This window comes from Schistocerca piceifrons, chromosome 4 (genome assembly GCF_021461385.2).
Source record: "Schistocerca piceifrons isolate TAMUIC-IGC-003096 chromosome 4, iqSchPice1.1, whole genome shotgun sequence".
In the NCBI taxonomy this organism is placed as follows: Eukaryota; Metazoa; Arthropoda; class Insecta; order Orthoptera; family Acrididae; genus Schistocerca; species Schistocerca piceifrons.
In genome coordinates this window covers 22,018,877-22,307,234 of record NC_060141.1, presented here as the reverse complement: position 1 = coordinate 22,307,234, position 288,358 = coordinate 22,018,877, and the positions used below count along the sequence as shown (strand labels likewise).

Sequence of the window (288,358 nt, the reverse complement as noted above, 5' to 3'; positions counted from 1 at the left end):
CCGCCAGACACCACACTTGCTAGGTGGTAGCCTTTAAATCGGCCGCGGTCCGCTAGTATACGTCGGACCCGCGTGTCGCCACTGTCAGTGATTGCAGACCAAGCGCCACCATACGGCAGGTCTAGAGAGACTTGCTACACTCGCCTCAGTTGTACAGCCGACTTAGCTAGGAAAGGTTCACTGACAATTACGCTCTCATTTGCCGAGACGATAGTTAGCATAGCCTTCAGCTACGTCATTTGCTACGACCTAGCAAGGCGCCATTACCAGTTAATATTGAAATTATAAAACATGTACCATCAAGAGCGATGTTCTCCAATTATGGATTAAAGTTAAGTATTACATCAACTACGTACTTTATTTGCTACTATTAATTCCCTTAACTGTTCCAGACCTCGCGCCAGCCTGCGTGAGCTTAAACGCGTGCCTTTCGGCTACCTCCGAGTGGCTTGGCTGTCTTGCCACGCCACTACAGTCTTCATCATTACAATGTGACCCGGAGACAACATTTACGTGACTTCACAGGGAGAAGAATCATCGGGAATCTGGAAGAAGTAGGAAGTGTTCAAATGGTTCAAATGGCTCTGAGCACTATGGGACTCAACTGCTGAGGTTATTAGTCCCCTAGAACATAGAACTAGTTAAACCTAACTAACCTAAGGACATCACAAACATCCATGCCCGAGGCAGGATTCGAACCTGCGACCGTAGCGGTCTTGCGGTTCCAGACTGCAGCGCCTTTAACCGCGCGGCCACTTCGGCCGGCGTAGGAAGTGTGACGAGTGGTATACCATGAGTTTGTTATTACTCAGACCATTGTTTCGCGTGCCCAGAGAGCGTTCCGAACCACAGGCTGTGCTTGTGCTGCCCTCAGGACAGGGGGCGGTCGACCCGACCACTCTCGTCTACTGCAGCAGATGACTACTAAATTGTGCAGGAGACAAGAAGGGATTCAGATCAAAAAAGCGGGTACAATTGCAACCACGTTTAACGGGACTTAAAAGCACACACGCTCTACAGTGGTAGGCCGACTGCATGGGTGTGGTTAAAAACGGCTCTGAGCACTATGGGAGTTAACATCTGAGGTCATCAGTCCCCTAGAACTTAGAACTACTTAAACCTAGCTAACCTAAGGACATCACACACATCCGTGCCCGAGGCGGGAGTCGAACCTGCGACCGTAGCGGTCGCGCGGTTCCGGACTGAAGCGCCTAGAACCGCTCGGTCATCGCGGCTGGCCATGGCTGTGGTCTCTTTGCCGGACGACCACAGCTCAATACAACTTAAAACGCCATATCTACGTGCAGCCGGCCTGAGTGGCCGAGCGATTCTAGGCCCTACAGTCTGGAACCGCGTGACCGCTGCGGTCGCAGGTTCGAATCCTGCCACGGGCATGGATGTCTGTGATGTCCTTAGGTTAGTTAGGTTTAAGTAGTTCTAAGTTCTAGGGGACTGATGACCTCAAATGGTAAGTCCCATAGTGCTCAGAGCCATTTGAACCATTTTTAATCTTCATCTTATAACCCCCTTTCAAGACACTGTCCATTGCATTTGAAACGTCCCCTTTGAACAATTATACACGACTGTGCTTAAACTGACACACAATATTTTGTTAGCGCAACGCAATCTGACTTTCAAAAATCCCTACAAAAGAATGGCCCTGACTAACATTAAACTATACCTTTCACAAATCACTTACCTCACAAAAATCTTCGCTGCTCAAGCTACTGCAATACAGCGAGCGCCACTACTGCCAGCTAAATAAAAGATTCAAACTATGGAAGGCACTAACTACTGATAGGGATAGTTAGCAAATGAAAGATATTAGTAGAGAACAAACAATGTATTTACCTTGATATCATCATATATAAATATAGCAGTTCATGACAAATTACAAATCTCCGCCATCTCTCTCCCCACATCCACCACTGCTGGCGGCTCACCTCCAACTGCGCAACGCTACGCGCTGTTCACAGCCAGCTGCCTAACACTACAACGGCGAGTATTACAACAATGCAAAGCAGACACAGACTGCCCACAGCACAGCCAGTGATTTTCATACAGAGGTGGCGTTACCAATAAAAAAACCTAAACAGCCTACTTACATAGCCCCCATGCTCCCCACAAAAAATTTTTACAAATTGGATTGGGCAGTGGCCAATACAGATTTGAAAAAAAATTTTCATTATTACAATAACAAAGAAATCAAATGCACACACTTATTGATACAATGTTGGTCAAAAGCTAAAAATTTCTCACAGTCCATAAAGACAGTCCTCATCATTCGTCACAGTAAAATTGCAGCGTTTTTCTCAAAGTCTGAGCAGTAAAAGAAAATGCACACGGAAGTAGTGGATTTCCATGCAGTCTTGAAGAAGTAGTGTTGTGCTTCCAACGGAAAGACAGTGCTGACTCTAGACATGCTGACAGATAATGGGCCACAACAGAGCAAACCCACAGCAGAGTCAGTCGTAGTTTGGAAGAATATTGGTAGGTAGGTCATCACAGAGCAGACCCACTGTAGTCCTGGTAGAGAGTATGGTATTGGTGGGCCACCAGAGGTGCAGACCCACTGCAGACCTTGTAGAAATAATGGCGTTGGTGGGTCATCAAAGATGCAGACCCACTGTAGTCCTTGTAGAGATAATGGCGTTGGTGGGCCACCAAAGATGTAGACCCACTGTAGCCCTTGTAGAGATGGCCAGCAGCCATTTGTTGTGACTGTGCAGGTGCACAATCACCACTGAAGAGTCTTGCGGATAATACAGCAAGTCCATAAACCACCACTTGTGCACTCACAAAGTTTTCGGAACTGTCCTTAGAACCAACAATGCTGTTATCCAGTCCCTTGCTGAATTATTAACACACGTGCAAACACTAACAGTCCCTACTTCTCACATATTGTCCATATACTATGACCAACAGAAACGTGTGCAGTGAAATGTACCTTACAAGTTAATAATAAGATGAACTGGTGTCAATTACAATTTTATAACATGAGAATACAATTACAAAGGTACAAAATACATCATTAAAGAACATAACAATACAGATAACATTTGTAGTAAAACAGGCGTTACAAAAGAATAGAAATAGACATATACATCAGCGTTACACGAATTATGACATGAGTACATACATAAAAGATCAGAATAACTTTCGAAACATCAACTTCACACATGAGCATTAACACAAAACAGAATAAATAATGTCTAAACATCTTTACAAAGTAAATAACACATTATTAATGCCAATTGTATTTGAGGATAACAGTATTCCTCATCATAGTGAATGTACCTTAGTATTAGAAGAGAAAAATGTTCTATGAAACAGTACACAGAGACAGGAAGAAAACAAATACACATGGGTACACAAACATATAGTGGGATAACACAAAAGGGAAAGGACAGGGTTTGTTTTACTGCAGTATTTTGCATTTGCATGGAGATCTCCCTTTGTTCATCATTATTCCCAAAAAGTCCTATCTAAGCCTGCTTTCTGTATTCTGTTCATATTTCTTTCAAAATAATTATTTCTGATTGTACAATACTCATTTGGGCCCAAATCTTTTTCATATAACTTCGCAATGCATTCTTTACCTATTCTCCATAGTCAGTTTCTTATATAGTCTACCCCCTCTTAAGCTAACTTAAATCTACTGAGCTCAGATATATATACCAAGGGACGAGGCAATGCAGCATCACATAAAACAATTAATATAAACAGCAATGAAAAAAAATGCAGATTTGCAAAGCAAGCAGCATTAAGAGATTAGCAAAGCAATTGTAATATTACAACTAATCTAAGGCAATGTGCAGCAAAGAATAAAAATAAATCATTAGTAAAACTGGCTTAACAGAATAATACAAAGTCAAATTCAATAACACTATGCCTGGCAAACAGCAGCAACTTATACCTAAACATGACATAGCTCAAGCAGAAAAAATATTACAGTAAAAACAACAATGCAGATAAGGGAAATGTATATTCACATCTTAATATCTATGTAATTAAAGTGGTGCACCACAACAACTGATTGTAAAAAGAAATATTACCATGTACTTGAAAAGAAAATTATGTGTTACTGTTACTAGTTCCTTCTTATTGTTCTTTCCTTTCCAAGTGCTCCTTTTTTAAAGAATGTGGATCATAAAATAATTATTTAATAGATCTGTTGACAGAAAGTGTTCACATTAGCAAGTGCATTTCATTTTATAAAAGCAATGCTGCAACACAGCTGGAAACCAGATATCAAATGAAATAAGCAACTATGAAAAGCAAAGCATAAAAATATCATTCAGTAGCCATGTGACATTTCATAAGTTAGTAGAAATTCTCTCAACTCTCATAGAAAGACGCTTGTCATAATCAGGTCTGCAGATGTACGAATATTTCCCATCAATTCATAAGCATTTCAGTAATTAGCACAAAGTACGAGTAACCATATGTTTTCAGGTAATGAGCGTGTAATATTTGCGATGCTTTCTACAAAGGAACGTCAATAGCCAGGATAATGGCCTCCCTTTTTTTTTTTCTACCTGTGCCGCTGAAAGGCTAATGGCTTTTTTTCGGGCGGCTGTCGCCCAGGTGGGTGCCCGCGACGCATTACGTGCAGGTGGTCACTTAACTTTCTTACAGAAATATTTACGACAGCAGTTTCCGCTACAGTGACAGTCTCACATAAAAATATTTCACAGGTCAAGAATTAGCGCTGCAAATCTGTAGAAACAAAATCCTATAAATATAAGTGTCCAAAAAAATTTTCGCCGGCATTGTGATACATTCACTCATTTACACACATTTCATAACTCTTAAAGTACGATTCTTGGTTTACAACATCCTGTTTCACAAGTCAAGAGTCCCTACCCACTATTCATTACTCCTTACCTTATCACACATATACGTATCCATTGACACTCGTCAATATTTCGTCATTATAAATATGAAGCATAATCAAATAACTCATGGGGCTATGTAAGTAGGCTGTTTATGTTTTCTCTATGTAAGTAGGCTGTTTATGTTTTCTCTATGTAAGTAGGCTGTTTATGTTTTCTCTATGTAAGTAGGCTGTTTAGGTTTTTTTATTGGTAACGCCACCTCTGTATGAAAATCACTGGCTGTGCTGTGTGCAGTCTGTGGCTGCTTTGCATTGTTGTAATACTCGCCATTGTAGTGCTAGGCGGCTGGCTGTGAACAGCGTGTAGCGTTGCGCAGTTGGAGGTGAGCCGCCAGCAGTGGTGGATGTGGGGAGAGAGATGGCGGAGCTGGCAGTAGTGGCGCTCGCTGTATTACAGTAGCTTCAGCAGCGAAGATTTTTGTGAGGTAAGTGATTTGTGAAACGTATAGGTTAATGTTAGTCAGGGCCATTCTTTCGTAGGGAATTTTTTGAAAGTCAGATTGCGTTGCGCTAAAAAATATTGTGTGTCAGGTTAAGCACAGTCATGTATAATTGTTCAAAAGGGGACGTTTCATAAATTCTCTCTATGATTACGCGCTATCAATAAACAAAATCTACACTAATTACACAAACTACAAGAAAAAAAAATCAGAAGATTCCAGGTTCGTATCCTGGCAGGGTCGCCATATGAAACGTCCCCTTTGAACAATTATACACGACTGTGCTTAAACTGACACACAATATTTTGTTAGCGCAACGCAATCTGACTTTCAAAAATCCCTACAAAAGAATGGCCCTGACTAACATTAAACTATACCTTTCACAAATCACTTACCTCACAAAAATCTTCGCTGCTCAAGCTACTGCAATACAGCGAGCGCCACTACTGCCTGCTAAATAAAAGATTCAAACTATGAAAGGCACTAACTACTGATAGGAATAGTTAGCAAATGAAAGATATTAGTAGAGAACAAACAATGTATTTACCTTGATATCATCATATATAAATATAGCAGTTCATGACAAATTACAAATCTCCGCCATCTCTCTCCCCACATCCACCACTGCTGGCGGCTCACCTCCAACTGCGCAACGCTACGCGCTGTTCACAGCCAGCTGCCTAACACTACAATGGCGAGTACTACAACAATGCAAAGCAGACACAGACTGCACACAGCACAGCCAGTGATTTTCATACAGAGGTGGCGTTACCAATAAAAAAACCTAAACAGCCTACTTACACATTCAGCTGCTCTTCCAGGTCCTTTTCTGTCCCTGACAGAATTAATAAATATGTATTACTAGAAAACAGACAAGCAAGACATTATAGAACACATACACGCCTAATTTATCAGTACAGGTAACAAACACGTACACCATGGTAACGTTCCTTTCAAACAAATATTTCTAACGTCGTCCACCATGACGAATGTAATCGATGCAGCAAGAAGTCATCAAGTGTCACTTGTACAACCAGAATAATTGCACAGATTGTTACGTCTTTATACATGTGTTACCTGTTCTTTCAGACATGTCCGAAAGACCAAACACCATTTTCATCCTGCAACCACTATGAATCAAGACACAACAGAATTAAAGGCATTAGCTGCCAGTGCGCTTTGATTTGTATCAAAGGGACAAGATGAAAATTTCTGCCACTCTTGTATCAGTCATGTACTCTCTTGCATACACTTGGCGAAACATATTGCAAATGCTGGTGTTAGCTTTGCATGCCAATTCATCTCAGTCAACTATCTGGCTAATTTAGATACGGAGTAAGTACATTTATAGCTCTAGTTGGGCGCTAATATGAACCTTTATCGAGATCAGATGACGATAACTCTGTTTTACCGATTCCGGACATTGTAAACAAAGGAATTACAAATACGATCTTAGCTGAAAACTTGTCTTCCTTCAAAATGAATATCCACAGATCGCCTTTTATTACTCATCATGAGCAAGTAAACAGAAAATACATAAATAAAAATTATAGAAATTGCAGGGTGTTCATAAATTATCTTTACAATTTTAAAACTCTATTCTACATCTACATCTACATCTACATCCACATCTGCAAATCACATTTAAGTGCCTGGCAGTGGGTTAATCGAACCATCTTCACAATTTTCTATTATTCCAATCTCGTGTAGCGCGCGTAAAGAACGAAAACCTATATTTTTCCCGTACGAGCTCTTATTTGCCTTATTTTATCATGGTGATCGTTTTTCCTATGTAGATCGGTGTCAACAAAATATTTTCGCATTTGGAGGAGAAAGTTGGTGTTTGGAATTTCGTGAGAAGATTCCGCCGCAACGAAAAACGCCTTTGTATTAATGACGTCCACCCCAATCCTGTACCATTGCATTGACGCTCTCTCCCCTATTTCGCGATAATACGAAACGTCCTGCCCTTCTTTGAACTTTTTCGATGTACTCCGTCAATCGTATCTTGTAAGATCCCACACCGCGCAGCATTATTCTAAAAGTATTTTCTGTATGTTCCTTTCAATTTTAGTTGTTCGTAATTGTAATTATCAAGTATTTAGTTGGATTTATGGCCTTTAGATTTGACTGATTTATCGAGTAACCGAAGTTTAATAGATTCCTTTTATCACTCATGTGGATCATGAGTGCACTTAAGTGATTTAAGTTGCTTCACTGCTCCGAGGATATTTACTTCTACGTTACTCATGCTGGCAGCTGTTCTTGATTCGAATTCTGGAATATTTACTTCATCTTCTTGTGAAGGCACTTCGGAAGGCTGTGTTTCGTAATTCTGCTTTGGCAGCACTGTCTTCGATAGTATCTCCACTGCTGTCGCGCAGAGAAGATATTGTGCCTTGCCGCTAGCATACTTCACATACTGTGAGAATCTCTTTGGATTTTCTGCCAGGTTTTGAGACAAAGTGTCGTTGTGGAAACTATAATAAGCATCTCGCGTTTAAGTTTACGCTCAATTTCAAGCTTCTGTAAAAGATCGCCAATCTTGGGGATTTTGCGTCTGTTTAAATTTGACATGTTTGTTTCGTTGTTTCAACAACAGTGTTCGGACCTGTTCAGTGTACATTTATATTGTTAATTTGGAGGGAGTGGAGATTGTCTTTCAGGAAGGCGTCAAGTGAATTGTTATCTAATTTTTTGAATAGGCATATTTTTCGTTTATTTTTGGAGGATTTGTGTGTTACAATATTCAGTCTCGCTACGACAACCCTGTGTTCAATAACCCTTGTAACCGTTTTGATGCTCGTTATTATCTCAGAATTATTTGTTGCTAAGAGGTCAAGCGTGTTTTCACAACCGTTTACTATTCGCGTGGGCTCATGAACTAACTGCTCGAAATAATTTTCATAGAATGCGTTTAGCACAATTTCGGATGATGTTTTATGCGAACCTCCGGGATTAAACATGTATTTTCGCCAACATATCGAGGGTAAATTAAAGTCACCACCAACTATTATCGTATGAGTCGGGTACGTGTTTGAAATCAAATTCAAGTTTTCTTTAAACCTTTCAGCAACTGTATCATCTGAATTGGGAGATCTGTAAAAGGATACAAATATTATTTTATTCCGGTTGCCAACAATGACTTCTGCCCTAACTAACTCACAGGAACTATCTATTTCTATGTCGCGACAAAATAAACTACTTCTGACAGCAACAAACACGTCACCACCAACCGTGTTTAGCCTATCCTTTCAGAACACCGTTAGCTTCTTCGCAAAAATTTCGGCTGAGCTTATCTCCGGCTTTAGCCAGCTTTCAGTGCCTATAACGATTTAAGCATCAGTGCTTTCTATTAGCGCTTGGAGCTCTGGTACTTTCCCAGCACAGCTACGACAATTTACAAGTGTTATACCGATGGTTCCTGTATCTACGTTTGTAAGTAGGCTGTTTAGGTTTTCTTATTGGTAACGCCACGTAGCGCTCTGTATGAAAATCACTGGCTGTGCTGTGTGCAGTCTGTGGCTAGTTTGCATTATTGTCTGCCATTGTAGTGTTGGGCAGCTGGATGTTAACAGCGCGAAGCGTTGCGCAGTTGGAGGTGAGCCGCCAGCAGTGGTGGATGTGGGGAAGTGAGATGGCGGATTTTTGAGAGCGGATGATCTGGACGTGTGTCCATCAGAAACAGTACACTTGTAAGTATGGATGTCATGAACTGCTATGTATATTATGACTTTTGAACACTATTAAGGTAAATACATTGTTTGTTCTCTATCAAAATCTTTCATTTGCTAACTATGCCTATCAGTAGTTAGTGCCTTCAGTAGTTTGAATCCTTTATTGAGCTGGCAGTAGTGGCGCTCGCCGTATTGCAGTAGTTCGAGTAACGAAGATTTTTGTGAGGTAAGTGATTCATGAAAGGGATAGGTTAATGTTAGTCAGGGCCATTCTTTTGTAGGGATTACTGAAAGTCAGATTGCGTTGCGCTAAAAATATTGTGTGTCAGTTTAAGCACAGTCATGTATAATTTTTCTAAGGGGACGTTTCACGTTCTTCCTGTGTTGAGCCTACACCCTTTGTGACTGAAGCCCTTCTTGTGTTTTCCCGAGACCCTCTAACCTAAAAAACCGCCCAGTCCACGCCACCCAGCCCCTGCTACCCGTGTAGCCGCCTCCTGCTTATAGTGTACACCTGACCTATTCAGCGGAACCCAAAACCCAACCACCCTTTGGCGCAAGTCGAGGTATCTGAGCCTACACAGTCGCAGAACCGTCTAAGCCTCGGTTTCAGACCCTCCACTCGGCTCTGTACCAGAGGTCCGCAATCGGTCCTGTCGACTATGCTGCATATGGTCAGCTCTGCTTTCATCTCGCAAGCAAGACTGGCAGTCTTTACCACTTCTGTTAGCCGCCTGAAACCAGAGAGAATCTCTTCTGATCCAAAGTGACATCCATCATTGGTACCGTCGTGAGCCATCACCTGCAGTTGGCTGGATCCTGTGCTCTTCATGGCATCCGGGAGGACTCGTTCCACGTCTGGAATGACTCCACCCAGTATGCACACTGAGTGCACATGGGTTTTCTTCCCTTTCTTGGCAGCCATGTCTCTAAGGGACCCCACAACGCGCCTAACGCTGGAGCTCCGAACAATCAATAATACCACTCTCTGTGATTGTGCAGATCTTGTAGGCTGAGAGGTTTCCCCTGAAACAGGACAGGCGACGGCATCTGGCTCAGCGACAGTGTCAGCCACAGACAGCACCTGGAACCTGTTTGTCAGACAAACTGGGGAGGCCTTATGTGCGGCCGCCTGGGAAGTCTTTCGCCACCTGCTACGCCCCGGGGCGACCTCCCACTCGACCACAGGTGAGGCGTCAACTTCAGTGTGAGCAGTAACTGAGCTGACCACCGGTGAGGACTGATCAGAAGACTCGGACGTGCTGGACATCTGTTGAATCCCCACGGCCGGCCTACAACAATGGTGCCCATCCACTGCTGCCTCAAGCTGTGTAACCGAAGCCATCACAGCCTGAAGCTGAGAGGGAAGTGTCACCAACTCGGCTCGCATCCGCACACAACAATCGCAGTCCCTGTCCATACTAAAGACCGTGGAAAACTATACTATTCAGATAAACGGACTATCGGCAAGTGCTGCAGGATTCTACTGTAGGCACTGACGAAAACGTAGGAACTGTGCCTAATAAATTGGATTAATACGCAGAGATTCAAAAACCTAACTACCGAAGCACTCAGGTGAAACAATAATTCGCCCCTGATTAGGAACTTGCAATATGTGACAAAATCGGTTTACTTTCCGATGCAAAAGGAAACGCGAGACCTGTGGCTACTAGATATTAAATTAATACGCAAAACTCAAGAAACTAAACTATTAAAGCACACAGATGACATTATAAAATTCGCTCCGGGTAAGGTAATCGTAAAAGTCACAAAATCGGTTACTTCCCTGCTGCTGCGTCTGTCTCGGCCGGCTGCTCCTGCCTGACAATAACAACTGATATCCAACATGTGGGAAGACAACTCATACAGTTCTGTTTCCTAATGTGGCATGTACGACGTCCTGTCGACAGTAGTTTCTCTCCCCATTAAGTCCATGAATTCCACGATAATTAAAGGACGCCACAGTCACCTCTATGCTCTGTCACAATAACATAGTCCAGATCAGGGCTGTCCAACCCGCGGACCACGGGCCGCAAGTTGCCGAAAGCAAATACGAGGGATGTCCAGAAAGTAAGCTCCGATCGGTCGCGAAGTGGAAACCACTGGGAAAATCCGGTAAAGCTCTGGACAGATGTGTTGCACAGTGTCTCTAGCATGCCCATCAATCGTGTCGCGTCGCTCTTTTCAGTTTTGAGTGAACAGTGAGCACTTAAAGACGCGTAGAGAATAGCGTCTCCCGCCAAGTATGAGGGCCTGGTTAGAGATTTCGCCTGTGTCATGCAACCCACATAACACAACTGTCGAGCAGTTCCTTCTTCATGCCAATTCTCGGCCGCACACTGCACGGGCAACGAAGACGCTCCTGCAGCGTTTCCGATGAGAAGTGTTTGATCACGCACAATACAGTCCGTAATTGGCTCCCCCTGAGTCTCATCTCTGCTCACAAGAACCGCTGGCTATGAAGACAAAATTTTTCCACAGACAACAAGCTGCAGACCAGTGCAGATAACTGGCCGAAAGCACAGGCGGTTGCTTTCTACGACGAGGATATTGGAAAGTTGATACGACACTTCGACAAAACTCGAAGTTGGAGCGGCAACTATGTAGAGAAGTAGGTGGAAGGTGGACCAAACTGTTGCAAATAAAACGTTTCTGGTTTTCACTGTGGTTTCCATTTCACGACCGATTGGAACTTACTTTCTGGGCAACCTTCGTATCAATGCGGTCCAAGAAGTGCGCATGTACCACACGATCGGTTAAAAAAAATACCGTTAATGTAAAGTTGTGAAAGTAATGAAATTTGACATATAAAAAGTCAGTTTAATTTCATCTTACTTTTTTAGAATAAAGAATCAATGTGAATGAATGTGTTAACCATACACTTCCAACGGCCCCTCCCCCCTATTTTTTTCTCTCAGCGGCTGTTAGTGTTATGGTATTACGCATATTGTATGTGGCCCAAAAATACTCGTCTTCTTCCAGTGTGGTCCAGGCAAACTAAGAGGCTGGCCGCCCCGCGTGTAGATCATAATTTTATTATATTTTCGGTAGTCGCTTTCGGCCATGTTGAGACCTAGAAACTTGTCGCATAAATTAACACATACAGGATCGTAACGTTTCTTTCGAACAAATACACTGCCTTACAAAAAAAGTAAAACAACAAAAACCACGGTCAGATTTCAGTGTAACTTCATACTCGCACATGTCGTCGGTGACTACGTAAATGACCAGAGTTGCAGTTTCCTGTGACAGGTACAACGACTACCATACACCATTAGTGTTGTTCATGTTTAGTGTTGTTTTCTGGCCCGGTGCCGTATAAGGGGCAGTCAAATGAAAACGAAACACCCGCCACAACGGGACATTTATAAGTAGTCCCCACACGCGTTAAGACATTTCATTTACGCCACTGGGACACGAGACGATCAATTACCGTTTCGTAGAACGCGGTCGGCCGCTGAGAGATCCACAACCGCACGCACCCTCGCACTTCCTCGTCCGACTGAACCCGACGTGCACGCATGTCTTTCTTCGGGTCGCCAAAGCCATGAACATCGCACAGTGAATGGTCCAGGCTGTACGAAGGGTGCTGCAGTGTTTCCCACCCAGATCGCTGAAGTGTAGTCTTCGTCCGACTGGCAGTGTGAGGGCGTACAACAGGATGATTCCGTCCGACATCATTGCTGGACGTTTTGACCTTATGGCACGTCGTAGTTTCTTCAAAGTGTCTTCATAGCGCTTCGAATTCATTGTTGTTCGCTCGAGGAACTCGACAAGCAGAGAGCTCCTGCAGGCGAAGATGGAGGTTATCACCGGAACTTAAGTGAACAGGTACGTTCCCGGTTGGCCTTGCAATTTGCCCTCAGGTTGACGGAACGTTGTCAAACGGAATCATAGTGCTGCAGGATAAGGCCCGGCCCCACACTGCCACTCGAAGACTACACTTGGGCTGTTTGGTTGGGAAACAATGCAGCATCCTCTGCACAGCCCGTACCTTTCGCTGTTTGATTTTCACATCTTTGGCGACCTGAAGAAACACATACGCGGACGTCTGTTTCAGTCGAAGGAGGAAGTGCAAGGCTGGGTGCAGTTGTGGATCTGCCAGCTGCCGACAGGAATTGATCATCTCGTCTTCCAGTGAGATGAATGTCTTCTTAACACATGTGGTGATTACTTTAGTATTTAAACATTCCATGGTCCCGTTGTGGCTGGTGTTCGCTTTCCAGTTGACTGCCCCTCGCATACAAGGTGTTAGGAGTGTAGGCCTAAGTGCAGATACTGTGGTCACTGGTAACCTAATATGTTCCCACTTCAGTGTGTCAACTGTTCTTCCCAAGAGCACCTGACCTTTTCTGCACGGTCGTAACTGCACCACCGAGTGGACAACGTCTGTCAGTATAGACTAGCCGTTTTGCATCCGCACTTCCACTCTTTGACACTTCCTGACACGCTGTCCAGGGGAAAATATTAATGTCTTGCTCTTGTCGCATGTATTTGGAGACAGTAAGCAAACACAAAAATATACTAAGGTAAAGTTCTGAAATATGGCCCCCTTTCTTATGATCACTTGTAAATCCATCAAACTGCTGGTACAAAGAAGAGTTCGTGCTTCATTACACACCAAAGTATGTTTACTATTTGCGCTGAGGTCAATTTTTGTAACAGAATTAAGAAGAATGTAGAAACTAATGGTAATGCAAAATAGTGGACATTTTACTTATGAATCCGAAAATGATCGCTATGTATTACAGACATTTAAAATCTGGGCAGACGGTAATAAAACGGGTAATAACACATAAGAACTTGCAGACATTAGTTAATACTAGAAAACATCCAAGTATTAATAATTACTTTCCCAACAAAGAGTGCAAATAATTATAGTTTCACGTAAATTCGTCCACTGCATTTTTCACGAATAGCACCATAGCACCATATCCACGGAATACATTTTTATTCTTCGTTGTACTACAAATACAATTTATTGCACACTGGGAGTTTCGTATCTTCGCAGTTTCAGTTTAATCACCAACACCTACTTTGGGGGACCATATCAGAACGGCCTGCGTTGTAGATGGCACTTGATTCCCAAAGGTAAAGCTGACGTAAAATATGTTTAAAAACTCCAAGATAAAGCAAAGAATGCTGTCTTCTTGCAGTTAAGAAACTGGATCTCTAACATTTATAGTTCACAGTGAAACACATTCTGTAACTAAAACATACCAAAAACTCACCTTTGTTCTGAAGAGAAAACACAAGATTCCTTACTGTCACAGGCAATACTTCTTGCTTCATGCACTGTACTGGAGTTACCAGTGACCTCTGAATAAGCTCATGCTAATACCGCACGAGTGGACCACGTACTGGAGAGATTAGATAGGAAGGTCATATTTGGATAAGTGCCCATATTTGGCTCTTTTAACTCCTAATAGCTGTAATTAATAGTCTGTAAGTCAAGTAAGTACTGATATAATGTTGTTCAGTACACTGTCCTCAGTCACCGATACAAATACATGCACTTGTACCCCTAGCACGGTGTATACAGGTGACGTGAACAGCAGAGAATGTTGAGTTATTTCTGTGAAGCACACGGAGATGTTATGTACTCTTGTGAGACAGCGTTATCAGCACCTGACAGAGTTTGAAAGCGGCCTCGTGGTGGATCTCCATTTTGACGGCTGTTCGAATCGAGCAATATCGAGATTTGTGGGGCATTCGGATGTGACAGTGGCCTTCTGGTGCAAAGTATGGGAAACTGAAAGCAGACGTGCTCGTCGTCAACTGTCAGGTCGACCAGGTATGCCCAACCCAGGGGAGAATCGCCGTACTGTGCACCAGGTACATCGTAACTGCTTCACACCTGTGCCTGCCATACGAGGACAAGTAATGGATTGCCGGCAACATTCTGTCTTATCCTACACCATTTTTTCTTTCAAAATTAACTTGTTAATACTAACTACGGAATTTATCAGTATAATACAGTCATATACAGGGTTATTACAAATGATTGAAGCGATTTCACAGCTCTACAATAACTTTATTATTTGAGATATTTTCACAATGCTTTGCACACACATACCAAAACTCAAAAAGTTTTTTTAGGCATTCACAAATGTTCGATATGTGCCCCTTTAATGATTCAGCAGACATCAAGCCGATAATCAAGTTCCTCCCACACTCGGCGCAGGATGTCTCCATCAATGAGTTCGAAAGCATCGTTGATGCGACCTCGCAGTTCTGGCACGTTTCTTGGTAGAGGAGGTTTAAACACTGAATCTTTCACATAACCCCACAGAAAGAAATCGCATGGGGTTAAGTCGGGAGAGTGTGGAGGCCATGACATGAATTGCTGATCATGATCTCCACCACGACCGATCCATCGGTTTTCCAATCTCCTGTTTAAGAAATGCTGAACATCATGATGGAAGTGTGGTGGAGCACCATCCTGTTGAAAGATGAAGTCGGCGCTGTCGGTCTCCAGTTGTGGCATGAGCCAATTTTCCAGCATGTCCAGATACACGTGTCCTGTAACGTTTTTTTCGCAGAAGAAAAAGGGGCCGTAAACTTTAAACCGTGAGATTGCACAAAACATGTTAACTTTTGCTGCACAAATGCGTGAGGATTCTCTACCGCCCAGATTCGCACATTGTGTCTGTTCACTTCACCATTAAGAAAAAATGTTGCTTCATCACTGAAAACAAGTTTCGCACTGAACGCATCCTCTTCCATGAGCTGTTGCAACCGCGCCGAAAATTCAAAGCGTTTGACTTTGTCATCGGGTGTCAGGGCTTGTAGCAATTGTAAACGGTAAGGCTTCTGCTTTAGCCTTTTCGGTAAGGTTTTCCAAACCGTCGACTGTGGTACGTTTAGCTCCCTGCTTGCTTTATTCGTCGACTTCCGCGGGCTACGCGTAAAACTTGCCCGCACGCGTTCAACCGTTTCTTCGCTCACTGCAGGCCGACCCGTTGATTTCCCCTTACAGAGGCATCCAGAAGCTTTAAACTGCGCATACCATCGCCGAATGGAGTTAGCAGTTGGTGGATCTTTGTTGAATTTCGTCCTGAAGTGTCGTTGCACTGTTATGACTGACTGATGTGAGTGCATTTCAAGCACGACATACGCTTTCTCGGCTTCTGTCGCCATTTTGTCTCACCGCGCTCTCGAGCGCTCTGGCGGCAGAAACCTGAAGTGCGGCTTCAGCCGAACAAAACTTTATGAGTTTTTCTACGTATCTGTAGTGTGTCGTGACCATATGTCAATGAATGGAGCTACAGTGAATTTATGAAATCGCTTCAATCATTTGTAATAGCCCTCTAAGCATCCAGGATATAACGACGAGACACAACAGTTGCAGGCCAGCTTGCCTCATGAGAGAATACAACGGCTTTACGACACCATTACCAACCGAATCATTAGAAGCATCCAAGGCAGAGGGGCGTAGCGCCTTGCTGATAATTGGAATCGTAGTGCGACTGTATTGTGGTGCCATTTTTCAACAAGACATTGCTGGTCCGCACACAGTAAATGTGTCTACCAACTGTCTGTGTAACTTTGAGGTACTCACATGACCAGTAAGAGGTGACCCTGATAGAACATGTGTTGGGAGGAGCTTGTATGTCATCTGTGTCTCAGTGCCAGTATCCAAGATATCAAGGCGTAGATACAATCGTTGTGGGGGCCCCCTTGCCTCACGAGAGCATACAATCGGTTTCACGATACCACTGCGAAACAGCGCACGAACTGGACCTTAGGTTTGCAAAGTCGTACTGATAAGTGGGCTCATACTGCCAAGTTTCTTTGTAAATTTGACTCAATTTTGTAACGACTGAAATAACATCACATCCTTTCTCAACATTTATTCCTCTCGTTTACATTTTTTTGTGCATTCCAACTTCAGTAGCGCCACGATCGGGTAATTTCATCTTTTACTGAGGATTGTTTTCCCATTCTCAGTTAGTCCTGACTGCTTAGTTTATATTTTTTTAGATTGTACATAATTTTTGGTACATTACGGGATGGACAGACTCTTCTTGAAGTGCTCGGACACAAGGAGAGTAGTTCGCCGTCCGGATGCAGCTGGAAGCTGATCTGGCCACGCTCCACACTCTCCAGGCTACTGTTCGAAGCTGCAGAGAGATCGGGGCGCCAGTGTCGTAAGCTGCATTTGGTGCCGTTGGAATCCCCTGATAACCACGTCGTCGCTGCCTCTTCCGATACACAGCTTCTGACTCGTCTGTCTTCAATTGCCGGTGAATGGTGAACAGTTGTGGGCTCGCTTATCTCTGGGCGGAGAGCGAAAATGGGAACTTACCGCACGTCTGCCCACTTAGGCTTTAGCTACTCGCCCGAGGTGCTACCTATTGTTGAAAACACTTCAGAGTCAGCACCGGATGCCTCTGCTATTGAGACAGTGGCCGATTTTCCTTCCCATTCCGTACAAGGGCACAGAATGAGTATTTCAGCCACTGGGAGCTGCAACTTCGGCGGTAATAGAACTCTTCAGGGAAACAGCAGGCGAGTGGAAAAAGACTGCCAGCGTACTCTCAATATGTTGTAGGGCCGTTGTAATGTCTCTTGCAGCGGTCTCTCCGCGATATTTTCAGAAATTTTATAAATTATATAACTTAGTACATATCTCGAAATATCTCTTCTTACCTTACCGATTCCTAAACTTTAATATACGATGATTATCAATGCAAATTAGTTTCATGCCCTATTATTCCTTGGAGCGTCCATTTACTCCATGCAATAACTTCTCTGCTATCTGTTTTCTCTTATGAAAAGAATGAAGGAGTGCTTGCCGATTAGCCGTGAAAGAAGGAGGATGTATATGTATGTATTGTTGAGCTAGTCGCCATCTTGATGAGATTCTGTATGAGAAGGAATTTAATACATGAGCTAAACTAAAGTAAGTGTGTTCGCGTATTATGTAACTGATTATTATTGACAATGTCTGGTTACTACGCTGTGTTGCACGGGATCAGTGGGGAACGTCTGATTTACACTGGACGAACCTGCCGTTTTGTACGCTCAAGATATCCAGTTTATCACTTTAAATAAATAGGCTAACACGGTCTTACCAGCAGATCTCCGGTCTTCCCCATGTGATCACCGAAAGTTAATAATTATTACAAATGTTTTCAGGAGATCGACTGACAATTTTCTTCGCACCGAGACTTTGAGATTGCTTCACTGCCTTATGGAATTTAAGTTAAGCTCAATTTACTCAGGATAGAACAGTATTGAACTGTGTGAATGAGATAAGCCTGCTTTGTGAATGAAAATTCCCTTAATATACGCATGTTTTTACTATCCTGATCAGTGAAGCTAAATCAGGCCGGTGTGAGAGAGGTTTTTTAAATTTTAGATCCCACAAAAAAATATTAAACCGTCTAGTCCGAGACGTGAAGGAGGCTGTACAGGCGGCTGTCCAAACACTGGGTACAACCAGCTGCAAATCGTGGCTCATGGCAGCGTGAATGCCAGGCTATCCCCGGTTCCTTTCGGCGATTGGCTGATGTGCTGAAGGCAGTGAGCATCGCACATGGGGTGTAGATTAAGCTCACTATTTGTAACAACGTACCCAGAGTCAAACGCTGGCCTCTGGTTTCGGTAAGAAGGGAACGTCTAAACCAGAGACTTAAGATGATCCTTGACGATATTGGATGCGAATTTCTCGACCTCCGTTCCCTCAGCACGTGAGCAGTGTCCTACCCTCAGGAAACGGCTGCTAGGGTAGCTGAGTACGTGTGGCTGGTTATAGGAACCTGTCACCCTCTTAGGAACGGTGTTGAATTGCCTGCCGAAATACAAATACAAATGCTTTATTTCACCTTTGAGCATCTTTACATGCAATCTGCCTCGTCAAAGTTAACACAATAATAATAACTTTAATAATAACACAAACTTGAGCAAATGTCATCAAGTAAAATAATGTAAGGTAGATACATTGCATATTTAATAAGTGACAATAACAACAAAAGGTTTCCTAATAGAGCAGTTACTAGACAAATGACCTACATAGCTGACTGAGTGAAAAGATAATAAATAATTAAACAGATGAATGCCAATAAGTACACAAAACAGTAATAAAATAATTACACAACGTGGAATATATAAAGTTTATTGTTAATTTATTGTTCATTCCCTTAAGAAATGTGCGTCATTTGTCAGACCCTGAAGGGACTCTTGAGCGGAGTAAATTCCCTTACTTTTCATCCATTTCAAAAGACTAATTTTAAATTTATTTATTGGCGCTGTGTATGCATTTTCAGGTTGTGTGTTGAGGTAGACAAGACCCAGATTACTGTAACTGTTATGGGTCTTCGCCGGCCTAGCATATGGCAAATTAATTGTATGTCCACTTCTTGTGCTATGGTAATTAACTGCCCTCCTTGGGTCAAATTTACTTGAATTCTCCGCAACAAAGACATGGCAGTTGTAGATATACTGGCTAGACACTGGCTAGGCACTGTCATTATATTTAGTTTCTTAAAATAATCTCGACGTGATTCACGTGGGCAAAGTCCTGCAATGCACCTTACAGCATTCTTTTACCAGTTAAACATTAATTTAGATCCTATGAAACTACGCCACAGTGCTATCCCATGACTCAAGTGGGAGTGGAAGAATACAAAATATGCATCCTTACAGACACAGCGAAAGGTGGCTACACTGAGCCACAGCGCCAGAGATTGCGCCAAAGAGTATTATTCAGCCGCCTCCACTGGCAGTGCTTGTCGAAAACTCGTAGTAGTCAGTGCTTGCTGAGATGTCGTAGTGAAGGGTGCTTGCCGAGAAGTCGTAGTGGAGAGTGCTTGTTGAGAGGTGGTAGCGAGTCGTTGTTGAGATGTTGTAGTAGGGAGTGCTTGTTCCATGTTTTATGCAGTTGTTTGATGGGATAGACAGCAGATGTTGTTCTAATGGAGATATTGTAATGATCAGAGTGCTTTTCGTCAATATATATCAAGGTAAAAAAAAAAGAAATTCCTTTTCTTTTTATTATTTCAATGTCTTAAATAATGCGTCATTACAGGTTCAGTCAACAAAGCATCTGGCTTGTGTTCTTGTATTAGAGTGTAATTCTGGTTTTCTTGCGCAATTATAGTATTTCTATTTTTTTTAATTACTTCAGTATAAATGGTATTTAAAATTTCTTGTCTTATTGAAGAAGAACCGTGCCAGATGTGTACGTTGAATCACACTTCCACACACAGAACAGTTACACTTGTGCTTTGGTTTCGTACGTTTTATAGTTGCTGGGAACTTACTTAATTAATTGTGTAACGGAAATTTTCTTTCATTCTTTGTTGTTATTCTATGCAGTCAGATTGCGTACTAAAACTAGTCAGGGCCAACCGTTTACGAGACTTCGTAACCGAACAGACAGTTACTAAATCAAAAAATTAAAAAATATTTGCATTATATATAATTAAGCCCCCATGCAACAGCTTCTCACCTTGCACAGTAGATAGATGGCACGAGCAAGTCTTCCACATAATTCCCCTGTGTGGGTATCCCATCTGACCTCTTGGTCTACAAGAAATTCTAATAAGATGGATCAACCGGATTATTCTCAGAGAAAGTTCCTCGGAAACAGACAATCTTCAGTGGAACCACTCCAGCGTTTTCCTCAAGCGATTTAGGGAAATCACTCAGATGGCTGATCGGGAATTTGAACCGTTGTCCTCCCGAATGCAAGTCCAGTGTGCTGATCGCTGCGCCACCTGGCTCGGTAGTATTACGTCAGTAAACTGCAAGAGCGGATCAGATCCTAGAATTAGTGTCACGTATTAAAGGTAAAAATGCTCAGATAGTATTAGGAACAGAAAAGCTGCTTCAAACCTGGACCCACAGCAGAGAAACCCTAAACACAAACTGTAATATATGTCGTAAAGTTTAGACGCCAATGGTGGCGGCGTATTTATTGCAGTAAGCATTTCAATCATATCTATTGAGATTATAACGGATTCCAAATGTGAAATAATCTGGGGGAAGGTGAGCATCTAAGGTGAGCCAAACATTGTAATGGCATCCTTTTATAGCCTACATGCACCAGGAGAGTAGTGGAAGAGTCCCTCAGAAAGAAAACCTGCAGTACTTCGTGAATAAGTTTCCTGATCAAGCTACTGCAATACGGAGAGTCTTCATTTGACAGCTATAGAACTGGAGAGTAATGTGATTCCCAGAGGCAGGGATTCATGCGACGTTGCTCTGAACATCTTGTCTGAAAATCACTTCGAGCAGTTAGAGGACAACTCGTCAGGGCAATGTCTTAGACTCCCTATCCTCCTAGTAACAAAAACACCAGAACTTTTTGAATAACTTAACGCAGAGGAGTAATCATAAGGCTGTGATTGCATTAACGACCACAGACGTTGTAAGGACTGTTAAAATGCATTGGAAAGCACTTTTCTTTAGCAAGGGTGACAAGATAAAAATCACAGGGTGTCTGTGTTGTTGTTGTTGTTGTTGTCGTCTTCAGTCTGAAGACTGGGTTGGTGCAGCTCTTCGTGCTACTCTATCCTGTCCAAGCCTCTTCATCTCCGAATAACTACTGCAACCTACATCCTTCTGAATCTGGTTACTGTATTCATCTCTTGGTCTCTCTCTACAATTTTTACCTCCCAATGTTTCCTTCCAATACTAAATTCGTCATCCCTTGATGTCTCAGAATGTGTCCTATCATCCGATCCCTTCTTTCAGTAAAGTTGTGGCGCATATTTGTTGCCTCCCCAGCTCTATTCAGTACCTCCTGATTAGTTACGTGATTTAGCCATCTAATCTTCAGCATACTTCTTTAGCGGCACATTTCAAAAACTTCTATTCTCTTCTTGTCTCGTCCATGTTTCACTTCCACCAGTGGCCACACTCCAGAAAAAAATGCCTTCAGCAAATACTACCTAACACTTACGTCTATATCCGATGTTAACAAATTTCTATTCAGAAACGTTTTTCTTGTCATTGCCAGTCTGCATTTTATTTGCTCTCTACTTCGGCAATCATCAGTTATTACACTGCCCAAATAGCAAACTTCATCTACTATTTTATCTCATTTAATATTCTAATTCCCTCAGCATCACCTGATTTAATTCGACTGCACTCCGTAACTGTTTTGCTTTTGTTATGTTCATCTTATACCCTCCTTTCAAGACACTGTCCATTCCGTTCAACTACTCTTCCAAGTCCTTTGCTGTCTCTGATAGAAATGCAATGTCGTTGGCAAACCTCAAAGTTTCTATTTCTTTTCCCTAAACTTTACCTCCTGCTCCAAATTTTTCTTTGGTTTACTTTACTGCTTGCTCAATTTACAGATTGAATAACGTCAGAGATATGCTACAATCCTGTCTCATTCCCTTCTAAATCACTGCATCCCTTTCGACTCTTACAACTACCCTCTGGTTTCTGTACAAGTTGTAAATATCCTTTTTCCCTGTATTTTACCCCTGCTACCATCAGAATTTGAAGGAGATTTTTCAGGTCAACGTTGTCAAAAGCTTTCTCTAAGTCTACAAATGCTATACAAGTAGATTTGCCTTTCCTCAACCTATTTTCCATGAGAAGTCTTAGAATCAGTATTGCGTCACGTGTTCCTACATTTCTCCTAAATACAAACTGATCTTCCCAGAGGTCGGCTTCTACCAGTTTTTCCCTACGTCTGCAAAGAAATCATGTTAGTATTTTGTAACCACGAGTTATTAAACTGATAGTTCAGTAATTTTCGCGCCTGTCAACACATACCTGCCTTACAATTGGAATTATTATATTCTTTTTGAAGTCTGAGGATATTTCGGCTGTCTCAAACATCTTGCTCGCCAGATGGAAGAGTTCTGTCATGGCTGGCTCTCCCAAGGCTGCCAGTAATTCCGATAGAATGTCATCTACTCCTGGGGCCTTGTTGAGACTTACGTCTTTCAGTGCTCTGTCAAATTCTTCTCGCACTATCATACCTCCTACATCATCTCCATCTAAGTCCTCTTCCATTTCTATAATATTGCCTTCAAGTTCATTTTCCTTCTAAAGAGCCTCTGTATATTACTTCCACCTTTCTGTTTTTCCTTTTTTGCATAGATCCTCTACCTTCTCAGCCAAGGACTGGTTTTCCACCACAGCTCTTGATATTCATACAGTTGTTTCTCTTTTTTCCCCAAAGGCTTCTTTAATTTTCCTATAGGTGGTATCTAACATGCCCCTACTGGTATATGCTTCTAAATCATTACATTTGTCCCCTAGCCATTCCTGCTTAGCCGTTTTGCACTTCCTGTCAATCTCATTTTAAGACATTTATATTCCCTTTCGCCTGCTTCATTTGCTGCATTTTTCATATTTTCTCCTTTCATCAATTAAGTTTGATATCTCCTGTATTATCCAAAAGCTTCTCCCAGGTCTTGTCTTTTTACCTGTTTGATCCTCTGCTGCCTTCACTGTTTCGTCTTCTACTGTATTCCTTTCTCCCGTTCTAGTCACCGCGGCCTAATGCTCCCACTAACAGTGTCAACAGCCTGAGGTTCTTTCAACTTATCCAGGTTCCATCTCCTTAATTTCGTACCTTTTTGCAATGTCTTTAGTTCTAGTCTACGTTCATAACCACTAAACTGTGGTGAGAGTCCACATCTGCCCCTGGAAATGTATTGCAATTTAAAATCTGGTTCCGAACTCTACCTTACCATTATACAGGGTGTTACAAAAAGGTACGGCCAAACTTTCAGGAAACATTCCTCACACACAAATAAAGAAAAGATGTTATGTGGACATGTGTCCGGAAACGCTTAATTTCCATGTTAGAGCTCATTTTAATTTCGTCAGTATGTACTGTACTTCCTCGATTCACCGCCAGTTGGCCCAATTGAAGGAAGGTAATGTTGACTTCGGTGCTTGTGTTGACATGCGACTCATTGCTCTACAGTACTAGCATCAAGCGCATCAGTACGTAGCATCAACAGGTTAGTGTTTATCACGAACGTGGTTTTGCAGTCAGTTCAATGTTTACAAATGCGGAGTTGGCAGATGCCCATTTGTTGTATGGATTAGCACGGGGCAATAGCCGTGGCGCAGTACGTTTGTATCGAGAAAGATTTCCAGAACGAACGTGTCCCGACAGGAAGACGTTCGAAGCAACTGATCGGCATCTTAAGGAGCACGGAACATTCCAGCCTATGACTCGCGTCTGGGGAAGACCTAGAACGACGAGGACACCTGCAATGGACGAGGCAATTCTTCGTGCACTTGACGATAACCCTAATGTCAGCGTCAGAGAAGTTGCTGCTGTACAAGGTAACGTTGACCACGCCACTGTATGGAGAGTGCTACGGGAGAACCAGTTGTTTCCATACCATGTACATCGTGTGCAGGCACTATCAGCAGCTGATTGGCCTCCACGGGTACACTTCTGCGAATGGTTCATCCAACAATGTGTCAATCCTCATTTCAGTTCAAATGTTCTCTTTACGGAAGAGGCTTCATTCCAACGTGATCAAATTGTGAATTTTCACAATCAACATGTGTGGGCTGACGAGAATCAGCACGCAATTGTGCAATCACGTCATCAAAACAGATTTTCTGTGAACGTTTGGGCAGGCATTGTTGGTGATGTCTTGATTGGGCCCCACGTTCTTCCACCTACGCTCAATGGAGCACGTCATCATGATTTCATACGGGATACTCTACCTGTGCTGCTAGAACATGTGCCTTTTACAAGTGCGACACAACATGTGGTTCATGCACGATGGAGCTCCTGCACATTTCAGTCGAAGTGTTCGTACGCTTCTCAACAACAGATTCGGTGACCGATGGATTGGTAGAGGCGGACCAATTCCGTGGCCTCCAGACTCTCCTGACCTCAAACCTCTTGACTTTCGTTTATGGGGGCATTTGAAAGCTCTTGTCTACGCAACCCCGGTACCAAATTTAGAGACTCTTCATGCTCGTATTGTGGACGGCTGTGATACAATACGCCATTCTCCAGGGCTGCATCAGCGCATCAGGGATTCCATGCGACGGAGGGTGGATGCATGTATCCTCGCTAACAGAGGACATTTTGAACATTTCCTGTAACAAAGTGTTTGAAGTCACGCTGGTACGTTCTGTTGCTGTGTGTTTCCATACCATGATTAATGTGATTTGACGAGAAATAATAAAATGAGCTCTAACATGGAAAGTAAGCGTTTCCGCACATATGTCCACGTGACATATTTTCTTTCTTTGCGTGTGAGGAATGTTTGTTGAAAGTTTGGCCGTACCTTTTTGTAACACCCTGTACAACAGTTTGAAATCTTCTAGGGTCTCCAGGTCTCTTCCACATATACAAACTTCTTTCATGATTCTTAAACCAAGTGCTAGTGATGATTAAATTATGCTCTGCGCAAAATTCTACCAGGCGACTTCCTCTTTCATTCCTTTCCCTCAGTCCATGTTCACGTACTGTTTTTCCTTTTCTTTCTTTTCCTACTATTGAATTCCAGTACCCCATCACAATTAAATTCTCGTCTCCTTTAACTATCTGAATAATTTCCTTTATCTTATCGTAGATTTCTTCAGTTTCTTCATCATCTGTGGAACTAGTTGGCACATAAACTTGTACTGATGTGGTGGACGTGTGCTTCGAGTCTATCTTCGCTACAATAATGCGTTCACATGCTGTTCATACTTATTTACCCCCATTCCTATTTTCTTGCCCATTATTAAACCCGCTCTTGCATTACCCCTATTTGATTTTGTATTTATAGCCCTGAGTTCACCCGACCAAAAGTCCTGTTACGCCTGCCACCAAAATTCACTAATTCCCACTAGTCTAACTTCAACCTATCCGTTTCCCTTTTCAAATTCTCTAACCTGTTTACCCAATTAAGGGACATAACATTCCATGCTCCGATCCGTAAAACGCCAGTTTTGTTTCTCTTAATGACGACGTCCTGATGAGTAGTCTCCACCCAGAAATTAGAATGAGAGACTATTTTACCTCCAGAATATTTTACCCAAGAAGACGCCACCATCATTTAGCCATACAGTAGAGCTGTTTGCCCTCGGGAAGAGTTAGGCCTCCTTACAGCTTTCAGCTGTTCGCAGTACCAGCACAGTGAGGTCGTTTTGGTTGATGTTAGAAGGCCAGATCAGTCAATCATACAGACTGTTGACCCTCTTCAGGAGCAACACCTTTATCTGGCCTCACAGCAGATACCCTTCCGTTGTGGTTGCACTTCTGGTACAGCTATCTGTACCGCTGAAGCATGCAAGGCACCCTACAGACTGCAAGATCCATGGTTCATGGGGATGGGGAGGGAGGGGGGGGGTGGAGGGACTATCTGAGTAGCTAACATCATATATTCAATGCTGACGACGAAGATGTGGAGCGTGGAGCATGCATGGTTAAAATTCCAAAGCATCGTTCAATATGCCTTGGTCAAATTTGTTCAGAGCAAGGTTTTAAGGGATCAGAAAAACCCACCATTTTTAAGAACCGTATTTGAAAGTTGGTATGTGAGAAAAGAGACGTTCATCTCAGATTTAAGACTTAAAAACTAGCTGACAAACAAAAGTTGAACGAAGTTGAAGGAGGGTAAGAAGAGAAGCATTGAGTAACCTAGAAACTAAAATTTTTCCATCGAATCTGATTAAAAACTCTAAGAAACACTTTTACGCGCCGTTCCAAGCCTAGGTGACAGGTCTACTGTTTTAACTTCAGGAGGCGGCCAGACGTTTCTACCACATTTAAATATCATTACATCAGTTTGAGTAAAATACTTTAATAACCTATACTTGTCTTCAGAAGACATCCATGTCCATATGTGGGACGATAATACATAATAATGTCTCAGAAAACACTCAGTGATAAACTGTTCTTTACATCAATTATAGTACTGCCGTTATCGCAACTGTTTATAGGTCTTGTACTGAGTAATTTGTCTACACAGAAATGGCAATCAAATATCACTTGCTACATTTAACTCTGAACTTCAGTACACTATTCTGACTAACAACAGTAGTTCACTGCTGAGTCTGAACTTCGATGACGCTGCTGTCAGAGTGGGCGAGTGGGTTCAGCACTGTTAACGTAACTGAAGTTAGATGCATCGGTGGCGTATGGAACAACTTGAGGACTTCTCTCCGCTGATACGTATCTTTCATTCGTGGGTGCATCTAGCAGCTGCTGTCTTTGGTGTGTGGGACCTCACTCTTTGGACGACACCACATTCCACCCCCAAACCTCCGCATCGTCATCGTGTAGAGACAGGGACTGCGGCGACAGTCTGTGGCAGTCCCCGCCCTAAACCCCGGTACCCACTTTGCGACTGACCTGGACCACCGGCCCAAAAACCGACCAGAGCGTGCACGCCAGCATCTTGGGACGCAGACGCTGTGGTTTGGATGACAGCAGGTGGAGCTCCAGGGGCGCCGCGCCAGCTGTCTGGAGGCCATCGACCTCGATCTGCACAGTGCCGCACGGCGCGCCGACCGTGCCGGGCAGAGAGGCGGAGGTGGTGCTGTTCCAGACCCCAGCGGAGTGCTAGGTCTGTGGGCGGACATTCTGCGGCACATTCATTGACATAACAGCACTGCAGCTGATTCTAATGATGCTGGTGCAGCCCAAAGGAACACTGAATGACGTAAAGCGGATGGCCCAAGACTTCTGTGCTCCCAACGTCGTTTTCATCCAAAAACTTTGCAGGAACCTTTATCCTACAGTTGAAACTGTGCCTGACTCAGTGGAACGCACTGTTTCTGCAGCTTTTTTTTTTATATAAAACGCATTTTAACCATCACCTGGTTACGAGTATTTGTTCCATTAGTCATATACCGGTTCCTGTTATTAACCATCACCCAGGATGTAGGACACAACCGATTATTTAAAAGCATCCCACATTCCTTTCAAGTTGAACAACATCGAAATTATGCAGTGAAATTGTACAAACACTTGGCATAATTCGGAATACTGACAGTCATTTCTCATGTCAAATAGACCACTATCTATTGCGCTTTTTGAGTTATTCTACTTTCTTTGACATCGCAAAAGTCTCTAACATTCAATTTAGAAAGTTCTGCCTCCGGAATGAGATTCAATTTATCATAAAAACGTATGGCAGAAGTTTTTATGAAGCTACATCGTTTACTTTTAGATGTATTAAGTAAAACCCAATTTTTGCATCAAAAACTAGAAAATCAGGTTAGTTTAACATACCTTAGTACATAAGATACAAAGCAAAAATGACAGCTCTATATTTGAGATAAGTAATAATGATGCTGTACCAATTTTCATTGTGATATAGTAACTTAACAAAGCTACAGCAACATAGAAAGAGACAGCTTAGAGGCCATTGTCTTCCTTTGGCTACATTTGGAACATTCTGAAGGTTAAAGTTTAAAAGTTATCGCGCTAAGAATTTTCTGCAATATAAATCAAGTATACATTTACTCAGAGAGAAATTGGGGTCGTTCAAGGTCTTCAACTAACAACGATATAAACAATTTCCTAGTCAAAAAACGTGCTGGTCCATCTCCACTACCGACACTGGAAGCTGTTTTGAAGCGAGTGGTTCCTTCTCCATCCACACTGAGAATACATAAAGACTAATGTTTCTGCACTGAGGAAGTTATTCAGTCCTCGTCAATCTAACGGCAACCGTTACGCTCCGCTATAGAATGTGCTGTGATTCTGTCAATGTCCGCACAAGCCTCAGATGGTGTTAATGAAAACTAGCTTAATTGTTTTTTCGATCGAATGAAATACCACATATATCTTATTAAACTGTTTAAAAATGAAGTTACTTGGCTTAATAGTTTAAATGGAAAGCCAACGGGTTAAGTCTTCGATATTCTGTTTCCTGTGCCACCGGCTACATTACAGAAAACCGTGCATCAGAGATATTGTCCTGTTTTATGGCGATCAATTACCTCTACTTAATTAGGAACAAAGAGTAGGAATCGTCTCTGAAATGTGTAAAGTGCTAGGAACGATAGAACAAGCTTTAACGATTTTCCACATTAATTCTTCTACTGTGAACTTAAGTCAGAATTTTTTGCTCAGTTAAATGACACTAGACTTTTGCTTGTCATTCTGGTTCCTGACTCCTCTGCCTTACTCTTACAGAGATATAACAGTTTATCTCACTTTCAGCGAGCTGAATAGTGGACCTGTGGACTGAAGACTACCACCAGTACATTCTCTATCACTTTCTGGCTGTATGCACTAGTAATTTTCAGGCCGTTGTAAAAGGCTGTAGTATCAAAAAATTGCGCACAACTACTAGACATTTCAACTTATAAAACGAACAAACAACCAATAGCATATCTTTACCTTGTCGCCCTACATTGAACCTATATAAAGAGAACACCTCCCCAGCACAACCAGTTCAGTGAAGCAGCAATTTGTGTAGCATTAGCAACAAATTTCATATAACATGTTAGTTTCCCCATGACAGCCTTCATGTTATGGGGTCCCAGCAAATCTTAAACCACAGACAAGTGCAAATGAATGGGATGAATAGCTTGTACATTTATTACATGTCCTAAATGTACAAGATCTTCGTGGAAGAAGGAGCACTTTCCACTGTTACAAATTAAGCCCACTAAGTTGAGAATAGGAGATGGCAGCACTACTGTCCCATGTTCATCTCAAAAACGTAGCAGGTCAGGTGTAGCTGTGAAGAAACTAGAGTGAAACATGACCATTTTGTGCTCACTTGTTGTAACATGGATCTGTATGGGGTGAAGTTTTATGTATTCTTCATTGTGCAGTGCTTGAATAGTTCAATTTCCCATATTATTCCCACTTCATATGGAATGCTCAAAGTCCAAACTTCGTCCAAAATATTTCAGAGCAGCCTTCATAAAAACAAACATCCTTGAGATGGAGAGGAGAGAGGTGCCAGTAACTGTTTAATACAATATCACACATCAGTCAACTTATATAAATGAAGACTATTGACAAGGACATCGCATCCTGCAGCAATCTTCAGATCTTGAGTCCCACCATGAACAGCAATGTATGGTGAGTGAATTTGACACATCCAGTGGTTCCTCTATTTTTAAAGCAACATAGGACAGGAAAAAAGATACAGGCAGTGAACTATCATATCAGCTATAAATTGTGTGAGTGGTGTACATATTTGAACAATAATAGTTAATCAAAGTGGGAATCAGGATATAATCAGTTAAGAGGGCAGTGTTGATAAGGATAGTTTGTCCATGGATGTTATTACTGAACTGGGATTAATTAACATTCAAATTGTAGAGACTGCTGAAAATGACAACTCAAATGTGAACATACCCATTGAGGTGTGGGATGCATGAATAAAGAACAATCTGTTAGTAATGCAAGAAGGGAGGATGTGCTATTGCAGTGTTTACAAGAACTGGATAAAACAATAGATGATACTAAGTAAGAGTTGAAGACAGATAATAAAAAGCTGAGGACAGATAATAATCAATGGTTGAGGCACAAGCTGAAGGCAGATATTCAAAATTTGAGAGTATATTTGAACGAAATGTTGGATCAAAAAGTAATAGATATTTGTAATGAGATGTAGGATCAGTTCAATAAGTTTATGAAGAATTGTAGCACATCACTTGACTTGACATGCAAAAATTTTAATTCATCTATGAGGCTAAGACACTCCATCAGTAAATAGAAGTGGATGTAACCGAAATACAGACCCTTTTAAACTCGCAACAGGAAACTGTGAAACAAATTCTGCTGGATAGTGCTGTAACTAATGACGAGGTTGGTCATGTTAAAGACACATGCAAACCAACTAAAAATTCCGCCATTAAAGCAGTATCAGATGTGCAACAAAAATACTCAAATTTAGAGTCGAAAATTCAGAAATTGGGAAAAAATGAAGGATCTAAAGATTTACAGTCCACTAGTTGATATGAACTTAATCTGAAAAGCAATAGAAGTGCTAATCAAGAAAATCATAGTTCAGATTCTTGTACAAATATTATTGTTGATAACGTGCTCGATCAAAATCAGTTTATGGAATTTGACCAATAGAAACAATTACATCTAGTGTCACTAAACAATTTAGAGTTGCATTTGTGTGCATTCAGAATGAGTCTGAAAAATCGGTATTTCTACACGACACGTGAGTGCAGGTGCTAGAACGTGAGTAAACCATGCATCTAGTTACTGCCCCACATTTGCAGAGTTCGAAAATGTATTCCTGCTCACTTGGGAAACAATGAAGTATCAAAGAGAAATTAATTTCGGTGCACAATTATAATTGCATCGAAGTGTCATTCATAACTCCTTCAAAAATATTGGAAGCAGAATAAAAACTGTGTGCCCGACCGAGACTCAAACTCGGGACCTTTGCCTTTCGCGGGCCAGTGCTCTACCATCTGAGCTCACAGCTGTGAGGACCGGGCATGAGTCATGCTTCGGTAGCTCAGATGGTAGAGCACTTGCCCGCGAAAGGCAAAGGTCCCGACTTCGAGTCTCGGTCGGGCACACAGTTTTAATCTGCCAGGAAGTTTCATATCAGCGCACACTCCGCTGCAGAGTGAAAATCTCATTCTGGAAGCAGAATAGTTATCTGGGTGATCCTATCAGCAATGACGATCTGACTATAATTTTGGTAAAGCATTTGCTGTGGAAAATAAAATGATAGCTTCGTGAACATTCAATGATTTCAATGAACTATTATGAGTTGTTGACTGTTTAGAAGACATTGACAATGAAGAAACAGCAGTCGAATCTGAACAAGGCTCAACAAGTCGTAATCAACATTTTCAGTGACTCAAAGCAAAGTAGCAGTACAATTTTGGGCACTCGTTGTGAAGTTTGCAAAATGATAATCGACCACATTACAACAACGCTTGAATAGGTGACTACTTGGGGAATTGTACACGTAATTATGATCGCTTTAGAAATGCTGAGAGGAGGGAAAAAGATTCTGAAAGACAGAACCAAGACAAAAATTTTCAAGATTGCTCGCCACTGGAAACCACAGATGATAGACACCAACAAAAGGAGCAGACGCCTTTAAGCTAAATTTAATTTCAGATGAGACATGCTTCGCAACTTTTGATCACTTTAATCGATGATCTCCGAGATTTAAAATGATTAGATGCGATACTATAGGCATTAAAGCCGAACTATTGAGGAAAGAAGCGAAGACGCCTTAATGCCAGTGTTTCAATTTAGTGTAAATAGTCGTAAAATTGCAGCAGTCATAGATACTGGAACTGATGCTACTGTTATATCCAGGAACTTATATCAACAACTTTGTTAAACAGAAGAGATGCCTGTACATCCTGTAAATAGTATGAACGTCAAAGAAAGTAGTCATGAAAGTCATGCTATTACTGGGAAAGTGCTCACAAGCTGCAGATTTTAGAAAGATACTTTGAGTGGCAGAATCTTTGGTAATTATTTGTAGACCAAAAGAAAATATAGCATTGGTTTTGTAATAGGTTATTAAAGTATTTGTGATGATACTGAAGAACAGGGGGTTAATTTCGTCAGACTCATCAGAGAAGAAGAAGAAATTTATGCTGATTTAGAAGTTTAAGAAGAAGATAGATGATGGGGTAGAAACACCAGCTTGCATGAAGAATAATGTGTGCACAGTGAGAGAAGAGGCAAATCAGGAAATCGTGTCAGAAATACAGGAATAGATCGACAGTGTGAGTAATTTTCTCACATTCTATAGCGATGAATTGTGAAAACTCTCGCATATGCACACAGAGGTATTTTCAGGTATACTTGAATTGATTAAAGAATGTCATTATCAAATTAAAGTGTAACTTCATGAACTGCTCAGGATGAAATTGTATCCAGTACCACTAACTAGAAGAGAAACTGTAGCAAAACAAATAAAAAACATGATAGAAAATGACATTATTGAGAGATCGTATACATACAGTAATTAAAAAGGATGGATCAGTCAGACATGTTTTGGAAGCCTGAGCTATCAGTCTTGTTCTTCTAATTAAGCAAGAATATCCAGAAAACCCAGAAGAGCTTTTGAGGATATTTGATGACACTTGTTCTCTTAGTAATTTGGATATGACAAGTAGTTATCGGCAGCTGGAGCTGGAGAAGAGAAGCCAAAAGTTTACATCGTTCTTATATAATGGATGTTGCTATCATTTCAAGTGGATGCCGCCCAGTTTAAATATTTCATCAGCATCAGCTGTTCGACCTTTGGATGAGACTCTTCCAGAGAAACGTTTGCAGAATGTAACTTTACATGACAATATTTTGTTGTGTCTAATGGATAAAAATCAGAATCTGTGAGGAAGAAGATGCAATTTTTAGGTCATGTCGTCTTTTCAGTAGGAACTGTACCGCATACGAAAAAATTAGGAGTATTTCAAAATTTTCCAGTACCAACCCGTAAAAAAGCAGCTTCAATCATATCTCAGTCTTTGTGGATGCTACCATGTTTTGTTAAAGGACATTGCTTTCAACACTTGCTTCAATTAATTAATTAAGGACACTGTGTACTGACCAACAGGAAGATTTTGATGAGATCAAGAAGCAGCTCTTAAAAATTCTACTACTGCAATCACCAGGTCTTGATAAATCATTTTATCTCGGGATAGATGCTAGTGAATTTCGGCTTGCAGTCCATTTGTATCAAATAGTCACTGAAAATGCTCAGTAACAAAATTGCACGATAGTCCTCGTAAGTCGAGTTTTCTCAGCATTGGAAAAGAAATACAGTGTGACAGCGAAGCACTCACGATTATTTGGGGTTTTAAATTTTTCTGTTATTTTCTGCTCAGACAACACACCACTGTATTGACAGACTGTCAAGCATTATCCTTCCTATTTCCGTGTAAATTGATGCATAAGTGACTTGATATATTGGCACTTGTATTAGAGAAATTGTTTGGAAATCCAGTACATTCCTGGCGAAACAAACGTCGTACCCAACGATTTATGATATCTCCTTCAAATTTTAAAAGGTATTTGCACCAAGACTCTACGTGTCAGAGAAATTAAGATTAATTTTGATAGAGGTGTGGACAGAGAGGCTAAAATTCTTAAGTTCGTCCATAACATCAAAACAAAGCAGGAAGCAGATAAAATTTTAAAAATGATCAAAACATTTTATCAGCATGACGCAGATATTAAAATTTGGCGATATTGTCTAAATCATTATGTCATCTTATACTAAAGAGTGGACTTAAGATCAGGATAATGGAGAACTGACGTACCAAAACATAAATTTGATGATCCAAATAAATGTATGCATGCCAGTTTCACACCTTTGGTCCAAATAAAATGCTTACAACAACTTCAAGAATCGGTGATCTGTGATACCATGTCTCAGTGAGTACGAAGAATTATAAAAGAATTTCATTCATATCAGCATACTAAGGTGTCTATAATGCAACATAAAAGATTAACACATAACATTTTCCAACAAGCAACAGATGAAATCGTCACTTAGGACCTCTTTGGACCACTCCCTAAATCTCATAGAAATTTATTACAGATCTTAACTGTAGTGGAACAGTTTTCAAAATTTGTTCACTTCTTTCCACGGAGTAAAGTCAAGTTAAAAAACTAAAGCAAGTTTATTTTCTGAATACCAGTCAGCTTTGGACTACTTTGTCAGATAATGGACTGCAATTTAGTTCTAAAACGTGGAACTCTTTCATTGAAGAGCAGAAGATTAATCACAATACTACTTCCACATACACCATCTAATACTGCTAGGTGTGTCATGTGAGGGTTAGGAAGACTATTTCGAGCATGCTGTGGAAAGAAATAAAACAACTGGATTGTTTTTGTTGTGGTCTTCAGTCCTGAGACTGGTTTGATGCAGCTCTCCATGCTACTCTATCCTGTGCAAGCTTTTTCATCTCCCAGTACCTACTGCAACCTACATCCTTCTGAAACTGCTTAGTGTATTCATCTCTTGGTTTCCCTCTACGATTTTTACCCTCCACGCTGTCCTACAATACAAAATTAATGATCCCTTGATGCCTCATAACATGTCCTACCAACCGATCCCTTCTTCTAGTCAAGTTGTGCGACAAACTCCTCTTCCCCCGACTTCTATTCAATACATCCTCATTAGTTATGTGATCTACCCATCTAATCTTCAGCATTCTTCTGTAGCACCACATTTCGAAACCTTCTATTCTCTTCTTGTCTAAACTATTTATCGTCCACGTTTCACCCCATACATGGCTACACTCCATTCAAATACTTTTAGAAACGACTTCCTGACACTTAAATTTACACTCGATGTTAACAAATTTCTCTTCTTCAGAAACGCTTTCCTTGCCATTGCCAGTCTACATTTTATACCCCCTCTACTTTGGCCATCATCAGTTATTTTGCTCCCCAAGTAGCAAAACTCTTTTATTACTTCAAGTGTCTCGTTTCCTAATCTAATTCCATCAGCATCACTCGAATTAATTCGACTACATTCCATTATCATCGTTTTGCTTTTGTTGATGTTCATCTTACACCCTCCTTTCAAGACACTGTCCATTCCGTTCAACTGCTCTTCCAAGTCCTTTGCTGTCTCTGACAGAATTACAATGTCATTGGCGAACCTCAAAGTTTTTATTTCTTCTCCATGGATTTTAATACCTACTCTGAATTTTTCTTTTGTTTCCTTTACTACTTGCTCAAGAACTGGATTAGTACATTTATTTTGAAGATGTGATGAACAGTTTATCTCAGGATAGTGCTGGTCTGAAACACTGTACACTTTTACCTGGCGATATATTCCATGAGGTCACTGGTTTTCTGTCACTAGCTGCGTTGATTGCCAAAGAAAGACAGCAAATGGAGAAGAGGGCACTAGCTAGAAAACTAAGACATGCCAGTTATTGAAACCCATTGTATGTAAAGTCAGAATTGTATGCTGATACAACTGTACTTCAAAGTTTCAACGACAAAGGATGAAACCAATACATCTCTGCAATACCACATGGGACGATTTAGAATCTGAAAGATAGTGTATCTAAATTCTGTCGAACTGGATTCCATCATGTGAAGAACATTAAGATGTATCATTGGTGTATAGAGGAGAATAAAGGTGAATAGTGAAATAGGAATTAAGTTTTCATATTGTACCTGTATTAGGATATGAGAGACTAGCTGAGTATCTTTCCCATAGCTTTAGCATAAGAAACTGGTTGAGCATACTTCCTGTGATTAGGTTAGTGAACAGCACATCTTTACCAATGAGTTATTATAGAAACAGATTTTGTGCACAAATAAATTTTCTTATGAAGACAAAGTGTAATACACTGAATCATGTTGTATACAAAGTCACACACTGGTACTGTTTCACGTTAATTGTGGGAGATTAATTACACATTTGATGATGTGAATAGTGCGAGTTTTGTTTTTGGAGTAATTGTATCCTCTTTTCTTTCTGTTCAAGCGATGCTGGTACACAACGCCACATCATTACCTATGAATGGACATGGCTCATGGGAGGAGTCTTATGTCACTTCTTGTGATCCTAGGAGTTGGCATATCTTTTGTTAAACAGTGCTTCCAATCTATGCTGAAGAGACCATGCTGTGCACTAGCTGGCCCACTGTGAGTAACACAGAAGTGGTTTGTTTATCAACAGATGCACGTGAGGTAGAGTGACAATGTGAGTGTTTAATTACATTTGATAAATTATGTGCTGGCCAGGTTCTTTACAAAGCAGTATATCTACAAGTGCAGTGAGTGATTCAAATGAAACAGTGCAACATTAAATGTGTTTATTTTTTAATATACCAAACTTTTGACATATTTATATACAAAAAATATTTGTTTATGTAAACTGCGTGCCACAAATCTATATCTGTCTCTTTCTAATTTTCTTTCTTCTTTTCTGAACTGAGTAACTGTTAACCTATCTGTGATCTGTGATTATCTTTGAAACCTAATACATCTTACATGCACATTTTATACATGATGTTTTTATTTCTCATATGTGACTTTGTTATTAGTTAATGTTTATCTACAATGATAGTGCTAACCAGAGGATCATTTTCTCTTAAAATACATATTCCTGGACATCATAAATTCTGTTTATATATAGACTAAAAACAGTTGATTTAAACTTTATTAATTTCTTCTGTGAAAGACATTTAAAAGTAAATTGGATAAAAGATGCTGTTTTGCAGTTGGTAGCCGATGAATTAACTTCATCTGCATTTTGTACTCACTTTTGTTACTTTTTGAACTGAAATCTGCTTATTAACTAATAGTTCCCTTCCTATCCATTATCTCTAGATGATGGACAAATTCTGTAAACTGTTGTATTTTTTCCGTTTTTCCACTTACCTGTCTTTGAACACAACATTTTGAAGATTTTTACTTATTCCATGTGTACTTATTTTTTGAAGTTATGCTTTCATCTAGTGACATTTGTTAGGCATACATAATCCAAGTGTCTGTTAATTTAGTGTCATGTAATATTTAGCTATGGATTCTTCTCTGTCTAATGGCCTCCTTCTTTTCTGATTAATTTCACACTGAAGCTTTATGTTATCACAAAATTGCAGGCAAAATTTATTTTTTGAGGCCTGGGGATGTGTGAAGATCTTATACCTCCCAAATCACAATATTTCCTATACTTTGTAACTTTTTGCTAAACTTATTGCACACTGCAGAATTGTCTCATATAAATGCAGCTACAGCGGTTAACCATTTCCAGAATTTTAGAGTAACCTTTACGCACTGACTGTGCTTTCTGACATAGTGATTGTCACTTTGTTTAAGCAATCCATAGGGGGAGATGGCTCAAATCCATCATAGTCATTTGATCACTGCACTTTCTAATGTGTTCGAGGTAATTACCTGTGCCATGTTCAGGTGGGCTTAAGTTTCAATGTGAAGTGACTAATATCGTTTGTGGCATACAGGGTATTGGTAACCTGAGTATAATTAAACTGGTTATGAAATGAGCAATAACTTCAATAATAAATCTTACAGTGTGTGATGCACCATTAACTGTTATCAGTCGAAGCTTTAGATTATCCACATCCCAAGTTACCAGCAAAGGAAAGTACATAATTAGATCTTTTAAGTGGAGAAGAGAGAGGCGTCACCAATCATGGCACCAATCACTATATCGTACCAGCTGATGTTGTTACACATTCTAGCAGCAGTTTATCATGCGTTGCTGGAGCAATGAAGGACGTAGAGTCCACACAAAATGCCATTTTCAAGAAGTGTCATGGAACAGATGTGCATAATTATAAGCCTATAACCTGAGTTCAGTCTGTTGTAGAATTATGTAATGTGTTTAATGCTCAAATCTTACGACGTTTTTGGGAAATGAAAATCTTCTCTGCAAAAATCAACATTAATTCTGCAAACAGAGATATCGTGAAATAAAGCTCATATTTTTGTCCATGAAAGCCAGAGTGCCATATATATCAACTTCCATGATCCTTGAATTCAAGGAAGGCATGTCGTTTAGTGAAAAAAGACTGTCCAAGTGTGAGTACAACTCCTGCACTGAGGCTTTTGCAGAAATTTAATTATGTATATATGTATATAGTTCATTTATGCTGGGAATCTAGAATCTAGCCGATTTTTGCCTGTTATCGATATCTATACTGGCAAGATATCGGTTCTGGGAATTCTCAGACCGTGTCAAAATCTCTGCAGTAGTTCCTGCAACTAGCATGCACACACAAAAAGAAGCGAGCAGAGGAATTCAGTTCATATATGTATAGAGAGAAGATTTGATAAAACATTTCTGTATACTCACTAAAACATGACCACAACTTACATTTTATATTTGCATGCAGTAATATTTTTCTATTATGTTTTTGGCAGATGAGAAATGCAAGTTCTTGATATAGTTACAAATTAACAATTTTAGAATTTTTTCTATTACTTGTAGTGTGAGACCTTGCTTATTAACAAATTTCATGATTCCAGTTCAAAGAGACGTAACCTATAGGCGTTAATGAGTGAATTTTCGAGTATCAAAATACGTTACCTAATTGACCATATCATTTGACTGCGTTGACTCAGAAATTTAAATGTTTTGCACCGTTAAGGGGTCATAAACTTTAATATGTTATGCAACTATGAACTTGAAATGCATGCCTGCTTCTGAGAAAAAGGGTTCTGAGCAGTTGTATGGACAGACAGACAGACAGACAGACAGCAAACCAATCGTATAAGGGTTCCACGTTTACTGACTGATGTATGGAATCCTAAAAATACGAACTTTCTCAGTAATGGACTAGATTTATGATTGGATACAAGATTTCCGTGCAGATATAACGCAACACATCGCTCTTAACGGAACAAAACGAGAGTGATGTGAATGTAATTCCCAGAGTACCACAAGGAAGTGTGACAGGGCTATTACTGTAAACAGCTTAGCTAAAAGGTCCAGTAGGAAGCGTTGGCAGCTCTTTAAGACTGTTGACAGATATTGTAGTTATCTATAACAAAGTAGCAACGCCAAAAAACAGTATAGATTTGTAGAATGACATACACAGGATAGATGGATCATGCAGGCTCTGGCAACTTATCCTGAACATGAATTTAACATATTGCACATAAATAGGAAAAGAAGTCCACTACTGTACAACTGCACTATTAATGAAAAATTGCTGGAAACAGTATGTACCGGGTGATCAAAAAGTCAGTATAAATTTGAAAACTTAATAAACCACGGAATAATGTAGATAGAGAGGTAAAAATTGACACACATGCTTGGAATAACATGGGGTTTTATTAGAACAGAAAAAAAAACAAAGTTCACAAAATGTCCGACAGGTGGCGCTGGACAGCAAAACGTCAGTGACTGCGCATGACAATCATGTATAAAAGGAGCTGTAACGAGAGAGAGAATCAGATGCATCAGCAGTCGCAGTATGTTGGCGTTACCCGAAAAGGCGCTTTTAGTGAAGCTGTATTATCAGAATGGGGAATGTGCTAGTTCAGCGTTACGATCCTATGGCCATAGGAACGGGATTCGAACGGGTAAAGGTCCGTTGACAAATGCAGCTGTGGCGAGAATGATTTCCAAGTTCGAAGCCACGGGTTGTTTAGACGATAGACCCCGTAGTGGCCGACCGAGTACAGGGCGTAATGCTGCTGAGACAGTTCAGGAAGAAATGGAGACTGTAGCGGGTTCGTATATGCACGGGGAAGTCAGCGCTCGTGCAGTCGCATGTCGCACTGGCATTCCATACACTACTGTTTGGTTGGCACTTAGGCGTCCCCTCCGATGCTATGCATACAAAATTCATTGGCATCATGAACTGTTACCTGGCGATTTAGTGAAGTGGAGGGCATTTGCGGTGTGGGCGTTTCAAAAGTTGGCGGAAGATGATGATTGATTGTGTAACGTGTTGTGGACTGACGAAGCTCATTTCACGCTCCGAGGGTCTGTGAACGCCTACTACTGCAGAATTTGGGCTACCCAAAATCCTAGAACTGTCGTGGAAACTCCATTGCACGACGAGAAAGTCACGGTATGGGTTGGATTTACCACATCTACCGTTATCGGGCCTTTTTTCTTCGAGGAAATGCGTGATTCTGGTTTTGTAACTGCTACTGTGACAGGTGATAGGTACGCCGATATGTTACAGAATCACATCATCCCCAGCCTGGCTGATAAACACCTGCTAGAACGTACGATGTTTATGCAGGATGGCGCTCGACCCCATATTGCGAGACGCGTGAAAGATCTCTTGCGCGCGTCGTTTGGTGATGATCATGTGCTCAGAGGCCACTTTCGTCATGCTTGGCCTCCCAGGTCCCCAGACCTCAGTCCGTGCAATTATTGGTTTTGGGGTTACCTGAAGTCGCAAATGTATCGTGATCGACAGACATCTCTAGGGATGCTGAAAGACAGCATCCGACGCCAATGCCTCACCATAACTCTGGACATGCTTTACAGTGCTGTTCACAACATTATTCCTCGACTACAGCTATTGTTGAGGAATGATGGTGGACATATTGAGCATTTCCTGTAAAGAACATCATCTTTGCTTTGTCTTACTTTGTTATGATAATTATTGCTATTCTGATCAGATGAAGCACCATCTGTGGGACATTTTTTGAACTTTTTTGGTTCTAATAAAACCCCATGTTATTCCATGCATGTATGTCAATTTGTACCTCTCTATCTACATTATTCCGTGATTTATTCAGTTTTCAAATTTATACTGACATTTTGATCATCTGGTACTGTACAATAGTTAGAGATAACTATCCAAAGTGACCTTAAGTGTAATGACCACATAAAGCAAAAGGCAGGAAAAGCAGATGCTAGTCTGAGAATCATAGAAAGAATCTTAAGGAAATGGAACTCATCCACGAAGAAAATGGTTTACAAGGTACTTGTTCGACCGATTCTTGAGTATTGTTCATCAGTCTGAGACTCTTATCCAGTAGGGCTGAGAGAAGAGATAGACGAGAACCAACGATGAGCGGTGTGTTATGTTGAGACCGTTTAGTCGGCACGAGAGCGTTATGGAGATGCTGAACAAAATCTAGTGGCAGATGCTACAAGAGAAGCGTAGTGCATCAAGAAGAGGCTTACTACTGAAGTCCCAGCCGAGTGCATCCAGGTAAGATTCAGACAACATGTTACTTCCTCACGTTTAACGACTACAATGAGAAAATTCGAGAAATCAGAGCTAACACAGAGACTTACTGATCATTCTTCCCACGCGCCACTTGTGAATTGAACAGGGAAGGGGCAATCAGTGGTACCATAAGTATCCTCCATCAAACAGTGTCAGCTGACTTGTGGAGTGCAGACGTAGGTGTTCAGAAATATAATTACCTTTCCCTTTATGCTGATCACTGTATCCCTTGCTGTTAACTTTCCACAAACATTTGTGGCTCCTCTATATTTCAATTACTCTTAGTTTTGCTCAGATCTGAAACTCCAACTTCCAGGTTTGTGCATGTCTGATGTCTGGGCAAATTTTCGATCCATGCGCTATAATCTATATAAGTAAATGTGCCGAATGCAGACAGATTGTTGCATGTGGATCAGCCATATATCATAAATAAATAAGTAAATAATCCGTAACCATTTCAGACCATACACGCACAATTGTGTGGGTACTTTCTTTGCCAGATTACCACAACATGTTTAAAGTGCGATTGTTACAACCTGGACCAAACAATAGTGCCAGTACTCTGACAATGGCTGCCTTGAGCTGACGTCACAGACATATTGTCAATTTCGTTATATTCTACTTGTTTTCAGAGTGCATAAAAATTTAGAAATATAGTTGAATGATGAATGAATCAAATGTAGTTCATAAAAATTGTTTGTTCAACACTATTTCTACATTAGATGCTTCGATAATTAAAGTAACACACCTGTGTGGGTTAGGCTTTTACTCCTTTTTTTACCAATTTCAGTTGTTGAGGTTAATGGGTGTCCATCTTTCTAGATACACTGACAGGTGCAGAGACTGAATACCTTCTGGTCAATCAGATGTGGAGGGCTTTAGTAGTGGTGATGACATTGTTGATGAATCTTGCATGCCATCACTTAAGAAGAAAATTGCTGAAAGTAGAACTTCATCTGATGACTCCAAGGAGCAGCCCCTAGTTTAGAACCAGCAGGTAGCAAATTTAAATGAAACACAAGAGCAAATCCAAAATGAACAGGTACCACAGTGCGCACAACAACTGAATCTAGTGACAGCGAGAAAACGTTTATGGAGGAAACGTCCTTCTTCTTCGCAAGGCCCTCCGATATCTGACATTTTCCATGAATCACCAATGGCTTCTATGAAGTGCTTTCACACACACCTTCCCGGCGAATTTTTTGAGCTTGCATCCACATACACAAACATGTATCATTTATCTCAAACAGGCCACATTTTGGGAGTTACCATGCTGAAAGTAAGAAAAAGTTTTTGGAGCACTCATTCTAATGGGCTATACCAAATACCCCACCTATGAGCATGTATTGGCATTGTGGATTTCACCTTCTATTAATGGCAGACAATATCACAAGGGTCATTTCTTTTCTGTATGAAAGTCGTTGCATGTTGTTGATACGAATCGTTTTCCGGAAGGGAAAGTTCAACCTGCAATTGGGTTCATGAGGAATGCCTGTGTCAAATTGCCTCACCCCAGTGGAGGCCATTACTCTATCGATGGACAGATGATACCTTTTACTGGTCGTTGTTCCTTGAAGCAATATATACCGAACAAACCACGCCCAAGAGGTTAGGAAAGAGCAAGAGGTTAGTCCTAGATTTTGATATTTACCAGGGAAAATCAACGCCTCTGCGTGAAAGCAGCTATGGCCTAGGGCTTAATATTGTGCTTCCACTGATTCAGACATTAGAGAGAGATTCTTATCTGTTCTTTGACAGATATTTTATAACCATTCCGCTGCTGGAAGTTCTGCGAGAAAAAGAATTGTATGGAACAGGAACAACCGTGTGTAATAAAATTAGAGATTGCACCTGACAGAGATGAAAAAATTGAAAAGAGGTGACATGGAAGAATTCTGCCGGGATGACAACAATGCTGTCGTCATTCAATGGCAAGACAAAAAGCAATGGCATTAGCGTCAAACTATTTTGTATGCAATTCAGTTACAAATCTAGAACAGTGGATCAAAAAGGAAAAAGTGTTTGTCAGTATTCCTTGTACATAACGTGTTACAAATTGTAATATGAGCATGGGAGGAATTAACATTTGTGTTCAGATGATGGAGGCCTGCAGAACATTTATAAAAACAAGAAAATGGACTCTGAAACTCATAATTCATCTCATAGACCTTGCTTTTGCCAGTTCCTGGACAGAATCTAAGGAAGCTTGTCAAGTTGCTGGAGTACTTGCGAAGGATAAACTAGATCTTTTTGTGTCCAAACTTTCGGTGAATAACTGAGATATAGACTTTCTATTGGATTTTCCTGTATTCGCTAATTTTCTTAAGGAAGGCATTCCAATTTCATTGAGTTTCAATAAACAGTTTTCTCTCAGGCAGACGGCAACTTTTGGCTAACTACAGTATGGGACAGGATATGAATCAGCAGACACCAGAGCTCTACCTCCAGCACGGAACCAAGTCAAATGCATATTCTAGGGTCATTTCCAGAGTTAATATTGTTACTTCTTCGGTCGACAGACGCTTCTCGACAGACTGGCTGTGTACGTCATGGAGGTAGAATAAGGGGAGATGGCGCTACAGACTTGCGCTGTACGTTGTTTTGAAGCCAGTGGGCGAGGCCTGCCGCCATCTTGGATCCCCCAAAACATTAGCAGACGAGTGTTTACAATTGCTTCTTGTTCGTTATTTATGTCGTGTGCACGTGATATTTGTTTTATATAGTAAATGTTACTCGGTTTTAGTGAACAACACAGCATAAGGGACGCAACTTCAAACGTTTTTCTGGTCTTAAATGCGTATTTGATACAGTAATACGTAAAAATGTTACGCTTCTTGCCTCAGTACTGTAATTCCTTTTTGTTTATACACTTAGAATAACCGAGAAGAGACGTATGTGCTATGAAAACCGTGCTTTTGTAATCCATTTCTATTCACTTTCATTGTGTTTGTGTCGATAATTGATAAAGCCAGAACTCCAAAAACAATGATTGATAGTTTAGAGGCACCGATTTGTATTCGTTGCATTTTCAAGTCAAATGCAAATTTTAAATGTTCACGTTTGCAAGAAACTTACCTTATTTCCTTTGGTGTCCCATAGATGTATGCAGGGATGATATAAACAAGCCAGCTGTCATGTCAACAAAGTGAAAAATACGTTAAATTACGAAGGAACAGAACTGAATTTAAGATTGTCAGGCCCATTGCAATTTCCACATCTGCTTTCTTTTTAAATTGTACCTGCCAAATGACATTCAGTGTGGCAAAGAACAGAAATTTACAGGGTACCACGACAACACAGTGATTAATGTAATGATCTAAGCCTGGACTTCGATAGGGAACTTTGCTTTAACAAATATGTAACCATTTAAGTACTTATATTTTAACCACTGTAACAGGTGTTCCACACATTTTACTGAAGATTTAATTCACTACATGTAGTTACATTAGTTTTACATTAAATTATTGCATTTTAAAACATTAGTCCTCATTTCCAGGATATTTCTTGCCAGGACTTTTCAGTTACTTCAGAATAACCACACAGTGAAAACCAAGTGTAATGCTCACTTCCAGACAGCTCTTCGCCTTGGATTGATAGGAAAGCTAAAGTTAAATCACAGAAATAAAACCATACTGTAAAACTTTACAGTGCATCAGAATTTCAAGTATATATAAGAAAATAGCACTTAAATAAGTCCACTTACGAATGAAATGTGATTTGTTTAAACTTTAGACTACAATCAGAACGATTAGTACACCCGTGAGCGACGCAAGCCGGCATTTTTTATCAAAACACTTCACGACTACACGGAATCAAACTACCAGAAGCGAATGTTTTGGGGTAGCTAACATGGCGGACCTTCTCTTGGATCGGCTTCAAGTTTGTGACGTCATGACAACTCCTCTTATTTTTACCTCCATGGTGTACGTGCTGTGTACGAAGCGTACATCTGTGACGACTGATCTTGACCGTACTACTACACTCTATGGTCGCCGATTGCGTCACGCGACGTGTTTATGTTGTTGTTGTTGAACAGGTGTCTGTCAGTAGCATAAAGTTTTGTTCTGTTAGAGCAAAGATGATAACCGACTTAGCAGATGATTACGCATCATACTTTAAACTTGACGTAAATAAAGAGGCAAGTAAAGCGAAAAAAGTGCCAATAAACGAGGTCTTTTTGTCTCTCTCTCACACTCGTACCTATATATTGGAACTATTAGTAGAAGACCTGATACTGTTGGTATACTGGAAGTAAAGTTAAACGATTTTTGCGTGTGTTTTAATTATTTGTTTCTATTAAATAAACATTTAAATAAAAGAGTTCCTAATATTTCCCAGCATCACAGTTTAGAATTTGAATAGCAAAGTTTGGATTTCGATGTATTGTGATGCCAGCATATGATATAAATACCTGTAAGTTATCGAGAAAATGCGGCAAAAACGGAGTTGCGCACGCAACTGTGTTTCTCCGCATTTGTATGCGAGAGTTAATACGTCATTCGCAGCAGTGCATTGTCACTACTCTGTAAACCATATATTTATCTACGAAGTTTGGATAGTTCGCCTAATAATTCATCATAAAAATACAGTCATTACGCCTGTCTAACCAGAGAGGAAACAGTACACAGCACTAGAATATAATTTTTTCATCATTAACCATATGTCCATCATCATTTGGAGTCTTGTCATTGTTGTTCCATCCAGTGCTTTTTGTCAACATCACATCATCTCCTTCTCGTGCCTATCTATCAATGACGTCAACCACACAATGCATCCTGTCTCTGAACTGCTGTATTTACTAGTTTATCTTCTCTTGGTAAACTTGTTCACCACTTAGTTATCAAACAACATTCTTCTTCGCCCTTTTCTTCTTGCACCCCAATTTTCCAACTGTAGAAGAATATATTTGGTGTTCTATAAGCTGTGTCCTAGGTATACAGGATGTCTTCTTTTAAATAGTGTTCACATTTCTCGCAGTGTGTGATTCGTCACAATACTTTGGTGTTAGTTATTCTTGCTGTCCACAGTATTTTAAGCATTCTACAGCAAATCTACATTTCAAAGTCCTTAATTTTCTTTGTTGTTGGCTTATAAGTGTCCATTCTGCTGAAGCGTATAGAAGTATGTACCAGATGTAGCATCTCACAAATCAAACTGTAAGGTTAATATCTAGGTCTGTATTTGTGAGAATTTTCTTGAATTTTGTGAAAGCATTACAAGAGTTTTCCATATAAAATTTTATCTCCTGATTTCCAATCATCTTTGAGCCATGTTCCAAGGTTCTTAAACTTTCTATTAAAGAGCCACAGAGTCAAAGATTTCCATTTGTAAAGGCTGTCATGTGACATTTATAAAATGTGTCTTTTTGGTGTTTGTATTCAGACCTAAACTACTGCTGTAATCTCCTACTCTGTTGAGGAATTCTTGGAGATACATGAATTATAACCAATTAATACTGTATCATCAGCATAGTTAATTTTATTGAAGAAGTCTCGATAAATCCTTATCCATTTTTTTCTATATCACCAAGAATAATTGACTTCTCTGCAGATATTAATAAGTCGCTGACCTCAACATCACATGTAACCTTAGCTGTCTGATTTAAATATAAATTCTGTATGCAGTTGAAGTCTTTCTCATCTATATCAACCCTTTTGAGATTTTCAGTAAATTTATGATGATGTACACTGTAAAAGGCTTTTTCATTATCACTAAACCAAAGGCCTGCATTTTAATCCTTATCGTAGCAGTCTGCACACAAAAAATATAATGCAGCTGTTGCTCCTCTTGCACCTATACCTTTCCTGATCCCAGGCTGTTTCCCACCGATGACTCTCACTTGGAAAAACACTGCCTGACAAAAAAGTGTGGCACACAGAAAGGAAGGAAGAAACAAAATTAAACTTGACAGTTTGAAAGTTTATGAGATGTTATTCCAGTGACTACAAAATTGAGTGAGATTTACAAAGAAGTATGACATTGCACCCCCCCCTGGCATGGATGCGTGCACTGATTCGGTCGGGTAGGGTTTCAGAAAGCTGTTGCATCCTTTCCAGAGGCAGATGCTCCTCAACTGCTGTAACTGGCCCTTGATATACTGTGTACTGGCACTGGAGTGGGTTTGCTGTGCAAGCTGCCCCCATGTGTGTTCTACCAGGGACAGACCTGAGGGCTTTGCTGGTCATGGGATGACCTCGAAGTTACACAGATAGCTCACAGACATTTGTCACATGTGAAAGAGCATTGTGCTGTTGAAAAATGGCAGCGCACCCTGTCGCACGAGAGGTGACACAAGAATGCAGAATGTGTTGGCGTACTGAGCACCCGTGTGCCTTGCCAAAATGTCGGAAGGATGGACCTCGCCCCAGTTCACTGCCACATTTGCCGACGACAGTCGTCCTGAGTAGTCCAGAACTGCGATTGTCCACTGAACACAGTGTAATGCCATTCATCAGCAGTATATTCTTTCCAGTCATCACACTGCTCCAAAGGTAGCGTTAACAGCTGCCTGTGTGTGGGATGGTACTTCTCCCATCCAGCTGCTTTTAGTCTCTGACCAATGGTGCAGGGTGACATAGAATTTTTCAAAGGAGTCAGCTACTTGAATGAGATTTTCACTCTGCAACGGAGCTCAGTTGGTAGAGAACTTGCCCGCGAAAGGCAAAGGTCCCGAGTTCAGGCTTGGTCCAGCACGAAGTTTTAATCTGCCAGGAAGTTTCGATTCAGCAACTGATATGAAACTTACTGGCAGATTAAAACTGTGTGCCGGACCGAGACTCGAACTCGGGACCTTTGCCTTTCGCGGGAAAGTGCTCTACCACTGAGCTACCCGAGCACAAATCACGCCCCATCTTCACAGCTTTACTTCTGCCAGTACCTCATCTCCTACCTTCCAAACTTTACAGAAGCTCTCTTGCAAACCTGCGGAACTAGCACTCCTGAAAGAAAGGATATTGCGGAGACATGGCTTAGCCACAGCGTAGGGGATATTTCCAGAATGAGATTTTCACTCTGCAGCGGAGTGTGCGCTGATATGAAACTTCCTGGCAGATTAAAACTGTCTTCTGCAAGGTTCGTAGGAGAGCTTCTGTAAAGTTTGGAAGGTAGGAGACGAGGTACTGGCAGAAGTAAAGCTGTGAGGACGGGGTATGAGTCGTCCTTGGGTAGCTCAGTTGGTAGAGCACTTGCCCGCGAAAGGCAAAGGTCCCGAGTTCAGGCTCGGTCCAGCACGCAGTTTTAATCTGCCAGGAAGTTTCGAGTCAGCAACTTGTTCCTAGATCACAGGCATGAATGTGAAGGGGTTATAATGTTCTTGGTGCACAGTACGATGTCCTCCCTTGCAGTGGTCAGACAAAGTTGACTGGAACCTTGATGACGAATGTGCCCACCCTCATGTCTGCATGCAGTCCAATGTCGGGCCACTGTGACAGCTGCCCTACAAACCTGGACACTGCACGATTTCACCAGCTGTCCAAATGGAGTCTCACAATAAGACTCCTTTCAACCTCTGTCAGGTACTGATAGCACCTTCTCATACAAGTACAGGGCATCTTTGTGTCTTTCACAGTGATCACTCACCACCTGCCACTGTTCATACCCTTTACATGCCCTACCAGGTCTGGTAACAACACTAATGCATTCTGGTTACTGTTCTACCAGCCACAGCGAATTGCAGCTCCAGTAATTTACAAGCCCGCTGTGTATGTGTGTGTGTGTGTGTGTGTGTGTGTGTGTGTGTGTGTGTGTATGAAGTTACATTGACGTCCGACCTTGTTTTCTGAGTGCTTCACCTTTTTGTTAAGTTGTGTATTTTAAAGGAGTACCTCATAAGACTAAAGAGTTTGTCACAGTTGTTCTTTTTTGGTAAGGGAATGGAAGATGATACAGTCCCTGGGTAAGGCAGTGACCTGTGTCATAAATTTTGTTAGTAACCTGTGTAAGACTGAACTTCTTCATCAAGAAGGCTAATGAGTCCACTGGAGTGTCATCGGGTTCTGTTATTTTATTGGTTTCTGTGTTTTGTATGGCTTTCATAATTGGAGATTCTGTTAGATTGTCATTCCTAGAAATCTCAACATTTGATCTGTCTCTAAAAAAGTGTTCCTAATATAGTATTCCAACGTCTCTTTCTTTGCTGCATCATCAAGAAAAATTTTACGAGACATTTTTTCTTCTTTATATCCCAGCAGTTTCTTCCAGCTTTCATGTAAACCAAACTTATCAGGTGAAGCTTTTAAGGCTTTAATTTCTTCACACTTGCATTGTAACTAGCCTATTCATTTTTTACTTCACTAATTTCTGACATTATAAGTTTCTGAATATTGTTGTAATTGTTTAGATCTGTCTGGGCTCTCCTGTTTCAGTGTTCATCATCATGTCATCCATCTCTTGTTTTATATCCCAGTTTATACTGAGTGGTGGTTATCATAATGTTTCTTCTCTCTTCCCATACTTTGGTGCAGTTTTCTGGACCAGAGGTGTCCTGTAGTTACTATTTTACTGGTGATACACAAGGCCACTTCACTTCTGTGTTCAGACTGTTTGAGTTTTTCATGGGGTGTCTTTGCTGAGGTGGAGTTTTATCTTTAGAGAAACAGTGAGTATACAATCAGATAGTGTAAGTGGTCCAGGATAAGTGGATCAGCTTTACTGAAGTCCCAAAACACTTGTTGCTTAAAATGTATTCTACCTGATTACGATGTATATAGTCATTGAGTTGGTGATTTGAATGAACTATTGGTGACCATGTTTTCTTCCTGAATTGCAGTTGCGATCATCTTTCTCACTAATACTCCTATACAAAAACGTCCAACCAGATCTTCAAATCTGCCATTTTCCAGTTTGGTGTTGAAGTCTCCCACTATTAATATTAATTTCATGATGTTTTGTGAGGGTAGGTACTTCCTTGATTTGGTTGTAGAAAGTGTCTGCTTCTTGCTCATTTGTGTCGACAATTGGTGCATTCCCTTGAATTTTAGATTCACTGTCATGACAATGAGCTTTAATAAGGAACTCTGTCAGAATATAACACAAAATTTATAACACTCTTGGAAATGCACTGGGGAGAGTGTAACGCCCACTCTCTAATATGATTTTGGTACTGGTTCCCAGAATAAAATAGTGTACCCCGCCAACAGTAGAACAATCTCCACTATCAACCCACCATGTGACTGTTATACCTAATATATCAATACTGACTCGCCTCATTTCTTGGACCACATTTGCTAGATTTCCTGCTTCGTATATGCTTTGAACATTCCAACATTTGTTTTCTTCAGCTTTAACATGTATCTGCTCAAAACTGTTCTCTCTCCCCCACCCCCAGAGATCTGATTGGAAAACTATTCAAAACTCCACAACATTTACAAGTGAATGTATCCATGTGGTTCTCTAGGACATGTTTGGATGGCATTCCATTGCCTTCCCCTCAAAATGTCAGCCCCTCCTAACATGGATGCAGATGCTATTAGCAGCTGCCCACTGTGGATCAGATGCTGCTGTGCTTGTTGTTCCAAGGGAAGTATTTGATTTCCCTCTTACCACTCACGTCTTTCTGCCTCGTGAGAACACGTCCTGTAGAGGTTACAGACTTTCCACATCGCTTTCCCACAAATAACAAACAAGGAGGGAAAAGTCACTCCTGAAACTCAATCAAATCAACTACACTTAGTGAGTATAGTAGTTTCCTATGATTTATGAACACACAACTTTATTTTAGTTTTTGTCATTTCATTTGAGAATTAGTAAACAACATGATAGACACCAAAGATTCGAGCCTTAAGAAATGACCAGTCAATGTCACTAACAAGACAAAACCTTACGGAAAAATAAAAACTGACGAATTAATGGGATCTCAACAGGAATAGGTGGTTTTCGGCTAGAGATGTTCTTGTTATTAATCATTTCGGTCATATTAAAAAGTTGAAAATATAAGCTCACAGTAGGAAAATTGTGATTTTCATGAGGGACATAAATATAAATATGGACTGCTCGAAAAAAAGAGGGGCCTAAGAAGATTGTTATGATACAGTTACTGGCTCCACAACTTACATCTGAACTGTCACCTTCCCAACATAATGTCAACCCTCAGTTTAAATAGATGAAAAATGCCAACATTGCACTTATCAGTCATAACACAAATGGGCTAGTGTGTGTTATTGGACACACCCATTCCACTGAAATCTTGGTTGTGCTGACAAACTGTTCTGTATCATAGCCTGAGTTCTACATTAGGTTGGAAGATGGTAGTTTGGTTGAGAGTTGGTGAAGCTAACATGTGTAAAAGCCAAAAAAAGATCGTGCTAACAGCCTGACATGTAGCTTAGCGTAATGTTTACATTCACGCCATGTCTAATTGCACTTAACGCACTCTTTGTCATAAAATCTAAAACTGCAAGGTAACATCAGGAAACATATATTAGATACGGGACATGTCCCCAAATGTTTTGATGTACATTATGTACATATACTGTACATAAACTACAAAAAATGCAAGGGGGTGGGGAGGGAGGGGCTACTACGTAACTTTAATCAGGAACGACATTATCACCATCTTCAGTACACTCACCATTTCCACTGGATGCATATAGATCTGCTAAACAATGTGTCTAATCCACCTCCCACAAGAACTAAATAACATATTGTAAACAACACACACAAACAACTGCTATAACGGAAATGTTGAAGTCACCATCTGTATAACATATGTCACGTTTCAAAGAATATACCATTGGCTCGTATTGTCCGCTAGACCCTTCATTTGTGGTGTATGCCAGGGAACACTAAAGAATCACATTTGTGTTTCAAATAGAAATTATATCAAGGTTAAACATCCCATTAGCACTTCAAGTTGGCATTGAGTAGATGTTATGTAGAAGATGATGTATTGAGATGAACTATCATATCTAATCAAAAACCAACTAGCTCATGTAGCTGTTAAGGAACTGTGTGTGGTTATAAAGAAAAACAAGTGTTCATTTTTTGTAATTTAATACAAAGAGCATAATAGAGCAATACCTTTGTGCTAAGTGTGAAATCTTTCCCCATTTATTTATGCTTATCATCACCATTTATCTTACAGTATTATAGACAAACAGTCACTAGTGGTTAAGGTTTCAAAAGAGGAGACTGAAGTCCTAAATGTATCTGTTATCATGTTCTTACTGCCTGTGAAATCTGTACCATCAATCATTTCTGCCAAAGTAAGAAAACTATCAGATGAAATATTTACATTAACACACACATATATTCATAAAGTTCAGCACATGTTGGCCAATGAAGGAGTTAATGAGATGCATTAAGTTAGAAGATATATCCGCATGAGAATAACAGTGTGATTCTGTAGATGCCTATGACTGATGCAGGGGGGGGGGGGGAGGGGGAGAGAGACCAAGTTCTTGTGTAAGACTGATTTGTTCTTCCATGTGTCACGTCATTTTAACCAGTTTCTTCCTACTGATATTTGTAAGGATGCTGAAACATCACCACCTCTGAGGGGCCATACCCCCCCTCCCCCCCCCCCCCCCCACACACACAAAAACAAGCCACAAACATATACATTCGTCTTTGTCCAGTAGATTTCTTTTACAGAACGTTTACAGCTAACTGTGAAATTTCTTGGGAAAATGGAAAGACTCTTGCAACCTGCGAAATGCTATATCGTGGTTGCTTGTAACAACAAATTGACATCACTTTGTTACTCTGATCCTGATATAGATGTCTATATCAGGATCTACATCATTTCATCAATAAAAGGAAACATACAGTTTCATTTCTTCTTACATTTATTCAAATACTTTTTATATACTAGAAAAGATCCTTCAAACATTCTTAGATATGGACACAACACTATCTTCTGTACAAATTTCAGTAAATAATATAAAACGTGTTCAACTATGTAAGCATCAGCAAAGGTAACTAACAAGCGATTGCAGTACCAGAAAAGACAATGTGTATAACTTGTAGAAGGGATAGTTGATTAACATTGACTTCACTTATTGTTTGGCCATTTGTAGGATCTCATTACGCTGCTGCACACCATTTAACTTCTCATTAGATTTTTACACCATGGAAATTACTTCTTATGGAATTCAAACAGGGGTATAAAGTTATTTATATCAATGATTACAATTGTGTGAACAATTCTCCCAAAAGCTGCTTTTTTATTGTTCAACACAAACATTTAAAATATATATATCTTGTCTTGTAAATGCAAAAAACTATCAGGACAAGGAAGAGTTGTCTGCTTTAAGTTTAGGTAATGGCTATGCACTGTTCATGGTGTTTACTTTGTTAAACATATTTATCATTATATTTTGTTGATTTACTTTTTGAAAATTATTGTGCAATGTAAGTGAGACTGAAACAGTACTAAAAGTTGTGGGAACCATATGAATGCAGTGAAAGCTAATACTGGGTGAAGAGTAAGTTGAACTGAATTCTTAAGCAGCATAGTAATGTTTTGACTAAATTTTATGTTTGCATTTTATCTGGACACTAAGATTTTTAAACATCTAGTTTCATTTAATCCAACCTTCAGTACAAAGTGCTACTGCCTGAAACCTACAAGCTATCATTGAATGGAGCTGCACGATATGATTCATTAAGGCTAAATGCTTATGACTGCATAATGATATGTTCATCTCTTTTGCATTTTAACCAAGCACATTTATTTTCGTATAGTAGGTATGGTTATTATAATATTTGTGATAGATGAGATACCTGGTGATGCCCAGGTTTATGGTGCCCTAGACTTCATACATATGTAACTTATTTTAGACTTGTAAAGATTTATTGTATACAATGTTTGAAGTTCTATGATTAGGGACATGGACAAAGAGCTTGTATGCTTCAGTAACACCAGAGAGAGCCACGTAGAGCTGGCCATATGAAAATCAACTCTCACCAATGTCTACACCCACAACATGTAGTGTCTGGCCTTGTGTTTTGTTTATGGTACTGGCACAAAATAAAGTCATCTGCAATTGTACACATTCAAAGCAAAATGGTAAATTGTTAGGAATAAGTCGGATTTGGGGTATAAAAATTCAGTCACATGCACCACCTCTCACCTATCATCCTTCTGTGATGTTACATTGGAGAGAAGTAGGCTTAAGCCTCTGTGAGTGAAGGGCTCCGAGGAGCGAGATAATGTGTGACACTCTCAATCGTATTTACGTCATGCCCCATTTTCAGTAGGAGTTTCCAAAAAGCGAGTTAAAGCCTCATGTTCTCAAGCTGTAACAAGTCTTGCCTCAGGATCTTCATTGGTTCCTTGAGATTGCATAGTCTTCAGTCTTTTAACCCTTCTAGTGTATTCAGAAAGATTTGACAATTTTGTAGGTATTTTTATTCGTAAACAGAATGTAATGAGCAGGTGCCCCGATCACAAAGGAAACTTAATAAATTTGTTTTTCCAAGCAACTTATGTAACTAAAACTCACTGAAAGAAGAAAAGCTATGTTGCTAAGTTTTTAATACACAAAACGAAATCAGTAACTCTGTATATACAAGCCAAGTAAACTCGTTGTTAATTTGTGTTTGTAAAGATAACATTGTAGTGCTTAATTCCTTCAGTGATGTACACTTCCAAAAATACATCTGTCACCGAGTTAAAAAAACGAACAGCACCCATGGTTCTTTTGTGTTCTAATAAACTAACTCCACCATCTATTGGTTCTTTGGTGTACAAGGCCATGATGATTAAATGTCCAAAATACTAAGCCTAGCAGAATTTGCATAAAGCTACAAACCGTAATGTCTTTTTTTCTCCCTTGCTTTGGTTTTGATCAAATAAAGCCTATTCATTGCTGCAAGCTATGCTCAAGTTACCTGTGAAAACCTCATGAAAAGTCATCTAGTAGTTTCAAGATTAATGTGCTCATACATGGCTGTTTTACAATTTTACTGTTTTACTATTAGTATAGATGTAGATTAATATCAAAATAAAATGTCACATAGCAAGTATTACCTGTTGATTATTTGTCTTTCTGATTTTAGATATCTCCAGTAATGGAAACAATAGAAGATATGTTAACTCGCCTGGAAGAGTTTGAAAGCCTGATGGATATGGCAAGTTAAAATTAATTGTTTTTTGCAAAATATCCATATGATTTCATGACAGTAATTTCATTTCTGTTACTATAGTACGTGGACATTTTTAAAATAGATTGCTCTCTATGTACGAACTAATTTACAGAGTGGTAAAAAAATAATGACTACTTACAAGGAAAAAAAAGTATTGTGTAAACCGTACCAGAAATCTTGAAACATAGTCTTTTTTTCTGTAGGTAGACAGGAAAAGTGTGAAATTGGTAGCACAGGGAGGAAGGTCACTCAAAACTCTGCACTAAGAGATGGCTGTGCAAGAAGTCCACAGACATGAAAATGAAAGTGCAGACGAGAGATGAACTCCTGTCAAGTAATGGAAAATTGCTGGGTCCAGGGCAAAAACTATTTCAGAATATTGTTTTAGGTATAAAACATTTAGAAACATAGAATGGTTAAGAAACAAACTAAGTAGGAAGATCAGGGAAAGATAATTAATAAACAATTAATGCAAATGAAGAAACACTGATGTTAGTTCCACCACAGTTCCACCTGTCCTGTTTTCCAGTCTGCCGTGCCTATGACATTTGACATCTGTGATGAAGGGTGGCTGCCAAATTCCACAATGTCTGGACACGGTTTCCCCACGTGTTGAAGACACTCACCAAAGCGCATGATAAGTCTTGCGGTTTCCAAAATGCTCATGCCGAGCCACAGGGCCATGACAATCTGCCCTCGGCCAAACTCAGACAGAACATGCACCTTAGCCATTCTACACATGGACAGAAGCTCACTAATACTTCATGCTGCTTGTTTCAGAAACTAACATTAGAGAAATTAGCTACATAAAAGATTGAAAATTTGTTTCAATACTCTTGTAAAGTGTAGCTTCTCATATGGTGATTCAGCTTACCAAGAAGTAATGAGCTAACATATTAATCATATACAGCTGACGTTCCCCACCTTTATCTACGATAATGATGTAGGTTGAAGCAGTGAATAAAAATTTATACCAGCATCAGCATTTGAACCTCGGTCTCCTGCTTACTAGGCAGATGCAGCAGCTGTTAAACCACACTGGCACTTCGACTGCCACAGCTGTCTTCCTCCTTAATACGAATTCCAACTATGCCTCAGCCCATTGCTATTCCCCTTTTAAACTTCCATTAGTATTGCCGAAGGCTCTCCAATATTTTAGTAGCACCTTAGCTGTGAGCAAAATGCAGTTCACCCTGCCTGTACCTCAGGCATAGGTGACATATTACTCATTTACAGTTGTTTCTGATAAATACTGAGTCATTATTGTAGATAAATGTGAGACTCAATATGCCTCAGGAACATCAACTGTGTATGATTAATATATAATCTATGGCTAAGGTACAGGCAGCATTAACCCCATGTTGCCCATTGCTAAGTTGCTATTCCAATATTGGAGAGCCTTGGCAATATTGATGTGAATTTTGAAGGGGAATATAATGGGCTGAAACATGAGTTGGGATTCATATCAGGAAGGGAGACGTACGAGGGTAATTCATGTAGCTGTGGTAGCTGAAGTACCATTGTGGCATGGATAGTAAGCAGGAGACATGGGTTCAAATCCCAGTGCTGCTACTGATTCTAATTCATTGCTAGGGTCTACAGCATTATCCTAGTTAACACATTGTAACATGGGCCAGAACTTCATTACTTGGTTGATAACTCAGGCTTTTGTAGACAGCACCCAACATTTATTTTCATATAAAACAAGCTACTGGCACATGAAATAAGTGTGGCATCATAAACCTGGAAGATGGTAAGTTCATCATGGGCTAAGACAGGTAAGTCCTGAGAAGAAGCCCTATTGCAGTCCAAGTCCAAGCAAGATTCCAGTGGCAGTGGATACAGGTAAAGTCAGAAGAGCAAAACAGATGCAAACTGAAGAATTGTACAGTTCATTGTGAAGGGCACACTGGCGTCAGTGTAAGATGCAGGCATATGTATAGAACCCAGTACTCCGATATGTAAACAATACAGGCTGCAGCTGGCGTGTCATTGGGTCTGGCGGCCAGCTTACTGGGCACCTGCCCATAGTTTTCATACCAGGTGGCTTGCAGCACCTATACCAGATGTCCTAGTAGTTAGATATATTTTCCATATTGGTATCTAGTAGGTTGACTAAACAAACCACCCCAAGTGATCATTTCAGTATTCAGCAGATGAAAATGTTCTACTAGCACATGTACTTTAACATAATGTATTTTGTTACAATGTTATTGCTACTTTATGTTTAGCAACTTTGTCTTCAACTAAAGTAGATCGTGGTTTGATCCAAACAACTAACAACATTCTGAATAAAGGTCATAGGCTGAGGCAGCTCAGGACTTTGATAAAAGACTCCACCTCCCTCATCTAAATATTGAAGCTGTGAGATGACAGACAGGACATGGCTAGACATGCACTGGTTTGAGGGGTGCCACTATGTGGAGCAAGTCCCAACACAGGCAAGCATAATCTGTGAGGAGGCAGGTTGTGGAGCTGTCTGCTTGAGCAGCAGATGATGCTTGACCCTCTGCTATTGGTGAAGTATATGCACCATGAAGTAAAGCCAGCAGTCACGTGGGCAGCAGGTGGTCTGTGAGGGTACAGTGAGTGTGTCTCCATGCTAGTGGCTGTTGCGGATATGAATATGGCATCAAGGTGCTGCTATGGCAGATATTCGGAGATATCATGCGAGCTAACATCCCAGAGATGTTCGGGCTCACATGCGGTTCTTCTTTGTCGAAATGTCTTGTCTCTAACTCGTCTAGGGGTTGAACCGCACGTGTCACATTACACGCCCTAAATTAGACACTTGTGACCCTTTGGTTAAGTCACTTGGCTGATGGCAAGTTTGCGAAATTGTATGAAACATACAAAGTTAATATAACATATAATAACACTAATAATAATATCGGTAGCTAAATTAACGACGCATAAAGGATGTAGGCCACACAGTTGTGATTTGGTTAGAATAAAGTTTATTCAGAAAGCAAACTAATAGCGTATTTAGAGTTACTGTTACACTTGAGCGCATTTCCATTTTACACAGTTCACTCATTCACAATCTCATCGCGAAATACAAGTCCAATACTCCACCTTGTTATCTACACGAAGAGTTAGAGTTCACACCAGGCATGTGGCTGTTCACCGCTCAGAGGCTGAGTCCCGCGATACCATACAACATGAAATTTTCTAAGTCATTTAACTTCCTAGCTACCTAAAGACTGACCGTCCACCATCCACTGAAGCCGAGTAACCCGCCAAAATTCTGTGTGGCTCAGCATTCCGTCACCATCGTTTTGTGGGAACAAATCTGTTGAAATTTGAATTGGGTGTAGATACTATCCAGAATCTACACTGAACACTCCCCCGGTGGAATTGATACAGACAGGTCTAAACTATACAGTAAGCAATTGATTTACAGCGTTTGCAAGATGCTCATAAATTCTTCAATTATTCTGACACGTTATTCAAGTCCCACTAGAGACATGCATCTCATGACAGATTTACAATCGACTTCATCGACAAATTAATATTTTCTTTTAATTTAAATAACTCCCTTAGACTCAAAACTAACAACAAATATGAACAAATCTCATCCCTTGTTTAATTCCCTGCAGTGAAGCTGCATACTCAAATTGTTACTCCATACAACAAGAAATTATTCCCCTAAAATATTCTCAAATAAGTAGATAAACATACATCTGTCTTCTTTGGTAAGCATTATTAATTTTCATTTTCCAAATTTCTCCAACCTCCATGCACCAAAATTCGCGTGACCGTAACTTATAATTTGGAAATTACAACAAACATAAAACCATCAAAAAACTTAAGCCTAACATATATATACACATAAATAAATCCCTAATACACCCCCAAAAACCTAATTTATACACATACTGTGCACTGATTTTTGACTTGATACCATTCACCAAATAATGGAGTTCTCCGATCTCCTTGCACCCAGATGTGCGCCTAAACTATCTCTCTGTAATTGCACAGACCTCGTGCCAAAAAATATTCTTATGCTATGAAATAACAAATCAGCTACAATAAATCCTGAAATAAAGCATTGCATATTACCCCTCCAAATAATCTTATAAACTAATCACAGATACACTTATTTCTTAACCTACTTTCCCCATTTCTACATCCACTTCGCTGGACTTTTCTTTCCTACGTACTAGGTCTTTGTCTCCTATTTTGTATTTAATTGGTTTGTGCTGATATGGGATTTTACCGCCTGCTCCCTCTCATTGGCCAACTCAGCTTGGCACTGCGGGAACTCCACAGTTTCTGCCAATACAAATTTTGGTTTGACTCCCGTCATCACCTCCGAGGGCAAATATCCAGTTGCGTTACTTTTCACTCTGTTTAGAACATCCTCAAATGAATGTACGTATTCCACCCCTCAATTTCATAATCATCCCAAAATAATTCATTAAATGCTTCTTTTTGCCCCAATTTCATTTTTTTTTCCTTCTAGACCTCTTGCTATCTTAAACTTCTCCCGAGTCCACAAATGAGACAATAACGATCGTAATCTTCTACCGTACCATCGCCAATCAGTTACAGTAAAATCACATTTCTCCTCAAGATATCATTCTGTCCAAATATCACTTTCTATATTAGAATCAAACTCTGTGTATTCTCCCTTAAAATTATCAACATTAGTAGCTACAACATAATTATCATGAAATAAAGCATTACTTTTTACTTCATTAAATTTCAACAGCCGCTGATACATCATACAACTTGCTACATGAAACCTCATTTATCTCCAACGACAAATCACCAATACAAGAACTGTACATAGTTTCACCATCCTCTGCCATTACATCACATAAATTGTAGCTACGGCTTCGTGCAATTTCAGGATCAACAGTACCATTAAATTCCACTGCATTTTGATTTAAACCTGAGCATTATACCTTTTCCTTTCCTACATGCTCCTGCAGCACATTAATTTCAGGTCGCACATCGAATTCAGATCCACATTCACTCTCAAACAAACATTCAAGATCCACAGTTCCATCCAGAATTTAGGGTTCACCTCCCCTAGTAGAAAGATGCGCACAGATTTCTTCCTCTGAAGTATCAATTCCAGCAGCTTCAATTTTGTTAACTTCAGCACATAAAACATCATTACTACCTTCCTTCAAAACCAATTCACCAATATCCACCAGCACACACACAAATTCATCAACAGCTGATGAGACTAATGCTACGTCACCCATACTAACCTCCTTAACAAATTTCACTGTCACAATATCATCTGAAACATCATCACCTTCATCACTATAACCGTTACCGCTGGTTAGTACCTCTTTAGGATTTTCTATACCATCTAACTCCACCAAATTCAGCTCCACTTCAGCCTCCTCTTGACGCATAGAATCTTTCATTGTATTAACATTCACACTCTTTCATCTCACATTCATAAAACAGATCATTTAGCCCTAAATTGTCATCATCGCCTTTATCGTTATCTTTCATTATCTTAGGATTACCTTTTATGTATGATCTGATTTGAAAATTTACCTATTTGATTCTCATCTCTTACTAATTTCTTTTCAAATTTCTGATGCCTTTCTGCCGTTTTATTGACACCTATCACATTTCCATTTATTCGCATCCTGTTCATTGCTGGTTTGTTTTGCCATTACCAGACCTGAGATGCAGCAAAACTTAGTTTTCCGATCTCCCATCACGCTGGTTCATTTCACCAGGTGCCAGTCCTTCAAATCTATGTTCTTGGTGTCGGTCCCTGTCATGAAAGTATCTGTTCCCATTAATGCTTTGAAATTTATCATTGGATGTGTTCCTGTTACCGTTTCCCTTTTAAAAACTGCTGTTTGCGTTCCGTTGATAACTTCCTGGATGTCTTTCATAGTAGTTACTCGGATTGTAGTTATGGTTTCCACTCTGAAAACCATTTGTCTGCTTATGTTGCGGTTTAATTTTCAACGCCCGTTCTAATTTTTGTACAAGTCCAAAAATTTGTCGGTTGGATTGCTAGGACTGTGCACTAGATCCCACTGCAAATTTTCTGGTAACCACCTTTTCAACGTCGTAATTTCAGTAAGCACTCCCAATGGATATTTCACATGCATTAATCTCGCATGTTCACGTTTACAAAATTGTCACAACAACCCGTTCCCATATTTAAATGTTGGCCCATTCAGAAACTCATTTTCGACTCACATTTGCTTTGCTTCACTCCAGAAGCTGTTCACAAAACTGCTTTCAAATATTTCGTAGGTAATGAAAGAATCACTGTGTATATTTGCCCACGATTGTGGTTCACCTTCCAAATATATTTTCACGAATTTTATATTCGCCTTATAAAACCATCCCTCCATGCTGTTAGAAAATTTACTGTGTGGTATTTCCCGCCGTCTCCAAAACATTTGACAGTTCCCGAGTTCATCCACAGAACACTGATCACTGTAGGGATTTGATGTGCAGCTAAAGAATTCAGTTCGCTTTGTATTTCATTGATTTTCTTTTTAACTTCACCATTTTCAATTTAAATGCCAGATGCTATTTGTTCCTTTATTTATCTACTTCTTTCTCCCCTTTACCTATTCAAGTATCCCAAGTTCATCAGAAAGTTTGCCCATTTCATCCCAAATGGTTTTTAATTTTCTGTCTATCAGTTCCTCGATTACACTAGCAATTTTACCTGCTTCGTCTTTCACAACCAAAGCTGTTTTGGATTGAACTGAATCAATTTTTAAATTTATGTCACCCATATCGGCTTTAACAGATTCAATTTTGGATACCAATCCTCTCATCATTTGCATTAATTGCGACATCATGTCTCTCCCAAATTCATGTCCATTGCCTGATTTCAGACTATTTGTCCTACTAAACTCATCGCCGGTCATGCTCTCCCGCTCTGACTTCGGGCTAAGCGGCTCACTAGTATTTTCGACCCACACAAACTGGCTGACTCCTTAATATTAGCGACGTCTATTATTGGCTATTGAACTGCAGAATCATACATAATCTCGGTATCAGCACAGGTACTTAGCTTTGTCGTGCTGGATCCTTCTGCCATGGTATTGCTCCCAATGTTGCAGTTGAAGCCGACACTGAAGATCTCGTAGCCTCTGCTGTGGTACTGCAACCGCCGCTGCATGACGAATCGCCGTTGAAGATGCCACTGCTAACTGGAACCACGTGCTTTCAATATCACCTGTTCCTCTGCGTTACTTTTTTATCACTCCTAACCACTGCAAAAACTCTGTGCACACAACTGTTGCAAAATTCTTGTTTCACAGCCCCCACACAAATTGCGTAAACTGCCACAGACTTGGGACCTACATCACAGATGTCGTTAACTGTGAGAATTACAATTGTAATTTCACAACTATGAAAGAAGCCTAATATTCAGTCTTGAACTGATCTCACATGTAACTTTTATGAGAGGTCCTCGCTATCGATGTTCAGATAGTACTTGTGGAAACACTTTCCAGAATTCAAATCCAGTTCTAAAACTTTTCAAAGTTCATATTCCGCAACTAACACTTTCCAAAATCCAATCCTATTCCAACACTTTGCAAGATTCTTATCCCTCAGTTAACACCTTTCAAATTCCTATCCCGGGCCAGCTCCCAATTGCGAGCTAACATCCCAAAGATGTTCGGGCCCACATGCAGTTCCTCTTCGTCGAAATGTCTTGGCTCAGACTCGTCTAGGGGTTGAACCACACGTATCGCATTACACGCCCTAAATTAGGCACTTGTGACCCTTTGGTTAAGTTGTCTGGTTGACGGCAAGTTTGCGAAATTGTACGAAACATACAAAGTTAATATAACATATAATAATATCGGTAGCTAAATTAATGACCCATAAAGGATGTAGGCCACACAGTTGTGATTTGGTTAGAATAAAGTTTATTCAGAAAGCAAACTAATTACAAAAGGGGTCATATTTAGAGTTACTGTTACACTTGAGCCCATTTCCATTTTACACAGTTCACTCATTCACAATCTCGTCGCGAAATACAAGTCCAATAGTCCACTTTGTTATCTACATGAAGAGTTAGAGTTCACACCAGGCACATGGCTGTTCACCGCTCAGAGACTGAGTCCCGTGATACCACACAACATGAAATTTTCTAAGTCGTTTCACTTCCTAACTACCTAAAGACTGACCGTCCACTTTTGCGTCTCCCCCGGCACTGTCCCTCTGCCCATCTCCGGCCGCATCTCCCATGTGCTAAACATCGTCACTCAACTGACTAGTGCATTTCCCTTCTGTGAAGCCATCTGTCTGATTGGCTACACCTTATTCTACTTTATTTTACATTTTAACATATTTAAATAATCAAAGCTTGACCACCTTCGCATTTTAAATAAAGTAACAATAATATTCATTATATAATAAATGTTAAATTCTTTTTCTTAAAACCAATACAATTTCCTTCTTAACTTTGAATTTCATGGCCAGGAGCCTTGCAACAGTGTGCTTTCTGATAAATAAATAAAGAACAAAAGTAACTATTATGCACTAAACCTTACAACAAATATTCTATTACGTAATGATTCAGTAAGGTGTCATGCTGTCATCGTTCATTGTCTTTTGTATGGGGGAAATGATGATCTGATGCTTAACTGAAAATACTGATAATTTAAATCTACTACATCTTTTAAACAAATAAAGTTATGGAGTTGATATTTACAACATTTGTCATTTTAATTATGCATTTTTACATGAAATGACAATCGTTAAGATCGACCAAAGCATGCAGATTTTAGCATTCAGGTCTTTGTTAAAAAAACTTGTTAATTTCACTTTAACGATAAATCGTAAACTATTATAGATATGATCAATATTCAAGTTTTATTGGGATAACCATGAAAATTTAAGAAAGATGGTAGATTAAAATTACTGTGGCTTCATTTGCTGAATTACTGCAGAATTAACTAGTTTTCATAAATGTTTCCCTTTATGGCCTATCTTAGGTCCACCACATTTAACACTCATACACCTCCCTGGGCACAAGCAGCTCCAACGGGGTTTCCCTATGACGTAGGTTCTCTTCTGTCTCACTCGCACACTACACTGCTTAGGCCTAATCAGCCTGGCCTCATTCAGCACAATAGACGCTTGTGAATTTCCCCATCTCGTGCCGAATCTGTGCTCTTCGTGACACATGGTCCTGGACAACAGGATTTGTTTCACAATTCCTGGAAGGCTATCTCTTTTGGCCATACACTTAAATGAGAGCGAAATATCCGTTAACTCACAATCACCATTTCACAGCTGCCACATAAGCAAAAGCTGTACTAATAAAGACACAGAATAGGCATTGGTACCACATGAAAGAGAAAAACAAGACAAGGAAGCAGGTATAAATATTGACTCTGTAGATATAACAGTAAGTCTAGTTAAAAGATATTGATGATGGAAGGTATTAATGTGTGTGTTTTCTTAAAATATTAATAACTTCTAAACATCTTAAGCAGTTTCGAGATTGAAGTTTTCACTCTGCAACAGAGTGTGTGCTGATATGAAACCTCCTGACAGATTAAAACTGTGTGCTGCATCAAGACTCAAACTCGGAACCTTTGCCTTTCGCAGGCAAGTGCTGTACCAACTGAGCTACCCAAGCATGATTCATGACCCGTCCTTACAGCTTTACGTCCGCCAGCACCCTGTGTCCTGCCTTCCAAATTTCACAGAAGCTCTCCTGCGAAACTTGCAGAACTAGCTCTCCTGGAAGAAAGACACATAATCTGCCATGAAGTTTCATATCAGTTCACACTCCATTACAGAGTGAAAACTTGATTCTGGAAACATCCCCCAGGCCATGTCTCCACAATATCCTTTCTTCCAGGAGTGCTGGTTCTGCAAGTTTTGGATGAGAGCTTCTGTGAAGTTTGGAAGATAGGAGATGAGTTACTGATGGAAGTAAAGCTGTGAGGACAGGGCGTGAGTTGTGCTTAGGTAGCTCTGTTGGTAGAGAACTTGCCTGCGAAAGGCAGAGGCCCTGAGCTCCAGTCTCGCTCTGGCGCACAGTTTTAATCTGCCAGGAAGTTTCATTTTAAGCAGTCTTCACAAACGAAGTGTCGACTAATATCTGTTGAATAGCATTACCAGAAAACAGCTTCAGAATTTCTGTTGAAGTTGTACAGTCTGAGTTTTAGTCAAATGTTTATTCCGAGGTTTAAAAATTACATTCTAGTGCAAAATAAATTGCAAAACAATACGTTTAGTGGCAGTATTGTATAATAGACTATGATAACTATCTGTAGAGTTTTGGTTCTCCTTATGTTTAAAGTAGATAATAGTAAATACTGCTTGACCATTTCACTGAATAAGATGCAAATAACCAAAAAATCAAGACCACAGCAAAAAGCTTAACATCACCACAGAAAGCCAGTGAAATTCTAACCTTAATTCATGTGTAATAATTGTAGTAGTGATAAATTTAATGTAATATTTATTCAGTATAAAATTGATATGCAATAAACAAAAGACATTATGCTAGATTGAGTGATATTAAGACAATTGAACTGTCACTTATTAACAGCGCAAAGAAATTGGCAGCTAAGTTTGAATCAAATAAAGTTTTAGATGTGTACTTTTTATACTAATGTGTACAGTTTCTGTAATTTTGTGGTTTCTGCAATGACAGATTAGGGCTATATAAGGGCAGCAGCTTATTGGCCTGGGTCAGTTTGCTTCGCAAGATGAGTAAGTCAAGACACGCGGGACTTTAACTCTGAAATGCAATAGCCTCAGACTTCTGAAATTTCTGCATTCATTTGTTGACCTTGAAAACTTACCAACAACCTATCTGTCAAACTATAACTCTGAGCAGCAATGTGGTGAGCCAAACTTTGTGCATTCTTGATAGAGCTCACAAATCAATCTCCTGTTGCACTTGAAGTATTTATCAATGGTTCAGTAAACATTTAAATTACTGTATTGTACCCAGCTTTTGTACAGGACTTTTACTCATTTTATCAACCTTAATGCTCAATTTTGTCAAGTTATAAGAAGTTAACAGAATAATAACAAGGTAAGGCGGTAAGTTTGTAGCTGTCTCCTATACGCAAATGAAGCCAATAAACTTCAGAAATCAGTCACATGCTTAGTCAAGCCATTTTATGCAAATAATAAGGTGTTCCTCTGCCCCCCCCCCTGCCCCCCCCCTCTCCCAGCCACTTGAGACAAGTACAGGAGATTTCAGAAACCAATATATAAAAGTCACAAAGGTTTATCCATGGACCATTCAATCTTATAAGTATAATCTCATAATAGTTTCTCCTTTACAAAACTTACTGTTAGTAAACTAGTCCTCTGTTCATATCTCTCAACAGGGTCTGTTCAAAACAAATTATTGAGAGGAGGTTTAATAAGACTTGACTTCTGGGAACTGGAGCATAAAATAGTAACACTGATTACACCACGCCTAATGGTCTCCAGAAAGGTTGAGAACCACTGCTCTAGACACATCTGTTCAGTTTCTATTCGTAACTAGTAATGTTCTGTTAACCACAACCTACCTGTAGAAGTATCTTTCAATTTCCAACTTACTATTGTTGTATGAGAAGCTTATCATATTTAATAGGCTTCTTATGTTTTGACAAAGTCCAAGTACTCTTTGATTTTTGTTTTTGTGCTGCTAAAACTGCAGTTTTTCAGAAACATTTACCATAAAAAAGGCCAAATTAAAACACTGCACATCACAAAGATTGGACAGACAGGGTTCTGACTATGTTGAATTCCTCCGGAAAAAATTTGTGCAAATAACCGTTTACTGGAAACATTCAGGTGTGTGTGTGTGTGTGTGTGTGTGTGTGTGTGTGTGAGTGAGAGAATGACACGTCAGTCACACCCATTTGTGACTGTCTCACCCCTGGAGCTCTACATTTGGTGTTTGACGGAACACTTCATCTAAAGCCTTTCGTATTTGCTCAAACTACAACACAGTCTTCCCATTTAATGTGAAGAGCATTTTCAGCTATGTCCTGATGTCACCTTGAATTTAAACTGTTACCAGCTTCCCCAGTAATCACTATATAGTCTTCTTTACCAGGATATTTCCCCACAGTGGCTAAATCATAGGTGACACCAATGAGCCCCATTATTGGCTTACAAATACTAGTTGCTTGCTGTTCACAATGCAAGAAGTCCTACGCTTGTTCTGTTATACACCGCTCATTACTATTCAGTAGCAGAAGAATTTCTCAGCCTTTTCAAGCCTCTGGTATGAACCTTAATTTGCAAACTTGTCAAACTGCCTAGTTACATTACTCTTTATATGAATTTTATTGTGTAAATCACAGTGAACTCATTTCAGCGTATTGCCATCGCCAGGTGTTCTCACGTGTAATGTTGATACTGCCATATGCTGTCTTTGCTGGAATTTGTATGAAGATATTTCGTGAATGTTCGTTGTAGATGTACTGTTATACCTCATTTTTAGATTAGTCAGTTTTCCTTCTTGACAACTTGGATTAGTCAGTTTTTGTGTGTTACTTTTCCTGTGTCTGAACAAAAATTCAGACAATGGCAGCATTGATATTACACATAGGAGCACCTGATGACACCAGTATGCCAAAAAGAGCTCATTGTTATTCATGCATTAAAACTTGTATAAAGAGCAGTGTAACTGATGTACCACTATTGAAATCATGCCACTACAAGCCATCTTTTGTGCTACGCCCCAAGGAACAAAAATTATCAGGCTGCCCCTGAACTCCTTGGGTTGTCCACACACTTCAGTGTACTATCTCTAGGCTACTGAAGATGTTGGAGATGGCATATTTGCTAGACCTGAATCTCGTAGAGGATAATTGGTACACACCCGAGAGCCACATGTAAAAAAGTTACTGGTACCACCACCACGAACTACTCAGGACCCGGAATTCGCATTGGGAAAAAGTAGAACTGTACCTGAGAGTTTCTGAGCAGCAGCACAAATGATGTCTCAGACCGATGAATGGAGTACATTGCTGTTTGTAGATGGCGTACTCATTATTGATCAGTTGGTTGGTGTAATGTGCTCTTGTTGGTCGTCCTTTATTTATGCAGTATTGAGGGTTCTTACTGATCTGTGTAAATAAAGTTAACACATTCTGTGTATGTTTTTGTGGTCTTTTGATATGCAAATACCTATGAAAATAATGACTGCAGCACAAATGTATGATTGCCCTTTAGCAAATTTCAAGTAGTTTACATGTCAGATGCTTTCATACAGAGCTTATAATCATGATTTACTATATTTTATGGACTATAAGACACTATAGACTATAAGACATGTCTTAATTTTTAATCAGTTTTTTAATAACTTTTTACCATTTTTATTATTAGACTGCAAAGTCAGACTAAAAAGTTCTTAGTTTGTAAAACCGAACTGATCTTTAAATCCCCTAAAATCATCATCTGAACTGTCTTCTTCTACTACTTCTTCTTCTTCTTCCTCCTCCACCTCCTTCTCCTCCTCCTCCTCTTCGTTGTCCTCCTCATGTATAAGATGGTCTTCACTGCCATGGAGAGCATTACTTATACCACATTTTGTTAAAGATTTAACAATAATGTCTTCTCTCACTCTAGACCACAATTGTTTTATCCACTGACACACTTGTTTGATTGTAGGTCATTTTAAAGCTCCCTTTGGCATGAATTCATTTTGGGTTTCATCCATCATCCATTTGTTCCATATCTCTCTCATAAGACATTTTAAATGGTTTATTTATCGAGACATCAAGAGGTTGCACTCGTGAAGTAAGTCCTCCAGGAATAACAGCAAGCTCTGTATTTCCCTGTCTCAATTTCTCTTTCACAGAATTTTTCAAATGACTACTAAACTGATCTGGCACAAGAAGAAAGGTCTTCTTCAATAAAGCACCTTTCCTTCTCTTCAAACCTCTGTTAATCCATAATTTCATACCAGTCTCATCCTTCTAACCCTTATCATGTATGTGAACATCATCATTGGTGGTATTTCAGAAGGTTTTGTGCTTGGATTAAGTTTAGTACTGTCAGTACAACGTGAAATGACGACAGTGTAGTGCATTTTTTCATGTCCACTTGTTTTTATAGTTACAGTTTTAGCGCCTTCTATGGCAGTGGTTCTGTTACCTGGCACATCAAATGATGTCAGAGGAGTTTTGTCCATACTAGCCATTTGGCTTAGTTCCACTCTCATTTCCTTTCAATGTTGAATAAAAAAGTGATGGAAAGATAATATTTTCTCTGAGATCTTTTGGTTTTGGTTTGCATGCTAAGTCCATGATGTTTCATAAACTTGTAGCACCAACCAACTCCATCGTTCAAATCTGTTAAGTTCCGCTGTAGCACTAGCTTGTAGTGTGTATTTGAATCATTTTTGTATTAATTCCAGTGCCATTTTGATGGTGTCCTTGAATTCATTACAATACGTCGTCTTCTAGTTTTGGCCGTTTTGCATTCAGTCCTCTATTTGCACACCTAGTCTTCGTCATTTTTTTCAGTTCTTCTTTACTAGCCCGCCAAACCCAAATGGTTTCCTCTGTTGGTGGAGGGCCAAAATTCCTCTCAGTTGCTCTGTTTCTGTGTCCTTATGCATAAGCTATTACTTTCATTTGAATACCTTTTTTTTTCCATTATGAAACTAGCTACAAAGAAAAATATTTTACTGTTACCGATAACAAATCACTTTCAGTTCAAGTCCACTGGCAGTGTAGACTGCAATTATACCTCATGTGCAAGACAGTGTTGCGGGTCTTTGATGGCAGGACAGGAGGAAGACAGCATTAGCTAGCTTGTGAACCCCCACAACTCATGTTCATCACATCGGTGCACTGCTGCTGCCAGTTGAATCCAGTGTTGCCAGATAGAGAGAGATTTCCCGCAGCATTGAATATATGGCCATTTTTAAGACTGGTGGGAATTTTCATTCAAACACTGGACATTTTTATATTAATTATTTAATAACATCTGAAAATTGCAGGCAGTTTTTTAAAGGAAAAATTGCATCTTTTACTCTGTAAAATACAGTAATTGGTAAGGAATAACAGTAGTACTTGGAAAATAAATGCCAATTTTTGTGTCCGTGTGTTATTCTTTCCATTTTGTTTGTTTTCTTGAATTTATCAAGGTTTTTTTTTTACTATGCACAGGTGCGAACAGATGTTACTCAGTCAGCTGTTGCCACAGTGCCAGATATTGTGGCCTGTAAGTCAGAACTGCGGACACTTTGTGATCGTATAGATTGCCTTGAGGCACTGGTGACACGTGTGCGACGTGATTTGGACACTGTCGAGTCTCAGCTTGACACTGCGGAAGCAACTGTTGGTGGTGAAGGTGTCATAAGGAACATGCTCAAGCCACTTTTTTTTGTAAGTCTTGAAGTCTAGTATTCTGTGTCTTGTTAGTAGAGGAATTCTGAATAGACTCTTAATTCCATATTGTTATTTGAACCATACTTCATACACAAAAATGAGTTCACATTGCAGTTTAGACTGAGGGTGAAAACTGGCTACAGTTTTTAAATATACAAAAATTCTCATGTTATTCTGAGAAAATTTGTGAAGGAACACTAAAGATATCAGAAGGTTGTGTTAGTTTTTTAACTTAAGGAATCAATGTTAATATGTGTGCCTTGCAATTCAAGAAGAATAAAACTATAATGTTCATCAAGCTGTGACATGGTCGTAAATAAAACAGTGACCTGAATATAGAATAAGTTTCCTTTACTTTACATCTGGTGTCACAAATTTTTTTCATCAGACTACCAGTTTCAGCCTGTAATGACAATCTTCAGATCTGTTTTATGAAAACATGCCCTGTTGTACTGATTTTGATACATTTGACAATGCCACTATGGCTGCTGTACATTAGGACATTTTTTTGTAAAACAGGTCTGAAGATGGTGATTATAGACCGAAACTGGAAGTCTGATCACAAAAAAATTGTGACCATAGATATAAACTAAAGGAAATTTATAATAATGTTTATTTTCTTTGAGAGAATGATTGTATACAAAAATGATCATCTCACCACTTTGCAGCTTCTCTTCCACAGACCATTATGGAAATGCATCAACCCTTTCATTTCACTCTTAGTTTGGAACATACTGGCACAGAATGCCTCTACAATGAGACCAAACCTAACCTTCAGTTGAAGCTAAATATTTTGAGTATTCTATCCTGAGAGATACTCAGGATTATCTTATTTATTTTCTTACACTTTAACATGAGTGTTCTTCGAACAGCCACCCGAGTTCTACGCACATTGCCATGTGAGGCCAATACCACCTGAACTGTGACATGACCCGCCTCATCATGCTCTGCCTTATGTCAAGCTGCATTTCCTGCCTGTCTCATGCACTGACAGTCCCACACTTCCCACATTTCACCCGCCATGCTACACCCACATTGTGATGTGCCTTACAATCAAACCACTGATAGCAAACATACCTTCTGCCACTATCTGAAACTATCATTGTTCCACGCAGATTCTCCCACAATGTGGTTTGCCCTCAATATGTGTTTGATGCCAGCCAGTGGCATTAGTGAGAACAATGAGAAGTTTGCCACTCTTCTTAACTACCTCGGAAACAGTGTGGACCTTATTAGTGACTTCCTGCTTTTGGACGTTCCAGCTTCTCACAAATATGAAACTGCAAAGACACTACTGCTACAATGACTAACATGCATGCTTGAGCAGTCAGCAATCAGATACTGTGGCCAACAGCACCCTGTCTACACTCTGGTGCCACCTGCGAGTTCTAATTGACCCAACGCTCCTGCCTGATCACACACTATGGACACTTTGGCTCCTAAAACTGCCAGAGAACATCCAAACAGCGAAGCTAGCTCATGAAGAGGCACTGCTGGAGGTTAAACTTTGACTGCCTGATAGAATGCATGCACTATCACAACACTGCATTCTAATCAGCAACCAACATCAGTATACTGCAGACGACACCCAGTACACCTGCATCAAAACTGATTTTTCATGATCCAGGCCGAGCTGCCCCAACATTCTGTGCAGCCGTAGAGTGCTCGACAACAGCCAGACCGACCAGAACCGGACCGTACTCCCCACCTCTATCACCCCGAGTGCCTTTCACAGCTCCGGTGGACAACTGTCACCTATTATGACAGCCGAAGTTGTCACCTTCCCAGCTGGCCACTGCGCAAACTCTGTGTATAAAGAAAAGTGCATCAACCAAGTGCATGACCTGCTTGCATACCCAACAATGCTGCTGCTGGTTTCACACCAGGTTTGGGGAGGATGCACAGCAGTTCAGATAAACCTGTGCCTTCTCAAACTAATATGATGACCCGCTGTAGATGCACCAGGCTGCTGTTTGTTAACAAGCTGCCTCTCCACACCACAAGTAAACAGCACCAATGCAGTGTTTCAGAGGGCTGATGGTCCCTGACCGTCCCTCCCTGACAGGTGCCTGTGCACGTATTTCCTCGTCGATACCAGGGCCAATGTGAGCACCCTACCACCTGTTCCAGTGCCTGCTACGCTGTTGTCATTGCCACTGCAACTGCGTGCAGCCAGTGACACTGTAATTCAGTTGCTGGAACTGCACACACCACGCTCGCCCTCAGCACAGATATGCAAATACCTTGGACATTGCTGTTGGCAGAGACAGTTGAACCGGTCTTGGCAGCTAACTTCCTATGGCACTGCCAACTACTCCCTGATATAAATTGTGCCCTCGTATTACAATGGGATATCCTGCAGTGTGGTCAGCGATACGTGACCAACGGCACTGCAATGCCCTGGGTCACACTGCCATCGCTCCACACACCACTCGACCTGAAGTTACAAAGTGAAGCGGTTTTCAACCAGCAATGCTTAAAGTTAGCTAAGTGCTCATCATTACATCATGACAATGAGGTCATGTACCTCACTGATGACCAACTACAGAGACGAATCGTGAATGCCACTGCATCACGACATGCAGCTCAACAGCACCTCGACAACCTTCGTCATCTCGACACTGATTACTACCGTGGCGCTGCTACTATGGACACTTCTCAGGTCAATGAAGCATCGTAACTCCCCCTTGAGTGCACTTCCGGGACAATGCCATGTCACGCTAACAGCAACGGCAAATAACATCATGTCCCGCTCACTGGACTTGCTCCGTGCTCCCCCATTAGACCACATACAATCTGTGCCATGCAGGACGGTACAGTCCACCATGTTAAACACCACCAGGTCCCCCTGTCCATTGCCACTTCCCATCGTTTAGCTCCCCACAAACTTAAAGCGGATAAAGCTGCGGTGGAAAAACTTTTGTGAGCTGGCATAGTCAGGCCGTCAGACAGTGCTTGGGCTCCCCAATTATACTAGTTCCTAAAAAGAATGGCACTTGCTGCCTGTGCAGCGGCTACTGCTATCTGAACGCCCTTACAATCATTAAAAGCTTGCACATTGAAAACTTGCACAATTTTTCCCATGTCTTGGCATCTTTGATTGCAAAACAGCATACCTGCAAATTCCAATGGCAGATGAAGATGTATCAAAAACTTTGATAATTGTGCCATTCGGTCTCTTTGAGTTCCTCTATCGGTTGTACAGAGTAAAAAACATGGCACAGACATGGCAAAGCTTTATTGACAGCACACTGTTCAACTTGCCTTTTTGTTATGCCTACCTAGGTGATGTCAAAATCTTTTCGCAAAATCAGCAAGACCACAACAACCAGTTGCATATCGTCCTACTTCTGAGAAAACTGACCAGAAAGACCTCTTCCCACGTCCAAACAACTACAAAGAGCTGCATAGGTTTTTGGGGGTCACAAATTTCTACAGGAGCCAATTGCCACACACCACTGATACTTTGCTACCACTCACTCAAGTGTAGCACAACAAGAGTACATCTAGTAAATAACACCTTGATTGGCACCACAAATGCGGCGGCCTTCAACAAAATAAAAGGACACCTGTTACACAGCATGACCCTTGCCCACCCATTGCCTGAAGCACATCTAATTTATCGCGTCCGATACTAGCGATCGTGTGATCGGGGCTATTTTACAGCAATAGATTGTTGGAATCCCATGTTCTCATGCAATGATACCTGCTCTACAACCATCGTTTACAGAACCATACTGGGTGTTGTTGAAGTCAGTGAACCAGCTTAAACCGGCATGGTCTTTAACGGACATGCCATGCCCTGCCCCACCACCTCACATGCACCTGTTTTAATTTCCAAGTGCATGTGAATCTCCACGATTTTCTGCCTGATGACGTATCCGTCACATTATGTGATACCAACCTCATTATTACAGCTACCTACACAGACAGGTGGTCGGCCGCAAGCACTGTCACACAAAGTTTCATTCACACCACTCCTGTCTTGCCAGAAGCTGACATTGCAGATTCACTTCTCGTTTTTCAGAAGATGGTACACTCACCACCACCACCCCACTCCCCCTGTGGGTAAGCATAGGTCCGAGGTACTCCTACCTGTCATAAGAGGCGACTAAAAGGAGTCTCTCACTTTTCGGCCCTATGAGTTCAGGTCCCATCCCATGGTTTGACGTGCCACTTCCAAAATTCTACAGAAGTGTGGGCCATATGGGAAAGGATGCCTTACGTGGTGCATGAGTTATCATAATGCCCTTAGATTCGATTTCCTGAATCTCTGGTCGTGGCTTTCCATCTCCACCTGCGATTCAACTATTTTGCCAAGGATGCTTTCTTCCATTGTCTCCTGTCCTCTTTCGCCCCCATGACAATACTGGATTTCTCTGTGCCCATTATCCAGCATAGTAACAGTAGCCAGTCCATTGTGGTGGGGGCCATCATGTACCCATTTGGTGCTAGCCCCCTGACAACACAGGGATCCCACTGCTGATGCCTGAGCTGTAAACTCCCCACGTATGCCAAGGAGTAGATGCCTGTCTTCCTGGGACATCAGGACTCCCGGCAACAGCCGTCATGCCAGTTGACCTTTGCTGTGGCTGGATGGCGCCCGAGGGGAGAGCCCCTGATCGGAGTGGGTGGTATCAGGGCAGATGACCTGCAATGAAGCGGACTAAGTCATCTTTTGCTGGTGACTGTGTGGCACCAGCAGTCTCTAAGAAGGCAAGATCAAATACAATGCCGACAGGTATGACCCTAAATTGTTTCCCTCCCTCGCTACACCATGGGAGGAATGTAGGGCTACAGAACAGAGTGTCTCGGTTTTTAGTCTGTAGCAGAACTGATGGGGACTCCTTTCTACCTACAAAGCCTTAATTTTTCATTGAACACCTTGAGGGTAGGTTTGGAGAAGTGACAGTGCTGTCCAAGATGCAAAACTGCGGAGTCTTGATTCAGGCAGTATCCTCAGCTCAATCCCGAGTGTTACTTGCATGTGACAAGCTGAGTGATATTCCTGCTTCCTTCACTCCCTATAAAAGCCTCAGCATGGTGCAGGGGATCATTTTCCATCCTGATCTCCTTTTGCAGTCTGATGACGAGCTTCGCGCCAATTTAGAACAGCGGGGTGTTCATTTCATACAGCGCGTTTACAGGGGACCCAAAGTCAATAGCGTTGCTACTGGTGCCTTCATCTTGTGTGATTCATTGCCTGAAAAGGTCAAGATGATGGTTTACTGCTGTGACATTAAATCATACATCCCTCCCCCTATGTGGTGTTTTAAGTGCTGAAAATTTGGGCACACGTCTTCCCACTGCACTTCCAGCACCACATGTCGAGACTGTGGACGTCCACTGCACCCAGATACTCCATGTACACCACCTCCCACTTGCATCAACTGTGGAGAGTACCACTCCCGCTGCTCGCCAGACTGCCCAGTACTCCAAAAGGAGCGGAAAATCATGGAGTACAAGACCCTGGACCGGTTGACTTACACAGAGGCTAGACATAAATTTGAAAGATTACCCCCCATTCGGTTGACATCGTCATATGCTGCAGCTATATCACCATCACCATTCCAAGTGCCAGTGGTTCCTCAATCTGTGCCATGAACAGTGGGCCCTCCGGGTCCCCAGAATACATCCACCCCCTTGGTGGTAGGGGGCAAATCTTCCTCCATTCTTCCCAAAGCTACTACTTTGGGGGCAAGGCCCCCCCCCCCCCCAAACACAGGGGACATTGATCCCCTCCCCCCAGCTGGAGAAGCAACCGCCTCCTCCGGCTCCTCTCATGCAGAAGGGGTCCCTTGGGGCCCTCACTCCCAAGGTCTCCACTAATGTCATGGCAGACATTCGCCAGTGGCTCAAGGAGCCAAAAGCTGCTGGCCGAAGAGCTTCACAGTCTTCCTCCATGCCTCACACCCCCTCTTGAAGCTGTGGCTGTCAGGAAAAGGACAATGCAGGAAATAACTGTCTGCAATGTATATCTTTCTCCAGATGGTGCAGTACCCCTGAACGCATTGGCTGCATTGATTGATCAACTCCCGAAATCTTTCCTACTTTTGGGAGATTTTAAAGCTCATAACTGCTTGGGGGGTGGCACCGTGCTTACTGGCCGAGGCAGAGATTCCAAAAATTTACTGTCACAACTTGACCTCCGCCTCTTAAATACAGGTGCTTCCACACATTTCAGTGTGGCACATGGCACATATTCGGCCATTGATTGTCGGTTTGCAGTCCTGGCCTTCTCCCATCTATCTATTGGAGAGCACATGATGACCTGTGTGGTAGTGACCACTTCCCCACCTTCCTGTCACTGCCCTAGCGTCAGGCCCATGGACGCGTGCCCAGATGGGCTATTAACAAGGCAGACTGGGAAGCCTTCACCTCTGCTGTCACCATTGAATCTCCCCCACATGGTAACATCGATGTGGTGGTTGAGCAGGTAACTACATCGATCGTTTCTACAGTGGAAAACTCAATCCCTCATTCTTTAGGGCGCCCCTGCTGAAAGACAATCCCTTGGTAGTTGCTGGAAGTCACTGAGGCAATTAAGGAGCGTCAGCGAGCTCTGCAGTGGCATAAGCAGTACCCTTCCCTGGAGCTCCTCACAGCCTTTACTCGGCTTTGTGCCCGTGTTCAGTGGCTTATCAAACAACGGAAACAGGAGTGTTGGGAGAGATAACGTCTCAACCATTGGGTGCCATACGTCACCTTCCCAAGTCTGGGCAAAGATCAAACTCGTTTTTGGGTACCATACCCCAACAGGTGTTCCCGGTGTTAACATAAATGGCATGTTATCTACAGACACACACGCGATTGCCAAGCACTATGCTCGTGCCTCTGCGTCGGAGAATTACCCCCCCCCCTCCATTCTTTCCCATTTTCAAACGATGGATGGAAGGGAAAGTCCTCTCGTTCACTACACACCACAGTGAACCCTATAACACCCTGTTTACAGAGTGGGAGCTCCTCAGTGCCTTTGCAGATTGCGCCGACACAGCTCCTGGGCCTGATCGGATCCACAGTCAGATGATTCAACATCTCTTGTCTGACTACAAGCGACATCTCCTCATGATCTTCAACCAGATCTGGTGCGATGGTGTCTTTCCATCACACTGGCAGGAGAGCACCATCATAACAGTACTCAAACCCAGCAAAAACCTGCTTGATGTGGATAACTATCGGCCCATCAGCCTCACCAATGCTCTTTGTAAGCTGCTGGAACATATGGTGTGTCCTGGAGTCACGTGGCCTACTGGCTCCATGGCAGGGTGGTTTCCGCCTGGGTCGCTCTACCACCGATAATCTTGTGTCCCTCGAGACTGCCATCCAAAGAGCCTTTTCCAGACACCAACACCTTATTGCCATCTTTCTTGCTTTTCGAAAAGCGTATGACGCCACCTGGTGACATCATATCCTTGCCACATTATGTAAGTGGGGTCTCAGCGGCCCGCTCCTGATTTTCATCCAGAATTTCCTGGCGCTTCATACTTTCCATGTCCAAGTTGGTGCCTCCCATAGTTCCCCCCATATCGAGGAGAATGGGGTCCCGCAGGGCTCTGTATTGAGTGTATCTCTATTTTTAGTGGCCATTAACAGTCTAGCAGCAGCTGTAGGGCCGTCCGTACAGAGAGGGCTCTGTATACAGACAACTTCTGCATTTCGTACTGCTCCACCAGTACTGGTGTTGCTGAGCGGCACCTACTACAGCCATCTTCAAGGCGCAGTCATGGGTTCTAGCCCATGGCTTACAGTTTTCGGCCACATGGTTGTGTGTTATGCACTTCTGTCGGCATCATACCATACATGCAGAACCAGGACTTTACCTTACTGACAATCCCCTCACTGTAGTGGAGACACATCGATTTTTAGGACTAGTTTTCGGTGCCCGATTGACTCGGCTTCCCCACCTTCGTCATCTTAAGCGGAAGTGCTGGCAGCACCTCAATGCACTCTGTTGCCTGAGCAACACCAGCTGGGGTGCAGATCCCTCTACGCTGCTGCAACTCTACAGAGCTCTTGTTCAATCCGCCTTGATTACGGAGGTCTGGTTTATGGATCAGCGGCACCCTCACGGTTGTGTTTACTCGACCCAGTCCACCACTGTGGTGTTCAATTATCAATGGGAGCTTTTGGGATGAGTCTGGTGACCAGCATCTTGGCAGAGGCTGGAGACCCTCCATTGGTTGTCAGGCATGCACAACTGCTCGCCAGTTTCATTGCACACGTTCGTAGTTCTCCTGCACATCCGAATTACCATCTCCTTTTCCCACCCATGGCAGTTCATCTCCCGCACCAGCGGCCCAGGTCAGGGCTTACAATTGCAGTTTGCATCCGATCCCTTCTGTCTGAACTGGGTTCCTTGCCTTTACCACCTGTTCTCAAGGTCCATTCGTGTACACCTCCTTGGTCTACACCTGCCGCACAGCTGTTTGCTGTCACTTCCTCTCGATTCTTGACATATACCGAGGCCATGAATTGGTTTACACCGATAGCTCGATGGCTGTTGTTCACGTCGGCTTCGCGTATGTCCATGGAGGACATATTGAACAGCATTCCTTGCCCGATGGCTGCAGTGTTTTCAGAGCTGGTGGCTATATCTTGTGCACTTGAGCACATCCGTTCATGCCCTAGGGAGTCATTTCTTCCATGTACTGACTCCTCGAGCAGCCTACAAACTATTGACCAGTGCTACCCTCGTCATCCTTTGGCAGTGACCATCCGGGAGTCCATCTATGCCCTGGAATGGTCCGGTCGGTCAGTGGTGTTTTTGTGGACCCCAGGACTTGTCAGAATCCCAGGAAACGAACTTGCTGACAGGCTGGCCAAACAGGCTACACAGAAACCGCTTGTGGAGATCGGCTTTCCAATAACTGACTTGCGTTCATTTTCACACCACCAGGTTTTTCGGCTTTGGGAAACTGAATGGCATAGTCTCAGTATGCACAACAAACTGCATGCCATTAAGGAGACTACGAATGTGTGGCAGTCCTCCATGCAGGCCTCTCGCAGGGGCTCTATGGTTCTCTGCCGGCTCCACATTAGCCATGCTTGGGCGACCCACAGCTACCTCCTGCACTGTGAAGATCCGCCTCAGTGTCTATGCGACGCCCGGTTGACAGTGGCCCATATTCTGGTGCACTGTCCCACTTTGACTGCCCTGCGATGAAATCTTCAGTTGTTGGACTCTTTGCCACTAATTTTATATGACTATGCCTCATCAGCTGATTTAGTTGTACGTGTTACTCGTGATGGTAAGTTTTATCATTTGATCAAAGTTTCAGTGCATGTCCTTTGGCCTTCTGTGTCCTCCACCCGAATGCTGTTAGGGCAGAGGTTTTTAATGTGTTGCAGAGTGGCTGGCTTCTCGTTTTTATTCTCATGGTCAGCCAGCTATGGTAATCTGTTTTGTTGTTTTAATCTCTTCTACCTGTTTCTTGTGTTTCTGTGGTTTTCTTCTCCCCTTTTGTCCACTTAGGTGTTTGTTGCCCTTCCGTCGTTCTTGTGGTTTTCCTTTCTCTCCGTTTTGTGTTGTCAGTCTCGCTTGTTTTATTCTTACTCTTGTGACATTGTTTTATTCAGAACAATGGACTGATGACCTAGCAGTTTGGTAGGGACCCCTATTTTAAACCAATCAACCACCCTGGCGTACATAACTGCCTGCCCCACACCTCCTGTGGATGCAACAATGCAAGGGAATCCTGCCAACATGTCTCCCTTTTTAAACAATACTGCAAAGCCAGCAACGATTAATGATGCCACCAAGACTACTTCCTTATCTGCTAATGCTGCCACCAGCAACCCATTAGTCGCGCCACTGACCTCACAGTTTGGACATGTCCTGCGCCCCACAATGCACCCTGCTGAGTGCTGACTACGACGTGTCTTCCACCACATCCACCATCCACCATCACACAGCCATCTACATTACTTCAGATGGATGGCACCCCACCTGTCTCTCCTCACGTGCTCCACACTACAGGGCTGGGGCAAGGGCGGGAGATGGGAGAGGAGGGGGGGGGGGAGAGGGAGGTAGGGTGGTGGTGTAACATCTATGACCCTGTAAATGAGAATTGCTGTTCTGCAATGCATTAAGAGTTAGTATACTCTATACACTCATAATGCTTACACATAACATGTATATGTGCTTACTAATAAATAGTGTAGGAATTGTATCTCTTTGCTGTGTCACTATTCTGCTATCACATTGCCAGTACCTCATTTCCCACACCATTTTATTGTGATGCTGGGATACACAGAATTATAAAATATGTTACAACCAGCTGTCAGAATAGAATCCTCACCCTTCATTCAACAGTCAAGTTCACAATCAAAACCATCAAATACAAAGTGCTTTATCCCAATGTATCCTTCTTGATTGACTGATGTCAGGTGGTACGAAATAACATCCTGTATCAACATTATATTGAATCATTGCTGATGTTTGTTTTATGGGCATGAGGCTCTGGTCAAAAAAGAAAGAAAAATACAAATATTGGCTGTGAAAGCCTGCATTCTATGATTATGTTGAATATTGGACTTAACTGTTTCAGAAGAACATGAACATCATATTGCAAGTAAAAAGCAGAAATCAGAACCTCTCAGTTTATATGGTTACAGAAGCAAAGAAGGGAAGGCTGAAAGATGGGTGGAACATATCTAAGGGCTGTACAAGTGAAACAAACTTGAAGACAGTGTTACAGAAATGGAAGAGGAGTTAGATGAAGATGGATTAGAAGATGATGAAGACAATTAGGTGAAGATATGATACTGGGAAAAGAGCATTGAAAGACCTAGTCCAAACAAGACATTCTCTCACAATTTTTGAGGCCTTTGGGAGAACCAGTCATGACAAAATTATTCCATATGGTATGCAAGATGTATGAGGCAGGCAAAAAATCCTTAGACTTCAAGAAGAGGGCAATCATTCCAATTCCAAGAAAGGTAGGTACTGATAGGCATGAACCATCAGTTTAATAAGTCATGGTTGCAAAATACTAACGTAGTTTATTTATGGAAGAAAAGTAAGACATAAAAGCCTACCTTTGAAAAGGAGTTTTGGTTCTGGACAAATGTATGAACATGCGACACAACATTGACCCTATAACTTATCTTAAAAAGCAAGTTTAATAAAGCCAAACTTAAAAATATAGCATTTGTAGATACAGTGAAAGCTTTTATGTTGACTAGAACATGTTCTTTCAAACTCTGAAGGAAGTGAAAGATTATCCATAACTTTTACTAAAATCACTCTGTAGATGTAGTTAAACATATGAAAATAATGTTGCAGACACCTGTAACCAAGTCAAATCTATAGTAAATGAAGTGAGCCAAGGAAAACGAGAATAAGAAACACAAGCCTTAGATGACATATGAACTGTTACAACTGAATGACCACGTATCTTTCAAAAGTAAAGGCCTGGTAATTCCTGTAACCAAGTCAAATCTATAGTAAATGAAGTGAGCCAAGGAAAACGAGAATAAGAAATACAAGCCTTAGATGACATATGAACTGTTACAACTGTATGACCACGTATCTTTCAAAAGTAAAGGCCTGGTAATTACAGATAATTGCAGAAAGTAATCTGGAAGGAAATATATAATGCAAAAGAACATCATCTTCAAAGGCATATAGTGAAATAGAACTACTGAATGAAGCATGACTCATTCCACACGTGCTAGAAAGTAAGGCAAGCAGCAGGGATTAGCAACAGCAGAGGAAGAGGGCTCCTCTTCAATAAAGATTACATCTTCTCTTGTACTGAAGAGAAACTAGGTGAGTGGAATACATTGAAAGTCACTTCAGGGAGAAAGGAAGTGTTGATCATGGTGTCTGGGACAGTGATAGTATAGATATTGCAAGAACAGAAGTAGAGCATGCCATAACAATACCAAAGATTGGAAAGGCTCCAGATACTGACAAAATGCACATTAAGTACTAAAGCTCTTCAAAAACAAGTCTCTTTCCTTGCTGGTTGGTTTGTTAACTATAGAAGTGGAATCCTACCACATGATTGGCTCAGAACAATTGGTCTCTAAATACATTCTCCCAGTTGAATTTCATGGGCCTATTCCGATTCCCATGCCACTCTCGTTGATGTTGACCTAATCCCCACTGAGGGTCACCGGCACACTTCTGTTCACATTAAACTTAACTAACTAACAATAGTACTTTCATGTTGACAGTTGTGATACTTTCCATGTGAAACAGCCTCCCACACAGCCCTGACATTTGAGGCAAACATATTTGCTCAGCTGCAGACTTTTCATGGCAATACTCCAGCACTCTCACCTCAGCCTTCACTGGACGTAATTATTCCACCATCCACCAGCCGAGTTCAAAAGCAGATTTCTCTGGTGATCACATCCAATCCTGCTACTGCTGATCCCTCCAAAGAATAACTTAGGAGTACACCTTTTGTCATTCAGTAGTACACTAGTCTTGAATGTATTAATCAGCTACTTTGAAAAGGTTATGAAATCCCAAAATCATTCCATGAAATTAGGTTCATTCTGTGCAGCATTTTCCCCACCACAACTAGACCTGCTCCTTATGCACCCATTTCCCTACCCTATGGCTCTTACCTATGTGATCGTCATCACTGTAAGACTTGCCTTAATCACCCTCCTACCACCATTTATACTGGTCTTGTAACTGGCAAAACATATGCAGTAAAATCCTGTTTTTGCATTCCCGCATTTATGTTTTCCCACTGTTTACGTTCATTTTTGTCAGTCCCATCAGAAGTCCTATTCTCTCAGTACAATGCTTTTCCATCATTAACAATTCTGTCTTACAACATTTCCCCCATTTTAAATTTTGTTTGATGTTATCATGATCTTTAACATTAATTTTTATACAGATCTCTACAAAAAGTGCATTGTATTCCTGCTTAAAGTCAGCATTGGAACACAGCAGAAAATGCAGACTATGTGCAAAATTATTGATCATGTAATGTAGCGTTAGCACAGCAAACAAGATGTTCATTGTCACTTGTTGGGTCATGGCAACGTATATTATAGGTTCTCAGGGTTTGGAGTAGTGGGAAAGTATGCTGAGTCACTGTCTTAGTGACGATCATGATCTGATGATAGTGACTCCAGTAGCAACCTTCCTTCTGCTTATTGCATTGTATTACAACAGCTTTAATTTAATTTGACAGTCATTTAAAACAAATAAACACCACCTTTGAAGACTGTCATATTTTTAATGGGCTTTCAGAAATCATTGTTACTTCTGCATGAAATGCGCTAATATCTACTAGGTGTGCAGTCTTGGTTAGGTACAACCCGATGCCAGACATAAACATTCCTCCTCAAGATGCTCCAGAGCATGATGACAATTTCTGCCTTTTTTCTCACCCAGGGCGTCCCTGAGCCAAGTGACCTACTTGTCAGCAACAAGATGTAGATTTATGCCTACTGTTCACTGTTTATGAAGATATTAGTGTTTTAACCATTATTGTGTTACAAATTTCATTTACAGTAATTTTATAATGATTATCAATAATAAGTCTCACATTAGAACATTAATATATTTTTAATGTGATTTCATGAAAGACGTTTGCTTCCATATTTTATTTACACCATTGGACAGGATCAGAATGAAGAGGGAAACCCGCAAGCGTGTTTGTATGTGTCAGCACTCAGCCACTGCTGTTGTGATTATCACACACAAACATGCATTTCCTTCTTTGTTCCAACCTTGTCCTATGGTGTAAATAAAACACGGAAACAAAAGTCAAACAATGGAAAATCCAGGATGTTGAGTGTAACAATATTATGAGAAGGAAAGTTGTTACTCACCATATATCATTGATGCTGAGTCGCAGATAGGCATGACAAAAAGACACTTACAATTATAGCTTTCAGCCATTAAGGCCTTCGTCAACAATAGAAACATATACACAAACACTCACACACATGACTGCAGTCTCAGGCAACGGAAACAAAAGTCTTTTTTGAAACTACATTAAACAGATATTTGTGCTCTAATGTGATATTTACTATTGATAATTATTATAAAATTATAGTAAAGAAAACTTGTAATACAACATTGGTTAAAACACCAAAGTTGGCAGTCTTTGTGAACAGTAGGCATGAAATTACAGCTTGCCGTGTTTCCTACGCTTTCCTGTATTTTACACTTTCTTGGGTTGGTCTGTTAAAATATGTAAAAAGGGGGGGGGGGGGGGATGGAGTTTACTGTACTCTCAAATGAAAAATCACCTGTGAAATGACACATGTCATGTACTAGCTGTTATTTAACATTGTTGAGCCTTTTGCATCATTGGTATGACTATCACCAAGTTATGAGTTTCAGTGAATGGGCGGAGGGTGTAGACTGATAAAACAGAATATCCTCTTGCAGGTCATGACCTCAGTGCCTCGTTCAACATATTCCATTTGAATCTTTCCATCTTACACCAGTTTCTCAGAAGACTGATGTTGGGAACTGGCATTACAACATGTCCTTAGTTCTCGCCACACACCGTGCCTTAATTTATGTTAATTTCTTCAGTTTCAGAATTTCTCCTTCGTATCTATTCCTGAAGGGACAGATCAAGATAAGATGGATAGTTTTTATGAGGCACTCAGTGATGTAGTTGTTAGAGTAAAGGACAAGGACAGTGTTCTGCTCATGGGTGATTTTAACGCCAGGATTGGAAATCGAACAGAAGGGTATGAAAAGGTTATGGGTAAATTTGGAGAGGATATGGAAGCCAACAGGAACGGGAAACAACTCTTGGATTTCTGTGCCAGTATGGGCTAAGTAATCACAAACTCCTTTTTTAAACATAAGAACATTCACCGGTATACTTGGGAAGGCAGGGGAACCAGATCTGTCATTGACTATATAATAACAGATCAGGAATTCAGAAAGGCTGTGAGGGACACACATGTATTCAGGGGATTCTTTGATGACACTGATCATTATTTAATCTGCAGTGAAATTGGGATTGTGAGGCCGAAAGTGCAGGAGGTCAGGTCCATATGTAGGAGGATAAGAGTGGAGAAACTTCAGGATAAGGAAATCAGGCACAAGTACATAACAGCGATCTCAGAAAGGTACCAGTTAGTTGAATGTAGTCAATTACAGTCATTGGAAAAGGAATGGACAAGGTACAGGGACACAGTACTAGAAGTGGCTAAAGAATGTCTTGAAACAGTAGTGTGTAAAAGTAGGATGAAGCAAACAGCTTGGTGGAATGATACAGTCAAGGCAGCCTGTAAAAGGAAGATGAAGGCGTATCAAACATGGCTACATACCAGAACCCAGGTAGACAGAGAAAGTTATCAAAACTAGACATGGTTGCCTCACTGGGTATTTCGCGATCGTTCATTAAATAAAATATGGCGTTTCAGTCTTCGATCGCTATTCTTTATTTTCAATTACCGGTTTCGGGCTAGCTGCCCATCTTCAGATCTGTTAGACATGTTAAAAATGTAATTAATAAGAGAGATACAGTTAGTGATAAAAATATCTTAGTTTACAAAAAGAAATTTTGAGACGTATTAAATGCCAACATACCATATGTTGTAGTTACAGAGTAACTTGTCCGTACAGAAAACACAGTTCACTGTCATAAGTAAAGTAAATTTCAAGCTGTTAAAACATTATATCGCAGTATTTAAGAGTAACCTGATTGGTAACAGTAAAAAGTGCCCTCTACCTATAACAATTGTGCATCTGTTATTTCGCCGTATATATTAATGGCGAATATTCTTTTTAATAAAACAATTTTTAAGGTAGTAACATATGAGTAATCTTTTTGAGTGGACCATGAAACGAAAAATGTTTACATTAATTTAAAGTTTCTTTATAAAGAAACATAAAATATAATTAAAATGTAGATATTCTTCCAAAAATGTGCGTTTGCTCTTCTTTGCTTTTGATTGGTGGTAGAGTAGATTTCCCTACGTCAGAACGTATACAACGCCACGCCGAGTCGTCTTGCGCTGCGCCCAATTCACCTCGCCGCCAGTACGCTGAGGGCCGTTCCGCTGTAGCTGTTTCTTACTGGGGCATGCTGTTGCATTCAAGAGTAAGCCTAAAACAGGTCTTTAAAAATCTCATAATAATTCCTGTGCATAAAATCACTTTGCTCATTAAGTAGTAGGCCTGGGGTTTTTCTTTGGTGTGTGTATATTTCAATCTCTTCGAGCACGTTGAGATAGAGTCTTTTTGGAGCTTTATGTAGCACCTCCATTTGTTCATTTATATTACTCACTTCATGTCTACTCTCTTTTACATGTGTTCCAAATGCTGTGCGATTGCTATGACTGCAATGTTCCCTGTATCGAATTTCAAAATTCCGCCCTGTTTGTCCTATATAATAACTGTCACATTCAGCACATTTAATCTTATATACTCCGGAATTATTGTATTTCATTTGTTTCGTCATTGCTGGTTTATGTCTTAATCTATGTGCCATTTTCCCTTCGTTCTGAAATGCCACTGCGATGTTTTTTGGAAAGCATTTAGCAATTCTTTCCGACACATGCCCTTTGTATGTCAGGGTGACAAACTTCTTCTTAACTTTAATTTTCCTAGAATCGCTACTGATGCCCGCAGATTTGTTTTTCATCTTGTTAAACATACGTGTAACATCTTGTGTCCTGTATCCGTTAGCTGCTGCTACTTGCTTAATAATACCTAGTTCTTTCTGCAACTCATCTTCCTGTAGTGGCAATCTGAGGGCTCTGTTGCGCATTGCATGAAAGTACGCTCTTTTATGCTGTGCCGGGTGGTGCGACGTTGCTACTATGATGTTGTCGGAGCAAGTGTGTTTTCTATAGACGCCGAAAACGTGCCTGCCTCCCTCCTTTCTGACGGTCAAATCTAAATAGTTAATCGCCCCATTGTTTTCCATTTCCAGTGTGAATTAAATTTTTGGATGCTGCTCGTTTAAAACTTTAGTCATTTCCTCTACGTCTTCTTTTTCCCCTTTGAATAATAAAATAGTGTCGTCAACATACCGTCTGTAATAAATTAACTTCTCCAGATAAAATACAGTATGTACATAAGTTTTATGACAGAACCGTTAACCTAACAGATATTGTCTTTTCTAAAGAAGAACAGAAGCTTTTGGATAAGGGGCTTAAGCATAATCTGCGAACGAACTTGCAAGATCGAGACATCAAGAGAATGATCGCAGAAGGTAAGGTAGCATGTAGGGATGCTAAGTTAAATTCCAGGAGACATGTATCGCCATCAAAGCCAAATAGGCAATTGAATGCCAGAAAACTTTACATAACGGTAAATATAGTGAGATGAGGTTAGTGAAAGAAATTAACTTAAAACTGGATTCTAACAACGGAATCGTGATTAAGTCAGATAAGGGCAGTACCTCAGTTGTCATTTACGAAAAGGAATATATAGATAAGACAATGCGGTTTTTTCAGGAAAATGGAATTAAAGAAGTCAAAAAAGATTTAACAAAGAAGTTTCAGGCAGATTTAAAGGCAAGGATAGAAGCAATACAATTTTTATTCACTCCAAATGAAAAAGCTAGATTAGTAAAGATGAATCCAAGAACACCAGAAGCAAGAGCGCAAATAAAATTGCACAAGGAGAACAAACCAATGCGTGTTAATAGCAATGGGAAGGAAGCCGTTAATGAGCTCTTGAATAGGGCTTTGTACCATAAGTTAAAATCTGCATATAAATACGAGCAAGTTTACAACGTAAAAAATAGTGTGTGTTTCGCAAACGAAGTGAAGGACATTGCAATCCCTGAGGATGCAGTCCTAGCCTCATTGGACGTCGTGAACCTCTACACTAATATACCAATACCGGAAACTTTGCAAATTATGAGGAAAAACCTGATAAAAAATAAGTCAATGAGCATGGGTGAAATCGTCGAACTCGTAGATATGCTAGAGTTCACACTGAGTTTTAATAGTTTTATCTTTAACGATAAAGTTTTTATTCAATAAGGAGAAGTTAATTTATTACAGACGGTATGTTGACGACACTATTTTATTATTCAAAGGGGAAAAAGAAGACGTAGAGGAAATGACTAAAGTTTTAAACGAGCAGCATCCAAAAATTCAATTCACACTAGAAATGGAAAACAATGGGGCGATTAACTATTTAGATTTGACCGTCAGAAAGGAGGGAGGCAGGCACGTTTTCGGCGTCTATAGAAAACACACTTGCTCCGACAACATCATAGTAGCAACGTCGCACCACCCGGCACAGCATAAAAGAGCGTACTTTCATGCAATGCGCAACAGAGCCCTCAGATTGCCACTACAGGAAGATGAGTTGCAGAAAGAACTAGGTATTATTAAGCAAGTAGCAGCAGCTAACGGATACAGGACACAAGATGTTACACGTATGTTTAACAAGATGAAAAACAAATCCGCGGGCATCAGTAGCGATTCTAGGAAAATTAAAGTTAAGAAGAAGTTTGTCACCCTGACATACAAAGGGCGTGTGTCGGAAAGAATTGCTAAATGCTTTCCAAAAAACATCGCAGTGGCATTTCAGAACGAAGGGAAAATGGCACATAGATTAAGACATAAACCAGCAACGACGAAACAAATGAAATACAATAATTCTGGAGTATATAAGATTAAATGTGCTGAATGTGACAGTTATTATATAGGACAAACAGGGCGGAATTTTGAAATTCGATACAGGGAACATTGCAGTCATAGCAATCGAACAGCATTTGGAACACATGTAAAAGAGAGTAGACATGAAGTGAGTAATATAAATGAACAAATGGAGGTGCTACATAAAGCTCCAAAAAGTCTCTATCTCAATGTGCTCGAAGAGATTGAAATATACACACACCAAAGAAAAACCCCAGGCCTACTACTTAATGAGCAAAGTGATTTTATGCACAGGAATTATTATGAGATTTTTAAAGACCTGTTTTAAGCTTACTCTTGAATGCAACAGCATGTCCCAGTAAGAAACAGCTACAGCGGAACGGCCCTCAGCGTACTGGCGGCGAGGTGAATTGGGCGCGGCGCAAGACGACTCGGCGTGGCGTTGTATACGTTCTGACGTAGGGAAATCCACTCTACCACCAATCAAAAACAAAGAAGAGCAAACGCACATTTTTGGAAGAATATCTACATTTTAATTATATTTTATGTTTCTTTATAAAGAAATTTTAAATTAATGTAAACATTTTTCGTTTCATGGTCCACTCAAAAAGATTACTCATATGTTATTACGTTAAAAATTGTTTTATTAAAAAGAATATTCGCCATTAATATATACGGCGAAATAACAGATGCACAATTGTTATAGGTAGAGGGCACTTTTTACTGTTACCAATCAGGTTACTCTTAAATACTGCGATATAATGTTTTAACAGCTTGAAATTTACTTTACTTATGACAGTGAACTGTGTGTTCTGTACGGACAAGTTACTCTGTAACTACAACATATGGTATGTTGGCATTTAATACGTTCCAAAATTTCTTTTTGTAAACTAAGATATTTTTATCACTAACTGTATCTCTCTTATTAATTACATTTTTAACATGTCTAACAGATCTGAAGATGGGCAGCTAGCCCGAAACTGGTAATTGAAAATAAAGAATAGCGATCGAAGACTGAAACGCCATATTTTATTAGAGAAAGTTATGTTGAAGAAAGAAACAAAGCCAAACAGATAATTGCAGCATCCAAGAAGAAATCGTGGGAAGACTTTGGAAACAGGTTGGAGACTATGGGTCAAGCTGCTGGAAAACCATTCTGGAGTGTAATTAGTAGTCTTCGAAAGGGAGGTAAGAAGGAAATGACAAGTATTTTGGACAGGTCAGGAAAACTGCTGGTGAATCCTGTGGATGCCTTGGGCAGATGGAGGGAATATTTTGAAGAGTTGCTCAATGTAGGTGAAAATACGATCAGTAACGTTTCAGATTTTGAGGTAGAATGGGATAGGAATGATGATGGAAATAGGATCACATTTGAGGAAGTGGAGAAAATGGTCAATAGATTGCAGTGCAATAAAGCAGCTGGGGTGGATGAAATTAAGTCGGAACTCATCAAATACAGTGGAATGTCAGGTCTTAAATGGCTACACAGGATAATTGAAATGGCCTGGGAGTCGGGACAGGTTCCATCAGACTGGACAAAAGCAGTAATCACACCAATCTTTAAACATGAAAACAGAAAAGATTGTAACAACTACAGAGGTGGAATGAGATTTTCACTCTGCAGCGGAGTGTGCGCTGATATGAAACTTCCTGGCAGATTAAAACTGTGTGCCCGACCGAGACTCGAACTCGGGACCTTTGCCTTTCGCGGGCAAGTGCTCTACCAACTGAGCTACCGAAGCACGACTCAGGCTCGGTACTCACAGCTTTACCTCTGCCAGTACCTCGTCTCCTACCTTCCAAACTTTACAGAAGCTCTCCTGCGAACCTTGCAGAACTAGCACTCCTGAAGGAAAGGATATTGCGGAGACATGGCTTAGCCACAGCCTGGGGGATGTTTCCAGAATGAGATTTTCACTCTGCAGCGGAGTGTGCGCTGATATGAAACTTCCTGGCAGATTAAAACTGTGAGTACCTCGTCTCCTACCTTCCAAACTTTACAGAAGCTCTCCTGCGAACCTTGCAGAACTAGCACTCCTGAAAGAAAGGATATTGCGGAGACATGGCTTAGCCACAGCCTGGGGGATGTTTCCAGAATGAGATTTTCACTCTGCAGCGGAGTGTGCGCTGATATGAAACTTCCTGGCAGATTAAAACAGTTTTAATCTGCCAGGAAGTTTCATATCAGCGCACACTCCGCTGCAGAGTGAAAATCTCATTCTGGAAACATCCCCCAGGCTGTGGCTAAGCCATGTCTCCACAATATCCTTTCTTTCAGGAGTGCTAGTTCTGCAAGGTTCGCAGGAGAGCTTCTGTAAAGTTTGGAAGGTAGGAGACGAGGTACTGGCAGAGGTAAAGCTGTGAGTACCGAGCGTGAGTCGTGCTTCGGTAGCTCAGTTGGTAGAGCACTTGCCCGCGAAAGGCAAAGGTCCCGAGTTCGAGTCTCGGTCGGGCACACAGTTTTAATCTGCCAGGAAGTTTCATATCAGCGCACACTCCGCTGCAGAGTGAAAATCTCATTCTGGAAACATCCCCCAGGCTGTGGCTAAGCCATGTCTCCGCAATATCCTTTCTTTCAGGAGTGCTAGTTCTGCAAGGTTCGCAGGAGAGCTTCTGTAAAGTTTGGAAGGTAGGAGACGAGGTACTGGCAGAGGTAAAGCTGTGAGTACCGAGCGTGAGTCGTGCTTCGGTAGCTCAGTTGGTAGAGCACTTGCCCGCGAAAGGCAAAGGTCCCGAGTTCGAGTCTCGGTCGGGCACACAGTTTTAATCTGCCAGGAAGTTTCATATCAGCGCACACTCCGCTGCAGAGTGAAAATCTCATTCTGGAAACATCCCCCAGGCTGTGGCTAAGCCATGTCTCCGCAATATCCTTTCTTTCAGGAGTGCTAGTTCTGCAAGGTTCGCAGGAGAGCTTCTGTAAAGTTTGGAAGGTAGGAGACGAGGTACTGGCAGAGGTAAAGCTGTGAGTACCGAGCGTGAGTCGTGCTTCGGTAGCTCAGTTGGTAGAGCACTTGCCCGCGAAAGGCAAAGGTCCCGAGTTCGAGTCTCGGTCGGGCACACAGTTTTAATCTGCCAGGAAGTTTCAACTACAGAGGTATCTCATTAATCAGCGTTGTGGGTAAAATATTCTCAGGTATTGTTGAAAGGAAAGTGCGAGTATTAGTTGAGGACCAATTGGATGAAAATCAGTGTGGGTTTAGGCCTCTTAGAGGTTGTCAGGACCACATCTTTAGCTTACGGCAAATAATGGAGAAGTGTTATGAGTGGAACAGGGAATTGTATCTATGCTTTATAGATCTAGAAAAGGCATATGACCGGGTTCCTAGGAGGAAGTTATTGTCTGTTCTACAAGATTATGGAATAGGAGGCAAACTTTTGCAAGCAATTAAAGGTCTTTACATGGATAGTCAGGCAGCAGTTAGAGTTGACAGTAAATTGAGTTCATGGTTCAGAGTAGTTTCAGGGGTAAGACAAGGCTGCAACCTGTCTCCACTGTTGTTCATATTATTTATGAATCATATGTTGAAAACAATAGACTGGCTGGGTGAGATTAAGATATGTGAACACAAAATAAGCAGTCTTGCATATGCGGATGACTTAGTTGTGATGGCAGATTCGATTGAAAGTTTGCAAAGTAATATTTCAGAGCTAGATCAGAAATGTAAGGACTATGGTATGAAGATAAGCATCTCCAAAACAAAAGTAATGTCAGCGGGAAAGAAATATAAACGGATTGAGGGCCAAATAGGAGGAACATAGTTAGAACAGGTGGACGGTTTCAAGTACTTAGGATGCATATTCTCACAGGATGGCAACATAGTGAAAGAACTGGAAGCGAGGTGTAGCAAAGCTAATGCAGTGAGCGCTCAGCTAGGATCTACTCTCTTCTGCAAGAAGGAAGTCAGTACCAAGACTAAGTTATCTGTGCACCGTTCAATCTTTCGACCAGCTTTGTTGTATGGGAGCGAAAGCTGGGTGAATTCAGGTTACCTTATCAACAAGGTTGAGGTTACAGATATTAAAGTAGCTAGGATGATTGCAGGTACTAGTAGATGGGAACAATGGCAGGAGGGTGTTCACAATGAGGAAATCAAAGAAAAACTGGAAATGAACTCTATAGATGTAGCAGTCAGGGCGAACAGGCTTAGATGGTGGGGTCATGTTACACGCATGGGAGAAGCAAGGTTACCCAAGAGACTCATGGATTCAGCAGTAGAGGGTAGGAGGAGTTGGGACAGACCGAGGAGAAGATACCTGGATTCGGTTAAGAATGATTTTGAAGTAATAGGTTTAACATCAGAAGAGGCACCAATGTTAGCACTGAATAGGGGATCATGGAGGAACTGTATAAGGGGGGCTATGCTCCAGACTGAACGCTGAAAGTCATAATCAGTCTTAAATGATGATGATGATCTATCCCTCTCTTCACTCCCTTCCGTCTATTTTCCCCGCCCCTGCCTTTACCATCTGCTATGCACTTAGCTTTCTGCTCTTATTAACTCTTGCATGATGTTTTGTCACTTATCTCTGTCTTACTTATTACCCTATCTTCAGTCTTTAAGTTTCCAAGTTTTCAAATATTTTCTTGTGCAACCCCCACAATCAATCTTTTATTCTCATCCTGCCTGGTAAGCCTCTGCTGACCAAGGATTCTACGTGGCTTTTCCATAATTCTCCCCATTTCCTGAACCTCACCAGTCCTTTTCCTTCATCCCTCTTCCTTCCCCTTCAATCCTTTTGCCAGAAGAAGGAGCCACTGGCTCTGGAAGCTTGCACGTTTCGTTAACTTTTATGTGTTTCTCGAGTTGGTGACACGCTGTTGGATCATTTTCAGCTGGAGAATAGTGTTCGTCAGAGCAGTGTTTTAAGTGTTACCCTCTTTGTCATAGCCATAAACAGCATCACATATATGGTAAGGAGTCCTGTACAGTGCTCCTTATTTGTGGACAATTTTGCTGTTTTCTTTCCTTCTCCAGTGTTGCAAAGCAGCCCATCAGTTGCAGCTTACAGTGCAGTGGTTGGAGGAATAGGCTGCAAAGACAGGTTTTCAATTTTTTGTAGATAAATGTGTGCGCATGTTCATTTCAATCGTTCTCATCATATTTTTAATTTACCTTTCATATGAGGGACACCAGTCTACATTTTGAAGACTTAGCAAAGTTTCTGGGCCTCATTTTTGACTTCAAACTGTCGTGTTTACCGCATCTGAGAGACATGAAAGCTAGAACCCTGAAGGCACTAAATATCATCAAGTGCCTTAGGCACAGGTCTTGTGGATGTCTGCTTCAGTTTTGTAGGGCTTTTGTGTGTTCGTGGAAGGAATTTTATGTGAACACCTCAACAATGTAGCTGTCTTTACAGACTCCATTAGTTGCTCTGTTATTTTCCCAAATTGTATTCTCAAGGTCCAGTTGTCTCAACCTTACTGTCTTCATTGTAGAATTATATGCGATCTTGGAGCACGTGAGATGTTCTTCCAGCACTAAATTTCTTGTCTGTTCTGATTCTCTGAGTGTCCTTCACTCTCTACAATGCTTGTATCCAGCAGATAAAGTTGTTCAGAATATCCAGGATGCCCTCCTGCAGTTACAATGTCTGGGGAAGGAGGTGCCTTTCTGTTGAGTACCATGGAACATGGGTATTGCACGGAATGAAAGGGTGGATCTAGCAGATAAGGAGGCATGTTGTGATTCTCAGTTATTTCAGTGTGCTATTTCCCTGCATGCTGTAGCCTCACTGTTAAGATCCAGAATCTTGTGTCAGTGGGAGGAAGAGTGGTTGGAAGTGATTGAAAATAAGCTCCATCTAATGAAGTCCACAATGCGGACATAGCATACCTCCTTCTTGCTCCAGCGAGACAATCATCCATTGTGTGGTGCTTGTGATGTACAAATCACTGCGTGGCACATTTTATTGGATTGTGTTTTATTTTCCGGCCAGCAGATTGTAGCGGATTTGCTGCCGGATCTGCCCTCTATTTTAAGTAACATTCAAATGAATGTGGTTCAAGTTTTAAAGTTTTGCAAAGTATCCAATATTTTTCCAAGACTTTAGGGAGATGGTTGTAATGTGTTAACAGGGTGACTGGCTCACCCATGTTTTTAGTATGTGGTCAGCCAGTGACATTTCCCTGTGCCTTCCTTTTAGCACCTTTCTCATTTTATTTGTGTTTTAGTCTCATTTATAGCTACTTTAACTCATTCTCCATTGTTTTAGTGCATGTGAGTTAGTGATTGTGTGGTCAATTTGAGTGAGGTGGGAGTGAGAGCAGAGTATGCAGGAGTTTTATGGATTTTATCCACATTCATTTGTTTTAATGAGTGTAAGGGCGCTGATAACACACACACACACACACACACACACACACACACAAGCACAAGCACATGTGCGGGATTCCCTTGGGCGGGTTTCCCTCTTCATTCCGATCATGTCGAACGCTGTAAATAAAACACAGAAGCAAAGGTCTTTCATGAAATCACATTAAAAAGATATTCATGTTCTATGAGACTTATAATCAACAATTATTATAAAATTACTGTAAATGAAATTTGTAACATAATAATGGTTAAAACACTGAAGTCTTTATAAACAGAGAACAGCAGGCATGAATCTACAGCTTGTTGCTGACAAGTAAGTCACTTGGCTCAGGGATGCCTTGGGTGAGAAAGAGGCGGAAATTATCGTCATGTTATGGAGCATGTTGAGGAGGAATGTTTGTGTCTGACATCAAGCTGTCCAACCTAAGACTGCATGCCTAGTAGGGATTAGTGTGTTTCACATGGAAGTCACAACAATTTATAAAAGCCCATTGTGGAGACAGCCTTTTCAAGAGTCGTGTTTATTTGTATAAATGACTGTGAAATTAAATTAAAGCTGTCTTAATAAAACACAATGAGCAGAAGGAAGTTGCTACTGGAGTAACTATCATCAGATCATGATTATCATTAAGGCAGTGACTTAGCATACTTTGTCACCCTGCAGACCAATCATGCAGGTGGCTGTGACCCAACACACTGACAATGAAAATCTTCCTTACCACACTAACGCTACATTACACTATCGTTAACTTTGCATATAGTCTGCATTTTCTGCTTTTTTTCCATGGCTGACTTTGAGCATGAATATGATGCACTTTTTGTAGAGATCTGTATAAAGATCAATGTTAAAGGTTGTGATAACATCAAACAAAACTTAAAATGCAGAAAGTGTTGTAAGACAGAGTTGTTAATGATGGAGAATCATTCTACTAAGGGAATAAGACTTCTGTTGAGACCAACAAAAATGAATGTAAACAGTGGCAAAATGTAAAATGTGGAATGTAAAAATGGGGTTTTACTGTAGCATATATGTACCTGGAGCATTGAAAGAGTTAGCATATATATGCATCTAGAGCAGTGAAATGTTTAAAATTACTGCCAACTTTCTCCCCTCATCCCCTGAGGAGAATCCTTGTATGCCTTCTGTCTGTGTCTAGTATATATCACATGGTCAAATTTGACATTGTTTCTCAGAGTGTTTTCAACATGTGGAACTGAGGTGGAACTCAGGAAACAGTCCAGTATTCACCTAAGCAGATGTGGAAAACCACCTAAAAACATGATCCAGGCTGGCCGACACAGTGGCCCCCAATGGTAATATGTGAGGCAGATTATTTGCTTGGTTATCTGGGCAGTTAGTCACCATTGATATCAATATATTTTGTGACACTAAGTTAGAGTTTTCTTTGGACTGACACCTCAAATATTTTCTACTAGCCTTTTAACAACATTAAAATTGGATTTTCAATCTCCTCATAATAGGCAGGTTTTAACACCCGCCTGCACCTTCAATTCAGAAACTGAGATCTGATAAATTGAGACATGGCTTCTTTTTATTTTGTGTTTGTCCTGCATCTACACAGGGTTTGCATGGTTACTATCAGAAATGGTGTGGTTAATTTAAGGACTGACCAGATGCCTTTCCTGTCATCACCCCTCACGGAGGGGAATATGTGTACCCAAGTGCCTGTGTATAGTGTTAATATGTATAAGTGTGTGAACATCTTCTGAATGTTTGCAACTCGTGTAACTGAGGCAAGACATTGGAAACAGCCAGGTATTCACCTAATGGGCGTGGGAAACCACCTAAAAACTACATTCATGCTGGCCGAAACACTGGCCCTCCTCGTCAGTCCGTCGGGCTGATTCAGTCGGGGGCCAACGCACTTGCCCAAATCCCAGAAGCAATGTGTTAAGATGCACAGCAATCTGGGTGGATATAAATGACACACGGCATGCAGATAATAGCAAAATGGCGTTGCAGTGATCTGTGAAAAATTTCCATGTTTTCCCATTTTTTAATTTCTTTTCAGTCAGTGTCAAACAGTCACTGATATTCTCAACAAAATACTTTAGGAGACAATACACAAAATCATGAAAAACATTATCGTTGCAATTGCAGGAGACCATGTTCCAGTATGAGTGAAGAAACATATTTCTTCCTGCAGTACACATTCTCATAATGACTACGGAAGCAAAACTGGAGAAAATCAGGTTTATTCATGCTGCATTTACACGGAACAGAACTTCTGGAAGATGAAAACTGAACGTGTCTTTTATTTATTTTTAAAAAAATGTGTTAACATTTGAATAGATCTTACTCTCTTGGCAAAATACGTTGTTTCATCGTAACTTGTTTAAACTGAATGGCCTCTCCAGGTTAGCTTTTCTGGTTCTGATTTAGTTAGCATGATGGATATTTATCTTGAGTTAAATTTAGGAGGTTAATAACTTCTTTACCTGTTAAATATTTCTTCTTTTTTCATTGTACAAAAGTTATTCCATTCAGATTAACTTACAGTTTTTAAAGCATGTCATAATCTGACAACCCAGTCTCATTTCAGAAATGGTAAATGTTTACATTGGAGTGAATACAGATTGTTGAAAAGGCAATCTGTCAGCTAGAACCATATTTTCAGAGTAGTTGCTGGAGTGTTTAAATGACCATCTGGAAGCAATATTGAGAAATCGGTTTACGAAAACTGCGTGGGGGGTGGGGGGAGGGCATATAAACATAGTGACAGAATGATAGTGACATACTGACAATTGTACTTCCTACATATTGTCTTCAAATGGAATTCGGTATGGAGGGGAGGAGGAAGAAAGATATTGCTATGTACCCTCCTCCATGAATCATATTACTTGTGGTGTACACCAATACACGTATATAATTTTTATACTTTCCACTGACTATTTTATTGGCACCTCTTATTCATCTCATATATTTCAATTTAATTCTTTCTGTTTATTTTTTATCCTCTCCGTATTGTTATTAGTTTATTTTTGATTATATTCATATCAGTTATATTGTTTTAAAAATTCTCTTTGAGTTACATATTCACTTTTTAGTTCTGTTCCATCATATTTTATTGTTATTAGGTTTATACACATTTTTACTGGTTTGTAGCATCTAAATCTTGTCTGTTACAAGCTCTTAGTATTATTGGTTTTCTGTTTGTCACAAATTCATAGTATATCTCTTTTGCGTATATTCTAAGCAGCACATCCTGTTTTTGGATATTTTTGTCTTCCCAAGTTTCGTACTATGTCACGGATTTGTTGTTAGTGTTACTGTTAACAACTCATAACCTTCAGACTTTCTCTATTCACATCAAATATAAATTTACTGACCCATCAATGTATGACACGTATAAAGGTAATTCATCCTGTGAAGCGTATAGTTTGCAATTCATATATTTGATTTTGTTTTTCACTTCAACATGTGTTCGGAAGAGCATGGGATTATTCTAACACAGATTAGCTTCAATGCAAATGACACATTTTTACCAATATAAGATGTGGAGGTACTGCACACTGCAAAATCTTGCTCTGTATTCTATACCATATTATCAAAGGCACAGGGAATGTGTCCTCTAAGCTCTGATAAGTCCACAGGTTGTTGTCAGAAGGTACTGATAGTGCCAGGCTCAGTGGCAAAGTCTGTACTGTGCTGAATTGGCAGCTTTCATGATTAAAGGACAGATCATAGAAGGTCTGTGTAGCCTGCTAAAAAAAAAAAAAAAAAAAGTTTACAAATTCTGGACAACTTTTCATCACTGTTGTCCCGTTGGAGCATAATATCAGCAGTGTACCAAGGACCTTGCCGTTGGTGGGGAGGCTTGCGTGCCTCAGCGATACAGATAGCCGTACCGTAGGCACAACCACAACGGAGGGGTATCTGTTGAGAGGCCAGACAAACGAATGGTTCCTGAAGAGGGGCAGCAGCCTTTTCAGTAGTTGCAAGGGCAACAGTCTGGATGATTGACTGATCTGGCCTTGTTATAATAACCAAAACGGCCTTGCTGTGCTGATACTGCGAACGGCTGAAAGCAAGGGGAAACTACGGCCCTAATTTTTCCCGAGGGCATGCAGCTTTACTGTATGATTAAATGATGATGGCGTCCTCTTGGGTAAAATATTCCGGAGGTAAAATAGTCCCCCATTCGGATCTCCGGGCGGGGACTACTCAAGAGGACGTCGTTATCAGGAAAAGAAAACTGGCGTTCTACGGATCGGAGCGTGGAATGTCAGATCCCTTAATCGGGCAGGTAGGTTAGAAAATTTAAAAAGGGAAATGGATAGGTTAAAGTTAGATATAGTGGGAATTAGTGAAGTTCGGTGGCAGGAGGAACAAGACTTTTGGTCAGGTGACTACAGGGTTATAAATACAAAATCAAATAGGGGTAATGCAGGAGTAGGTTTAATAATGATTTAAAAAAATAGGAGTGCGGGTTAGTTACTACAAACAGCATAGTGAACGCATTATTGTGGCCAAGATAGACACAAAGCCCATGGCTACTACAGTAGTACAAGTTCATATGCCAACTAGCTCTGCAGATGATGATGAAATTGAGGAAATGTATGACGAGATAAAAGAAATTATTCAGGTAGTGAAGGGAGACGAAAATTTAATAGTCGTGGGTGACTGGAATTCGTAGTAGGTGAATATGGATTGGGAGGAAGAAATGAAAGAGGAAGCCGCCTTGTAGAATTTTGCACAGAGCATAACTTAATCATAGCTAACACTTGGTTCAAGAATCATGAAAGAAGGTTGTATACCTGGAAGAATCCTGGAGATATTAAAGGTATCAGATAGATTACATAATGGTAAGACAGAGATTTAGGAACCAGGTTTTAAATTGTAAGACATTTCCAGGGGCAGACGTGGATTCTGACCACAATCTATTGGTTATGAACTGCAGATTGAAACTGAAGAAACTGCAAAAAGGCGGGAATTTAAGGAGATGGGACCTGGATAAACTGAGAGAACCAGAGGTTGTAGAGAGTTTCAGGGAGAGCATAAGGGAACAATTGACAGTAATGGGGGAAAGAAATACAGTAGAAGAAGAATGGGTAGCTCTGAAGGATGAAGTAGTGAAGGCAGCAGAGGATCAAGTAGGTAAAAAGATGAGGGCTAATAGAAATCCTTGGGTAACAGAAGAAATATTGAATTTAATTGATGAAAGGAGAAAATATAAAAATGCAGTAAATGAAGCAGGCAAAAAGGAATACAAACGTCTCAAAAATGAGATCGACAGGAAGTGCAAAATGTCTAAGCAGGGATGGCTAGAGGACAAATGTAAGGATGTAGAGGCTTGTCTCACTAGAGGTAAGATAGATACTGCCTACAGGAAAATTAAAGAGACCTTTGGAGAGAAGAGAACCACTTGTATGAATATCAAGAGCTCAGATGGCAACCCAGTTCTAAGCAAAGAAGGGAAGGCAGAAAGGTGGAAGGAGTATATAGAGGGTTTATACAAGGGCGATGTACTTGAGGACAATATTATGGAAATGGAAGAGGATGTAGATGAAGATCAAATGGGAGATAAGATACTGCGTGAAGAGTTTGACAGAGCACTGAAAGACCTGAGTCGAAACAAGGCCCCGGGAGTAGACAACATTCCATTAGAACTACTGATGGCCTTGGGAGAGCCAGTCATGACAAAACTCTACCATCTGGTGAGCAAGATGTATGAGACAGACGAAATACCCACAGACTTCAAGAAGAATATAATAATTCCAATCCCAAAGAAAGCAGGTGTTGACAGATGTGAAAATTACCAAACTATCAGTTTAATAAGTCACAGCTGCAAAATACTAACGCGAATTCTTTAGAGACGAATGGAAAAACTGGTAGAAGCGGACCTCGGGGAAGATCAGTTTGGATTCCGTAGAAATGTTGGAACACTTGAGGCAATACTAACCTTACGACTTATCTTAGAAGAAAGATTAAGGAAAAGCAAACCTACGTTTCTAGCATTTGTAGACTTAGAGAAAGCTTTTGACAACGTTAACTGGAATACTCTCTTTCAAATTCTGAAGGTAGCAGGGGTAAAATACAGGGAGCGAAAGGCTATTTACAATTTGTACAGAAACCAGATGGCAGTTATAAGAGTCGAGGGGCATGAAAAGGAAGCAGTGGTTGGGAAAGGAGTGAGACAGGGTTGTAGCCTCTCCCCGATGTTATTCAATCTATATATTGAGCAAGCAGTAAAGGAAACAAAAGAAAAATTCGGAGTACGTATTAAAATCCATGGAGAAGAAGTAAAAACTTTGACGTTCGCCGATGACATTGTAATTCTGTCAGAGACAGCAAAGGACTTGGAAGAGCAGTTGAACGGAATGGACAGTGTCTTGAAAGGAGGATATAAGATGAACATCAAGAAAAGCAAAACGAGGATAATGGAATGTAGTCAAATTAAATCGGGTGATACTGAGGGAATTAGATTAGGAAATGAGACACTTAAAGTAGTAAAGGAGTTTTGCTATTTAGGGAGTAAAATAACTGATGATGGTCGAAGTAGAGAGGATATAAAATGTAGACTGGCAATGGCAAGGAAATCGTTTCTGAAGAAGAGAAATTTGTTAACATCGAGTATAGATTTAAGTGTCAGGAAGTCGTTTCTGAAAGTATTTGTATGGAGTGTAGCCATGTATGGAAGTGAAACATGGACGATAACCAGTTTGGACAAGAAGAGAATAGAAGCTTTCGAAATGTGGTGCTACAGAAGAATGCTGAAGATAAGGTGGGTAGATCACATAACTAATGAGGAGGTATTGAATAGGATTGGGGAGAAGAGAAGTTTGTGGCACAACTTGACTAGAAGAAGGGATCGGTTGGTAGGACATGTTTTGAGGCATCAAGGCATCACAAATTTAGCATTGGAGGGCAGCGTGGAGGGTAAAAATCGTAGAGGGAGACCAAGAGATCAATACACTAAGCAGATTCAGAAGGATGTAGGTTGCAGTAGGTACTGGGAGATGAAGAAGCTTGCACAGGGTAGATTGGCATGGAGAGCTGCATCAAACCAGTCTCAGGACTGAAGACCACAACAACAACAACAACTCCAAGGAAAGAATATGCAGTATCTGCAGGTTAGCTGATGTAATGGTTTCTGTTAACAATAATCAGTTTACAAAGCGAATGGGGCTGATAGAGGTACCCAGTGCCATCATACACACAATCACACCTGCAGTTGGCCCCGTATGTAAATTCAGATATATACTTGAATATAGTTATCACCAAACTATTGTTCAACATTTATTCTGTGTCCCTGTACCCATAGATCTATATCTGGCAAGTACCACACACTGTCGCTATTTAGAGGCTTCGCGCTGCACCCACAACTGTGGCACACCATCTGGAGGCTTAGGAGCGCTATGCCACCACTTCCACTTACTAAATATGAATGTTGGGGTACATCATTTGACAAAATGGTGTCTTAGATCATTTTATTTTAGCAACAGTGGTTACTGCAAATTCCAGGAATGTCTCCATAAGGAAATTTATGTAAATTGAAGTTATATCACCACCTTTACAATATTCAGGGCTCCCTGTTCCAGCAGGACATTGTCAAACCCCATGTCAATTGAAATGTGCAAGTTATATTCCCTATTCAGAATGCGTCCCAGAGTTACATGCTTAGCAGACAGCACCAATTGTGAACATGCATTGGATGTTGTCAGTTGTCAGCTGGCCCTCTGTTCAGTCTTCCACTAGCCATTCTCAACAAACTGTGGAATTGGACAAAAGAAGTATAGATTTCTAATACTTTATGAAACAGTGCTGCAATTCATTATAGTTAGTTCTGCTGGTTGCAGTGGCTTTGTTAAATGCCAACTTGTCAGTAAGTGACTGAATTCCACTGAAACTTTTCTCCTCTACACCAAGCTTATTCAAAAATATATTTTTGTAGCTAATTCAACCATTTTCATCCCCTTCTAATTTGTCATCTGCTGCATCCTCCTCCACCAGATTAAACATTGCTGTAAACCTTCATGTATACTCCTCCAAACCATTCCATCTCCTGACATGTGTTTTCAATACATTCGTATCTTCAGAAATTCTAACATCTGTTCGTGTTGTAAATTACCTGTCTGTTTAGTTACCTTTTGTATAAATTTATTGGTATTTTCTCCATTCCTACCTGGAGTTTCCATTGCTTGATGTAATTGGCATTTTGACATCTTAAGCCATTCAACAATTTCATCTGTTCTATAGTAACATCCATTTGGAAATTTAGGCCAGGTGCCTGTCCCCGTAATTATATGTATAGGCATATTTCTATTATTATTAGGAATTGTTTTAGGGGAGGGGAGTAATGATTACTTTGTTGCTACAAGTGCCTCTTATGTGGTTCTCATCATGGGGGGGGGGGGGGGGGGGGGGGGGGGGAGAGAGACTGTTGAGACAAAACAGTCATTAGCAATGTTTGAGTCGCTTGCCACACCTAAGTTGCATCATGCTTATTCACATATGAAAGGCTCCGCCAGAGCTGACTTGCATTCCCCCTAGCATCTTCTGGAATCAAGATGAAATTCAGAAATTGTAACTCTCAGCATTTTGGGTGGAAAATAAAGGGAATGACAACATCAACCAACCTAAGATGACCTGATTAGTGAGTCCTCCTTTTTATACATTATTGACAGTACAAGCAAACTTATAATATTCTCCGAATTTTCTCGGGTGTGCTCCGCCACTATGGGAGGTGGTCTGTAAAAGCATGTGATTATCATGTTTTCCCAACTTTGATGCTTAACTTCAACCAGATTATTTCACATTTGGAATGTGTAATAAATTCGCAAGATACTGTCAGTGTAAATCCCAATCTGAATTTAGATCTCACTGCTATTCGTTTTCAATGCCAGCAAGCGTTCCGCCCCTAGTACTATGTGGGCATCCTTTAATAACTGAATTTAAGGTGACGTGATAATCCCCTGAAGAAGCAGCATTAAGCATTAAGGAAAAGTAGATAATGTAAAAAAGCAGAACAAAATGAAATTATGACAGAAAATATAAAAAAATGGTTCTTTTACAGTCCATTCAGAAATGAAGAAGAAAAGAAGATAAAATAAAATTTAATTGAAAGATTGACACTCTTTGGACTGCATGTCACTCCAAAATTATTCAAAGACAACTGTTTATTAATGTGATACCTTCAGTTACCTGTAGTTTATGTATATGACCTAAAAAATGAAAGTTCTCAGAGAAGGAGAGTTTAATGATTTTGAAATAATGTGTCCATTAGGAAAGGAAATTCTTAAGTTACAGATAAGCTTAAACACTGTGTCCCAAATTATGCATACCTCCTAAGATTTCATTAACTGTTCAATGTCCAATGTCAAGTATTTTGAAAAAGATGGTTGTAAACAAACAGGCAGTCATTTTGCTATATAGTTAACATTCAAATTTCTATTACCTATCAAAATATTAAAGGAACTGTGGTTGTTTTAAATGGATCAACATACATACCAGAACACATCATCTGTTATCATAAAAAAAACATCATAACAGGATGGAAAGTATACTGAGCTGCCAGTCTGAATCTTTACATTTCCCACTTCATTAAGCAAGTATTGTACTGGAAATGTTAACAGTGGTTACATTATTGCAGTACTTTTTTCAAGAGCAATCTTAATGCCAGTAACATGTTTGTCCCATTTTAAATACTCACTTGTAAAAACTTATGTTTCTGTATCTTGAATCCCATTTGAAAAATTAGAACTGCCCATCTTGCATGGAAACCTTGTATACATTGGATACTTGTAATAAGATTTGTGTTTACTAGCTCTAAAGAGGTCAACTGCAAGTTGTTAGTTGTAAGTATGATTGTTTGTTATAACTATCAAACAATTGCCTGCAAGGCATATGTTGCTCATATTGCTCTACTGCAGCAGACATGTTTCCACTACGTGACTCATTGCATGTTGGTCAGTGGTACTTTGTTTATACAGTCTTGGGATTAAGTCTAGATTCGGAGTGGAGTTTGGTGTTAGGGAGCGTAACAGAAGTTATTCGTTGCCAACTAAAGCAGCATAATTTCAAGTTACAAGATATATTGTGACATGTGTTCAGTCACTGACGAGAAATGCTGTCGCTGAACTGATATTGGAAAAAATCTGTAATGGTAGACAGTGGCAGCATTCAGAAAGAGGTACAAGCTACTGAAAGTTGTTTGCAAGTACATTTGCTGAACACTTTGACTTTGTAATTAAGGAAGGAAATATCTATCTTTTGTGTTTGGTAAAATATATTGGGATTGTTTGCCTTTTTAATGTCACTGTTTACCAATGGTTCATTGTTTGTGATTTTTTAAACTGAGTGTGAACTTCCACATCAAGACAAACATTTTGTAGGTGTTATTATTCCAATGAAGTAACTATCTTTGAGAGAGAGAAATCAGTAAATAGTGACCTACTTTCATCCATTAGTCGCCGGCCGGAGTGGCCATGTGGTTCTAGGCGCTACAGTCTGGAACCGAGCGACCGCTACGGTCGCAGGTTCGAATCCTGCCTCGGGCATGGATGTGTGTGATGTCCTTAGGTTAGTTAGGTTTAATTAATTCCAAGTTCTAGACGACTGATGACCTCAGAAGTTAAGTCGCATAGTGTTCAGAGCCATTTGAGCCATCCATTAGTGTTGTGTGGAATAATATTATACAGTACCTCTTCTTTAATAAAGAAAGTCTTCCTGGCTCGAAAACATATTTTAAGAGTAATATGTGTTGCTCACCCATGATCATCTTTTAGACATCATGCAGAGAACTGGAAAACACTATGCTGCTTTATATTTTATTCTGGTATATAAGCTTATTTTCACTTTTTTGCCTCCATCAGTACATGTCCTGGCATTGTAAATGGACATATGTCAACTTGTAGACATATAGTTATTCCCTCAAGAAGTTTGTTGCAAATAATCCACTATAGTTCAAAGAAAACAGTGGTGTACATAATTACAATACCAGAAGGAAAATTGACATTCATTACTCCACGTTAGCTTTGTCTTCAGCACAAAAAGGGGTTCACAGTGCTGCAACAAAAAATTTTGACAGCATGTTCAGTGATATAAAATATATGAGACAGCAAAGCAAATTATGAAAACAAGCTGAAAAAGTTTCTCTTTGACAACTCCTATTCCGTAGGAGAATTTCTATTATTGTAATGTGTAATAGGTGGTGAGTAGGAATTACTAACTTACCCCTGTATATTTAATAAAAAAAAAGCCAAATTTATAATTGTTCAGCATGTAGCCGTATTTAGAAATTAAAAATTTGCAATGTGATCATGTGAAATGACTCATTCCAATTTATCATGCAGATGGTCCATTTAACATGAAAGTAACTAATTAATTTCTCACCCTATTATACTTTAAGAGTGATTTTGTGTGTTCTCAATTGGTGCAAGTAAGTGGATGGAGCCCAATCAGTTTCCTACATATTTACCTTATTTTGTACTGTTTGTGCCCTAGTTTTCAAGACTTTAATTTTGTGCAAGTGTCAGACATAATTTAAAAGATGGCTGCCATGATGAAACATTTGTGAGAGGGTTAGGCTGGACCAGTAATGTTTTAGCAGAAGAAAAAGGAACTTAATCTTGGAACCTGCTGCTCAGTAGCTTTCTCCCCATACTCAGTTTGGCACTGTAAAATAGATCCTTCTTCTTCAGTATCTTGTTTTTAGCAGGCACTGAACTCATGTAGGGGCAAGGTGAAGTCATCTTCCACTTACATTGCCCAGTCCCATTCAGTTAGCTAGTTTTATAAAATTGGTTCAGTGTGCTCAATCTGTTTCGAAGATAAGAATAAAGGCTCTTTGTTAATTGCTGTGTTCTTATTTAACAGCCAGTCTTCCAGGATAATGTAGCAATTTTGCCTCTAATTACTTATCACAGTGATGGAAATGTTTTGCAGCCATTTATCCAATGGACTACATCCTCATCTACATCCATACTCCACAAGCCACCTGACGGTGTGTGGCAGAGGGTACCTTGAGTACCTCTATCAGTTCTCCGTTCTATTCCAGTACACAAACAGTGGAGGATTTCTGATTCCACACAAGACAATAACAGATGACTTATTCTCACTGCCTGTGATTTGAATTTTTCCCTCTCTCTTGCTGGTGCATATTGCCACAATTATTTCAGCAAATATGAAATATCAAAATAATGCTTTCTAACAGCTCAGCTCTTATTTCATGATTACATGAGACAGGTTGTGCCAAGGAAACTTTTTGCTTGGTGTTCATTCTGCTTCATTTGACCTGATTGTTAATTTTCTGTGTTGATTTGATTTTGCCAAATGCATTTAATAATACTGCATGCACTTCTGCTTGTGCTTCAGTGCAACTGATATTTGATTTTGTAAACACACTTTATCTGTCTCCTTGCTGTCAATATAAAATTTATTTCAACAATTCAATTTGTGTTCCTCATTCCTTTTATGTTTTATGCTCCCTCTAGTCATAAATGCTGGATATTTACTGCTTCACAACTGAAAAATGATGCAAGGAAGTAGGAAATGCCAGCAATAAAGTAACCAAATGTTTAATTATTTTAATAGTGCTTTACCAGAGTCCAACACACTCATTGAATGAAGGTTGTATTACAGACATCTTTAACTCAGTAGCACGGTTTCTGAAAGTCATTTCTCACATGTGGTCACTGTAAAATTAATTAATGCTCTTCTTCTTCTTCTTTCGATTTCGGCCATCTTTGGACCACGTTCAACAATTCACTTGCCCGGCTTTTTGATCTTTTTTTCTCTCTTCCCAATATTTCCTCATCATTTTCGAGTGGTTCCTCCTCCGCTCTTCCGACCATTTCCTGTTATTATTCTTTAGTTTCGTTTCTTCTGGAAAACACTTAATTTCGTTCACTATTTGTCTAAACTTTTCCCTGTCCCTGATTGACTCACGGGTGACATTAAAATAGGCCAAATCCTTTTTCACCATCTGTATCCATTTATTGTTGGTTTTTTCGTTCCTGTTACTATGTTCAAACACTTTTCTTGTTAGTCTGTTTCCATCCATCCTTGACAGGTGACCATAAAACGTTAGTCTGCGTTTACGCATTGCCTCACTCACTTTCTCAATAGTTTTGTATATTTCCTTATTACTCTTTAGCTTGTACTCTTCTCCAATCTTTCTCGGTCCCAATATTTTTCTCAAAATTTTCCTTTCTTTCTTTTCCATGTTTTCTATTTCCCCCTTTTTGTTAAGAGTTAGGCACTCCGATGCATACAGGCATTCTGGTCTAATGACAGTTTTATAATGTCTTAATTTAGCTTGAATCGAAATGTTTTTTTTGTTATATATGTCTTTGGTTTTTTGAAAAGCAAATTCCATTTTCCTTGCTCTCGCCTGGTTTGCACTCTTGTCTAAACCATTCACTTGAATTATTTCACCTAAATACTTAAATTTTTCTACTCTCTTAATATTGCCGTATTTAGTAATAAGATTTTTCTTGTTATTTCTATGATTAGCAATTAATGCTCTTATTTTTGTCTAAAATCATCTTTTTGATGTAATGATAATTTAAAGAAAAGTGATAGTTTTGCTGCTTTTTATGTATAAATTTCGCAACTGTGAATTTGTTCTACTATGTAGATCCAGTTACAATTATGCAAAAATTATTACCAATATATATTTATTTATTTCAGAAAAAGTCTGATCCACTGTCAAGGGCAGCCAGTTCTCCACCATACCAGCCACCTGAAATTTTCAAAACAGATGACTATTTTCCAAAAACTGAGGACTCAGGAGCAGCATCGAATGATTGAAGATTTCTGTGGAGAGGCACTGCTACTGATATATTTTTGTATACATTTATGTAACAGAACGTAACATTTGAATATTTAGTCGAATCTGGAGTTTTGTGAATATTTGAAGACAGTATCTGATAATGTAACTGATGTTTATTTTCAAATGATTAAGGATTTTGTTTTATGTTAAACAAGAGTTACTGTTGTGAACACTACATAGTGACAGCCTGTTCTCTGTCATCCTGTTGCCAGAGGCAAGCATGTGGTGCTGTAGAGCTTCTAGTCAGCTAGTCGGCAGAAAGCTTTGCAGCCTTTTGATTTACAAAAACGAAAGTAATTACATTATTAAAGAGAATAAAAAATATTTCATGACTCAGCTTCTTAATTAGATGAAAGACTGAATTCCCTACACAAGTAGTGCCTTATAGAAACTCCTTCACCAAAGAAGACAAATTAAATACTCCTGAATTCCAATGAAAATCTTCTGCCAAGATGAGAAATGTAGAAGTAGATATCCTCGGTGTAGCAAACCAGCTTAAATCATTTTAATAAAGGCAAGGCTTCTGGTCCAGATTCTATACCAGTCAAGTTCCTTTCAGAATATACTGATACAATAGCTCCATATTTAGCAATTATATACAACCGCTCGCTCACAGAAAGATCCACACCTAGAGACTGGAAAAATTGCTTAAGTCACACCAATACTCAAAAAGGGAAATCCACTGAATTACAGGCCCATATCACTAACGTTGATTTGCAGTAGGGTTTCGGAACATATACTGTGTTTGAACATTATTAATTACATCGAAGATTATTGACATAGTCAGTACGGATTCAGAAAATATTGTTCTTGTGAAACACAACTAGCTCTTTATACTCTTGAAGTAATGAGTGCTATCGACAGGGGATGTCAACTTGATTGCATATTTTTAGATTTCCAAAAGGCTTTCAACACCATTCCTCACAAGAGTCTTCTAACCAAACTGCGTGCCTATGGAATATTACCTCAGTTGTACGACTGGACTCATGATTTCCTGTCAGAAGGGTCACATTTCATAGTAATAGACAGAAAGTCAACGAGTAAAACAGAAGTAATATCTGTCGTTCCCCAAGGAAGTGTTACAGGCCATCTATTGTTCCTGATCTATATTCACGACATAGGAGACAATCTGATTAGCCCTCTTAGATTGTTTGCAGATGATGCTGTCATTTACCATCAATGATTTATATATGATATCTATATGGTGCAAAAAGTTGCAATTGACCCTGAACAAAGAAAAGTGTGAAGTTATTCACATAAGTAATAAAAGAAATCCACTAAATTTCGATTATATGGCAAGTCTCACATACCTGAAGGCTGCAAATTCAACTAAATATTTAGGGATTACAATTACAAATAACCTAAATTGGAATGATCACATAGATAGATAATGTTGTGGGTAGAGCAAACCAAAGACTGCGATTCAATGGCAGAACACTTAAAAGGTGCAACAGGCTTACTAAAGAGACTACTTACACCACACTTATCTGCCCTATTCTGGAGTACTGCTGTGTGCTCTGGGATCCGCATCAGGTGGGACTGACAGGTGACATCGAAAAAATTCAAAGAAGGGCAGCTCATTTTGTATTATCGCAAAATGGGGAGATAGTGCCACAGACATGATATGTGAATTGGAGTGGCAATCGTTAAAACAAAGGCATTTTTTGTTGCCACAGGATCTTCTCGTGAAATTTCAATCGCTGAGACATGATCATCACAACAAAATAAGAGAAATCATTGCTCGCACAGAAAAATTTAGGTGCTCATTTTTCCCACCATTCAAAAGTGGAATGGTAGAGAGACAGCTTGAAGGTGGCTCATTGAACGCTATGCCAGGCACTTTATTGTGAATAGCAGAGTAATTACGTAGTTCAGATGTGGATGTAGATGACTTTTCAGTTGTGCTCTTATGATCCTGCCTAACCATATCCTCAGGTGGGGGCGGGGGAATTGATGATCAGTGTTATATGTGAGATCTTAGCTTTCCTTGTAGCTACATCATGTGTACGTTAAGTTAAACACTTAACTTTTCCTAATTGTGCATTTGCGCTACTTTAATGCTGTTATTGGCTGACTATATCATGTCCTCCATGCTCTGACTCTGCTGTTACAGGCTGGCAACACCATGTGACACAAGCTATCATTAGCTAACAATAGTGCATTGCAATCTTGATTTCAGTGCTTTGGAATTCATATGTTTATTTTCATAATAGGAAAATATGCAATGCACATGTTGCCATACGTCAAAGATCTTCCCAAAATGAGTCTTTTTTTTTTTTTTGCTGTGTTTTGTTTTCTGAAGTGCCGGCAACTTCTATGCTGATAAGTTTTACAGCACTGAGGGGAAAGTATATTGTCACTTAACACAGAAAAAATGTATTTTCACCTGAGGTATAGTGTATTTTTGCTTTAACCGGGAAATCCAGGAATTTTTTTCTTGTCTGAATGTAGACCCTCGACACTACTCACAAGATATTTTGCAGACAGTAGCCACATATAACACTGGCTGTACCTGTAAAACTATATCATTGTAGAGCACATAGTTCAGGAGAGACAAGAACATACACATAGAGCTGCGTGAAAATGAAACTAGAGCGAAATTCGCTGGAGATACGGGTGAAATATGTATACAGACTATATTTGATGTGCGTATGCAGGTAAAACCACAGGTAAAAAAGCTCACTGTAAACCCCTGGAACAAGTTCAACCAAATTTGGTACATATAACAGATACAATGTGGAAATAAATACTGTGGCATTACGAACCACTAGCCTCCTATTGGGGTGAGTGTAACAACAGAAGAGAAGGGGGTGAGGAGCAGATGGACAGAGACAGGGAAGAAGAAATGGAGAGAGAGAGAGAGAGAGAGAGAGAGATTGGATTTCTTTTATTCCCCTTTTTGTCATCTCACTGATTTGCATCTTTTCACCAGTACAATGATAGGAAAAAAAGAATATGATATTTTTCAGCTCATACTGCTGCACAAGTGGTCAAATTGCTGGACGCGCACTATCTCGGAGAGCAGAGTGTATCTCCCGAATGTGGAAAACCACGTATTGCTATTCCAGAGAAACGGTTACTTGGAAAGACAGATACAGCATACCCTGCACCACACGACTAGGGAGAAGTACAAAGTCGCAGAGAAAGTGGTAACCACAGCTTTTATACTGTACCCGGGTGTGCTGCTGGAGAAAAATTGAGTGCAGCTTCAGAAAGCAACAAGTTAAAATGATTTTCTACCCATCCAACAAATCACAGCATTACTGAGCAGCATTAAAGATAATCTAGGTTTACAGGTGGCTGGGGTATGCCAGATTCTGTGCAAATGCAGTAAAACATTTATTGGACAAACAGTACACACCTTTGAGGATAGCTGCCAAGAACACCAATGTTACACCCAACTAATTTACTCCAGGTCAACGGTCACAGAACATTGTCTGTACACATGTGATGGAACCAGGATTTTAGCACAAAGGTCTGCATCATTAGGGAATCCATTGAAATATGGACCAGGATCAGTCTTATCAACTAAGACTGGGGCTACTTTCTCAGCAAGACTTGGACACCAGCATTGTGCCTAATTAAGGAGAAGACACTCAGCAGAAACAACGAGTAGGTGGATGCAGTGCCTACATTGACGCTGCTACAGCGGGATGCCACCTTGGGCATGCACAGCCACAGTCACCAAAGCAGGCACCTCTTCGGCTGCCAACACACACACACACACACACACACACACACACACACACACACACACACACACACACACACACTCGGGCACAGGTTACATATAAAGCAGCCCACAGGAGATGTGGAGCAAGGGTACACAAGTCTGCTGTGCGCCCCAGGAGGTAAGTCTGGCAGAACATCAGGCGATGACAACATGTCTGATTGCCAGAATGTCTACTCACACAACGAACCAGCGCTATACCCGTGTACAGTTCGAGCGACAAATATGCCAGGAGAAACTGAAGAGTCAATCTAACTGTCCTTGCTGTCCCTATAAGAGTATATATTACTATGTGTGTCACTTAAATATTTGTTCTTGAAACTTTGTAAGCAGCTTTCCCAAAGTGGTCTACACCTATTTTCAAGCATCTACCCATTGAAGTTTTCCAGCACATCTGCGATGCTGTTTCTTTAGTCAGACATACATGTGGCCATTCGCGCTGCCCTTCCTTGTATGCAGTTACAAGAGAAATCTCTCGACTCAAAGAGGAATTCCGTGTGCCAGTTGTATTTACAACCATTATGTACCACTGTGATTAGAATGGTGAAAGCATTTGATTGTGTTACTCTTGGTTTACCCACTATCAGGCTTTAAAATATACATGAGCCCCTCAGCAAAATGCATGAAATAATATACAAAATCACTATACGCACATTTGGTGAAAGCAGTACCTGGACAATCCTCAGAATTACCTTCTTCAGCTGCAAAATCAAATGCCACTTGAATCACATTCTTAAAGTCACCAAATGTGTGGGAGTACTGCACCCAGTTGTTAGGCCAGGAATATTGAAGCATAGGCTGTTCATAACCAGCTGTCTGCCCCAATGTATCAGCCTATGCATTTTCATTATAAAAATTCTATTTCCTAATTTAGTGGCGAAGTTAGTGCAGAGTGTCCTTATGGAGTCTGTTATCCTTCTGGCATACATTTTATACTGCCAGAAGAAATATACACCCAAAGGCTGTGATCATGCATTCAGTGTCTTTACCTTTGACTAAATCGACTTTTAAAGTCAGTGAGCTCTCCTGCCCGACCCAGTCTGCTGTTATTGCTTCCCTACTGAGAACACAATACTCACCGCCTCCTTCTATACTGACAGGGCTGTATGTTGTGACATCTACTGGGAAATACCGTATTACACAGGTGTGTGTGGATACTTTTAAGTGGAGGTTTACTATCATTTGGTTCAAAAAAATCAACTATTTTTAAAATTGCATTTTTGGACCCATAAAAGTGTTTAGAATCCAACCTTGAAACGATTTTTCTGAATACAGAACGGAAATGCTTGTTATTTGCGGTTGGAAAAAAAAAAAAAAAAAAAAAAAAAAAAAAAAAAAAAAAAAAAAAAAAAAAAAAAAAAAAAAAAAAGCACCTGCCTGAAATTGGCCTCTTTCACACAGCAGTTTTTTTCTTTTGGTGGAAGAGTTATTGTACCGGTGCTTATGAGACAACACACAAACTTCAAATGAAAGTTTAAACGCGTGTGTTTGGAAGCGAGCCCCCTAGCATTTGCATTCTGGTGCGAAGACTGTGGAGATTGCAACTTTCCTGGCAGTGAGCAGCTTCAACAAAGGGTATTCAGCAATTCTGAAGACCATGACAACGACGGACATCAGCCTGGGACTCGATTCGATGCAGTTCGCCAAGCATTCGGACGACCACCGGATTAAAGCGGCCGAAAACTGCTTGTCACCGGCAGTATGAGCGACTCTTGAGCAGCGCAGGACGGCCCAGATTGAGCAGAACACCCTCTATGAGGAAGAGGAAGGTCTAGTTTATGGACCCGGAATAGCAGATTGAACATACATTGCATAATATGGCATTTTTATGTAGTCAAAACTTAAAATGCGTTTTTCTCAAAATTACGTTTTTTTTATGAACCATGGACCTTGCCGTTGACGGGGAGGCTTGCGTGCATCAGCAATACAGATAGCCGTACCGTAGGTGCAACCACAACGGAGGGGTATCTGTTGAGAGGCCAGACAAATGTGTGGTTCCTGAAGAGGGGCAGCAGCCTTTCCAGTAGTTGCAGGGGCAACAGTCTGGATGATTGACTGATCTGGCCTTGTAACACTAACCAAAACGGCCTTGCTGTGGTGGTACTGGGAATGGCTGAAAGCAAGGGGAAACTAGAGCTGTAATTTTTCCCAAGGGCATGCAGCTTTACTGTATGGTTAAATGATGATGGCGTCCTCTTGGGTAAAATATTCCGGAGATACAATAGTCCCCCATTCGGAACTCCGGGTGGAGACTACTCAAGAGGACGTCGTTATCAGGAGAAAGAAAACTGACATTCTACGGATCGGAGTGTGGAATGTCAGATCCCTTAATCGGGCAGGTAAGTTAGAAAATTTAAAAAGGGAAATGGATAGGTTAAAGTTAGATATAGCGGGAATTGGTGAAGTTATAAATACAAAATCAAATAGGGGTAATGCAGGAGTAGGTTTAATAATGAATAAAAAAATAGGAGTGTGGGTAAGCTACTACAAACAGCATAGTGAACACGTTATTGTGGCCAAGATAGGTACAAAGCCCACACCTACTACAGTAGTACAAGTTTATATGCCAACTAGCTCCACAGATGACGAAGAAATTGATGAAATGTATGATGAGATAAAAGAAATTATTCAGATAGTGAAGGGAGACCAAAATTTAATAGTCATGGGTGACTGGAATTCGATAGTAGGAAAAGGAAGAGAAGGAAACGTAGTAGGTGAATATGGAATGGGAGTAAGGAATGAACGAGGAAGATGCCTGGTAGAATTTTGCACAGAGCATAACTTTATCATGGCTAACACTTGTTTCAAGAACCATAAAAGAAGGCTGTATACATGAAAGAAGCCCAGAGATACTGGAAGGTCTCAGATAGATTATATAATGGTAAGACAGAGATTCGGGAACCAGGTTTTAAATTGTAAGACATTTCCAGGGGCAGATGTGGACTCTGACCACAATCTATTGGTTATGAATTGTAGATTAAAACTGAAGAAACTGCAAAAAGGTGGGAATTTAAGGAGATGGGACCTGAATAAACTGAAAGAACCAGAGGTTGTACAGAGTTTCAGGAAGAGCATAAGGGAACAATTGACAGAAACGGGGGAAAGAAATACAGTAGAAGAAGAATGGGTAGCTCTGAGGGATGAAGTAATGAAGGCAGCAGAGGATCAAGTAGGTAAAAAGACGAGGGCTAATAGAAATCCTTGGGTAACAGAAGAGATATTGAATTTAATTGATGAATGGAGAAAATATAAAAATGCAGTAAATGAAGCAGGCAAAAAGGAATACAAACGTCTCAAAAATGAGATCGACAGGAAGTGCAAAATGGCTAAGCAGGGATGGCTAGAGGACAAATGTAAGGATGTAGAGGCTTATCTCACTAGCGGTAAGATAGATACTGCCTACAGGAAAATTAAAGAGACCTTTGGAGAGAAGAGAACCACTTGTACAAATATCAAGAGCTCAGATGGCAACCCAGTTCTAAGCAAAGAAGGGAAGGCAGAAAGGTGGAAGGAGTATATAGAGGGTTTATACAAGGGCGATGTACTTGAGGACAATATTATGGAAATGGAAGAGGATGTAGATGAAGATCAAATGGGAGATAAGATACTGCGTGAAGAGTTTGACAGAGCACTGAAAGACCTGAGTCGAAACAAGGCCCCGGGAGTAGACAACATTCCATTAGAACTACTGATGGCCTTGGGAGAGCCAGTCATGACAAAACTCTACCATCTGGTGAGCAAGATGTATGAGACAGGCGAAATACCCTCAGACTTCAAGAAGAATATAATAATTCCAATCTCAAAGAAAGCAGGTGTTGATAGATGTGAAAATTACCGAACTAGCAGTTTAATAAGTCACAGCTGCAAAATACTAACGCAAATTGTTTACAGAAGAATGGAAAAACTTTTAGAAGCTGACCTCGGGGAAGATCAGTTTGGATTCCGTAGAAATGTTGGAACATGTGAGGCAATACTGACCTTATGACTTATTTTAGAAGAAAGGTTAAGGAAACGCAAAACTACATTTCTAGCATTTGTAGACTCAGAGAAAGCTTTTGACAATGTTGACTGGAATACTCTCTTTCAAATTCTAAAGGTGGCAGGGGTAAAATACAGAAACCAGATGGCAGTTGTAAGAGTAGAGGGGCATGAAAGGGAAGCAGTGATTGGGAAGGGAGTGAGACAGGGTTGTAGCCTCTCCCCGATGTTATTCAATCTGTATATTGAGCAAGCAGTAAAGGAAACAAAAGAAAAATTCGGAGTTGGTATTAAAATCCATGGAGAAGAAATAAAAACTTTGAGGTTGGCCAATGGCATTGTAATTCTGTCAGAGACAGCAAAGGACTTGGAAGAGCAGTCGAATGGAATGGATAGTGTCTTGAACTGAGGATATAAGATGAACATCAACAAAAGCGAAACGAGGATAGTGGAATGTAGTCTAATTAAGTCGGGTGATGTTGAGGGTATTAGATTAGGAAATGAGACACTTAAAGTAGTAAAGGAGTTTTGCTATTTGGGGAGCAAAATAACTGATGATGGTCGAAGTAGAGAGGATATAAAATATAGACTGGCAATGGCAAGGAAAGCGTTTCTGAAGAAGAGAAATTTGTTAACATCGAGTATAGATTTAAGTGTCAGGAAGTCATTTCTGAAAGTATTTGTATGGAGTGTAGCCATGTATGGAAGTGAAACATGGACGATAACTAGTTTGGACAAGAAGAGAATAGAAGCTTTCGAAATGTGGTGCTACAGAAGAATGCTGAAGATTAGATGGGTAGATCATATAAATAATGAGGAGGTATTGAATAGGATTGCGGAGAAGAGGAGTTTGTGGCACAACTTGACAAGAAGAAGACACCGGTTGGTAGGACATGTTCTGAGGCATCAAGGGATCACAAATTTAGCATTGGAGGGCAGCATGAAGGGTAAAAGTTGTAGAGGGAGACAAAGAAATGAATACACTAAGCGGATTCAGAAGGATGTAGGTTGCAGTAGGTACTGGGAGATGAAGAAGCTTGCACAGGATAGAGTAGCATGGAGAGCTGCATCAAACCAGTCTCTGGACTGACCACCACAACAACAACAACACCTGTAAATGAATCATTTACTATTGTTGGGTCCTTGCGAGCACTCGAATAGTTACATTAACAACATTCACAAAAAAGGATTTTAAGTGGTCTTTTGACATTTTCCCCACTTGTGTTAGCCTCCAAAGGTATGGTCTTCAGTAGCCTTTTTAACTTTCAGGCTGAAAGTTTTTCCTGAAGACACTTTTTTTTCCTTTGGTGTCCACTCACTGAAAGTCCAACACATAATTTACAATTGTCAGACTGGACCAAGGAAACTGTTGATTTTTCTCCTTTTTAGATAGTGTTGCACCATATGTTAGTTCATTATTGAACCCACTTTAATCAGTGTTCCAAATGAATTGTTGCTCTGGAAACTTGCAAGTTTTTGGTTCACTTGATCTTCCTGTGCATCTCCAACTGTCATGAACGCAGTGTCTGTTTACAGTACTTTCAGTATTGTTTCTTGAGGCATGCTATGAAAGATGGAGAACATTTCAACTTTGTTTGACCAATTTCTTTTGCATTTTGCACTGCCCAAAAAACAGACACATTTCCCTTCATTCCCTGCTGGGTCAAATGGGGATAGAAAGTGTTGTTTTATCTTCAGTTCTTTGGCTGGCTTGTTTCCTCTAAATGAGTGGTCATTATGTTTTTTTTTTCTCTCCACATAATCAAATATTACTTTGATGTTTGATGTGCTTTTTAATTGATGGATGTCTCTTCAATACTGTAATTAGTAACAGGTCACAGCTTTATGTGGAGGTGTATAGTAATAATCATAAGTACATTCAAGAAATTACTCCAAAAATTTTGTTTAAATGCTAACAATATTGGATTTCTTTCCTGGTGAAGGTTCATGCTCACCAGAACTGTTAGCTTCTTTTTGAGGACCACTGTTTTCGAACACTATTAATCACATTATCGTCTATAAAATCATTTTCTTCATCCAGTACCCTATTCAGTGTTATTTCAGTTGAGCATTCAAATGAATGTTCATGTTTCTGAATAATCAGATCTACCAAAAACATTGCAAAACTATATCATCATCTTAACTTGGATCCCACAATATTTAAAACATCCCAAGCATTATTTTTTGCTGTATATGTATGAATATACTGACACAAATCTACTAAACACAACTATTTCTACAGAATCTGAGTGACTGGTGTATTAACCCCTCCCCCCCCCCCCTCCTCCGCCCTCCTTCAAGACACCAAGTGCTCTTGTGTACAAATCAAGGGCAACATAATCACACCCTGCCACTGATGTGGTTAGAAATGTGAGATAGGTCTATGCACAAATGTTTAAACATAAATTCTTGTTCAAGCCAAGAGAAGTCCCTTGTCAGTATCCACTGTTAACTCTGTTTGGTAAGGCTCCTACACATTTGACCAATTTTCTAGAATGAGAAGATTTTCATTTTCATGGAGGATCTTTGGCTGACAGATTATTGAAATAATCCAAAGTCCTTGTGTTTCATGTCCCCGTATGCCTTTCATTTACTGGTCACATGAGGGAGGAGGGAGTTCAGGGCTGCAAAATTACTGAAAAACAGTCTATGTAACTGTTGTTTCATTCCACATAAGTCTCATGAAATGATCATTACGAGAAAATTAGATGCCATATTGAGCTTTACTATCAATCATCTCTCCAACCACTTTTTAATGGAACAGGAACCAGAGTGAGGAATATAGTGGTACCAGAAGTACCCTCCACCACACGCAGTACGGTGGCTTGTGGTGTGTGTGTGTGTGTGTGTGTGTGTGTGTGTGTGTGTGTAGATGTTGGTTGATATTAGAAGTTTATACTACCATCTAAAATGTATGCAGTGCATCATGCCCTTTTGCATAGCCTGAGTGATTCCGCTTACTGAGCTGGTGATTTATTTGTTACCTACAACAGCTGACTATAAAGGTGCAAGCATACTTTGTCTGATTCATCAAATGGGCCTGGTCCCCTAAGTAGTCCCAACAATAGAGCTGCATTTGCATGTTGTATAACAGGCCTATAGTGTTTGCTTGCTTAGTACCAAACACCAAATTTGTATGCAAAGCAATTAGGTACAATTCCACCTGAAGAGGAATGTATGAAACTTATTTCAGCTGTAAATAGTAAGTTCTTCCTATTCCCTTTGTGAGTGATTATAAGGAAAGTTCAACTGATAAGATATGAAACATTGTAACATCAAACTGGTTGAACTTTGCGTATGCTGCTTTGTGGTAATGTACAGACACATCTAGGGATGTGAAGTAGTGTCTAGCATGTCCGTAAAAAATCCAAAGTTGTGCCCTCACCATGGACGGTGAGACTCCTCATCTTTTTGGACAAGCGAGGTACGATATTCACCAAATTCCTCGAGCACGGAAAAACTATTTACAGTGACACATACTGTGAGAGATCCCATAACATATGCAAGTCCTTCAAGAGCAAATGGCCTGGGCTGGTCATGGAGGGCGTGATTCTGCTTTGCAATAATGTTCGTTGATATTACTCCATGTCACACAAAGTGCAATGGCCAAATTCAAGTGAGAGCATCAACCCTACACCCCAGACACGTTGCCCTGCAACTTCCATGTGTCTGGACCATTAAAAAAAAATCTCGCAGGGAATCATTTCAACTCGGACAATGAACTGAAGAACACAGTGGAGGACTGGCTCCTGCCATGGGGAAGAGGGAATCTTTCAGCTCTTGAAACAGTGGGACAGTTGTGCTCAGACCTCTGGGGATTACTTTGAATACAGGCTTCAATTATACTCTCGGCATTGTTTCTTAGCTTTTCTTTTGAACTCCCCTCATACATGGCACTGAAGTGAATTGCAACACCAAGAAGAACAGCAAATAACCAAAATTTAAAAATTGTGTGTATTTAGTGTAGTAAGAATACTATATGATTAAACGTTTAGGTGATATTGATGGTGTACAGGGTGTGAAGTTCAACGCGCAGAGCAGCCAGCTCTAGCAGCAGCAATGGCTCTGGCCCAAATGACACACAGGGTTACATCATTCCATGTTGCTTCAAGTCTATGCTCAGGGTAAACAATTGTAGTGCCTGGCGACTAGTGGCATGGCAATCACTTGACAACCTGCCCTTCACATGTGCGGTTACACTGAAATGTTATTCATTTGCATATTGAAGTATGTAGTACACTTTATGTCAGTTTAATGTTCATGTTTAACATGGACAACACTTTCGAGACTACTACAGGAACTGTTTTGTTGACGGCCTCCTTAAAGTATCCAGGGTACTACTGATGCTGGTGTAGAGGGATGTTTGCACTTTTGTTATTCAGCATTCAGAAATGTTGTCATTTTTCATTATTATTTTATTTAAAAAATTCAGTGTACTTTTATTCTCTAAGAAAACTGAAAAGAGGGGAGGGCATGACCTGTTCTTTTCGCAAACAGGGAAAACAATTAGCTGTCACAAAAGTGTAGTATAGCATTTTTAAGGTTGGTTGGTTGGTTGGTTTGGGGAAGGAGACCAGACAGCGTGGTCATCGGTCTCATCGGATTAGGGAAGGATGGGGAAGGAAGTCGGCCGTGCCCTTTCAGAGGAACCATCCCGGCATTTGCCTGGAGTGATTTAGGGAAATCACGGAAAACCTAAATCAGGATGGCCGGACGCGGGATTGAACCGTCGTCCTTCCGAATGCGAGTCCAGTGTCTAACCACTGCGCCACCTCGCTCGGTCATTTTTAAGGGAATAAGGTAATAAAATTTTGTGAAAATATGTGAACAAAAACCAAAGTATATAGAAGAAAACGGAAACACCTTTCTCATCAATGGGAAACAAGTTCAGATAAATATTAAACATTACTATTCTTTCAATGGACTTCAGGATTTTTAGGCAGTATACATTAAGGGGAGCTGGAATGATGAAAGTGACAAAATTAATGTTTTTTGTTTTTTTTCATTATAAAATTATTTGGAGTTTTCTGAATAAATCAAATCAAGTTTCAGCCTTTTAAGTGAATTCTAAGTGTGTTTTTCATCGCTGCAAAGTTGACGCGTCGCGTAAACGGTTGTAGCGACTTGGTGTGTCACCTCTGACGGCGCCGATTGCTGGCTGCAAGCAGAGTATTTTTACGGAATTAGACAGTGTTTTGTTTTCCAACATTGTATGGCTTCACCTCTGTGACAAGTGACTGCTCATATCGGTAAACATAAACACTATAGCATGTGTGTTGACTTGTGGAGTTTGCTTTGTTTAGTTTAGCTGTTCAATTTTGCATATTTGATGAATTTTGCTCGTACCTGTTTTACATATTTGGTTCGTGGATATCAATATGCCCCGTTTCAGCAGTCGAGCATTTAAGAAAAGGCACAAAAGAGTGGAAGAAGAAATCTTTTTTCGTTTTGAAGGGAGATGCTGCTCAGACTGCTTCACCAACTACTCCAAAGAATGTGATAGAAATCCTTCCAGCAAGAAACTTTGTGACAGCAAAGAAAAATTTGAAAACTATGGAAGTGACAGTAATGATGTGAATGAAATAATTAACATTTCCTTAATGAGATTTTCACTCTGCCAGGAAGTTTCAACATTTCCTTGTTCTCTAATATTTTGAAACATAATGTATTATGCCAAGTTTGCACAGAAAGAGGACTGTAATTGAAAATAGCTTCACACATTGGTTTGGCATGTAAAATGTTATTGAAGTGTAACAAATGTGCTGCAGAAGTTTCGTTTTCTAATTCTAACAGTATTCCTTGTAGTGGTAATAGTGGAAAAAAGGTGTACAATATAAATGTTAGGCTAGTGTATGGCTTGTGTTGCATTGGTAAGGGCAGTGCTGCAGGGACAATGTTATGTGGAATTATGAACTTGCAAAAACCACCAACCAAGTTTGGATTTTATAATGATTTGGTGGGATCTACTGCTGAAGATATTGCTCAAGCAACAATGAAGAAAGCAGTTGAAGAATCTGTGACAGATTAAGGGGAATTGTAGAGATTTAACCATTGCTTTAGATGGATCATAGCAACGTAGAGGTCATAAATCTCTAAATGGAGTTGCGACAGCTACCAGTGGAGACAGTTGCAAAGTAATTGATGTTTCTATCCTCTCAAAACATTGTAGATGTAAGGGCAATACCAAGGACGAACACAGTGAAAGTTGTGAAGCAAATTTTCACAGCACGAGTGGAGCGATGGAAGTAGAGGGACTGACAGCAATTTTTTCCAGATCACAGGAGTGGTATAATGTACGATACACTAACTATCTAGGAGATGGTGATTCTAAGGGATTTAAAGCTTTAGAGAACCCAGACTTTAAGGCAATGAAATTCACATTAAAAAACAGGAGTGCATTGGACATGTGCAGAAGCGCATGGGGGCTCGTTGTGCAAACTACAGCAGACATTAGGATCCCAGAAGCTTAGTGATGGTAAGACCCTTGAAGGAAGAGGAAGATTGACAGATGAAACAGTTGATAGATGGCAGAGGCATTACGGGTGTGCAATTAGGCAAAATACAAGAAGCATTGAGCATATGAGGAGAGCAGTATGGGCATTATTTTTTCATACTGCACCAACAAATGAGCACCCACAACGTGCACTGTGCCCCACACTCAAGGTGTAAGTACCTATCAGGAAAGGAATATGCCCATAAAAACAGTTTGCCAAATGCTATTATTGATGTAATTAAGCCCATATTCAGAGATTTATCACAGCCAAGTTTATTGGAAAAGTGTTTACATGAGAAAAGACAAAATCCAAATGAAAGTGTAAATAATTTAATTTGGATTAGGATTCCCAAAAGTGTGTGTGTGAACAGATAAAAACATTGCATTTTGAAGTGCTTAATTGCTGAAGGAAGACTAAGAGGTGCAGGAAGAAGAGAGAAAAGTCTACAACATGCAGCAAAAGGGAAGAAAAGACCAGTGAAAAGGAAACACTGGAAAAAGAAGAGGATGCTGCTAATCCATCATATGGTGCAGGACTGTATTAAAAAAACTTGGGAAGCCATTTCCCATAACTTTAAAATTTTCATCTTTGAGGAACATTTGCTCAAAAACTGCTAACAGTATATCATTGAAATTTATACACAATATTGTTTACTTCTTTTCCTTTGTGTTTATAACAAATTGTAAAAAAAAAAAAAAAATGTATAATTCAAGAGTTATAGAAGAAAAAGTGCAAAATTTTAGAGAAAAAATTAGCATGTGTTTAAAAAAAATTGTAAAACAAAAACCAATAAATATTTCTTAACACGGCATCATAACTTTGTAGAGAAATATTCACTGAACATGTAGTCCAAATTTCAGAGCAATATGTTTAATGGTTTTAGAAAAAATGTTCCTTCCATTTGCTAAAATTAACATGGAGGAAATGGATTGTTCCAGCTCCCCTTAACATTTCACTACTGCACCCAGCCAGCACTTAAAAACAGTCTATTATCCTTATATGAGTAATATGTTGCTTGAACCAAAAGCAGAAATTACGTATGGATGAATCACTTGTACACTTACACTAAAATTTCTCTTTAAAGCTTTTACGATTGTTGTATCAGTAGATTCTTATTTTACAAGTGTAAGTGTGGATTCACAAAATATTTATCAAGTGGAAAACATTTCACTGCAGTTATCCTTCAAAACAGTGGAAGGGTTTTCAGGAAGGAGTTAATCTCTTTACATTATCACATCTTTATTTTCCAACACCTTTTCTCAGCTTATTCATTTTACAACTGGTTAAAATACTGGACTGGAGGTTATACTTTATAAACAAAAATATTCATTCTAAAGTCACTAATCTAAAATAGTCATATGCTTATTTTTATAACAACATTTAAATAAATTTAGAACTTTACAAAATTAAAATCAGACATGCCACAACTTTTCATAGTATGGTGAGCACAATTTAGTATTATTCTTAATATTTCTTTAAAAGAAAAGTTTATAAATACAGAAAATAATTTGCAGTATCTGCTTCCCATTATGGCATGACAACGTTAACAATGATTTAAAATTCTATTCCATTTTTGGTAAGTTATATTTCCCCATGTCACTAAAAAGAACTGCTAGCATTCTCTGAATCAGAAATTGTATAATGGCAGTTCTTTCTACAAACATAAATTCCAATCTGGAGAGAACCACAATAATAAAATATAATTTTCTTAAATTCATTTGAAAAAGTTGAATAATTTTATAGGTTACATAAATAAATACATCACACAACTATAAACATCATTGTATTCTTTCACAGTTTCCTCTTTTATGAAACATGTCCAATCTTATGAAACACAGCTCATTCACTCTCCCTCTACCAAACATGAAAACACACAGTGTCTTTCAATTTCCTACAGTACATACCATTTCTGCATAGTATACTCTACTATGCTTCTAACAGGAATGATTACTAACTGATTCTGTAAATATAGATCTTGCTGAGAAGACCAAAATAAAGAATTATCTATTGCACTAACCATTTTAATAATGACACTACATTGTAAGGGAAATGATGATTTAAAATACTTATCAAATGTGTTTTTTTTTGCAAAAGTATGAAGGATAAAACATGAGCAAAGTAATACAACTGACAGACTATGTTTAAGGAAGATGGTTTTTTTTAAAAAAAAAAAAAAAAAAACTACACTAAGAGTTGCTCACATGACTGACTAAAATAAATAAAAATGCAGCTGCAGAAAGTCATGTACAGAATATTAATCTACATACACATAAAATTAATACTTACATACACTGAATTTAATATTTACTGTCTATATACACTGAAAATACTTCTGCTATCTATCACAAATAATTCTCGAAACAGTAAATAGGAACCACATGATAGATTTACAGTTCTAATGCGGATTTTTTCCCCACCATCATACCCTTCATGGCAAGAGCTCAAAACAAACACTATTTGAAACAGTTGGCTAAAAACATTAAAATTGCATTATACAGAGTTCTATTCTGCAACGGGGAAAAAAGCAGTTTTAACACATTCCTACCAGAAAATCAGTTCAACATTGTTGAACCATTCAAAATGCAGTTTTTTGCTGTAATCAATTTCAGATAAATACTGGATTACTGTTGTAAATACAAAAACATGAATCTGCTATCTGAACCATTACAGTGGCCACACTATGAAGATTATAGCTTCTGTGATTTACTTGTGGCAAAATACTTCACAAATATGGAATAATGCATGCTTTGAGCCCTCATTTGTAGGAAGATGGTCTAAGCTAGAACTGTAAAAAAATACTTAGGTTTTAGTGGTTCCATATATTTTTGTATAATCTTATATAGACTCCGTAGGACTCTGGAATTCACTAAGGGCCTTAATTGGATTCTGTACTTTCTTTTGAGAACCTTTTCGAACCTTTGCTCTAACTTCTTCTGGCTTCTCTGGGCGTACTAAAGGTTTCTTCTCAGGTGCTTTCATCTTCCACACTACTATTGGGGACTGGAAAAAAAAAATACATGTGTAAGTGTGCAACATTGAGACTGGGAGTAACTCCATAATTAAATGATTATAATGAGTAGAATAGCTCCAATTGAAAGCAAATTTTCTTACAATTGTTGAACTTAATTAAGGTTTTTTAGTTGCAAAAGATACAAGTTGCAGGAATAAGATCTACATTAAAAGTGAACCAGCTACTAAAACTTCAAAGTTCATCTCAAAAAAATAAAGTTAAAAATTATCTTTTTGTTTCTTTCGAGATAACTGACTGCAGCCCTAGTACACATCAAAATCCCTGCACAACAGTACTGTAGCACACTGCAGGAGAAGCCCAATTAAAAACCGCACAGCCTACTGATAAAAGTACAGTAATTCATTTAGTGCATTTGAAAGAGAACAATGCTGCAACAGTCTGTTCTTCTGTTCAAAGTTAGTGTTTCTGACCCATAAAGTCACTCTGGTTTAATTATTGTACTGTAATGGCTTAGTTTTATGTGCTTGGAGATACATGTCTTAGTAGATATTTTGGGGAAGTTGGTATGCAGTTTCCATTTCCATGTTTCGGTGTCTGATTCCATTTGCTTATGTTTCCATTTCATTTTCCTGGGCGGTTTCATCAAGACATTTTAATTGTGGAACTCACTTTATTTTGCCATATTTCATCTCCATGAATTTTGGTGCTTGTTTGTTGCAGGATATCTGGAGACCAACTTTTCTGCAGTTTCTTTCAAAAGTTCAATTTGATCTTGTACTGATGAAATGTTGCGAGTTAAGACTGCAAAATTATCTCCAAATGCCAGGCAAACTGCAGGTTACTTGTGTCTGCTAAAGTGACTGCTTGGTCAATTTTGATGACTGATTTCTGTCTGTACCAGTCTTGTATCACTTTCTCATGGACACAGCTGAAAATTCTTTCTCCCATTTTGATTTTGAACAGTTCTCCCATTAACTAAACCTTGGAGTTGCGTCTTTGTGTCTGTTTTATAACTGCAAGTGTTTCAGATCTAACTCCTGTCCTTTTAATATCTGGAAGAGTTATTTGTGGTCAACTGAGTCATAGGCTTTTTTGAAATCAACAAGTGTGCAGACTACATTCCTACTACAAATTCTCTGATATCTCAGTATTAGCTTTAGGTTCAAGAGTTGTTCTGTGCGCAAACATCCTGGTCTCTCATTTTTGGTTGATATTGTTTCTGTGCTCAATCAAGAAGACACTGGGGCTTAATTTTGTACACAACCAATGTTAGTGAGATTCCCCTGTAGTTAATCACATTTGTTCTGTCTTCCTTCTTGTGAAATGAATGAATTAACACATTTTTCCAATCTTCTGTTTGCCAAATGTCTTGCAAGATTTTGATAATTTCTTTTATGGTGTCTGAGGCTGCTGACTTGAGGATTTCTGCTTCTATTTTATCTTCCTCTCATGCTTTACTGTTTCTGAGTCTTTTGATCTGTCTGGAAATTTCTTCTTAACCTGGCAGTAACAAATTTGGATAAGTGTTCTCAGGTTTTTGTTGTGGAAATTTTTATGTTGGAGCTGGGCAGTTAAGTAGTTCTTTAAAAGATATTGCAAGTTCCTTGAAGGGATTGTTGAGAACCAATTGCCCATTTTATTTCTTGAAGCAGATACTTTGTAGTTGATGTCCTGAGTTTTAAAGTCCTTACAGAATTTGGAAGTGTGTGTTTTTAAAACGAACACGGATTTGCGAGAAATTGAGAAAAGCTATTTAATTTGTGCACTAACTTTCTAAATGCTTCTTTCGTGCCATTGTTACATTATAAGATGCAGATGTGATTGTCAGACAAGAGACTGAATTTCTAATGTTATATTTTGGTAATGTAATGAATCATTAAAACCTGAAAATTGATGCCTTTAAAAATGTGTGAAAGATACTGAAATTGCACACACTTTTTTTAAATTACATTAACATTATCTTGACTGCGAAAAATATAGCATGTACAATTCTACATTTCACAACACTAAAGCAGTGATGCAAGTCCTCCTCTGCAGAGAAGCGAGTGGACAAGGCTGAACAGAATAAGAACTGGCCACGCCAGGTGCAACGCTATGATGCACAAGTGGGGACTCCGGAAATCTCCAGCCTGTGATTGTGGGGCCCAAGAACAAACTGTTCAACACATTGTTAGAGACTGTCCTCAGAGGAAGTATTCTGTACCATATAGTGACTTTATTAATGCTACTCCCTCTGCTATTAGTTGACTTCAATCATTAGATATTGAACTATGATTAAATGTATCTGCCTTTTTTTAAAACTTGCAATTTTATCAGTCAAAGTAGTCAGTAATATTAAGTTAGTGATTTTCACAATTTAAAAATGTGTATAAAATTTGTGTCAAAAAGTAAAAACTTAAGTATATGTAAAATTAAACTTTATGTACTTGTCAATGTTTGCCGTTGTTGCCATACGATAAATAAATAAATAAAATACCTTATAGTATCAGACTTCATTGGAATCTTTCCTTATGGATAAGCTGGTTTTTATACCACAATCAACATATTGCAGTATATCCCCAGACAATAAGTTTGACTAATTATCCCAATGATTGTTGTGGAAGCTGTATACAACCCTTTTTTGTCTTAACAAAAACAGAATGCGAAAAAGTGCTGATAGAGAATGAAACCTTCCTTTGTCTTCCAATATATCTACATTTACACTCCATAATCCACCACATGGTGTATGGCGGAGGGTACTATGTACCACTACTAGTCACTTCCTTTTCTACTCTACTTGCAACAGAGGAATGACTGTTTAGGTGCCTCCACATGAGCCTTAATTTCTCTTATCTTGTCTTTGAGGTCATTAATCAAAATGGACATTGCCAGCAGTAGTAATCAGCTGCCAATGTCTGTTCTCTAAACTCTCTCTGCAGTTTTTATGAAAAGATCATCATCTTCCCTCAATGGATTCCCGATGGGGTTCACATAGCATTTCTGTAACACCTGGTTGTTGACTGAAACAACTGCTAACAAATCTAGCAGCATGCTTTGGAATTGCTTTAATGTCTGCCTTTAATCTGACATGGTGGAGATCCCAAATATTTGAGCAGTACTCAGGAATGGGTCGCACACAAGCATCCTATATGCGAATTGCTCTGTAGATGAGCTACACTTTCCTAAAACTCTCCTAATACACCAACGTCGACCATTCCTCTTCCCTACTACCACCCTTACATGCTCATTCTATTTCATATAGTTTTGCAACATTAAACATAGATACTTAATTGATGTGACTGTGTCAATCAGCACACCACAATACTGCATTCGAACACTATGGGATTGTTTTACACACTCATCTACGTTAACTTACACTTCTCTACATTTAGAGCAAGCTGTTATCCATCACACCAAATGGACATTCTGTCCGAGTAATCGTATATCCTTCTACAGTCATCAGCAAAGAATCACAGATTGCTCCTCATCCTTTCCCTTGGATCGTTTATGTATATACAGTTTCTTCAGAAATTTTGATCTTCGTATAGGTACAATCAATTCAAAGTCTAGTATTTTAGAGTCAGCAATGTCTCTAACGAAGAATCACCTCTGTGATGTCATGTACAGTAAATAATCTGTCTTTTTTCCTTAGTCTCCTTTTTATAATGCCAAAATCCCTACCACAGGGTAAGAAACTCTGTGATCTCACTGGAAATTAATGTTCAGTCTCACTGAATTTCCCAGGGTTGGTTAGGTACAACAAATCTGCGGAGAGTCTGATTCTTATTCTGGGTTAAATTGGTAAACACTCCTGGTTTTTTTTTTTTTTTTTTTTTTTTTTTGGCGAACAATACTGATAATGTTATCTAAGCTTTATTTACAAAGAGGCATGAGTCGCAACTGAGGCCGCCTCATTTTTAAAAGAGCATGCATCATTGACTGGCTGTCTTATAAAAATAATGTTTTTCAGAATCCTATAGAATGTACACTGACACACTGATACTCGTTTAATGTCAGTTTGAGCAGTTATAAACGTAGTACCTGAAGCAGTAGCAAACTCACAATCACCAAATTACAGAGTGATGCTGTTTTAAAAATACACGATTCGAGTTCATAACTTATTTCTATGGAAGCCCCCCAATGAACCATGGACCTTGCCGTTGGTGGGGAGGCTTGCGTGCCTCAGCGATACAGATGGCCGTACCGTAGGTGCAACCACAACGGAGGGGTATCTGTTGAGAGGCCAGACAAACGTGTGGTTCCTGAAGAGGGGCAGCAGCCTTTTCAGTAGTTGCAGGGGCAACAGTCTGGATGATTGACTGATCTGGCCTTGTAACAATAACCAAAACGGCCTTGCTGTTCTGGTACTGCTGAAAGCAAGGGGAAACTACGGCCGTAATGTTTCCCGAGGACATGTAGCTTTACTGTATGATTAAATGATGATGGCGTCCTCTTGGGTAAAATATTCCGGAGGTAAAATAGTCCCCCATTCGGATCTCCGGGCGGGGACTACTCAAGAGGACGTCGTTATCAGGAGAAAGAAAACTGGCGTTCTACGGATCGGAGCGTGGGATGTCAGATCCCTTAATCGAGCAGGTACGTTAGAAAATTTAAAAACGGAAATGGATATGTTAAAGTTAGATATAGTGGGAATTAGTGAAGTTCGGTGGCAGCAAGAGGAATAAGACTTTTGGTCAGGTGAATACAGGGTTATAAATACAAAATCAAATAGGGGTAATGCAGGAGTAGGTTTAATAATGAATAAAAAAATAGGAGTGCGGGTTAGCTACTACAAACAGCATAGTGAGCGCATTATTGTGGCCAAGATAGACACAAAGCCCATGCCTACTACAGTAGTACAAGTTTATATGCCAACTAGCTCTGCAGATGACGAAGAAATAGATGAAATGTATGATGAGATAAAAGAAATTATTCAGGTAGTGAATGGAGACGAAAATCTAATAGTCATGGGTGACTGGAATTCGTCAGTAGGAAAAGGGAGAGAAGGAAACATAGTAGGTGAATATGGATTGGGGGGAAGAAATGAAAGAGGAAGCCGCCTTGTAGAATTTTGCACAGAGCATAACTTAATCATAGCTAACACTTGGTTCAAGAATCATGAAAGAAGGTTGTATACCTGGAAGAATCCTGGAGATATTAAAGGTATCAGATAGATTACATAATGGTAAGACAGAGATTTAGGAACCAGGTTTTAAATTGTAAGACATTTCCAGGGGCAGATGTGGATTCTGACCACAATCTATTGGTTATGAACTGCAGATTGAAACTGAAGAAACTGCAAAAAGGTGGGAATTTAAGTAGATGGGACCTGGATAAACTGACTAAACCAGAGGTTGTAGAGAGTTGCGGGAGACCATAAGGGAACAATTGACAGGAATGGGGGAAAGAAATACAGCAGAAGAATGGGTAGCTTTGAGGGATGAAGTAGTGAAGGTAGCAGAGGATCAAGTAAGTAAAAAGACGAGGGCTAATAGTAATCCTTGGGTAACAGAAGAAATACTGAATTTAATTGATGAAAGGAGAAAATATAAAAATGCAGTAAATGAAGCAGGCAAAAAGGAATACAAACGTCTCAAAAATGAGATCGACAGGAAGTGCAAAATGGCTAAGCAGGGATGGCTAGAGGACAAATGTAAGGATGTAGAGGCTTGTCTCACTAGGGGTAAGATAGATACTGCCTACCGGAAAATTAAAGAGACCTTTGGAGAGAAGAGAACCACTTGTATGAATATCAAGAGCTCAGTTGGCAACCCAGTTCTAAGCAAAGAAGGGAAGGCAGAAAGGCGGAAGGAGTATATAGAGGGTTTATACAAGGGCGATGTACTTGAGGACAATATTATGGAAATGGAAGAGGATGTAGATGAAGATCAAATGGGAGATAAGATACTGCATGAAGAGTTTGACAGAGCACTGAAAGACCTGAGTCAAAACAAAGCCCCGGGAGTAGACAACATTCCATTAGAACTACTGATGGCCTTGGGAGAGCCAGTCATGACAAAACTCTACCATCTGGTGAGCAAGATGTATGAGACAGGCGAAATACCCACAGACTTCAAGAAGAATATAATAATTCCAATCCCAAAGAAAGCAGGTGTTGACAGATGTGAAAATTACCGAACTATCAGTTTAATAAGTCACAGCTGCAAAATACTAATGCGAATTCTTTACAGACGAATGGAAAAACTGGTAGAAGCGGACCTCGGGGAAGATCAGTTTGGATTCCGTAGAAATGTTGGAACACATGAGGCAATACTAACCTTAAGACTTATCTTAGAAGAAAGATTAAGAAAAGGCAAACCTATGTTTCTAGCATTTGTAGACTTAGAGAAAGCTTTTGACAATGTTAACTGGAATACTCTCTTTCAAATTCTGAAGGTGGCAGGGGTAAAATACAGGGAGCGAAATGCTATTTACAATTTGTACAGAAACCAGATGGCAGTTATAAGAGTCGAGGGGCATGAAAGGGAAGCAGTGGTTGGGAAAGGAGTGAGACAGGGTTGTAGCCTCTCCCCGATGTTATTCAATCTGTATATTGAGCAAGCAGTAAAGGAAACAAAAGAAAAATTCGGAGTACGTATTAAAATCCATGGAGAAGAAGTAAAAACTTTGACGTTCGCCGATGACATTGTAATTCTGTCAGAGACAGCAAAGGACTTGGAAGAGCAGTTGAACGGAATGGACAGTGTCTTGAAAGGAGGATATAAGATGAACATCAAGAAAAGCAAAACGAGGATAATGGAATGTAGTCAAATTAAATCGGGTGATACTGAGGGAATTAGATTAGGAAATGAGACACTTAAAGTAGTAAAGGAGTTTTGCTATTTAGGGAGTAAAATAACTGATGATGGTCGAAGTAGAGAGGATATAAAATGTAGACTGGCAATGGCAAGGAAATCGTTTCTGAAGAAGAGAAATTTGTTAACATCGAGTATAGATTTAAGTGTCAGGAAGTCGTTTCTGAAAGTATTTGTATGGAGTGTAGCCATGTATGGAAGTGAAACATGGACGATAACCAGTTTGGACAAGAAGAGAATAGAAGCTTTCGAAATGTGGTGCTACAGAAGAATGCTGAAGATAAGGTGGGTAGATCACGTAACTAATGAGGAGGTATTGAATAGGATTGGGGAGAAGAGAAGTTTGTGGCACAACTTGACTAGAAGAAGGGATCGGTTGGTAGGACATGTTTTGAGGCATGAAGGGATCACAAATTTAGCATTGGAGGGCAGCGTGGAGGGTAAAAATCGTAGAGGGAGACCAAGAGATGAATACACTAAGCAGATTCAGAAGGATGTAGGTTGCAGTAGGTACTGGGAGATGAAGAAGCTTGCACAGGATAGAGTAGCATGGAGAGCTGCATCAAACCAGTCTCAGGACTGATGACCACAACAACAACATGGAAGTCTTTCTCAATTTCATAATTAATTTGGCTGTCTCTTTTCTCACTGTCAGGAATGTTTTGTAGTTATCCTCTGTCTTCTCCTTGTTCCAATTGTTGTATGCACCCTGTCACGATTAGATACAATGTTCACATTCCTTATTCTATCAAGGGTTCTGTTTCCCTTTCTGCAGAGGAATTAATATTTGTGCCACTTTGATCAATTTTCTTTCAACAGCTGTTTGACTGCTTTTCTCTAATTCTTCCATGAAAGATAGTTGGGTCCTGCTAGTGTCAAATTTGGGGATTTGACTCCTCTCTCTCTCTCTCTCTCTCTCTCTCTCTCTCTCTCTCTCTCTCTCTCTGTGAACCTCTAAGTTTTAAATGCAGTACTATTCTCATCAGGGTCAATTTGGAATTCAGTTATGAATGAGTTCGGTGATCTCCACATCATGTGTTTTGCTGGTTTCTATTTAAAGTGTGTTGACATGATTTTATCATCGAATATTCTGCACAGTTCAACTAACCTATGTCTGTTTTGGTTGGTCCATTTACGTGCTGGGAATTCTTCAGTTGTTTTTCTGCACTTTCTTTCTTTATTTGTTTACCTTTAAGTTGAAGCCGCCTAACAGGATTCTGACATGGTTTTGTTGAATTTTACATACTATTTCATTTACTGTTTCCAATGATTTATTATTATTATTGTTTTGTTGTTGTTAGTAATAACTCTATCTGTATTAGCTACTAGGTGGATTGAATAGCTCAGTCGTTGCTGATGCCAGCACCAATCCCACATAAAGGAGGAGGATGATGGACAACAGCCAGATAACATCTTGAGGCAACTTCTTCGGTTAACATCAGTAGTTGTAAATCACAACTAACTTCAAAAATCAAATATGGGAAAGTCCTTTGGGGGAAAAAAGTTCTACTGTCAAACTGAGGAATAAAACATAAATAGGCTACTTAGGTATCCATGTAGATGACAGTAAAGACTTAAAGAATTTGCTGTCACCCAAACATTTACCAGTGCAGAATAACAGGATCAAGCTTAATCGAATCAACTATATCGCAACACACAATATTAATTCTCTACTAAAAACAGGAGAATACAAGAACTTTGTGGGCAATTCAGGCATAATAATAATAATAATAATAATAATAGCGGGGCTCCAAGGTTTGGGAAATACCATAGAAGAGCCATTTGAATATCAAGGGTACAGAAGTTACAACGGTAAACTTTGACAAAGGATCATAAAACAATGCCCCCATTTGGAACGGAGTTTATAATCAACATAAAAATAATAGATTCTATGCCCAACTAGAAACAGAGAAAAAAAACTCTTAAGATATAATCAGGAAATGGGCTACACAGAAACGTACCAATAGGAATGGCCAGACAGTGCAATCTCATCTTCAAATCCTCATACTCTAAAAGAAGGTGAAACAAATTTAAAACTTGTAAATACACTGACTGGAGAAAAGGAGAATGGCAGCTGAAGCACTTATGACCTTCACAGAGAACTCTACAGTGTTAGAGGAGTAAGACGAAACGAAGACTAGACATGAGCTCAGGCCACTACACTGTCAAAATAAAAATTAAATTTAAACATAAAAGGGGGGAATTACAGCCTATACCGATTAATCAGAAATTACAGTTACTGAGACATCATGCGTGGTGAAACTACCACAAAATCAATTCCAGAGAGTATTTCAAAATGTATGGAACACATCCCCCACCCCCAATGTTAATGTTGTAAAGAGAAGATGGAAATACGACACACAGGAACAAGGACAACCCTGAAATCATGAGAAAAGCATTCAGTAAACTTTTGAACTGTGCAGTACCGACAGAACTTTAAAAAATTAGCCCAAGAATTGGAAGCAGCTTTTAAGGAGCTGAAAAACTACATGCTGATTTGAGCAATCCAGCTACCTACATTGTTATATCTCTCTTTTGACTGTACAGACAAGATTTTCTTCCAACGTTTATATCATATGAATAAACAACAAATAGAGCAAGAAGCAGGTGAACACCAGGGAGAATTTGAATCCTTGGAGAAGCTGCACAGAACAAATCGTCACTTTAAAATTAATCACGAGATATTACAGGAAACAAAAAAGGCCTCTTGTAATGACTTTTGTAGGTTTTAAAAAGGTATATGACTGTGTCCATAGATATTCGACGTTGAAAATCCTAAGAAATTTTGGACTCCTCCCAAAATTAATCAAATTAACAGAACTCACCTTAAGCAACACAAAACTGAAAGTCAAGTTCAAAGAAGAATTTTCAGCATCATTCTCCATAATAACAGGTTTAAGACGAGCAAATTGCTTGTCGCCACTACTTTTTAACTGCGCATTGAGATATATAGGGTGTCCCATTTATCCTGACTACCCTAAATAACTGTTTGTCCAGATGCAAATTACAAAATGTTTCAAGCAAAAGTTCTTTAGCAATCAGGGGGACATCAATCAGCATGACTGCCTTTGTTGTAGGTTTGTTTTTTTTTATGAACAGCGGTATGACTTTTTTAAATGGCACCCCGTATTTTTTGTTCAGTAATTCATTTCCCCTCCTAATGACCTATTCAAAAATGTATCACAGTGTACTATTCACTGAAACACAAGGATATTAATTAACACAACACTGACTTTGAGCCCAGGATCACAAACTTGTCCACATGCTGGAGTTGTTAGAAAACAAATGAAAACCAAATAAAAACATAACACAAAATTGACTGACTCTCCTGTACCATTGCCCAGGAGTAGAACATTCAAAGGTGCTGAAAGTGGTGACCCTGGACACCGATACACTGGTGCATTCGTTGAATGAAAGAATTATTTACTGCTTCCAGTGTTGCCTGCTGAAGAGCATTACAAGCAAGCACAATACATTCCTGCATGTCCTCTGGAGTTGTTGGAATATCGCAGTAGACAACGTCTTTAATGCATCCCCAAAGAAAAAAGTCCATAGGATTTAAATCAGGAGATGTAGCAGGCCAAGTAACTGTCCCTCCTTGACCAATCCATCTGCCAGGATACCTTCGGTTTAGAACATGATGTACACGCAAAGCATTATGTGCTGGACATCTATCGTATTAATACCGCATAAGCATTCTGGTTCTTAGCAGCACTTTATCCAGAAGAGGAGGAAGAATTCGTCTGAGGAAGTTGGCATACGCTGTGCTGTCTAGACTACCATTGCTGAAATAAGGGCCAATAATTGTAGTACCAAGCACCCCACAGCAGACTTTAACTCTCCATTGACGCTGATATTCCACCTGTCCAAGACATCGTGGGTTGGCGCTGGAGCAATAATGCATGTTCCTTGTATTTACCTGTCCTTTGTTTGAGAAGGAACATTCATCAGTAAATAGAACATTGGAGAAGAAGTTCGGGTTGGCAAGGATTTGCTGCTGTGCCCACTGACAGAACTGTACACAATTCTGGAAATCATTCCCATGCAATTTTTGATGTAGGTGTACATGGTAAGGATAGAACCGGTGACGTGAAAGAATATTATGTACACTGGTTTTAGGAATGCCAATCTTGTGTTCAAGCTGTTGTGCGCTCACATGTGGATTCATAGCAACGGAAGCGAAAACAATAACTTCGGCAGTTTCGTCTGTGCGAGTGCTATTACGATTGTGTTTTTGTTGGTTGAAACTTCCTGTTTCCTGAAACGTCGCAACAAGACCCCTGTTTCCTGAAACGTCGCAACAAGATGAAAAAACATCCATCAGGAAGGTGGGTTCTTGTCAGGGTATCGCTCTCTGTACAGTTTCACTGCCTATGTAGCATTTCGCCTACCTTCAACACAACAACAATAAAAGAAAGTTATGTCAATGCAGTTTGTAGAAAGGACAGCCTTTACTGTATGCCTACTCTACACAACAGTTTTTAAAAGGACTAAACTGCTGTACTAAATGTACCAGTACATAAGAAAACAGTATTGCAAATACTGTTCTGCTAACTTACATTCCCCATAGATGACTAGCATCTCTACCTTCTTTTCATTGGTGTGAATTCTACTCACACAACTCTTCAACTGATTATTGTTGATGGAATGACGGGTGTGCATTCTACTTATGTTCACATTTGTCCTCTTTCAACGTCAACACATGGATGTATTCCATTACTCCGAGTACTTGCACTAAGTGCTGGGTGTGTCAGCATCAATGTTGTGTTATTTAATTAATAACATTGTGTTTCAGTGAATGGTACACTGTGATACATTTTTAACAGGTCTTTAGGAGCAGAAATGAATTACCGAATAAAAAATACAAGGTGCCATTTAAAAGAGTCACACCGCTGTTTATATCTTTGTAAAAAACAAAGCTACAACAAAGGCAATCATGCTGATAGATGTCCCCCCGATGGCTAAAGAACATTTGCTTGAAACATTTTGTAATTTGCATCTGGACAAACAGTTATTTAGGGTGGTTGAGATAAATGGGGCACCCTGTATAATGAGGTAATGGTACAAAGTGAACTCTAAGAAGACTGAAACTTGAAAACTAACAAACAACAAAAATTTAAACTGTTCAGGACTCACAAATGACCTTTTGTTCCCATCCAACAAATATTCAGGAAACTCATTGACAACTCAAATCACTACAGAAAATAGTGCAAAAAACCAGCCTCAGGATACCCTTTGAAAAACAATAATTATGTTAGCTAACCCACTACGCAAATAAAAACCCAACAGAAAAACAAGTAATCAAAATTGTAGAGAAATTTAAATATTAATCATAAAACAACCACAATGAAAAACCAATATGGTGTAATAGAATAAACAAACCATCATAACTAAAAATGCAACAATAAATTCATCTCAATAGCCATAAAACAAAAACACTGTACAATCAAAAATAACATATGCAAGTGAAACTATTTTCAAAACAATGAACTTTGCAGTAACAGATTCAATATTCAAGATAAAAAGAAGAAGATTCAGAGCACACACAAACAAAAATTCCCTAGAAAATAGGTACTGTATCCACTTGAAACAGAGAAGCAATTGGAACTGGCAATGAGCACAATCTGGAAAAAATGACTTGTTCTTTGCATATCTAGTCAGGTCATCAGAAAACAGAATCATCATCATCATCAGTAGAATAATAGATAAACTACTGAATATTAAGAGCAGTTTTAGATGGATTATGGATAATGAGGAAGATATGAAGAGATTACAAATTATGATAGAAGATTTACAAAACGAAAGAGACAAAACAAAGGAAATCAAAAAAATCATACTACAGGCCAAGATAAACAGGGTGTTACGCGGACAACGAAAAAAAATTCCCGGATTTCCCGCTTAAAAATACACTTTCTACCGGGTGAAAGTATACTTTTTCCCTGTTAACAGACAGTATATTTTCTCTTGGAACTGTATAATTTATCAGTCCTTTGAATGGTTATGATTTTATACACGGGCATAGAATTTCCCGGAGCTTTAGAAAATGAAACACGGGGGAAAAAACACGTTTTGGAAAGATCTTTGATGAGCAGCAACATGTACGCTGCATATTTTCGTATTACGAAAGTACAAATTTGAATTCCACCAAACACTGCATGTTACTTTCCGAAGCATTGAAATCGAGACTGCTATGCACTTTTGTAAGCCAGGCATAGCTCATGTCACGTGATCTCACAAGCCGATGATAGCGAGTATTCAGAGCTGAGGACACGTGATTTAGTCAGCCACTATCAACATCACTGTTAAGTAGCGCAAAAACACAAACAGAAAAAGCTAAAGGTTTAAATTAATATACATAGTGTTACTATACGAAATGCAAAGAGATTTCACATATAATATTGGTTTATAAGATTAATACGCTGCAAGAGAAGCTAAGCTTTCACATATAATGTTGTTCTTTTATGCGCATATTACAATGTAAGATATATCACACAAATGTGTCAGTAAAATTTTTAATAACAACATAAATGTCTGATCTTCTGGGCTAGAAATTCATCTAAATGGCATGTCATCAAAGAGTTGATTTTTAAATGAGAGTCAAACGTTCTGTGATTTAAGAAATTCATCGTACATTCTTGCAAATAGTTCAACTTGCATAAAAGGAAATTTACTTTGATAGCAACGATTTCAAGCCACGATTAGGAATATCTTCCCGCGACCTATTAGAAATAGGTTCGTTTCTGCAGTTGCCAGAGAGCGCCAGATGACAGGCGTCACCGCGCTTGCGCAGCTACGATGTCGTAGGGAGCCCGTATGTTCGTATGTGTGAAACATTAAAAGATCTTACATTATGTCATAAAAGAAACAAGACATCAGAGGATACTCCAAGAGCATCAGAATTTCGTGACCCCTACTAAAATGTACACATTTACAGTGCATATTTAAAGTGCACATTCGTATGTCCAGATTCCCAGTGAAGTAGGCCACGACCTGATATTAAGCTTTTCAATGTAGTTTTCGGGATGTAAATTTTCTTGGAGTATCAGTACTATGATATCTCATGTTTGGTTTATTATTATGGCATAATACCACACGTGCTGGAAGCTGAAAACGTCCACTTTAAATGCAGCGAACAGTGTGTGGAATTAAACACTTCGTTTCAAATATGTTGTCTACCTCAGAGTAAAAGATTAATAAAGGAAAATTTCTTTAGAAAACCGACAAAAATAACGTCATTGTTCTGCAAGGCAATTAATGCTTGACTGTCAGAAAAGTGGAAATAAAATCAAATCTGCAACTAACAACACATTTTAGCCTTCCGTAATTATGCGAATGTATTTTAATTCGCTTGATAGCCCCTGGCCACAAAAATCTGTTTTGTTTTCATTTGACTTGAGAGCAGTAAACAAAGAGGAAACAGCAAAATCACTAAAATGTAAACATGGGTCATGTGGAGACTACCCACTTCCCCACTATAACTCAGACTGCTCTGCCCATCAGCCCTGTATCTACAACATTTCCGAACCGGGGTAATACCCCGCCACAGCCTCGAGCATTTGAGATAGGACATCAAAAACTAGAAAAGTAAAATCAAATTTTCAAAAATATATTAATTTTGTAGTGCACATCTTTCTGAAGATGTCTAATGCATAAAATGTGTGTGTTTGAGGAAATGTAAGACATGTTATTTGGTCGTAAGTGTGCCAAAGTGTAGTGCCACACCTCTTCATACAGCATTCTCCTATCGCACGTCGTCACTGTATTTCGCTCTGTGGAATTGAAACACGTATATTTTGTAATGGATGCCATCAAACCATACTCAGGACAGTGGAAATTAAAATGTCCTGTGGTGCCTCTCCTGCTTACAGTCGGCCGGTTTGACATCCTGTTCCTCTTTTTCTTTTTTTTATATAAAAAAAATGATCTCTTCAGAATATTTGCACTCTTTATTCCCTATCAGCTTACAGCCTGCTGCTTTTGTGACATAAAATTAAATATAGGACGCATAAAACCAGTAAAGACATGAGACAAGCAAGACAATACACATTTCTTCAATCCTTAGCTCCTAGAATTTCTCTCTCTCTAATCTTGCTACAGCTTTACATGGCGTGCTTTCCTTTCTGCAAAAGAATCTGTTACCTCATCAAAGTTCGTCAAACGTTTTGCTACATGAAAAATCGAAATGTTGTCTAATACTGAAAAAGCTGTTAATACAAATAGGACCCAAGACTGGTGTGGTTTCTCGATCTGATTACGTCTATTCTGTCACTCTCTGCTAGATAAAAACAAAATAGGCCTTTCTAATACTGCAACAATTGTAACACACGAAATAAATGAGACTGTTTTGGCACAAATGGTCATTTTTTAACGACAGAATATAATTCACAAAGTACCAATATCAAATGCCTATTAGCCTACTATAAGCAAAAAGCTTTAATTTAGGAAATAGTTTCACACTTCATTCATACGCTCTAGTTTCTCAAGCATGAGATCAAAAAGTAGTAGTACATAATTTTTATGCAAACTTGGAATTGTCATATTGTTCCACAATTTGTGTGATGTCTCCGTTTCTTCTCCTTCCTCGTTCTAACAAAGAGTCTTGTTATCACTAATTCTGTAACTATTCCTGTCAATGTCAAAGCTTATTCGCTGGTTAATTTCACTAACTCTGCCAGAATCACCAGTTTAGTTATCCCGTGACTGTTCTCCAGTTAGGAGTTGTTACGTGTTCGTACAATGCGTTTTCCGTGCTACTTCCAGAATAGAACTTACAGCGGCTGCTAGCCGGGGACTGTACAACTAGCCCTTACTATTATAGCAATCTGACCAAAAATGTTCTGTCAAAATTTCATTTCAGTGGCCGAGCAGTTCTAGGCGCTTCAGTCTGGAACCGCGTGACCGCTACGGTCGCAGGTTCAAATCCTGCCTCGGGCATGGATGTGTGTGATGTTCTTAGGTTAGTTAGGTTTAAGTAGTTCTAAGTTCTAGGGGGCTGGTGACCTCAGATGCTAAGTCCCATAGTGCTCAGAGCCATTTTAATACGTAATCTTTCTTACCTGTTATTCATTTATTTCCACTCCGGTAGTCTGAATCTATGGATTTCGATAGTAATTATAACAATGCTCATCATTCGCAAAACCAATCAACCACACAATCAAACAGTGGTTGGCATTCATCCATTCGGCCTTACTACGCTCAGCTCGTATAGCCCCTTTTGTCTGTGGGAAAGTTTGTTTTTACATGTGACGAGGATTCCCCTGTCAGAGACATCATGTACACTATGCACGGATTCACAAATCAACTTATGATTCATTCAGAAATCAACTTAGAATGTGTTCAAAAACTGACAGGGATGCGTTTCAAAGTCATATTAATAATCAATAGACTAACGAGCACTAGATGCTAGGCGCTTTGTGAAACAAGGTTTTTTCCCCTCAAGAATATGAATGAATTTGCCCCCCCCCCCCCCCCGAATTGGACCTGCTGCGCATGCATGAATCTGGCACCTTGGGCACTCCAGTAAAATTTTTCCCGGTAGCATCTAGCTGCTAGCTGCTTACTGTGACTGCTTACACAGCCAACAGCCACATTCCTGTAGCCAGAAGCGTGAGAAGTTACTGCTCAATTGCGAATACCCATGATCCGACTCGTAACTGTTAAAACGAATATAATGTAAACAGTTATAATGTCACACTCATTGGAGGCAATTTACTGCTACAAAGCATTGCATAGTCTTCCTAAATCCTTTGACATATTTTGCTGTTGGCAGACGCTTATATGAGCCACTGTGTTTTGTTGTTGTATATGACGCATTTCCTTTGCAGTTTAAGTTTTATTTTCGTTTTTTCTCTCGTTCATGTTTTATTGCTGCAGTATTACTCTGCAGTAGCGGGATACAGTAATATCCTTTGTTACAGTATCTGTTCTTACCAGTCAAAAATACAAAAATTTAACTGAAAACAAAAACAATGAAAAATTCCCGGAATTCTAAAAAATTCCCGGGTTTTTCCCGATTTTCTCCCAGATGAAAAAATTCCCAGGTTTTTCCCATATCTCCCGGTTGTACTGGGTCATATACACGCTGATAAATAAATAAACAATTGGGAGGGTGAGCTCATATAAAGATGGAAGTTGAGGTCCGAGAAAATGAAGAACTACTGGGCCAAAAGGAAAATGAAAAACAGATTGTTTAAAATTGACCAAAACTGATCCAATCAAGAACATAAAATATAAATAAACAAATATTATGACAATTATTTGTAGATATCGAACTATACATCAGTGGCATGAAGGGAAGTTTCCAAACAGTACATGTCTCTTTTGGCAAGGAAGAAAAACTTTTGCAACTTAACATGGAATTAAACTTCTGCCCCTTTACGTAGAAAGCCTGAAGGTTGAGCATTCAGCTACAGTGACTGTATCTATATCTAATAATAGCATATTTTATTTGCAAAAAAGCTTTTGTGTCTTCTTGGAACTAATTTAAAATACAGACAAAAAGATTTTTGCATAATATTCCAAGTATAAGTCTTCTTCTGTGTGTACTCAAAGTAATCTAGAAAAAAATGGTATGTTCCATTTCATTCACATAAATGCTGTACTAGACTGACAATGTGCCACCACTTTTTGTGCTGTCAAATGAACATGACATTTTATTCTAAAATCTCGTGTCATTAAATTAACAACCATATTATTTTTATACAGATATAATTCCCAGAGCCATAATTCAGTCTTCGATAATGATGCTGTAAGTCTAAAACATGTCAGAGAACCTCAGTATGGAATATTTTAGAAGAAGTATTGACTAAGAGAAAGCTTTATCCAAAATGGATGTGACATTTGTTGAATGCTGGCCAAAATCAAATGCAACAACGAATTTTTCAACCATGTTTGGGTTATTATGAAAAGACCTCCAACTGATTTTGTGTGTTGACTTGTTGCAGTGGGTGAGATGTGTGCCCCATCATTTCAGGCCAGGAACAAAAAAAACATCAGTGAGTGGAACATAGTCGCCCAACATAAAAAAGACTTTTGCTTTCATCTGTCGAAAGTGTGGAAGACAATTTTTAATTGTGGAAGACAATGTTTTCTTGGATGCAAACGGGGTTCTTCTTACTGGTCACCCATCAGTGAGTACTTGGCGATAACTATGTATGACTTCTGGACAACTGAATGAAACAAATATGAGAGCAGAGGAATGCCACAACAGAAAAAGAAGAAAATAATTCATCTACAGGAAAGTTGTGTTGGGGATGGGGAAACTGAGGATTTCAAGCACAGAAATTTGTGTCTGGAACATGTATTGAATGCAATGAAGGAAGGCAAGTGTGTGCACATATTATACAGACTTCTCTTTCAGAAATGGAACCTACTCACCTGAAACATATTATCACACAAAGTGAATTTATTTAGAAGTGGACTGCATCAAAAAATAGGTGGGTTTTTGGATAATAACAAACATAATCTGTTTTTATCTGGCATTCAGTTTTTCACCATGATCTTGTATTTAAAAGGAAGTACGAAGTGCACAATTTGAAGAATAGCATAACCTGGTACAATGAGAATATAAAAAATACATATAATTCTATATAAAGCCCATTGTAGTTACTTTCTACAATGAATGCTATAAAATAATTCTTTTGGGTATTTATTTGTACTAAACATATTTAGAAGGCAACATGGTAACTCCAAAGTGCTAGTTTGTCTCCATTATTTGTGGTAACATATAACTGTATGATAAAATTATTGTAACTTACCGCAACAGTACCCTGTCTTGGATATTTTGTCGATGCGACATACGAAGCTTTAACGGTGAGGACTACAGCATTCATCAAGTTCTTTGCTGCTTGGATAAGTGATGTAGCGCTGTCCAACTGAAGAAAAACAGGAACATCATTTTTATGGAAAATTTGCACAGAAGCAATGACAATTCATCCATCCCACTTACACACACAGACATCCACACTAATATTATAAAGGCGAAAGTAACTCCATCTGCTACATCTTCACAATTAAACTTCTGAACAGACTTTGATGAAATCTGGTATGGAGATAGCTTGAAGGCTGAGGAGAAAAAAAAGTTGATTCTTAAGAGGACGAAGTACAGAATACAAGATCTATTTTCTTTTATTACATCAGTGAACACAAACCATGTTAAAAAATTATTAAACTTGTTGTATAATGTACACACTACATAACACATGGCTACATCAATAGCACAGGGCATAGATGAGCGCTCCTGCCCACGTCCCTCCGCACGCGCCGCTTGACAGCGACGCTATGCAAGCAGCATTGTCAACTATTGGAGTAGTTTGCGGGAGGGGGGCAGGGGGGGGGGCACTAAGAGCTATACTTAACCGAACATTATAAAAGAGCTGGTAAGCAAAGTTAACCCTGAACTGCAAGCAAATATGGGAAATAAAGAATAGTTGTGAGAAAGGGCAATTTTGGCACTGTGTAATGAATTTGTAGAATTGATAAATGGAAAAATTATGTCACAAATAGAAAGAGATATTGTAGAATATCTGTCTGTCGATAATAATATGCACACTGAACGAATCACCTCACATCCTCTCTTTGGAATTGTTCGGAGCGCCTTTTCATTGACTGAGGTCAAAGATTGGTGTTCAAGTCGTCCTAATGAGAACTCTTGATGTGACCAGATTGTGTAATGGGTCAAAATGTTGTTAGAGTTAGTTAGTTAGTTAGTTGTACAGTTACAGGGGAAAGTATTCCAATTTCATGAATCCCTATTATACCAACAGACTCACCTTTTCAATTTAAAAGATTACAATTCTCAATAAAATTTGCTTTTGGAATGACCGTGAATAACGTGCAAGGGCTAACACTCAAAGTTGCTGGTGTGCGTTTAGAAAAACTTTGTTTTTCTAATGGATAACTCTACATAGGTGTGCTTATGTGTGTCCAACCCACAAAATCCTTAAGTCCTTGCAAGAACCAAAACATTGTTTATGGAACTGTGTTAGGAGCATGCAGTAAGTAATTGGTAAGAAATTAAAATTTGTGTAGTTTTCAGTGTTTGCTAACTAAGCTTCGGCACACAGCAAAATAATAAAAACACTCATAACGTACCTATACACTGGCACTACATATATTTATACACAACACATTATACACACAGTTATTTATAAATTACTAGCTTGCTTACTCACCATCATTCATCATAAAAAAACTACTGATATGCAAACACAGCCCAGGGTCACAGCTAGTCTGTTACTTTCAGTGTGAAGAATACCTTGTTACTTTATAAAATGGCATGATTTGATACGAAATTGAGATAATTGCTTAATTTGAAAGTAGGATGATAACTTTCAAAAATATACAAAGCGGTATTGTTTCATTGAATTTTTGTCGTGTGTTCATTGGCTTTATGAAATTCGATATATCAATTTTCAACCTCCGATCAGATAGGAAGGATACTGTTAAAACCGTACTATTCCTAACATAACTGATCTGTTTCTTGCATAGTTTCATTAACTATGTATTAGAAAGAAGAAGAAAAGCAAAAAACTTGTACATGTCTCACGTGAACAGAGGTCAGGCAACAGTTAAAACGAAAGTACCCTCTTCATGAATCTGTACAAATGTATAACATAAACTAATGGGCTTACACCACCCCTTTCCTTACCTACCAACAAATTTCAAAGCCATATCACATTTAATACTTTTGGTTAATGATACCAATTGACTGATTTCATATTGCTGAAGTAGTTGTCACAACATGAATGTTAAGAGACTTGCATGGAGTCATCCGTTTGGCTCTACGTAGAACAAAGTACTCATCCAAATTCACTCATGTACTGGAACAATATAACTCTGAATGACTTTACAGCACACTTATTTTTATTTATTTCCAGTTTTTATTTTTGCACTAAACTCTCCTTACGACATTATCTCAGTTCTTAACTACATGTTTTATTGCAACTGCTAACTACATTTCTCTAGTACCAGCTCATCTACCACTGGTGTACAACTTACAATGCAACATTAAGTCAATTCTGAGACAAAATGTGGTAACTGTAAACAAAGAAGCAATGAAAACAGAAACAATCTGCATGATGTCACACTCAATATAATATACTTACGCCAGAAACTATAAGCTCTCCACTAATATTCTGAACATCAGCCTTCACTTTAGATGTAATGTTCATCTGGTGACAATATAGAGCAATCCTCTGTAAGTAAGCCAACAGATCTTTCTTTGTCGATGATTCAGGGCACTGGTCAGCTATCTGTCTAGTAAGTTTGTCCAGTTTTGTTCCAGCTTCAGAAATTTTCTTTGCTGCATTTATAACGTCCATTGTTGTTTTCAATGGTCCCCGACCACTGCAGAATAAGAAAAGAAATAGTTGCAGCAAGATACAACAAAACTGGTATAGCAAACCCAATAGCCATCATTCTGAGTGCATCATGTTATGAGTGCTTGAAATTTATAAAAAATTTTGAAAAGACATAAATATCAAAGAACTCACAACTGTCAGTACCTTTTCAGCTCTCTTAAATCATTCTTTTCCCCTTTCAAGTTACCTTATTCCCTCATCTACGTTATTTAATTAATTCATTGAACTTTTCTTCTATCAACTCAAATAACCAACAGCTTCTGACACTGCAGACTGTTGATGAATGTCTGTGCATATGGACTAGCTGTCCAGATATGTGAGTGGCTTGAAGACTTCTTAAGTAATAGTACCCCGTACACTGTACCTGACAGCAAGTGTTCATCAGAAACAAGGGCACAGTCAGGAAAGCCCGGGGGAAGCGTGACACAACTGCTCTTATTCTCTATATAGGTAAATGATCTGGCAGACAGGATGAACAGCAATTTGCGGCTGTTCACTGATGACACTGTGGTGTACAGAAAGGAGTTGGCATTGAGTGACTGTAGGAGGATACACAATGACTTAACACAGAACTTTTAGCTGGGAGATGAATAACAGCTTGCTCTAATGTAAAAAAGTAAGTTAATGCGGATGAATAAGAAAACAATCCTATAAAATTTGAACACGGCATCAGTCGTTGCTGCTTGACATAGTCACATCAATTAAATATCTGGGCATAATGTTGCAAAGCAATATGAAATGGAACAAGCACGTCAGGTTGACAGTATGGAAGACAAATGGCTAATTTCATTTTAATGGGAGAATTTGGGGAAAGTGTAGTTCATCTATAAAGGAGATGGCATATATAACACTACCGTGACACATTGTCAAGTCCTGCTCAAGCATTAAGGATCCCCACCAAATCAGATTAAAGGCTTGCTGCTAGATTTATTACCTGTACGTTCAATCAGTATGCAAGTATTATGGAGGTGCTCCATGAACTCAAATGGGAATCCCAGGAAGGAAAACAGCATTCTTTTCACATGGTACTACACAGGAAAATTAAAGAACCGGCATTTGAGGGCAACTGCAAAACAATTCTACTGCCACCAATGTATATTTCACCAAAGGACCATGAAGATAAGAGAAATTAGGGTTCGTACAGAAGCATCCAGACAATCATTATACCCCTCACTTTATTTGCAAGTAGAACAGGAAGGAAATGAATAGTAGTGGTATGTGGTATCCTTCACTATGGTGGCTTGCAGAGTACGTATGTAGATGCAGAAGTGCATTGCAAAAAATTGTTGATTTTAAATTTGGCAGTCAGCTTCACTTCCAATGCTGTTGGGATGGAGGAAGGGAGGGAGGCATTTAAACTGGGGGGAGGAGAGAGACAACAAGTAGAAACAGGAAAAATTATATTCTGAAAGTTGTTACATATTTGCACGGATGGTTATAATTAAAGTGCAGCTACTCACAAACATTCAATGCGGGCTGTAATTATCACATTGCAGCTAAACTTAGTAAGTATGCTAACAAGTTAATGTAGAACCAATTTATGCTGAAAGAAATATAGTTCCAATTTTGGTCACCATGTGCAAATCTGGCACTGTACGGCATCTCTGACAGTCATACTGACCAGTGTAGGTGGTGGTTAACAATAAAATCAACATTATGCCTTTCTCACTTGTGTGACCTTTTCTGCCCACATTCTGTTCCTAATCCATACACAGCACTAGATATGCACCTGGTAGCCAAAAATTGGAAATAATATTTTTCTCTGGGAGCCTATTAAGCCTTTCTCTGCTACAGACATGCTCTTTGCATTCAGTGCTGAGGTGGCTTTTGCTATGGCTGTACTGCTTCCCAAATGCTGGTGTCTGTGCTGAGAGAATGCATTCCAGCCAATATGAAATACTTATCATCCAATGTTTCGAGAACTATGAGATGAAAAAATTTGATTTTTGCACATGCAGCAGCAGCAGGGGAACACACATGCAAAAGGATTTAACTTTCACAAGTTTTCTGAGCCAGTGGCTTGTAAAAGTTAAATCCTTTTGTGTGTGTATGTGTATGTGTGTGTGTGTGTGTGTGTGTGTTTCCCCTGCCACCACTTGGTGAGTAGATTTTTTTTATCTATCCATTTACATTATATTACCAAGTCTGATGTCTTTGCTTGATAAAGGACTGAATTTCATTTTGTTACATGCCATAGTTAGCAGAGGTAAAAATGCATTGGTTAAACTTTGCACACGGTCGATTTTAGCTGTTACATTGCAGCAAATGAAATGTAGATAAGATATCAAAATTTCATTTAAAACTTAGAGCAGAAGAATATCTCATTTCCATCTCAATTTATTCGGTTTTATATCCAAAGGGCGGCCAAACCCAATGCATCCATTCACATCCTTTTGCACTGCAAATTATGTGGTCATAACAATCGCATCTCAAACTGTCAAGACATCAAAATGAGGGGTTTTGCAAATGGTAGCACATAATGAGGCACATACACTGATAAGCCAAAACATTAGACCACTCCCATCATGATGTTGGATGCTGCCTGGTGGCATTATGGACACATGATGCAGTAATGTAAGTATGTAAGCAGATTAAATACAGATGGGTGGTCACCCTGGTGAAGATATGGGTTGCAAATGGTGAAATCCATTGAGACAAGTGACTTTGACAAAGGCAGATTATTATTACGCAGAGTCTGTGAACAAGTATCTCAAAAACAGCGAAGCTAATCGAATCTTCACATGCCACTATCGTCAGCATCTAAAGAAAGAGGTAGAACAGCAACAAAATTGCCACTAGGCACTGAATGGTTGGACATACACAACCCTTCACAGAATATCAGATTTGGAGGCTTATCTGCTCTGTAAAGTAGGATAGGTGCCTGTGGCACAATGCTGGTGCACACACAGGCGTTTTGGAGCAGCACAAGGTTCATCATAGATTATTGAACATGGAGCTCCACAGTAGACCACCCCCAATGTGTTCACACATTGACCCTGCGACTTCGTCAGTTACGATTGCAGTGGGCATGGGGCCATCGGGATTCAACCGTCGATCAATGGAAATGTGCCGGCTCTTCTGGTTGGTTGGTCAGTTGATTCAGGGTAGGGGACCAAACAGAGAGATCACTGGTCCCATCAGATTAGGGAAGGGTGGGGGAGGAAGTCGGCTGGGCCCTTTCACAGGAACCATCCCAGCATTTACCTGAAGAGATTTAGGGAAATCACAGAAAACCTAAATCAGAATGGCCAGACATAGGTTTGAACCATCGTCATCCTGAATGTGAGTCCAGTGTGCTAACCATGTGCCACCTCACTCGGTACAGCTCTTCCGGTGAATCACATTTTTGGTACACTAGGTCAATGGTCGTCTCCAGAGACACAATCATTGAGATGAATGGCGGGTCAAAACATTCAGAGCAACACAGGTGAAGGCTGGTAGGAGCAGTATTATGCTATGGGAGACATTCTCCTGTACTTGCATGGGACCTGCAGTAGTAATCGAAAACACACTGACAGCTACGAATCACCTGCATCCCTTCATATTAGATTTTTGGTACACTAGGTCAATGGTCGTCTCCAGAGACACAATCATTGAGATGAATGGCGGGTCAAAACATTCAGAGCAACACAGGTGAAGGCTGGTAGGAGCAGTATTATGCTATGGGAGACATTCTCCTGTACTTGCATGGGACCTGCAGTAGTAATCGAAAACACACTGACAGCTACGAATCACCTGCATCCCTTCATATTAGATTTCTTCATCGAAGACGATGTCATCTTTTAGCAGTATAATTATCTGTGTCTTGGAGCCACAACCATGCTACAGTATTTTGAGGAGCATTATAGTGAACTTGTGCTGATGTCTCAGTGACCAAATATGCCTGATGTAAATCCTATTGAACCCATCTGGACCGCTATCAGGCACCATCACTATGTATGCAAATCAGCAGTCCCATTATTTATGCGACTTACATGAACTGTGTGAAGACCTCTAATGCCACGTATCTTCATAAACCTACCAACAAACTGTCGGATCCCTGATATGCAGAATCAGTGATGTATTTCGTACCAAATATGAACAAACAACCTATTAAGCAGGTGGTCATAATGTTTTGGCTCATCAGTGTGTGTTGTATGAGAAATACTCAAAACTTTTTTATCCACCGAGATGGAATAACTTGTCCTCAGCAGTGAGATGTCGGCAGCTCAGGAGGCATTTACACATCCACAGCTCTGTAGGGAAACCTAAGTGGCACACATATACACATCCACACTGCCTGGGAAACTGTGTAGCGGGACGTGCATAACGCCCACAACAGTGAAATGGTTAAAAGGGTTAAGGAGTGGGCCAACAGACAATGTTTTTTTTATCTTCATTCTCTCTTTCCTAATTTAAAAAAAGGCCTTACAAATGTGTGATACATTTAAGATTGAAAAGCAAATGGAAATGAAAGGCACAAACGAAAAATGCTCACAAGAGACTCAGAGATGCAAAGAATGAAACAGAGCATTTAAGTTTATCATCACAACAGTTTTCTTCAGCTTTGTGTACCTTAATTCCAAGGAATAAGATTTCTCCGTAAACAATTCTTCTTGGAAAAAATATTAACTTGCCCTGACATTTCAGCAAACTAGGCCTTTTATGGCAGAAAATTGTTATGTGTATAATCTTGAAATTCATGACCTTGGGAGTGGGGAGTTCACTGTGTTTACGTGACATCAATGGGGGATCAGATGAAATTCGGTAGGTCACACAATGTTTGACGCTACAGTGAGAAACCGAATAATTAAGTGAAGGAGGTTTCAGAACATTATGACAATTTTTGAGGGAAAAAAAAAAAAAGATTTTCAAAACTGCTACATTCGGATTAGGTTGTAAGTAGTATTGCTACCCACCTCAGAATCGAGAGTTGTCGCTTTTGAAAGTGTGGAGGATGATTCTTGGGGTTATGTGTGAGCTTTTGTACTAGGAGGCATGATTACTGCAAAAACATGTGGTTCACTAATGCCATGCATTGCATTTCCAAAAATGGTTTAAATTTTTGACAATATCAGTCAGGTATTTATTTATTTATTTATTTATTTATTTATATCAGTGTTTCATTACTAAAACTGTCTTAAGTTACTATACACTAGTTTACTTTCCATATTCGTGTGTTGTGTCATAGATGCAACTATCAGTAGTGGCATGATGGTTACAGAGTCAAGAAACTTAAACTTGTACAAAATTCAGAGAACATTCTAGTTGATAGATGCTATAACTGTGTGCACTTACAATCCACTTGCGAAGATACTTTCATACACGCATCACGTCGCGAGACCAAGTAACCAACGGCGCCACAAAGCAGTTATGCATACCATAAGATCACAGGCATCCTTGGTGTGAGCCAAACTTAATTACAAGGAGCTTTCATATATATCAAAAGCAGAACTCAGTATTCAGATAATAGAAGTGCTAGCTAATGAACAGCATGGCAATAGGTTGTATAGCGTCGTCCCCAGTGCTATATTACGAAAAGACTTAAAAAACAGTATTTATAAAGAAGAGACATTTAAAAATTGAATAATATATTTTTATCATGTAGCCGTAAAATAATAATTTATCTGGGTAGGTTTCGATTGCAAAGGAATAACTTACAACAAAATGATCTAAAGAGATGACAAGATACGCTCTTTTGTTAATTTTTTAGTCGTGTTCACTTCTTCTCTTGTCTTGATTGTGTATAGACGGACAACTTGCGAGTGCTGGCAAATGTAAGCATATTTGTATGAGTTAAGCATATAATATATTCATTTAATATTATTGTGCACTTTTAATTTGTAAGAGGTGATCCCGATTTCATGTCCGCCTTCCTTGAATTAACCTGCGTTCAAGTAATTTACAGTTCAACAATCGCAGTGGCCGATGCAGCCAACGACACCATTACGTGGCGATATTAACTTATGAAAAATTAGCGGAAGCGAAATACTCACCCGCTATTAACATAATATTAATTTTTCTCCACAGCCGCCCGACGTTGCAGAAATACGTAGCTTTAAGATTCTTATTTTCAGTACCATAGCTGACAGTCAGAGCCAGGACTCTGACTACGTGGCAATGGTTAACGGAGGTAAGAAAAATACTCTCACGCATGTGAGGGCCGCAATTGTAATTAATAACTAAAGATCTTTTGCTTTAAAGTGAGCTGACTAGCTGAGGAAATTAATATGAAAAGTTCAACTTATATGCTCATGTTTTAAGATTCAGCGAGTCTAACATTCATTAACGTAACAAATAATTTGAAATTAATATTGTTAAAAAGGAGAACTTCAGGTAAGCATTTAATCATAAAATCAAAATTAAATGAAATATCATTTTTATTAAGGCCCACCACGTAAGTCGGCAACAATCAAAAAATAATAACAACAATAATAATATATTAAATTACGATGGCCGACGGACGCGAGAGTTGCAAGGTACTGTAAACAGACCACTGTGGCTCAAGTGTTAATTACATTTTCATGGCTACTGTACAATTAAAACAATTGGTAACATGGCAGCCCACATTTACATGTTTTCTGGTAAAATATGTGTGGATCTTTACCCCATAACAAAGGTCTTCATTAAGCGTATGCTTCCTCAATGTGCATTTAGTTAAACAATTACAGGACCTAATTTATAACTGTTCATTGCAGCAAGAAGTAGAAAAGTGCTCAAGGGAAAACAGGTACATGTGATCTAAGCAACACACTCATTAAATATTCTTTGTGTGTGTGTGTGTGTGTATGTGTGTGTGTGTGTGTGTGGTTCATTCAGGGCACAGGCTATGAGGTATAAACATGTATGAGGAGGAAAGCAGCAAAGACCTTTACCTCCCTTCAACTTCACCAATAAGACAAAGAATGAACTTCTTGTTTCAAAAGTCAGAGGTGCTGTTAATCAATTTTATTTATATATGCTTTTACTAGGAGCTATACCTCTTGAATGTAAGTAATTGCCCGTTCATCTGTCATTTGCAAATTTGGGAGGAAAGGCAGAGATAGGAAAGAGAGGGAGAACTTGAAAGATGAAAAGATGAGCCACAATCAATAGCAGAAATGAATGGTTATGGGAGAGGGGAGGGGGAGTGACAGGATTATGAAGAAAATGATCTTAATGAGAATACATAATAGCCCACAACATAAATGTGTCTGCCTATACACATTGGAGTATTGATATTGAACGAGTATGAATCAAACTTTTACAGTCAAGACTGTTGAATATGTGCACTGTCTTTAAAATGCCCTTTATTCAAAGTAAAAATAAACAAGTTGCAGCAGAGGTGAATGCATAGTGTCATTTGATAGAAATTATTTCAATATACAAGACACAACAATAATTCCAACAATTTTGGATACAAACAGTAGAAGTAGATTATAAGTGTAGTAAGAATGGAGGAAACTACTGTATTTTTATTTCAGGCCAAAGAAGAAATGCCTCTTGTTTTCAGTTAATCTGCCAAATTTTTTATCATATTGCATGCCTCACAATATCATATCTGTCTTCAACAATAATAGAACATTCTGTAAGCTGTATTTGGCAATGCAACTGGACAAGGCATAGCTGAATTGGTTTTTGATAGGTGGTCCGACTCCAGAGCAAACTCAATAATCTTCAATAAAAATACGGTAGCGTGTGTGTACCGTACAATGCAATTCTTAAACATCCTAAAGCTGTCCAGCATCACCTACCTTCTACATTTTATATATTTACTGTCGATATACACACAAATTATTTTCATACTTGAATTGTTGCAAATATTCTTGCCTTTAAACCACAATATAGTAACAGACCATTAAATGTGTATGTAGTCAGAGAATCAACTAACTGCATGGAAAAACCCACAAGCCTGTTATATGTATTTAAAAGAATATGTAGTTAGAGAATGAACTATTTGCATGGACAAATGCACAAGCATATTTTACGTATTTAAAAGAACCAATTATTTTACTTACCGTGTGAAATCAGTCATCTCCATCATAATCATGCACATGTGTTTTGCCAGAACAATAATATCATTTCCTGTGTCGTCCCACTTGGCAACTTCGCGATCAAATTTCAGTTTTTCACTACGGAAGTATTCTACCTGTTGGGCAATCTTCTGCTTATCTTCTTCAGTCATCTTACGCATGGCTTCCTGTAACATAGCTCCAAATCAAGCTCACTGCAAACACTGTGGGAATTCCTAATTTCTAAAACATAGAAATGAAATATTTTATCATTATTCTGGACTCTTTGTATCAAGTATTTTCATAAAATTAAATTTATTTGTTTTCTCCAAGCTCATAACTGACTTGCCATAAGTATGGACTCGAACTTACAACTACCATGTACAGTGGTTGAACAGAGCAAAATATAACTTATGAATATGTATGTATCTGTTAATTAATTGAGGCCAGGAGGATAACAAGAGCAAGAATAACTTCCAGCTGTGTAGTTCAAGCTTTTCTGAACTATGTAGATAGGAGTTATCATTGTTACACATCCTACACTCCCTTACCTTCGTGGCCTCGATCTCTGCTGGCCCACTCCTCCCACACCCCCTATCCCACAGTCTCCCCTACCCCACGTATCTACTGCCTCTATCCCCCACATTCTCAGCTGGCTACCTCCTTCTGGGCTGCCAACTACCCCTCCTCAACCTCTCCTCCTGTTTTGTGCCACCCCATCTGACACAACCCCTCATGCCAATCCCCTGCTAAAATGTAATCACATCATCTTATGTTCAGCCTGCACAGTGTACACTGACTCACAAGGAAGGTTTGTGTATATGATTTATTGTCTGTAGCAAGATGTGTTTGTAATATAAATACTGTTATTTCTTCCATATTTAATTGGCATTTGGAGCAACATCTCACAGCTACAATCAGGTGGGAAGAGCAGTAAAGTAACAGCTGCCATAAAACCATACGGCAGCAAAGACTGACCACAATCTATAAATTAAAATTGGCTGCCATGTTTTTCTATCTGTATATGAAGGCTAATTGCAGGAACTACTGCAGAGATTTTGGAATGGATTTCACTAACACAAGGTTTGTGTACATCACTTCATATCATAAACAAATCATCCGGCTGTATACAGGGAGCTTTGCAAAGCCAGAGCAGGTCACTATTTATGTATAAAATAAAGTGTGGTTGCTTAGGGAATGTGGGCCAAATGCAAACATTTAAAAAATTAAATAACATTTGTCATTCAAAGAATGATGAAGCTTTCAAACTATCCAGACTTTGAATGAATTGTTAGTCAAATAATAATTTCTGTGTTGTTAGGTATTCACACTGACCAAAAATCTACACAAAGTGTGATGGTGGGAGACAGAAGGCCATTAGCAGTAGTGAATAAACAGAGTTGGTTGGTCGGTTGGTTTAAAAGGAGGAGGGAGGAAGGGACCAAACTCCTAGGTCATCGGTCCCTCGTTCCGATTAAAATAATTCCACAAGGGAGTAAAATAATCGAGAGATACAAAACACAGCTGGAAACCACAAGAATGACAGAAGCACAACAAACACTAAAGTGGACAAAATCAGAGAAGAAAACCACAGAGAGATGCAAGAAAAATGTAGAAGAGATCAAAACAAGAGAGCAGATTACCATGGCTGGCTGACCAGGAGAAAAAAAGGAGAAGCCAGCCACTCTGCAACACATTAAAACCTCCACCATGAAAGCACTAGGGTGGCGGACATGCACTAAAACTTAGATCAAATGATAAAACCCACCCTCACGAATAAAAAGTAAAACTAAAGCTGCTGTTGAGGCATTGTCACCCAATAGGATGCTGGGAAAGTTAAAAGTCCACTGCAGAACAGCTAAAAGTGGGCAGTCCAGCAGAGGTGGACGACCATCATTTGTGAGCCACAGCAACACTGAGGTGGGTCCTCGCGACGGAGGAGGTAACCATGCGTTAGTCACGTACGCCCAATGCAGAGCTGGCAGAGAACAACTGATTCCCTGTGAGAGGACCGCATGGAAGACTTCCACACATTTGTAGTCTCCTTAATGACATGCAGTTTGTTGGGCATAATGTTATGCCATTCCATCTCCCAAAGACAAAAAACCCTGGTGTGTAAGACAGAACGCAGGTCAGTTTCCAAGATACCCATCTCCAGAAGTAGTTTCCTCGTAGCCTGTTTGGTCAGCCTGTCAGCAAGTTCATTGCCTTGGATTCCGACATGTCCCGGGGTCTGCACAAACACCAGTGGATGACGGAACCACTCCAGGGCATAGACAGACTCCTGAATGGACACTACCAAAGGATGGCAAAGGTAGCATTGGTCAATAGCTTGCAGGCTGCTCAAGGAGTCAGTACACAGGAGAAATGACTCACCTGGGATGAGTGGATGTGCTCAAGAGCACGAGATACGGCCGCCAGCTCTGCAGTGAAAACACTGCAGCCATTTGGCAAGGAGTGCTGTTCAATATGTCCTCCATTAACATACGCAAAGCCTACATGACCATCAGCCATCATCGGTACATGTCATGAATCGAGAGGAAGTAATAGCGGAGAGCCGCAGGGTTAACGGAGTCCTTAGGGCCACGCGAAAGGTCCAGAAGAATCTGCGGCCCAGATGTACACCACGGAGGTGTATGTGAATGGACTTCGAGGAGTTCAGAGAGAAGGGACCGGATACAAACCGCAATCATAAGCCCTGATCTGGGCTGTCAACGTGGGAGATGAACCGCCATAGTTGGGAAAAAGAGACGGTAATTCGGATGCACAGGAGAACTATGAACGAGTGCAACATAACTGGCGAGCAGTTGTGCAGACATAATGTTCAATGGAGGGACTCTGGCCTCCACCAGGAAACTGGTCACAGGACTTATTCTAAAAGCTCCCATCGCTAGGTGAATGCCTTAGTGGTGCACTGGTTCGAGTAATCGCAATGCTGAGGATGACGCCGAACTATAAACCAGACTCCCATAGTCAAGGCAGGATTGAACAAGGGCTCTGTAGAGCTGCAGCAGCGTAGAGCGATCTGCACCCCAGTTGGTGTTGCTCAGGCAGTGGAGGGCATTGAGGTGCTGCCAGCACTTCCACTTAAGCTCACGAAGGTGAGGTAGCCAAGTCAATTGGGCGTCGAAAACCAGTCCTAAGAATCGATATATATCAACTACAGTGAGTGGATCGTCACTAAGATAAAGTTCTGTTTCCGGATGAACAGTGCGAAGTCGACAGAAATGCACGACACATGGTTTCACGGCTGAAAGCTGGAAGCTGTAGGCTAGAGCCCATGACTGCGCCTTGTGAATGGCTCCCTGTAGGCGCCGCTCCCACTCTGTAAATAGGGCGTTACAGGGTTCACTGTGGCATGTAATGAACGAGAGGACTTTCCTTTCCATCCGCCATTAGAGGGTGCAAAAGGCTGGGGAGTAGTTCTCCGACGTAGAGGCTCGAGCATAGTGCTCAGCAAAGTGCTCGGCAATTGTGCTTGCATCAGTAGATAACACGCCATTGATGTTAATGCCAGGGACACCTGCAGGGTTTGGTACCCAAAAAGAAGTCTGATCTTCGTCCAGACATGGGAAGGTGACGTATGGCACCCAATGGTCAACACGTACCTCTCCCAACACTCCTGTTTCCGTCGTTTCACAAGCTGGCGACGCAGGCATGGAGCCCCTTAAAGGCTATTAGAAGTTCTAGGGAAGGGTGCTGCTTATGTCACTGTAGAGCTCACAGATGCCCTTCAATTGCCTCAGCAACTTCAGATGAACACCAAGGGGTTGTCTTTCGCTGGGAGCATGCTGAAGAACAAGGGATCGCATTTTCCGCCACAGAAACGATCGTTGTAGTAACCTGCTCAACGACAACATTGATGGCACCATGTGGGGGAGATTCAGTGGTGACAGCAGAGGTGAAGGCTTCCCAGTCTGCCTTGTTTAAAGCCCATCAGGGTAGGTGTCTGTAGGCATGAGACCAGGGGAGTGACAGGAAGAAGAGGAAGGGGTCACTACCACACAGGTCATCATGTGCTCTCCAGTGGATAGATGGGAGAAGGCCAGGACTGCAAACCGACAGATCAATGACCGAATATGTGCCATGTGCCACACTGAAATGTGGGAAGGCACCTGTATTTAAGAGGCAGAGGTCAAGTTGAGACAGTAAATTTTTCACCTCCCTACCTCGGCCAGTAATCATTGCACCACCCCACAAGAGGCTATGCATGTTAAAATCTCCCAAAAGTAGGAAAGGTTTAGGGAGTTGATCAATCAGTGCAGAGAATACGTTCAGGGGTACTGCACCATCTGGAGAAAGATATACATTGCAGACAGTTATTTCCTGCATTGTCCTTATCCTGACAGCCACAAGAGGGGTTTGAAAGGGCACAGGTTCACTACATATTGAGCTCAGGACATAGACGCAAACTCCACCTAACACACTATTGTAGTCGCTACAGTTCCTGTAATATCCCTTAGAGCCGCAGAGGACAGGGGCCCGCATTGCCAGGAACCAGGTTTCCTGGAGGGCAATGCAGAAAGCAGGTGTAAAGCTTAACAATTGCCATAGCTCAGCCAGGCAGTGGAAAAAACCACCGCAATTCCACTGGAGGATTACATGATCGTGAGACTGGGAAAGCATGAAACACTCAGTGAGGCAGTCTACACCTCAGAGTCAACTGCTACCACCAGATGAGTATCTGTGCAGTCGACATCCATTGTGTCTGAGGGCCCTGCGAGATCTAGGTCCTCAGCTGATGCCAGAATCTCCACCTCATCATCAAGACACAGAGCCTGTAGGTAGTGACATTGTGGGTGCCACCGCAGTGCCTTGGTTCTGGGGGGGTCTTTTTCTTTTTAGGTTTCTCTCGCTGCTCCTTAGGTTTGTCTGGCTGGGAGGCCTTCACTGATTCAATCTCAGGGACTGAGGAGAACCGTGAAGCCCTACGACCAGCTACCTGTGGATGCTTCTGCCACTGGCAGGTGTCAGCTTTGCCCAAGGGATCCCTTCCTGGCGAGAGGAGCCGAAGAAGACTTACGCTCATCCAGCTGAGAAAAGGGGACTGACGTCCCCAATGATTGGGAGAGTGTTGCTCCTGAAGTAGGTTGTGCAGGAGCAACAGGGAGGGAAATGCCCCCACCACCAAGTGGGCAGGTGGAGTCTGACGGCTCTGAGAGCCAATTGTACACGATGGAACTGAGGATGGTAGAACCGTTGTCGTAGCGGAAGCGTAGGTTGACGTCGTATGCACAAGATGTAGCCTCTCATATTTTCTCTTAGCCTCAGAGTAGGTCAGTCGGTCCATGGCCTTGTATTCCATTATTTTTCTTTCTCTCTGGAGAATCCTGCAGTCTGGTGAGCAAGGCGAATGGTGCTCTCCGCAGCTGACACAGATGGGAGGTGAGGCACAGGGAATATTGGGATGTGAAGGACGTCCACAATATTGACAGGTGACACTGGAAGTACAGCAGGAAGACATATGGTCGAACTTCCAGCACTTAAAGCACTGCATCGGGGGAGGGATATACGGCTTTACATCACAGCGGTAGACCATCACCTTGACCTTCTCGAGTAATGTGCCACCCTTGAAGGCCAAGATGAAGACACCAGTGGCAACCTGATTCTCCCGTGGACCGCAGTGGACATGCGGGTCAAAATGGACTCCTCGGCGCTCTAAATTGGTGTGCAGCTAATCGTCAGACTGCAAAAGAAGGTCCCTGTGAAATACAATACCCTGAACCATATTTAAGCTCTTATAGGGCGTGATGGAAACAGAAACATCCCCTACCTTGCCACAGGCGTGTAGTACCCAGCACTGGGCAGAGGACGCTGTTTTGATCAAGACTGACCCTGACCGCATTTTGGACAAGCCCCCCACCTCCCCAAACTTGTCCTCTAAATGCTCCACAAAAAACTGAGGTTTCATTGACAAGAAAGATTCCCCATCAACTCTTGTACATACACAGTACCGGGGTGAATAAGCTTCACTGCCATCCTTAGCCTGGCATTACTGCCATAGTGTAGCCCGGGGAGGAGGGCATTTCTGCCATGGTGTGACCCGGGGAGGGGGTCGGGGTGGGGATGAGATTTGGGGTTGTATTTCTTAGCACTGAAGTTAGATCTTGACCGCTTAGAGACTGCTGGTGTTTGACCACCAGCAAGAGACGACGTACTATGCTTCATGGCGTGTCATCCGCCCTAATGCCACCCACTCCGATCAGGGGCCCTCCCCATAAGCGCCACCCAGCCTCAGCACGGGCCACCTGGCAGGATGGCCATTGCTGAGAGTCCTGATGCCCCAGGATGATGGGCATCTACTCCTTGGCATACATGGGGAGTTAACGACGCAGGCATCAGCAGAGCGATCCTTGTGTGGTCACGGGACTACAACCAACAGGGTACATGGCGGCCCCACCACAACGGACTGGCTGCCGTGATGGATATTGGCACAAATGAGCTAAGAAGTCCATTATAGTCGACAGTGCAGAAAGCGATACTGCACATTGGATGGAGGAAAATGCACCCAGCTGGGTGACCTCACCCAACAGTTGGAGAATGAGCAGAAGTGCAGATCCACTTCAACGAAGGATGCGAGAGGTCTCAGCGCATGATGGACACTATGCACCATGTAAGGCGCCCTCCCCAATTGGCTCGCTCATTGGGAAAATTTTGAAAAATGGAGGTCAAACCCTACAGGGGACCATCACATAAAGGCCAAAATGTGTGAGACTCCTTTTAGCCACCTCTTATGACAAGCAGGAATACCTCAGGCCCATTCTAACCCCAGACCCGCAGAGTGGCAAAACAGAGCTTAATATTGTCAACAACTGCAAAACTATAGGGCAGAGTGTGGGCATGAATAAGAGAAGAAAAGGGAAATGGGGTGTCCAAAGTTGGAGTAGGAGACAATTACAGTGGGATATGACAAGAAAGCCATTGTTGCCATGGCAAGGAGGTTAGGGTGAAAGAGAGGGGGGAGGGGAGGGAGAAAAAAGAGGGGGGAGGGGAGGGGGAAGAGAGAGAGGGGAGGGGGAAGAGGAAGTATACTATAGGTAGAAGTAAGGTAAAAGCTAATGCCACTTCCTGTTCTTTACGTAATGGATAGCTGCATCAAACCAGTTTCTGGACTAAAGACCACAACAACAACAACATGTGTGTCTATGTGTACTCACAATTCATTTGCCAAAAAGTGGTTGCCTGCTGCCCTCAGATTATTTATAAAATTAACCCAGAGCTGAGATACCCAACTGTTCAATATCAAACTCATCTACAAACAGAGTCCATATTATTTGTATCTGCTGTTTAGGTATGGCACATAATGAAATTGAGCACCATTAAAGAGAGAGGTTTGGGTACAGAGGGTGGAAAAAAGACTGACAGGCAGAAGAGGTAAGATCCCCACCTCTTGATGCACCTCTCACATATTTCTCTCTAGGCCAGCACCACCCACCTGATATTTCTTTTTCATATTTCTCTCTATCCAGCTCGCACCCATTTCTTGCTGATTTGTATTCATTTTATTCTGCAATACTGGATGGCCTTCCTATTACAAATGTTCACAGACCTTGTAACCAATGAACACCTACATTAACAGTGTGTGCTCATCACACACACAACTTGCAGTTCTCATTTATCTTTGTCATTGTCCTCTCTCATGCAAGAATACCCTTGGGCTCAGTTTTTAATTTGCCCTCAGTAAATTGTTTTGCCATTTCCCACCTCTCTTCCAATTCTTTCAGTCTTACTCTCCGGCAGGTATACCTCATGTTGATCAGTTATTGCACTTTCAAATGTGTCAGTCATTCATTGAACAAATGGTGTTCTGGAAACTGATTCTCACTACACTGAACACTTATGAAAGAAAATGGTTGTCTTACACAGAGCAGGCAAACTGTCTCAGGAAAACACAGTGACCACCTTGTATTTTTTTTAATTATACAGGGTTATTACAAATGATTAAAGCGATTTCACAGCTCTACAATAACTTTATTATTTGAGATATTTTCACAATGCTTTGCACATACATACAAAAACTCAAAAAGTTTTTTTAGGCATTCACAAATGTTCGATATGTGCCCCTTTAGTGATTCGGCAGACAACAAGCCGATAATCAAGTTCCTCCCACACTCGGCGCAGCATGTCCCCATCAATGAGTTCGAAGTGGTAAGGCTTCTGCTTTAGCCTTTTCCGTAAGATTTTCCAAACCGTCGGCTGTGGTACATTTAGCTCCCTGCTTGCTTTATTCGTCGACTTCCGCGGGCTACGCGTGAAACTTGCCCGCGCGCGTTCAACCGTTTCTTCGCTCACTGCAGGCCGACCCGTTGATTTCCCCTTACAGAGGCATCCAGAAGCTTTAAACTGCGCATACCATCGTCGAATGGAGTTAGCAGTTGGTGGATCTTTGTTGAACTTCGTCCTGAAGTGTCGTTGCACTGTTATGACTGACTGATGTGAGTGTGCATTTCAAGCACGACATACGCTTTCTCGTCTCCTGTCGCCATTTTGTCTCACTGCACTCTCGAGCGCTCTGGCGACAGAAACCTGAAGTGCGGCTTCAGTCGAACAAAACTTTGTGAGTTTTTCTACGTATCTGTAGTGTGTCGTGACCATATGTCAATGAATGGAGCTACAGTGAATTTATGAAATCGCTTCAATCATTTGTAATAGCCCTGTATATATCAGTCTAGGCCATACAAATTCACCATCAGATAATATAAGTATGTTCGATTGCAAACCATAATTTATTTCTATGTTAACCTCAGACAAAAATAAACAAATAAATAAATAAATGAAAAAGTCTGTCATAAATTTCTTCAAAATAATGATTCCAGATGGATCAAATTGCTGCAATAATGCATATTTCAGTACTTCATATTTACTTATCATCATACAAGAAAGAAATAAAGGAAATGTCTAGTTTAGCATAGAGAAGACTCACTCTCTCTCTCTCTCTCTCTCTCTCTCTCTCTCTCTCATTCATTCAAGCATCCTTTAGTTTTTCATTTTTAATGACTTACAGTCTGGCAGATTACATTACCTAAAAATGATAATTCTACTATAATACTAATGACTATTAAATGGCAAAGAAAGTCTTAATAATACAGTAAAGTAAGTCTTGCTGTAGAAGGAACAAGTAAAGTTTAAGCCTTACCCTTGCAGTTGTGATTCCACTGATGTCAGGATACTCGTCAACACCATGTTCTCCTGTATGAGCACTCGCTGAAATTAATTAATGTTTTCTGTATTACTTTTTGAAAGTCAAATACAACAAAGATATTTGAATCTGATAATAAAGAAATAATGGCAAAAAAGATCTAACAGCATTAATAAATGGATTGCTTACATTTGCTCCTTGTTTCAATTGTGTAATGTTCATCAAATTCAACATCTTCTGGGTCAAGTTCTTCATCAGTCTGAAAGGCAGGAAAAATGAATAACATGTGTAAGAGATAAATATCTGCTGAAAATTCTTTACTTATTTATTTACTTGTTTTTATTTATCACCACCACCACCAATTAACATGGCACCATTAATAAGTTAATTTACTATTTTGATAATATATTAACATGGCAAATTTAATTGTACAACTGTTCCATAGAACACATTCACAATAACTTTGTCTTTAAATATGTCTGCTTGTGTCTGTATATGTGTGGATGGATATGTGTGTGTGTGTGTGTGTGCGCGCGCGAGTGTATACCCGTCCTTTTTTCCCCCAAGGTAAGTCTTTCCGCTCCCGGGATTGGAATGACTCCTTACCCTCTCCCTTAAAACCCACATCCTTTCGTCTTTCCCTCTCCTTCCCTCTTTCATGATGAGGCAACAGTTTGTTACGAAAGCTTGAATTTTGTGTGTATGTTTGTGGTTGTTTGTGTGTCTGTCGACCTGCCAGCACTTTCATTTGGTAAGTCACATCATCTTTGTTTTTGGAGATATATATATATAATAGAGGGAAACATTCCACGTGGGAAAAATATATCTAAAAAGAAAGATGATGAAACTTACCAAACAAAAGCGCTGGCAGGTCGATAGACACACAAACAAACACAAACATACACACAAAATTCTAGCTTTCGCAACCAATGGTTGCCTCGTCAGGAAAGAGGGAAGGAGAAGGAAAGACAAAAGGATATGGGTTTTAAGGGAGAGGGTAAGGAGTCATTCCAATCCCGGGAGCGGAAAGACTTACCTTAGGGGGAAAAAAGGACAGGTATACACTCGCACACACACACATATCCATCCACACATACACAGACACAAGCAGACATTTGTAAAGGCAAAGAGTTTGGGCAGAGATGTCAGTCGGGGCAGATGTACAGAGGCAAAGATGAAGTTGAAAGACAGGTGAGGTATGAGCGGCGGCAAATTGAAATTAGAAATTAGCGGAGATTGAGGCCTGGCGGATAGCGAGAAGAAAGGATATGCTGAAGGGCAAGTTCCCATCTCCGGAGTTCTGACAGGTTGGTGTTAGTGGGAAGTATCCAGATAACCCGGACGGTGTAACACTGTGCCAAGATGTGCTGGCCGTGCACCAAGGCATGTTTAGCCACAGGGTGATCCTCATTACCAACAAACACTGTCTGCCTGTGTCCATTCATGCGAATGGACAGTTTGTTGCTGGTCATTCCCACATAGAACGCTTCACAGTGTAGGCAGGTCAGTTGGTAAATCACGTGGGTGCTTTCACACGTGGCTCTGCCTTTGATCGTGTACACCTTCCGGGTTACAGGACTGGAATAGGTGGTGGTGGGAGGGTGCATGGGACAGGTTTTACACCGGGGGCGGTTACAGGGGTAGGAGCCAGAGGGTAGGGAAGGTGGTTTGGGGATTTCATAGGGATGAACTAAGAGGTTGCGAAGGTTAGGTGGACGGCGGAAAGACACTCTTGGTGGAGTGGGGAGGATTTCATGAAGGATGGGTCTCATTTCAGGGCAGGATTTGAGGAAGTCGTATCCCTGCTGGAGAGCCACATTCAGAATCTGATCCAGTCCCGGAAAGTATCCCGTCACAAGTGGGGCACTTTTGGGGTTCTTCTGTGGAAGGTTCCGGGTTTGAGGAGATGAGGATGTGGCTCTGGTTATTTGCTTCTGTACCCGGTCGGGAGGGTAGTTACGGGATGCAAAAGCTGTTTTCAGGTTGTTGGTGTAATGGTTCAAGGATTCCGGACTGGAGCAGATTCGTTTGCCACGAAGACCAAGGCTGTAGGGAAGGGACCGTTTGATGTGGAATGGGTGGCAGCTGTCATAATGGAGACACTATCCAAATTGAACCATGCCTGGAACAGTTCCGTCCTCCGTCACAGCGGGACCCACCTCCTCTTCCTCAAAATCACCCTCTCCTAACCTTCCAGGAATTTCTGACTTCCAGCCTTGCCTCTCAATCCTTCTTAAAAAACCTTAATCCTACTCCCAACATCACCACTGCTGAAGCCCAGGCTATCCGTGATCTGAAGGCTGACCGATCCATCGTCATTCTTCCGGCGGACAAGGGTTCCACAACTGTGGTACTTGATCGTCGGGAGTATGTGGCTGAGGGACTGCGTCAGCTTTCAGACAACACTACTTACAAAGTTTGCCAAGGCAATCCCATTCCTGATGTCCAGGCGGAGCTTCAAGGAATCCTCAGAACCTTAGGCCCCCTACAAAACCTTTCACCCGACTCCATCAACCTCCTGACCCCACCAACACCCCGCACCCCTACCTTCTACCTTCTTCCCAAAATTCACAAACCCAATCATCCCGGCCGTCCCATTGTAGCTGGTTACCAAGCCCCCACCGAACGCATCTCTGCCTACGTAGATCAACACCTTCAACCCATTACATGCAGTCTCCCATCCTTCATCAAAGACACCAACCACTTTCTCAAACGCCTGGAATCCCTACCCAGTCTGTTACCCCCGGAAACCATCCTTGTAACCATTGATGCCACTTCCTTATACACAAATATTCCGCATGTCCAGGGCCTCGCTGCGATGGAGCACTTCCTTTCACGCCGATCACCTGCCGCCCTACCTAAAACCTCTTTCCTCATTACCTTAGCCAGCTTCATCCTGACCCACAACTTCTTCACTTTTGAAGGCCAGACATACCAACAATTAAAGGGAACAGCCATGGGTACCAGGATGGCCCCCTCGTATGCCAACCTATTCATGGGTCGCTTAGAGGAAGCCTTCCTGGTTACCCAGGCCTGCCAACCCGAAGTTTGGTACAGATTTATTGATGACATTTTCGTGATCTGGACTCACAGTGAAGAAGAACTCCAGAATTTCCTCTCCAACCTTAACTCCTTTGGTTCCATCAGATTCACCTGGTCCTACTCCAAATCCCATGCCACTTTCCTTGACGTTGACCTCCACCTGTCCAATGGCCAGCTTCACACGTCCGTCCACATTAAACCCACCAACAAGCAACAGTACCTCCATTATGACAGCTGCCACCCATTCCACATCAAACGGTCCCTTCCCTACAGCCTTGGTCTTCGTGGCAAACGAATCTGCTCCAGTCCGGAATCCTTGAACCATTACACCAACAACCTGAAAATAGCTTTTGCATCCCGTAACTACCCTCCCGACCTGGTACAGAAGCAAAGAACCAGAGCCACATCCTCATCTCCTCAAACCCGGAACCTTCCACAGAAGAACCCCAAAAGTGCCCCACTTGTGACGGGATACTTTCCGGGACTGGATCAGATTCTGAATGTGGCTCTCCAGCAGGGATACGACTTCCTCAAATCCTGCCCTGAAATGAGACCCATCCTTCATGAAATCCTCCCCACTCCACCAAGAGTGTCTTTCCGCCGTCCACCTAACCTTCGCAACCTCTTAGTTCATCCCTATGAAATCCCCAAACCACCTTCCCTACCCTCTGGCTCCTACCCCTGTAACCGCCCCCGGTGTAAAACCTGTCCCATGCACCCTCCCACCACCACCTATTCCAGTCCTGTAACCCGGAAGGTGTACACGATCAAAGGCAGAGCCACGTGTGAAAGCACCCACGTGATTTACCAACTGACCTGCCTACACTGTGAAGCGTTCTATGTGGGAATGACCAGCAACAAACTGTCCATTCGCATGAATGGACACAGGCAGACAGTGTTTGTTGGTAATGAGGATCACCCTGTGGCTAAACATGCCTTGGTGCACGGCCAGCACATCTTGGCACAGTGTTACACCGTCCGGGTTATCTGGATACTTCCCACTAACACCAACCTGTCAGAACTCCGGAGATGGGAACTTGCCCTTCAGCATATCCTTTCTTCTCGCTATCCGCCAGGCCTCAATCTCCGCTAATTTCTAATTTCAATTTGCCGCCGCTCATACCTCACCTGTCTTTCAACTTCATCTTTGCCTCTGTACATCTGCCCCGACTGACATCTCTGCCCAAACTCTTTGCCTTTACAAATGTCTGCTTGTGTCTGTGTATGTGTGGATGGATATGTGTGTGTGTGCGAGTGTATACCTGTCCTTTTTTCCCCCTAAGGTAAGTCTTTCCGCTCCCGGGATTGGAATGACTCCTTACCCTCTCCCTTAAAACCCATATCCTTTTGTCTTTCCTTCTCCTTCCCTCTTTCCTGACGAGGCAACCATTGGTTGCGAAAGCTAGAATTTTGTGTGTATGTTTGTGTTTGTTTGTGTGTCTATCGACCTGCCAGCGCTTTTGTTTGGTATATATATATATATATATATATATATATATATATATATATATATATATATATATATATATATATATATAAAAAAACAGAAACATTCACAATCACAACACTAGAAGGAAAAAGATCTGCATTAATCTGTTATGAATACAACTTTGCCACAGAAGGGGCTGAAATATGCAGCTATAAAACTTTTTGACTATATACCAATGGAAATGAAATGTCTGAAAATAACAGAAGTGTTTTCAAATGTAGATTAAATATGTTTCTCTTTAATGACTCCTCCTTCTATATCATAGAGGAATTCTTGAACATAAATAAATTGTCTTTGTACAGAAAGTGAGGATGTGATTAATATTCCCAGTTGCTTAAAGAGAGTTATGCAGTACGTACGTGCACCCCAAATATAATTCTAATTACTTTCTTTTGTGTAATGAATAATTTTGACCTTAACGAGGAGTCACCCCAAAATATTATCCCATAAGACTCCAGTGAATGAACTTACAGACTTCTACATCCAGAAAGTTAGCAATTACCATTATCGCAGAAGTCACAAAACTCAACATTTTATCAGGTTTACTATAAGGTTTAAGTTTTCATCAATAGCGGCACAAACCTAAGAACTTAGAATTGTCTACTCTTTTAATTATTTCTTGTTGGTATAGTACGTTAATAGAATGCAGGATACTTTTGACTGTACAAAGCTGGATGAGCTGTGATTTTTTAAAGCTAGCCCATTTGTGCAAAACTAATCAGCAACTTCAACAAAAATATGATTTACTATTTTCTCTATTGATACTTCTTCGCTCATTTCGCTATAATGGTCATCTGTAATCAGAATTAATTCTGTCTCCTGATTCAAATAAAATGGCAGATCATTAACATAAAGCAAGAACACCAGTGGGCCATTGACTGAACCCTCTAGGACTCCCCCTGTATGTTCTCCCCATGCAGATGATGTGGCTTTGCTCTTTGTATTACCTGAACAGCCTAGGGTAGCTTCCAGCATTCTGTTTCTTAAATTCAAACAAAACCCAACATGTGCTGAACTACATATTCCATAAAAACTTCTCTTACAATATTATGAAAAGGATAGATTGCTACTCACCATACAGCAGATGTGCTGAATCACAGACAGGCACAACAGAATTACTGCTTTGCATTTTAGCTTTCAAGTAACCAAAAGTCCTTTTTTTGAAGCAGAAAACACAAACGCAAACACAAATGCAAACACAAACACAAACACACACACACACACACACACACACACACACACACACACACGACCACTTTCTCTGGCCACTGTGGTCAGACTCAGTGTCCAGAGATATTTGTCCCATGTGTTTAAGTTGTGCTTGTGTGAATGTATGTGTGTTTTCTACTTCAGAAGAAGGCCTTTTGGCTGAAAGCTGAAATATATAGCAGTGTTTTGTGCCAGCCTGCCAACCTATCCTTTTGATAATGTTGTTATTCCACCCTGGACCTTCCATCATCTTGTTTCTCTGATAGAATATTATGACCAACACAATCAAATGCCTTTGATAAGTAATGGAAGATCCCAAATGTTGATATTTCATCACCTAAGATTTTATTATGTGCTCAGTAAGTGAGTTAATAGCTGATTCACTAGAGTGGCCCTTTTGAAATTCAAACTGTGCTTGGCTAGGGTGACAACTCCAAAGTACATTACCTTTTCAGATATTTTAGAAAATGATGTAGTGTTGCCACTGGGTAGTAGTTATTGACATCTGCAGAGCTGCTTTCCTACAGAGTTCCCCAACAATGACATATTTTAATCCACATGGGAAAACTCACAATTAATAAGGCATTACGTAAGTGACTGAGAACCTCCCATATTATATAGCCAAAACTTTTCATTGTCTGATTGGAAATGTTATCCACTCCGTAGGAACTTTAAACCCCTTTCAAAACAGAAATAAATTCATTAAGAAATATCTTGAATTTTGAGCTAGTACTAGGCTCACTGTAAACTTCACATCAGTCAACATTTTTAAGCTTTCTTAAAAAAAAATCTTCACCAATTTTGTCATTAATCAGCCTCACAGTTTTGTTAGCAGGTTTGTAAACTGAACGTGGAGTTAAGTTACACAATGTGACTGACGAATAGTTTACCACAGAACAGCCATGTATCTTTAACTTCTGCTTGTATGAATACATTGTCTACCTGTATAATGGTACTACTATGTTGAGGAACTCTGGTAGTGAAATTTATGATTGATACTAAATAATATGTTGCCACTGAATTCATTTTAATGCCCGATTGCAGCAATGTCAGAATTTCTATTTCATCTTCATTTCATCATGTACAGGGTGTTTCAAAAATGACTGGTATATTTGAAACGGCAATAAAAACTAAACGAGCAGCGATAGAAATACACCGTTTGTTGCAATATGCTTGGGACAACAGTACATTTTCAGGCGGACAAACTTTCGAAATTACAGTAGTTGCAATTTTCAACAACAGATGGCGCTGCAAGTGATGTGAAAGATATAGAAGACAACGCAGTCTGTGGGTGCGCCATTCTGTACGTCGTCTTTCTGCTGTAAGCGTGTGCTGTTCACAACGTGCAAGTGTGCTGTGGACAACATGGTTTATTCCTTAGAACAGAGGATTTTGCTGGTGTTGGAATTCCACCGCCTAGAACACAGTGTTGTTGCAACAAGACGAAGTTTTCAACGGAGGTTTAATGTAACCAAAGGACCGAAAAGCGATACAATAAAGGATCTGTTTGCAAAATTTCAACGGACTGGGAATGTGACGGATGAACGTGCTGGAAAGGTAGGGCCACCGCGTACGGCAACCACAGAGGGCAACGCGCAGCTAGTGCAGCAGGTGATCCAACAGTGGCCTCGGGTTTCCGTTCGCCGTGTTGCAGCTGCGGTCCAAATGATGCCAACGTCCACGTATCGTCCCATGCGCCAGAGTTTACACCTCTATCCATACAAAATTCAAACGCGGCAACCCCTCAGCGCCGCTACCATTGCTGCTCGAGAGACATTCGCTAACGATATAGTGCACAGGATTGATGACGGCGATATGCATGTGGGCAGCATTTGGTTTACTGATGAAGCTTATTTTTACCTGGACGGCTTTGTCAATAAACAGAACTGGCGCATATGGGGAACCAAAAAGCCCCATGTTGCAGTCCCATCGTCTCTGCATCCTCAAAAAGTACTGGTCTGGGCCGCCATTTCTTCCAAAGGAATCATTGGCCCATTTTTCAGATCCGAAACGATTACTGCATCTCGCTATCCGGACATTCTTCGTGAATTTGTGGCGGTACAAACTGCCTTAGACGACACTGCGAACACCTCGTGGTTTATGCAAGATGGTGCCCGGCCACATCGCACGGCCGACGTGTTTAATTTCCTGAATGAATATTTCGATGATCGTGTGATTGCTTTGGGCTATCCGAAACATACAGGAGGCGGCGTGGATTGGCCTCCCTATTCGCCAGACATGAACCCCTGCGACTTCTTTCTGTGGGGACACGTGAAAGACCAGGTGTACCGCCAGAATCCAGAAACAATTGAACAGCTGAAGCAGTACATCTCATCTGCATGTGAAGCCACGTTGTCAAAGGTTTTGGGTAATTTCATTCAGAGACTACGCCATATTATTGCTACGCATGGTGGATATGTGGAAAATATCGTACTATAGAGTTTCCCAGACCGCAGCTCCATCTGTTGTTGACAATTGTAACTACTGTAATTTCGAAAGTTTGTCTGCCTGAAAATGTACTGTTGTCCCAAGCATATTGCAACAAACGGTGTATTTCTATCGCTGCTCGTTTAGTTTGTATTGCCGTTTCAAATATACCGGTCATTTTTGAAACACCCTGTATATGTATGGCTGTAGTATCAACAATGGTGTCTGTTCTTTTGGACAAGTCTGAAAGAACGGACACCACATGTATATAAATAACATGTGGCTAACAGCATCTCTAGCTCACTTTTCCTATGAGAGTCCTTCAAGAAATTTACATTCAACTCACCCTTCCTTCTGCCTCACAGACAGCACAATAATGCATCAACATTCTTCAAGAAACTTATCAACGCGGCAGTGGAGACCACTATACTGTCATGATAACAAGTATCACATTTCCCAATATAAACTCACAAGCACATGCTTCTATATCCTGATTGCACAGAATTTATTTTTTCTACATTTTTGTACTTATATTCCTTTTTTATGAATGTGACTACTACTATATCCAAACCTTTACATAAACCAGTAAACCCCAGATTCTTTAAAGAATCAAACTCCCATGAATAAAATAGCTTGAAACCTCTGATTACTTTAGAAATGAGTTAATGTGTTAATTATTTGACTTTAAGCAAGGAAGCGAGAAAAAGTGTAGGAAATGTTTGAAATTATGCTTAAAGTTTTATGAAAGTTTATCAGTGGCAACCAGTGAGCAAGCAGTAACACGCTACAGCACACTGTAAATATTTGAATAAATTATGCCATTTATCTAGGTGTACGTGCCAGAAATCACACTAAAATTGTGCCATTTCTCTTCAAATGTTTGCTGGTATGTAAACAAAATGAACAAATACCTGTTTTGTAGCACTTTCTGCACAATAACTAGAAACCACAGTGCCAAGTGTGGAAATTATTTCAGCTGTACTACGATTCATTCAAGAGAGAGACGCAGTTATTCATTGTTCTACTGCACATACTACAATCCTCTCAGAACAAAGTCAGTAAAGGCAAGAACAGAAATAACCTGAAGTTAGGCAATAATTTCACCATGCCTTCAGAGCTCTAAACAAGTGATCAATCAAAAGTTAGAATGGAAGCCAATCAAAAAGTGTTATGTTTCATTCATGGGTAGCTTTATATTTCTAATCTGTTTTTGGTGCACTGAAGATTCATAACAAACAAGTCACCCTTGGTACAATTTCTTATAATTAAATGTCAATTACTGATACATCAGCAATAAAAGCTTTCAGGAGACCCTAACATAAATAACAGTATTGTTAAATGTTGCACATGTTTAGCACGGCCACATTGGTAGAGATACACTGTCATGCAATCGGAAGAAGTAGGTCTGCATCCTGTTCTTTCCAACTACTAAGATCTCGCAAATAAATTAACAACTCATTTACTTTACTTTTGCTCCCTAGTATTAAGGCAAGGCAAGTAGATTTCATTTTTCATTGTTTTAGTACAAGATGAACTGGGAGTCTCTGTCAATTTAATTTCTTTCAATAATGGCTGCCTGAATTCTGAATGTGACCTAAAATCAGTGTTTCACTTGATCCCGATAACCATAGGGAACACGAGTTAACCCGGAGCTGGTCATGCTACCCCAGAACTTAAAGAAAACCAGCACCGATTCATATCAGTGCCACCTCTGTGGCGGGTCAAGAATGTTTTTCCTCGTCCTCATAAAAGTTGGAAAATAACTCTAATTTTGCTTGTTTTAATTAGTTAATACCTTGTGGCACAATATTATGGGACAACACTCTCCATTCAAGAAGAACTTTTTTTTTATAAATTTCCACCATTTGATGGTAAATTTGTCATTTATTTTATACAATCAAGATTTCGGCTCTGATTCTCAAGTGCATGCTGAATTGCCTGTGACTTGTCACAAATATTTTAACATTTCCTTCAACATATTTCGACAATTACAGTCACAGACAGCTCAGACAGATTTTAACATTTCAACATAAACTGCAGAATGGCTACAAAGCCAAAATCATGACTGTGTAAATTAAATGAACAATTAACAGTCAAGTGGTGGAAATTTCTTTCAAAAAATTTTATATGATTGTGATCTCTCATAAAGGAAAGATCACAATGAACTAGTTTCCATACAATCCATAATAAGCAATTAAAAAGTAAACTAATCACTTCAGAAGCACTGACACTGTTGGACAGATACGTCTTTCTCCGGAAAGCTGTTTGAGGTATCAGTCATTGAGGTACACAATATTTTTTGCCAAGTAAGTTAATGTAAACAGATTCACTTTAAATAAAATTAAGGGGAAAGGAGGAGGGGGAGGGAGCAACAGTTTACTTCGTTCACTGTTTAAACACAAGGTATAGCACAGCACAAAGCACTTTGTACTGACAGGCATGGGATAGCTGTAGGCAGGCAGCAGATTAGATGCTCAGTAGCTGCTTCTATTTCTTCCAGGTCATGCCTCAAATAGTATTTCTTGTTTTTATCCCAGCTGCCCCAACTATTAACACCTGATCTTCTTTGTTGAAACACTTACAGATTTGTCCGAAGTTTTCTGTTACCTGTTAAAGACTAGTACTTAGTTTCACAAAACTTGTAAACTGGTCCCCTGCACCTATCTTCCCTTTTTGTTCCATAGTTCCATTGTGAGGTGATCCTCAAGGATGTAGAGCATGTCATAAAAACAAAAATACACAATATATATTTATAAAGCATCTAACCTAGACTTCCAGCTGCATTGCAGATCAGTCTCTCACTGCAAATTATATTCCAAAACAAGTTGTCAGTGTTCCACTCTTTTGCACACATATGACCACACACACCACAATACCAATACACCACAGGACAAAGCCAATATCCAGTATTGGTAGAGTCAATTGACCCTACAATTCGATAAAGAAATTTTGACAATGGAGTAGGAATTGGTCACCAATAAATCTTTTAAGCTCCTCTGAACTCAATAAGTAGCTTAACTTTTTATGGCTGCTGGCAAGTTATTGAAAATTTTTCTTTGTGAATAATGTACATCTTTCTTTAAAAAAGCAAATGACTTTAAATCTTTATGCAGATTATTATTACACGTCTAATATCTCACGAGCTGAGTTGTTGATTCGAGAAAGAGAGCTACATATCATATCGTATGAATTTATTGAACTGTTCCTAATATGTCTACTAGATGTTTCTAACATTACCTAATATCCCACTGCCACTCTTATGTAATGTTTATGCACATATAATATTTGTCCCATAGCAAAGACAATTCTTACCCTAAAATTACTGACCACAATGCATATTACTGATAGTTGTCAAATATAACGAGTAAATATTTGTTAGAAAAAGCAAACACTCACTCTGTTCATTAGTACAGCTCTTCTTATTTCTCTTACACCATCATATACAAGTCGAGATGCATCTATGAACTCATTCTCATCCACGTCCTTGGGTGGATTGGAAGACAAAGCATCTACCGCCACCTCAACTCGCTGAGCAAAATTTGGCATCACTGCACCACAGAACAAGTCATATAAATGCAAATGAGTGTTATTAACATGGTATAAAGTAAGAAAGTTAAATATTATTTACCTAATTTTATAAGCAGTACCTCAAAATTTGCACCCACATTCTTCATAATGTGATACCACTTCGGTTTATAAAGCAGAAACATTCTTTCTCAACATGCTATAACATTCATTGTTAGCAAGTAAAACCTCAAGGGAAGTACATGATGTAGCTATGCTGCAGGACTGGGCAAGTTGTTTAAGCTTACTCATACTCAAAAATACTATTTATTGCTAAATAGTTCTGCCGCCACTTGGTGAGTAGATTTTTATCCATCCAATTAAATAATGAATAGTAACATTGCAATTTCAACAGCCAAAAGCTTCAGAGTTCTGAGTTCACTCAAACACTGAGTCTGGTGAGTACCTGTTATAGCCTCAAAAGCATTGTTATTGTTAAACATGAATGTCCTATGTTATAAAATATGAGTTAATTGTACTGCTTCTGGCTTATAATGTAATTTGTCTTTCTTATATGTGGTTCACCATCTTGCACTATTTACACATCACATGCATTACCATACTGTTTTTGCATATTATAGATCTCACAAGATTTTGACAAAGAGTATTTTTCTTATAAAATCCAATGCCTTATTGGTGGTAAAGAGCTTCAGCAAAAGATAAAAGAAAAAAAAAATAGTTGTCTTCTTTTTAAGATACAATAAACAGAGATAATTTAACTCAATTTTAATATGCTGTAGCTTCGAGTAAAATGCAACATTCTATGCATAACAAATCACTGTATATAAATTTCAATAAGGTTACAAAATATATTTCTGAATAAGTGTTGGCACTAGTTATATCTGCATCCAGATACTTTTCACTTTCAATCAGGGGACCACAGGAATTTGCAGATAAAAAATTAAAATTTGAAATCAAGGTTAACTCTTATGGGTTTGGTGAATAATACTTCAGAATATAACCAGTATTATGATTCAAAAGTTGATACAGGAGTAACATTCGTTTTATATGATAAGCTGTTTACTTTTTACTTTATTTTCTATTAATGCACATTATATTGTGCTTCGTCAGGGATTTTCTGTTACAGTTTTTTCTGGTTGCAATATTGTCATATCATGGCTATTGGGTGGGAGATGTGGGGACAGTGAGTTATCTTAGATTTAGGCCACGGAGGTTACGGGAGCGAAGGCTGAGCAGTGAGGATAGCTCTCATCTGCGCAGCTCAGGGAAGCCTGTGGCGGTGGGGAGGATCCAGATGGCCGGGTCGTGAAGCAGCCTTTGAAATCTTGCATGTTGTGTTCTGCTGCATGTTGTGCCCTAGTCCACATTGTTTTTGGCAACAGTTTGGCGGTGGCAATTCATTCTGGTTGACAGCTGGTTGGTTGTCATACCAATGTATAAGTGCTGTGCAGTGGTTGCAGCAGAGCTGGTATATGACATGGCTGCTTTCACAGGTGGCCAAGCCTCTGCTGGCGTATATACGCCTGTGATGGGACTGGAGTAGGAAGTGCCGAGTGGGTGGATTGGGCAAGTCTTGAATCTGGGTCTTTCCACAAGCTTATGATCCCTGTGGCAGGAGATTGCGGATGGGAGTGGCATAGTGATGACTAAGATGATGTAGAGGTTGGGTGGGCTGCAGAACACCATTTTGGGAAGGGATGGAAGTATTCGGGTAGGATGTCTGTCATTTCAGAGCATCATGATAGATAATCAAAGCCCTGACAGAGGACATGGTTCACATGTTCCAGTCCTGGGTGATATTGAGTGACAAGGGGGTGCTTCTTTGTGGTTGGTTCTTGGGATGGGTGTGAGGATCAGGTGTGTGGGAGGATATGGTATGTGTGATCTGTTTGTGTATTAGGTCTAGAGGGTATTACCTGTCTGTGAAGGCCTTTGTGAGGCCTCCGGCATACTGGGCAAGGAAGTTCCCATCACCACAGATTCAACTGCCATGGGTGGCGAGGCTGTACGGGAGGGATTTTTTGGTGTGAAAGTGGTGGCAGCTGTCAAAGTGCAGGTACTGCCAGTGATTGGTGGGTCTGATGTGAACAAAGGTGTGAATGGGACCACCTCTCTCAGATCGACATCTAAGAAGGTGTCGCGACGGGTGAAAGAGGACCAGGTGAAGTGGATGGGAGAGAAGGTGTTGAGGTTGTGGAAGAATGAGGATAAGGTGTCCTGGGCTTGGGTGCAGATTGTAAAGATGTCATCAGTCAACATGAACCAGACCAGGGTTTTGGGAAATAAGGAATGTTTCCTCTAGATGGCCCAGAAGAGGCTGGCATAAAAGAGTGCCATGAATTTTTTTTGTATTTCACTTAATTTATGAGAAAAACAATATGTATTGTTTATGACAAAACATAATGCATTGTTCTCTTACCTTGATCTCTCAATACTTTAACTGCCTCTAAAACTCTCTCTGTATATATTCCCGGTTCATAGTTATCCATTTCTGCCCCCACGACATTGCAAACACGGGATGAGCGGCCACGAATGGCTCCCGCGGTGCGATCTAAGGTGTCGGCATCCCCTTCCTGAAGCGCCAACACACACTTGTTCACATCTTCAAGAATATGGTTTTCTGAAAACAAGCACAAGAAACTTGAGAAATAACAGAGTATTACTTTTAAAAGACATAACTTATTTATCCCCTAACAACTTCCTCTGCTCACCGAAAATCAGGTGCAAGATTTTTACGCAAAGTGTCACAAAATACCATGATTATTCATTACAAAAATATTTCAGGCAATTGTGACTAAAAATTAATCTGTACATCAGATCTTGTAATTACTGTCTTCAAGTACAAGATCTGCTGTTCAATGCAAAGACGTATATGTTAATCTGTAACAGGGTACCAAGCAGCATGTCACAATATACAAAGAGAAAACCCAGTACAATGCATTAAATTCTGTGAGGGCAAAGCACACTGAAGTGGAAATATAATTTACAGCTGTTCTAACTGGAGTTTTTTGCATCTCCTATCCCAAGACCACAGTGAAAGTAGTGTTACATAGATCAAATAAGGTGCTGGTAAGTTCCTATGAGACCAAACTGATGAGGTCATCAGTCCCTAGGCGTACACACTACTTCATCTAACTTAAACTAACTTACGCTAAGGACAACACACATACACACACCCATGCCCAAGGGAGGACTTGAACCTCCGATGGTGGGAGCCGCGCGAACCCAAGCAAGGCCCCTCAGACCGCATGGTTACCCCACGCAGCATCAAGTAAGGTATGAAAAAAAAATGGAACACACAACTATGCAAGGTTTGCAAAGAATTGTACTTTGTTGCATACATTTACAACTGTTATAGAAGCTGTACTGCACACTATCTTACCTGTTACATTACTGAAGTATGAATTAATGCACATATTTACCTGAGACTGCTAAGAAATCATCAATAGTAGTGATATCATCAACAGCCTCTGTTAAAATCCGCACTTGGTTTTCCCATGCATCACGGAAGACGTCCATATTTTCTTGAGCAACTTTTGAACGTGGCCTGGCTGCCAAAATGCGTGCTGCATTTATCACTTGAGGACAAAGATTCTCTATCTGTGCAGCAGCGTAACGTACCATCTTAACTCCATCTTCATTTCCAGACATGCTGCATGCTAAATTGGCAACCTGTAAACCAGAGAGATTTATTTAGACTAAACCAAAATTTCCCAGTAAGGTATTCATCAGGATGGCCCATGTTATGGCATCTACGTTTAAAGTATAATAAGTAAAGACAAAAATGTACAAACTAAATACTGTGTTCATAATCAGGATGATGATGATCAACTCTCTGGCCATCTTAATATAGGTTTAGACAGTGTTATGAAAACAATAGAGTGCTACCCACTAATAGCAGAGATGTAGAGTCGCAGACAGGCACAACAAAAAGACTCCTGAACAAATAAGCTGTCAGCCAGAGGACTTTCTTCTGGAGGAACACACACACACACACACACACACACACACACACACACACACAAAACCACCGGTCTGTCCTCAGTGGCCAGATGCAGTGGTTATGTGTTTGTGAGACTTTTAATTGTGTGAATATATATGTATGTGTGTGTGTTTGAGAGGCGGGGGGGGGGGGGGGGCTCTTTCAGAAGAAAGTCCTCTGGCTGACAGCTTATTTGTTCAGGAGTCTTTTTTTTGTGCCTGTCTGTGACTCTACATCTCCACTATATGGTGAGTAGCAATCTATCCTTTTCATAATACTGTCATTATTCCATCCCGGATTTTCCATCGTCTAATACAGGTTTTCTGTAATTTATCTAGACCACTTCTGGCAAATAATGTGATGGACCCTGCACAACGGTCATGGCCAATTTCCTCCTCTACAATTGTCCAACTGTAAATGATCAAAGGCATGTTGTACTTTCTTCTTCTCCATAACAGTTTCTTAATTGTTATTGTAAAAATTACAATAAGGTACAACCAACCTCAAAATAATGGACAAAATACTCTAACAAACTGATTATGTGGAGCACAAGTTTTATCTTCCATTTCTTTCAATGCTTCTTGTAATTCCAGATAGATATAATGTCCATAAACAGATCTGCTTCACAGAGGAAGGTAGAGTGCATTTCAGGTAGGAGTCTGTGAACTAGAAAACTGACCCTGTGAGGAACAGTAGTGCAGAAGAAAGAACAACAGAAATATGAACCATGATCATCATCACCTTTCTTCTTCTTTCTACTTCTTCCTCTCCTTCATATGCAATACAAAGATCCCCAGTCATCAGTAAATACCATCACAACTAAGAGCTTTCCAATTTCCTGAACATTTCTTCATTTTTCAAAGTTTTGGTACGCCTCAGACTGAAGTGTTCGTCTAGTTGAACTCAGCTTAAAAACATGGCATTTCTCAGACATCATAACCCATATACCTAAGTGAAATCAAACAATGGAAAAACCAAGATGGAATGTAACAATACGAGAGAAGGAAAGTTGCTACTCACCATATAGCGGAGATGCTGAGTCGCGATAGACACAATGGCCAAAAGCTATGATTGTGTGAATCTTTTTACTGTGTCTATTGCGACTCAGCATCTCCGTTATATGGTGAGTAGCAACTTTCCTTCTGTCGTATTGTTACATACCTAAGTGAAAAATTGAGAAACATGATAAATATACTAATTGCTGCCTGTTTGAAAAATGTCTACTTAAAATAACTCTCATAATTTTACAAGTATCATACCATGCTTTTTGTAACAAACAGGGTTTACAACTAAAAATATTTTGAGACTTCCAAGGCGTACACTAAATAATGAGAAGTGCTTAAGAAGTTGAACACTGTAATAAATTCAAAAATTTAAAATTTTTACCTCGACCAGTTTATTTGCATGTTCAGTGAAGACTAGGGCATATTCTTCAACTTCCTTTTCATTTCCTGCCCTGGCCGCTTCAATGAGGACAAGAAGCGGAACGTTGGTCTCCAGGAAACTAAAATAAAATTGCAATATAGTTTAAGTAGCTAACTTAAAAATAACTTAATGAATAAATACATTAATGCTTAACAGATTTAAAAAACACTTTAACTGCTAATTATTGAGGAGAACGTGTAATAGCACAATTATACAACAATGTCACCATTAAAATGCTGTATCACAATGAGCCTGACTTGTTCAAAAAATTTGCAAAGATAGTCCTATTACAGTGTAAAAACATTTGAACTTTATTATATTAATGTCACCAAAAATTTATCAATGTATATGACTGGGGAAAAAAGCATACACAACAAAACAAACTTTTTGTCCATTTTAACCACAGATAACTCTTTAAAAATGTGGTGACATTTTTTCTATTTTGCAGTGCTCTGGTACATCAGCTCACAGATACTTAACAGTCATACAAATGACTATCTTCAACACTTTTCAAGGCAGTGACATATCAAGGTGATATCAGTTGAAAATATACTCTTCTATGTAATCAATGAAATACACTTCCATTTGTCACACTGGACCCTCCACATTGGTGATATCAATGAATCATTTTCAGCATTTTAATATGTCGCCTTGCCGGTATAAGTTCAACAATGTCTAGTCAGCAAGAATGAACGTATACCATTACGCACAACAGCTTGCCAACATTTGAAACTCAATTTTTTCTTCAAATTCTTTGCGGTTGTTTCTGTCATCATGTCTTTCTTTCCTTCTTATCCTTCAATTGTAACTTCATGAAAAAAGAGAGAATTTTATCTTCTTCATGATACTGTACGTCAGCTGTCCTTTGTTAGACACTGAATTGATTATGTTATCATCCTTAAATGGGAAGAAGGCAAAGTCTGACAAGCATGGACATCATCAAACCATTAGTTTAAAGATTTGCAAAATACTGATATAAATAATTCACAGAAGACTGGTAGAAGCTGTCCTTGTGTAAGATCGGTCTGGGTTCTGAACATGTAGGAACATTTGAGGCAATACTGATTCTGTGAATTACCTTTAAAGATAGCCTGAAGAAAGGCAAACAAACATTTATAGCATTTGTAGATGCAGAGAAGGACTTTGAAAATGCTGACTGGAATACACTTTTTGACATTATTAAGACAGTAGGGAGAAAAAACCGTAAATGAAAGGTTATCTACAATTTGAACAGAAACCACACAACAGCAATAAAAATCGAAAACACAGATGACAAGTGGCAGTCGAGAATGGAGTGAAACAAGAATTTTGCTTTAGCCAATGTTATTCAATCTGTACATTGAGCAAGCAGTAAAGAAAATCGAGGAGAGATCTGTAAAGGAGATTCAAGTTCAGAGAAAGTTAATAAAAATTTTTAAGATATGCCACAGACATTTTAATTCTGCACGAGATGTCAAAGGACTTTGGATACAAACCGACAGAATCAGTGGTGTGATGAAAGAGGTTCTAATATTAATATCACAAGAGAAAGACGAAGTCATCTCAAATCAAGTGATGATGTGGGAATTAGATTAGTAAATCTGATACTGAAAGCAGTAGGTGAATTTTACTATTTGGCTCAGCAAAATAACTGACGATGGCTGAAGTAGAGAGGATATAAAATGCAAACTAGCAATAAGGTGAGCAAAGCTTTTCTGAAAAAGAGAACTTTGTTAGGATCAAATATAAATTTAAGTGTTAGAAAAGCTTTTCCTGAAGGTCAGATGGAAGTAAAACATGGACAATAAATCGTTCAACCAAGAACAGACTAAAAGATTCTGAAATGTTGTACTAGTAACAAAAAATTAAAAAAGATGCTGAAAATTAGGTGGGTAGATTGGGTAACTAAGGAAGAAGCACAGAAACAAATTGGAGAGAAAAAAAATTATTTCACAATTTGAGTAGAACAGCAGTTCGCTTGACAGAGGACATCCCCAGCCTCTGCTATCTTCCGCCCTCCTAGCAGAGCCAGCTGCACTGGCCTTGTCTCCTCCGACAGTCGATCCGCTGCTGGGAAATCTCACACCCTCTCTGGTTTTGTGCCACAATTCATAGCACAAACCAGCCATTTTCGGCCCTAAGGGCCTTTTCAGGGGTGAGGGATATAGTATCCTCGCCAGTAGACATCGAGATGGATGCAGATGAGTATGGGTATCACAGTGCAACAGGGCAGAACACTGACATGGGAATTGGGGGGGAGGGGGAGGGTTTGCTTGGGTGATCCACTGCAGGGGCAGAGCCATTGCCTCAGGAGTTTACCTGCCAGTGGCAACAGGCATGGTCAGGCAGTCATTACATCTACATCTACTATCTGCAAACAACCGTGGAGGGCATGATTAGAGGCTACATCCCACTGCAGCAGTTATTATGGTTTCTTCCTGTTCCATTCAAATATGGAGCATGGGAAGATTACTTGTCTGAATGCGTCTGTGCATGCTATACTTATTCTAATCTTGTCTTCAAGATCACTACGTGAGAGGTATGTAGGGGTTATAGTACATTCGTAGAATCATCATTTAAAGCCAGTTCTTGAGCAATACTCAAGTCCATCAGTGTCATATATGCAGCTGCCTTTACAGGTAAACCACTCTCTCCTAAAATTCTCCCAATAAACCAAAGTCAACCATTCGCCTCCCCTACCACAGTTCTCACATACTTGTTCCATCTCGTATTGCTTTGCAACGTTACACTCAGATATTTAAAAGACTTGACTGTGTCAAGCAGGTCACTAGTAATACTGTAACTGAACATTACAGGTTTGATCTTCGTAGTCACCAGCATTAACTTATATTTTTCCACATTTAGGGCTAGCTGCCATTCATCACACAAATTGGAAATTTTGTCTAAGTCATCTTGTATCTTCCTACAGTCACTCAACTTCAACACCTTACCATACACCATGGCATCATCAGCAAACCACCTCAGATTGCTGCCCACCCCACCCGCCAAGGTTATTTATGTGTATAGACAACAACAGAGGTCCCATCACACTTCCCTTGGGCACTCCTGACAATACCCTTGTCTCTGATGAACACTCGCCATCGCGGACCACATACTCGGTTCTATTATTTAAGAAGTCTTCGAGCCACTCACATTTCTGTGGACTTATTCCGCATGTTCATGACTTTATTAACAGCCTGCAATGGGGCACCACATCAAATGATTTCCGAAAATCTAGAAATAAGCAATCTATCTGTTGCCCTTCATCCATAGTTCGCAGTACACCATGTGAGAAAAGAGCAAGCTGAGTTTTGTATGAACAGTGATTTTTAAAGCCATGCTGATTCGTGGACTTAAGCTTCTCAGTCTCAAGAAAGTTTATTATATTCGAACTGAGAATGTGTTCAAGGATTCTGCAACAAACAGAACTTAGGGATATTGGTTAGTAATTTTGCAGGTCTGTTCTTTTACTCTTTTTATATATTGGAGTCATGTGCACCTTTCTCCAGTCACTTACGACTTTGTTCTGGGCGAGAGATTCACGACTTTGTGCTGGGCGAGAGATTCACGACAAATGCAAGCTAGGTAAGGAGCCAATGCTGTAGAATGATTTTTGTAAAATCGAACTGGGATTCCATCCAGACCAGGTGATTTGTTTACTTTCAAATCTTTCAGTTGCTCAATCACCATATCTGTTTCCAATCGAGCACATATGGGGCATCATCAAACAGTAACTATAGCCTCCATCCCACAAATTGACATTAGGCACCTGCACAACACAATGAATGCACGTTTGCATGCTTGCATTCAACATTCTGGTGGTTACACTGGTTAGTTATGTACCAGCATTTTGCATTTGCAACAGCTTATCTCGCATTTACATTAACCTGTGATCTTGCAATGTTGGTCACTTAAATATGTTACCTAGCAAACGTATTGCTGAAATTTCATTGCTCTACATTAACTGTTTTTTGTTGTTGCAATGCTTTTTCTGTCAGTGTATTTGCAACTAAACAGGAAAGGGGGGAAGTGACAGTGGTACACGACCTGCTCTGTGTCACATACCACAAGATGGCTTGCGAAGTGTAGGTATACATGTAGATGCGAATGTAGATTTAGTGTACATATTGAACAGTGGGATGAATTCCACAGCCTTCAAAGAGTTTGTGATTTCCCACCTTTGTCAGCATATACTGATAAGCTGTAGGAATCTGAGGTGAAAGGACGTTCTTACTATTTGTTTAGCTCCATATTTACTCCGTCTATTCCTGCACATCTCCTTTCTTTTTTAACGAGTTTTGTAGTTAACCCATTGTCAATAATTACAACTTTTTTCTTCTTCACAACACATCATTTCCACTATCATCTTGACTGCACCACAACTCTGGATAACTTCTAGTCCACTGATTATATTCAGTTTTGCTGTACCTTTTCACGACTGGTTTTGTGTGACATTACCTCATATGCCAATGTTAATATCCGTGTTTTTGGAGTTCAGTATTGGAGATGAATCTGACCAAAATGTTAATTTCCATGTTTATGGTGTTCAGTATTGGAGATGAATCTGACCAAGGAGTCTTGATGGGTCTGTCATATAAGTTGTCTGAAATAATTCTGTTTCTGTTTATATCCATTTCTGCCTCCTGTATGTTGTTATGCAGCTCTTCTTTCTCTTTTATGGCTGCTTCATTTCTTCATCCCATATTCTTAACTTTTTTTGCCTTTTTATTCATTCTTTCTTTCCTCCTTTTCTCTACTGCTCCTTTTGCTGTATTTTTATATAGCTGCTTATGCTGTCCCACTCTTCATCAGTACCATTGCTAGTTGTTGCTTTAGCTAGATGTTAATTTAATTGCTTTAGGTATAGTATTCCTAACTAGTGTCTCTTTCAATATGCAATAACAGATGTATAATTCACTGACATATTTATAATGACAGTAGCAAAGAAGTAATAAATTTAAAAGTTATGCAAGATACAGAAGTTCTCAAGCATCTCTGTAACCATGATATCATATCTCGTGAACTGTGGGTTATACCATGATATAATTTTGCAGGTGCCTTTAGTGGTGTATGTGGATATTATCTACAAATTTTACTGTGAACAGAGTTCGTAGCATAGAAATAATAAATTTAAACATCATGCATGATGCGGCAGTTTTATTTTGTATCTATCCATTAGTTGACATAACTGAGCAAGGAAGGTATAATTAACTGATCAATATACAAAGCTAAAATGTGATATCTGAGACACAGTGAAATTCTTCATGTTAGTTTAATAAATTAACCCACTTGTATCAAATACAGCATGAACAAATTGTACACATAGTTGTAAATACTATGTGGAAACCAAAATATGGCACTGCTGACTGGGGCACCCAAGTGAAAGGGTCTCTACTTCTACATCTCCAAGCCACTGCGTTGGTGAGAAGTTAGTTCACATTGATACCGTTCTTTTACAATGTTTTTGTGTCTGTTATGTCTTATAGAAAGTGATGATGCACATCCAATGAAATGTTCTATTTCTGTGGTGGTTTATGATACAAAAGGGAGAAAGTGAAATCTTGACCTGATCTACTTCTCTTGAATACAACTGCACCCAACCGAGTGGTGGTGGGGCAACATTGAGGTTAAAATCTAGGCTCCAATTCAATTTTATATCTAGTGTGGCAACTGCTTAAGAAGCAGTCTCAAGATGGTATGCATTCCAGCTCTAATAATCAACTGTGACACAGTCAATCATTCACTTTTTCATGTCATGTAACATGGAGTAACATCACCAGCCAACACATGGAGCAACATAAACAAAGTCTCACCATAACTCTGTGATGCACTGCATGGAAATTTTGGGGATTAATCACAGTAATTAACACACAGTCTGATAATTGGGATCCATATTCTGGTGAGAAAAATTTCTCTCATCCCACAATTCAAATAAGCTTCCTTTGGGTTAAGCAGAACTGTGTTTTGCAACATTAGTGGACTTGACTATGTAGAAGTGCTGTCTAATAAGACTCAAACTCTGAAAGTGTTTTGGATGACAATGGCAACCAGTGATTTCATGAAGCAGTGACTCACCTTCTTTTAATAAAATGAGGTAATTAGATAGACAAAAATTTATTCACCAAGTGGCGGCACAACGCACACGCATAAAAGACTATAATTAGGCAATCTTTCAGAGCCAGGGCTCTTTCAGGCAGAAGGACTGAAGGGGAAGGTAGAGGGATGAAGAAAAAGGACTGGAGAGGTCTAGGAAAAGGGTTAGATTTCAGGAAAGTAACCTAGAACTGCAGGTCAGGCGAGATGTAAAATTAGAGAGATTTGAGTGTGCACGGAGGCTTTCCAGCAGTCGTTCTTCCCACGAACCACACGCGAGTGGAACAGGAAAGGGAGTAATGACAGTGGCACGTAAAGTGCCCTCCACCACACATTGTTGGGTGGCTTGCGGTATATAGATGTAGATGAGAAGGAAAAACTGATTGCTAGAACTTGCTTTGGACGAGATTTGAAAACCTGAGAGCTTAAAGATGGAAGACAGGGTAATATGGAAGACAGAGATTACTGCTTAAACATTGTGCACAAGCTAATAAGAGTAAAAAGATAAGTGAATTGTACGCAACAGGGGGGGGGGGGGGCAGTGAAAAATATACAGGAAAGAAAATGAAAGACGTAGAAAACTAAAAGAAAGGAGTAGTTGTTATGAAGAAATGCTGAGTTGGAAGAAATTAAGGTAAATTGAGGCCAGGTGGGTGGCGAAAATGAAGGACATGTTGTAACGCTAGTTCCCACTTGCGGAGTTCTGAGAAACTGGTGTCTGGGGGAAGAATCCAGATGGCACATGTGGGGAAACCAAGGCACCAAGGTCACAACTGTCATGTTGTAGACCATGCTCTGCAACAGGATATTATGTGTTGCCAGTATACACATTCAGCCTATGACCATTCATCCTAACTGATAATTTGGTGGTAATCATGTCGGTAGTCATATGTTTTGCCAGTTACATGGCTGGTATAGGTGGTGGTAGGAGGGTGCATAGGGTAAGTCTTGCAGCAGGGACGGTCACAGTGGTAGGAGAAGTACTGTAGAGAGATGGGTGCGAAAGGAGCATAGGGTCTGACAAGAATATTGCGGAGATTGGGAGGGCAACAAAAAGCTCTTCTAGGTGTGGTGGACATCACAATTTACATATACTATCAAAGGGTGAGCCATCTGTGAAACAACACAAGTCATATACCAACTGTTATGTAAACATTGCTTGGCTTTTTACATTGGCTTGACTACCACCAAATTATCAGTTAGAATGAATGGACATAGACAGAAGGTGTATAGTGGCAACACACAATATCCTTTTGCAAAGCATGCTCTACAACATGACAATCATGATGTCGATGCCTATTTCACCACACGTGCCATCTGGAGTCTTCCTCCAGACACCAGTTTCTCAGAACTCCACAAGTGGGAACTAGCGTTACAACATGTCCTCGGTTTTCGCCACCCACCTGGCCTCAATTTACCATAGTTTCTTCTGCCCCAACATTTCTTCATAACAACTACTCCTTTCTTCACTCCGTTTTAGTTTTCTACATCTTTCATTTTCTTACCTGTCTATTTTTCACTGCACCCCCCCCCCCCCCCCCCCCCTCTGTTACGTACAATGCACTTATCTTTTTACTCTTAGTAGTTTGTGCACAATGTTTAAGCAGTAATCTCTGTCTTCTATATTACCCTGTCTTCCACCTTTAAGCTCTCAGGTTTTCAAATCTTGTCTGGTGCAGCCCCAATAATCAATTTTTCCCTCTCGTTCTGTCCCGTAAGTCCCCCCTAACCCACGGTTTTGGGTTACTTTCCCGAAATCTACCCCTTTTCCTAGATCTCTTCAGTCCTTTTCCTTCATCCTTCTTCTTTCCCCTTCAACCCATCTGCCTGAAGAAGGAGCCACTGGCCCCAAAGGCCTGCCTAATTATAATCTTTTATGTGTGTGGTCTGCCGCCGCTTCGTGAGTAGATTTTTCACCTATCGAATTACCTTAATTTGTCAAAAATTGGTTGTTTTCATCTCTTTTAAAATTTATATGAAATGTGAGGGTTTTCATTCTATATAAGAAGCAGAATAAAATACATATATAGGCTTTCAGAGTGATTTTCACTCTGCAGCGGAGTGTGCACTGATATGAAACTTCCTGGCAGATTAAAACTGTTGGTAGGAGACGAGATACTGGCAGAAGTAAAGGTGTGAGGACGAGGCGTGAGTGGTGCTTGGGTAGCTCAGATGGTAGAGCACTTGCCCGGAAAAGGCAAAGGTCCCGAGTTTGAGTCTCGGTCCGACACACAGTTTTAATCTGCCAGGAAGTTTCATATACAGGCTTTTTTTAACTTATACATGATTCTGTAATTGCAAAGCTTCAATAAAACAGGAAAGAAAATAGACTACACACACACACACACACACACACTCACACACACACACACACACACACACACACACACACACACACAAAGAGAGAGAGAGAGAGAGAGAGAGAGAGAGAGAGAGAGAGAGAGAGAATGTTTACATTCAAGCATGTAGCAAGTGTGTATTTGAACAAAACAATTATACTAGAATTACACAATTTTAACTTAATATCCTGTTTATTACTTTCCACACAGTGCGGAATGCCAACCTGTCCGACACGTGATCAACAACTGCCTTCCTCAGTTGCCGCCGGAGGTCTCTCGTCTTGCGGCACATGTGATCTAAGGCTCGCTCCAAGCCTTCACTCTGTTCTTTGGTACCCATCTGTCAAAAAATAAATTAGTCTTGAAATAAATTAGTCTTGAGCAGAATTTTATAATTTTCTTATCTTGATGAAGGTGATAAAAAATTAATGATTAAAAAAGTTAAATAATGGAAAAGACTATTTGTTGTGTCAGTATGCAACTCAAAGTGTCAACTTTATGGTGAGTAACAAACTATCCTGTTCATAATATTGTTGAAAGCGACACTAAAGAGCCTTAGCTGTACATCCCTGCCAACAGCCACAATGAGTACTGAATGCTACATGAAATGATAGAAGTCAGGAATGAAACTACAATCTGAAGACAGATGATGACATTCTTATCGGTCTCACTTGCCACAGATTGATTTCTGAAACTGTGTTATACTCCTAGTAAAATAAATAATAAATAAATAAATAAATCATGTCCTGAAGAGGACTGTAGCAGATTGGTTGAAACATCAGCAATTTAACTTACTTACAAAAATTATACTTATTTATTGAAAAGTTCATTTTTCAAGGATCTGAAACATTTTCAAAAATTTACTTGTCTATGCCACTTGTATTAGATTCACCAAAACAGAACCACACTGCAACTGTACACTTTTAAATTGGCATTAGGTTGTACAAGGGGTATGGAGGAAGCAGCACTTAAGTTAGTTTTGCTAATGACAAGAAGGGCAAAAGCATTTACATAACTTTTACATTTCACATATCAGAAAACATTTATAACTATTACAACAGCTGAATCATTCAACAATGTCATGCAATTTGCTAAACGAACAACATAAGACAAGCACGGAGAAAAATATGCAGAAAACTCAGCTGCAGGCTCCCACACCACTTATAAAACACACCATGTTGCGTGTTATTTTATCTATAACACAAAAAATTATGTACATAGAGTATCCAATGCTGCTGACAACCAGTTCTCACTGTTTCAAAGCAGATTAATGTAATTAGTGCACACTCAGCAAAATAGAGTAAGGAGTAGCTACAACCCAGGGGGTCACTATTAGCACCTCATATGCAAGAATTTGTATGATTGCATTGGTGCATCTGAAATAATCATTCCCAAGTGGAATGTAGAAGAAGTAACTGCTTCTGGATCATAACAATCATAATTCAAAACATTCTCAGCTTTCTTACTACATCAGTTTATACAACTACTTAGAGGAATCATGTCAGATCATTCTCCGTGATTTCAAGGAAGCGGTATGTCCTCAACATGGTGACCAAATTATCTCTGTGAAAGAGAAATTATGCAATCAAAGGAGGATGGAACAACACTACTGAGAGAAGAGCAAAATGTGATATTTAAAACAGCACCTGATAGTCTCCGTGGAAGCAAGTTACTGCTAATGCTGATTGATTACACTAGCATGACTGTGGCTCAGTTAGGATTTTATGGCTAAAAACTACTCTTGATATATTAAGAGCACAATGCAATCAAGTAACCTTCATGTAGTCAACAAAATGTACATAAAAAGACTTGAATAAGTTGACAACATCCACACCGATTCTCGGTGACACAGTGGTCATAAAAATAAGCATGATAGGAAATGGGGTGAATTAGAAGATGGTACTAGCTTGGCAATGCTCAAATGTAGCTAATTATATCAGAAAGAATCAACAGCAGTTGTGTCACTATATAACAGAGGGAGCTGGAAGCAACATTATGTGGGACAACCCTCATTCATGCGGGTAAACATTAGCCCTAATGCAACTGGGCAAAAGTCGGAAATTATTCCTGTTTCTGTCAGGTGGCACCACGTGTACCATGATCTGCTCTCCTCACGCAGCTTAAGGCTGCGTTCACACTGCCAACCGGGCCAGGCCGGGATGACGCGTACTGGCTCAGCTCGTGCCTAGCCAGCTCAGGCCGAAGTGTAGTGCATTCACATTGCGTGCCGCGCCGAGCCGGGACGGCGAAATGGGGGAAAATCCACTTCTCTGATTTTCATGTTTTAAAAATTCTTAGCAGTATATAAGACTTCGCCACATCGTTTTATGAACTTATTTTTTCCTTAAAAGCGTTACTTACGTCGTGAAAAAAGAAAAGAGTCACTTTTCGTTTCGCGTGATTTCTTAGTTTCGTAACGTTTCCCAAGCGATTTTGAAGAAAGTATGCGGCTAAAAAATCTGATTTTTGTACACGTGGTAGTGTAACATCTTAGCTTCGAATTGAATCATTTATGTTTCCATATTTCTTAGCAGTCATTGTGAAATGATGCTATTTGTCAACGTTGTGCACTTGATTTACATATCTTGTAGTGAAAACGTTATGTAGCGGGTAGCTTACTGTTAGTTCCGTTTTAGATCATACATTGTTGGGAATGAAATGTAGCTAAAAGTACCAAAAAGTTTTTGAAATGATAATGATACTGCTATCTGTCTGTGGTCACAAGTAATCGGAGCTATTCAGTGGCGTCAGTGCCGCGTCCGCAAGTTCGCGCGGTTACAGCTTGGTTTAGTGTAGTCATATAATGCAGGACAGAAAAAAACTAATTACTAGTGATCAGCACAGACCTAGTGTCGGTCCCTCGTATTATTTTAATGGTCTCATTGTCTAGATAAAGTGTCTAGATAGAAGTGTCAATGACATAGGTCTGATAAAATATGATGCAAAACTAATCACAAAAACAAACTGGAGATTTGTGATACGTTTACTGCAGAAACTGAAGCGCAATTCTGTAGTCTCGTTGTCTACTTTGACAGAAAAAAATAATGGAGAGTTAATGAAACTACTGTAGATTGACACAGATGTGCGTTTCATTGTTCTTCATTGTTTTTTTTTCTTCCTTGGCGGGCTGCACTGCACTGTCAAGGTAATCCCCACTCTTTGGCTAAATGGCTGTTAGCTGCTGGAGGCCAAATAAATAAATTTAAAAAAATCCCTACCCTTCGACAGCTGACAAGCAAGTTAGTAGGAAACGCAGCTGCAGTCAACAGTTGCTCACCTTTAGCTAGTCTGCGCTGTCTTGTAGAACAATGTCTTCACTCTTTTATTGGTATTGTTTTGACTCTGCAGTAACTCATCGAGTTTTGAAGTAAAGATGAACTAGGAGGTTATGGATTCATCCCATAAATAGCGACAGACATTTAGGAGAGTTTTTTTCTTTACATGAAGAACTTAAAAACTATCCTGAAAATTTTTATTCATATTACAGAATGAACCACAACACATTTCAGTATGTGCTGCAGAACATTCAAGACAAAATTTCGAAACAGACCACAAATTTTCGCAGAAGTATAACAGCAGAAGAAAAATTGTGTATAACGATAAGGTAAGATTCGTTAGTACAAACTTTTTGGTTTGCAGTAGAACTTTGTACAGCACTCACTACCCCAATTAATTTCAATTTCATTATTTTAATTGAAAGAATATAGAAGGGTGCAAGAAAATGTCTCTTTCATTATTTATTGTTGTATAACTGTGAAATGACATGGACTAAGTGAATATCTACTGTGCAAACAAAACTGTAAAAACTTCAACCAACACCACACTTGAGTAACACATTTTATGATTTTTTTTCTCAGGTATCTGTCCACTGGCATCTCCTTTCATGCACTAGCATTGTCATTCCGATTAGGAGTGTCCACCGTATCAGTGGTGGTGAAAGACGTTTGTATGGCCATATGGGAGTCACTTGCTCCCATTCATTTACCAACGCCAATTGTTTCTCAATTTAAAGAAATTGCCAGTGAAATGCATACGAGATGGGGATTTCCAAACTGTGTTGGATGTATAGATGGGAAGCACATACGTGTCCATTGTCCTAAACTTTCTGGCAGTATGTTTTACAATTACAAACAGTACTATTCGATTGTACTCCAAGCAGTTGCTGATGCAAATTTCAAATTTATAGCTGTAGATGTTGGTGCCTACGGTAAACAGTCTGATGCAGGCGTGTTTAAAGAAAGTATGTTATATAAGAAACTTACAAATGGGGAGCTGTTATTACCACCACCAACAAGACTTGAAGGAATGTGTCAGGAACTACCATACGTCATTTTGGGAGATGAAGCTTACCCCTTATTAGAGAATTTGATGAGACCTTTTCCTTGGAGAAATTTGGACAACGAGAAGATTCTATACAATGATATGCATTCCAGAGCAAGAAAAGTTGTTGAATGTGCATTTGCTATAATGACCAATAAATGGAGACTACTGAGGAAGGAAACTGAAACATCCATTTACGTAGCTGATCACATAGTCAAGTGCATTTGTCTGCTTCATGATATTGTCATTGACAGAAAAGGATGCAATGTTGAAGCTGAAAAGTTTTGTAACAATGCTGATATGCAGACAGTTAGTGCCACATTCAACAGAAATTCCACATTACGTTCGAAAACTGTCAGGAACACTTTTGTTGAATATTTTGTTAAAAATGCAACTTCAAATAATTAAAAAACCTTTCAAAAATAAATTTTGGAATTGAAAGTACTTAGCTATTTACTATATTTTTGTGTATCTCATTTCATTGTAAATAAAACAAATAAAATTATAAAGGAAAATAATTTATATTTGTGTGTACTATCTGAAACACACTCCTTGGTTACTTCGTTCCATAATCTGGAAACTGCATCATTTCTGTCATACTAGCTGAATTTCTGATAACAAATTGATAGACACAAGTTTATGTCACATATATGTTATTCTGCATTCATTCATTAAAGTAAGAACATCACAAAAAGATGTCACAGACAACAGCTTATAGTAACGTGCCACAGCATGACTTTACAATGCATTGTCATCTGGTAGGGACACATTTCCGTCCCTCAGTGACACTCGTATCTGTCTCCATTTAAAAGTAAATGCGAACTATTCAGTGGCGGCAATGCCGCGATCGCTGGCAAGCTATTGTTGTAAATGCATGTAAATACGGTAGATTAAACAAATGAAATAAAAGTAATTTCGCATGTATCATTATAATAAACATAATTTTTCCTCACTGATTGTGAAATGTAAGGTAACATCTTAACATAAAAGATGTGTGCAGTCACACTTGTTATGAAAGTAGAAGGGAGACGTGTGATGCGTGTACTGCAGCAGCTGTAGTGCTGCTCCACAGGCTCGCGCCTGCGGTCGGCTCGCACCGCCAATATTAAACACTCGGAAAGTGGCCGGCTCGGCTCTGGGAGGTTCACGCCGTGCCGGCGCAGCCCAGCCGCCAGTGTGAACACCGCAATTCAAAACCATGTGTTTGATATCAAAGCTGGCTGCGGCCCGGCCAGGCTCGGCTTGGCCCGGCCAGCAGTGTGAACACAGCCTAAGAGTGGCTTTCCTAATAGGTGCACAGATAATACTATTTACATGAAGATAGTGACATCACCACCACCACCAATAAACGTAACTCCATTCTGGATTCAGGTGTGTGGAACAGCAGCTGGTTGATGAAATGTAATAATGATGTACCAACAGCTGTTATTTTGATACTTTTTTATTAGGAAACTAGTTTCAACATTCCAATCACACCATCATCAGGGTTGTCGCATGAATGACACCAAGTACCACTCGCGCTTGTATAAGACAAGCCACCAGTACTCTTATCTGGTTCCCCATCAGCACACTTATCTGGTTCCACAGATACCCAAACTTCACGAGCATGTGTGCTCTTCGCATGTGACAGTAATTGTTCATTTGACATTGGAACTTCATTAGCATGTGTGCTCCTCACTCGTGTGACAGCAACTGTTCGTTTGGCAGTTGATGCCACATGTGTGAAGGGCACAGAGCTCATTAAGTCTGGATATCTACAGAACCAGATATCTTATATGGTTTTGTAGATATCAAAACTTCATCAATTGTGTTCCTTGTCAGTCATGTGACAGTCTCGATGATGATGTGACTGGAACATCGAAATTGGTTGCCTAATAAAACAGCATAAAAATAATGTCTGTTGGTACTGTATTATTCTTAATTGACCTTTCCAAAACATCTGTTAAAAACTTCTGTCCACAAAGTTTTAATTTCCTTTTTTGGATAGTTGCTATGAGGTTTCTCTGCTTGCTCATCTCTTTCAAAACACCTAACTGAACTTTTTCTGTTCAAATGGCTCTCATTAGCTTCCTCCAAAGCCACATATGTATCACTTCTCAGCACTTCCTCCCTGTCTTCAATAGTGTTCAGCTTTCACAGCATACGAGAGCACAATCCAGATGAAAATCTTGACATTTGTTTTTTATAATAAATTCCTATTTCCCTTCTTTCAGTGAAAGCACAGTAAACTGTTGCATGTTGTTTTCCTATTTTCCATACGGTATCTGTAGTATTCTTTAGTTAACATGTCTAAAGGAAAAGAATTAACATTTTTTTATTTCTTTGAATTGTGATATCAGGTTTTCTCATTATTTTGTTTACTTACTATAATACCTTTTTTTACTATTAGTTTTAAGATCAAAGTATTTCCTGTTGCAAATTTAGAAAATACACTCTGCATGTTTTTCATCATAAGTTACTAAGGCAAACTGCAAAGTTTGTACAGTGAATGGGAATTCTACTCTTTTTAACTTAACATGTTTTTCCCTTGAAGATCCTTGAACCTTTTACAATGAAAAGGTTATACAAATAAGAAGATATTTAGCATCCTTTTCTCACTTCTATTCTAATGGTAGCTTCACATTTCTGTTGTGTTTCTTCCTCTACATTTATTCCTCTCTTGAATCATGTTTATCACATTTTCTGTGATTCATGGTTTTTATTCCATTTGTTTTTCACCCAGTATTTCATCTGACGTTTCTGTTACAATTTCGTTCACTGTATTTCATGATTTTATAGATATTTCACCTTTTTGCATAAATCATCTGGTTTCTTTTAAATTTTAAACTACACTTTACTATGGATGGCACATGGTCACAATCTTCATCTAATTCTGGATAGCTATGGATAGACTTCAATTTCTATACCTTCTGCAATAAAAAATTGGTAGCTATTACTACCACATGGAGCTTTCTATGTGTACCTCATTCTTTTACGCATTTTAAAGGTTGTGTTTGTTGTCACTAAGTCAAGTTCCTCAAAAAACTCAAGTAGATGCTCTTCTCTACAACTGGTGATTCCTAATCCAAATATCTCTGCTGCCCTCCTTTCCAGATAATTCCCCCACTATGGCGCTGAAATCTCTCATTATTAATGAAGTTGAAAAATAGACTTGTATAGTCACTAAGTTGTTGCAGTCCTTCTACTTCTTAATTATCATTTACTAGGTCTTCATAACAATATACACCCATTTTTTCCCAGTGTGACTGCTACCACATTTCTGCCTTGTTCTTCTCCTCCAATAATATTACTCTAATTTTAAAGCACTACCTCAACGTTCTTACCATTGCCATCTTGTTTCACAGAATGCTAAAATGTCAAACAATTTTGAGTTCTTCTAACTTCCTTGTTTTTAGTAGTACTGTTGCACAAAGACTGTTGAGTGTGATGAACAGCTTGTGACGCTCAGCATAATGATGTCGTACACAGGGACGTGAGCATCAGCTTGAACCCCCGACACTGTTTCACAAGAAGATGTATTCAGAACGTAAGAGTACTTATTCATGAAGCTGATGAAGCAGAAGAAGCTAGCCAACTCCTCTGAAGAGTGAAGATGGGCAACAGTACAGCTCCCTCTAGGATCCTTCAGGACTGATAAACAAGAAAAACTGAATGAATGAAGTCATCCCTACCCAATTGTGACGCCTGGCTGCTACACCTTGCTGTCTCTTGCAGGGTAGGGAGACTGCTGTTGGAGAAGTACAGGACAGCAGACTCATCAAATTAGATCCTCACTCTCAGACGTGCTCAGATACTTGCCGACATTCTCTGTACACAATGGTATTGGAGCATGTAAATAATGCCAACCACTGCCATCTCCATCGGCTGTTGGCTTCAAGGTGGAGATTACTGCAGGGCTAGATGAGGTATCCGGTCATCTACAACGGACTTTGTCATCAGTAGCAGCAGGCAAACCCCTGACCTGGAGAATTTATGCAGATGACTTGGCACCGCTGGGTCTCCCTCTGGCTGGCTTCCGCTTGCTTCCCGACACCTCTCTAATGGGACGCGTGTTAATTCCTGAGCTGCAGGCGGCTCAGTCTCTCTGTCACTTTACACCATTTCCTGACGGCTTCCATCACTGCTGATCACTGCACAGTGTGGGAGCACACGTTCGATGTCTAAATTGGACATTAGATGTCAGGGTTTGGACACAGTCTACCCCGGTGTGGTACTCTGCAACCGCATCTTGGACATGCTGCTAAGAGCTGTGTCTGATACACTCTGAGGGCCCCTTCACTGATGCCGCAGTCCGCCACCAACAGGACATGCTGTGCTGGCTCCCGAGTTGGCAGCTGCTGATCCCAGCGCTCTCTGCCACCAACATCATCGAATAACAATGACCTCCTGCCTACTATAATGTTGTCTCTGCACTAGACTGAATTAAGAAATATTGTAAAGAGGGATGTTTCATTAATTTCCCGCAAAGCAGTTCCACATACCACAACCTCTACATCCCATGTGTCTGCAAGGATGCCTCACCTCCTCCTGATCTATGAATGGCCAAGTCCTCCGCAGCCCTGGATTAACTACCAATTCCAACAATATCTTTATATTCCATATGTCAAGTTCCATCCTCTTCCTCATACTCTGAACTGTATGCGTATAATAATGAAACTTCCTGGCAGATTAAAACTGTGTGCCGGACCGAGACTCGAACTCGAGACCTTTGCCTTACGCGGGCAAGTGCTCTACCAACTGAGCTACCCAAGCACGACTCACGCCCCGTCCTCACAGCTTTACTTCTGCCAGTACCTCGTCTCCTACCTTCCTAACTTTACAGAAGCTCTCCTGCGAACCTTGCAGGACTAGTACTCCTGAAAGGAAGGATATTGCGGAGACATGGCTTAACCACAGCCTGGGGGGTGTTTCCAGAATGAGATTTTCATTCTGCAGCGGAGTGTGCACTTTCTTTCAGGAGTGCTAGTTCTGCAAGGTTCGCAGGAGAGCTTCTGTAAAGTCTGGAAGGTAGGAGACGAGGTACTGGCAGAAGTAAAGCTGTGAGGACGGGGCATGAGTCATGCTTGGGTAGCTCAGCTGGTAGAGCACTTGCCCGCGATAAGCAAAGGCCCCGAGTTCGAGTCTCGGTCCGGCACACAGTTTTAATCTGCCAGGAAGTTTCATATCAGCGCACACTCCGCTGCAGAGTTAAAATCTCATTCTGCGTATAATCATATTTGTACACAAAAATTGTTCCTTGATTTGCTGGAGGTAAGATTTCATTTAATTTTATTTTATCCATTCCAAAGAGGTTGTGAAAGTCTTCTACAATTAAAAAGGGTTTCACTTTTATAATCAAGACATTTGCTGCTAGGAATTACAAAGGCTATTAACTTCATTAAACAAATAAAAACTGTGATATGGCAATACTTTTGATTATAAAAACATAACCAGAACGCCAATTCAAATTATTTTCCTTCCAGGATCATTTATCTAATTCTGTAAAATCACTAAATAATACAATTATTAATCTTGCACACTATTTTGAATAGTCCACTGAACACTACTGACAAAAGGAAGTAGAATTCAAGCATTTAACCACCATAATTTATTATGCATGCCTAAAAGGACTACTTTCCACAGGTGTGTGTACCTTTTGTAGTTGTATTTATGAGAGAGAAGGTAGCCAGCTATACTTTTTTCTTGTTTACTTCTAGTCTAAGCTTTGCCTAACTCCTTTTCTTTCTTAACACCTTTTATCAATAAGGATGTCATTGCATTTCCAGGAAGTATTATAGTTTTGCTTTGCTTGTCTTACTCCCCATTTTTCTTCAGACTTTTAACAAATAAGTATTTTATAATGCTAATATGTTTCTTCCAGCTTCTGGTGTTGATACAGGTGAATCTGATGCAACATTTGTATGTGAGCATTATATTCATTTTTCTCATGGCACATCATTTTCTCTCTTATTGCTCACTTTATACATTCCTTCAGAGAACAGTATGTACTTCTGATGAGCAATTCTGACAACTCAATACTGAAACAAATAAAAAGCCTGTGCCTCCCCCCCCCCCCCTCCACCCCTGCCAAATTTTTAAACAAAAAAACATCAACCACATTTTAAATCCTTACAAAACCAATACAGGACATTTATATAAATTGCAATAATCCATTTTATTCATATAAAAAATATAAAAAAACATTACCACACATAAGGTCACACGCAGGAGCCTTTCTGTAAAGCATACTGCAAGCAAAATTTTATGTTTGATACTAAGTGTGCAAGAAATGAAGACTGACTGCAGATTCACTTCTGAAATACATACAACAGTGCGTTCAGACACAAAACTTCTTCTGTTGATTTAAAAGATACCAACATGCGGAAGAATTTTACAGAAAAGGAATGTATTATACAAAAGAGGACAGCTTTACCAAGAATGAAATTCTAAGGGACTAGCTGATGAATACTGCAGTGCGAAGAATAGTGTTGAATGTGTAATTATGATAAGGCTAGGTTTCAGATAATGCAGTCATCCCTAAATATAATTTTTTTTTCTGTAACTGCTGTTAGTATACCTAGACATTAAGAATTTAAATGATTTATAGACTATACTTCATTCCCAATTCAGAGGTTACTCAAGTTTGCTATAGGTTATGATTAGTGGCAGGTAGAAATTTCAATTCTTTTACGCACTGCGTAACCGAAGACAGTGGAATAATAGAGACGGCATTGGGGAGAAAGCAGTCACTTCTTATCATCAACATCATTGTGACTTCAATTAATAACATCTGAAGTCATTAGAACCAATATAGCACATTGCCTAAATTGGACATTATATGCAGACAAAATTAGTGTGTCTGAATTTACAATAAAGGACCTACATCCTAAGACAATTTACTTTTATGTACAGATGATACAAGAAGGTAAATGGAACTATCTATTAATAGATCTCCTTATTAAGGACAACACACACAGTCCATGTTTAGGCAAATCAGTAACTGAAACCACTGAAGTTCAGTTTTTTATGCATAATATTTCAAAAACTGATCTAGTCTTTTTCTTCATGTGCTACAATGGTTGGTCGTACACTTTTTCACTGTTTTGAGTTGAGTAATACAGCACACAGTTGACTAGCACTTACAGAATATGAAGAAAAACTAGTTCAGTAGCAAATGAACATATTAACTTCGTTGTTAACACAAATAACAAATGTCAGACAACCACATGAGATAGCAGTTTTTCATGGTGACATTCTTGAATAAATGCTTTGTGGAGTTCTTGCCACATTAGATTTGTCAATCTCAAGCTTTCAACAACTTCCCCCCACATCATTTTCATCATCATGAGATTAGATTTCAGAGGGCTGTCCGGTACTTTAATTGGTGGAAGTATGTCATGGAGGTGTCACAAAGTCACAAAACGTCAATATGCCATCACAGATATGTTGATGTCTTATGACTTATGAACACTGATAGTGATGCTCATTTTGTTAGACTGTGGAAAACTCAACTAATTCCTCTGTTGCCTTTCAGCAACATGCGTTTCCATGCACTATATAGCAATTTCAACAAATCTGCTGTTCCCGGACACAGCCTTGTGAACATACATACGATTATGTTTGATAAAATAAAAATCTTATTCCATGCATCTACCTACTGGGATTCTGTCATAAAAGAAGCCATTGAAATCAGAATGTGTAACAACCTTAACCAAGACAGTGGCTACATCCTTAGTGGTGCATGGAAACAGGTGCTTGATGCTGAAAGGTGACAAAGAAATAAACTGAGTCTTCCACCATTTAACACAATCAGCATTTCTACCAATGTTTTTTCAGTTATAGGCGTAGACATATCTCTGGCGGGATTTGGAAGTTCTGGGGCTTCGTAACATCTCCATCATACAATTCAGTCAACTACTGTAGCCATTGGTCTTCTGAAATCTACTTTCCTGACAAGGAAAACTGAGGAAGTCATTGAAAGATCGAGATCGACAAATCAGACACATAAGAACTCTGTGTAGCATTTATTCATGAATCAGTTATGCCAAGAAAATTTCAGAGCTTAATACAACTGAATAATGAATGCATCATTTTCTGGTTTTTGACCTTCTGATCAATATTTTCAGCCTGCAGTCACATAAAACACAAAATATAAAGCTTTACCCTCCTTTAACATCTGTGCTCTGACCTACTTTCTGATCTACAGCAGGTCAATGTTAATCCCGCAGTGTGCACGATAAAAGTATGACTACTGACTAAAGCAAATAACATTTCCTTTCAATTTACTTCTTAATAATTAATACATCAAATGGTTTCTTGTAAGTGTGTGGGAGATGTATAACATAACTATCACACTGTTATGACAACTTATTGATTGCTAAGATGATGAATATGCTGTTGTGGTACGATGGTAATTCTTTCAATGTTCGTAAAAGCATCATCTGGTAAACATAGTAGAAAATATTAGATGACAACTATCCACTGTCGCTGAGCAACAACAGCCAAGTAGGATAATAGCAAACAGAACACTCAATGTGAAAGAACCAAAATGTTCATTCTGCTCATACATGGATATAAGAAATCAGAATAAATTTAAGCTCTTATTATATGCTATAATGAGGATCAGTAATACAGATATGCTAATGACCTTTGGAAAGTTATAATTTTAATACTGCCAACTATCTTAACTGTTTTCTCACTCTGCAGCAGCTAGACATAATCTTTTGCAATGAAAGTGTAAGGGATTGAGCCTAATACAGTAACTTATTCTCTTTTCCACTGTTACTACACTCCAATAAAATTGCTTCTATCACTTTTAGCCATTTTCAACATTAAAACAATTCAAGATGTCAACCTATAAAAAATTCTAAATTGTCTTTCCCAAACTCATTAGTTTTCTGGGTAATATTTTAGTCCTTAAAAGTATTCATCTTTAATATGTCAATGCAACTTTTCAAATTATATGTTAGGAATGACTGCAATTTACTGTCACTCTACTTCAAATAATGAAAAGTGTCTGAAAACAACTATGATTACCATTTGTTCTACAAAACAAGTGTAAGTGTGCAACACTGACAGTTAGTTGATTAGTCAATTTGTTCAGCCTGATACATTGCATCAAAGTACAGAAGTAATTATTTACACTACCAAGAAAATTTTTTCTGTGTGAGATCTATCACAATGTGTGAAAGGAGGAAATTCTACAAAATCTGGATACAACAGGACAATTGTAGCTGAATGCAGAAAACACAAGTACGCACACTCACACATATATATAAATATTTACCCCTCTCTTTCCTCCCCTTGCTGCTTGCAACTGCATTAGTCCCAGAGGAAAATAAAAAGTAAACAAAACATCAGTAATTAAGTTACATAAATAATATTTTCTATTTAAATAACATGCTTACATGGAATTCTAAAACTAATTACCAGAGTCTGTAGATCATGACTCAGTTCCATAGGCCAAACTGCCATCATGTCAGACTTACATTTGCCCAAAAATTACCCTGTAGGCATCACATTCCACAATGTTAACATGATACTGAACTAATAGTTTCTTGGTCATGTGACATAAATTTTTTTCTATACGATAATTCAATTTCTGAGAAACAAAATTCAGTAGGCAACCTTTGACATTTGTATAATAATTCATCAACTCACTACTGGATCTTATTTTCCTTGTTCATAAAAATCAATTCATGTAACTATTTTGTTCTTTGTATAAATATCATTCTGGTAAATATTCTTTTAATTAATGCAACAATCTTTTCTTGCACATGAAAGCTGGTCTACATGTAATCGAAAAATTCAAACTATGACACTTCATCTCCTGGATTTGTAAATTCTCTTGTCATAATTTATTTCAAAAAATGGAACAGATTCTAGAATATCACAAAACTTATTATTTACCCATGTAGTAACAGTCATGTTTTGTGGAATGCCACCGAAAATGAACTTGCACAGCATTGAAGAACATCTATATTGATAGAATGCTTCTGAAAACTACAATCACCAAATTTCTTGGTATTTTTGCAATATATTTTATTACAGATGTTTGCAAATGTTACAGTACTATATTAATAAGAAAGGCATTCAATAAGTAATGCAACTTTTTTTTTTTTTGGCAATTTTGGTCATAAAAATGTGCAATTTGCTGTGGGACATCAAGGAATATTCATGTTTTAGCGCCTATAGTTCTAAAAGTTTGCGAAGTTATACGTAGCCTTCAAAATGGCATCTGTAATGGAGGTGCTTACCACGCAGAGAGCTGTCACTGAGTTTCTTTTGGCAAAAAATCAGAGCATCACAGATATTCACAGTTGCTCGGAGAACGTCTATGGAAACCTGGCAGTGAACAAAAGCACGGTGAGTCATTAGTCGAGGCTTCTGTCACCGCAAAAAGGTCACATAAACCTCCTGCAACGTCAGAATGTGTGGACACACTTATTCGAGGTGATCAACGGATCACAATCAAAAACCTTACTGCTCTACTGGACATCTCTGTTGGCAGTGCTGACACACTCATTCACCAGTTGGGGAACTCAAAGGTGTGTGCCCATTGGGTTTCTCACCATCTAATAGAAAACCACAAAGAGCAATGAAGGTGCACCCGTGGGGAATTACTTGCACGTTATCAGGCTGATTGTTAGATTTTTTGTGTCAAACATTATCACAGGTGATAAAATATGGGTTCATCACTTTGAACCAGAAACAAAACGGCACTCCACGGAGTGGCGCAAAACCACCTCTCCTCTGAAGAGGAAGTTCAAAGTCACACCCCCAACCTGTAAAGTCATGGTGACAGTTTGTGAGACTCTGAAGAGGCTATTCTGTTTGACGTCCTCCCTCATGGTGCAATGATCAATTCTGAAGTGTATTGTGCTACCCTTAGGAAACTGAAGATACAACTCCAGCATTCACATCACCACAAAAATGCAAGTGAACTTCTCCAAGGCAATGCAAGGCTTCACACAAGTCTGCAAACCTGAGAGGGGCTCACAAAACTCCACTGGACTATTCTTCCTAATCCACCCTAGAGCCCTGATCTCGCACCTTCTGACTTCCACTTGTTTGGTCCAATGAAGGATGCATTCTGCAGGAAGTAGCTTGTAGATGATGGAGAAGTTATTGATATAATAAGACACCGGCTCTGATGTTGACCAGTAGTGTTACCACGCAGGCCTCCCAGTAAGGCAGCATAAGGCCATCACAATGAATTGATATTTTGTTGAAAAATACGGTTTTGTAACCAAAAGAGTGGGAAATAATATGGTGTATTGAAATCCTGAATAAAACCAACCTGCTGTCAGGCAAAAAAATGTGTTGCATTACTTACTGAATACCCCTCGTCCTTTCATTATCTCACAAGTGTTTTTAATTGTGTTTTAAGACTTCATTCCATATATTCTATACAAAGATTAACTGTCTGAAATAACTTATCTTTTTTTTAAGTTATGAGTTGCAGTCTGTGAGTTACTTATTAAGAGTTGTTAATAAAATCTTGTGCTTTAACATTTACAATGGTCTTATTAAAAGATAGTCACGCTACCCTACAAACTAAGGACTTGCTGCAGTGGACTGGCCCACATACCTCAATGATATATAAAGCCATATGGCGGGTGCAACCACATCAGAGAGGTATCTGTTGAGAAGCCAGACTAACTTATAGTTCCCGAAGAGTAGTAACAGCCTATTCAGTAGGTGCAGGGCAAGTCTGGGTGACTGACAGATCTGTTATTGTAATATTAGAAACTTGCCTTAGCTATGTTGGTACGGTGAACAGCTGGAAGTATGGGGAACTATAATTATTTCTCATGGGCTTGCAGCTCTACTGTAAGATTTAATGATAATCAGATCCTCTTGGATAAAATATTCTGGAATCAAAATAATTTCTCACATGGCTCTCCAGGAGGGGACTACTCAGGAGGACACTGTTATCAGAAAAAAACAGATCTCATATTCTATGGGCTGGAATAAGAAATTTTCGATCCCTTAATTGAGAAGGTAAGTTAGAGAACCTGAAAAGAGAAATGGACAGCTAGATGTTACGTATCATAGAAATTAGTAAGGCATAATAGTAGGATCGACAGGATTTCTTGTTGCGAGTACAGGGCTATCAATACAAAATCAAGCTGGTGTAATTTGGAAGTGGATCTAATAATGACTCAGAAAATAGGATGCATGTGTACTACCATGAACAGCACAGGGAACTCATCAACATAGCTCAGCCAAGCCAATCCAAGCCCATGATAGCAGTTCACCCAGGTCGAGACACAGATGGGGTTTGCATTGTTGCTAGTTCCAGGCAATAGTTGCTGTATGCCTATACGTGTGCTTTACACTTTAAGAAAGTGTGTATCCTGCAAATCATGTCTCTTGCTTGCTTATGTAGAATTTTTCACTTACCACCAAAGTCAGCTATGACACCTCGCAAAAAATGGAATAAAAATTCAGTAAATAATTCGCTACATTCACGTTTAATGTTAACATTGGCTATGATGTTTGTGGCAGAGTACTCAGGACACTACTGAATGTTCATTGGCTGTTGGAGAATGCTTGACATAAATGCACAGAAGAAACCTAAACTCAACTGCCATCTTTCCTGACTCCACATATAGCTCTGCAGATGAAGATGAGATTGAAAAACTGTTGATGAGATAAAAGAGATTATCCAGTCTGTTAAGGCAGACAAAACTTTAATTCTGATGGGTGACTGGAATCTAATAGCAGGAAAAGGCAGAAATGTAGGAGAACATAGAGAACATAATCACTGCAAACATTTGGTTTAAGAATCTGACAGAAGTTTGTGTAGAAGGAACAGGCCCAGAGGTATCATATAATGGTAAGAAAGATACATCACAACCAAATTTTAAACCGCAAAACATTCACAGGAGCAGACATGGACTCTGTCTGGGATTTTTTTAGTATAAACTAAAGATTGAAACTGAAAAGAATTACAGAAAGGTGGGAGGCTAAGGAGTTGGAATTTAGAAAAGTTGCAATACGAGTAATCGGAGGTACTTGTAACAAATGAAAAGGCTATAAAAGACTTGTCTCACAAAAAATCCTTAGCTAAGCATGTGACATTGAATTTAATCAATGAAAGGGGTAAATACAAAATTGCAGAAAATGAATTATGCAAAGGGAAATACAGGTAGCTGAAAACTACGATTGACAGAAAATGCAAAACAGGAAAAAAGTGAACATCGAAGCCAGGAAAAGCTGCACAAAAATGCATGACTGTGGGAAAGATAGGTGCCACCTATAGCAAAATTAAGGAAATCTTTGAAGAAAAGAGAAGCAGCTGTATTAATATCAAGTGCTCAAATGACAAGTCAGTACCAAGCAAAGAAGGGAAAGATTAAAGATGGAAGGAATGTCTAGAAGAGCTATACAAAGAAAATGAACATCCTGTGGAAAGGAAACAGGAATTAGACAAAGATGTGATACTGAAAGGAAAATTTGACAGAATGCTGAAAGGTTAAGTGAAATCAAGGCACCTGGAGTTGAAGAAATTTCCTCAGAAGTATTGAAATTCTTGGGAGAGCTAGACATGACAGAACTGTTCCATCTGGTGTGCAAGATATATGAGACAGGCAAAATACCCTCAGACTTCAAGGAGAATGGAGTAAATCCAATTCCAAAGAAAGCAGGTACTTACAGGTATGAACAGTATCAAACCACCAATTTAACATAACAATGAAAACAATCAGTTATTGACAAAATTATTTAATCGGATAGTTTATAAAATCTACTCACCAAGCAGCAGCAGCAGCAGCGGAACACACATTTAAAAGACTGTTGTAATTGCCAAGCTTCCAGAGCCAGTGCCTCCTTCTTCAGGCAGAAGAGTTGAAGGGGAAGGAAGAAGGGTGAAGGAAACAAACTGGAGAGGTCTAGGAAAAGGGGCAGATTTCAGGAAAGTCACCCGGAACCGCAGGTCAGGGGATACTTGCCATACAGGATGACAAGGAAAGACTGATTGAACAGTCAGTTCTGGGTGACTCTCCCGAAATCTACCCCTTTTCTTAGACCTCTCCAGTCCTTTCCTTTACCCTTCTTCCTTCCCCTTCAACTCTTCTGCCTGAAGAAGAAGCCACTGGCTCCGAAAGCTTGCCAATTACAACAGTTTTATGTGTGTGTTCTGCCGCCGCTTGGTGAGTACATCAGTTTAATATGCCATGCTTGCAAAATACTGATACCAATTAATAACAGGAGTATCAGAAGACCAGTAGAAGTCAATCTCAGGAAAGATCAGTTTGGGTTCTGAAGAAATTTGGGAACATATGAACTCATACTGACCCTACAACTTATCAAGAAAGATAGTGTGCAGAAGGAAAAATCCACATTTATGGCATTTATAGATTGAGTAAAAGCTTCTGACATTGCTGACTGGAATGCACTCTTTAAAAATTCAGACAGTAGCAGTTAAAATATACAGGGAGTGAAAGCTTAACTACAATTTCCTCAGAATCCAGATTTCAGTTACAGAAGTCAAAAGGACACAAAAGGAAAATGATAGTTGAGAAGGCAGCGACAATGAATTGAAACCTATGCCACCTGCTATTCAATCTACACATCACAAAAGAGGGGAAGGAAACCCAGGAGAAATTTGGAAAGGGAATTGAAGTTCAGACAAAGAAAAACTATGATGTTTGATGTAAACATTTTAATTCTGTCAGAGACATCAAAGAAACAGTTGAATGGACTGGAAAGCGTCTTGAAAAAGAGATTATTCGATGAGCATCAACAAAAGTAAAATGAGGATAATGGAATGTGGTAAAATTAAATCAGGTGACAGTGAGAAAATTAGATTAAGAAATGATACATTAGAAGTAGTAATGTGAGTTTTGCTGTATTGGAGCAAGGTAACAGACAACAGTCGAAACATATAGGATATGAAATGCAGTCCAGCTAAAGCAAGAAGTCTTTCTGATAAAGAGAAATAATTTAATATCTACTGTACATGTGTTAGGAAGTCATATTCCATGGAGTGTAGTCTGATGTCGAACTGAACTGTGGGCAGTAAGCAGTACTGACAAGAACAGAAATGTGGTGCTCCAAAAGAATGCCGAAGATTATATTTGTAGATTGGATAACTACTGACAAGGTACTGAATACAATGAGATGAAGAGGTTCGCACAGGGTAGACTAGTTTGGAGATCTAAATCAAACCAATCTTTTGGGGTGATGGCCATAATAACAAATCATACTGGGAATATTAATTAAGATTATTTCCCATTATAACTGGGCCATTGACCCCATGCACATAATTCTAGCCATTTACCAATTCTATACAAATGGGAATTTATCACTGAACTACAGGCTCTTCTATAATTATAATTATTAAATTTTATCTGCAGATTGCCATTTCACAAAATTTTCCCTCTGTGTCTGTTACAAACCACTGAAACACATCTGAGGATAAATAAACATTGGTTACAATGTCCTTGATCTACCACAGCATTGGTCACTGGTCGAGTGACATATACGACCAACATTTCTCGATAACAGCACAAGACACAGGCAATAATATGTATGCACTGATGTAAGCATCAGTTTATTTTGTGATAGCAAAACATAGACATGAAAGTACAGAAAAACAAGGTTATTTGGCTCATGGATAAAAGTACATTTAAGAAATTAAGAGCAGAGTTTATAAGTCCAGTTTCTATATTATTTTTATTTTCATTAAGAATTCATTCAATTTATTTTATTTTCACTAACAATTTGTTTAATTTCACCTGAACCATCTGATTTGCTTATTTTCCATCTGCCTACCTCATCTGAGGTATTGATATGCCATTGACACTATTCTGTTTGACAAGTCGTAAAGGTATAAAGAGCTACTTTCAAAAAACAACACAAAATTACACAGAACTATTCAGATAGCAATTCATTCCTGAATATGTATATGAAATATGGGGTACATAAATTGAAACCATGCCAAAACACTTTTGAACAAGATAGTTAGAATTGGAAGATTAAATAGCGTAACATCTTGTCAACATCGTGAAAACTGGGGGGGAAGTTGAGACAAGCATTGCTGAAAGAATTGTCCCAATATTCATCTGAAGTGTTATCAGTAAACTGTAAATTGAGAGCAAAGAAAAATTTGTCACTTACAGAAATATTTCAGTGTAAGATATGTTATCTTCTGAGTGATACAGCACAACATGAAAGTGAAAAACCACTGCTTTCAAAAGTTTTTGATAATTTCATGCAATAACCAAAGAAAAATATACGGGATACTTGTCTTAATAATTGAAAAAACATGTTACTTGAGTAGTTAATTTCTTAGTTTCTCCATGTGATATGCAACAGTTCACTTAATTAATGAAAAAGCAGGTCCAGTTGCTCTGTATTTCATTTAGTCCTCTAATGGTTTTGCCATTTTCTTTTATACATGTATACATCTATCATATGTAGGACAGTTTCAGATCAACTTGTTAATAGCTTAACAAAAAAAAATGGCGAAACTGGCAATGGACTAAATAAAGTTCTACTGAGCAACTGGAGTGGCTTTTTCATTAGTTAATGGCATGACAACAGGTATTACTTCAGCTGAATCTGTAATTCTTAGCTGCAAAACATAGTCCAAAACACAGCTATGACTATGAATTTTAATGTAATGACTTTCAGTTATGTAAACAGTCACAAAAAAAGGCACAACATTCTGCACAGCACCAAAGGGAATTATTTTGGCAGTTACTCCTGACATCTACGACAAATAAGTTCTTTTGAAAATCCTTGTTACAAATGTAAATTATAAGAGCACATTAATCAAAAAATACAAAATGTGACTGTGTGAAATAACTGGAAGCCATTAATGGAGAAAATACCAATTCCAAAGACAGTTATTACTAAATGCTGATCACTGCAGCTGCTGGACAGCACAAATTGTACAGAGCTATGTATTCAGCATTAATGTCATATTACAGGACATCTCTGTTGCAGAGAAGGAATATACCATCTCTGAAAAGTGCTGCATAATGCTCATATGTAATAGAACATCTGAGATGTACCAGATGTACCACTGTACATTTCATCAGAGGTAAATAGACCAATGATGAAGGACACTGTGAACCCATACTAACTTGTCTGATTAGAGCAAAGAGTATCTATACTTCTGTGCCTGTTGCTCAGATGCTGCTGTGTGGATTTACACTTCCACACTGAGTGAAAAGGTGCACTTTGACTGTCCAAAAAGCTTTCCCTGGCTTGATGTAATTCCTAGCTATTTTTACTCACAGAAAAACAGAATTTTCAAGTTCTTGACATGTCACAAAATTGGTTGGTATAAGTTCCGGTACATATTTGAGTTTTGCCTGGTCAGTTCACAAGAATGAGCATAAGAAAATGTCAGCATAGGTAATGCCAGTCCACCTACAAATTTTGTAGCCACTGTAGTAGACATGTGCAAAAGCTTGTGTATCAGACACATATTTCGCCTTGCACAACACTTTAATGGATGTTTTAGGTCTCAGAATTCTTACACGTAATCCATAACAGACTACAAATTGGGCCATTCCACGCCAGGTGGTCAAGAGGTTCCCGCATGACCATCATCGATTTTGGTGAAATTTTGCGTCAACATTTGTACATGTTCCCAATGAAGCTTGATAAAGTTTTACTTTCACTGATACAATACTTCCAGAGATACAGTCATTTATCTGACCCATACTACAACCACCAGAAGTACATCCATTATTTTTCAGCAACTTTAAGACATGTCATCTCAAGCAATATTTTCTTGAAAGAAACAAAATTTTGCCACCTTGCACAACTTTTTGTGTTCTATTAAGGAGAAAAAAAAAAAAAAGGATCTCTTGAGCAGTTTCAGTATGGATAGTGAAAAAAAATTATGTTTGGCTTTTTATACCTCCGGAGGAAATTGCAGGATAAATCTGAAACTTTGTACATATTAACTTACCAATCATCTCCACTATATGGTAAGTAGCAACTATCCTTTTCATAGTATTGTTACCAATGTAAGGTTTTCGAATAAAAAATTTCATTCTCCTTCTGCTTTCCAATAGTTCACAAATTGTGGACAAAGTTGATAATTTTTGTAGAAATGTCAAAAATGACTATTTTTAGCTCGCTTTCACAAAAAGAAAGTCTACTGCAAACTCTTTTAAACTGTTTTAATTAGAAACTCTTGTGTTCTAAACAACCTAAAGAACTAGATTTGTTTTTGCAATGCGAGTGTATGAGGTCCTAAAAAAACAAGAAGGTGAAGGTGCATTTAAATTACGACCATAGTCCGATAGTCCTCAAATTAAATTTGACGTCTTATGTTATGTTATACAATTGTTTATTACACTTGGTAATACTAAAAGTCATGATGGCTAGGGAGTGTGACTGAAACAGAACGACTCGAAAACTTCAAAAATGGGATGTCTTTTTTTTCCATGACTCATCATCATAACATCTTTCAGCCTGTTTTTCTGCTATGATAACTACAGAATCAAACTGGTCATGCACTTCAAAATTTAACTGTGCATTACCAAGCCACTGGACATCATGAGAGTAAATTTTTTGCACAAAAACTGCAAAACACATCGAATAAACTGCTTTCAAGTTTTACACCACTGTCACATTGTGTAAGTTTGGGGAACTTCATATCAGTCTCCCTGACATATATATATATATATTATTATTATTATTATTGGTGTTTTGCCCTTAAAGAGCGCATTTGGACTAAACTACATGGCCAGTTCCTTTTGCTGCCTTCCTTGCTGCCCAAACTTCCCTCATTCGCTCGCTGTGTTTCTGTTTCCGGTCCTCTGTCCATGCTTCTTGTCGGCTTCGTGTCTTCGGCTTCATCTTGATTGCCTTTTTGGTTGCCCATATTTCTTTCATCTTCTGGCTGTGATCTTGCTTTCGTTCTTCGGTCCATTTTTATATATATATATATATATATATATATATATATATATATATATATATATATATATATATATATATATATTTTTTTTAATAAATCATGCTACTGACAGTTTTCAGTATGTCTTTTTATTGTGCAATGCTACTGACATGCTAGTTTGATTCCAGTTTAAAGTATAGCACATTGTGTGTTCTCATAGTTTGCAGATTATGTAAATTGAGGTAATATCATGCAAATGTGTTGCTATCATCCATGGTAATTTAACAACTGCTGGTTTCCTTTAATGTGAGAAAAGCACCCTCCCCATCATCATAGGGGCAATGCCCACTAACTGTGCAACAGCAGTCACCAGTGGCTTGCTTTAGCACAGGTTCCCAAACCTTATAAAGGTTTCTTTACACAGGATCCCAAGATTGATGATACAGTTCTTTAAATCTCAGCAGACAAAGCCACAAAAGATCTCATTTACGATCTTAACCTTATGTTTCCTTCAAGTTACTTGAAATTTTTTTTAGGTTTCATTAATTTGCTGTAGAATGTCTTCAAGAAAATTATACCGCCAGCCAGACCAAGTCACTGAAGATGCTAGAATAACTGCAATGATGCGCTGTTCCAGAATCCGGCATTTGTCACTCCTTGAGAGCCAATAAAATGAATTTACTGGGCCACTTGAGTGTGTGAAACTTGTTAAAACATCCTTCTGCTCAACTGCTCTTAGATGGCCTGGTTTTGCTTCTTTCAAGAAAATATTGCCAGAGATATTATGTTTCGAAGTTGCCGAAAACTCTGAGGCGCTCTTTTGATAGTTGCACTATGGGGTCAAACAAAGGACTTTATCTATGGAAGTATTATATTAGCGAAAGCAAAATTTTCGCATTGTTCACTGGGTACATGTGCAAATTTCGCACAAAATTTTAGCAAAATTCATGATGGTCCTGTGGGAACTTTTTCCAAAATTAGACCACTTGGCATGGAATGGCTCTACCCAGATTTATTTATATGACAGACTCATGTAGCTTTCAGTGAGAAATGAGACACCAGCACTTGTCCATTTCTAATATCCTGATCTCCTGCTTTGCATGACAGGAGTGCAAAGGTGCACTTGCACAATCAAACCTCTGATAATATGGCTCATCTCATCTTGCAAAAACACGGCGTATCATCTTAAGAGAACATTTTTTTAAAATTGTAGAGAGTTTCAATTCAATTCAATAACAAAACAAATTTACTTCTTTTCCAGCAAAGCCTGACTTATTAAAGTTCATAGTTATGTACAGTATGAAGACCAATAGCTGCCATGTTGTTGTTGTTGTGGTTGTTGTTGTGGTGGTGTTCAGTCCTAAGACTGGTTTGATGCAGCTCTCCATGCTACTCTATCCTGTGCAAGCTTCTTCATCTCCCAGTACTTATTGCAACCTACATCCTTCTGAATCTGCTTAGTGTATTCATCTCTTTGTCTTCCTCTACGATTTTTACCCTCCACACTGCCCTCCAATACTAAATTGGTGATCCCTTGATGCCTCAGAACATGTCCTACCAATCGATTCCTTCTTCTAGTCAATTTGTGCTACAAACTTCTCTTCTCCCCAATCCTATTCAATACCTCCTCATTAGTTACGTGATCTACCCACCTAATCTTCAACATTCTTCTGTAGCACCACATTTCGAAAGCTTCTATTCTCTTCTTGTCCAAACTATTTATTGTCCATGTTTCACTTCCATACATGGCTACACTCCATACAAACACTTTCAGGAACGACTTCCTGACATTTAAATGTATACTCGATGTTAACAAATTTCTCTTCTTCAGAAACGCTTTCCTTGCCATTGCCAGTCTACATTTTATATTCTCTCTACTTCGACCATCAGTTATTTTGCTCCCCAAATAGTAAAACTCCTTTACTACTTTAAGTGTCTCATTTCCTAATCTAATTCCCTCCAAAATTCAAAATAGCTGCCATACCTGTTTTAATAACTGTTAGCCGTAAATTCAACACAGCTAAAGAGTACCTCGTTAACTGCTGCAGCAATATTTTTTGTATCATTACTGATAAAGCAATGTCTTTTACTGAATTTCTGTAAAAATGTCATTTAAGATTGGCAATATGTGGTGAACTGCTGATTTTTAAGATATTCTGTTATCTCTGAATATCCTAGTGCTTTTTCAATACTCACCTTCATCATCATAATTGAGGTTGTCACAAATGATGAAATAAGATTAACTAGGACATCACAGTAAGGTAAAATCACAGAAATGCACCCTGATATGTGTAATTCACTGTACTAGTTCTCAGCAAATGTGTCAGCTTGGCAAAAAGTCAGAGGCAGTTCTCTTGAAATACAAAGATTCAAGATGGCTGCCTTCCACAATGGTACAAAACTGGTCACTGTTACTCGATTTTGCACTATTTAGTAAAAGTAACTATTATCTTCATAAAGTGCAGACAAGAAAAATAGCAAGATAATTTCTCAAATGTATCAGTACACACTAAAGTGTTAGGTCAATAAATTTTTATATGAAATAAAAATATTCTACTTCATAACTAATTGCCAAACACAATCTTACCAGTACAATGTCATATACATGGCACAGAAAAGATCAATGAATTAACTAATAACATAGAGGAATTGAGAGAATCACAAACTATCAAATTAAACAATATAAGTCTAAAAAGATAATGTAAGGATGACAGATGTCATTTCCTTAATTATTCAGTCTCCTATGTTTTGACAAAGTAACAATCATAATACAAGTGCTCTTTAGTATTCAGATTAAAGTGGAAATGATTCATTTCGTAACAAAGCAAGGAAGAATAATATACTTTCCTAAAAGGAAAATTCAAAATTTAACCAAATTACTAGCTTCTATGAAACAAAAATGGCACTTACATTAGACATGTATTCAGACAGCAAGTCCTGCAGTGCCTGGCGCACGGCATTGCACTCTGCAACAATGCGCTCTCTCCTTTCATCTCTAGTGCATGAAGAATCAGCCATTAGGGCAGCTCCACTGATAATACTCTCCAGACGCTCTTCCAAAGAGGGACGAGTACGTACCTCATTGTATGTCAGAGGGTCAATAACAATGTGTTCCTAAGGGGAAAAACACACTGCAATTTCAATATAAAAATTCACTTCAATTCATTACTGCCAATTATAGCTGTAATATGACTAAGTTCTATTTATATAAAACTCAAGTGTCATCATTTTCTACATTCATCTTAACCACTCAACACTTTCTTTGGATGAACAGTTATCTTCTTTACATCATATTCATAAATTAAAGACCGTGTTAAATGCTATGGTACCTTATATATACAGGAGGAAAACTCCAAAATGACAGTGTGTGCTACTGACTGTGGTGTGGTATCATTACTTACCTTTTCCCTTCCTTAAATAATAAAAAAAGAGGGGAAAATGAAGGGGGTGGGAGGCTTGTCATGAGACTTTTCTAAATAAGTATTTTTCTTTTATTACAGCTTGTTCAGTAAATGGTAACATCATGAAGAATAGATAACAAAACCGAGTATGTTGCACCAACATTCTTAAGCTTAATAAGATTCAACAATCAATAGCCGTCACTTATAGCTGTCATAAATTCCGTATTTAATTGAATACACAATTATTCACCAATTTGATTAATTTAAGGTTATGTTATCCATATATCACACATTTGGATGTCTACAACAAAATCTTGATATTGACTGTTGGGCAACCAAGAAGAAAAGAACTGCATTTAATAACATAACCATGGGAAAGCGAATATGCAATATACTTTTCAGAATATGCTGCCCTTGCTGTTACTTCAAATGAGATGGCAGTTACATCAACTAATCTACAATGTTTCATATGAAACAACTGTTCTATTTGGAACCGAGCGAGGTGGCGCAGTGGTTAGCACACTGGACTCGCATTCGGGAGGACGACGGTTCAATCCCGTCTCCGGCCATCCTGATTTAGGTTTTCCGTGATTTCCCTAAATCGTTTCAGGCAAATGCCGGGATGGTTCCTTTGAAAGGGCACGGCCGATTTCCTTCCCCATCCTTCCCTCATCCGAGCTTGCGCTCCGTCTCTAATGACCTCGTTGTCGACGGGACGTTAAACACTAATATCCTCCTCCTTCTATTTGAAAAACTAATAACAGTACATGAAGAGTTCCAGTGAAAAATTAAGTGAACAACAGGTTGACGTTTATAAATAATGTAAATGTAAAAATTTGTAAACTGAACACAAAAACCAAAACCACATCAGTTAGAATCACCAAGAAATGATGGATCCTGAGCTGAGCATGTGATGCTAGAACATTCCAATTTTGGCACACATGAGAAAAGTAATTTTACAGAATATGAAGTTATATGCCAAAAATTACAACACTGGACTGCTATGCAATCTCCTCTCATGTTATAACAATAGAAATACAAATTCTGCAAGAAAATCATGTAAAAGCATGAATCACCAAGACAGAAAAGTGAAAACATGGGCCTGAGACACTGGTTCATAGTCACTGGAGAAGTGGTTTCAAGGATTTTACTTTCTAATTTCAATGTCAGTCAAATTAATCACTGAGGCAATTTTATATATTTTGTACACATTCGGCTGAAGTGGAAATGGCAACTTAATTAAGCAGACCTACGAACAAACACAAAACTATGTGCCACACTGTAACCATGGGACAGGCAGTTCATTAGATGCTGTAAAACTTGAAAAATAAACAGAAGTTTTGTGCGGCAATGTATGCATTTATAGGCAGTTTACACCAGCTATGCCCTAAAATAAACATATTAAATAATACAATTTTCTGTCATTTCAAAATAATCTTTTGATTGTCCACTGATTCAACAAAGAGCAAGCCAGAATATTTTTTCTTCCAACTTTTATTTCACACTAACTCTACATGCAGAGGAGAATATTATCTTGCTGACCAGGAGAGAGAATAGTATTACTGTACTAACTGTGGTCATTTAGATATGCTAATATACATCAACATTTAAAATATTAGCTATAAATAAACAAACTTATTTGGGAGAAATACGGACAAACAGAAACAAAAAAGAAGACTAGGTTTTAAGGTATCACCAACAATGAGCTCATTTGACATGCCTAAATGAATTGTATATAAAAAATGTCGATACACACTGAGGTGACAAAAGTCTTGAGATACATCCTAATATTGTGTTGGATGTCCTTTTGCCAGGCACAGTGCAGCAATTCGACATGGCACAGATTCAACACGTTGTTGGAAGTCCCCTGCAGAATTACTGAGCCATGCTGTCTCTATAGCTGTCCATAACTGGGAAAGTGTTACCATTCCAGGAGTTGTGCATGAACTGATCTCTCAATTACGGCCCACAAATGTTCGATGGGATTCACATTATGTGATCTGGATGGCCAATTCATTCACTCAAATTGTGCAGAACGTTCTTCAAATCTATCAACAACAACTGTGGCCTGGTGACAGTGCGAACCATCATCCATAAAAATTCCATACTCAACTGAGTACATGAATTCTACGAATGGCTGCAAACAACCATTTCCAATCAAAGATTGGTTCAGTTGCGTCAGAGTGCTATAGCCATTCCAAGTAAACACAGCCCACACCAATATCGATCCACCACCAGCTCGCACAGTGTCTTGTCTGCTACTCAGGTCTATGGCTCGTACGGCCTGCACCACATTTGAACCCTACCATCAGTTCTTACCAACTGAAATCAAGACTTAGTTTCCAGTTGCCTAGAGTCCAACTGATATGTCATGAGCCCAAGAGAGGCACTGCAGGCGATGTCCTGTTGTTTGCACAGGAACTCGCGTCTGACACCTGCTGCCATAGCCCATTAACACCAAATTTCACTACACCATCCTAATGCATACATTCGCCATATATTCCACTTAATTTCTGCGGTTACTTCATGCAGTGCTGCTTGTCTGTTAGTACTGCAACTGCATAGAATTGTTACGGCTCTTGGTCTTAAGTGGCTTTTGGCCACTGCATTGTCCGTTGTGAGAGAATGCCTGAAATTTGGTAATGTCGGCACACTCTTGACACTGTGGATCTCGGAATACTGAATTCCCCACTGATTTCTGAATTGGAACGTTTCATATGACTAGCCCCAACTACCATTCTGAGTGCGAAGTTTGTTAACTCCTGTTGTGCAGCCATAATCGTGTCAGGAACGTTTCCACATGAATCACCTGAGTATAAATGACAGCTTCACCAACGCACTGCCCTTTTATACCTTGTGTACACAATACTAATGCCATCTGTATATGTGCATATCGCTATCCCATGACTTTTGTCTTCTCAGTGTTAAAGCATAGGTAAAACTATGAGTCACAATGTAAATTACTTATGTGAAAGCACATTCTACCAAACACAAATATAATAGGACTGGCAGTAGCTAATACTGCTAGAAAGTACCCTGAAATATGGTCTACTCAGTGGCTTTTAGTGTATGTTTGTATATGCAGATATAAAAAATCTGTAATTAATTTTTTTCTCAGCTACATGAATCAATATGTCATAGAACATTTTATACAATATATTTTAAATACAGCATGTGAATCATCAACTCTACCAGAAACATCTGCAGTTGGATGGCCACCATAAGAGGATGCATGCAAAATGCAAGTAAAATGAAGTGCAATGTCTCATCAAAATACATACACTGACCATTCAGAACATTACGACCACTGACCTACTACTGATGTAAACCCGTCCAGGCGATAGCAGCATTACCTGGTGAGAAATGACTGCACACATGGTGCACGAAGTATCAATGAGCGTGCTGTTGTGTGTAGAATGGGAAAGGCATGCAATATTTCTGAGTGTGACCGAAGACAGATTGTAATGGCTCAGAGGCTCGACACAAGCATTTCAGAAACTGCACAACTTTTCAACTGTGTGAGAAGTGCTGTGGTGAATGTCTCCAACACATGGTGAAACCAAGGTAAAAGCACATCCAGACATCATGGGGTTGGACGACCAACCCTCATTATTGATGTCGAGGCTGAGCAGACTGGTAAAACAGGGCAGGTGGCAAACTGTGGCAGACCTAACATCAAACTTTAATGCTGGGCAGAGTACAAGTGTGTCAGAACACACAGTGCACCAGACACTCCTAATGATGAGCCTTCGCAGCCGACAACCCATGCATGTGCCAATGTTAACACCACAACACTGGCAACTACAACTGAAAAGGGCATGTGCCCATCAGCAGTGGATGTTGGGGCAGTGGCAAAGCACTGCATGATCTGATGAATCCTGGTACCTTCTTCATCATGTCGATGGGATGGTAAGAATTCATCATCTTCCAGGGAAAGAGCTCTTTGACATCTCTACTGTGGGCTGGAGACAAGCTGGCAGTAGCTCCATTATGCTCTGGGGAACATTCACAGGGGCATCCATGGATCCAATGGAGCTCGTGCAAGGCACCATGATGTGCAAGGAGTATTGCATACTGGTAGCAAACCACATACACTCCTTCATGATGATCATGTTCCCCAATGGCATTGTCGTTTTTCAACAAGATAGTGTGCCATGTCTCAAGGGCAGGAGTGTGATGGAGTGGTTAGAGGAATACAGTGGATAGTTCGAATTGATATGTTGGCCCCCAACTCAGCAAATCTGAACCCGATCAAATAAATCTGGGATGTGATTGAACATGTTATGTCTGCAGATATGGTGCCAACTCCCTCCAGCGACCTACCGACGCCTCATTGCTTCCATGCCGTGACACATCACCACTGTTATCCATGTCAAAGGAGGACGTACCAGCTATTAGGTAGGTGGTCATAATGTTCTGGCTAATCAGTGTACATGTCGTGATGTTTGGAACTTTCCCGGCGTACTCATTGTTCCATAAAAACACGGGAGAACTTCTACAGCTGTACTCACCTGAAGATGGCCAAAAGACTTTGTGCCGAAATATCGTGGCAAGATGTTACTGACTTACGGCAGTTCTCCCGTGTTTTTATGGAACAAGTGTACATGTCGCTTAACACCAGAACCACTGTATTATTTATACATCTACAATCACAACAGTGATCAAGTTGACAACTGTGGCACAGCTACCCCTTTTTACCTATTTTAACACATTGGTAATGGCAATATGAAATGCTGTTTATGAAAGGAACATTCAAACTAAAGGTTTATACATCATTTTAATTCGTAGTTATCAGTTTTTGTGACAGGACTGATTTTGGTATAAGCATTAAACAGTATGCAAAATTGTATTTTCTTTTACTCCTGATTGCTGAATGCAAACAATGCATCATTTTGGGACCAATTTCATTCATTTTCCACACACAGGTTACCAACTGGTGCCACATACATCAGTCACCTTGATTTTACCATTTTACACTTTGTGCTGCATTCTACATTTCTTACTAACTGGTTTGTCTCCAGTATTTGACTCACTGCTGATTACAGGAAATCCTGTTTGGCACCTATTTTTCACATGTTCATGTCCTAGTTCTTTATTGAAATGCTGCAAATACTGTTTGCGGGTGATAACTTTTCACATAACTGCTCTGTTAAAGAATCCAAGTATTTATTTGGCAGGTCGGGTTGACGGAGGAGATAGAGAAGATCCAAAGAAGAGCGGCGCGTTTCGTCACTGGGTTATTTGGTAACCGTGATAGCGTTACGGAGATGTTTAATAAACTCAAGTGGCAGACTCTGCAAGAGAGGCGCTCTGCATCGCGGTGTAGCTTGCTCGCCAGGTTTCGAGAGGGTGCGTTTCTGGATGAGGTATCGAATATATTGCTTCCCCCTACTTATACTTCCCGAGGAGATCACGAATGTAAAATTAGAGAGATTAGAGCGCGCACGGAGGCTTTCAGACAGTCGTTCTTCCCGCAAACCATACGCGACTGGAACAGGAAAGGGAGGTAATGACAGTGGCACGTAAAGTGCCCTCCGCCACACACCGTTGGGTGGCTTGCGGAGTATCGATGTAGATGTAGATGTAGATGTAGATGTAGATGAAAACCAATGTACTGTAAAACATCCTATCTGCAACACTGCTTTCACTTAATATTTTTTAGCCATGTGGTCCAATATACCACACTATATTTCACTTTACTATTGATTTCAAATCCTATTCATCATCTACATCTGAATGACAAACACTGGGAACAGCGCTTTTGAGACTCATATGTTGGTCATCAAATGAATCCCTGTACCTTTATTCTTCAATACTTTGGGCATGTGCAAAAATGTGAACCAATTTTCAGTTCACACTTTTCTTGTGCTTCTAAGGAATGGCGCCATAAGCTTCATGACAAGGTATACAGAAAGAGATTTTTTTGTCTCTGGTTTAAAGTTCACTTTTTGCCAAGTATCAAAATCCATGGAAGAGTGTGTCTACAACCACTGACAGTCAAAATCTGATGCCAAAAGTATCTGCTTTACTAGCCATGTACTGCATAAATCTGCATGTGGTCTTGGTGGGAGATAGCTGTCCATCAATTGTAACGTTCTACCCCAAACTAGAAAGGAATTTCAATAAAAAATTATAAACAATTTTAGATATATTACTATTACAAATAGTCACCAAAAAGTCACAACATGGTGAATTTTGATGTTTCTCTTCACATGTGACATTGGTCATGCTATCTGCTGTAAAAGATTTTGCTTATGTGCTCCTCCAACTGCCTTTAAGGTATCATCCAAAATCTCCCGTCCCGTCCCATCTTTCCCAAATTTTGAATGGTGGATATAACTGATACCTACCCCTCCTTCCCCCTCTTTCTCAGCTGAATAAAATGTCATTCCTTCCAGATCCAGAATGATATGCTCATTTTTATTGGTGAGTTTGTCTTTCTGCATAACTGTCACTTATGTAACTTCTCTAAGCACCATATAACTACATTCACTTGTTTCAGCACTATCTCAAATTTAATCATCACAACTAGTTTCTACTTGTCTTTCCATTTCACTACCCTCAGACTTTGCACTTGCTCTAAACTCAGAGCAGATGGTATAAACATTGTGTAATACCTTCTCTGACAACTTATAAGAAGTTCTCAATATCTGTGTAACAATATACACACAACCAGGCACTTTAGATATAGTAAGACACAATAATATATTGTAACACCACCTAACAGTCACGAGAAATGCAAGTGAGCTTTTTGCAGTACACGCACGTGACAATGCTGTGGGGTAAAAAAAAAACCACTGGTGCAGTACTACATACACCATCAGAAATACACTGAAGTACCAAAGAAACTGGTATGGGCATTCGTATTCAAATACATAGGCAGAATACAACACTAAGGTCAACAACGCCTATATAAGACAAGAAGTGTCTGGCGCAATTGTTACATTGGTTACTGCTGCTGCAATGGCAGGTTATCGAGATTTAAGTGAGCTTGAATTTGGTGTTATAGTCGGCACACGAGTGATGGGACACAGCATCTCTGAGGTAGCGATGAAGTGGGGATTTTCCCATATGACCATTTCATGAGTGTACCGTGAATATCAGGAATCCAGTAAAACATCAAATCACCGACTTCACTGCGGCCGGAATGAGATCCTGCAAGAACGGAACAAACAACGACTGAAGAGAATCGTTCGGACACACCATACATCCAGAGTTGCTACAGAGTAGCTCCAAGAACACCCTTGTGAGTTTAAACACTTCCACTGGTCAACAAACTCCCCAGACATGAACATTATTGAGCATATCTGGGACACCTTGCAACGTGCTGTTCATATCTGGGATGCCTTGCAACGTGCTGTTCAGAAGAGATCTCCACCCATTCTTACTCTTACTCTTACTGTTTTAGGGACAGCCCTGCAGGATTCATGGTGTCAGTTCCCCGCTGCACTACTTCAGACATTAGTCCATGCCATGCCACATCATGCCATGTCACATCATGTCGAGGCAGTTCTTCGTGCTCGTGGGGGCCCTACACAATATTAGGTAGGTGTACCAGTTTCTTTGGTTCTTCAACGTAAAAGCAACGAATATAGCTACAGTTCTGTAAATTCTACAATGTAATCTCTGATGACAATAAATAACACTCAAAAAATTTTGAAGTTTTATGAAAAAATATTATTGTTACTGGCAAACAAAATTTCAAAACAATCAGTGATTCCATGGTTCAAGCGTTACGTGAACATACTTGTAACACTCTCACATTGTTGACAGATAGTGTCGTCATTTCGTGAACGGTGCTGTAACATCCCATGTAGCCTTCATTCAATGCAAATTGTGTTTAAATGTGTACACAGCAGTAAAATCAAAGTTAGTCCATAATTTTGAAATGACTAGAAAAAGGTAATCTGGAACATACCCTAAAGACAAACTCCAAAAAGGCTGAGATTTGTTTGGAGGGTTGAAAGACAGTACTATCTGACCACAAAGGAGGTTGTTTTTGTGAACAGTCAAATTTTGGGGAGAGTTCAAAGATCTGATGATAGAACACAAATCCAAAAGTAGAGCTCAGAATGAAAAACTGTTGTTCAAAATCTGGACAAATATAAGCATGTACTGATCTCTATGTATGAGGTTAAGTCAATTATTATCCGCAAAGTAGTTATAAAATTTTACTGTAATCAAATAGGAAACTTACAAGAACATTCAATTCACTTGGTCCATCGTTGTACAAGCTTCCTGATGCCTTCATAAAATAAGGTTCTCAGTTGAGCTGTGAGGCTGGAATGCACCGTTTCTTTCACTGCTTCATCTGAGGCAAATTGATGGCCGCTTAATGCATGTTTGAGTGGACCAAACAAGTGATACTCAGAAGGGGCAAGATCGAGACTATATGGAGGATGATCCAGTACTTCAAATTTGAGTTTCTGGAGCGTTTCAGCAATGTGGGCAGCAGTATGCAGGTGGGCATGTCGTGCAACAACACAACACCTTTTGACAGCAATCCTCGACATTTACTTCAAATTGCAGGCTTTAGCCTGGCAATAACCATCTCACTGTAACATACACTGTTTATTATTGTGCCCCTTTCTCCATAATGTTCCAGTACAGGACATTGTGCATCCTAAAAAGCTGTAAGCATCAGTTTTCCTGCGGACGGGTTGGGTCTTGAACCTTTTCTTGCATGGCGAATTTTTGGATGTTTCCATTCCATAATCTGCCATTTACTCTCCAGCTCGTAATGATGGATCCATGTTTTGTCACCAGTTATGATCCTGTCCAAGAAGTTGTCCCTTCATTACCATAGTGATCCAAATGTTTTTTTGCAGATGTCCAAGTGCGTTTGTTTTTGCAAATGTGTGGTTGTTTTGGGATCTTGCACAAACTTTATGAAACCCAAGTCTGTTGTGGATGATTTCGTAGGCAGAACCATGACTAATTTGCAGACGATGTGCCATTTGGTCAATAGTTAATCGTCTGTCCAAGAGAATCATTTCATGTGAACGCTCAATGGTTTCTTCATTTGTGGTGGTAGATGGTCATCCAGCTGCTTCATCGTGCGTAACACTTGTGCGACCATCTCTGAATTTTTCAATCCATTTGTAAACACACTGTTGTGGCAAAACACTGTTTCCACACTGTACCGAAAATCTTCAATGAATTTCGGCCCAATACGCCTTCCGACCACAAAAAAACAGATCACTGAACAATGCTCTTCTTTGGTGCAAATAGACAGCGAAGCAGCCATGATTAACAGAACGGCAGCGATAACGAAACTAACCTAGCAGCTGGAAAATGGCAAAGATTTCACAACAAATAAACAAAGCATGCTTCACCAACGTAAAATGACAGTACTACCAAAATAAACAAAAATATAACTAAATTGCAGATAATAATTGATTTACTCTCATACATATTAATCAGCAGTCATAATGATAAAGTCATACAAATTAGGTCTCTGAAGGAGTACCCAGAATATCACTGATCGCATTCTTCATTTGTTAAATGTAATAAGAGGGTTGGAAACTAATAACTGCACTTTGTGATGCGCTGTGTAGTGCACACTGGTCAACGGACTTCATCTGTGCTGAATATCTACAATAGGGTTCAGCTGAATCTAATGGATGGAGAGAAAAGAATACAAACAGGTCGATCAAGGTGTTGTTTAAAAATGAAAGTCCTCACAGGTACACAAATTCAAAAACAAAATTTTTGTCAGTCTATTAATACAGGCAACTCTTTGATTTATTGCATTAAGTTCAAACGGTTTTAAAACTTGAAAATCTGCTGCAAATTGTCTGACCAAAAGAAAACAATAGCTGGAATAAAATGTTATGGAGAACAATTCAGATCAGAATTACAACAAATTATGAAAACTGTTCTTGTTAAAGCAAGACAGTAAAGAAGAAACGTGATGACACAACTTTTAAATATCTTCAACTAATGTCAACTACAGTCACAGGTGCAGTCTAAACTATAAAGTTAACCATGCAGTTAACATGTGAAATAAAATTATACCCCTGGAAACACACTTAAATTTTAGAAGCTCTCTATAACCTAATATGGATTTGGTTAGAAACTAAATCTAGTTTCTCTCTCTTTCTTAAATCCTGCAGAACACACACACAGTTATCTACAAATTCCTGTAATTACTCTACTTGCCTCAAATGTCTCAAATTACATTACCACACACACACACACACACACACACACACACACACACACACACACACTGCCGATCCTCCTTTTATTCGTTTTGTCTCTTTTCGTGTTACTTTGCTGTATATATACTATTTTACTATGTCAAAAGAACATGTTAACTGCAATGCAAACTCGCAAAATTGTTTTCCATTTGAAGACACATACAGATGATGTATGAGCATTTTTTTTTTTTCTTTCTCATGCCTCCCCCAAGTCCATATCAAGTTTCTTGAATGTTGTCCATCTGGAATCTCTTTCTTTCCCTTCTTCATCTTGGCACGTGCAGTGTTACAAATACTGATAGTAACATTAATGTCTATCTTGACTGAGTGATGCCAGATAGACATTTATAAATTTGTATTTCAAAGTATTTACATCTGTTTTATTTCAATATTTTCACACAATTTTGCTTCTTTTCAGTTTTATGTGGAGTTCACAAGATCATGCCAACATACTTTTCTATGGTCACAGTTTTCTTTTCCATCATCATAGTTCTGCACTTTTTGTCGATGGTCAGCAATCACGAGTGATTGTAATCTGCATTGTAAGTAGCCTCATTACACTCTACTTTAACAATTAGGAAAAGAGGAAGTCTAAAGCATTGTAATTAGTCCAGTCTGAATGCAAGGAGATATTTTGGGAAAAACATTAGAGAATTTGCAACCAATAGTTCAAATCTATAGAAGTAAAACAGATTAAATATGCAAGGATATTTCTTAAATTCAAAGTTATCATCACTGAACAAAAGTCATCTGTGATGCAGATGTCCAAGTGAAAATAATTAATCTTGAAACATTCTCCAGTTTTCTACATTGAATTTTTTCAATAACCAGACACTAAAAGCAAGAAAATTAATTAAAACAAAAAGGCAATAATACTATGATCTATTTGACATTATTAGTACCAAGAAGTAGTACATTAAGTTGTGTGGAGTTTCCTCACAGTCTAACAAAGTGATGATTTTTACTGTCAAAATTAATATATCAAAACACGAAGGCATGCTGCACACCATAAAACCTTCAGTTTGTTTGTCCAATTTCCCTCACATTTTATAACTTGACATCAGCATAACCATGGACCTTGCTACGGTGATGTGCCTGGCTTGCCTTAACAAAAAAGATAGCTGTACTGCAGGTATGCTCTGATCATACTTTACTGGTTATTAAATGCAAATTACAACTAAAACAACAGAGCCACTGCTGTCTGTGAGTGCTAAGGCCCAACCACGACTGAGGCAAGCAGTGACCTTTGCTGGGGGTACAAAAGAGGCATGGTGTGGGGATGGGGATGATTAGCAGAGAAGGGCTGGAAGAAGCCGCTAGTGCTGCCTGTGGAAATGTGCACACGGACGTGGTGGCGACAGGACAGTGAGCTACTAGCTGCAGCATCAAGAAGCTGTACCAGGAGCAGTGGGTGGAAAGGACGGGCAAAGGTGAGAGGATAGAAGTAAAGAACGGGAAAGGATTATGCAGGTGTGCTGATTGGACAGAAGGCATGTATGGGGCTGGAGGGGGAGCAGGGAAGGGGGAAGCGGAAAGGCAGGTGAAGGAGACACAGTAGCGAAAGCTGAAGGCAGGGATGTTATGGAAATGAAGGATATGTTGCAGAGAGAGCTCCCAACAGCACAATTCAGAACAGTTGGCGTTTGTGGGTATAATCCAGATGGTCATCTGGCCACCATCCTGAGCAATTTGGATCATTCCCACCAACACCAGCTTTTCTGAATTGCATAGGTGGGAGATCTTTGGGAGAACAAACCGTGACAAAAGCAGGATGTATGAGACAAGCTAAACACCCTCAGATTTCTGAAAAACTGTAATAATACCAACTTCAAAGAAGGCAGGTTCTGATGAGTGTGAGTATTACCAAACCATTATTTTAATAAGACACAGTTGCAAAATAGTAATGTGAATTACCTACTGAATGATGAAACAGTTGGTGTAAGCTAGGGGGAGATCGAATTGGATTCTGGAGGAATGTAGGAATGTACAAAGCAATACTGACTACAGCTTATCGTAAAAAATACATTGCTCCAAGTCAAATTCACATTTAAAGCATCTGTAGATTTAGAAAAAGTTTTTGACACTGCTGACTGAAATACACTCTTTGCAATTCGGAATATACCATGGGTAAAACACAAAATGCAGAACATTAGCTGCAACTTGCACAGAAGCAAATACCAACAAAGTAATGGAGTGTAATCAAATTAACTTTCATGATGCTGAGGGAATTCAATTAGGAAATGAGACACTAAAATAGCAGGTGAGTTTTGATACTTGGGCAGTAAAGTAACAGATTATGGCCAAAGCAAAGAGGGTATATAATGTAGTCTTCTAATGACAATAAAAGCCTTTCTGTGAAAAAAGTGGTAGTTCACATCAAATAAAAATTTACACTTAAGGAAGTATTCACCTCGCAGCAACCTTATTCAACACTGAAACAGAGAGGTCAAACAATAGAGGTTTTTGCATGTGATGCTAGAGGTGAGTGCTAAAGATTAGACATGTACATCAGATAACTAATGATAAGCTACTCAATAGTATTGGGGGAAAAAAGACTGTTGTGGTACAACTTGACTAAAGGAAAGGATAGGCTCATAGGACACACCTGTCATGGCGAGGAACACTTAATTTGGTACAATAGGGATGTGTGGAAGTAAAAATTGTACAGGAAGACCAATCTTGACAACAGTGAACAGGTCAAAGTAGAAGCAGACTGCAATAGTGACACAAAGATGAAGAGACTTGCATAGGATACACTTGCATAGAGAGCTGCTTAAAAGCAGTATTTGGACAGAAGACAAAAAAAAGAAATAACCAGTTTAAAAAGTCATATTAGCAAAGTACTGAGACAAATTATTTACAGAAGAATGGAAAAATCAGTAGAAGTCGACCTCCGGGAACATCAATTTGAGTTCCAGAAAATATGGGAATACGCACAGCAATACTGGCCTTGCAACTTATCTTAGAATAAATGCAAACCTACATTTATAGCATGTGTAAATTTAAAGCATGCTTTTGGCAACCCTGAGTGGAATACACTCTGTAATCTTGAATGTTGTAGGGATAAAATACAGGGAGCACAGGTTATCCACAACCTCAACCTGTACAGAAATCAGATCACAGTTAACAAGAGTCAAAGGACATGACCAGGAAGCAGTGGTTGAGAAGTGAGTGAGACAGGAGTATAGCATATCTCTCACGTTATTCAATCTGTACATTACGTAAACAGTAATGGATACCAAGGAGAAATTTGAAGTGGTAAACAAAGATCAGGAAGAAGAAATAAAAAGACAGATGTTTGTCGATGACTTTATAGCTCTGTTTGACATAGAGGACTGGGAAGAGCAGTTGAATGGAATGGATAGTGTCTATAAAAGACATTATAAGATGAGTGTCAACAGAAGCAAAACGAGAATAATAAAATGTAGTTGAATTAAATCAGGTGATGCTGCAGGAATTAGATTAGGAAACAAGACACTAAAATGTCATACACGAGTTTTGTTATTTGGACAGTAAAACAATTGATGATGGCCAAAGTAGAAAGGATACAAAATTCAAACTAACACGAGCAAGGAAAGAATATCTGAAAAACATAAATTTGTTCAAATTGAATATAAATTTAAATATTAGAAAGTGTTTTCTGGCAGTATTTGTCTACAGTGTAGCCTTGTAAGGAATTGAAACATGGAGAATAATCAATGCAGACGAGAAGAGAAGCTTTTGAAATGTGGTATTACAGAAGTAGGCTGAATATTAGATCGACAGATTGAATAACTAATGAGGAAGTATAAAATCAAGTTGGGGGGAAAATTTTTTTTGACACAACTTGACTAAAAGAAGAGATCAGTTGGCACAACACACCCTTGGGGAAGAAGGAATTGTTAGTTTGGTAACAGAGGGAAATGTGAGGGGTAAAGATTGTAAGGTGAGACCACTGGATGAATACAGTATGCAGCTTCAAATGGATGTACACTACAATGACAAAAGTCATGGAATGCCTTCCAATATCGCATCAGACCACCTCTCGCACAGTTTAGTGAAGCAACTCGACATGGCATGGACTCAACAAGTTGTCGGAAGTCCCCTGCGGAGATGACAGCTCCACCACCACACCACCCTTTTATACCATGTGTACACAATACTACCAACATCTTTATACATGCATACTTCTATCCCATGACTTTTGTCACTTCAGAGTAGGTTGCAACAGTCATTTTGAGAAGCAGAGGCTTGTACAGGATTCAGTAATGTGGAAAGCTGCATCAAACCAACCTTCAGACTGAAGAGCACAACAACAACAACAACAACAACAACATGGGAACTGATTAGTGCCCACAAAATAGACCCAGTGCTGAGCAGCAGACCAGACTGTAGGAAAGTCCATTCAATTTGAAAGTGTCAGAGCACAACAGTGGTAGTACATGTGTCATTGCATTTGTGTGTTTGTTAACTGAAAAGAAGGAATTTGTATAAGATCCAAGCAATTTTATCTATAACTCCTCTATATAGTGAGTTGTTACTTATATTCATATATGTATTACAGTTGCCTGAGATTTTCTATTAATGCACACAACTTTTATGTACCATATTCATATTTAGTAAATAACTGTTAATCTGAGCAACGACACTGCCTCTTTATTTCTTCTTCCACTGTGCCAAGTTACCCGAACTTACTGTTTGTGAAGGTCTCTATTTCAACGCAAATTGTCATAGTTTCCTTACTGACTCTTTAATATTATGTTCTACCTGCTCTCTTTTCTCTGTGCCTTTACCGAGATTAAACAACCATAAAATACTTAATCAACCTTTCAATAGTGTTTTCTAGCAATTCAACGTAGTCTCTTCTATTTAAAAGCATACAAACAGAATATGAAAAATAAATACTAATGGAAATATGATAAGAACACAAACACATTAATTTTAATGTATCTCAGGATAATTTTAAAGTATCTCAGGAAGAACACCATATCACCAGTAACCATAAATTATGTTTAATAACCATAAATTATGTTTAATAAGAGATAAACATTAAAACACCAATAACAGTCCTTAGCATATTATACAGTACAGGTAACATCGAACTTGTTACCAATGAAATAGTGAATGAATAGGAACAAACATTCATCAAACGTAACAAATGTAGATAGAATACACTCCCTAGCGTGTAAATGATAACTAATGCAAATTCATAAACAAACAAACAAAGAAACAAACAGGTACGTACATCAAAATCATCAAGTGCTGCAGCTAGTTCACCTGGGCCATCATACGGGTTCTGGGGCACAGAAGGCCCCTTGCCTTGTGCCACATCAGATATTGTGTTGACTGCTTCACAAACTTGTTTGAACACGTAGTCACGATTTGCTTTTGCTGCTGCAAGCTCAGGGTGACGTACATATACCTGCAGATTTTTGAGTTATATGGATATAGTTCAAGCCACTACAGCATCTACATTTAACAGTCTAGCCTAATCAACTATGCTAAAAATAAGCAATACTTAGCTATTTACTCTGACAGTCATCATTAAATAGGCTAATGAACAACTTTCTTTTTTATGCTTAGTACAAAGTTTAAAACAAAAGAAAGATGTCATTGTTTGTCTGAACCAATTTCCATAAATTAAGTTCATAATCACCCTTGTAACCAAACTTGTTTCTGGTGGTTACACCTTAGAGGCTTTAAATGTAGCACAGCCAATGGGTAGATGCAACATTCTAATAAGTACAAGAAACCAGAAAAAATGAGAGGATACTTACTGTAGGCAATGCTTCCAGTTCCTTCACTTTATGATTCAAAATACCTTATCTTTGCCACTGCGTGTTTGAAACCCCCATGCTTCAATTACTCATATTTTGAGGTAGTGGTGGAGGTTGTTAAATCTAAAAGGGAATGGGAGGACTATGCCAGCATGAAGTATCAGTGGGATGCCAAATTAATATACTCACCACGTAGTTCGAGAAGTTATGAAGTTTAGTGTGGAAGTACTCTACATTAAACAATGATTCGCATTGTAGAACAGTAAATTACTTAATACTTTTTGTATGACAATAATGTATGCCCATTCAATAATTTATTCAGATCATTATTTCAACCTTTGCTGAGATATTGAATAGTTGTGGTGGTCAGAGCTACCACTGTGAAGTGAAGTATAGTGTAATACACACAGAAGATTGGTGATATTTTCAATTATTATCGAACTTTATGCAATTCATCATATTTTTATGCAATGTGTTCCATGTTTCAATCCTTAATGCATTCCGTAAGTCTGAATATAGTGACTGTTTTCAGATAGAGTAAATGTATTCACTTCACTCCACAGAAAGAGAGGCAGAATATCAACTCTTTTCATACACTGTCAATATAGTCAGCGAGATATTACTCTTATGGAAGTGATTTCAAAGACCACAGTTCAAAATATAAGCATCAAACTAAAACAAATGATGAAAGACTCAAAACACAGCAGAAAGGAAAGTGCAGTTGAAGTCTCATGACATCCCATAGAACAGACAGAAAATTAAGACAAATGGTAGTGGAAAACTGAAAAGAACAGATACAAGTGATTAAGAACACGCTGGAGTGCCTATACTACCCATACTGTGGGGCAAAGATTCAATGAAATGGGGCTACAATGCCACCGTGCTGCCAAGAGACAGAAACTTAACCCAGTGATGAAACAAAAATGACTAGAATGGGACAAAAAGTACAAAAACTGGACCATGGATGACTGGAATGAGATAAATAAATGATCTCATCATCCTGCTCCTTCTTTTATAATAACAGACACTTCCAATTGTGACATGTAAATTCTTTTCAGGTCCATTTTTCTGATGAAACAAGTATTCAAATTCTGCAAGACAAAACAGAATTTGTAAGGTGCAGGAGGCATGAAACATTCCACAAAGATTGCACAGCTCGATGAGTCAAGCATCCTCTTTCAGTGACGGTATGATTTGTGGTAAGTAGCAAAGGAAATGGACACATTTATATTGTGAAAGAGAGGACTTGTCAAGTTCAGTACTGGAAATCCTATTTCTTCCCTAGGTGAAAAACTGGTTTCCCAACAACAATTACATCTTTATGCACAATTCTGCACCACGCCACAGTGCAAAATCTGTTACAAAATATTTAAATGAGACTGGAATTCATGTTTTGAACTGGCCAGAGAACTTCACAGACATGAACCCAATTGAAAATGTCTGGCAAGGACTGAAGAGGGAAATTGCAAAGGGAGATATACCCACGAGTAACATCAGGATGACAGAAAAACTTGTCAGACCATGGCACAGAATACTTTAACTCCATAATATGTCGAAGAAATGCATTATGAGCATTCCAAGGAGAATTAAAGATTTGATGGCTGATAAAGGAGAACATACCAAATACTGAACACTCTGTTCATCTTCATGATCTTCAGTAAAATTGTGTGTGTGTGTGTGTGTGTGTGTGTGTGTGTGTGTGTGTGTGTGTGTGTGTGTTTCTTCTTCTTTAAAATAGTTTAATGAAATATTTGTTAGACATGAAACTTAAGTTCATAAACATAATAAAATTGCTGTGTCCATTCAGTGAGTAAATCATTTGGCACATCACTGTATGTCTGGTGAGATGTGTTTCCCTTCCACACACATATGCCACTGACATCCATGCATAAAATATTCATTCAATAATTAAAGACACATATTGGTCTGGGGGAAAAACTGGTAGTAGGGCAAGTTTGGTACTTCTATGGCTTTAAATTGGCATCACTGGGATGAGCCCTGATTAGCTGATGTATCAACATTGTTTTGTTTATAACCTCAAAAATACATTTCAAGATGGCGAGTCCACTTGAAATATCCACACTAGTTGAACAACATTCAGTTATTCGTTTTTTGCTTGCTGATGGCAAGAAACCAGAGAATATATACTGTAGAATGTCTAAAGTTCATGGTGAAGGTTGTATGAATTGTGCAAATTTTTACAAGTTGGTACAGCAGTTCAAAAACTGTTGCAACTCAGTGATTGCCAAACACTATTCTGGTTGACCAGTTGCAGTTTCAACTCCCTCACTTGAAAGTCGAATCGATTACATAATTCGTGTCAACCGCCGTGTGACTATGGAAATGATAGTTGATAAGGTTCAAGTTAGTACTGGTACAGTTCATAACATTATCTGTAACAAGCTGAAGTGCCGCAAAACATGTGTGAGACGGATCCCAAAGGAGTTGACACACCTACACAAGGAAACAAGGTTGAGTGTGTGCACAGAGCTACAGGAATGTTATAAAAGAGAAAGTGTGCACTTCCTCAACAAAGTTTTTTAACTTGTGATGAAACTTGGGTTCATTATTATGAGCCAGAATCAAAAAGACAAAGCACACCACCTCACCTGTCATGAAAAAATTCAGAACTCACACATCAGCAGGAAAAGTCATGTTGACGTGTTTTGGGATGCTGAAGGTCCAGTTTTTTTATGATCACCTCAAAAAGCAACATACAACGAACAGCCAATACTACTCGGATTGCTTTTAAACAAGGTGAAAGCAGCCATGAGAGACAGATGTTGTGGAACTCAGAGGAGAGGTGTGGTTCTCCAGCAAGACAACGCACATCCTCGTATTGCTCAACTAACCATGAAACCATCAACAAAATGGGCTGGGAAGTACTGCCTCATCACCCTTACAGTCCTGATTTAGCACCTAGTGATTTCCATTCGTTTCGTGCACTGAAGGATGCATTATGTGGGAAGACGTTCCAGGACAACAAGGACATGAAAAAGTTTGTAGGAAATTTGTTCAAAGATAAAGAGTTCTTTACAGCCGGAATAAGAAAGCTTGTAACCCATTGGAACAAGTGCATAAATATTTAAGGGGATTATGTTGAAAAGTAGAAAAAGTATTGTTTTGTAAAAATAAACACTTTTTTCTCCAGACCAATTTGTCTCATTAATTATTGAATTACCCTTGTATATAGAGGGGAATGGATAGGTTAAAGTTAGATATAGTGGGAATTAGTGAAGTTCGGTGGCAGGAGGAACAAGACTTCTGGTCAGGTGAATACAGGGTTATAAATACAAAATCAAATAGGGGTAATGCAGGAGTAGGTTTAATAATGAATAAAAAATAGGAGTGTGGGTAAGCTACTACAAACAGCATAGTGAACACGTTATTGTGGCCAAGATAGATACAAAGCCCACGTCTACCACAGTAGTACAAGTTTATATGCCAACTAGCTCCGCAGATGACGAAGAAATTGATGAAATGTATGATGAGATAAAAGAAATTATTCAGATAGTGAAGGGAGACCAAAATTTAGTAGTCATGGGTGACTGGAATTCGATAGTAGGAAAAGGAAGAGAAGGAAACGTAGTAGGTGAATATCGAATGGGAGTAAGGAATGAAAGAGGAAGATGTCTGGTAGAATTTTGCACAGAGCATAGCTTTATCATGGCTAACACTTGTTTCAAGAATCATAAAAGAAAGTTGTATACATGAAAGAAGCCCAGAGATACTGGAAGGTCTCAGATAGATTATATAATGGTAAGACAGAGATTTGGGAACCAGGTTTTAAATTGTAAGACATTTCCAGGGGCAGATGCGGACTCTGACCACAATCTATTGGTTATGAACTGTAGATTAAAACTGAAGAAACTGCAAAAGGTGGGAATTTGAGGAGATGGGACCTGGATAAACTGAAAGAACCAGAGGTTGTAGAGAGTTTCAGGGAGAGCATTAGGGAACGATTGACAACAACGGGGGAAAGAAATACAGTAGGAGAAGAATGGGTAGCTTTGAGAGACGAGATAGTGAAGGCAGCAGAGGATCAAGTAGGTAAAAAGACAACGGCTAATAGAAATCCTTGGGTAACAGAAGAGATGTTGAATTTAATGGATGAATGGAGAAAATATAAAAATGCAGTAAAAGAAGCCCGTCTCAAAAATGAGATCGACAGGAAGTGCAAAATGGCTAAGCATGGATGGCTAGAGGACAAATGTAAGGATGTAGAGGCACATATCACTAGGGGTAAGATAGATACTGCCTACAGAAAAATTAAGAGAGACCTTTGGAGAAAAAGAGAACCACTTGCATGAACATCAAGAGCTCAGATGGAAACCCAATTCTAAGCAAAGAAGGGAAAGCAGAAAATTTGGGTGCATAGATCCTGAGAAATCAGTACCCAGAACAACCACCTCTGTCCATAATAACGGCCTTGATACACCTGGGCATTGAGTCAAACAGAGCTTAGATGGCATGTACAGGCACAGCTGCCCATACAGCTTTAGCACGATACCACAGTTCATCAACAGTAGTGACGAGCCAGTTGCTCAGCCACCACTGACCAGCTGTTTTCAATTGCTGAGTGATCTGGAGAATGTGCTGGCCAGGGCAGCAGTCGAAAATTTTCTGTATCCAGAAAGGCCCGTACAGAACCTGCAACATGAGGTCGTGCATTATCCTGCTGAAATGTAGGGTTTCGCAGGGATCAAATGAAGGGTAGAGCCACGGGTCGTAACACATCTGAAATGTAGCATCCACTGTTCAAAGTGCCGTCAGTGCGAACAAGAGGTGACCCAGACGTGTAACCAATGGCACCCCATACCATCACGCCGGGTGATACACCAGTACGGCGATGACAGATACACGCTTCCAATGTGCGTTCACCGCGATGTTGCCAAACACGGATGCGACCATAATGATGCTGTAAACAGAACCTGGATTCATCCAAAAAAATGATGTTTTGCCATTTGTGCACGCAGGTTTATCGTTGAGTACACCATTGCAGGCACTCCTGTCTGTGATGCAGTATCAAGGGTAACCGCAGCTATGGTCTCCGAGCTAATAGTCCATGCTGCTGCAAACGTCATCTAACTGTTTGTGCAGATGGTTGTTGTCTTGCAAACGTCCTCATCTGTTGACTCAGGGATGGCTGCACGATCCGTTACAGCCATGCGGATGAGATGCCTGTCATCTCGACTGCTAGTGATACAATGGCCGTTGGGATCCAGCACGGCATCCCGTATTACTCTCCTGAACCCACCGATTTCATATTCTGCTAACAGTCATTGGATCTCGACCAACGCGAGCAGCAATGCCGTGATATGATAAACCACAATCGCGATAGGCTAGAATCCAACCTTTATAAAAGTCTGAAACGTGATGGTACGCGTTTCTCCTCCTTACACTAGGCATCACAACAAGGTTTCATCTGCTGTTTGTGTATGAGAAATCAGTTGGAAACTTTCCTCGTGTCAGCACGTTGTAGGTGTCGCCACCGACGCCAACCTAGTGTGAATGCTCTGAAAAGCTAATCATTTGCATATCACAGCATCTTCTTCCTGTCAGTTAAATTTCGTGTCTGTAGCACATCATCTTCATGGTGTAGCAATTTTAATGGCCAGTAGTGTAATAATTCCAATCCCAAAGAAAGCAGGTGTTGACAGATGTGAAAATTAGCAAACTATCAGTTTAATAAGCCATGGCTGCAAAATACTAACACGAATTCTTTACAGACAAATGGAAAAACTGGTAGAAGCCAACCTCGGGGAAGATCAGTTTGGATTCCATAGAAATGTTGGAACACATGAGGCAATACTGGCCCTATGACTTATCTTGGAAAGATTAAGGAAAGGCAAACATACGTTTCTAGTATTTGTAGACTTAGAGAAAGCTTTTGACAATGTTGACTGAAATACTCTCTTTCAAATTCTGAAGATGGCAGGGGTAAAATACAGGGAGTGAAAGGCTATTTACAATTTGTACAGAAACCAGATGGCAGTTGTAAGAGTAGAGGGGCATGAAAGGGAAGCAGTGGTTGGGAAGGGAGTGAGACAGGGTTGTAGACTCTCCCCGATTTTATTCAATATGTATACTGAGCAAGCAGTAAAGGAAACAAAAGAAAAATTCGGAGTAGGAATTAAAATCCATGGAGAAGAAATAAAAACTTTGAGGTTCGCCGATGACATTGTAATTCTGTCAGAGACAGCAAAGGACCTGGAAGAGCAGCTGAACGGAATGGACAATGTCTTGAAAGGATATAAGATGAACATCAACAAAAGCAAAACGAGGATAATGGAATCTATCCAAATTGAATCGGCTGATGCTGCGGGAATTAGATTAGGAAATGAGACGCTTAAAGTAGTAAATGAGTTTTGCTATTTGGGGAGCAAAATAACAGATGATGGTCGAAGTAGAGAGGATATAAAATGTAGACTGGCAGTGGCAAGGAAAGAGTTTCTGAAGAAGAGAAATTTGTTAACATCGAGTATACATTTAAGTGTCAGGAAGTCGTTTCCGAAAGTATTTGTATGGAGTGTAGCTATGTATGGAAGTGAAACATGGACGATAAATGGTTTGGACAAGAAGAGAATAGAAGCTTTCGAAATGTAGTGCTACAGAAGAATGCTGAAGATTAGATGGGTAGATCACATAACTAACGAGGAGGTATTGAATAGAATTGAGGAGAAGGGGAGTTTGTGGCACAACTTGACTAGAAGAAGGGATCGGTTGGTAGGGCATATTCTGAGGCATCAAGGGATCACCAATTTAGTATTGGAGGGCACCGTTGAGGGTAAAACTCGTAGAGGGAGACCAAGAGATGAATACACTAAGCAGATTGAGAAGGATGTGGGTTGCAGTAAGTACTGGGAGATGAAGAAGCTTGCACAGGGTAAGGTAGCACGGAGAGCTGCATCAAATCAGTCTCTGGACTGAAGACAACAACAACAACAACAACAACAGAGGAATGAACATAAAACTGTACGATACATACAAATGGAAAGGGCAAGAAAGTTAGCATACAGATTTCAGGGGTAGAAGGTAGTACTATGCATCGGTTCATATGCACAGCATACATGAGGGCCTATTGAAGTTAAAAGTACCAGCGAAAGGCACACCTGTGTTTTCACTCCCTAAATGGCTTTAGATTTTAGTGTAGCATGCATTCCCTCCTAAGAAATGTAAAACAGTGGGCAGCTGTAGGTGTTCTTGCCATTTCAGTTTATGTTGTAGAGCAGTTAGGATGACACATTCTTTGAGTATATGAAGCTCTGTAAAAGGTGCTCCACAAGCGTACTTTGCGAGGAGGTGCGTGACCAATGTGCAAGCAGTTTAGAACCACAGCTGCTTTGTGAGAGGCCATGCCAGGAGTGAAGTTCGCCACTCTTCAGTGGTCTTGTTTATCTATTGGAGTTTTTTCAAATGTGCAGTATTTTGCCATCCTATGTTCCCTACCTCAGATAAGTGTCTTGAGATGGGATCAAACATCACTGTCTGAGGTTCACAGTTGTAATGTTTCCACTGTTGTTGCATCCTTGGAAAGTCTGCCACCAAGTTGATTACCTAGGACACCCATGTGACCGTGTCCATAGAAAAGTTATGGAGATTTTTGTTCTGTAGAGATTATATAGCAGGTTGTGAATGTTCGAGACCAGCAGATTTCGTGTATAGCAATGGTCTATTACTCACAGTCCAATCAAGGACACACATATATGAGGTTTGGGTGAATTCCGATACGTTGAAGAGCTCGAAATATGGCTGTTACTTATGCAATAAATGTACTGCACATACTCAGTACAGAGTATTGCTCCTCCACAGCCATTGGCATAGTCAACACATTCATTGAACTTAGAGAAACTTGTATATATGATTTAATTGTGTGGATAATCATGATATATAGAGTTAATCATCTGCTGTCAGTGGTGGAATCTATAGTTCCCTTGGTGTAACAGTGCATGTCCATCCATATCACTGGCCTAGGGACATACCAAGGAAAATCAAAGATGTGTTCTTGCATAAAAAGCAAGTGAGGAGCGTTTGAGTTCTCTACATAGATCTTCAAGGCATACCTCAGCTAGTATACATGTTCAGAGGTGTTTCATAGGCAGCCAGGTTCTGTAATTTTGTAGCAGAATGGGATAACAAGGGTACTCTAGCTGCTGGTTGAGAGCAAGTGAGGATACGATCAGGAGTAGCTCGTGTTGCACTCTCAAAGGAAGGCTGCCTGTTTCTACAAGGAGGATCAATACAAAAGGCTCCAGTTGCTACACTTACTCCATTATGTTGTAAAGGGTCTAATACATCCAGCATAGATGTTGCTGCTGAACCGCAAGCAATATATTCATAGCCTAAGATAGGTCAAATTAGCATTTTAAAAAACATTGATAAAACCAGTTGATCAATTCCCCAGGAGGAGATGATGGTGATGGTGATGGTGATGATGATGATGATGAAGATGAAGATGAAACAGAGAGCATTTAGACTCCTCAAGCAATAATCCCTGAGTTGGTGTATGTGTGGTGTCCATGTCACTTTAATATTAAATAATAATGCTAAAAAGCTACTTCTAGTAGCTCGTCTCCTAAGTAAAGCTCCAAGTGAGGCTGTACAGATTTAAGTCTGCAAAAACGCATGACACACGAATTTGTTCTCAAAAAAACAGTATCCGTGCTATTAGGCTCAATATCATACCGTTCTTGTAGTATTCTTAAGTTGCCATTCCACAATATGGAGTGGTGGAGAGTTACAATACTCATATATACAGACGCCATTGATATACAATGTCGGTGAGACTGTGGGATGCACAATGGGTGGCTCTTAAATATTTACTTATTCTGTATTAAGATTATATTTTACAAGTACAGTTGTTAACAAACTACATGGGAGTTTGAAAAGGCAACACTAAAATTTAGCATTACATAATGGGTAAACAGATATTTCCAGGCATTACCTAAATTTAAGTCACACAATTCTAGTAATAGCCATCCATTTTCTTTTGAGCAACGAATTATGATACTCAAAATATAATTTCCAAGTTTACAATGCACATTATGACAATGACCAAATAATATTACAACACAAATCACTAAAGCAGCTTAGAAAATGGGTTTGACAACTGAGTCTTTAGATAACTTGTGGAAGAAGAGTAATAATTCATTTACCTTTGAGGCTGTGAGTAACATAGTGGAATGCTTCTTGAGGACTGCTCTTGCAGCTGCCAGATCATCTCTTAACTGAGGATCCTTCAGTTCTTGTTGCCTCTTTGCTGCTTGGCTCATAAGTTCCGAGGCATTACGACCAAATGCTTTGATGTTGTCCAACAATTCTGATTGGCTTGATGCATTCTTCAGTTTCTCCAAGTCGTCTTCAACCTAAAGGCACCACAGAAAATAATAAATTAAGGAAATGACACTTATGTGTGTGAACTGTCAATGATTTAATTCAAAATTGTGGTTAAAAACTAACATAATAATATCTGACAGGTGTGTTCACTAACCAATTGCTGTAATAACAACAGCTGGAGCAGGTTACACAGCCACAAATTATTATTATTATTACTATTATTTCTCTTTCCTGTCTCAGACGTTATGTCTGGTTAAAAATGGAAGGTTACGTGGACCTTGATCAAGCGTGACTTCCATTATTATTATTATTATTATTAACAGCAAAAATAATAACAGCAGGATTCCAGTTTTTAAAGTATTTGCTTCATCAAAAGAAATGAAGTTTGGAAATAAGGAAAACTGGTTAGTTTTATAAGTGCTGGTAGGAAAGAAAAATCACACTGTGTTGTTTTGACAGTAATGCAAAATGCAGGAAGAAGATCACTGACTTTGTTTCCACTTCCATTTACGTGCATTATGTTCCACCTAACAGTGCTGCTCAAAGTAATTTTTCCTTGTTGCCAGTAATTAAATTTTTCACTCTTTTGCAGTTTCCTGCACATTTTCCTTCTGACAAAGAACCATTTAAATGTTCCAAAAGCTAGTAATATAATTACCCCTTTTAAAAAAACTATCTCCATGTCCCCCACTCTATTTACTCATTCTTCATTGTTACTCGCCTTTTATCTCGAATATTTTCAGCAACGTACTAACATTGTGACAAAATGCCCCGGATAATGCTTTAATACCTACTCAAGGTTGCTTCATGAGTATATCATATAGCTGCCAACCTTGAGAAGAGGCTATCAGTAATCACATGGCAAATATGGAGGGCAATTTTTTTTTTTTTTAATTAGAAGCCTGACTTAGGCCTTTAAATGCTATATTTCAGACAATGTGGTATGTATTATTAAGTATAGATAAATGTTTTGTGACATCACCTGGTTAGAAAGATTGCAACAGCTTACAGACAAATGCCTTGAACTCTTAACAGCACTTGATTCCCAAGCAGTTTTATTCATGTAATTTAAGCTGACATGCAGAGAATGGAAAATTTTCGTCAGCACTTTCAACCGAGTCAAAAGTGCATGTTGAGTGATCATGGCAGATGTTCTTTGAAAAGAACTGTCACAAAAAATAAGACGACGACAGCTGCATAAGTCACCGCAGATCTGAATGTCACACTTGTGAACCATGTCAGCAGTGAAACAACATGAAGGCAGCTCCATAAGCTGGGAATTGCAGGGCAGGTGAACATAAATTCCAAAACCACTCATCAGTGATGCAAATTCCCATAAAAGGAAAATGTGGTGCTGAAGCCATAAAACCTGGACTATGTAGCAATGGAAGAAATTCATACAATTGGACGAGTCTTGTCGTACACCATTTCCAACTTCTGGCTGTGTTTACATTGTAAGACTGAAAAATGGTGGGGGTTCAGTAAATGATTAGGGCAACCTTGTCATCTTATGTCATGGGCCCCATAGTTACTCTAGGATGCATTACTGCCAAGCATTATGTGAGCATTTTGGCTAGTCAGGTCCACCCCAGGGTACAACGTTCATTCCCAGTGGTGATGCTGTGTTCCAAGATCACAGGGCCCCTACTGACACAGCTTGCATCAACCAGGACTGGTTTTGTAAGCAGGAGGATGAACTGTCATATCTCCCACCTCATCACCAGTCACCAGATTTCAATAATATTGAGCCTTCGGTTGTCCACTTTGTAGAGGAAAATGCCTGATCGCTCACCACCTCCATCATCATTCCCTGAACTTGCAGCTATTTTCCAGGAACAATGGTACAAGATTCCTTTGAAAACTGTATAAGACGTGTATTCATCCTTTTTGGAACAATTGCAAGCTGTTTCGAATCCCAACGGTTTTCCTACACCATTTAGGAACGGTAACATTTTGTGTTTTGGTATTTCCATATTTCTGTCCACCCATGTAGCTAAGATGTTATCATCAGAATACTTCTAGATATGTTCATACGAGATAAATTCTTCTGAATTTGGGGTGTGGAGTATATACTGAAAGTCTTGAGTGGCACCCTGAGGACACACTACCATGCACACTGCTCCATGCTCCAAATCACTGCAAGCAGATTTTTCCACATGGAGAAATTTTAAGCCAGTTAGAACTATCTGCTATCCTACCAGTGTAAATATTAAGAAATAATAAACTACACCAATTGAAAGTCCCTCACCTATTGCTTTGAAATTTTGATACAATGCTGCATTTGAATATATACATGCTTTTATATACCTACTAGAGTGCTATATGCGCGTTTTTATATACCTACTGCAGTGCTATATGCACGTTTTTATATATTTACTGGAACACCCTGAGGTAGGTGTGTGTGTGTGTGTGTGTGTGTGTGTGTGTGAAGGCGCCTGCACGAGTGTGCGCACGTCGAGAATTTCCTCCCAAACCCTTGGACTGATTTCAACCAAACTTGGCACAGGAACTGCAGACCTCACAAGTATCAGCACTGTGAGGTTTATAACCTCCCAGCTATAATAGTAGCAGAGATATGGACAAATATGTCTTTTTTTCCAGCCCCTGGCACACAGGCTGCCTTACCACAATAGGCATGTCATGTGGAAACTATCGACCTGCCAAAGTTACCTGTTTTGCAGGCAAGCCTACATGTCAGAGGCAAAAATGGGTTTTCTGGGTCATTCAGTGTGAATAGAAGAAAACTATCACATCCAAAAATCAACAGCCCAAGGAAAGAAAGTACTCAATGAATACACATCACTGTGCAATAAAACTCTCTTCGCCACAATAGAAAAACTATACAAATAACACCCACAACCAAAACAACTGAGGAGAAAAAAAAAAAAAATTCTCCCTCTCTCTCTACCCCACTCCTGGACACACACACACACACACACACACACACACACACACACACACACACACCACAGATGCCAAATACACTTCAAACTCGCACGCCTCACCCAGCCAAACATGCTACGGAACAAATGAACACCACACAGCCACAAAAACATGTAATGGCAGCAAAACTCTGCCAAGTTTTGAAAAATCAGTGAAAGTGCAGTGTCAAGCGACTATAGGCCACGAAATCTGCCTGTTCACATCACCAGCAACATATGAGAAAGCACCACAATAACAAAACCATAAGCTACGCACGAAAAAAATGTGATTTATATTCATTTCTGATTGAAAATGCGAAATAAACAGAAAAATAAAAATTACATTTTGCCGTTTTGCAGATGAGAAGTTGTAGCTTGTATAGCAGAATAGCTGCCAAAATAAATGTCCAATACTATGATGTAAGGTATGTAAACTAATGCATACATCCACTCTTTTTGCCAATTAGCTATAAACAGAACTTTGATATAATGTTATAAACAACACATAGTGCATCAGGTTGTTAATAAATATTTCAACTGTGAACTACGAACAAATGATGTATAATATTTTACAACAATTATTCATTCACAATTGTAAATATTATGTACCAAAAGTTTCGCTAAATGTTAATTTATAACAACAATTTTACAGTTAAAAAATAATTAAGAACCAACTGAAGATAGCACAAAATGTGCTGAAAAATGTCGGGGTGAAACAAAACAGAAAAGAGGTGTCTTGCATAAGGCGGAATTCCTGTTCCCGGGAAATATCCTGTATGGACAAAACTTGATCAACAACAGAACTATAGAACAGGTCAAACATTAATTACTTTGGCTGTGACATAATATGTAAGTATGACGAAGACATAGGGAGGAAATTAGCTAAGTCTGGGAATAATGTGGAACAATAAACAGCTATGTAAAAAATAAAATGAGGTAACAAACAAGATTGTAAAAAGGAAAGTTGCTACTCACTATATAGCAGAGATGCTGAGTCACAGATAGGCACAATAAAAAGACTGTCATGAATACAGCTTTCAGCGAGTAAGCGTAGCAACTTTCCTTTTCACAACAATGCTACATTCCATCCTGATTTTTCCATTGTTTAGCAAACAAGACTGAAATTCTATACGACAATGGCAGTTCCAATGCTTCTTTACCGAAATGAATCATATGTTATAAGTAAACATCAAGAACGCCACATACAAGCAACGGAGATGAGGTTTCTATGAGCAGTAAAGTGATGCACAAAAGCCAACAGATTTTGAAATTTGGAAATTAAGGGAAGAGCTGAACATGTTTAGCATCCTCTACAAAATACAAGATAATAGAAGAAACTGGAATGAACATCACAAAGGAATGAATGGAGGAAGATTATTTCTCCAGATAAGATTTAAGCCAATTGCGGGAAGTAGTCAGGGAAGACCGAGGTAGCAATCGGTACTGTAACAGGCAAAATAAAAAAATGGCCTACTGTTTGAAGTGAAGATGATGTTCACTTTTTCTTCTCTTGATGGTATATTGAGAATTATTAAATCTTTGTTCATATGCCACAATGCTGCCACATCTGTGGCTATCTGTCCTCAACATCCTTAACACCCTTTGAAAGGCCCACATTTCAAATGCCTTACACAATACTGCACCAAATCCTATAAAGTCTCAATTCCATGGAGTGGGATACTGAACACGTGGCACTGAAGTAGTCAGGTGCAAGGTGTAATACTTATGTCAAGGTTGTCACAGATTTCCTCATTTGCTGGAAATGGCTTGTTCAATTCTACAGAGAAGTCCCAGTTATCACTGATTTGATATGCCAAATATTTATATGCTTTCAATCTTGTCATTACCAAGTGCAAGAGTGCCCTGATTTTTATCTGTTTCTGTTGACAACCATTCATTTGTCCTCCTGATGTATAAACGTGAAACTATGTTATTGCTATCTTCAGTAACAGTGTTTACTTGTTTTTCCAGCCTGTTTATATGTAAGATAGTGTCACCGACATTATCTGATATTCTGACTTCTGGCAGAGACTCTATGCCTGGTAATCCATATGATTCATAACCACAATGGTGGTGCCTCTGTTGGCAGCTAGCATCATAAGGGTAGGATCAGGGTTTAGGTGGTAGATTCCAGTCGTTTCAGATTTGCAAAGAATGCTCTACATCACTGGCCTCTTACTTCGTTTGCATTTATCGGAAATCTCTCGACTAGCACAAAATGCCAAGTGACTGGGAAAAAGTGCAGATGATTCCTGTATATAAGAGGGATAAAAGAATGGACCTGGAAAATTACAGACCAAATCCTTAACATTTGTTTTCTGCAGAATTCTAGAGCATATTCTGAGTTTGAATATAATAAATTTCCTACAGACCAAAAAGCTCATATCCATGAATCAGCACAGCTTTATAAAGCATTGCTTGTGTGAAACCCAAATCGCTCTTTTCTCACAAGATATACTGTGAACTACGGATTAATGGTACAGGCAGATTCCATATTTCTAGGTTTCCAAAAAGCAATCGACACAATACCCCACTGCAGACTGCTAACAAATGTACATGAATACAGAATATGTGACTGGCTCGAATACTTCTTAAGTAATAAAACCTGTATGTTGTCCTCCCCCCCCCCCCCCCTCCCCCATAACCATGGACCTTGCCGTTGGTGGGGAGGCTTGCGTGCCTCAGCAACACCAATAGCCATACCGTAGGTGCAACTACAACGGAGGGGTATGTGTTGAGAGGCCAGACAAACGTGTGGTCCCCGAAGAGGGGCAACAGCCATTTCAGTAGTTGCAGGGGCAACAGTCTGGATGATTGACTGATCTGCTCTTGTAACACTAACCAAAACGGCCTTGCTGTGCTGGTACTGCGAACGGCTGAAAGCAAGGCGAACTACGGCCCTAATTTTTCCCGAGGGCATGCAGCTTTACTGTATGGTTAAATGATGATGGCGTCCTCTTGGGTAAAATATTCTGGAGGTAAAATAGTCCCCCATTTGGATCTCCGGGCGGGGACTACTCAGGAGGATGTCGTTATCAGGAGAAAGAAAACTGGCGTTCTACGGATCGGAGCGTGGAATGTCAGATCCCTTAATCAAGCAGGTAGGTTAGAAAAGTTAAAAAGGGAAATGGATAGGTTAAAGTTAGATATAGTGGGAATTAGTGAAGTTCGATGGCAGGAGGAACAAGACTTCTGGTCAGGTGACTACAGGGTTATAAACACAAAATCAAATAGGGGTAATGCAGGAGTAGGTTTAATAATGAATAGGAAAGTAGGAATGCGGGTAAGCTACGACAAACAGCATAGTGAACGCATTATTGTGACCAAGATAGATACAAGGCCCACGCTTACTACAGTAGTACAAGTTTATATGCCAACTAGCTCTGCAGATGACGAAGAAATTGGAGAAATGTATGGTGAAATAAAAGAAATTATTCAGATTGTGAAGGGAGACGAAAATTTAATAGTCATGGGTGACTGGAATTCGGCAGTAGGAAAAGGAAGAGAAGGAAACGTAGTAGGTGAATATGGACTGGGGGTAAGAAATGAAAGAGGAAGCTGCCTGGTAGAATTTTGCACAGAGCACAACTTAATCATAGCTAACACTTGGTTCAAGAATCATGAAAGAAGGTTGTGTACATGGAAGAAGCCCAGAGATACTGACAGGTTTCAGATAGATTATATAATGGTAAGACAGAGATTCAGGAACCAGGTTTTAAATTGTAAAACATTTCCAGGGGCAGATGTGGATTCTGACCACTATCTACTGGTTATGACCTGTAGATTAAAACTGAAGAAACTGCAAAAAGGTGGGAATTTAAAGAGACGGGACCTGGATAAACTGACTAAACCAGAGGTTGTAGAGAGTTTCAGGGAGAGCATAAGGGAACAATTGACAGGAATGGGGGAAAGAAATACAGTAGAAGAAGAATGGGTAGCTCTGAGGGATGAAGTAGTGAAGGCAGCAGAGGATCAAGTAGGTAAAAAGACAAGGGCTGGTAGAAATCCTTGGATGACAGAAGAAATATTGAATTTAATTGATGAAAGAAGAAAATATAAAAATGTAGTATATGAAGCAGGCAAAAAGCAATACAGATGTCTCAAAAATGAGATCGACAGGAAGTGCAAAATGGCTAAGCAGGGATGGCTAGAGGACAAATGTAAGGATGTAGAGGCTTATCTTACTAGGGGTAAGATAGATACTGCCTACAGGAAAATTAAAGAGACCTTTGGAGAAAAGAGAACCACTTGCATGAATATCAAGAGCTCAGGTGGAAACCCAGTTCTAAGCAAAGAAGGGAAAGCAGAAAGGTGGAAGGAGTACATAGAGGGTCTATACAAGGGCGATGTACTTCAGGACAATATTATGGAAATGGAAGAGGATGTAGATGAAGATGAAATGGGAGATATGATACTGCGTGAGGAGTTTGACAGAGCACTGAAAGACGTCAGTCAAAACAAGGCCCCGGGAGTAGACAACATTCCATTAGAACTACTGACAGCCTTGGGAGAGCCAGTCCTGACGAAACTCTACAATCTGGTGAGCAAGATGTATGAGGGAGGCGAAATACCCTCAGACTTCAAGAAGAATATAATAATTCCAATTCCAAAGAAAGCAGGTGTTGACAAATGTGAAAATTACCAAACTATCAGTTTAATACATCACGGCTGCAAAATAATAACACGGATTCTTTACAGACGAATGGAAAAACTAGTAGAAGCCGACCTCGAGGAAGATCAGTTTGGATTCCGTAAAAATGTTGGGAAACGTGAGGCAATGCTGACCCTACGACTTATCTTAGAAGCTAGGTTAAGGAAAGGCAAACCTACGTTTCTAGCATTTGTAGACTTAGAGAAAGCTTTTGACAATGTTGACTGGAATACGCTCTTTCAAATTCTGAAGGTGGCAGGGGTAAAATACAGGGAGCGAAAGGCTATTTACAATTTGTACAGAAACCAGATGGCAGTTATAAGAGTCGAGCGACTTGAAAGGAAAGCAGTGGTTGGGAAGGGAGTGAGACAGGGTTATAGTCTCTCCCCGATGTTATTCAATCTGTATATTGAGCAAGCAGTGAAGGAAACAAAAGAAAAATTCGGAGTAGGTATTAAAATCCATGGAGAAGAAATAAAAACTTTGAGGTTCGCCGATAACATTGTAATTATGGCAGAGACAGCAAAGGACCTGAATGAGCAGTTGAATGGAATAGACAATGTCTTGAAAGGAGGATATAAGATGAACATCAACAAATGCAAAACGAGGATAATGGAATGTATCCAAATTGAATCGGGTGATGCTGAGGGAATTAGATTAGGAAATGAGACACTTAAAGCAGTAAAGGAATTTTGCTATTTGGTAAGCAAAATAACTGAAAGGATATAAAATGTAGACTGGCAATGGCAAGGAAAGCATTTCTGAAGAAGAGAAATTTGTTAACATTGAGTATAGATTTAAGTGTCAGGAAGTCATTTCTGAAAGTATTTGTATGGAGTGTAGCCATGTACGGAAGTGAAACATGGACGATAAATAGTTTAGACAAGAAGAGAATAGAAGCTTTTGAAATGTGGTGCTACAAAATAATGCTGAAGATTAGATGGGTAGATCACATAACTAATGAGGAAGTATTGAATAGGATTGGGGAGAAGAGAAGTTTGTGGCACAATTTGACTAGAAGAAGGGATCGGTTGGTAGGGCATGTGTTGAGGCATCAAGGGATCACCAATTTAGTACTGGAGGGCAGCATGGAGGGTAAAAATCGTAGAGGGAGACCAAGAGATGAATACACTAAGCAGATTCAGAAGGATGTAGGTTGCAGTAGGTACTGGGAGATGAAGAAGCTTGCACAGGATAGAGGAGCAAGGAGAGCTGCATCAAACCCATCTCTGGACTGAAGACCACAACAACAACATGTTGTCCTCGATAGCAAGTGTTCATCAGAGACAGGGATAACATCAGGAGTAGCCCAAGGAAGTGTGACAGGACCATTGCTATTTTCTATATACATAAATGATCTGGCAGGCAGGGTGGGCAGCAATCTGTGGTTGTTTGCTGATGACACTGTGGTGAACAGGAAAAGGCAAAGTTAAGTGACTGTAGGTTGATACAGCATGACATAGACAAAATCTTTAGTCGGTATGATGAATGGCAGCTGGCTCTTAATGTAGAAAAATGTAAGTCAATGCAGATGAGTAGGAAAAACAAACCCTTAATGTTCAGATACAGCATTAGTAGTGTCCCGCTTGACACACTCGTGCAGTTTAAGTATCTGGGTGTAACACTGTGAAACAATATGAAATGAAACAGCATAGAAGGATTATGGTTGGGAAGGCAAATGGTGGACTTCGATTTTTTGCGAGAATTTTTGGAAAGTGTAGTTCATCTACGTAGGAGGTCTCATATAGGACGCCAATGCGACATATTCTTGAGTACTGGGATACGCACCAGGTCAGATTGAAAGAAGATATCAAAGGAATTCAGAGGCAAGGTGCTAGATTTGTTACTGGTAGGTTCAATCAGCATGCAAGTGTTACGGATATGCTTTGGAAGCTCACGTGGGAATCCCTGGAGGGAGGAAGACATTCTCTCCGAAGAACACTACTGATAAAGTTCAGATAATCAGCATTTGAAGTTGACAGCAGAATGATCCTACTGCCGCCAACATACAATTCGCATACGGACCACAAAGGTAAGGTACGAGAAATTAGGACTCGTATGGAGGCATATACACAGTCATTTTTCCCTCGCTCTATTTGCGATTGGAGCAGGAAAGGAAACAACTAGTTGTGGAACAGGGTACCTTCTGCCACACAGCGTACGGTGGCTCGCAGAGTATGTACATGTTTCCGTAGTTGTGTTGGTCTCCATGGTGAGGGATTTGGGGAAAGATGTGACGCACAGTTTGAGACGAGGAAATTATGGGAAGTCGTGGAAAAAAAGTGTTTCACTGTAGCACCTGGAGATGATAGCGGCCATTTGCGTTTCAGTTCTGCTTGTGTAAATGTGTTTGTGAATTGTCTAGTTCTGAGGAAGGATATCATCCGAAAGCCGAACATTTCTAGCATTCTTCTTCACTGTGCCTGCCTGCGACTCAACAACTCCTCTATGTGGAGGGTAGCAATCTATCCTTCCCATACTGTTGTCATCCATCCTGGACTTTTCACTGATTGATTTTGCATAACAGTTGCTCTTCTATACCACAACTCGATGCTGTTTCCCTTTGCTACTATTTTCTATTGGATTACATCACTCAGCATCTGCCCTTCTCTTTCTCTACTTTCCAAAGTTTTACTGTTGCCGTCTGAACTGCACACATTCCCACCACTTCCCACATTGCCAATGATGGTCCAACTTAAAGTCCCTTTATACCAACTATCTTAAGATTTTATTGCAACCCAGAATCAAAGGAAGACATCTCACAGTTGCTACATAATTTTCTCTGCTCTGATACAATGTTTTATATATTAGCACACATTGTACAATAGTAAACTGCTCTATGGTTCTACACACAATGAAGAAATGGAATAAATTCAGACTGAAGCAACAATCTGAATGTTTACATAAACCGAAATAGTGTACAACAATGAGATCAACTGACAAATGAAACTACACTATGCAATTCATAATCAGCACACTGTTTGGAGGACCTCTTACAAGACATGAATCAGACATTCATTTGGTCAACAGAAGGTTGACTTCAATAGCAAATACTCTACATATCAAGGTAGCAGCATTTATAACTCACTGTCAAATCAGATGAAACTACATTCTGCAAGAAATTTTAAAATGAAGCCTAAAAGTTACTTACACTGTAGTGCCCATTAAATATTGAGTTGAAGTGAATTTGCCTTAGAAATGTAATGATAAATTCCTTTAAAAGTATAAATATTACACACAGGTGTACTTCAGAAGCTTCCCTCTATATGTAATATGGAATGTACAACTTTTGTGTATACATAACATAAATGTGAATGTCCTGACATTCCCCTTGCATGTAAGGGTCAATTCAACCAGAGGTTCCCACCTGACCATCTCTAATTTTGTTAAAACTTTTACCAATGCTGCAGGCACGTCTCAAAGAAAGTTCTGTAAAGTTTTAGCTCAATATATGCTGTACTTTTGGCACCAGGGCCATGAGCTTCAAGGTCACTCAGCCGAAGAGCATATTATCACAAATAAATCATCATATTTGACAACTCTTTATAAATTGATTAGTGCAGTGAGAAACCTGAAAATTGGTGTGTTTACTCAACTTTTAGTGCTACGTTCAGGTTTAACAAGGACAACGTAAATGAGGTAGCACACTTTCGTCAGCTGCTGCTCCCAGTGGGCAAAATGGACCTACCATACATACGTCACCCCAGTTTCAACCATTGATATCTCCTGCCCAAAACATTTTTATGTCATGATATTTGATTTGTATTTCAAGAAAGTTGATGTTAGACCACATGATTAATATTAACTTTCAAGCTTCTTTAGTTATTGAGATATCTGGACCTAGGCTGGTGTCTTAAATTCAATCATCAAATTTGACCTACATTCAAGGTCAAATATCTGAAAATAGTGGTCAATAATTTCTTTCCCAACCAGTTATATTAGAAAGAAGAGACTTTTATCTCCTAGGCACTTCTTTTCACTTGTTGGTATCTTTTCTTTAAGAGACAACATTTACCTTCAAAAGTAAACAACTTTGTCACGGTAAATGTGTACTTGACATAAATGGATGCACGAGAATCAATTTCCATATGAACTGGAATCTAATTTATTTCCTTTTTATTTTTGTCCATGATGGCTACGTTTGTGAACTGTGACTGTGTGGGATAATAATTTGTAATTTCTACTACCAGTCACTTTTCTGGTAGCAAAAATTACAAATAAATAATTACTTTATTTCCACTGGGAGAGTAGCCAGGTCACTTTACACCCATTCAAAGCTTATTACAGAGGTACTGAAGCTAACCAAAATTTGAACATCTGCATGACCAGTTATTCCCTCAAGCACGACATTGTTGTTGAGAATGTTTATTTGACAAGGGTGATCAGGCACCTTTAGAATACAATTGCAAAAAACTGCTATTTCCATTATTTCAATGACAGTTCTCTGCCCATCACATAAATTTCAAGAACTTTTTCAACTTATGTAATCATGAATGATTTGTAAGCAAGGCTGATTGGAACTTCTTTGGGACAAGCCATGCTAAATCTCCATGCTATTGAATTGTTGGAACAGCTAAATGACTTGCATCATATGCAAGCCTTCAGCGTCCAAGAAAAACTAAATTTTGAGATGGTTCAACTTGTTCACATTTTGTGATGAGATGTGCATGGAAACAAGTTGTTACACACTGAAAAGGCTGAAGATGATATTGCAAGATTGGCTCAAGAAGAAATGTTTGAAAATGGCAAAATCATTTCTAGAATAAGAGATAATCAGCAATTTGTGCCAACCAACAAAAAAAAAAAGGATTCACATTAGCAAACTTTCAATCAAGTTTTGTATCACTTATTGCTGCTTTCGCCCAAGGAAATTATTTTCTTAGTGTGCAAAATGCCAAGTTGTACCATGGCTCAAAACCCATGTTGAACTGTAACTCCTTCTACAGCTGGCTAGGCAAACCAGTTCAAAGCTTAGAAGAAAGCAAATGCCCTCCACCATTATCTCTCCACAAGGCCACTGGTCAAAAGCTCAACTGTGGCCCGAGTCTTGAGTCTGTGCCTGCCTGTCTACTCTCAACACGACTATTCAGTGAGTGGTTACGTTTATTTTCACTGTTCTTAATGCACACGCTGTTGATTCCTATAGAAATATACACATGCAGTGCCCATTCAACATTGTATGGGTACAGCCACAACCTACCTTTCTTGGAAAATTTACTCTAAACTTAAGGTACTTCTATAGTAATGCTATTTGTCGAAATACTAACCACTCGAAGAGACTTTAACAAAAGATGCACATCGACCATGTCTGCGAGTATGAGCAGCCTGGTAACAGCTGATAAAAGGTTCCGGGCTGCTCGTACCATGTTGCCCCTTTTCAGTGATGAACATGGATCATCTGCAAATTCACGAGCTGCCACACTCATCGCATCACCTATTTAAAAAAAGTTCAAATTTAAGGTATATTTATAACAAGTGCACATAAATGAACACTTTAGCTTAAAAAAAAAAAAAAAAAAAGTCAACTACGAGTTAGGTTCAGGAGGTAAAGAAAAATTTACAAAGAAACAATGGCCGGCCGCTGTGGCCAAGCGGTTCGAGGCGCTTCAGTCCGGAACCGCGCTGCTGCTACAGTCACAGGTTCGAATCCTACCTCGGGCATGGATGTGTGTGATGTCCTTAGATTAGTCAGGTTTAAGTAGTTATAAATCTAGGTCACTGATAACCTCAGATGTTAAGTCCCATAGTACTTAGAGCCATTTGAAGCACTTGAAAGAAACAATGTAAGAGAAGAAACAACAGATGCATGTGACAGTTTCAAAATACAAGTATTACAGGTGGAAGAATTCCAATATAGGAAGAAAAAGGTGGTAACTGGTCCTCTGAAGTCCTAAAAAATACAGGGAAAAAAGATGACATGAGTGTCAAGCAAAACAATCAGTAACGAAGGAGTGAAAGCACTAGCTTCATCCCTAATGATAGAACTGTTGCAAATAATGAACTGGAATATACTGTAGCAGATTGAGGCATTGTGTGTAGTTCAACAAGCAAATCATTAATCAGGAACACATTTAAGTAACATGTCTCATGTAATGTGCATTATGGTTTGTAACAGGGTTTTTGGAAGAGCTGGTCTTACTTCTATGAGAGTAACATCCGACAAAGAGTGCACACAGATCCGTTGCTAGTCAGTATGTTATCTGCCCTTGAGAAAGACTTTTTCTTGGCTGTGTCTGAAGTCCAGGCATTTTCAGTGCACCTAAACTGTGACAAAATTGCAATCATACATGTAACACAGGAGTGTTACCTATCATACACTGAACAGCCAAAGAAGACCTGCCTAATATCGTGTAGGGCCCCCGTACGCACGCAGAAGTGCCACAACACAATGTGGCATGGACTCGACTATTGTCTGAAGTAGTGCTGGAGGGAACTGACACCGCTTCTGAACAGCACATTGCATGGCATCCCAGATATGCTCAGGAATGTTCGTGTCTGGGGAGTTTGGTGGCCAGTGGAAGTGTTTAAACTCAGAAGAGTGTTCCTAGAGCCACTCTGTAGCAATCCTGGATGTCTGGGGTGTCACACTGCCCTGCTGGCATTGTCCAAGTCCGTCGGAATGCACAATGGACATGAATGGATGCAGGTGATCAGACAGGATGCTTACATATGTGTCACCTGTCAGAGACACATCAAAGGTCTCATATCACTCCAACTGCACATGCCCTACACCATTACAGAGCCTCCACCAGCTTGAACATTCCCCTGCTGACATGCAGGATCCATGGATTCATGAGGTTGTCTCCATACCCGTACACGTCCATCAACTTGATATGATTTGAAATGAGACTTGTCCGATCAGGCAACACATTTCCAGCCATCAACAGTCCAATGCCAGTGTTGGTGGGCCCATGAGAGATGTAAAGCTTTGTGTTGTGAGTCATCAAGGGTACACAAGTGGGCATTTGGCTCCAAAAGAGCATACCAATGATGTTTCATTGGGTGTTTCGCACGGTGACACTTGTTGATGGCCCAGCATTGAAAGCTGCCGCAATTTGCAGAAGGGTTGCACTTCTGTCACACTGAATGATTCTCTTCAGTCTTCGTTGGTGCTGTCCCTGAAGGATCTTTTTCCGGCCACAGCAATGCCAGAGATTTGACATTTTACCAGATTCCTGATATTCACAGTACACTCGTGAAATGGTCGTAAGGGAAAATCCCCACTTCATCACTACCTCGGAGATGCTGTATCCCATCGCACATGCGCCAACTGTAACACCATGTTCAAACTCACTTAAATCTTGATAACCTGACATTGTAGTAGCAGTAATCGACCTAACAACTGTGCTAGGCACCAAAGTGCCGTATTCTGCCTGTTTATATATCTTTGTATCTGAATACACGTGCCTATACCAGTTTCTTTGGCGCTTCAGTGTATAACCTCTCTCTATACAGTGCTAAGAGCTGTGTAATTATAAACAAATCGAATATAAATGATCAGTGTCCAGGCTAAAAGGCTCCTGGTACCCACAAAACCATATAAACTTTAAACCCTTAATGTTAAAACCCAGGTTACCTCATTTCTATTATTTTGACAGAAATTTAAAATCCTGAGTATACTAGCGCACCTTAAGAACCCTACTTATATCCATTTCAGCACTGATAGTTACGTGTTTGGCCAATAGAGAGAACCTGGTCCTACATTTGTAGCCTGGCTGTCGTGTTTTGGCTGAGGTGGTCACCACTACATAATGTCTTTACTGTGTACAGCTTTGGATATTTGACAACAAAACGCGCACTCTCGGCCTCTCTCCTGTATTGTTCTTTAGGCAATGCTTCCAAAAAAGGGTGGCTATAGTGATCCTGAGTTTGACATTGGATTTAGCACCTCAGAAAGTGGAGAAGAACATGGCATTACTCATTAAGAGACTGAAAGTGATGACAGTTCATCAGAGGAGTGACAAGTGCTCGCTGGTGATATGAAATAAATACATCCACTGTGGTCCAGCCAGCTCCTCCCAGTTTTATGTTCACAGGAAACCGTTGTGAAATACTTGGTTACTCTTCAAAGCTACACATAAACTAAAAATGACTTCAAGTTTCAAGATATTTTAGTCAACATCCAGTGCACATGTATAATCAGGATTTTATTATTGGTGATTTCAAACTTGTGTAACTCATTATTTTGAGCCTTAAAAGCTATCTTTATATGTCAATACGTAATTTCATTCACTACAGAATGTTTTTCATTAATAAAAATAAATATTTTGGAAGATAATTTGAAAATAAATAAATAATTATGTTGACGTGTAATAACCACCACACAGAATTAAAAAATGTGATGCACAGACACACAGAGAAATACAAGGAACAGGGACATTACAAATAATGGTCATAAGCAAACAGATCCATTGTGGTTGCAGCAACAATTCAGAATATATATTAATGTATTCAAATGAGATGACACTCTTTATAGCATCTATCTATCTATCTAAAAAAGGAGATATTAACATGTAAAAAGTATTGTTGTTGTTGTTGTTGCTGCTGCTGCTGGTGGTTTCAGTTCACAACTTGGTGTGATGCAGCTAGTCTATCACGTACATGTCTCTCTATCTCTGTGTAACTACTGCAGCCTATATCCAATTTAAACTACTTTCTATAGTTAATCCAAGGACTTCCCTACAAGTTTTATCCTCCACAATTTGGCCATTGGCAAACTAATTATTCACTGATGCTCCCTTTTAATAAATTAAAATTATAATTAATAAATTCTTTAATAAATTAGCTCAATTAAATTTGATATCACTTATTTTATTTCATCTATATGCATAACTTCTAATGCTTCTTTCTACAGATGGAACAAAACAATATCCCCAGAACTTCCCCACCCCACATATAAATGAAAAGGTAAGGGCAGATATAGAGCTCCCCCTTGAGCTTAACTGCCCCAAACCTTTCACCTATAACCTGTAATTCCATTATTACAAGTTCGCCACTGTAAAAAGTTACATCATAAATTGACACTCCATAACTGAATGCAGAAGTATTAGTTTTCAAACTAACAAAGTGTGTGTTACAGGCTAGAAATAAGTCATGGTCATGCCTGAGACACAATACTGATATCTTGCCATAGACACCACTGGGAACATCTAGTTGGAAAGCAATAGCTCTGCTGTTGAGAATTCTTTGAAAGAACAGTAAAAGCCAAAATGAAACTCAATACACTGATATCTATCTTCAAAGCTATTTTTCAAGAAATGAAGATTATAGAGACTGTAAGTGAACACATGGAAGTTACACTTAAGGACAAGTGTTACAGTTACAATGGAGGTTACAATCGTCTAAATTAGAAAGTCAGAAATGAAAACAACAAGGAGGTGGCAGAAAGAAGATAAAAAGATAAAACCTTCAAAAGGATACACACACACACACACACACACACACACACACACACACACACACACACACACACACACTCTCATATGTGCCTGTACAGAGAGAGAGAGAGAGAGAGAGAGAGAGAGAGAGAGAGAGAGAGAGAGAGAGGGGGGGGGTGATGGTGAGGGGGGAGGGGGGAGGGGGAGAGGGGGTACTTTAACTCAAAACAGGATTCCTCTGCATGTAGGTAAAGTTCTCTGTTGTTTTTGTGTCTTGCAGTGACTCAGTACCTTAGGTAATTAGTGAGTTGTTACTTTTATGCCTAATTTTTTTTTTTTAAATACTGTTCAGTCATTTCTACCAAGAATGGGAGAAAGCTTTCCATCCAGTCAAGCACTGACAGAACAAAATTTAATGAGATGATTCTGATTTGTGTTGCAAAAGTGTGTATTACTGTTTAAAACACTAAAACAACATTCACAAGTTGTTTCACAAACAATGACCAAAAACCACACAACACACAGGTGCTGAAACATGTTTAGGTAACAAGAAAAAACAGTGTTTTGAAGAAGGAAAAAATGGAACATATATCCCATAACAAACTATTTTAGAACTGCAGTGTTCCTTGAAACATACCTGTTTTTCGAACCTCTTCTACAGCAGCAAGCATCTCTTGCTTTATATCTGGATTCTCATATGCTATCATTTCTCCTTTTTCAATAAAGTTTTCTGTGGCTTTTTCAACTGCTGCAACAAGTACATGGGCTCGTTTCGATCTACCTTTCTTCTTTTTTGAAGGGCCTTTGGTATTGACCAATGTTGTGACCTAAAAATATTTAAAACTAGCTGATTACACAGCAAACATTGATAATTATTTATGCCCCCCCCCCTCCTCATTCTATTAGACATGGTAATAAATCAAATCTACATATACAACAAAACCAAAGTAAAAACTAGGTTGTTTTGGAACCCAGTTTTTAAATCAAAAACACAGAAGACCAAAAAGAGGAGCTTCAAGCTTCAAACCTTAGTAAAATGAGTAAAACCAAAGTAAATTTAATGATACGTTATTAATTATACAGTAAAATGTTTTATAAATTCACTGTAATATTAACTTAAGACAAAACTGATCATACACAACATTTTTAATTTCCCTCTTCACCTTCAGGGGCAAAAGCAAATAATTCTTGGTAAACCAATTCTTGAGCAAGCAATATAAAGTTGCCCATGGAAGAAACACAAAAATCTCAAATTTATTCCTCAGTACTGGACAGTTTGTCCACATCAACTAAAACATGTGGTACTGGTCGTCGGTTTTGAGAGTCTGTGAAGTAACTTAGTTCCGTTATGTGATGTAAAGGTCGTGCGGTCTACCTGAAATGTAGAATGTTTGAAGAGAAGGTGTTTTGGAGTTTTTGGTGATGCTCTCTAGTGTTGAATACTGATGTTTCAAAATTATTTTTGAATGATGTTAGTGAGTCATTACGAAATGCTGTTTGCTAGGATTTGTGTTGGAATTGTTGTACTTGGTGATTTTTAGAGTGTTTTTTTAAGCAGTTATTGGCAACAGATTTGTTATCGCTTTAGACTTATTAGTTTGATGAGATGTCCACAGCTGAAAAATTAATTGCTCTTTTTTTTCCTCAAGGGTATGACTGTGACATTTAGCTGCAGATCACCACATGCCGCAATGGCAAGTCAACAATTATTACATTTTCATAGTAGCATGGGTTAATGGCTGATATGTGAGGTACCAATTTTAGGGCAAAGCTACAAAATCAACCAAATTTGCTGCGCCTCAGACAAAGATCAAGTATATCTGTCACTGTCGGAATGACAATATTTGGAGATCCATTCATGGTGGTTCCTGGTTTGGCATTAATGGTTTTGTTTTTTTGTTTGTGTGTGTGTGTGTGTGTGTGTGTGTGTGTGTGTGTAATACCTCCTATCATCATGTCGGACCTTCTTTTGTCCAACATATAGTGCAGCAACTCAACAGGGCATGGACTCAACAATGAGTTGAAAGTCTTCTGGAGAAATATTGAGCCATACAGCCTCCATAGCTGTGCACAATTGCAAAAGTGTTGCTGGTGCAGGAGTTCGTGCACAAACTGACCTCTCAATTATGTCCCATAAATACATGACGGGACTGATGTCAGGCTACATACGTGGCCAAGTCATTCACTTCAACTGTCCAGTACGTTCTTCAAACCAATCGCAAACAACTACGGCCTGGTGACATGGCACACTGTCATCCATAAAAATTCCATTGTTGTTTGCGAACATAACATTCACAATGGCTGAAAATGGTCTCCAAGTAGCCAAACATAACATATGCAGTCAATGACCAGTTCAGTTGGACCACAGGACCCAGTGCATTCCATGTAAACACATCCCACACCATTATGAAGCACCACCAGCTTACACAATGCCTTGTTGACAACTTCGGTCCATGGCTTTGTAGGGTCTGCGCCACACTCAATACCTACTATCAGATCTTAAAAACTGAAATCAGGACTCACTTGACGAGGTCACAGTTTTCCAGTCTTCTAGTGCCCAGCCGAGCCCCGGAAAGGAACTGCAGACGCTGTCAAGCTGTTAGTGAAGGCATCCGCATCAGTTGTCTGCTGTCATAGCGGATTAATGGTAAATTTCGCCACTTTGATCCTAACAGATATGTTTATAGCATATCCCACATAGATTTCTATGGTTATTTCACAATGTGTTGCTTGTCTGTTAGCACTGACAACACCATGCAAACGTCAATGCTCTTGGTTGATAAGTGAAGGCCATCCGCCACTGCATTGTCCATGGTGAGAGGTAATGCTTGAAATTTGGTATTCTCGGCACTCTCGACACTGTGGATCTCAGAATGTTTAATTCCCTAATGATTTCCAAACTGGAATGTCCCATGCACCTAGCTTCAACTGCCATTCCACATTCAAGGTCCATTAATTCCCATCTTGTGGCCATAACCACATCAGAAACCTTTTCACATGAATCACCTGAGTACAAATGACAACGCCGCTAATGCACTGTCCTTTTATACCTTATGTATATGAAACGACTGCCATTAGTATACGTATATATCAAAATCGCATGACTTCTGTCACCTCAGTGTACGTTTTTATTTGTTTTTTATCACAGTATGTGACAGGTGTGTTTATGTGCATATCTGTGTGTTATTTGCACATAAAAATTGGTGTTACTGTATTTATGGTAATTACTGTGTTGTTAGTCAAAGGTAACAATGACTGACTGCAACTGGTAGGTAGGCCTATCATGGAGTTTGTTCTAACTATGTTAGTCAGGTTAGGTTTCCAATAATAGTTACAAAAGTGGGTTTTTGCTTCTTGGTATTGCACTCTTCCTTTGAACTACATAGGTCACGTGAAATTTCCCATACCAATTTATTATGCAAATTGTGTTTTTGTGGCATTGCAGTCTTTGTTTGAACCACATCAGCCAAGTAAAATGTTTATGACCGGCTTTTGGAGCAATGTATGGTTCTGTGGTATCCTGGACATCGTTTGTGTTATATACGTCAAGCAAAATTTTTGATCTCAGTATTTTTGCAGATTTATTTTTGTGTTCATAACACAGAGTTAACTTTTTATCTTTGCATTTATAGACATTAAGTGGATTTTTGAGGATTTTTGCTTGCTAGATTTTTGCATTAGTTTTTCTTTCAGTATGTCTTTAATATTAGGAATGTAATATTTTTTTGATTCCCGCTGAAATCTTTAATTCCTGAGTTTGTCCCATTAGTTTTAACTTCTTTTTCCAGCTAAACATACTTTGTATATTTTTTGTCTGATCATCTTTAGTGCATGATGTCATGGCCACCATACTGTATAAGGGTAAAATGACAATGTCTGCCATCTTGGCGTTGTCTAGGGACACACACACAGTGTCAGACATTTTGGCAGTTTTGATTGTCCTTGTGATCTGATCATGATACAGAAGATACATTCACGCAACTCACACACACGACTGGAGTCTCAGGCAAGTGAAACCCCACTGTGAGCAGCAGCAACAGTGCATAATGGGAGTGGCAATGGGGGGGGGGGGGGGGGGGGGAGTAAGGAGGAGGCTGGGGAGGGGAGGGATAGTATAGTGAAGTGCTGCTGGTTAGAGGGGGGGCAGGGGAAAGGTGGGAATGAGGGGGATGGGTAGGGGGGGGGGGGGGGGGAAGTAGTGGAAAAGGAGAGAAATAAAAAGACTGGGTGTGGTGGTGGAATGACAGCTGTGCAGTGCTGGAATGGCAACAGGGAAGGGGCTGGATGGGTGAGGACAGTGATTAACGAAGGTTGAGGCTGGGAGGGTTACGGGAATGTAGGATGTGTTGCAGGGAAAGTTTCCACCTGCGCAATTCAGAAAAGATGGTGTTGGTGGGAATGATCCATATGGCACAGGCTGTGAAGCCATCACTGAAATGAAGGATATCATGTATGGCAACGTGATGTTAGTGACCAGACAGGAGTAGGTGGTGGTGGGAGGATGTACGGGACAGGTCTTGCACCTATGTCTATTAAAGGGGTACGAGCCATGTGGTAAGGGATTGGGAGCAGGGGTTGTGTAAGGATGGACAAGTGCAATGTGAAGGTTCAGTGGACGATGGAATACCACGGTGGGAGGAGTGCGAAGAATAGTGAGCAGGACATTTCTCATTTCAGGGCACAACGAGAGGAAATCGAAACCCTGGCTGAGAATGTAATTCAGTTGCTCCAGTCCTGGGTGGTACTGAGTTACGAGGGAAATGTTCCTCTATGGCCAGACGGTGGGACTTTAGGAGGTGGTGGGAGACTGAAAAGATAAGGCACAGCCCTCGGCATATTTCGAGAGGGACTGCTCGTCACTGAAGATGCGACAACCATGGGTGGCTAGCCTGTACGGAAGGGACTTCTTGGGATGGAACAGGTGGCAGCTGTTGAAGTGGAGGTATTGCTGGTGGTTAGTAGGTTTGATATGGACTGAGGTACTGATGTAGATATCTTTGAGGTGGAGGTCAACATCTAGGAAGGTGGCTTGTTGGGTTGAGTAGGACCATGTGAAGCAAATGGGGGAGAAGTTGTTGAGGTTTTGGAGGAACGTGGATAGGGTGTCCACACCTTTGATCCAGATAGCAAAGATGTCATCAACCAGGTGAGGGCTTTAGGATTCTGCATTTTTACGAAGGATTCCTCTAGATTGCCCATGAATAGGTTGGCATAGGATGGTGCCACGTGGGTGCCCATAGCTGTACCCTGGATTTGTTTGTAGGTAATGCTTTCAAAGGATAAGTAATTGTGAGTGAGGATATAGTTGGTCTTGGCGACTAGGAAGGAGATTGTTGGTTTGGAATACGTCGGGCGTTGGGAAAGGTAGTTTCAATAGCGGTAATGCCATGGACATTATGAATGTTAGTGTACAAGGAGGTAGAATTAATAGTGATGAGCACGGCACCGTGTGATAAAGGGACAGGAATTGTGGAGAGTTGGTGGAGGAAGTGGTGGGTATCTTTTATATACGAGGGTAAGTTCAAGGTAATAGGTTGAAGGTGTTGGTATAAGAGAGCAGAGATTCTCTCAGTGAGGGCACAGTAACTGGCCACAATGGGGCATCCTGGGTAGTTACGTTTATGGACTTCAGGAATCACACAGAGGGTAGGAGTGCGAGGAGTGGCAGGGGTCAGTAAAGAAATGGACTACGGGGAGAGGTTCTGGGATGGGCCCAATATTTTGAGTAGCGACTGGAGATCCTGCTGGAGTACTGGAATGGTTTGTAGGTGGAAGTATCTGACAGCTGGTGGAGTCCTTCCCCTAGGTAATCCTTGTGGTTTAAAACAACAGTGGTGGAGCCTCTGTCCGCTTGTTGGATTACAAGGTTGGGATCAGTTTTTAGATGGTGGACTGTTATTCTTTCTGCAAATGTAAGGTTAGATTTATGTTGAGGGATTTGGGGAATGATGGTGAGGCAAGGTTCGAGTTTAAGAAATTCTGGAAAGTTAACAGGGGGTGGTCTGGGGGCAGTGGGAGTGGATCATGGTTGGATGGAGGGTGGAACTGAATTAGGCAAGGTTCAATATTGGTCTTTGGTTGAGTCTGATTGTTAGGGTTGGTGGTGAAAAAGTTTTTCCACCGTAGGGACTGGTAGAAGGAGAGAAAGTCTTTAACAAGTACTGCATGACTGAATTTTGGAGTGGGGCAAAAGGTGAGACCTCTGGAAAGGACTGATATTTCTGTGGGGCCAAGGCATCTGGAGGAATGGTTCAGGACTGTGTTCCGGGTCTGTTTAGTTTGTGGACTCTATGTGGTGGTGGGAGGAAGTTCTGGAGCGTAGGGTAAGTGTAGTAGGTTTGCAAGACAGGGCTTGTCAGCTATGAGCGGACGTGAGGGAGGTTAGGAGGGGACATGGCTCACAGAATCCCATCTAATGGCCTTACCATCAAATTACCCATCTCTGGCTGCCACCACTCCTTCCACGTTTTCCGCATTACTTCCACAATAGAACTTAAGCGGCTGCTAGCTGGGGACTGTACAACTGATCCTTATTAGTGTAGCGATCTGGCCTAAAATTTAATTTTCTCTGGTACACCGAGAAGATAATACATAATCTTTCTCGCCTATTATTCCTGTCAGTCATTTATTTCCATTCTGGCAGTCTGAATCTATGGATTTCACTAGTAATTATAACAACGTTGATCATTCGCAAACCCCATCAACCAAATAATCAAGACAGTGATTGGTATTCATCTGTTCTGCTTTACTCTGCTCAGCTCATATAGCCTTGTCCCATTTGTCTGCGGAAAGTTTATTTACAGATTCAATGAGGATTATCTTGACAGAAGACATCATGTACACTATGCACGCATTCAAAAATCAACTTATGATTAATTCAGAAATCAACTTAAAATGTGTTCAAAAATGTTCAAAACCAAGAGGGATGCGTTTCAAAATCATATGAGCAATCAATAGACCAACGTGCACTGGATGATAGGCGCTTCGTGAAACAGGTTTTTTTCCCTTAAGGATATGAATTTGGCGTCCCTTTTTCCCGGTAGCATCTAGCTGCTTGCTGTGACTGCTTGCACAGCCAACAGCCACATTCCTGTAGCCAGAAGCGGGAGAATCTACTACTCAAAAGCGACACAACTCCGCATGCGCCGGCTCGTAACTGCTAAAATGAATCTAATGTAAACAGCTGTGACTTCACGCTCATCAGAGGCAAATTGTTGTTATGAAGCATTGCATAGTCTTCCCAAAGTCTTTGACACATTTTGCTATTGACGGATGCTTGCATGAGCACTGTGTGTCATTGTTGTATATGGCACATTTCCTTTGTAATTTAAGTTATTTTCGTTTTTTTCTCTCATTTATGTTTTATTGTTAAAGTATTATTCTGCAGTAGCAGGATACAGTAGGGACTAGTACCCTTTGTTAGCGTAGCGGTTCTTACCAGTCAAAATTACAAAAATTTAAGAGAAAACTAAAACAATGAAAAATTCCCGGAATTCTAAAAAATTCCCAGGTTTTTCCCGGATTAAAAAATCCCCGCGTTTTTCCTGGATCTCCCAGGTTGTATACACCCTGGTTTCCAACCTATTTATTACTTTCTCACCATTTGTTACACTTATCACTGGCATAATACCCTTAGATGTGCAGAATCGAATATGTTGTGTCTTTTTAAAATTGAGGGAGAGACCAATCTCACGTAACCAGTCAATGATACTTCTCAGAACATTGTTTACCTTTTCTTCTGTTTGCATACGTATGCTTGGGCTCATGACCAACAACTCCAGCATCTCAGGCCGAGGTGACTGGCGTTCCCAGTCATGTGCATGAGGTGTGCTTGCTTGTGTGTACAATGGTGTTTGTCTCTCTTTCACTGATGAAGGCTGTGGCCAAAAGCTATATGCAAGAGTCTTTTAATCATGCCTTTCTGCAACTTAATGTGTCTTCTTTACAGTAAGTAGAGATCTGTCTTTTCCTACATTGTTGATATTCCTACCTGGAGTTCCCATTGTTTCATTATTCTAACTTGTTAAGTTAACAGCGTCATTACACTCTCTTTCAGACATTAATGGCATTATGTCCTATAACATTCTTCCCCACATAATGGAAGAAAACAAAAAAATAAACATTATAGAAACCAGTATAGCAGGTATAGAAGTTTTAGAACATGCACAGACAAATCCTATATGGAATTTATTATTAACACAATGATAAGTACATAAAAGATCAACTTGAAGATCCAAACATATTCAATGAATACTTTACTTTGGTAAGGAAACCCGTCAAGTATGACATACACCTGTCAGTTCCACCAGCGAGTGTGTATAAGTGTGATTTGTAGCAAAACCAGTGCTAAAAGCAGCCAACAGATGGCACTGACACCAAAATATCAGTGACATCAGGTATTCATGTACAAAATGAACTGTAGTGAGAGAGGGAGTAAGATGCACCAGCAACTGTGGCATGTTGACTTTGCCAAAAAAAAAAAATAATAAAATAAAATAAAACACACTGTTAGTAAGGCTTTACTATGAGAATGGGGAATCCGCTACTGGAGCTTTGTGATCCTATCACCATAAGAAGGATATTCGTATGCGTAAAGATCTTGTGACAAGTGTCGCTGTGAAGAAAATTTTCACGAATTTCAGAGCTCCATAGTGGGCAACTAGATACAAATGCAATTGCTGCTTGGACAGTTCAGGAAGAAATGGAGACATTACTAGGTTCCTACCTACATGGTGTATCAGTGCTTGTGAAATCACATGTCACACCAGCATTCCATGCACTACTGTTTCGAGAGCACTAAAGTCTACTCTCCAATGCTATTAGCTCAAAATCCAGCACAGTCATGAACTGGGCACTTCAAAAACTGGGGGAAGATGACAACTGGTTGCCTAAAGTGTCATAGGTCAACGAAGCCTATTTCACACTCCAAGTGACTGTCAGCACCCACAACTGCAGCATTTGGGCTATCACAAATTCTACATCTGCCAATGGACAACCCATTGCATGACAAGAAACCACAGGTGTAGATATGACACACCACTTGCGATCAGACCCTTTTTCTTTGAGGAAACACAGGGTGCTTCTTTTCAAACCGTCAGTGTGGTTGGTGCAATGTTTGGCAATACATTTGAGAATCGCAGCATCCCTAGCCTGACTGATAAACACCTGCTTTTATGCCGGACCTGTGTCACCCGATATTGCTAAACATGTGAAAAATCTCTAGCGCACATTGTTTGGTGAGAATCACATGCTGAGCCACCGTTTCCACCAAACTTGGCCTCCCAGATCCCCAGACATTAATTTGTGCAATTATTGGTTGTGGGGTTACCTGAAGTCGCAAATCTACCTCATTAGGTATGCTAATTGACAGAAATTTCTCTCCGCGCCTACTGATTTGCTCTTCACAAATTCACCCTTGACTACAGGTATTTTTTATGAATGATAGCCAACATGTTAACCATTTGTTATAAAGAACATTGCCTTTGGTAAAAATCATTAGTTATTATAATTATTGTTTTTGTATCATTTTAGGTGTCATCTGATGGTTATTTTGTACACTTTTTTGGTTTCAATAAAATCCTATGTCATTTCAAGAATGTGTGACTATTTTTGCCTCCCTAACTACATTATTCCACAACGTATTGAATTCTTAAATGTTAATGGACTTTTGGGTCATTATCATTAGCAAGTTTGCCAAAGATATTGTTGTCTTAAATACTGCAGAGCATGCTTTATTTTCCACACCTGAACTACGGAATAAAAACTTGGGAAGCAACACCCAAAGTAAATCTTAATTAAGCTACTCATTCTCCAAAAACCCGCTAAAAGAATCATATGCAGATCTACATATAAGGACTCATGCAATGGCCTATTTCCAACAGCTGGTGTGCTGACCATAATAAACATGTAATATTCTAAAGCAAACAATAGGAAGTCCACGACGGACTAACAACACTATGCAAAGGATAGATTGCTACTCACCACATAGATGAGGCGGTAAGTCACAGATAGGCACAATTGTTTGGTATTTACTGCCAGAAAATTAATATTTTTATTATGCCTGTCTCAACATCTCTATGTGATGAGTAGTAATCTATCCTTTCCACATTGTTTTATATTCTAAAAGCTATGTCACTTGTTTACTTGTTAAAATACTGCACCCCCATCCCGGCCCCAAGATACATTCTGATTTGCATCAGTACAACACTTGAAAGAAAGAAGAAAGAAAGAAAAAATTTACACCAACAGCCACAGAATAGCAGTCTACAAAAATGGTCCACAATGTGCCTGCCCGTACAGTGCATAGTATAGTTACGACTCTTATCCTAGTGGAGTTGAGTTTCACCTTAAGAAATTCCTTTTACAATGCTCTTTCTACAGACAGTTACATGCGAAAGTTGTAGTGTTTTGAAAAAAATATAAACAGCAGCAAGCTATTTGTTAATAGATTAGATTAGAATCAGTTTTCGTTCCATAGACCCAAAAAATGAGATGATTCTCATGGGTGTGGAACAGGTCAGAAACTATGACATAAAACATTAGAATATAATATTTACTACCCTGATCATTTGTCAGGAGATAGTCGAAAATAAGCTAATACAATGCAGTAAAATGGGACAGCTAATACTTACAGAATTAACACAATCTCAGAATGAAACACTGTTATCCACTATTAATAAATTTATCATACGCAAAATACCTAATTTTGACTCTTGTGATGAAGTGTTGTCAAAACTGAAATCTAACAGGTATCCTTACTTAAACTGACTTAACAGTCTCAGTTAAGATATTCATCTATGGAGTAGGAGGAGTTGCCTATCAAAAAGTCTTTCAAACTCCGTTTAAACCGTGCTTTATCTGAAACCGAGTTTTTAATGGTTACTGGCAATTTTTTAAACCTTATCAAAAGATAATCAATGATGTAGGCCCATGTTGTGTAATAAGAATTGTAATGTTTGCTGTTTGTACACACGCAGTGAATCATTTGATACTGAAACAAAAGTATTAACTTAGTATTATTATTATTAATTATTTATGATTACTATGTGATTAACAAATCAATTCTGCTGGGTATAACAATGGGAGTGTAATTTGTTTAGTACTTAGTGACAGGAAATTAATTTTTTATATCCAAGTGTATGGCCCAGAAATTTCATGTAACAAGACCAGTCTCTCTGACAAAAGGTATTACTAAAAGTTACTTAGAAGACACTTCTAACATTCTTTGTAATTAATGTATGACATACATGCACAATATGCATCAAAATACTCATTGGAGACTTTGTTATTATCTAACATTTTCTTAATTTACCTTGTTGGTTAAATGTAGCAAAGTATGTTCAAATATAGCATTACAGTAGGCTACAGGACAATCTGTTACCATGACCTTTATTTGATACTCGTATAAGTTGGCTTCATGAATTGACAACCAAATTATTACCTTTCAACATAACATAGACCTATGTCACCACAACCAAGATTTCAAAGGTGTTTTAATGGACATATAATTTTTGGCACTGGCGTGCATGTTTTTCAATCAACCCTGATCTTGGTACAATGCATTTCTCCTCTCAGGTTGTCACTTGCTGGCCACCGTCTTCATTCCAGCACAACTACTGAATATCACATAATGATCCACCTCATATTAAGACTTGCCTTCATGTCAATTTGATTCATTATGTTTAAGAGATTTTTTTTTCTCTTGCTGACTCTCACTACTTCTTCATTCCTTAATCACTCCATTCGAGTTCAACATTCTACCGTAACACCACTCTGAAAAGTTTCTAATGATCTCTTTTCCTGACTTCCTCACAGTCCTTGTTTCACAATCGCACTGAGCTGTGCTCCAAACACAATTACTCATCAAAATAGTCTTCTGGTCTCAAGGTTTATATAGTTTTGGATGTTAGCCTCACATTTGTGTCTTTCACTGATGTGTGTATGACATTCACATTCCCATATTTTTTTATTTAGTGCCCAATTTATCACATTCATGGTATAAAATTTCCTGCTTAGTTTAATCTGATATTCATGACACAGAACTTCTCTTAATTTAATTTGGTATGTCTCTGTACACATACACAAAAATCTCATAACTTCATTCCTGTTAAATCTGTTTCTTTCTACATTGGCCATATCTATTTTTACTGAACATCTCATCTCATGGTTCTATGATCACTTTAAATTCTAAAATAGTTTAAGACTATCATATCCCATATAGAGTCTATACTACTTGAGTCAGTTTCAATCTTAGTTTCATTTGGTCCCTGACTGTGCCTGATAAGAACAATTCCACATTCTCCCTCATTCACCTCAGAGCTTATATTTTATCTCATTCTTCAGCATTAATGTGAGTAACATATGAGGCAGGTTTTCACTACAAAACTTTCTAATCAACCTTCTGAAAAAGCAGAAGAACCTGTTTTACACTTCAAAGAATCTAGTACTGAAAGTGTAATGCTAAAGCGTGTTCTGAAGTGCTCTCTCTTTGCTTGCAGCAATTGCTGCTTGACAATCATGAACTGCAACATTTTGAGGTTTATTCAAAACTACACCCTATTACCTTCTTACAACAATAAATACTGCAGTTCATATTAACAAAGGAAATGTTTTCAAGACTCTATGGCACAATAAAGAGCTTCTTGGACACAGATGCATGATTAATAGCATAGTCCGATGTCTACAGTGAGTTAGAGAATGACAGTTTGCCTGTGAGTTTGCAAAAGTAATCAATATGAACACCAACGAAAGACTGAGGTTGTGGAATTATCGGCTAGAGCGAAACAGAGCCACAGTCCATCTTATCTCTACCAGTCTAGATTAGATTAGTACTTGTTCCATAGATCATGAATACGACACTTCGTAATGATGCGGAACATGTCAGGTTAATAAAAGGTGTCTATACAAGATATTACATTAGACAAAATATTACGTGACACTCAATAATTTTCTTTTTTTCTTTTTTTTGTGGAGATTGGGAAATTACCCACTTACTATATCCAAAATTCATCTACTGAGTAGGAGTTGCCATTAAGAAATTCTTTTAATTCCCTTTTAAATGCTATATGGCTATCTGTCAGACTTTTGATGCTATTAGGTAAGTGACCAAAAACTTTTGTGGCAGCATAATTTACCCCCTTCTGAGCCAAAGTTAGATTTAACCTTGAGCAGTGAAGATCATCCTTTCTCCTAGTGTTGTAGCCATGTACCCTGCTATTACTTTTGAATTCCTTCGGATTGTTAATAACAAATTTCATAAGTGAATATATATATATTGTGAGGCTACTGTGAAGATTTCTAGCTCTTTAAATAAGTGTCTGCAGGATGATCTTGGATGAGCTCCAGCAATTATTCTGATGACATGCTTTTGTGCAATGAACACTCCTTTACTCAATGATGAGTTACTCCAGGATATGATTCCATACGAAAGCAGAGAATGAAAATAGGCATGGCAAGCTGAGATGTAAATCGCCAAAATTTGCAATGACCCTAACAGCATAAGTAGCTGAACTCAAATGTTTCAACAGATGTTCAGTGTTTTTTCCAGTTCAACCCCTCATCAATGCATACACCTGGAAATTTTGAATATTCTACCTTAGCTACCAATTTCTGATCGAAGTCTATATTTATTAATGGGGTCATTCCATTTACTATGTGGAACTGTATATTCTATGTTTTGTCAAAGTTTAATGAGAGCCCATTTGCAGAGATCCATTTAATGATTTCTGAAAAACATCATTTACAATTTCACCAGTTAATTCTTGTCTGTCGGGTGTGATAGCTATACTTTTTGTATCATCGGCCAAAAGTACCAGCTTTGCACCTTCGTGAATATAGAATGGCAAGTCATTAATATATATTAAGAACAGCAGAGGACCCAAGACCGAACCTTGCGGCATCCCATTCTCGATTGTTCCCCAGTTTGAGAAATCACCAGTTTTTTGCATATTATGTGAACTGTTTGTTTGAACTTTCTGCACTCTTCCAGTTAGGTATGATTTAAATCATTGGAGCTCTGTCACATTCATACCACAGTACTTGAGCTTATCTAGAAGTATTCCATGATTTACACAATCAAAAGCCTTTGATAGATGACAAAAAATCCCAACAGGTGACTTCCGGTTACTCAGCGCATTTCATATTTCATTAGTGAAAGTATATATAGCATTTTCCGTTGAAAAACCCTTCTGGAAACCAAACTGACATTTTGTTAAAACTTTATTTTTACAAAGGTGTGAAGCTACTCTACAATACATTACTTTTTCAAGAATTTTGGATAAGGCAGTCAGAAGAGAGATTGGGCGGTAGTTGATGACATCAGACGTATCCCCTTTTTAATGCAGTGGTATAACAATGGCATACTTCAGTCTATCTGGGAAAATACCCTGCTTCAGAGAGCTATTACATACATGGTTAAGAATCCCACTTATTTCTTGGGAACAAGCTTTTATTATCCTGCTGGAAATGCCATCAAACCCATGTGAGCATTTATTGTTGAGAGAGTTTATTATCTTCCTAATTTCAGATGGAGAGGTGGGTGGAATTTCAATTGTATCAAATGGTATGGGTAAGGCCTCTTCCATTAGCTGCCTTGCTTCTTCTAATGAACATTTAGATCCTATTTTCTCTACAACATTTAAAAAATGATTATTCAAAATGTTTTCGACTTCCGGCTTGTTGTTTATCAAGTTTCCATTCGCTTTGATGGTGATGCCGTCATCCTGTACTCTTTGTTGTCCTGTCTCCCTTGTAATAATATTCCAAATTGTTTTGATTTTGTTATCAGAAGTATTAATCTCAGACATGATGCACATTCTTCTGGACTTTTTAATAACCTTTCTTAACGTAGCACAGTAGTTTTTATAATATTTGGCTGTTTCTGGGTCATTACTCTTTCTTGTTGTTAGATACAGTTCCCTTTTGTGGTTACAAGATATTTTTATTCCTTTAGTAAGCCAAGGTTTTTTGCATAGTTTCTTATAATTAGATTCAACTACTTTCTTGGGGAAACAATTTTCAAATTCTCTTACAAGTGTATCATGAAATAAGTTATATTTTATATGATGACTAACTGAAACCCTCAGCTGCCGACAGGTGGTGTTGATATACCTCAATGTGGACAGCTGAAAATGTGTGCCCCGACCGGGACTTGAACCCGTGATCGCCTGCTTACATGGCAGATGCTCTATCCATCTGAGCCACCGAGGACACAGATGAATAGCGTGACTGCAGGGACTTATCCCTTGCATGCTTCCCGTGGGACTCACATTCCCAACTGTCCACAGTTCTACATATGTAATGTACCTTATAGACATTTATTTGCCCATTCACTCATTACTCGCGCATGCTTTGGCGATTCCCGTAAGAGTTTGGGCAACCTGTGCGCATTCACACAGATGAAGGTCAATGGCTGGGTAGCCTTTTAACTATATATATGAAGTCAGTAACTGTTCTCGAAAGAACAGATTACTGTTGTTGACTGTGCAGCTTTTCCCTGGAATAAACGATGACTAACTGAAACCCTCAGCTGCCGACAGGTGTTGCTGATATACCTCGATGTGGACAGCTGAAAATGTGTGCCCTGACCGGGACTTGAATGGGCAAATGTCTATAAGGTACATCACACATGTAGAATTATGGACAGTTGGGAACGTGAGACTCACGGGAACCGTGCAAGGGATAAGTCCCTGCAGTCATGCTATTCATCTGTGTCCTCGGTGGCTCAGATGGATAGAGCGTCTGCCATGTAAGCAGGAGGTCCCGGGTTCGAGTTCCGGTCGGGGCACACATTTTCAGCTGTCCACATCGAGGTATATCAACAACACCTGTCGGCAGCTGAGGGTTTCAGTTAGTCATCATGTATTCCAGGGAAAAGCTGCACGGTCAACAACAGTAATCTGTTCTTTCAAGAACAGTTACTGTCTTCATATATATAGTTATATTTTAAATTAGCATCGGGTTCCTTGTACACCTCATCCTAGTATAACTGCTGAAGATTTTCTCTGAAATTTCTAATGGTTAGTCATTAATTGAACGCACAACTTTGGAGGGTAGGTTTGAATTACTGAATGGAGCTATGTCATATACTGTAACTAGCTGAGCATCACGATCAGAAAGACCATTCTCAACAGGACAAGAATTTATGTTTTTAAACCTATCTTGGTCTATAAAAATGTTATCTATCAATGCGCTGCTGTCCTTTACTACCCGAGTAGGAAAATTAATGACAGATGTCAAATTAAAAGAATCGAGCAAGACTTCCAGGTCATTCTCCCTATTACACTCTTCCAATGAATCAACATATAAGTCCCCACAAATAATAATTTGCTTTCCCCTATGTGACAGATAGCACAACAAGGCATCCACGTTTTCCAGGAATAAATGAAAGTTTCCTGAAGGGGACCTATATACTGTTACAATTATAAAAGAGCCCTCCTTCAGTTTAAGTTGACAGGCACATGCTTCTATATGTTGCTCTAGACAAAACTTTTTTTGTATCTAAGCTTTCTACACAGTGATAGCTTTTGACATATATGGCAACTCCTCCTCCCACCTTATTCTCTCTACTCATATGTGCAGCTAGCTTATAACCACTGATATTTACCTTTTCCATATCAGACACAATGTGATGCTCAGACAGGCATAGTAGGCTATATCTATTACATTAATAGATTCAATGTCATCTAAACAAACCAGGAGCTCATCTTCTTTATTCTTCAATCCCAGAATATTTTGGTGAAAAATGGTAACATTATTTTTTACTTTACTTTTCTGAGAATCTACCTTTTTCTTTAATCCACCAATATTTTGGTTAAATACGGTAACAATATTATTTACTTTCCTGTTGTGAGAATTTTGGACCTCTTTAGCACCTGCCTGTCTGAACTTCTGATTGGACACTGATGTTAGGTTAAAAACGAGGTACATCCATGAGTACTAGTGTCCCCCCCCCCCCCCCTTTATGGATTTCGCTAACAACCCTGCCAGTTAACCTTTCCCTTTCCTATTGAGATGTAGGCCATGCCTTGTGAAATCCCCCCTATCAATAGTCTTGACAGGAACCAATCCAATGTCTGACAGAGTGGCCGCCCTGCGCAACCGATCCAACTCCATATTTACCCTCCTGACAGAGCGGTTAAACTGGGGCTGATCATGTCGCACGAAAGCAGGCACCAGCCCAACATTGGTATGGGTCGTTGCCGAGGCTATTTTCACCAGGTCACACTCAATGCTGTAGCCCTGGTCCCTATCAATACTGTTTCCCACTCCACCCACTACCATCACATGATCCTGCTTTGTGAATCCCTTGCACAAGGAACCTATATCCTCTACCACCTGGCTAAGACTTGCACTTGGCTTGAAAAAGTTTGTGACCTGGTACCTGTCACCTAATTTTTCCTGCAAAATCTGGCCCACACCTCTTCCGTGGCTGCTACCTAGCAACAGAACTTTCCTCTTAGTTTCTACTTTCTTTGAAACAGTTGGTTTTCTAGTGAAATTCTGTTGCATCTTAACTGCATCTACTTCTACTGGAGCCTCTTCCTTACTTAACTGTGGTAGCAAGGCAAATCTATTGGTTGTGCCAATTGGGAAACTGTCAGACACTGTCCTCTTTTGTGGCCCCTGTTCCCAGCTACCACTTCCCACTGCTGTTTGCCCTCCTCCTCTTCAGTTCCTCCCCCGCTCTGTCCAAATCAGCCTGAAGGGCTCTAATTTTCTCCTCCTGTTCAGCTATAATCCTATCTCTTGAGCAAACCCTGCAGGAGAATGGAAGAGTCTCGTTTGCTTCCCCAATTCCCACGCCGCTACAATTTCCCCAATGAAACAACCTGTCACAACAGCTGCACAAAACCCCTGAACTAACTTTCCTACTGCAGCTCACACAATTAGTATCCATGGTAGTTTGGAAATTAGTTAAAGAGATTTACTAAGTGATAACGATAATATATTAAATACAGATGCAAAAAGACACTAAATATGTTTGGAAACTAATATGTAAGTCACCTATTACCAAATGCACTTAAATTTGTGGTAAAACACTAAACAGGCTATGCCTATTACCAGATACTGGTACCCGTCAAAGAAAAATTCATGAAAAATTATTCCAAATACGCTCCTTCATCCTACAGTGCCTATCTGGACATAAAATGATGATAACCTTTGGTTCGGTAGTTCATAATTACCTGAAGCACCAATGGTTCCAGAGTTTTCTCGACAGACATAGTACGGATCTCTAGGTTTTTCGGATCCCATTTGAGTGTAGCACCAAAGTGTTCCGCCATTCTTGATGGGTTGACTGGACTTCACGTAGAACTGTTCCAAATAGATGAAACTATGAACTTACGGAAAATCAGTCCACAAAATTTAAATTCACTTTTTCTGTATGAATGCACACAAATCTTTCAGTCACACGATAAGAAAGGAAGCCACTATCGACAAACAATAAACAGGAACGTGCAAAACACAAAATAACAGTTCAAAAAAGATTGTTTGGTGAAGTGCTTTTATCACAAATCGCTTTGGGTGGGTCTCATATACACTATTGTCAAACTCTTTGAATCCGATGACACACGCCTCTCTGTGACTCACCCAAAGATAACACAGAAGTATCGATTGAGCTTCGATAGCAAGTATTCCAATATTTTTAAGCTCTGAACAGTCAATCCATACACAATAATCATTGTAACATGATCCTAGAGCGAATGAATTACTAATACTTATGTTAACACGGTCCGCGGTCTATCAAAACACAATTATGTATTCATATTTATTCAAATACGTTTCACTGCAATTTTCACATCATCAGTGACTTGTTGTATGTTTCTCAAATTCACCAAGATCTAAGTAGCATCCGAGACCGTTCCAGCAAGTATCAGTATCCAGGGTAGGCGTTAACGATTTAATGGATCTTTCTATCGATCACTAGACTCAGCCATACGAGTAAACGAAAAAATCCAGAGAAAACTCTCTTCGGCGCACATCACCGTCAATCACACTGACATCACCGGAAGAGTCTGCAGTCAACCAAGAATCGATACTATTATATAACTGGTGGGAGCAACAAGATTAAATGCCTATTACGAATATTACCTGGGAAGACCACGCTTGAAGGAAATACATTAGGTCTAGTAGCAACTAATGGCCCTGACATCGCCGAGAATGACCACATTGAAACTGGGATCAGTGAACATCAGTTAGTTGTTGCAACAATGATTACGAAGTAAAGCAGATAAAGAACATGTTTGGTAGCGCAAAGTGGAATGTGTGAAACCATCAATGAGTACTGAAGAAGAATGTTATTGAAACACCTTTCACAAAAATACTATCATCTGGAGTAACGAACGAAATTTGTGATTGAATTGAGGAATTCATTGCACGAAAGGTGAAGTATGCTGTCTTTGCTGGAGAGGAGAGTCACTGGCATTTGTAAAAGTAACTTCAGGTGTACCCAAAGGAAGTGTGATGGAACACTTGCTGTTCCTGTTATATATGTGAACAGAATAGAATAGAAGATTTATTGTCGCATAACATGTCATATAAAATCAAATGTTTGGCACATAGGTGACTTGTCAGTTTAAAGCTACTTTCTAAGTCCAAGTATACCGAATAATTTACAGCTGTTTTTTTAATTTTAAGTATCACAAAATGCTTTAATATAACCATGTTGAAAATAAAGTAAAATTAAGAGTAAATATTACTTTAAAGAGATCCTAGGTATTGTTAGTAGATCTCCAGTTTCTGTTTCTCCACTGCAGACAGAGTCCTTAATGCCAATCTCTGTTGAATATTGCAAACTGTGGAGAGCTTATAGAGAACGATAAACAATTTCAAAGACAGTTTCAGGGATGATAAGGACCTGAAATACACGAACGAGATGCACACCTGAACTCTAAGAACTTGGAGGCAGTTAATACTAGACGTAATAAGGACATGCAACAGTTGTACGGAGGGTAGCACACACCACCATATCCTTACAATGACATTCAGTCAGGACTGAAGAAACACTTACAAGTGAGACACAATGCACTGAGTGATGACCACCATGACTCAAATGTGATTAATGCTTCTCCAACCCATACCAATCATGGCGTTGATGGAAATACAGTCTACAGGATACTTACAATTGAGGGTCCAACTGTCTTCTGTAAAGTGTAGTGACTACCCCCTGGTTACATGTTGCAGAAACACCTGTAAATGAATTATTAAAGAAGGGCATAGTATATCCTTCAGATACTGCATGGGCTTCCCCAATCAACTTAGTTTCAAAAAATATTATACATATAGGAAGTGTAAGAACTACACAGCATTGAACACACAAAGCATATCAGACAGATATGCCATTCGGAATATCCAAGACTTTGCTCATTCATTGACTGGTGCTCCATTCTTTAGTCTGATAGATTACGAGAAATTTTATTTACAGTTACCTATGGCCATGGAGGAGATTTCAAAGAACCCCTAATTGCACCTTTTGGTTTGTTTGGGGTCTTGTACATGCTTTTCGATTTAAAAAATGCTGCCAGACCTGGCAGCGCTTTATTGGTTGAGTTCTTGGCAAACTTCTTTTTTGTTTCCCTTATCTGGATGATGTAATGATTTTCTTCAGCAGCTTGAGGGGCATCGTCATCAGATCTTTAGAACGGTGGACAAATTAGATACTGTCGAAATAGTTCAGGGGTGAACTGCCACATGGCAGTGTCTAACAGGCACAATATTTTGGCAAATGACTAGGTTCCCACTATGGGGGGGGGGGGGGGGGAGGGCAGGGCCACACTTTTATCTCCTCCCCTCTGCCTCTGATCGCTCGTTTTGATGTTTGATGTCTCGTCAAAATTCGAGCACATGTCAGAGAGGAAACCTTATGATGCTTCTTGCAAGACTATCATCAATCTCATGGTCAAGGAACTGGATGAGGATGCAGTGTCAGTTCTTAAGAAAGGACTCCATTTTGCAGCCCACTCCTAAATCTGCATCTATCACAGACTTTATCAGCTCAATGGGACAGGTTGCTGAAGTTGAAGAAATGTGTTGTGAAACTTGTGGCACTGTCACATAAATAAAACCTATAAAACCGAACATCTCTTGTAGGGAGAGGTCAGCCATAAGGAAACTAAGAGAGGATTCTGATATTGTGGCCTTACCAGACGACATGGACAAAGCAACTGAGGTCCACTCTCATGAGGATGACACTTTAAAAATGTGAGATCTGCTAGAAGACAGTGCATACCACAAGATCGACACTGATCCTACGAAGAGGGTGGAGAGAAAGACAACAGCGCTTCTCAAATAATCCAGCTTGCAGACAAGATTGTTAAGAAGCTAAGACAGACAGCATCAGTTCCACCAAGACTTCATGGACTGCCGAAGGTTCACAAGGATTACGCCCCATTATCAGCAACATTGGTGCTCTGACATTCTCACTCACTGAGTGCCTAAAAGATATGCTCAGGCAGTTGGGAAATGCTCACATCATATGAGCAACTCTGTAAATTACATGGGAAGCCTTAACAACTTTAAGCTTAAAGATACTGACATCCTTGTGAGTTTCGACGTTGTCTCTTTTGACCTGGGTGCCTTTACAAGAATCCTTAGAATTTGTTGGCCAGAAATTTGATGAAAATATGATCAACCTTTTTGGCACATACTTTCTTTTCGACAGTGGCTACTACAAGCAGACGGAAGGAGTAGCCATCAGGAGCCCCCTTTCACCAGTTGTCGCCAATGTGCATATGGAGTATTTCGAGGAGGAAGCTCTGGAATCGCCCCAATGAAAACCTACCTCTTCCTTCTGGTATGTAAACCACACCTTCATAGAAGGCCGCATGGGAAAGCCAAGCTGAATGACTTCCTTACAAGACTCAGCTCCAAACACCAGAATATCAATTTTACCAGGAAGTCGAAGGGGAATTGAGTGCTCCCCTTTCTTGATGTTATGGTTAAAAGAAGAGTGGTCAGCACTTTGGGCCACTGTATGTACCAGAAGAAGATGCTCACTGACCTGTACTTATATAGCGACAGCTGCCGCCTCCCGTCTCATAGGAATGATGTGTTCAAAACTTTGGCATAGAGGGCTCACTCCCTTCCTGACAACGAAAGTATCAATCAAGAACTTGAACATATGAGTGAACATATGAGAGTGGTTTTCCAGAAGAATCGCTGCAGGGAGTGGCAAATTAATTGAGCCCTACATCCTATACCCTCTGTACAACCAGAAGAGAGTCCCAGAAGGATATAGCTTATTGTGGCGCATTATCCTGGAAGATAGGACGAATTCTCCAGAAACACCAAGTGAAGACGGTCTTCTGCCCACCAGCCAAAACACAGGCACTGCTTGGTAGTGTGAAAGACGACCTTGGACTTCGGAAATCTGGGGTCTGTCAGATGCCCTGTCAATGTTGTGAAGACATGCATAGGTCAGACAGTGTGTGCTGTTGAAGATCATTGCTGAGAACACCAACAGCACACCAGACTGCAACAGCCTAAGAAGTCGGCATCCGCAGAACTGTGCCTGACGGATTTACATGGCATGGATTATGACCACACCAAGGTTCTGACACAGACGTCCAGCTTCTCAGACTGTGTCACTAAGGAACCTATTGAGATTCGAGTAAGGGAAGTACTGATAAATCGTGTTAGCGGGTGCATCCTTAGTAAGGCATGGGATTCCACTATTAGAATGGTCTTTTTTTTAATTTTGGTCATCAGTCTACTGACTGGTTTGATGTGGCCCACCACGAATGGTCAAAAAGAGAAAAGAGCTGCCAGACACAGAAATGACTTCAGGGCCAGGTGAAGGAGCAGCAGAGGTGCCACTATCATGCTTACCAGAGTGCAAACCTAGGACAGGACACTGTGTCAATGGGAGGAGTGGGGGTAGGGATGCTGGATTCAGGTGGCTGATGAAGTAGACAATCAGAGGGGAAGGGGAGGAGACAAAAGCTCGGTGTCAGCTACCCCATCAGTCAGTTCATGCGCACTCCTGATGATGGCAACATTGTTGTTTGCCCAAATATTGTGCCTGTTGGACACTGACATCCAATAGCTCACCCATGAACTATTTCAACACGAAGTACACTGGGAGAAGCTGAAGAATCACAAGTTAGTTATCGTTGTGAACAAAGGCAAATGGTAGTTATGCCACAGTTCAGTGACATTCTTGGGGCATTCGGTGACAGCAGGCTGGGATCAGACCTAAAGTAGAGAGAGCTGAACTTATTAAACAGATGCTGTGTTCCGAGAACTCAGAAGCTTTCTGTAGATGACAAATTTTTACAGGCGACGTATCTTGCAAGCTGCAAGGATCCAGACATCCTGAACCAACGCTTTGGCAGGCAAAGGGAAAACAGCCTCTGCAATGGCCAACAGGTACTCCACATGCATTCTAGCCTATCAAAGATTGCTTACTAAATCCATCATCGTGGCTCACCCTTTGCCATTGGCGCATTTATCCATTAGAGCAAATGCAAGTGAATCAGCTATTGGTGCAGTTTTGCAACAGACTGTTAAGGGACATCAGCATGTCCTGATTTCTTTTTGCATAAGTTGACTGAGGCTACTACGGTCAGCCTACGACCACAATCTTTTGGCACTATATGAAGCAGTGAAGTACTTCAGAGATATATGGAGAGATTTTATCTCACAATTTTTACCGACCGTCGTCCTTCAGTTCACACAATGCATAATCCAATTACGAACACTGTACTCCATCGTTCCCAACAATTGCACTGCACTGGACAGATCCCCAACAATAACTTACCCCTGTGATGCGATACCTTGCCAGGACAGGTTATGTCCTCAGGTCCCCACAAAATTATTAAGTGAGTGCTTTCTGTGGTCAAGTGTTAAAGCTGACAGCAGACAATGGACATGAGCCTGTTTTGTTTGCCATGCATTTCTGCAACAGGGAAAATTTGATATACGTGAAGGTAGACTACAACATGTTCATTTGGACATGGCTGATCCACTACCTCAGTTGAAAGGGTTTACATATATTTTATCCTTAACTGACAGGATAACACAATGGGTGGAAGCTGCAACTTTAAAAGAATGACAGCCGGGTCTACTATTTTGGCCTTCATTAACACATTTTTTGCTCACTTTGGTTACCCATCATCAATTAGTGCTGACCAGGAGCATATGTCTGAGTCGCATCTTTTCGAAGAATTGTGTAAAATGTGCAGTATTCATTGTGTAAAAAGTGCAATATTCAATCTTCCCACGCTACTGCATACACCCCAGAAAGCAATGGCACAGCTGAACGCTGACATCATACACTTAGGGCTGAATGCATCAGCATCAATTAAAAGTTAATTGTGGTTAAGAGAGGATTTAACCCTGGTCAACATAAAGTTCGACTGCACCAACCTCAGTTAGAGTTAAAGAATGGAGATGATTGCAGTTGAAGTTGGCCATGATTGGAGACTTGTTCATCTTGAATAGATCGCAATTACAATAAAGTAAATAGATTAGATTAGACTCAGTTTTCATTTCATAGACCCAAAAATGAGATGATTCTCGTGGGTGTGGAACATGTCAGAAAGTATAACATAAAAACCTAAAAAAATTGAATATAATACTTACTACCATCATAGTTTGTCAGGAGATTGTCGAAATACGTGAATACAATGTGGTAAACTGGAACAGCTAATATTTACAGAATTAACACACTATCAGAATGAAACATTGTTATGCACTATTAATAAATTTACCATACAAAAATACCTAGTCTTGATGTTGTGACCAAGTGCTGTCAAAACTGAAATCTAACAGACATTTTTACTTAAGCTGGCTTAACAATCTCTGTTAAGATATTCATCTATAGAGTAGAAGGAGTTGCCTGTCATAAAGTTTTCAAACTCAGTTTAAACTATGCTTTATCTGAACCCAAGTATTTAATGGTTGCTGGCAATTTATTAAAAATGTGTGTTCCTGAATATTGGACCCCTTTTTGGACCAAGGTAAGTGATTTTATGTCTTTATGTAGATTGTTCTTATTCCTAGTATTGATACTATGTGTTGAACTATTGGTTGGAAATAGAGATATATTACTTGCAACAAATTTCATTAAGGAATAAATATACTGAGAAGCAGTGGTAAGAATACAAAGTTCCTTGAACAGGTTTCTACAGTACATGATGTTCTTGAATGTACACCACTAACGATTCTAATCACACACTTTTGCATCCTAAAAACTTTTGCTCAGTTTGATTAGCTACCCCAGAATATGATCCCGTATGACATAATAGAATGAAAGTAAGCAAAGTATGCAAGTTTTTTTACATTTATATCTCCTACATCTGACATCATTCTCACTGCAAATACAAACTTGTTAAGATGTTTAAGTAATTCTGTGGTATGACCTTCCCAACTGAATGTATTATCAAGTTTTAATCCGAGAAATTTAACACTGTCAACCTCTTCGATCTGCATGTCTTCATATGTTATACATATGCTGGAAGGAGCTCTCTTACAGGTTCTAAACTGCACATAATGGGTCTTCTCAGAGTTTAATGACAGTGAATTACCTTTAAACCATTTATTAATGTAAGTGAAAATTTGATTAGCAGCTATTTCTAAATCTGTACTTGACTTGCTACTTATTTCAACGTTTGTATCATCTGTAAATAAAACAAACTTAGCATCTGGCAATGTAACAGAGAAGAGGTCATTAATATACACAAGAAAAAGTAATGGGCCCAAGATAGAACCTTGAGGAACACTACATGTAATTAATTCCCAGTCAGATAAAGACTGACTGCTTACTGCACAGGTAATTTGCAATGACACCCTTTGTTTTCTGTTGGATAGACAAGACTCAAACCATTTTGCAGTATTGCTGGTGACACCATAATATTCTAATTTACTTAAGAGAATGCTGTGGTTCACACAGTCAACGGCTTTTGACAGGTCACAGAAAATGCCAGTAGCCTCTAATTTATTATCTAATGAATTAAGTACATTCTCACTGTAACTGTAAATAGCTTTCTCTATATCAGAACCCTTAAGAAATCCAAAATGTGACTCGGACAATATGTGTTGTATTAAGATGGTGACACATTTGTGTTTTAGATGGCATAGAAGATGAACAAATGTTTCAATTCGACTACATAAATCGTCACCATAACTGAACTGATGTACTTGTGGAAAGGAAAGGGGAAATCCTTTAGAAGATTACAACCATGGGAAATTTGAAGAGAAGTTTTGTCTTTCAAACGAAAGAGAGTAGTGGTCACTGAGTAAAATCAACGAAAGATTGGAATTTCTTACTTACCGAAATAACTCTGTCTCGCCCATGAACAGTTTTCTAATGACATTAAGGGTATATTCTTCTGAATTAATTACTGCACCTGGATTGGGAGTACTGCTGTCATCGCCAACTGCTGACCCTTCAATCACACCTACATTCAAATCCATGTATCTTGAACTATTATTGCAATGTAAATCTAAGTACAATTAAAATTAGTGTTTTTGTATATGTCAACAACAGAAATTTATTAATTTATGAATTAAATAAAATTTAATCTTACCTGAAGGGGAATTAAACTATGTTGCTGTATTTGATCATGCTTCCAGTTTCTCTCTGACAATACACCAGTTCATTTTTTTAGATTCTAAAATTTTTATATTACAGTCAACCAGATCTTACAGAATACCAGAATTTTAAGTAATTTGGCTCCTTTTCTTACTCCCATAGCACAGTGACAATACCTACACTATGAGAACAAACAGAAAAGCGCACCTAAGTACCACATTATCTTTGCATGTATAATGGGCACTTTCCTTGGTAGCACATAAGTTAAATTTCCAGTTAGCTGAACGCATTCTGGTAACCGGTGTTTAATGGTGATACAGCACAGAGACAACTTCATCATGATTAAGCTTTAACCATGATCACATGGCACTCAATTATGTTACTCTTTAATACACATTGGTGCACAAGGCTCTCAAAGTTGTGCTGGTGTGTCATGATTCACTGTGGACTGAAGCAATGCTGTGGATATTGCATGGAGACTGCACTGCATACAACGAAGATCTGAAATCATCTTTAACTAAAATACGGTATGGCGAATGCTTAACCCTTCCCACTGACTTTCTCCTACCATCACCACATTTGGCAATCTCTCAGTTACCTTCTCTTGTGTATAAGATCGAACAACATGTTCAGAGCCAGTGGTAGACATAAACTGAATCCTTTCTCCAAAAATTATTTTGAGTGATTCGTTCAGGATCGCACTCGGAGTGTAAACGGTTGTTAAAACGTGAGCTCTTAGCAAAAAATAATCACCAGCAAATGGGGAGAATAATGGCAGGTTTAGAGATTAGTGACCACAAGATCGCTGTAGTAACATTGGAGTCAGTAATATCCAAATACCAAAAATAAATGCAAAATATGTCTATTTAAAAAAGCAGATACAAATTTGCTTGATGTCTTCCTTGGTTTTATTTGTTTCCACAGTGAAACTCCGTCTACAAATCTGGCAGAAAATCTAAAGAGATTCTCATTGTATGTGAAATACGCAATCAATACTTTCGGGTCACGACAGAAATGGTAATGTTATCGACTACACAGCCATTAAAGTGGAGTTACTAAATGTAGTTTTCCGAAATTCCGTCAGCAAAGAAGAAGAAGAAAATATTTCAGAATTCGAATCAACATTTCAAGCCAAGATGAGTAACTTAGAAGTAAATATCCTCAGTGTAGTAAAGCGGCTTAAATCGTTTAATAAAGACAGGTCCTCTGGCCCATATTGTAAACCAATTAGATTTCTTTCAGAGTATGCTTATATACTACCTGCAACAGCAACATGAGTAACTTAGAAGTAAATGTCCTCTGTGTATCAAGGCAGCTTAAATCACTTAATAAAGGCAAGTCCTCCAGTCCCTAAGGCATACCAACTAGATTTCTTTCAGAGTATGCTGATATAATACCTGCATACTTAACAGTCATTACCACTATATGTAAAGACTGGAAAGTTGCACAAGTCACACCAATACTCAAGAAAGCAAGTATGAGTAAGGTGAAGGATTAAAGGGACATATCACTGACATCGATTTGTATCATGTTGTTGGAACATATATTGTGTTCGAACATTATGAATTACCTGGAGAAAAACGATCTTTAGACACACACTCAACATGGATTCAGAAAAAGTTGTTCTTGTGAAATACAACTAGCTCTTTATTCTCATGAAGTAATGCATGCTATCAATAAGGGATCTCAAATTGATTCCACATTTCTAGATTTCTAAAAGGCTATTGATACTATTTCTCACAAGTGCTTCCTAATCAAATTGCATACCTATGGAGTATCATCTCACTTGTGCGACTACATTCATGATTTTCTATCAGAAAGCTAACACATCATAGCAATTGTTGGAAAGTTATCAAGTAAAACATAAGTGATATCTGGCGTTTCTCAAGGAAGTGTTATAGGTCCTCTGCTGTTTATAATCGATATAAATGAGTTAAAGACAATATGGGGAGAGATTTTAGACTGTTTGCAGATTGAAAGATATATACCAAATAAATTAATAAGAGATTGTACTGATCCCGTATAGTACTCAAAACAGGTCAGAATACTGATGTTCCAGCAACGAAAAAAGGCATGCCAAATTTTAAAAAACCCAAGATCTCCAAGATTAGCTCTGTTTTATTGCAGCTTCAAATGTAGCATCGACTTCAGTGTGAAACACATTTAATAGTTTCCACAAGGAAACCCCTATCTCGAAATGTGGTAGAAAATCCAAAGAAGTTCTGACTGTATATTAACACACAAGCGGCAAGACACAATCAATGCCAATGCTGCTTGATAGCAATGGTAATGTTACTGATGAAAGTGCCATTAAAACAGAGCAACTAAGTACGGTTTTGTGAAATTCCTTCGCCAGAGAATACGAAGTAATACTTCCAGAATTCGAGTCAACAACAGCTACCAACATGCGTAAATTAGAAGTAGATGGCCTCAGTGTAGCGAGGCAGCT

General features: G+C 39.6%; 2 protein-coding genes and 1 non-coding gene across 8 annotated transcripts; 2 read left to right on the top strand and 1 right to left on the bottom strand.

The window, feature by feature from the left end:
- The first annotated feature begins 45,535 nt into the window (after positions 1–45,535).
- LOC124794691 (biogenesis of lysosome-related organelles complex 1 subunit 4) lies at positions 45,536–127,150 on the top strand. Of its 5 annotated transcripts, none has more exons than XM_047258248.1 (5): positions 45,536–45,681; positions 55,542–55,613; positions 70,730–70,948; positions 89,361–89,363; positions 109,481–109,954. In XM_047258248.1, exons 1-5 carry the CDS (start codon positions 45,622–45,624, stop codon positions 109,598–109,600), a joined length of 474 nt encoding a protein of 157 aa, XP_047114204.1. In that variant the 5' UTR covers positions 45,536–45,621; the 3' UTR covers positions 109,601–109,954. The 5 variants fall into 5 exon arrangements, with proteins under 5 accessions (XP_047114204.1, XP_047114202.1, XP_047114206.1 ...); XM_047258246.1 differs by lacking the exon at positions 89,361–89,363 and adding an exon at positions 72,725–72,726; XM_047258250.1 differs by lacking the exons at positions 89,361–89,363; positions 109,481–109,954 and adding an exon at positions 127,082–127,150.
- Positions 125,993–277,938, bottom strand: LOC124794690 (catenin alpha). 2 transcript variants are annotated; one of them, XM_047258244.1, is made up of 18 exons: positions 277,562–277,938; positions 260,017–260,206; positions 255,270–255,436; positions 242,250–242,459; positions 232,563–232,739; positions 216,646–216,849; positions 204,154–204,183; positions 190,793–190,908; positions 182,119–182,236; positions 180,173–180,422; positions 179,170–179,370; positions 176,622–176,773; positions 165,248–165,317; positions 165,056–165,123; positions 155,926–156,107; positions 147,695–147,935; positions 145,346–145,462; positions 125,993–126,824 (listed from the first exon to the last, which is right to left on the bottom strand). In XM_047258244.1, the coding sequence occupies exons 1-18, from the start codon at positions 277,658–277,660 to the stop codon at positions 126,660–126,662; spliced, it is 2,757 nt and encodes a 918-aa protein (XP_047114200.1). In that variant the 5' UTR covers positions 277,661–277,938; the 3' UTR covers positions 125,993–126,659. The 2 variants fall into 2 exon arrangements, with proteins under 2 accessions (XP_047114200.1, XP_047114201.1); XM_047258245.1 differs by lacking the exon at positions 204,154–204,183.
- On the top strand, positions 275,090–275,163 carry Trnat-ugu. Its single transcript has one exon. It is a non-coding gene; the product is annotated as a tRNA-Thr (tRNA).
- Positions 277,939–288,358: the final 10,420 nt, after the last annotated feature.

Bases quoted from the DNA above. Each gene is read 5' to 3' on its own strand.
- LOC124794690 (XM_047258244.1), bottom strand. From the start codon at position 277,660: ATGGCGGAACACTTTGGTGCTACACTCAAATGGGATCCGAAAAACCTA. The intron at 165,318-176,621 runs GTGAGTGTTTGC...CCTGCCTTTCAG, and splicing joins GAGCTGTACTAATGAACAGA to ACTGATGAAGAACTTGACCC. The intron at 156,108-165,055 runs GTAAGGCTTAAA...GCTATGTTACAG, and splicing joins GTGGAATCACAACTGCAAGG to GAAGCCATGCGTAAGATGAC.
- LOC124794691 (XM_047258246.1), top strand. From the start codon at position 45,622: ATGATAACCGACTTAGCAGATGATTACGCATCATACTTTAAACTTGAC. The intron at 45,682-55,541 runs GCAAGTAAAGCG...TTCTGATTTTAG, and splicing joins AACTTGACGTAAATAAAGAG to ATATCTCCAGTAATGGAAAC. The intron at 55,614-70,729 runs GCAAGTTAAAAT...TACTATGCACAG, and splicing joins TTGAAAGCCTGATGGATATG to GTGCGAACAGATGTTACTCA.